The 288,358-nt window shown below is 45.5% G+C and overlaps 1 protein-coding gene across 2 annotated transcripts; it reads left to right on the top strand.

Annotated features, from left to right (window-relative positions):
* Positions 1–173,057: 173,057 nt before the first annotated feature.
* Positions 173,058–287,947, top strand: TAB2 (TGF-beta activated kinase 1 (MAP3K7) binding protein 2). Of its 2 annotated transcripts, none has more exons than XM_040350592.1 (8): positions 173,058–173,450; positions 233,249–233,295; positions 253,935–254,118; positions 263,977–265,420; positions 271,279–271,439; positions 273,842–273,935; positions 277,990–278,085; positions 285,731–287,947. In XM_040350592.1, exons 3-8 carry the CDS (start codon positions 254,017–254,019, stop codon positions 285,874–285,876), a joined length of 2,043 nt encoding a protein of 680 aa, XP_040206526.1. In that variant the 5' UTR covers positions 173,058–173,450; positions 233,249–233,295; positions 253,935–254,016; the 3' UTR covers positions 285,877–287,947. The 2 variants fall into 2 exon arrangements, with proteins under 2 accessions (XP_040206526.1, XP_040206525.1); XM_040350591.1 differs by having other exon boundaries at positions 253,932–254,118.
* Positions 287,948–288,358: the final 411 nt, after the last annotated feature.

The raw sequence follows: 288,358 nt of genomic DNA, 5'->3' as shown, positions 1-288,358 counted from the left end.
GAGATGGTGAGGTGGGTGTAGGGGAATGTTGCAGAGCTTTAAGCCTTCACTGTGCCCTCTTCTGTGTGGTCCCATGCGCTATTTTAGTTGAATGATTTTATGTTATGTTTAGCTTGGATGAATGGAACAATGTGCATTCCCCGAAACACATTGGCTATAGCACCTGCAAATTTTGGCCTTGCCTCCAAATTGTAATGCAGTACTCCAATTTTTACACTAAAACACCATTTCTATAGTCTAAGGGCACTGGACTGGTTTCTCAGTTAGCGGGAGCAGCCCATCCATTGCCTGCATGCTGCATTGGGATGCTGCAGTAAATTTTTGTCAAATACATCAGTCAGGACCCAAGTGTATCCACAAAGGGCATATGTAAAGCAGCCCCATTCTACAGGGGGCCCATGCGGCCCCCCTGTATATCTGGATAGGAGGGCAGTGGAGGCATCAGCATGTAAAGGAACCAATTCCTCCATGTAGCTGCTGAATGCGGCTGCAGGAGGGAATGGAGGGCATCGGTTCCTCTACATGTTGCTCCCTTCGCCTCTCTATTTCTTTTCTTTGCTGCTTCACTGGCCTGGGATCTGTCAGGATGGAGAGCAGGGAAGGGGTCAGTAAATGTGTAATTTACCGGTCTCTTCCTTGTCTTAGTGAATAGTCAGTGATCGGTAACATATTTATTTATTCATAGCTAAGGCATAGTAAACTTTGTTTACTATGCTTCCGTTTATGAATGAATGGGAAGCTCAGTATTAGAGCTATTTCTGTTTATTCATTCTGAGGCTGCACATAAAGGGACTGATAAATCTTTTCTCAGTACCTTTCTCTGTCTCAAAAGTAAAATTGTAAAAAAAAAATGTAAAATAGTAATAAAAAATAAAACAAAAATAAAAAAAACTACTGACACCAGTGGCAGAACTACCAGGATTGCAAAGGTCGCACTTGTGACTAGGCCCTGGCATTTTGTCACCATGGGGGGACCACAAGATAGCATGCTGTGGGACCGTAATAAAGGGACCCACGATGGAGGAAAGGGGCCCCATGATCAGTGGGAAGGGCCTCTTCATGGTTTCTTTCATTAGGACCCAGAAGGCTCTAGTTATGCCTCTGGTATCCACCTGAAGTTCCAGCTCCATCCATCTACTACTTCAAACATACATCTGTAGCTAGAAGTGTTCTTTTTGGTGTTTTTATTTTTGGGGTAACTTGAAGAGACGAGCCGAACACCCCCCCGTTCGGTTCGCACCAGAACCTTCGAATGGACCGAACGTTCGCGTGAACATTTAGAACCCCATTGACGTCTATGGGACTCAAACGTTCGAATTCAAAAGTGCTCATTTTAATATGCAAGTTATTGTCGTAAAATGGGTTTGAGAACCCGGGTCTTGCCCCAGGGAACATGTATCAATGGAAAAAAAAGTTTATTCTGGAGCAGTGATTTTAATGATTCTTAAAGTGAAAAAAAAAAAATTCCTTTAAATATCGTACCTGCTGGGTGTCTATAGTATGCCTGTGAAGTGGCACGTGTTTAGAACTGTCCCTGCACAAAATGAGATTACTATAAGAAAAAGGTAATTTAAAACTGCTTGCGGCTTAAATGTAATGTCTGGTCCCTGCAGTATGGATGAAAATAATTGAGAAAAATAGCATGGGTTTCCCCCAACTACCCCCAGGTCATTACCAGCCCCTTTGGCCCTATATACTTTGAACAGCAGTATATAGGCGGTGCAAACAAGACAGGGACTGTAGGTTTGTTTTTAAGTAGAATCTGTTTGTAATTTTCAACTGGTACTTCTTTAAAGTGTAGCTTCAGCCATAACATATTTTTACATGCCCCTGTTGAACAGGGGCATAACAATTGGGCCTTTGTTGGTGGTGGTGCTGGTGCCACCACTCTGTAAGCCCTCACAGTTACTCTTGGTGGGCACAGGAATGGGCCCTGCTGTGAAATATTAGATCAAGAATTGTAATTACATGCCCCTGTTGAACAGGGGCAGAAAAATTGGGCCTTTGTTGGTGGTGGTGGTGGTGGTGCTGGTGCCACAACACTGCAACCCCTCACAGATACTCTAGTTGGAGCGCAGGAATGAGCCCACTGCAAAGTATTGCATCAAAAATTGTAATTACACGCCCCTGTTAAACAGGGACAGAAAAGATGGGCCTTAGCCACTGGTGGTGGTGCCCAGAACCAAAAATGTTCTTACAAGCTATCAGCATGATCATTGAGGTGGCAAAGTCACAAAAATTTTTTTGCAGCAAGGCACAAATTCCTGCACTTACTGGAGGCACGCTTTTTGAGGACATTGTATTAATGCACGATTGCACTGGACTATTTAGTGTATTTATAGTTATGTATTTTCATTTTTTTATTATTGATTAATAGCGCAGACGCGCTTAAGAGTTTGCAGGGGTGTAGGGGTTCATATATTTTGTGTTTTATATAATTTTTACATTTTGTTTCTATATATGTGAATGTATCACAGATTTAGAGATAACGATTCACAAGAGCTGGTGTATGAATGTCACGGATATATACATATTCATTTATATTTTATGGTCAGCGCAGGAGTACAAACTGTACGAATACACTTTAATATAGTGCATTCTTGGCCAATCATCAGCCAGCAATGCACTGCGATGCCGCAGTGAATTATGGGCCGTGACACACCACTCGAATTTGGTGTGAACGGCCGGTAACGTTCGTATTTTGACGAACGGTCAAACATACGATGTTCACAAACACGAAGCTCATCCCTAGTAACTTGAATAAGGTTGAGAAAAGAGATACTGCAAAAATAACGTAATGTACAACATGATGACAGTAAACTTCCTTCCGTAAAACTGAAGCAAAAGTCCTTGCAAAAGCAAACTGTGAGCAATTACAGAACAAAGAATCACATAGATTAAGCTCTTTAGGACACCAGCCGATGTCCTATTTACACATGCAGATGGCAGCAGCCCACAGTCTCTAAGATTTTTCACAGCAGTCTGTACTCACAAAAAGTCCTCAAAAAGTCAGTTGTTTTTTTTCCAACATCTATGCGACACCTTTTTCTGTGATACTAGACTCATAGCTTCCAACTGTCCCTGATTTGGAGCAATGTCCCTCTGTCCCTCTTCCCCCTCATTTGTCCCTCATTTTGGTCTGATCTATATAGTATATAAAATGCACTTTATCTTTCAAAAGGTGTTTCACAATGCTAAAATGTTCATCAAAAAAGTCCTTGTGGATTTAATTAACCTTTTTTGGGGTTAATTCTCCTTTAAGGGGGTGTGGCAGGGGGCTGTCCTATGCCTATATATATTTGTTAGCAGGTGTCCCTCATTCCGATCTCAAAATGTTGGAAAGTATGCTAGACTAGCTCATCAGACAAAATCCCATTAGTCAGCTCTTAGTAACTTCTGCAAATCAGGCTCTAAGCTCGCCCACCTGAGGCCTTACAAACAGCAAGCACATGTGTTATGACCCTGAAAATGATAAGACTCTACTTAATGTTTAGACCGCAGGTGTAGAGGCTTATCAGAAATCAACCACCACTTCACTCTCACAGAACAATAAGAGTTTGGGGTATTATCATCATATCCTCTAATGAAGGTAACACATAAAGTAGTAGCTTAATTCCTCTTAAGCTTAATTGATAGACACAACCCAGATACTATAATCGTAAATCTAATTTAGGTATTTGCATAAAATAAAGGTAGTAGAAATTACTGGTATTGTAGTATCTCACCACACACATATGAATAGTATGAAGTACTCTGCTGTATCTGGTGCTAGTATATAGTAATAAGTATAGAGTCTAGGATATAGTTCAGGCATATACTAGCAATCACTATTAGCAACAAGCTGGTATTACATATACTTGCGGTTTAGGAGGTGGTCTGTACCAGGAAAGTCCGCACAGGTGTTGATGGTACCTTATACAGCAGTAATGTGGTTTAGATATACTTGCGGTTTAGGAGGTGGTTTGTACCAGGAAAGTCCGCACAGGTGGTGGTGGTATCTAGCCTGTAGTGAGCAATGGTGGTGAATCTCCAGCAGAAGCTAGTGATGTCTTGGGTCTCTGAACAGGTGCGCTGTGAAGACAGGTGCTACAGGGACTCTGTAGCTCGTTCTGGGTTCCCAGGTGGCGGCAGGGTCCAACAGGAATATCCGAACACCCTGCCGCCATTCCCGGGAGTTTAAATAGCCCGGGCAGTGGCACGTCCGCGTTCCAACGTGGAGCGCAGACGTCCGCGCACCGGAAGTGACGCGGACGTGTATCTGAATGGAGCGCAACTGTCATAAGTGACAAGTCTGCGCTCCATGTGGAAGGAGTAACGCTGACGGCGTTACAACATGGCAGGATTGCAGCTGGTAGGTCCTCTCCTTAAAGTGGATGTAAACCCGATTCATGAAATTTGAGCTGGGCACATATATCTATAGTGTTTTCTTATCTCTCTCCAAAGCGTGGCTTTCTCCTGCTCCATTCTTCTGTTATCAGCATGATAACTTCTGACAAGTTCTCCGACACATGTGATAGAACCAGGCTGAATTTTGTGTCAGGGTGGGGGCTATAAATAGATTAGCAGAGAGCTGCTCTACTTACAGGACAGCTCTGAAAGTATCTGCCCATGTGGAGGGCGGTGTGTGCCTTTCCTTCAATCATCTGTCTCCCAGTATAATTCTACACTACACTGCTACTGCTGAATAAGGGAAGTGAAAATTCTAACACAATGTGTACTTTCTAAACAGCATATAAAGCTGAAGACAGCGGTTATACATGTGAAACTTATGTAAGGAGGTTTGTTTCATCTATGTGTATCATCTGAGCCTGTTCACTTTACTGAGTATATGTGAGGGTTTACATCCACTTCAAGAAAAATACCTGACTGCTCAATGCCTCAGAGTATTTATACAGACTCCCAGCAGCCTTTGGTGCCACCCTCACTGGGATTGGTCAGGGCTGTAAAAATATTCATGCTTCACATTTGCCTTACTACACACCTATTTTCTAGAGCAGGGGTGGGCAATTATTTTTTCGATGGGGCCACATGAGAAACTAAAAATATTTTGGAGGGCCGGGCCAAAAGGCTAAACTCAATACTGCATAAAATCAATTGTATTTCTTTATAAAAAGCAGTAAATATCATTGTTGGACAACTGGTACGAGTACTTGTTATAGACATGGCACAGGAGGGGGACAGAGGCTGGGGACATGGCACAGGAGGGGGACAGAGGCTGGGGACATGGCACAGGAGGGGGACAGAGGCTGGGGACATGGCACAGGAGGGCGACAGAGGCTGGAGACATGACACAGGAGGGGGACAGACGCTGGGGACATGACACAGGAGGGGGACAGAGGCTGGGGACATGGCACAGGAGGGGGACAGAGGCTGGGGACATGGCACAGGAGGGCGACAGAGGCTGGAGACATGACACAGGAGGGGGACAGATGCTGGGGACATGACACAGGAGGGGGACAGAGGCTGGGGACATGACACAGGAGGGGGACAGAGGCTGGGGACATGACACAGGAGGGGGACAGAGGCTGGGGACATGACACAGGAGGGGGACAGAGGCTGGGGACATGACACAGGAGGGGGACAGAGGCTGGGGACATGGCACAAAAGGGGGACAGAGGCTGGGGACATGACACAGGAGGGGGACAGAGGCTGGGGACATGACACAGGAGGGGGACAGAGGCTGGGGACATGACACAGGAGGGGGACAGACGCTGGGGACATGACACAGGAGGGGGACAGAGGCTGGGGACATGACACAGGAGGGGGACAGAGGCTGGGGACATGACACAGGAGGGGGACAGAGGCTGGGGACATGGCACAAAAGGGGGACAGAGGCTGGGGACATGACACAGGAGGGGGACAGAGGCTGGGGACATGACACAGGAGGGGGACAGAGGCTGGGGACATGACACAGGAGGGGGACAGACGCTGGGGACATGACACAGGAGGGGGACAGAGGCTGGGGACATGACACAGGAGGGGGACAGACGCTGGGGACATGACACAGGAGGGGGACAGACGCTGGGGACATGACACAGGAGGGGGACAGAGGCTGGGGACATGACACAGGAGGGGGACAGGCGCTGGGGACATGACACAGGAGGGGGACAGACGCTGGGGACATGACACAGGAGGGGGACAGACGCTGGGGACATGACACAGGAGGGGGACAGACGCTGGGGACATGACACAGGAGGGGGACAGACGCTGGGGACATGACACAGGAGGGGGACAGACGCTGGGGACATGGCACAGGAGGGGGACAGAGGCTGGGGACAGGCAGCCACTGTTTAATCAATAACAATTGATTAAACAGTGGCTGCGTGTGATGGCACAGTGGCTGCGTGTGATGGCACAGTGGTTGCGTTTGATGGGCACAGTGGCGACAATTGATGGCACAGTGGCTGCGTGTGATGGGCACAGTGGCAACAATTGATGGCACAGTGACTGCGTGTGTTGGCACAGTGGCTGCATGTGATGGCACTGTGGCTGCGTTTGATGGGCACAGTGGCTGCGTGTGATTGGCACAGTGGCTGCGCTTGATGGGCAGAGTGGCTGCGTGTTATTGGCACAGTGGCTGCGTGTGATTGGCACAGTGGCTGCGTTTGATGGGCACAGTGGCTGCATTTGATGGGCACAGTGGCTGCGTGTGATTGGCACAGTGGCTGCGTGTGATTGGCACAGTGGCTGCGTGTGATTGGCACAGTGGCTGCGTTTGGGAACAGTGGCGACAATTGATTGCACAGTGGCTGCGTGTGATTGGCACAGTGGCTGCGTTTGATGGGCACAGTGGCTGCATTTGATGGGCACAGTGGATGCGTGTGATTGGCACAGTGGCTGCGTGTGATTGGCACAGTGGCTGCGTTTGGGAACAGTGGCAACAATTGATTGCACAGTGGCTGCGTGTGATTGGCACAGTGGCTGCGTTTGATGGGAACAGTGGCTGCGTTTGATGGGAACAGTGGCTGCGTTTGATGGGAACAGTGGCTGCGTGTGATTGGCACAGTGGCTGCGTTTGATGGGAACAGTGGCTGCGTTTGATGGGAACAGTGGCTGCGTGTGATTGGCACAGTGGCTGCGTGTGATTGGCACAGTGGCTGCGTGTGATTGGCACAGTGGCTGCGTTTGATGGGCACAGTGGCGACAATTTATGGTGGCACAGTGGCTGCGTGTGTTGGCACAAGTGGCTGCATGTGTTAGCACAGTGGCTGCGTGTGATGGGCACAGTGGCGACAATTTATGGCACAGTGGCTGCGATTAATGTTAATTCACGCCGCTGAAATGAACCGGCACGACCAACTGAATAGGGGGGGGGAGCGACGAGCACACAAAGTGACAGGAGGAAAGGGAGCCAGGAGCGCACTCGGCAGCCAGACAGTCGGCACGCAATGTGTAAAGTGCCGCTGCCCGTGGCCCCGCGCTGTGACAGTGAGTGACACACTGGCTGGTTGCGCCCCCCTCCTGCACTAAATGGTAGCGCCCGGCCCTGCCTACTGTTATCACCGCGGCGGGGAACATTACAGAAAGCGTTTGTTTGAACAGCTGTTTTCCCCGCCGCGCATAGACACTCCCCCTTGGAAGGATCTGTCCAATCGCAAGCAAGGGGGAGTGTCTATGTGACTCCCCCTTGCTCGCGATTGGACAGATCGGTCCAAGGGGGAGTGTCTATGCGCGGCGGGGAAAACAGCTGTTCAAACGAACGCTGTCTGTAATGTTCCCCTGCCGCGGTGATTAACGTGGCAGCGGCGGCGATTTCGGCGGCTGGGGGGGGGCCGGATTAAAAGGTCTGCGGGCCGTAGTTTGCCCAGGTCTGTTCTAGAGAGATCCACAGTTCTCCAGAAAGCAGAGAGAGCAATCAAATCTGCAGCATGTGAAACACTGAACAGACCAGAATAATCAACACAGCTCCACTGATTACAGTGAGCAATACTTAATTTGTCTAATAACAAAAAAGCAGATCTACTGGATACAGTGAGCCTAAACAAAATGTATCTAATCCTAGCACCTATCTAAGAGAGTGCTAAACCTTAATTTAATGTCAGCTATAGCAGTAGGAAGGATAAATATGTGTTGTTTTGGTGCACATCACTTTATGGCACATGTACTGTATGTGATGACACGTGTACAAACGGATTTGGGATGGGTGCTACAGCCACCTATGTATGACTGTTTTTTTTGTTTGTTTTTTTAAACAATACTTATCTTTAAACTTCAACCCCATTTTTTAACCTAGCAGAAAAAAGAAAATAAGACAACAAAAAACTGGAAGAAGGAACCTTCAACCCAGCAGCTAAACAGCTATTAAAGTTGTTGATACACATAAAAGGATAGTCCTATACTGTGAATATGGTTATATACAACATTATGTAGCTCACCATTCTGCAAAGATGTGTACATTTCTGTAATATAGCACTGTATAGCACAGTATAGCAGCCAACTCTCCCTACACAGACTGTCAGCTCTCGCTGAAAAAATCTAACACACGCTGAAAAATGGCTGCTGGAAACCAGCATTTTTTAGGAGGGGCTGGAACATGCCAAAGCAGATTCTCCTATTATTGGCCATTCTAACCGTGCTGACTACAGTAAAAAAGTTAGGCAGGGCATTATAGCTTCTTTAAAATTCAGTTTGACAAATTCATATAGAAAGAACCCTGAACCTCGAACCCCCAGATTTGTCATGAACCAACCATGTGGCAAACCCGAACCTCATCCATACTACTCGGATAAAAAATGAGGACCAATTATAAGGTCCAGTTTGGTATGCATCAGAGGTGAAGAAGATCGTAGCTAGTTTCTGCTCCAGCCAAAGGGACACAATTATAGGTTTTAAAGGGGTTGCAAAGGAAAAAAAGTTTTCCCTAAATAGTTTCCTTTACCTTAGTGCAGTCCTCCTTAACTTACCTCATCCTTCGATTTTGCTTTTAAATGTCCTTATTTCTTCTGAGAAATCCTCACTTCCTGTTCTACTGTCTGTAACTACACACCGTAATGCGAGGCTTTCTCCCTGGTGTGGAGAAAGCCTCTTGAGGGGGAGGGGCGAGCAGGCAAGTCAGGACACTCTCTACTTTGCAGATATAGAAAGGAGCTGTGTTAGTGGGCTTCCTGACACTCCTGCTTGCCCCCTCCCCCCTCAAGAGGCTTTCTCCACACCAGGAAGAAAGCCTTGCATTACGGTGTGTAGTTACAGACAGAAGAACAGGAAGTGAGGATTTCTCAGAAGAAATAAGGACATTTAAAAGCAAAATTGAAGGATGAGGTAAGTGAAGGAGGACTGCACTAAGGTAAAGGAAGCTATTTAGGGGAAAAAAATTCCTTTACAACCCCTTTAAGAAACTGTAGGTTCAGCTTTCAAAAAGAGAGGGATTGCTTCATCAAGGCTACAGCTTAGGATTTTTTTGGCTGCCTAGAGCCCAAAATTTGAAAATTTTAGCTGATGAACGGAGAGGCTTTCAAATATAAAGTACAGCAAAGTCGGTGTAGAAAAGAGAGAAGAGAATTGAAAAGACTTTAGCCTAACTGCAGTGGGACAAGATCACCAGGTGATGCTTCATAGTGGATGGCAAGTGAAAAGACAGAGCAGGGGTGTCCAACCTTTTGACCTTCCTGTGTCACATTGGAAGAAGAGGAATTGTCACCAACATACACCAACAATAAGGATAGCCGATCAGCAGAAAAAGTCAGGCAGATCACAAGAAACATATAAAGGAGAACGAACTTTAAAGGGTCACTAAAGGAATTTTTTTTTTTAGCTAAATAGCTTCCTTTTCCTTACTGCAGTCCTGGTTTCATGTCCTCATTGTTCGTTTTTGCTTTGATGTTGCTGTAATTCCTCTCTGTTCTGGACACTTCCTGGTTGTCTGTTTCCTGATCACCACAGTACTGGGAGATTTCTCACTGTGGTGACTAATCAAGGAGGTGTGTCTAAAACCCCTCAGCACCAATCCAGTTTCGTTTTGCAAAACCTTCACTGCCCTCTATTGGCTCTCTGGCTCTGTACATCAGAGAACCAGGAAACAACAACAAAAACGAAACTAAACTGTAGGTACATTATATGATTGATTTTATCTATTTTTAATCATTTTTAAAAGGAATCAGTTAACTATTATGTCTCTATACCCTGTAAACAGTCATTTCAGCAAAACATGTTTTTTCCTTTAGTGACCCTTTAAGTTCTGAAGATAACAAACTTGACCTTCTATGAAGAGTTTATCTCTTTCAGTCATTGATAACTTTACCTACCCGTATTTAACCATAAATCTGAAAAAATCACCTACTCATCACAAGTGAAGCTAAACTAACTTCATATCTCTACACAAAGTTAAACAAGGTGCAGTTAGTGTCTGTGTTGTGGCCAAGACTAAAGGAGAGAGCAGCGCTGTCTGTGAATTTCCAGCAATTGGATGTACAGTTTCTTTGTTTTTCTACTAGATTGACACTGGCATGTTTCCCAGAGCTGAAGCTTTGGAGAAAGGTGTCTGGGATATTGTCCTACTGTGATCCTATCGATGCTGAACTGATGCCTGGGGGATTTTGATAAATGATGCTGGCTTAAAAGGGTTGTAAAGATACATTTTTCATTTTCTAAATAGGTTCTCAGCGTCTCCCCACAGGGATGTAGTCCCAAGGGAGGGGTGAGCTTGCTGACTAACCCCCAGCCAGAACAGCTCAGATGATGGGGGCAAGCTTACTGAGGATAAACAGGAAGTGAGAAATTCAGACAAAGAAAAAAAACATTTAGAAGGGAAATTGAAGGAAAAGGTAAGTGAACCAACAATGCACTAGCTTAAAGGAACCTATTTAGAAAATAAAAAACAAATCTTTACAACCCCTTTATCCTCTTATAATGTGGAGGTTAGCCCTTTGGTAAGCAGCCCCCCATTTTATGGTGGGGATCTCTTACTCCTAGGTGGTGTCTTGGCATCACAGCATCAGTGGTGGAGCAGTGAATGTACTTTAATACATGAACAGCATGGACATTTTTCTTGATTTTTGATTTTTATAGAATATGAAAACTGGACTCTATTTAGTGGAGTGCTTGATGCATATGACAATTTGGTGGATTATTGTGATTTTGTTTCATGGCACAACAGCACTTTACAATTATAAAGAGATGGCACATTATTATTCATTATTTATTATTTATGATGTATTAAGATTATTGCACAGTGACATTTTTGTTGTATTTACAGAGACAGTGCAGTATTCAGATATAGTGGTTGTGGCAGTCCAGATCTGTGTCAGGCCCCGTACACACGTCCGAGGAACGTGTGTACGGGGCCTGATGGGCAAAACTCATCGGCGGCCGAAAGTGTACACACGACCGGGTTTCTCGGCAGAATTCAGCTCCGATCGAGTTTCTGGCTGAATTCTGCCGAGAAACTCGGTCGTGTGTACGGGGCCTGAGAAACCAAACACAGGTTGTTTTTTTGTTTTTATTTTAATAATTCATGTCACCATTAGAATCACAGCCACAGAAGCAGTTCTTGGATGATGAGGGTTGGAAAGGGGCTATTCTGGTAGGGACTAGGTACCATCTGGTCTTAACCTTATTTGCTGATTATTTAGTAATGTTTATTCAAACTTGTGTAATTTTCAGCAACTAAATTACTATTACCGTAGGAGCTTGGCTCACAGCAATCTTGTATTTCACATCCTTCATATGCACAAAAATAATATAAAAATGACAAACAACGTGCAACTCTCCCCCTAGCTACCCAACTTTCATTTCTAATTGTGGTAAAAAGAAAAAACAATAAATTATACGCATAGTGTTAGACATCCAATAAATAGTAAGAGCAATACATACAGTGGCTTGAAAAAGTATTCATACCCCTTAAAACTTCCCACATTTTGTCATGTTACAGCCAAAAACGTAAATGTATTTTATTGGGATTTTATGTGATAGACAAAACACAAAGTGGCACATAATTGTGAAGTGGAAGGAAAATTATAAATGGTTTTCAATACTTTGTAGAACCATCTTTGCTGCAATTACAGCTGCAAGTCTTTTTTGGTTGTGTCTCTACCAGCATTGCACATCTAGAGAGTGAAATGTTTGCCATATCTTCCTTGCAAAACTGCTCATGCATCTGTGAACAGCAATTTTCAAGTCTTAAAAAAGAGGGTGAAATACCCTACCAGAAATGTTGGCAATTGAAGTAGTGTAAATCAAAGTGAATATAGCTGCTCAACTTCTGAAGTGTCATTAGCACCAATAGATATATAAATAGTAAAGCGAAGCAGCGCTATAAAACTATAACCAATGAAAATGCAAAAAGTATAAAGTGCTAAATACAAATATAAAGTACAAATGCAATAAACAAATCCTTAGTCAAAGTGCAAAAGTGCAATTCCTGTAAAAAAAACATTTCAGTACTTACAGTTTTGGTGTCTTGCGCGGCGTCCATCGGCGGCCTCGTCGGGTCCGGCGTCCGTTTGCGGCTTCGGTGTTGTCCTCCCGACTTCTCCCGCGCTGTCTCCCCGTCGAATCGCAGCTTCCCGCGTTTAGTTTGAATGCCTCCGACAAGGTATACCGAGTGCAGTACACTCAGCTGCATTCGGCCAGGCTCGGCTTCGCTCGTGCTCACGCTCTGTGACGTTTATGCGTGAGCACGAGCAAAGCCGAGCCTGGCCGAATGTAGCCGAGTGTACTGCACTCGGTATACATCGGCACAGGCATTCAAACTGAGCGCGGGAAGCGGGTATCGGCGAATATCGCGCACCCACGATTTTCCCCTTATTTTAAGGGGAAAAAAGTGTGCGGTATACGCCGATAAATACGGTAATGAAAAATAGTCAGATGATAGTAGAAAAAATGTGCATCAAATATTACAATGATTAAAAGGGTCTTCAATTGTGCAAATAAGTGCAAAAAAGGGGGGGGGGGAAGTGTACAAGTGCAAATCAGCAAGGTAGGATGTGATGATAGCCTGTAGATGACCTTCAAACATCCACACCCAGTGTGTTCTAGCCTCTTACCTTAGCGATAGACCCCAATGGGTCTAGTCATGCATTAAAGCGGATCTCCACTCTAAAGTGGAGTCCCGCTGATCGGCACCCTCCCCCCCTCCGGTGTCACATTTGACACCTTTCAGGGGGGAGGGGGGTGCAGATACCTGTCTACAGACAGGTATCTGCACCCACTTCCGGCCCTACGATACGGGCAAAGGACGGGTTTTTTCCTTACCTTCCGTCCGTCCCCCGTTGTATGCTGGGAACACTCGGCTCCCAGCACACAGCGGGAGCCAATCGGCGGGCGCAGCGCGACTCGCGCATGCGCCGTAGGGAACCGGGCAGTGAAGCCGGAGCGCTTCACTTCCTGGTTCCCTCACCGTGGATGGAGGGGGGAGCAGCAGGGTGACGAGCGATCGGCTCGTCATCTGCTGCGATCACCGCTGGACTCCAGGACAGGTAAGTGTCCTTATATTAAAAGTCAGCAGCTGCAGTATTTGTAGCTGCTGGCTTTTAATATATTTGTTTAGTGGCACATCCGCTTTAAGATATTGGATCGTGGCAATCTGTGCTGTCTTCCTTTTTATTGAAGATATCCCAGCGGGATAATGAATAACTGCAGCCTTAGGGGATAGATGGATCTTTTCCCATGCGGTCCACGTTCCACAATAACCTCTTCCGATATAGGATATAAGAGCTTCCGTAGTGTAGTAGTTTAAAAATCACTGTCTTTTATTCAAAATAGGCAAAGTAACATATAAAAATTAATAAGTCAGCAGCATACATGAAAAAACTTGTCAAACACAAACACTTCTGGGCTCGGCCGTGACTGGACATGACATCATCCGACTCCTCCCGTGACTTTTTCAAGGGTATCCTTTAAAAATGTACCATGAGTCTCTTGGCTGCTTCTCCCTGACTGGCCTGTCAGTTTTGGTGGATGGCCATATCTTGGTAGGTTTGCAGTTGGGCTATACTCTTTCCATGTTTCCATGGTGGATTGAACAGTGCTCCATGAGATGTTCAAAGCTTGGGATTTTTTTTATTACCTAACCCTGCTTTAAACTTCTACATAACTTTATCCCGACCTGTCTGGTGTGTTCCTTTGCCTTCATGATGCTGTTTGTTCAATCAGGTTCTCTAACAAACCTCTGAGGGTTTCACAAAACAGCTGTATTTATACTGAGATTAATTTACACACAGGCAGACTCACCAGTACTAATTAGGTGACTTCAAGGAACACACCAGACAGGTCAGGGATAAAGTTGTGTAGACGTTTGAAGCAGGGTTAGGTTTTAAAAAAATATCCCAAACTTTGAACATCTCACGAAGAAGCACTCTTCAATCCATCATTCGAACATGGAAAAAGTATGGCACAAATGCAAACCTACCAAGACATGGCTGTTCACCTAAACTGAGAGGCCAAGCAAGTAAAGCATTAGTCGGAGAACCGTCCAAGAGGCCCATGGGAACTCTGGAGGAGCTACAGAGATCCACAGTTCAGGTGGGAGAATCTGTCCACAGGATAACTGTTGGTCATGCACTCCACAATTTTGGCCGGTATGGAAGAAAGGCAAGAAGAAATCCATTGTTGAAAAAAAAGCCATAAGAAGTCCCGTTTTCAGTTTGTGAGAAGCCATGTGGGGGACACAGCAAACATGGGGAAGAAGGTGCTCTGGTCAGATGAGACCAAAGTTGAACCTTTTGGCCTAAAAGTAAAACGCTACGTGTGGTGGAACACTTAGGCCCCTTTCACACGGGGCGGATCAGTAATGATCCGCCCCGTGCACCTCAGCTTGCTCAGCTGGGATCGCTCCGTTGATCCCCGCTGAGCCGGCAGATGACAGGGCGGTCCCCGCACACTGTGCAGGGACCACCCTGTCTTTTCACCGCTCTCCCCTATGGGGGGATCGGATGAACACGGACCGTCTGTCCGTGTTCACCCGATCCGATCCGCCAGACGGATGGAAAAGTAGGTTTTTCCTCTGTCACACTTTGGCGGATCGGATGTCAGCGGGCATGTCACCGCTGATATCCGCGGCTCCATAGAGGAGCACGGAGCGCCCATTCAGGTCCGCAAAAAAACTGACAGGCGGACCTGAATGAGCGCTCCGTGTGAAAGAGCTCTAAGACTGTACATCACCCTGAACACACCATTCCCACAGTGAAACATGGCGGTGGCAGCATCATGTTGTGGGGATTATTTTCTTTAGCAGGGACATGGAAGCTGGTCAGAGTTGATGGGAAGATGGATGGAGCCAAATACAGGGCAATCTTAGAAGAAAACCTGTTATGCCCCGTACACACGATCGGAAATTCCGACAGCAAAAGTTCACTGTGAGCTTTTGAATGGAAATTCCGATCGTATGTATGCTCCATTAGACTTTTGCTGTCGCAATTTCTGCCAACAAAAGATTGAGAGCTGGTTCTCAAATTTTCAGATGGAAAAAATTTCCGATCGTCTGTAGTAATTCTGATGTGCAAAATTCCAACGCATGCTCAGAAACAATTTGACACATGCTCAGAAGCATTGAACTTAATTTTCTCTGCTCAACGACTCTAAATATACAGCCAGAACTACAATGGTATGGTTTAGATCAAGGGTGTTTCATCATGGGCGGCATCAGCATTATGATTGCCCTCAAAAGGGCCGGTTGTATCTGTAAGATTAGATGACCAGTGCATCCCCTCCCCTTGCATTAGATGTCAAGAGCCACCCCACCATCAGAAGTTGAGTCCCCCACTCTCCCTTACATCACAGTGCACCCCCCTTACCTTATGCTGCTGCTGGATGCATTGCTTGAAAACAGAAAGAAAGGGTCTGGAAGAGGACCAGAGGAGGGCTGGAGCTCTCTTGCAGCTGCAGGAGAGGTGCGAGGGCCACATGAGATGGCCTGGAGGGCCGGATTCGGCCCGTGGGCTTTGTGTTTGACACCTGTGGTTTAGATCAGCGCATGTTCATGTGTTAGAATGGCCCAGTCAATGTCAGGCTGAAATTCAATTGAGAATCTGTGGCAAAACTTGAAAATTGCTGTTCACAGATGCTCTCCATCCAATCTGACAGAGCTTGAACTATTTTGCATAGAAGAATGGGCAAACATTTTACTCTGTAGATGTGCAAAGCTGGTAGAGACATCCCCAAAAAGCCTTGCAGCTGTAATTACAAGGAAAGGTGGTTCTACAAAGTATAGACTCATTTATCAGTTATAAAACCATTTATCATGTTCCTTTCACTTCACAATTATGTGCCACTTTGTGTTGGTCTATCACATAATATCCCAATAAAATAATGTATGTTTTTGGTTGTAACATGACAATTTGTGGAAAATTTCAAGGGTTGTAAATACTTTTTCAAGACACTGTATCAGTGAATCTTCTATATACAGTGCCTTTAAAAAGTATTCATGCTCCTTAAAATTTTCCAAATTTTGTCATGTTACAACCAAAAACGTAAATGTATTTTATTGGTATTTTTTGTGATCGACCAACACAAAGTGGCACATAGTTGTGAAGTGGAAGGAAAATGATAAATGGTTTTCCAAATTTTTTACAAATAAATATGTGAAAAGTGTGGCGTGCATCTGTATTCAGCCCCCTTTACTCTGATACCCCTAACTAAAATCTAGTGGAGCCAATTGCCTTCAGAAGTCACCTAATTAATATTGGTCCGCCTGTGTGTAATTTAATCTCAGTATAAATACAGCTGTTCTGTGAAGCCCTCAAGAGGTTTGTTAGAGAACCTTAGTGAACAAACAGCATAATGAAGGCCATGGATAAAGTTGTGGAGAAGTTTAAAGCAGGGTTAGGTTTTAAGAAAAAATATCCCAAGCTTTGAACATCTCACCGGGGCTCTGTTTAATCCATCATCTGAACATGGAAAGAGTATGGCACAGCTACAAACCTACCAAGATGTGGCTGTCCACCTAAACTGACAGGCCGGGCAAGGAAAGCATTAATCAGAGAAGCAGCCAAGAGGCCCATGGTAACTCTGGAGGAGCTGCAGAGATCTACAGTTCAGGTGGGAGAATCTGTCCACAGGACAACTATTCGTCATGCACTCCACAAATCTGGCCTTTATTGAAAAGTGGTAAGAAGAAAGCCATACGAAGTCCCATTTACAGTTTGCGAAAAGCCATGAGGGGGACACAGCAAATATGTGGAAGAAGGTGCTCTGGTCAGATGAGACCAAAGTTTAACTTTTCGGCCTAAAAGTAAAATACTATGGGCCTGATTTACTATGCTCTGTGCGCTGCGCTGGTTCATGCGTTAATTAGTACTCCGGGTGGAGGCTTAATTGGGCGCATGAACCAGCGTAGCAGCCGGCGCATTGAAACTAATATGTAAAGCCGCGCCGAACTCCCTATAGAAGTCTATGGGAGAAATCAAAAGTGTTCATTTTAAAGGCTAATCTGCAAGTTTTGTCCTAAAAAGTGTTTGGGGACCTCAGTCCTGCCCCAGGGAACATGTATCAATGCTTTTTTTATTTTTTAAAACGGCCGTTTTTTCGGGAGCAGTGAAATTAATAATTCTTAAAGTGAAACAATAAAAGTGAAATATTCCTTTAAATTTCGTACCTAGGGGGGGTGTAATGTCAGCATGTGAAATAGCGCATTTTTCCCGCACTTAGAACTCCCCCTGCACAAAGTGACATTCAGAAGGAAAAAAGTCATTTAAAAATTCACACGCGGCTATAATGAATTGTCGGCTCTGACAATTCTAAAGGGATTCATTCATAAAACAAACAAAAAAATGTGTAGGGGTTCCCCCAAATTAAATTACCAGGCCCTTCAGGTCTGGAATGGATATTAAGGGGAACCCCGCCGTAAAAACCAAAAAAAAAAGACGTGCGGTTCCCGGCAAATATCCATTCCAGGCCCTTCAGGTCTGGTGTGGATTTTAAGGGGAACTCCACCCCAAATTGAAAAAAAAAATGGCGTGGAGTCCCCCTAAAAATCCACACCAGACCCTTATCCGAGCACGTTGACCTGGCCGGCCGCAGAAAAGAGGGGGGGACAGAGTGCGGCCCCCCCCCTCTCCTGAACCGCACCAGGCCACATGCCCTCAACATGGGGAGGATGTCCCCATGTTGATGGGGACAAGGGTCTCATCCCCACAACCCTTGCCCGGTGGTTGTGGGGGTATGCGGGCGGGAGGTTTATCAGAATCTGGAAGACCCCTTTAACAAAGGGGACCCCCAGATCCTGACCCCCCCCCTGTGTGAAATGGTAATGGGGTACATTGTACCTCTACCATTTCACCCCAAAAAAAATTTCAAAGTGTTAAAAATGACAGTAGCCGGTTTTTGACAAATCTTTTAATAAAATCTTCTTTTCTTCTTTCCTTCGGGTTTCTTCCGCTGCTTCTTTCTTCTCGTCCACATCTTGCCCGACGTCTTCTTCTATCTTCTCCGTCCGTCCTTCAGCCTTCTGGTCCCGCATCTTGCCCGTTGTCTTGTCCTGTCTTCTTCTCCGTCCGTCCGCCTCCTCGTCCGCATCTTGGGTCTTCTGCGGTCTTCTTCTCGGTCCGCCAGCCTTCTCGTCCCCGGACCCAGCGTTTGAATTTGATTTGGCCGCCGTTTTCCCGCTCCTGGGACCCACCCCCCTCTGACGCCACAAGTAAACTCCTTAGAAGGTCATGTGCGTCAGAGGGGGGCGGGGTCGCAGAGCGTCACACAGCGGGGGAATTCAATTTCAATCGCGCCGCCCGGAGAAGACGTCGGGCAAGATGTGGACGAGAAGACCCGAGAAAGAAGCAGCGGAAGAAACCCGAAGGAAAGAAGAAAAGAAGATTTTATTAAAAGATTTGTCAAAAACCGGCTACTGTCATTTTTAACACTTTGACATTTTTTTGGGGGTGAAATGGTAGAGGTACAATGTACCCCATTACCATTTCACATAGGGGGGGGGGCCAGGATCTGGGGGTCCCCTTTGTTAAAGGGGTCTTCCAGATTCTAATAAGCCCCCCGCCCGCATACCCCCACAACCACCGGGCAAGGGTTGTGGGGATGAGACCCTTGTCCCCATCAACATGGGGACATCCTCCCCATGTTGAGGGCATGTGGCCTGGTGCAGTTCAGGAGAGGGGGGGGCCGCACTCTGTCCCCCCCTCTTTTCTGCGGCCGGCCAGGTCAACGTGCTCGGATAAGGGTCTGGTGTGGATTTTTAGGGGGACTCCACGCCATTTTTTTTTCAATTTGGGGTGGAGTTCCCCTTAAGATCCACACCAGACCTGAAGGGTCTGGTATGGATATTTGGGGGGACCCCACGCCATTTTTTGGGGGTTTTTTTACGGCGGGGTTCCCCTTAATATCCATTCCAGACCTGAAGGGCCTGGTAATTTAATTTGGAGGGACCCCCTTTTTTTTTTTTTTTTTAATGAGCAATGACTCTATTCTTTATAGCCATGAGTACTTTAACCACTTGCCCACCGGGTTAATTCTGGCACTTCTCTCCTTCATGTGAAAATCACAATTTTTTTGCTAGAAAATTAATCAGAACCCCCAAACATTATATATTTTTTTTTAGCAGACATCCTAGGGAATAAAATGGCAGTCATTGCAATACTTTTTGTCACACCGTATTTGCGCAGCGGTCTTACAAGCGCACTTTTTTTGGATAAAAATCACTTTTTTGAATTAAAAAATAAGACAACAATACATTTTGCCCAATTTTTTTATATATTGTGAAAGATAATGTTACGCCGAGTAAAATGATACCCAACATGTCACGCTTAAAAATTGCGCCCGCTCGTGGCATGGCGTCAAACTTTTACCCTTTAAAAATCTCGATAGGCGACGTTTAAAAAATTCTACAGGTTGCATTTTTTGAGTTGCAGAGTAGGTCTAGGGCTAGAATTATTGCTCTCACTCTAACGATCGCGGCGATACCTCACTTGTGTGGTTTGAATACCGTTTTCATATGCGGGCGCTACTCGCGTATGCGTTTGCTTCTGTGCGCGAGCTCGTCGGGACGGGGCGCTTTAAATTTTTTTTTTGGGGTTTTCTTATTTATTTTTATTTAGTTTTATAATTTTTTACACTGAAATAAAAAAATAAAAAAAAAATGATCAGTTTTCTTCCTATTACAAGGAATGTAAACATCCCTTGTAATAGGACTAGTGTGTGACAGGTCCTCTTTATGGAGAGAGGCGGGGTCAATAAGGCTGGAAAGCATGGTATTGAAAAAAAAAATAAAAGATCTCATGCTTTCAGCTGCAATCATGTTCGTTCACCACAGTGGTGTAGTGTATAGCACTTTGACCTAGCAGCAAAAGAGTCGTTGGTTCGAATCCCGCCCGTGACAGCATCTGCATGGAGTTTGCATGTTCTCCCTGTGCCTGCGTGGGTTTCCTCCCACAATATAAAAACACGCTGTAAATCGGTTCCGGTCTAAATAAGCCCTAATATGCAGTAGTATATTTAGGTTTGGTTCTGCCCTAGGCCTGACTACATATCTGCACCTCCTAATAGAAAAATTACCCACCCCTTCCTGTCAAGGTCACACCCTGTTTTTGTATAACCCCGCCCAGTAATTTTCAGGGGACCCACACACTAGTTCTGGGGGGGCACTGGATTCCCTTAACCACTTCCATACCAGGCACTTACGCACCTTCCCGCCCAAGCCAATTTTCAGCTTTCAACACTGTCGCACTTTGAATGGCAATTGCGCGGTCATACAACACTGTACCCAAACAAAATTGGCGTCCTTTTTTCCCCACAAATAGAGCTTTCTTTTGTTGTTATTTGATCACCTCTGCGTTTTTTTTTTTGCGCAACAACTAAAAAAAGACTGCAAATTTTGAAACAAAAAAACGTTTTTATTTTTTTAGGTTAATTTTTTTGTAAATAAGTTTTTCTCTTTCAATTACGGGCACTGATATGGCGGCACTGATGAGCACCGATGAGATGGCACTGATGGACATCGATGAGGTAGTACTGACGGCACAGATGAGGTGGCATTGATTGGCGGCGCTGCTATGCGGCACTGATGGGCACTCATAGGCGGCACTGATGGGCACTCATGGGCGGCACAGATGGGCGGCACTTATGGGTGGCACTGATGGATACTTATGGGCGGCACTTATGGGTGGCACTGATGGATACTTATGGGTGGCACAGGTGGGCACTGATAGGTGGGCACTGTGCATGGATGGGCACTGTGGGGTGGCACTGATTTTCCCAGTCAGTGCCCATTTGTGGGCACTGATTGGCATCTTTTTTCTTATTTTTTAATGCTTTTTGTTTTTTTGTTCTATATTTTTTTTGTTTTTGCACACCCTGGTGGTCCAGGGTGGGCATCCCTGGTGGTCCAGTGTGGTGATCCGAGGGGGGGCTGCGCTGATAAACAATCAGCGCGAACGCCCCCTGTCAGGAGAGCCGCCGATCGGCTCTCCTATACTCGCGTCTGTCAGACGCGAGTGAGGAAGAGCCATCGATGGCTCTTCCTGTTTACATCGTGATCAGCCGTGATTGGACGCGGCTGATCACGTGGTAAAGAGTCTCCGTGAGAGACTCTTTACCGAGATCGGAGATGCAGGGTGTCAGACTGACACCCCGCATCACCGATCGCCGCGCTGCGTGCCCCCACAGGCGCGTGCGGCATGAAATCCTGCAGGACGTCCTGTCAGGATTGTGTAACCACTTCCCGGACGTAAATCGGCCATAGGCTGGGCGGGAAGTGGTTAATTTGCATAGTTTTTCTCTCACTTTCTGTTTGGCTATGGGGCAGGAAGTGAAGGCAAATCTCCCCAATTGGACACAGATAATACAAAATAAACTGACAGGGCCTATAACCCTCCCTCACTCTATCCAAAATTAAAGAAAATAAAACTTGTTGATTATAGTTCTTGTCAGGGGCGGACTGACCATTGAGTCACTCGGGCACTGCCCGAGGGCCCCATGCCACTAGGGGGCCCCATCCGGGTTGCCAGGCTCAGTAAAACCAGGGACAGTATGTAAAAATCTGTGTTTTTTTTAGATCTGTCCCTGATATGTCCGAAAATGACATGCTTTTAATGTGAATATCCCAAGATTTTAGCTGCCCGCCTCTGCACTACCTCCTGGCGTGGTGGCCATCTGTAAGCCAGAGGGGCCCCATAATCTTCTATTGCCCAGGGGCCCCATGAGTTGTCAGTCCACCCCTGGTTCTAGTTTAAGCACAAATTTCATAGAGTTTTATTGAGAGCCCTAAGAAAATATAACCATGCCAATAGGCCAGGATACAGCGTTGCTAATATGTAGGAATGTGTGTGTTAGAGCACCCCACCCAATGTTAACTAAAAAATTATTAATTTGCAAATAAGTATTATCTGCTCATTTTTTTGGGGATGTCTGCACCCCTGATAGTGACAACATTTGTGAGGTGTCTTCACCCTTTCTAATTCATTCACTTCCTGTCACATAGCCAAACAGGAAGTGAGGGTAAAACCTTACTAATATATTTTCTTGGGGACACAGAGATCAATCTAAATAGTTTCCCATTATGTAAATTGCACTCTAGCATTTTGCTGTGTACACCCCAAATTATTAGGGATCTTGGACTTTGGGGTCCATTTACTAAAGGCAAATCCACTCCTACAAGTGCAAAGCAAGGAAGAAAACAAAACAACTTTGCTTCTACAGGATTGGATGTTAAAACCATCAGTGCTTCCTCTCTGATTTTCAGCAACTATGCTTGTACTGCAGAGTGGCTTTGCCTTTACTAAACCCCAAACTAAATAATCATTTGGGGCAGGGATCCTCAAACTACGGCCCTCCAGCTGTTGTAGAACTACACATCCCATGAGGCCTTGTAATGCACTGACATTCACAGACATGACTAGGCATGATGGTAATTGTAGTTCCTGAACAACTGGAGGGCCGTAGTTTGAAGACCCATGATTTGGGGTGTACACAACAGTGCTGGAGTGCAATTTGCTTAATGGGGACACTAGTTAGATTGACCTGTGTCCCCAAGAAATGACACTGGTAGGGTTTTAACCTCACTTCCTGTTCAGCTGTGTGACAGGAAGTGAAGCCAATTTTAAGAAAAGGGACACAAAGCTCAACACAAAAATAAAAAAAACACAAAGCAGGGGTTCTAACACTCACTTGGCTTCCCTCAAACACCCACAATTTGAATAGGATTGCCTTGCGCTAGATTTAAGCACAGTGCTGTAAATCAGCACGTCAAGCCTGTCCACCAATAGCAAACCCCCCCCCCCCCCCACAGGCCATGTTTGCAGGTTTTCCTTCATCTTGCACATGTGCTTTAAAATACAGTCTGGACAGCAATTCTTGATAAGAGAAATCCACAAAACATGTCCTGTCGGGGGTACTTGAGGGCTGAGGACCACTGCAGAAAAAATAAAATACTTACCAGTTTTTGTCTTTAAAGTCATGGAGAATAAACATGGCAAACATTTCATGATTACACACCAGGAAAGAAGCTTAGACAAAAATCACACATAATTTGTTAGGCCCTAACCTAGTTCAGCTGCAGCTGTCAACATATGTAGCATGAAAAAGTAACAAAAGACAAACTTAACAATTTTAAAGTAATTTTTATTGGTCAACAAAACAAGGAAAGCAAAAAAAGACAAACAAACAAAAATACATTTCAAAATTCTAACTAACCATAGCTTCACACATTTTTCATAAAATAAGGCCACATAGACAAATACATCAAAGTGAACATCATTTAAAAATAAACCAAAACCATTGGCAAAATAAAACAAAACCCATGCAACAAACCACATTTGTGTTTAGCAACAGCATTTCCTGACAGACTCCATGGCAGCCTACGTGTGGGTTAATCCCGCCTCTCATACCTCATAGGACCCTACTCCCATAAAGCTTTGCTTCTCCCAATAGACTGTGTTCCTTTTTTGTCCTCCTCCTAGGACCAAAGTAGTTTGTTACTTCAGAAAAAGATATCCCCTGATCCATAGTCCTGGTTTTATTACACATGGAGTGTTTTTTGTATGGCTCTAATGTCCAACAAGTCTCAACTATTAGTGGGACGGACGTTTTTTGTGAAAGCTTACTAACCTGCCACTGGCAGGTAAGCAATTATCTGACTATATATCCTGGCTATTAGCAGGTGGTCATATCTACTGGCCCAGATCTTGCAGAGCGTGCAGCGGTGGCTATTGTATCCAGGATGGATTATGGGGTCTCCACTGGTGGTAATGTATGAATTCGTTTACTTACTGTAATGGCAGCCGGTTTATGTTTGTTGTCTGTCTGCTCATGGCCGCTGGAACGCATGGCGTTTCAGCCTCGCCGCTTTCTGAGGGTCTGCGCATGCGCGGGCCTCGTTTGCGAACGAGGCTTGGTTGCGTGTGCGCCTTCCTGTTTCAGTCAGCCGCGATCGCGCATGCGCGCGAGGTCTAAAGGGTGACGCCGGTTCACCGCACAGGCGCACAGCTATGCGCGGTGACGTCATCGACAGGGGCGGCAAGTTTAAATAGCTGTCAGGTACAGCTAATCAGTGGCACATCCTGACGGTCTGATTTGAAGCGTGTGTGTCTCTGGTCTAGGTAAGAGGCTGTACTAGTGACTGCCTTATGTCTCCTTAAGTGTTATTTATTGTTTGCCTGATGCACTGTTGTTATTGGTTTTTCCTTAGTACTGTTTGTATCCTCACTGCCATGGATGTGTCACCGCCCCCCTGTGGCCAAACCTTACGCTGCAGGTAGGATGGAATTATTTTCCCTCTGCCTGTTTTCTATGGGGTTTTGGTTTAAAAAAAAAAAAAAAAATGTATTTTGTCTTTTTTGTTTCCAGTCCCTCTAGGTCTACTTCTCAAATTGTAGCACGTGAAGATAATATTGAAGTTCAGTCACAAAAACATCATTCAAGTTCTAGAAGCTCTAGATCTTCATCTAAGCATTATAGAGAAGGTTCTAGATCCTCGTCTGGTCACCACTCTCACCGTCACTCCAGTCATTCTGAAAGGAATTCCTGTTGGGGATGTAGAGCTCAGGTCCCAGAAGGAAAATCCCTCTGTGAGCCATGTTATTCCCGTGCTGTAAGGGAAAGAGGGGGTGAGGACCAGCAGGTTGAAGCCCTGGTCAGAAGAGTGGTCCAAGAATCCTTGAACATCTCTACTTCCGCCCAAGCGGTTGTTCCTCCTGTTGAACCATCCCCAGTCCTGGTACAGGATGATCCTGAAGTTGCGGGGCCCTCTAGAGTCAACCGCTCTCCAAGTGTTTCCTCAGAAAGTGAAATGGAAAATGTCCATTATGCTGCTGGTTTTGATTTTTCCCTGGTCCCAACATTGGTGAAAGCAGTCAAGGACGCTTTAAAATGGGAGGATCCAGTAGAAGCACCTTCCAAGCAAAGGAAGTTCTTTAGCCAGCTTAAGAAAGACCGCCCAAACTTTCCCCTCCTTGGTGAACTAGGAGATGTAATTATGGAAGAATGGTCTGGTTCAGACAGAAAAAATTCTTTACTATCCAAGATAGCGAAGTTATACCCATTCAAAAGTGAAGAGGTGAGACATTTAGAGTCAGCTCCTCTAGTCGATGCGGCCTTGATGAGACTGGTGAAACACGTCACTCTCCCTTTGGAAGACACCGTTTCCTTTAAAGATGGTCTGGAGAGGAAAATAGACACTGACTTAAAACGAATTTATATTACAGCGGGCATGGCCTGTAAACCAGCCCTAGCGCTGGCAGCCCTGTCAAAAGCAATGGAGGCCTGGACAGGTGAAATGGACACTGTGTTATCTTGTGTCTCTGAAGACATATCTGGAAGCATCCCAGTCCAAGAACTAAAGATGGCTTCAGTCTTCCTAGGGGAAGCTTCCCTTGACCTTATACGTCTAGTGTCTCGGGTCATGCTTTCCTCTGTCACAGCCAAGCGTGCCCTATGGCTACGCCCTTGGATGGCTGACCCTGCCTCTAAACAGGCATGGTGCAAGATACCCTTTTTGGGTTCTTCCCTGTTTGGGAACAAACTAGATGATGCCATCACCCGAGCCACGGGGGGTAAGTCAGGGTTCCTTCCCCAGGATCGTTGTCCGTATGGACAGAAAAAATTCTTTCCCAGGCAAGATCAAGATCGGGCAAGGGAGGCCCGTCGGTACAGACCTGGACGTGATTTTAGGAGGAATTGGAGAAGAAACCAACCCTCTGGTCAGAAGCCGGCAAAAAGCCCTTCTTCTGGTGGACGTGAGGCTCCGAAGTCCTTTTGATATAGAGCCGGCCCAGACGGAAAGAGTCGGGGCTCGTCTCTTCCAGTTCAAGCATGTCTGGGCAGCGTCAATAAAAGATTTCTGGACAGTAAAAACAATATCTACAGGCCATTCTTGGATTTTTACAGAACCCCCTATTCTTCAAGTCATTCACACAACAATTCCATGCTCAGAAGAAAAAAGACAAGTCCTCCTGTCCTACACGAGCTCTCTTGTGGCTCAAGGTGCCGCTATACATGTCCCAACGGCCGAGAGGTTCCAGGGGATGTATTCACCCCTTTTTCTGGTCCAAAAAAAGTCAGGTTCCTGGAGACCAGTGATAGACCTGACACATCTGAACACCTTTATCAAAAAAGAGAAGTTCAAAATGGAATCGCTGCTCACGATCCGGCAAGCAGTTCAACCAGGCGACTGGCTTGTGGCCATAGATCTGAAAGATGCTTACTTTCATGTGCCCATAGCAATGGAATTTCAGAAGTATCTGCGGTTCGCAGTAGGCAATATTCACCTCCAATTCGTTTGTCTCCCGTTTGGACTCACAACATCCCCACGGGTATTCTCAAAACTCTTACTAGCTGTTGTAGCCCTGATCAGAACCAGAGGCGTTCGTCTACACCACTACCTAGACGACCTACTACTGTTATCGCAAAACAAGGAGCAAATATTGACGCACCGGGATCTGGTCATATCGATTCTGACCGAGTTTGGCTGGCTACTGAACAAGGAGAAGAGTCACCTAGTACCAACACAATCACTGATATTTCTCGGGGCCCAATTCAATACATCTCTAAGTACCATCTCTTTGCCCCTGGAGAAAATCCCAGTTGTTCGCGACAGGATCCGTTGCGCTCTAGAGTCTCCTTTCCTGAAAGCCTCACAATGCCTCAACATTATAGGCACCATGGTCTCCACAACTCCGATGGTGAGATGGGCACAGTGGAGGATGCGGCCCTTCCAGAAGGGGTTTCTTCAACAGTGGGACCCGAGATCACAAAACCAATTGATCCGGATAACGTCACACATGCGGGAAAGTCTTTCCTGGTGGCTACTAAGGAAAAATCTCCTCAATTGCCATTCCCTAGCTCCTGTATCTTGGATCACGATCACGTCAGATGCCAGCAACACAGGTTGGGGGGCTCTCTGCCTGAAGGAAGTAGCCCAAGGGAAGTGGGACTTTCCGTCCCAGAAAATCGTGTCCAATGTGCTGGAACTTCGCGCAGCCTTCTGTTCCCTACAAGCTTTTCTTCACCTGATAAAGGGGTCTTCAGTCCTCCTAAGGATGGACAATACGTCAGCAGTCTCGTACATCAAGAGACAGGGTGGTACTCGCAGTCTGTCTCTACTGAAGGAGGTGAATCCAATTATGTCTTGGGCGCAGACACACTTGAAGGATTTGACAGCGGTATATCTCCCCGGATCTCAGAATCTACAGGCGGATTTTTTGTCGAGGACATCCCTCGACAACAACGAGTGGTCTCTCCACAACGAGATTTTCAGTTGGATCCTGTCACTGGATTTTTCACCAGAAGTGGATCTGTTTGCATCCCCATGCAATTTCAAGCTGGAGAAGTACTACACCAGATGTCGCTGTCCCCAGGCCTTCGGGGTGGATGCTCTAACGGATCAGTGGAGGTTTCGCAGAGCCTATGCCTTCCCTCCAATTCCAGTCATCCTCAAGTTTCTATCGAGACTCAGGTGGGAGGAAGTCGAGATAGTGACAATAGTCCCATACTGGCCCAACAGGCCCTGGTTCCCATTATTGTTTCAGCTGAGCTTCCGGGATCCAGTTCCTCTTCCATCCAGATCAGATCTCCTGCTACAAGGATCAACTCCTCATCCATGTCCAACCCATCTACATCTGATGGCCTGGTTCTTGAAAGGGGAAGGTTGGAAGCGTTAGGTTGTCCAAGCGGAGCCATCTCCACCCTATTGAACGCTAGGAGACCAAGTACTAACAGAATCTACCAAAGGATATGGTCAAAATTCTCTGACTATACCACTTCTATGGACGGTTCTCCTGATAATCCCAGAATTCAGGACATTCTGGGTTTTCTTCAGACGGGTCTTGAGCTACCTCTATCTGTAAGCTCACTAAGAGTCCAAGTCTCGGCTATCTCCGCATTCACCGGGATATCCTGGGCCACTCACACTCTCGTCAGACAGTTTTTCAGAGGAGCTATCCGACTGAGACCTCTAAGAAAACCAAGATTCTCCAAATGGGACCTTCCGCTAGTTCTGGATTTTTTCTCAAACATACAGAATTCAGACCAACAACCAATCAAAGATCTTTCTCTCAAGACGGTCTTTCTAGTGGCCATGACTTCAGCGAAAAGGGTTTCGGAAATTGGCTCATTGGGATGTAAGGAACCTTTTCTTACGTTCTTCCCGGACCGGGTAGTCCTGATTCCTATGCTAGGTCACAAACCTAAAGTTACATCAGTCTTCCATGAGAACCAAGAGATCGTCCTTCCCATCTTTCGTTCTTCTGAGGACTCTGAAATTCATCCTTTGGATGTTGGGAATGTATTAAAACAATATCTAGAAGCTACAGCATCTTTTCGGCAATCCGATCATCTATTTATTTCATTTCACGGAAAGAATATGGGAATGCGTGCTTCCCCTAGATCTATTGCAGCATGGATTGTACAGGCAATCCAAGGGGCTTATAAAGCGAAGGGTTTGGCTCCACCGGAAGCGGTAACCGCCCATTCTACTCGGGGCATGGCTACGTCGTGGGCGGCTGCCCGACACGTCTCTCCGGAAGTTATCTGCAGAGCGGCCTCTTGGTCATCACTGAATACATTTATGACGCACTACTGCGTGGAACCGGCTTCCTTATCGTCGGTTAATTTTGGTTTACATGTTTTATCTGTTGACAATGTCAATTAAAACTTTTTCTTTAACCAGCAATTTGCCCACCCGGGTGTGTATGGCTAGTTATTTCCCACACGTAGGCTGCCATGGAGTCTGTCAGGAAAAAGGAAAATTTATATGAAATACTTACCGTAATTTTCCTTTCCTGATGGACTCCATGGCAGCCGGAGTTCCCTCCCCTTTGCTGGAGTAGGCTATATTACGGAACACAGTCTATTGGGAGAAGCAAAGCTTTATGGGAGTAGGGTCCTATGAGGTATGAGAGGCGGGATTAACCCACACGTAGGCTGCCATGGAGTCCATCAGGAAAGGAAAATTACGGTAAGTATTTCATATAAATTTTCCTTTTTCTGGCAGCCTGCCCCTTCTGAGGGCAGCTGAGGACTGATCGATCCAAGCTTTTTATAACAGTGCTAGTAATGAAGCAATTGAAATCACATGAACAAATTGCAGTCTCTAGTTTGGGTGAGCTTGTAATTGGGCACACCTGCAATTAACCCAAACCACGCTCTATGAGCATCCAATGAGTGTTTTTCACCTTTTAAAAAGAAAGGATATTTTTTTTCTAAGTGTTTGAGCATGCTCAGTTCATCACACATGTAGGAACCAAGCTGCAATGGAATGAGAGCTTTTTTTTTTGTTTCCCCTGATCTGATGCTTTCCAGCCTGAAGGGGAGGTGTTAAAGACAGAAGTAAACACGCACATTTAATAATCTATTTGTGGGAAAAAAAAGGTTGCCAATTTTGTTTGGGAGCCACGTCGCACGACTGCGCAATTGTCAGTTAAAGCGACGCCGCGCCGAATCACAAAAACTTGCCCGGTCATTGACCAGAAATATGGTCCGGGCTCAAGTGGTTAAAAATTAACAAAACACAAAAGTGAGCCCAATTTTTGGGGATAATGTGAAAGATGATGTTACACCGAGTAAATAGATACCTTACATGTCACGCTTTACTATTGGAAACACTCCTGCAATGGGGCCAAAATGAATTCCGTGAATATCCCCATAGGCGACCTTTTTCTTTTTTTTCCAGGTTACCAGTTTATAGTTACAAAGAAGGTCTAGTGGTAAAAGTATTGCTCTCGCTCTAACGCACGCGTCAATACCTCACATGTGTGGTTTGAACGATGTTTATATATGTGGGCGGGACTTGCGTAAGTCCCGCCCACATATGTAAAAATTATTTTTACTTTTTGCTATAATAAATATCCCCAAAAATATATATTCTAAAAACTAAAAAACCTCTCAGTTTAGGCCGATACGTATTCTACATCTTTTTGGTTCCAAAAAATCGCAAATAGCGTTTAGTGTTTGGTTTTTGCAAAAGTTATAGCGTCTACAAATTTTATTTTTTTGTTTTTTAACTAGTTATTGGGGCGATCAGCGATTTTTATCGGTACTGCGACATTATGGCGGACACATCGAACACTTTTTTGGAACCATTGGCATTTTTCTAGCGATCAGTGCTGTAAAAAATGCATTGCTTACTCAAAAAATGCCACTGGCAGGGAAGGGGTTAACACTAGGTGCGAGGGAGGGGTTAAATATGTTCCCTGGGTGTGTTCTAACTGTAGGGGGGGGGGTGGGACTGACATGTGTAAATGACAGATCGCTGTTCATGAAGGGGAACTCCAGACCCCCCCCAAAAAAATAAGGTGGGTTCCCTCCAGGTGCATACCAGGCTCTTAGGCTTGGTCTGGAACATAAGGGGTTAAACCCGCGCAAAAAAAAATAGCGTGGGGCCCCCCCCAAGATCCAAACCAAGCCCTTATCCCAGGCACGCAGTCTGGTCAGACAGGAATGGGGGTGGGGACGAGCGAGCGCCCCCCTCCCTCCTGAGCCATACCAGACCACATGCCCTCAACATGGGGGAGTGTGTGCTGTGGGGGAGGGGGGCACTGCCCCCCCACCCCACAGCACTCTTGCCCCCATGTCGATAGGGACAAGAGCCTCTTCCCGACAACCCTGGCCGTTGGTTGTCGGGGTATGCGGGCGGAGAGCTTATCAGAATCTGAGAGACCCCTTTAATAAAGGGGTCCCCAGATTCCGGCCCCCCACCCTATGTGAATGAGTATGGGGTACATCGTACCTCTACCCATTCACATGGGGGAAATGTAAAGTAAAAAAAACACACCACACAGAATAAAATATTTTATTAATCTGCTCCGGAGCCCCCCCTTTCTTCTTTAGCTCTCTTAGAAGGGGGGGTTTCTTCTCTCCCGATCTTCCGCCGGGACCCTGGGCTTCGGTGATTTCTGCCGGGGGAGGGCGCCATCCCTCGGTCCTCTCCGGAGCCTTCCGCCGGATGCCCCCACCCCATTTAAGCTCTTTTTCATTAGGGAGGGGCATCCGGACTTCGGGGTCTTCTGCCGGGGGATGGCGCCTATCCCCCGGTCTTTCCGGTGCCTTCCGCCAGGGTTCCGGTCTTCCTGGTCTTCTGCCGGGGGTGCGCCAACTCCCCGGTCTTTTCTCTTCTGTCTTCTCTGCTCCCTCTTCTGCCTGGCTCCCCCGCGGAGCCAGGGCTTTCTTCCGTCTTCTTTCTTCTCTCTTCCTTCTTCTGCCTGTCTCCTCCGCGGAGCACAGGGCTTGTCTCCGCTGTCTTCTTCCTTCTCTTCCATTCGATGTTGACACGACGAGGTTCCGCGCTGACATGCCGTGTCAGCGGCGGGCATGGACTTATATAGGGTAATGCCACCATGTGACCTCAACCCATGTGACATCACATTCCCTGGGCATGATGGGAATGTGATGTCACATGGGTTGAGGTCACATGGTGGCATTGCCCTATATAAGTCCATGCCCACTGCTCAGACTGCATTCCAGCGCCGGACCTCGTCGTGTCAACATCGAATGGAAGAGAAGGAAGAAGACAGCGGAGACAAGCCCTGTGCTCCGCGGAGGAGACAGGCAGAAGAAGGAAGAGAGAAGACAGAAGAAAGCCCTGGCTCCGCGGGGGAGCCAGGCAGAAGAGGGAGCAGAGAAGACAGAAGAGAGAAGACCGGGGAGTTGGCGCACCCCCGGCAGAAGACCAGGAAGACCGGAACCCTGGCGGAAGGCACCGGAAAGACCGGGGGATAGGCGCCATCCCCCGGCAGAAGACCCCGAAGTCCGGATGCCCCTCCCTAATGAAAAAGAGCTTAAATGGGGTGGGGGCATCCGGCGGAAGGCTCCGGAGAGGACCGAGGGATGGCGCCCTCCCCCGGCAGAAATCACCGAAGCCCAGGGTCCCGGCGGAAGATCGGGAGAGAAGAAACCCCCCCTTCTAAGAGAGCTAAAGAAGAAAGGGGGGGCTCCGGAGCAGATTAATAAAATATTTTATTCTGTGTGGTGTGTTTTTTTTACTTTACATTTCCCCCATGTGAATGGGTAGAGGTACGATGTACCCCATACTCATTCACATAGGGTGGGGGGCCGGCATCTGGGGGCCCCCTTATTAAAGGGAGCTCGCAGATTCCGATTAGCCCCGCCCGCATACCCCGACAACCAATGGCAAGGGTTGTCGGGAAGAGGCTCTTGTCCCTATCGACATGGGGGCAAGAGTGCTGTGGGGTGGGGGGGCAGTGCCCCCCTCCCCCACAGCACACACTCCCCCATGTTGAGGGCATGCGGTCTGGTACGGCTCAGGAGGGGGGGGGCCGCTCGCTCGTCCCCTCCCCCATTCCTGTCCGGGCCAGACTGCATGCTTGGGATGAGGGCTTGGTTTGGATCTGGGGGGGACCCCCGCGCCGAATCGGCGCGGGTTTAACCCCTCACGTTCCGGACCAAGCCTAAGAGCCTAATGTAGCCCTGAAGGGGGACCCGCGCCGATTTCAAGTTTGAAATTTGGCGCCGAGTTCCCCTTCAGGGCTGAAAACAGCTCGGAGATTCCCGTGCGCCGCGTCACGCAGCGAAATCACGGGTACGCCGCTTGGTATTTACCAAGATTTTCACGGCGTACTGACAAGGCGCACGGGAATCCCTGACTTTTCTCTCTGCGCATGCCCAGTATGCAAATGAACCTCCCGAGGTTCAGGCGCACTGTGCAAGCGTACGGGGATCTGTTTTCAAAAAACACTTTCCCTTTCAATTCGGCCCGCCAAACACTTTAAAACACATGTCACTTCACTTCCCCTGCATCCCCCCACCTCCCCCCCTAATAAACTCCCGCCCAAACCCCCGCAATTTACAGTTTAATGTGCCGTGCGCCAGGTCTGTACTGGTGCACAATGCACCCTCTCCTGGGCGCACGGAGCACATTAGTAACTAGGGAAATACACTGCACTAGCAGCGTATTTCTTTAGTAAATGGCCAAACGGCTGCTACTCCTGCTTTTACTCCATGAGTCATGGAGTAAAGGCTTGGTAAATCAGCCCCTATGTGTGGCGGAACACTAATGCTGCGTACACACGGTCGGAATTTCCAACAACAAATGTTCGATGGGAGCTTGTTGTCGGAAATTTCAACCGTGTGTAGGCTCCATCAGACATTTGCTGTCGGAATTTACAACAACAAAAATCTGAGAGCTGGTTCTCAAATTTTCCTTCCATGAATGCTCAGAATCAAGTACAAGACGGAAGCGCTCGGTCTTGTAAAACTAGCGTTCGTAATGGAGATAGCACATTCGTCATGCTGTAACGGACTGAAAAGCACGAGGTGAAAAGCGTGAATCGTCTCTCACCAAACTTCTACTAACTGGTATTGTACTTCCCTTTAATAGTGCTGTCTGACCGTGTGTATGCAAGACAAGTTTGAGTCAACATCCATTGGAAAAAAATCCACGATTTTGTTGTTGGAATTTCCAATCGTCTGTACGCGGCATAACACTACATATCACCCTGAACACACCACCATTTTAGCAGGGACAGAGAAGCTGGTCAGAGTTATGCCCCGTACACACGATCGGAAATTCCGACAGCAAAAGTCCGATGTGAGCTTTTGAACGGAAATTTCGACTGTGTGTATGCTCCATCGGACTTTTGCTGTCGGAATTTCCGAAAAAAAAGATTGAGAGCTGGTTCTCAAATTTTCAGATGGAAAAAATTCCTATGGGAAAATCCGATCGTCTCTAGCAATTCCGACAGTCAAAATTCCAACATGCAAAATGTTGAAGCATGCTCGGAAACAATTTGACTCATGCTCGGAAGCATTGAACTTTATTTTCTCGGCTCATCGTAGTGTTGTACATCACCGCGTTCTTGACGGTCGAAAGTTCCAAGAACTTTTGTGTGACCATGTGTATGCAAGCCAAGCTTGAGCGGAATTCCGTCGGAAAAAACATCCAAGATTTTTCCGATGGAAAATCCGATCGTGTGCATTACAGTCTGCATTAGAGTCTGCAAAAGACTGGCAGGGACAGAGAAGCTGGTCAGAGTTGATGGAAAGATGGATGGAGCCAAATACAGGGCAATTTTAGAAGAAAACCTGTTAGAGTATGCAAAAAAATTGAGATTGGGGCACCTTCCAGCAGGAAAACAACCCTAAACATACAGCCAGAGCTACAATGGAATGGTTTAGATCAAAGCATATTCATGTGTTAGAATGGCCCAGTCAAAGTCCAGACCTAAATCCAATTGAGAATCTGTGGCGAGACTTAAAAATTGCTGTTAGCAGACACTCTCCATCCAATCTGACAGAGCTTGAGCTATGTTGCAAAGAAGAATGGGTAAAAATGTCACTCTCTAGTTTTGCAAAGCTGTTAGGCCTCGTACACACGACAGAGATTCTCGGCAGAATTCACAGAGAAACTCGGTCAAAACACGGATTCTGCCGAGAAACTCTGTCGTCTGTACACTTTTGGCTCGATGGAGCCGCCGAGGAGCTCGTCGAGAAAATAGAGAACATGTTCTCTATTTTCTCGTTGTTCTATGGGAGAAGGCGGCCCGCCGAGCTCCTCGGCGGCTTCATCCCAGAACTCGACGAGGAACTCGACGTGCTTGGCACGTCGAGTTCCTCGGCCGTGTGTACGGGGCCTTAGAGACACATCCAAAAAGACTTGCAGCTGTCATTGCAACAAAAGGTGGTTCTACAAAGTATTGACTCAGGGGGGATGAATACAAATGCTCACCACACTTTTCACATATTTATTTGTAAAAAATGTAGAAAACCATTTATCCTTTTTCTTCCACTTCACAATTATGTGCCACTTTGTATAAAATAAATATAATTACTGCGCTATCTGTAAATCTACTGAGAATGAATATAATGTGAAGATGTGAAAAGAAAAAACCTTTAGTTCAAGAAAAATCAAGCTGCAACTTCCTGTGAGATACGCACAAAATAAACAATTTCCAATACTAAGGCCCCATACACACGATAGAATTTATCCGCGAATACGGTCCAGCGGACCGTTTCCGCGGATAAATCCTCTCGAGGATTTCGGCGGATTTTCATGCGATGGAGTGTACACACCATCGCATTCAAATCCGCGCCGAAATCCTCTGGCGATGACGTGTCGCGCCGTCGCCGCGATTATGACGCGGCGACGTGCGCGACGCTGTCATATAAGGAATTCCACGCATGCGTCGAATCATTACGACGCATGCGGGGGATCCCTTCGGACGGATGGATCCGGTGAGTCTGTACAGACCAGCGGATCCATCCGTTGGGATGGACTCCAGCAGATGGATATGTTCTGCATGTCAGCAAATATTCGATCTGCTGGAATCCATCCCAGGGGAGAAATATATCCGCGGAAACAGATCCGCTGGCGTGTACACACCATAGGATCTATCCGCTGAAACCCATTTGCTGGGATTTATCTGCGGATGGATTCTATGGTGTGTACAGGGCCTAAGTTGCGCTAGACATTCATATAAAGTGACTCTGTGCAAAATTATTGAATGATATATACTACATATAAAGTAAATATGTGCTGACTTATAATTAACACAAAATCTGATGAATTAAATCACACTCTATTAAGTCCATACAAGATGATATAGAGTTTCAGATGTGTAGATGAAACATGCTAACACCCCAGGAAAAAGTTGTGATAAAAAGGATTTGACTTCCACCTCTACACACACTGCCGCTTACGACTCCCAATTATCTTCCGTTACAGGAGCTCAGACGTGATTCTGACTTAAAGCAGTTGTAAAGATTTTTTTTTTTAAATAACAAACATGTTATACTTACCTTCACTGTGCAGCTCGTTTTGCACAGAGTGGCCCCGATCCATGTCTTCTGGGGTCCTTCAGTGGCTGTCTCTGGTCCTCCCCGCAAAAACTCCACACAGCGAATAAATCGCTTCCCTAACACTGACCCACCTCTCAGCCAATCAGGTGCTCGGGTCTGTTTACCATGTCACCTGATTGGCTGAAGCGACAGGCGCTGTGATTGGACGCCTATCATATCAGAGATGGGAAGAGGATGGGAGAAGACATGGAGGATTCGGAGCGTGGAGGACAGCACCGAGACAGGTAAGTGCCAGGCTGGGGAGCACACTGGCAGCATTTGATGAGGCACTGGCAGCAATTGATGAGGTACACTGGTGGCAATTAATGGGGCACACTGGCGGCAATTGATGGGGCACACTGGCAGCAATTGATGGGCACAGTGGCGGCAATTGATGGGTACGGTAGCTGCGTTTGATGGCACAGTGGCGGCAATTTATGGGTACAGTGGCTGCACTTGATGGGCACATTGGCTGCGCTTGATGGGGGGTTTTTTTTCAGTTTGTTTGCGCCCCCCCAAAAAAAAAATGGAGCACCAGCCTCCACTGTTAGGGGGTATATTTATAAAGCAGTGATTATAACTTTTACCATACATTCACTGGTGATGAATCAATCACTATAATTAAATACACATGACCTAGGAAAATTCACCTGCAGTGAATGTTTGGTGAATGTCGGATTCTCTGTATTATAAATATGCCCCTAAGCCACAAGTGGTGAACCACTTGTCAGCACTAGGAAAAAGGAAAATTTATTATCATACTTACCGTAATTTTCCTTTCCTGATAGACTCCATGGCAGCCTACGTGTGGGTTAATCCCGCCTCCTCTCCAATGTGATAGGACCCCATACCCATAAAAGTTAACTCACCAATAGACTCAGTGTTCCGTAACTATCCCGACTCCATAATTTCAGGGTGGGAACTCCGTCTGCCATGGAGTCTATCAGGAAAGGAAAATTACGGTAAGTATGATAATAAATTTTCCTTTTTCCTGACTGACTCCATGGCAGCCTACGTGTGGGAAATAACTAGCCAACACACGGGTGGGTATGCTGAACAGAAATATATTTAATTTGTCCCGTCAGCCGACAAGACTGATAAACCAAAATTTACAGAAGACAGTGCTGCAGGTTCAACACAGTAATGGGACATAAAGGTGTTTATAGAAGACCAAGAGGCCGCTCTACAAATAACATCTGGCGCCACATGACGGGCTGCTGCCCAGGAAGCTGCCATCCCTCTCGTGGAGTGAGCTGTTACCGCCTGCAGAGGAGCCAAGCCCTTTGCACAATAAGCCTGTTGTATCGTTTGGACGATCCAGGATGCGATTGTTCTTGAAGATGCCTTCTTCCCTTTGTTCTTGCCTGAATGCAGGATGAACAGGTGATCAGAACGTCTGAATGTGGATGTAACTTGAAGATATTCAGTGAGTATCTTGCCCATATCCAGAGGGTGAGTCTCATCAGAATCCGGGTTTTTAAAGGTAGGGAGAACTACTTCCTGATTCTCATGGAAAACCGACGAGACCTTCGGTTTGGAGCCCAGCATAGGTATCAGAACCACTCTGTCTGGAAAAAAGGTGAGAAATGGCTCCTTGTGACCCAAAAAACCGATCTCGGACACTCTCTTGGCCGAGGTGATAGCTACCAAAAAGGCTACTTTGGCTGAAAAGTTCTTCAATGAGGACGGGGAAGGTCCCGACATACTAAGTCCATTCAAAAAGTCAAGTACTAACGGGAGATCCCATTTGGGGAATCTTGGCTTCCTCAGAGGTCTCAATCTTGAGGCTCCACGAAAAAATTGTTTGATTAGTGGATGAGTTGCCCAAGGGATTCCAGAAAAGGCTGAAAGTGCTGAGATTTGAACTCTTAGAGAGCTTACAGACAGGGGTAGGTCTAGCCCTGATTGAAGAAAGCTCAGGATGTTTTGGATTTCTGGGTTCTTGAAGGAACTGCCCGCGGTTAAAGAAAATTCCACAAACTTAGACCATATTCTACCGTACACTTTATTTGTGCTTCCTTTCCTTGAGCTCATAAGGGTAGAGATCACCCGAGAGGCGCAGCCAAGGGATTCTAGCCTTTCCCTTTCAAGAACCAGACCGCTAGTTTCATTTGAGCCGGACAGGGATGGAGGAGTGTCCCCTGGGAGAGAAGGTCTGGTCTGCATGGTATTGGAATTGGGTCCTGAAGACTCAGCTGGACCAACAGAGGGAACCAAGGCCTGTTCGGCCAGTATGGAGCCACCATTGTGATTTCCACTTCTTCCGCTAGAAGTCTCTTCAGGAATTTTAGAATTATTGGGATCGGGGGAAAGGCGTACGCCCTCTGAAACCACCATCGATCCGTTAGGGCATCTGTCCCGATTGCCTGGCTGTAGTAACCCCTCGTGTAGAAATTCTTCAATTTGGCGTTGTTCGGGGAGGCAAAGAGATCCACTTGGGGATTGACTCCCAGTGATAATATCCAACGGAAAGACTGGTCGTGGAGAGACCATTCGTTGACGTCCACCTGAGTTCGTGACAGGAAATCCGCTTGGGAGTTCTGAATGCCTGGAATGAAAACAGCCGTCAGGTTGACCAGGTTCACTTGGGCCCATTTCATAATGGGCTCTACTTCCTGGAGAAGGGATGAGCTCCGAGTCCCGCCTTGTCTTTTGACATATGATACTGCTGTGGTGTTGTCCATCCTTAGGATTACTGACTTTCCCTTCAGCAGTTGTGAAAAGGACTGTAGGGCACACCAGGCCGCTCGAAGCTCCAGGGTGTTCGAGCCTGGATTGTGGAGGCGAGCGTCCCACCTGCCTTGCGCCATGCTTGTGCCGCATAAGGCCCCCCAACCGGAGCCACTGGCATCTGTCGTCACTGTGACCCACGAAACTGGAGCGATGGAGTGACAATTCAGCAGATTCTTCGGTTGAAGCCACCAGAAGAGGCTGCCCCTCATTGACGTGGAAATGTGGATCCGTTGACTCATGCTCCCTGACTTCCACTGCCTGAGAAAGCCGGATTGGAAGGGACGTAGCCTCCATAGAGCCCATTTCACCATCGGTGTTGTGGATACCATTGTCCCAATGATCTTCAAGCATTGATGAGCTCTTAGGTGGCGAGTACTCAAGGCCCGGGAAATCCTCTCCTGAATTACCGGAATCTTCTCCGCTGGTAGAGAGATGGTCTTCCTTACTGTGTCGAATTGAGCTCCCAGATAGGTTAGACACTGAGTTGGCTCTAGATGGCTTTTTGCCAGGTTCAGGAGCCACCCGAATTCGGATAAGGTCGAGATGACCTGATCCCTCTGTGCCAAGAGAAGGGTCTTGTCTTGGGACAGGACCAGGAGGTCGTCCAGATAATGATACAGACGAATCTTCTTCAGCCTGATAAGAGCTACCAGTGCCAAAAGAACTTTGGTGAAGACCCGTGGGGATGTTGTTAGGCCAAAGGGTAGGCACACGAACTGGAGGTGTTCCTGGTTGACATAGAACCTGAGGTACTTGTGCAGCTCTGCTGCTATTGGGACGTGGAAATAGGCATCCTTTAGGTCCACGGAAATCATCCAGTCGCCTGGCTGTATTGCTTGTTGGATGGTTGATAGAGTTTCCATTTTGAACTTCTTGTGTGTTATAAATTTGTTCAAATATGTCAAGTCTATGACTGGGCGCCAGGTACCGTTCTTCTTTTGTACTAAGAAGAGAGGGGAGTACACCCCAAGAAACTGTTCGTCTTTTGGGACGTGTACCACTGCTCCTTGAATCTTCAGGAGGTGAATGTAGTCTAGAAGGACCTGTTTCTGCTCCAGTGACCCTGGAAGAAGGGTGGAGATGAACTTTGGACAGGGAGGACTGGAAAAGGACCATGTGTGTCCTGAGGTCACGGTCTTGATGACCCAAAAGTCCTTGATTGAGGCCGCCCAGACGTGCCGATAAAGGAGTAGACGAGCTCCCACACGATCCGCTTGGGCGGGCGTTGTCTCAAAAAGATTTCCCCTTGTCGCGTCCAGTTGACGCCTGAGTAGTTGGAGTAGGTCTCCGGTAGGAGCCTCTACCTCTGCTCCAATTCCTTCTGTAGTTTCCACCAGGCCTGTAAGCGCAAGCTTCCCTAGCGCGGTCCGGGCTGTATCGCCGGAATTGAGGCATTTTTCTTCCCGATTGGCGCTTGTCCTGAGGAAGGAAACCAGACTTGCCGCCCGTGACTTTGGAAATGGCATCATCTAGCTTGTTGCCAAACAGGGTTGATCCTTCAAAGGGAATCTTGCACCAGTTCTGCTTCGAAGATGGGTCAGCAACCCAGGGGCGTAGCCAGAGGGCCCGTTTCGCGGTCACAGAAGAAAGCATAATCCTGGCTAACAGGCGGATTAAGTCAACGGAGGCTTCGCCCAGGAATGCGACCGCCAGTTTTAACTCTGCCGTGGCTGAGTTCTTGGCTAGTTCTTCAGAGACGCCTTTGAGGAAAGAATCGACATTTTCCGTCCAGGCTTCCATGGCCTTTGATAATGCCGCTAAAGCTAGAGCCGGTTTGCACGCTGTGCCCGCAAGGCCATAAATTCTTCTGAGGTCCTGGTCCATTCTTCTGTCCAGGCCATCTTTGAAAGAGACGGAGTCAGCAATAGGTAAAGTGACATGTTTAGCCAGTCTCGTTACTGCCGCATCTACCAGAGGAACATTTTCCAAATGTTTGACCTCCTCCTGCTTGAAGGGATAGAGCCTTGAGGCTTTGTTAGCCATGGAAGATTTTTTGTCCACCTTGCTCCATTCCTCTTCAAAGATACCCTTCAGTTCGGATAGAAACGGGAACGTAGGGCGTTCTTTTCCCAAGCGCTTAAAGTATTTTTTCTGCTTGGCTGGAGAAGCAGGTTGTTCCTCCCATAAGAGAGCCTCCTTAATCGCTTTGACGAGTGGCGTCACCTGCGCGAAGTCAAATTCTAAGCCTTCTTCATCACTCTCTAGGTCACCCTCAGGAAAAGCCGGAGTGGAGGCTTGAGGCCGGGAAGGACCTGGATCCTCTAGGATCTCCAAGTTTGGAGAAGCAGACCCGTCAGTGTTGGTCTGAATCTGCGTGTGGGGCATGTTCTCTCTTAGAGTTCGTTGAACCACACGTTCCACCAGAGACTCGATGCGATGACCTTCAGTCTCTTTTTCCCTAACCGCATGGGCGTAGCATCGGTCGCATAATGATTTGCCCTCAGGGACACGAGTGTCACATCCCCAGCAGGCTCTGCGATCAGAGCGACTTTCATGGCGGTGGGAGCGGTGTCTTGAGGAGGAATGTGATCTTCTCCTCCGGTGGGAAGAAGTAGATGGAGATCTACGCTTGGACCTCGACTTTGAGGAAGAAGAAGTGCGTTGCGGACTGGCAAGGTCTTCCGGTTCTGGATTGGAAGGGCTAAATAAAAAACATTTAGGGAGGAAACTGTCAATACACATGAAAATGTGACTAGCAGCCCCAAACCCGAACCCTTTCCGCACATACCTTGTGCGTGAGGGCTGGCCGCCTGTGGACGGTGACTGGTCCATAATTAGTCTGGACCTGCGTACAGTGGATGGCAATTCAGGATCAACAAGAAACCTATGGTGCCGAATAAAAATACATTAAATAAAAGTGTGCTGTCCCCTTAAGAAGAAATTCTCTGCTGCTGTTTTTTTTTTTTTTTTTTTTTTTAAATAAATAAATAAATATATAAACAACTAAATAAAATTCATTAAGACAAATCAATTAAGTTTACATAGTGATTTAAATAATTAAATAATTAAATACATGCAGATAAACATAAGCAAAAAATAGGAGCATGGTAAAATCAATAAAGCCAGAAGCAACACTCACTGACCTGGCAACCAGAAGGGAAACACCCAGACACTCAGCTGCTCGCCTGAAGGGAGACCCAATGATCATAGGCGAGCAGCTGATTTTAAATCACCCGCCGGTGACGTCACGCGTCCTCCACGAACGCGCCTGCGCAGTGGAACGCAATCCCACGGCGCCTGCGCGGCCGCCGCGGGAATCGACGGACTGCGCATGCGCGACCAAGCCTCGCTCTGAGGATGGATACGGCGCATGCGCGGGGCACTAACGATGGGGAATCAGGAAGTCACAGGCGTGCTGGAACGCAGAGGCGCTCCAGCCGCCATACACACACAAAACAAACAACACAGAGGCACGAATAAGCGACTGCCATGGAGGAAATATATATAGAAAGGGACCTTGCCAGCCGATCCTAGAAGTCTTCAGCACATGCCACAGCCACAACCAAGTGTGCTGGGAAGCTCACCACCCGCCCATGGCTGGGATCCGAGCTGCACCGCTTAAAGTGTGCTCTTTTCCATTCCTTGAAGAAAACGATTTTGATCCATGGAGGAGGAAAAAAAAGGAACACTGAGTCTATTGGTGAGTTAACTTTTATGGGTATGGGGTCCTATCACATTGGAGAGGAGGCGGGATTAACCCACACGTAGGCTGCCATGGAGTCAGTCAGGAAAGATAGTTACTAATACAGGTGATGTGCATTACTGTATGCTTCAAAAAAGCTAAGAGCAGTAGATTTGAACTAACTAATGCACAATACGGTTTGCATGAGTGAGTTTAATGTATAGATTCTAGCGTCCTTTCATCAAAGTATGAAACATTTTAAAAACACTTATGGCATTGATGTTCAAACATACCTGTATGTAGTACATTTTTATAACCTGTAAAACAATGTTGTAATGTACTAAAAAACAATAAAATTATAGTGTGATAAAAAAAGGAACTCCACTGTGTCTTATATAGAGAGCTTGTATGATTTTAACATTATCCACAAATGTTCCCAGAATGGAGTAATAGGAATGTTACATACCAAATAATCTAAATCCCACTTTTACATGGAAGGCATAAAATATTTCCATCTTGCTTTTCATAGTATATTTTCCATTCCTTCTAAGTTTTCTGCTATTTCCACTAGGCAGGAAAATGCAAATTACATGTCTACTGACCACAGTCATGGAAATAATAAAGATATGTTATTGAAGAGGATGATAAACTATAGAAGAATATGAAGGGGGTGATAAAATATAAAAGAATGTGTATGATAATCTTAAACAAATTTTTCAAACTTGAAGTTTCAAAACGTTAGAATAATGGTGTTTGTGTGACAGTAGCTAATACATTTTGCCTATGCAAAAAAATGGTCACAGACAGTATTGCAAAGAAAACTGATAAAATGTAACTTTGCCACTTAGATGAGCGGGCATAAGGAAATAGAAAGGTTTTAAAGTACAGTCAACTCAGTTTTAATAGATGCTAGAGAGTTAAAGGGTTGATTCACCTTTTCAGAAAAAATAACACCATTACCCCCCCCCCCCCCCATCACCCAGTACTAACTGTACTTACCTCCGTCAGTGAAGAGCTGTCAGTACCCATGCAGCCGGTGTAGTGGATTTGAAATCCCTGCTCTTCTTTACAGGGCCGCATTTAGCTTGTCTGATGTGGAGGTGCAGTAAAAAAATGTCAGGGAGGCAGAGAATGGGAGGGCAGTGTACTGGGGGTAAGCAGGGCAGAGAATAGGGTCGGCATTTTGTAGGACAGTGTACAGAGGCCATTGGTTTGTAGGGCAAGGTGGGGGAAAGGGTCAGTAGTAGATGAGGCAACGTTCAGAGGTCGGTAGTAAGTGACACAGAGAACAGATTTTGACTAACAGTGGGAGGGACTTAAAGGGGGTGATTAAACAGAATCTGTGCCTATACATCATACGCTCAAAGACACTTATCACAGATACATAAAACCTTATACCAAAGAATCATTTTTAAATATTTAAACATTTCCATCCCAATTGCTTTTCTGCACAAAAAAGTGATTACTTTGTCTGTCTGAGCCTACCTTTATATCACTTCAGCCCTGGAAGATTTTACCCCCTTCCTGACCAGAGCACCCTTTAAAATTTGGAAATTTGTCGTTTTAACTGACAATTGTGCGGTCATGCAATGCTGTACCCAAATGAAATTTGAGTCCTTATTTTCCCACAAAGCTTTCCTTTGGTGGTAGTTGATCACCTCTGCGGTTTTTATTTTTTGCGCTATAAACAAAAACAGAGCGACAATTTAAAAAAAAATGTATATATTTTTTACTTTTTGCAATTTCAAAAAAAAAATCTTCATCAGTTTAGGCCAATATGTATTCTTCTACATATTTTTGGTAAAAATAATCACAATAAGCGTATTTTGATTGGTTTTGCGCAAAACTTATAGCATCTACAACTATGGGAAAGAATTTATGGCATTTTTATGTTTTTTTTTTTCACTAGTAGCGGCGATTTTTAGCGGTATTGTGACATTGCGGCAGACAGATCGGACACTCTTGACACATTTTTGGAACCATTGACATCTATAGAGCGATCAGTGCTATAAATCGTACACAAATCCCCGAGCTGGCGACCATAGCCGCCGACTGTATCACTCAGCCCCGGCGCGCCGCGTCATTGATTTGATTTCAGCAGCGGGAGCTTATGGCTGCGCTGCTATCAATCATCCAATGAAGAGCCGCCTCAAGCTGGGGAATCGTGCCCACGGAGATACGGGGCTCAGGTAAGTAAAACGGGGGGCTGGGGGGCCGGAGAGTGCAAGGTGTTTTTTCACCTTAATGCATAGGATGCATTAAGGTGAAAAAACACAAGCCTTTACAACACCTTTAAGGGTCCATTTGGATATGTCACCTTCTATGTGTGACGCAGCAGGGGTTATAATTCCTCGAAAAGAAGGATAAGACCTTTTTATGTGGATTGCATAAATAATTTTTTTATTTGTTTTCCTTGGATATGTGAAAGAGGACTAGCCAGAAAAATTAATTGAGAAGCAGACAACATGTGTTTAGTTGTCTTTCTTCAATTTTGACCACGACATTCATTCCAAACAAGTTAGTGGTTACCAAATGTGTTTCCTTTTGGAATTTCTTTATAAAGTCAGAGACTCACAAAGTGTGTTTTTTAAATCTGTCTATTTTTGAAGGTCTAATCCATCAAAGATTGCTACAACTTGCTGGAATCTAAATATTAAAAATGATGCAAAAAATAAAAACCCCTCCTTTTCTTGTATCTATAGTTGTCTGTGTTTTGCTTTATTAACCACTTGGGATCCGCCTGCTGTCAATTGACGGCTACAGCGCGGATCCCAAAAGCCAACAGGACGTCAATTGACGTCCGCCCCTTTGGGCGGTCCCCGCGCGCGCTCCAGAGCGCGCAGCGGGGAAAATCTGTGTTGGCCGTGTCCCTTGGACACAGCCAATTACAGATCGCCGCGAACGGCCAATCAGAGTGGCCGTTTGCGATGCGATCTGTGTGGCCAATGAGAGATGATCTCATATGTAAACATATGAGATCATCTGTCATTGCCGGCTCACACAGAGACAGCGGTGCTGTCTCTGGAGAGGAGACCGATCTGTGTCTCTTGTACATAGAGACACAGTTCGGTCACCCCCCTCCATCTACAGTTAGAACACTTTATAGGAAACATATTTAACCCCTTCCTCACCCCCTAGTGTTAACCCCTTCAATGCCAGTCACATTCATAGTGTAATTAGTGCATATTTATAGCACTGATCGCAGTATAAATGTGAATGGCGCCAAAAATGTGTCCGATGTGTCCACCATAACGTCGCAGTCCCAATAAAAATCGCAGATCGCCGCCATTTCTAGTAAAAAAATAAATAAAAAATAAATAATTCTGTCCCCTATTTTGTAAGCGCTATAACTTTTGCGCAAACCAGTCACTTATTGCGATTTTTTTTTTTTTTACCAAAAATATGTAGAAGAATACGTATCGGCCTAAACTGAGAAAAATATATATATATTTTTTTAATTGGGATATTTATTATAGCAAGAAGTAAAAAATATTGTATTTTTTTTAAAATTGTCGCACTTTTTTGTTTATAGCGCAAAAAATAAAAACCGCACAGGCGATCAAATACCACCAAAAGAAAGCTCTACTTGTGGGGAAAAAAGGACGTCAATTTTGTTTGGGAGCCACGTCGCACGACCGCGCAATTGTTAGTTAAAGCGACGCAGTGCCGAAAGCTGAAATTTCACCTGGGCAGGAGGGGGGTATATGTGCCCAGTAAGCAAGTGGTTAAAGCCAACTCCAGCAAAATGTTTTAGTTAAGTGTTGAATAGAATAAGAAGACTTAGAACTTATACCAAGTTAATGGTTGTTTGGAAGCATTTCCCCTTGCTTTATATCTCTTAACTCTAGGGTAAGGAAAATCCAACATAAGCAAAGACAGTAGTGGTGTTTACATTTATTTCAGACATAGAGCCTACTTGTAAAGCAGTTTGCAGTGAGAGATGCCAGTGTATCTACTGAGAACACAGTCAGAATGCAATCTCAGACATTTCTCACCATGATGAAATACACAGGAACTGACAGCAGATTGAGGTGATGGAATATGACAAGGGTATGTATATGCTACATTCTATTCCTTCTGTTAAGTGAACCACTTACTTTATTTTGTATAAGCAAGTGCAGGTTTACATTAAGGTAAATGTTATATGATATTACAACTTAACCACTAGCTGACGGCCGTACAACTTTGTACGGCCGCAGCGCGGCTCTACTTCTCTAACAGGCCGTCTTTTATGGCCGCCCCTTTGCTTGTTCCCCGCGCGCGCTCCCGAGCGCACAGCGGGGAACTGCTGTGCTGGCCGTGTCCCCTGGACACAGCCAAACACAGATCGCGGTAAATAGCCAATCACAGCGGCTATTTACAGTGCGATCTGTGCGGCCAATGAGAGATGATCTCATATGTAAACATATGAGATCATCTCTCATTGCCGACTCTCCCCTCCTCACACAGATACTGCGTGTGAGGAGGGGAGAGCTAACTGTAAGTAGCATTGATTTTGAAAAAAAAAAAAAATAAGTGACCAATCAGTGCCCCCAGTACCACAGTGCCCCCCAGTTCCAAAGTGCCCACCAGTACCACAGTGCCCCCAGTACCAAAGTGCCCACCAGTACCACAGTGCCCCCAGTACCAAAGTGCCCACCAGTACCACAGTGCCCCCCAGTACCAAAGGTGCCCCCCAGTACTAAAGATGCCCCCCCACCAGTACCACCGTGTGCCCACCAGTACCACCGTGTGCCCACCAGTACCACCTGTGCCCACCAGTACCACCGTGTGCCCACCAGTACCACCATGCCCACCAGTACCACTGTGCCCATCTGTGCCCACCAGTACCACTGTTCCCACCAGTACCACCGTGCCCACCAGTACCACCATGACCACCGTGCGCCCACCAGTACCACCGTGCCCACCAGTACCACCATGACCACCGTGCGCCCACCAGTACCACCGTGCCCACCTGCTCCCACCAGTACCACCGTGCCCACCTGTGCCCATCAGTACCACTGTGCCCATCAGTACCACCGTGCCCACCAGTACCACCTGTGCCCAGTGCCCATCTGCCACCTCAGTGCACATCTGCAATCAGTGCCCACCTGTGCCACCTCATCAGTGCCCACCTGTGCCACCTCATCAGTGCCCACCTGTGCCACCTCATCAGTGCCCACCTGTGCCGCAGTCAATCAGTGCACATCAGTACCCATCTCATCAGTACCCATCTCAGTGCCATCTGTGCCGCCTCATTAGTGCCATCTGTGCCGCCTCATTGGTGCCATCTGTGCCGCCTCATTGGTGCCATCTGTGCTGCCTCATCAGTGCCCACCTGGGTCCACCAGTACACAGGCCTCATCGGTGCACATCAGTACCCATCTCATCAGTACCCATCTCAGTGCCATCTGTGCCGCCTCAGTGCCATCTGTGCCACCTCAGTGCCATCTGTGCCACCTCAGTGCCATCTGTGCCTCCTCAGTGCCATCTGTGGGCATTTGTACTTTCCTGGCTTGTTAGGGTCCCAAGAAATGAGATAGGCCTTCAGTACATCAGGTGTGATCAGATGTGATAATTTTTTATGATTTGCGCTATAGCTTGTAGACTCTAAAACTTTCACACAGACCAAATAATTTCCAAAAACTTTGGGTTATTTTTATCAGACATGTAGCAGTATAAATTGTGGCAAAAATTTATGAAGAAAAATTAATAATTTGCTAAATTTTATCACAGAAACTAAGAAAAAATAATTTTTTCCCCAAATTTTCGGTCTTTTTTCATTAATAGCGCAAAAAATAAAAAACGCAGAGGTGATCAAATACCACCAAAAGAAAGCTCTATTTGTGGGAAAAAAAGGACAAAAAAATAATTTGGGTACAGTGTTGCATGACTGAGTAATTGTCATTCAAAGTGTGAGAGCCCTGAAAGCTGAAAATTGGTCTGGTCAGGAGGGTGTTTAAGTGCCCAGTATGGAAGTGGTTAAAGTGGATCATCACCCAAAAGGGGAAGTTCTGCTTAAAGCCCTCCTTTCCCCCTATTCCGGCACATTTGGCATGTCATTTTATTTGGGGGGGGGAGCGGGTAGCTAGTTCTGACAGGTACCCACTTCCACTTCATCTCAGATTACCCAGGCAATCTGAGTGGAAGTTCTCCTCTCCACCCCCTTCCTCACAGTCTTGTGGGACATGTCACAGGTCCCAGAAAACTGCAGGATCATTCACAAAGCGGTGCGCGGCTCATGCATGCCCAGTGGGCAGCTGGCTGTAAAGATACAAGCAGCACAGTCGGCTGCCCACAGTTAAGATGCCTGTCCTGGGAACCCGAAGGTTCTAGTGAAGGACTAGCCCAGTTGAGGCCACCACCACTGCTGCTCCTCCTTTCACCAACTTGAGAATATGGGTTTAAAGGGAATCCTGCCACTATTTATGGAAAGGTGGCCAAAAGCAGCACCTTTTTAACGGGGTGCAATCTTTGCTCCCTCTGGGATGGCACAATGATGTCTGCCATTTTCCCCTTTGTTTTGAGGATCCAAAAAAGGTGGAAAACCAGTAATGGCTCCTTTTTTTCATGACCCAAATCCTTATACAGGCACTACAGCATGAATGAGCCCTTCATCGCACATTTTGGCATCAGATGAACCCAGGTCCACAGTGTTACTGAGGACCACAGTCTCCTAAATAATCTCACCCCGCCCAATACAGCTCTGAGGGCTTGGTAGGTGTGAAACATACCATTTGAAGCCTACCCCTTGTCTTCCTCCTTCTCCCTGCTGGAACCACGACTCTCCAAATGTTCCTCCTCTGCCTCCTGCTGACTCCCAGGAATGAAGTCATTTGTGAAAAGACCCTGCAGGCCCTGAGACAGCAGAAAGTGCTCTCCTTTCTCCTTCTGCTGTGCCACCAGTGCCTGGTCTATTATACCATGCCATGCATGATCCAGCAGAAGCACCAAAAATATCATGTTGATGATCCCGCTCCCCATTCTGGTCACCTCTATGAATGGTGACAAAAATGGTACACACATCCTTAATCAGGAGCCACTGATGTGGTGAAAAGAGCCCCAGATCTCCAAAGTCTGTTTTCTTTTTATACTTACACAAATACTCACTGATTGCCTGCTGCTGCATGTGCTGCACTAAAGCATGGCAAACATTGTGTTTCGGTGCATGGGTGTATAACATATCAGGTGGTTGACAGGATGTCTGTGTTGCCAATGATTTTTGTTAAGACAATCACTCACTGGGTATGACTGAAGTGGTTGAACACTCTTCTGACCTACCATGGGACATTATTTAAGTCAGGGTACCTAGCTAGGCACTGCTGCAAAAAAACAAGTTCAAAACCCCTGCATGCAAGGATTGCTCTATAGGACATTGCAAGAAAAAGGAGCCACCCTGAAACAGAAAACCTGGCTCAGTGGTCATGGCACAAGCTTAAACTGGACCTAAGACAATGATTAAAGTGGAAGTTTAGCCAAAAACTAACTCCAATCCTCCTATGCTACATTCTAAGACTAATCTATCTAGCCCTGTTAATCTAAAATTGCTGTACTTACCTGTGTTGCAGCCGATCCGATCTCCAGCAGTAGATGCTGTGTTCAGGAGAGAACCGACAATGGCTGGGAAATGCCTGGTAAGTAATGTCACCCATAGAGTTACTATGGGGCTTCCGTTGTTGGCTCCCTCTCCTGCACATGCCTACACTGTGAACTCTCTTGCATGCAGCATCTGCTGCTGGAGACCGGACCACAGCGGCTGCAGACCAGGTAAGTACAGCGATTTTTGCTTTACAGTGCTAGATAGATTAATCTTAGAATGTGACATAGAGTAGTATTAGAGTAAGTTAGTTTTTGCCCAACTTTCCACTTTAATAAGGAAAAAAGCTGCGTTTTCAGTAAGTAATTAAATCAGCAGATTCAAAAACTGAGGGTTTAAGATCACTCCAGGCTGGAGGGAAAGTTTCCTATTTGAACTACTCTTTTTCTCTGTAAATAGGATAATTTTTTTCTTACTTTCGCTTTGATTTTTGATTTTTTTTTCTCTGAAGATAAAAGCTGTTCATAGAATTCATGATTAAAATGGAATTCCACAGCAAATGCACACATTTCTTGTTTAAGTGAACTGAGCTTATTGGTCAACAAAATCACAACAGTGCAAGAAGTATCATTTAACAATTAATGTTTTTTACTGATTGAAGGGAGGATGTGGAACGTAGGCAGTCAGACTGTTGGATATGCTTGTTTATCTATTGTCAAAATTTTAATTATTAAAGGTTATCCTAGCTCAAGAACAAAAATGTTGTATATTACAGCCTACCAGTCCTTAGATGATAGCTCCAACGCCCAGGGCTCAAGTCCTGCGGGAACACGTGGGAACGGAGTTCCTGCACTTTTTTCACAGCAGGAACTCAGTTCCCTTTGCAGGACTAGAGCAGCCGAGAGCAGCCAAGCCGCCCAAACCAATCCTCCACTAAGCGGCGATGCCCAGCTCAAGTCACTGTCAGGGGCAGGCGAACCTTAGTAATCCTTTATGTTACTGGCCGCTTCCTGTATATGGATTCATCAGGTAGTGTGCGGCTACGAGTAAGCATCACATGATGCGAAACATGTCAGCTCTTTTTTCCTAGTCCACTTCTTGTTTGACTGCATGAATTTTGGCTGTTTTTTCTATTTGCATTTTTGTTGTTTTTTTATGTTTTGAATAAAGACATCGTTTTTTGAGGAGTGCGGCGATCCAGGATTTTTCTTTCATCCCATGCTAATTGAGCACAGCCAGCACCCTCTTGGTTTGTTGGGACGGAAGCAACGGGGATTAATTGTTTTATAGAGCGGTATACTTTTCTTCACTTCCTGTATATGGATCCATCACTTCCGTCACTTCCTCGATGCGGCAATGTCTCCTGGGAGCTTTTGTCATTGTTCCCAGGAGACATTGCGGAGGTCTGCCGCGAGTTATCGTGGGATTTAGAAAGAACTTGCTTCTTTCTAAATCCCGCGATAACAGGAAGCGGCCAGTAACATAAAGGATTACTAAGGTACAGTGGATCGAAAAAAAAAAAACATGCGGGTTAGTGATCATGCATATGAGCGTATCATTTATTTTTATTTTTTTGGGGGAGTGGATCTTGGGTGGGAGTTCCCACACTTTTTTCCCCAGGACTTGACCCCTGCCAACGCCCATAGAATAGAAATAGAGGAAGACATGTTTGAAGCCTAACAGCACGCCGCTCGTTCCTCCCTATGCGTTTCGTGATAAGTCACGTCGTCTTGGGGCGGAACCTATCTTGAAACGCGTAGGGCGGAACGAGCGGAGTGCTGAAGTCATCACCCTCATCTGCTCGATCTCCACATGGACGGGTTTGCCTGTTTCCATCCAGCCGGCGCAACAGGCTTAAGGCTGGTCTTTGCTTGCTCAAATGTGAGTTGTTTACTGTTTTTAACCGTATCAAATAAATCACCTTTGGTTTTACGCTATATGAGGCATTTTCTTCCTTGCATGATTGAACTGTCAATAAGCGATATAAGTTTGGAAGTCCATCTGATGTTATACTACACCACGGACACAGCTGATATTAGTGACCTGCTGGGTATCATTACATGCTGGATTAGGTCCATTGGACCCTAGGCTCTGGTAAGCAGACTACTTGTCAACTGGTGGTGGATTTACACTGGGTTTTATACGGCATCAAGAGAGTGCAGTTATTCAGATTGTGCATGGGTGTTCTTTATACCACACAACTTTATGGACTTCTTCATCTATTTTTGTTGGACTTTATTATATATGGTCACTGTGTCACTGATCTCTATTTAATCTTATTCACATCTGTTTTTTCATTTATGTTCACTTGTGCTCAAGTTGTCCATTCAGTATTGGGCATCTATCAAGTTTTTTTATATAGTATGTGCACATGAAATACTCCTTTAGTGGTAGTACATATATTTTGTCACAGATGGTTTTTGTTCTAGCGCGACTATTTATTTATTTTTTAATTTGTACACTGTTAGTTCGCAGATTAGTTGCAGCTTTTCACAATAGCTTTAGGCTACCTTTTATTTATTTAACCAGCATTTACATCATAGCGCAGTTGTTTCCCAGTTTTTTACATATAGTTGCGAGTCCAATAAAATTTGTATACATCCTTCAATATTTTAAATAATTACTGTATATAAAAACAATAATTATTCATCCAAGGATTCAGGTACACTTGGGTACATTTACCGTAGCTGCAGGAAATTGCAAAATGCTGCAGAATTGAGGAGCAATTGAGTGTTTTAGGTTTTCCCGTGGCCGGTGGTCAAAAATGAACTATCCTGAAAGCAATTCTTCCACGTTCAGGAGAGAGGTTGAAGCTCACCTAAATGCTGCAGCTCCTAAACTCTGCTAAAAGTCTATGTGTACATTGACAAATAAAACCAAAAGCTTCTAAACTCAAGTTTAGGAGCTGCCAGTGGAGGCTAGTGTACATGGAGCCTAAGGCCCCGTACACACCATAGAATCCATCCGCAGATAAATCCCAGCAAATGGGTTTCAGCGGATAGATCCTATGGTGTGTACACGCCAGCGGATCTGTTTCCGCGGATATATTTCTCCCCTGGGATGGATTCCAGCAGATCGAATATTTGCTGACATGCAGAATATATCCATCTGCTGGAGTCCATCCCAACGGATGGATCCGCTGGTCTGTACAGACTCACCGGATCCATCCGTCCAAAGGGATTCCCCGCTTGCGTCGTAATGATTCGACGCATGCGTGGAATTCCTTATATGACAGCGTCGCGCACGTCGCCGCGTCATAATCGTGGCGACGGCGCGACACGTCATCGCCAGAGGATTTCGGCGCGGATTTCAATGCGATGGTGTGTACACTCCATCGCATGAAAATCCGCCGAAATCCTCGAGAGGATTTATCCGCGGAAACGGTCCGCTGGACCGTATTCGCGGATAAATTCTATCGTGTGTATGGGGCCTAAGAGTGAAAAAAGATAGCCAGCTTATTTCAGGGGCTAGACTGATCACCGTTTATCAGGATTTACATTAAGCAGGTGAGGGTTGAAAGAAAACTGGACAGAGAACAAGTATCCGGGAGTTGAGTTCTCTAGCATGGACTAAGAGACTGCTCTGGTTGCTGGTCTTCACATGATTACATCATGAAAATAAAGGAGCTAAAAAGAAACTAATGCAACCACTTCATCTAAAGACTTGCTACACGATAGTGATTTGATCAAAGATTGTATGGCTCAGAACAGTGGGAAACAAAGTCTTACTTTGGAAGTTTGCAGTCAGGGTGTCCAAGCTGAGGCGTCCTCCCACACACCAATAGACAAACGGTCATTGAGTTAAAGAAGCAGCCGACAACTCCATAACATCAAGCATATTTATTTTGAAGCCTTCACAGTAAGTACAGTCAGCAGCAGACTAGTTTCGACGATAAGCCTTGTTCAGTATTTATTTCGAAGCCTTCACAGTGAGTACAGTCAGCAGAAGACTAGTTTCGGCGATAAGCCTTGTTCACAGAAAGTGCTGTGAACAAGGCTTATCGCCAAAACTAGTCTGCTGCTGACTGTACTCACTGTGAAGGCTTCAAAATAAATACGCTTGATGTTATGGAGTTGCCGGCTGCTTCTTTTACTCGATGACCGTTTCCTACACTATAGAACATGAGGGATCTGCATAGATATTTATGACCAGTGTTAGCAGCTGCACCAATGGAAACCGCCAGCTTGGAGGCATTAAGATAATATAGATACCCTTTCTCAGTTTAAATTAACTGCCTTGGCAAATCAGCTCCATAGAAATGACCAAAGGATTAGTCTATAGAGAGCATGTTAGTGTGTTTCCTAAACTTTGGTAAATTATCAAACAATGTTCCAAATTTTGCAGTTCCATACACTTACTAGATTATTCCTGCCGCAGTGTCATGGACATGACTCTCTTCTGGCTGCCTTTTTATCATCTCTCCTTGCTGTATGGCCCCACCCCAGGCCATCCCAGGAAGTCTATATTAACTGTTGCACTGCAGATCTGCTTTGCGGTTCAACTTTGTTTGTTTGCTTATGTTCCAGTCTGTCGTGTGCTACGTTTACCTTTCTGTGTACCGAATTTGGCTCGTCTTTGACTATTCCTGTTAGCCTGTGACCCTGACCTCTGGCCTGTCCCTTGGTTACCCACGTCTGCCTGTTGCCCCGACCTCGGCTTGCCCATCACTATCCTTTGTGTCCTCAGTGGCTGCTTCCCCTCTCTCCCTGTGGAGCATGACCTGGGGGACGCCAGGGGCAGCGACCTGGGTTCAGTTGCAGCGAAGGCCATCCTCACCACTAGAGGCTCTGGTGAACACCTGCTGGACCTTAGACTCCACGCCCTGGGGAATCTTGGGCTCACGTTTCCTGTCTATCTGCAGCAGTCGGCTATTGGGTTCACTACCTTGCGGTGCACCCCTGTCTCCAACGGGGTGCATTTGTCACCTGGCCACAGGTGACCTGACACACAGTTCATAATTCTGAAGGATGTAGGTGGGCTACATACATATACCAATTATTTAACATATACTCTTAAAGCTACATGTGTTACCTGTTGATGCTGTTACATTCTGCTGTATGCACCTGCTGCATAACCTGCGTAGGATTCTTATCACTATACTTAGTTTTCTTATACATTTAGCATAATGCTGTAACAAAAGACCATTGTCTATTTAGATACTAGGTATTAAAATTAAAATGTTACAGTTGCAGTATATCCAACATCTTTTTAAGTTTTGGATAGAGTTGAAAATCTTTTGAATCTTTTGTAGAGATTTCCTTTCACTTACTGTTGTGTCCTGTATGTGTAGTAAAAGAACAAATAAAATACATGAAATGGGTTAAAACAAAACAAAAAACTTTGGCTATGAACTTTAAGGTGTCCATGAGATCCTATATAGACCATCCAAGTACCACCTAAATGAGCGCTTATATAAATCCTTATTGATATCGTTTCCATATTTTGGGAGTCATTGTTTTATAGTGTTAAATGAAATAAATGAATTCACTAGAGTTACTAATTTTAAATAAAATGTACATTTGTGTTCATATTTATATTAATTTACATACTGAGAAGGTTAATTGTTTTCGTTTTAAGCTAGGAATGCTCTTAAATACACAAGGCCTAAAAATCATTCAAGTCTTATTTAAAAGGTGCTGATGGAGTTAAATCAGCTAATGAATTTATTTTTAAAAAACAGGCAAATAAACTGTTTAAAAGAACCTACAATCTGCATGACACTAAAGGAAAGCAGCGTTGAAAGACCTATAATTAAAATCTAAAAAATGTATAGCATTATATTATCTATCAAATCCTTCATAATACCATAAGAATTTAATTTTAAGCTCAACTTAGGGAGTGGTTTTGAAATAAATTAGTTTTCTCCTTCAAATAGTAGAAAAACGTCCATGAAAATAAATAGTTTTGCTGATTCTTTGAAAAAAATGAAATACTGGCAAAATTCTAGGTTTGCTTTCTGTTACTAATTATGAATCCTGGCTTCTTGTATTATTCGTGGAAGCCTGCTTTCTATATCCAGTGTCAAATTACTTCCCAAAGACACTGACACAAATACTTCACATCTTTAATATTAATCATTATGAATGCTGTTATGGCGCGTACACACGGTCGTTTTTTGTGATGAAAAAAAACGACATTTTTAAAAACGTCATTTAAAATGACCGTGTGTGGGGAAAACGTCGTTTTATGTCTTCTGAAAAACTACCAAAAAAAAATTCGAACATGCTTACATTTTTTATGTCGTTTTTCAAAACGACGTTTTTTGTGTCATAAAAAATGACCGTGTGTGGGCTAAAATGACGTTTAAAACAACGTTTTTTTTTTTTTTTCAATCAAGTTTAGTTTTATTTTGAAAATGTATGCGGTACATAAAAAATAATAATGTCATCACATTGTATTACAGGAAGATACATGTTGGTGTTATATATTCTTTTCAATACTTTGGTCTCAATCAAAGAAGCTCGCCTTATTCAGAAATAATTAGAATAAAAAGAGGAAAAAAAAAAAAAAAAGAGACCATACTTCCACTATTTGATCTAACAGAAATTTAGCAAGTCCCCGTATTTTCCCATATACAATGTTCCCTTAAGTATAACACAAATTCATCGAAATCATAAGCACTTGACAAACTATAACATATGGTATTCCATTCCAGAAATAGATTTTATTCCTAAGCATTCATCCCGCAACCCCTTTAATTGAATAGGATCACATTGTTTCAAGGGAAGCATAATTTCACCTCCTTCTATTCCACCCTCCCCCTTCCCCTTTTTTCTCTTCTCTCTCCCCTATACCTTCCTTTCCTCTTCTCCTCCCTCTCTTGTGGTAAACTAGAAGGAGTAAAATGAGCAAATAGAGAATGAGAAGACCAATCAGATTTCTGTTAAACCTCCAGTTTCGGATCATTGTAATAATATCGAGATCCCGTAAAATATCATATAACAATAAAATTAATAAAACTGTTGAGGAATTGAAACCATTCCTAAGATTTAAAAACAACGTTTTTAAACCCGTGCATGCTCAGAAGCAAGTTATGACGCGAGCTTGAATGGAACAGAGTGCCGCCGTACGTTCTGAACGTAACCGCGCTTTGCTAGAGCATTTTGAAAAAAACTATGGTGTGTAGGCAACGTCGTTTTTTAAAATGAAGTTTGAAAAACGTTGTTTTTCTTCATTAGAAAAAACAACGTTTTTTTACAAGCCAAAAAACGACCGTGTGTACGCGGCATTACTCTTTTACAGTTTGTTCAAATGTTTTTTTGGTTAAAAGGAATATTCCTCAAACAAAATGCTGATTCATGGTGTCTGTGACTTAAATAAAGCTCCACTGGCATCTTGTGTTTAAAGGAGATAAGCTGTGTCATTTGATCTGATGTAACCCACAGTTTAAAATAGATACAGTCCACTCGGGTACATTAATCAGGTCAGCAGCCCTTCCCCATTACATCCATGTACAGTCTGCAGTGGATAAATATAGCATATTTGCAATTGTAGAAGCTATAGTTATGTGCTTAATGATTCTGTACAGGGTTCCACTTTGCTTTTCAGGACATGAGATACATTACAAACATCACCCGAAATAACTTTATAAAAAAAAAACATGGATCTTTCCTTATTAAAAACACATGGTAATTGTAATTCTTCTTATTTCTCACGTTTGTGAGGGGTGATTACTGCCTAACAGGTGACCAGGGTTAGGGCTCCGAATACCTACCACTACTCAAGGGCAGCACATCTTTAGCAAAACAAGTAAGCCATTAACAACATTCACAAATGTGGATATAAGCCTTACCCATGCCTGCATATGGTGTGAGATAGTTATGAGTTAAACATATCATACACAATTTGCTTGAAGGACAATGTTCTATGTTGGCAAGCATTTTCTCAATTTTTTCTCATCATAATATTTAATTTAGAGGTTATTCTTTCAGCCACAGGGTGCGAGAGACTTATCTCCCAGACATTGATGTATCATGGTTTAGGGATGTTGTTATGTGGCTGAGTGTATGGAGGATGTCCTTGTTTCCACACAGACTTTCCCTGTGAATGTGTGTTGTCTTTGTGCGTGTTAGGCTATATGCGATTGCGGCTCTCAAAATATGACTCTTGGCGGGGCGGGCTGTTTTGTCCCTCGCAATCCTTTCCCGCCCACTACGAGTGCAGGGGAGATGTGTTTGCGCGCTGATCGCGTGCATCTCTGTTGCCAGGCACCTGTCCCCTGGCTACGCAGTGGAAAGCCCATTTGGACCCTCTCTGCCATTTTAGAACATGCACAGCTCTGTTTCTTCACCGCAAAATGTACCCACCTGCAACTTCCGCCACCGCAATCCATACGTGGCGGGCTCAGGGTGGGGCCTTTTTTTCAACAGCCATGTTTGGCTCATATGAGGGGATGATGAGACCATCCAAACAGACATCTTATTTGCCCTGTGGCAGGGGTGACCCTGATAGCGAGGACCGGCACCCGGGAGCACAAAGGCTCTACAAGAGAGGTTAGTTAACGTAACACTCGTTCTGGTTGGGGGTTTTTTGATCTGGGAAGTAATACCCCAATTTTCTTCCCCCTCTGAATATTTCCATTAGGAATACTTAAATAGGATACAACATACTGTACATCCTGTTTAGTCCACGGGAATAAATAGTTTTTTTTTATCCATCATTAAATCCATTATCCAATTCCTATCCCAGGGCAGAATTCAAAAGTGAGTCTCATTTGTATGCTTATAATTTTAAACCTATGTGTTTTTTATGAGTTTATATATTCCTGTGCACTTTTATATATATGGAGACACTGTTTGGAACACAATACATTTCAGTATATTATATCCAACCATTTAACATAATTATTATTTACATCCATATCCATATCCATCATAAACACATATTGATCATCCTTATTCTTTCCCCCTCATTGCCATAAGCATTCTAATATTACACTATATTATCTATATAATAATTTTTTTATGGCTTTTGACACATATATTTATGTTTACATCTTTGCTATTCTTATTGTTATCTCTTTTTCCACACATTATGTAGCCACGTGTGGAACAGTAGTAATGAAAAGACATATATAGAAAGATCAGGAACAAATATCTAATTAATAAAAAAAGATATGTCAGACCCACTTAAATCAACTTTTAATTACTTACTTCTTGGCAGGCTCATCATTATGCTGTTTATTACCTCCTTCCATTTCCATTGGAGCCGGTTCGGGCAAGATCTTTTATTTTCACTCCCCCTTCCCCCCACCCCTTTTCCATCTCTACCTCATGGTGATTTGGATGTTTCATACCTCCCAGGTGTTTCCATCACGATATGCATTTCAAAAATATCCACTCTTGATTATAATGACTTTTAAAATTAAATTTACTACAATGTTTGATCTGTATTTTTATCATGTAATAAGTTAATATAAATGCATGTGATGTACAAATATCTGCAAGTCTGTGTATTCATTTAAATGTACCTCCCAGTACCAATAGGATCTCCTGAGGAAGCTAACAGCGAAACACGTAGTGATCCATTGATACTGATATTGTGATCCCGTCGGCTGGCCTTTAGATATCTGTCCTATATGGGAGAATGTACATACTATGGCATACCCATGTATTCACCTTTGCTGCATGTTTTTACAATGATATTTAATACATTTTTATATTTTATTTTACCTTTTCCTTCCCTACTGGGATTATAGTGGCAGCCTTAAAAGTCCGCTTTTCAATTTCTTCTTTATTCTGTTCAAAATTTGCTTGTGTATCCATATGGCCCACGTCTGGGATAATGTGCACCTCGTTTGGGTCCGATTACATCCTCATGGAAGCCTCATCTTTCAACTTGTAATGCTCGGCCATAAAGCAAGGAGAAAGCCAAAAGAGCCAGATAGTGTAAAACCGCAATCAAAGGTTTATTAAAAATGTACTAATTCCTGCTAGACCCAGGCTTGTACAGGTCTATCACCCTTCTATAAAGAGATATAAAAATTCTTGCTAGGGTATTGGCTATGGAATTAAATAATTCACTCGGACCAGTCCGAGTTTATTCCACCAAAATCCACTACAATTAACTTGCACAAGCTATTCCTCAATCTGCAGTCCCAGGCAATACATGCCAGTATCTATGGGCAGGGCCGCCATCAGGGGGTACAGGCATTACACCTGTAAGGGGCCCGATGGTCCTCAGGGGCCCGGCTGGCCCCCCTCCCATTTTACATTTTTTAGGAGAGAAGAGATTACACTTGTTTTTTTTGTCAGCACCCCCCCCTAACTGGTTCTCTGCTCCAGGGGGCCCCTGCCCCTAAAACACATTTTGTGATGGCTGCCCTGTCTATGGGTGACAATGGAAACATTTGCCTTTGAAGAAACATTTCTTTCATGGGTCTAGCTACTGTATAGTTCACCTCAAGCGGCCATCAGAGAAGCAGGCTGAATCTCACCCACTTTCTCATTATGTAGAGGTACTCTTCTTGGGTTCCCGCTGTCCCCTTTACTGTTGGCAATAGCCATTAAGCCACTAGCTGCTCTGATCCACTCTAACTCGAATAAACGTATGCTTTATGCAGATGATACTATGCTCCTTTTGGGTGACACTAATATGTCTCAACGAGAAGCCATGACAGTTATTACCAATTTTTGGGGTATATTCAAGCCTTACCATTATTTGGTCCAAATCCTCAATTATGCTCCAGGACAATACTCCTAGTAGCCCGGTGCCTGCCCTACATAATATCACTGTCTCTCCTTCCTTTAAATACTTAGGTATATATGTCACACCAAGGCCACTTGAGTATGAACCAATTTCCACACGAACACAGACAAACACACAGGGATTTCTTCAGAATAAAAAAAAAAGGTTCCCTTTAACACTCAATATCGGTCATCCAACAAATCCCAATTTCTTACCTTGGTTGGGGGCAGAAGCTTTGTCCGCCCAGCTGTAATGGTGGAAGGACTATTCATACCACATGATTCCCTAGGATGGGATGAGTTTTTTTGAGCCCTCTCCAGTTGGTTTTTAGTACCCATGCCAGGGTTCTCACTTACCTGAACCAGATCGTGTTTGGAGGATCTTTCTGATTGCCAACCGCTACTAGGATCTTCAGTATTGGAGTAGTCGGTAGCCGATGAACATCTGGTCTTCCTGCCCCTTCCTGGGTTGAAAACATCTGACTGCCTAGGAAGCAGACTCCATTTTCTTCTGGACTTCGGGTGACATCTTTGTGGGACATCCCAAGCTCGATCGATCCACTGTCGTACGACATTTGGGTCCAACGGTTGCGGTAAGCGCATATGTATTCCACCTCATATTTGAAGATTTCTGTTGGAAAGTTCCTTACCATCTCATGACATCTTCATTGTTTCTATATTTGTTATGGACACTATATTATATTTTTGTTTATATTGTTCACTTTATTGATTCGTATTTCACATTTTGTTGTTGTGCAATTTTTTTGCATTACATCTTTTGTGTCACATTATATGGTTACACCTCACTAGGTGTATACAGTCATTGCCATTGGGCTCACACGTAGCGCTACATTACCATCCATATTTGTCAGAATTTTGTCATATTCCTGTGTAGCTGGTTCACTCCCGTTCAGGGTTCATTCTTTGATATATTTATTTTTGTTTTCAGGTAGCGCTACATTTTTTTTTTTTTTTACGCTTAAGTATGACCACCTCAATCCGTCGCCCCTACTTCCACGTATCCGAGATAGGGTAAAGGTATGGACTAGACTTAAACTTTCTGTGGTGATGAAAATCAACCTTATAAAAATGATTTTATGCCACAGTGTCTCTATATACTACACAACTCCCCCTAAAAAATTTTTTGCATTATTAACTAAACTTTTTGATCATTTAATAGGCACACTAAGCCCCTCAGAGTTCAATTGGAACAACTCTAAAGACTTAAAGATGAGGGCAGCCTGGATCTACCCAACCCATGGCTCTATTACCTTGCAGCCCAGCTAGAGCATATTGCTGATAATGTAGACCCCATTACTAATATATTGCATTTTGTAGCAGGAGTGAGCAATGTTTCTATTGGGCTGGAGGCGTTAGCCTTTAGTTATGTCTAATAAGCTGTTACCCAATACCCACGTATGTTCTCATGCAAAAAGTATAGAATAAGATGAGGCAGATGCAGGATGTTGGCTTCACTAGATTTAGCCCACTTTGTGGAAACGGACACTATTACCTGCAACTGCAACATGCTATTAGGGTACAGTCTGTCGTTGACCTTTAGGTGCAGTGGCCTACTCCTATATTCAATTACATGCCAGAGGTGGATTTTTATAAAGATAATGGCCCGGATTCACAAAGCACTTGCGCCGACGTATCTCCAGATACGCCGCGTAAGTGCAAATATGCGCCGTTGTATCTATGCGCCTGACTCACAAACTAAGATACGCCTAAAAACAGGCTTCATCCCACCGACGTAACTTGTCTACGCCGGCGTAGCGTGGGTGCATATTTACGCTGGACCCATGTGGCGCTCCCATTGATTTCGTATTCAAATATGCAAATGAGGGAGATACGGCGATTCACGAACGTACATGCGCCCGGCGCAGGCTACGCGCGGTGCGAGTAAGTTGTACGTCCGGCCTAAAGTTATTCCCCATAAAGGAGGTGTAACTCAGCAACAGACGTGCACAGGTCAGCTGGAGAGCAGCTGCAGCAGCACCGTTACAGACGAGCTGAGCAACCACACTTGCCACACACATCCACCACACATCTGTATGCCAACATGCCAGGGGCAGCCATGGTCATAGCACTACTGCGTCCACAGGCACGGAGGAGGGCACAGGAGAGGATATACCGAACGCGCATGAACGTCTTTGGCATGGGGGAATCGGAGGTGTATCGCATCTTCAGATTCAGCCCTGATGCCATCCTGGAATTAGCCACAGCCCTGCATGATGAAATCACCAGCCAGACAGAACGCTCACATGCAGTGCAGCCACTGGTCAAGGTACTGGCAACACTGCATTTCCTTGCAAGTGGATCATTTCAGCGTACAAGTGGAGTAGTGGCTGGGATGTCACAATCCACCATGAGCAGATGCGTGCACCAGGTTGTCCCGCAATCCTCAGACGCATGTCCCACCACTTCATCAAACCCACCCATGAGCACCTGCGGCAGAATGCAATCTGGGATTTCTACAAAATTGCAGGATTCCCAAGCACCGTGGGGGGCCATTGATTGCACACATGTGGCACTACGCCCCCCGTGCCACAGAGCACATTTACCGCAATCGTAAGCAGTGGCATTCCATCAACATACAGGTGATAGCCGATGCCCAATGCCTCATATGGCACGTCTGTGCCAAACACCCAGGGGCCAGCCACGACAGCTACATTTACCGTCAAAGCAACATCCCAACGGAATTCGAACAGAACGTGTACAGGGACAGCTGGCTGGTTGGTGAGTGACATGGGTGTCAGGCATGACTGTCTGACCCCATGATGCAGACATCACGAGGGGCACATGCATGGCTAACATCCTCCTGTTTTTTCCCTTCCAGGTGACTCTGCATATGCACTTGGGCCCCATCTCCTGACTCCATACTGGAATCCCCAAACCAGAGGCGAGAGAAGATACGATGCTGCACACATACGCACCCGTGCAGTGGTGGAGCGCACATGAAAAAAGAACCAAAAATTGGGATCATGCCATTGTCCGCCATGGCATGCCCTTACAGGAGGACGGCACATGCATCTGTGCACGTCACATAAATAAAAAAAAAAGCTCAGACTCTGAGCTGCACTCGTCCTCAGGACAGTCATTTGCCCTCTCGTGGGCCAGGACTCGTGCTCAGGGTTCTGCTCCTCAGTTGTCGTGGCGACGACTCGGTGGGGGGGGTTTAAAATGGGGAGGTTCATCCCCAGGGCTGTCGCTCCTGGAGCTGGTTGCAGATGTTGCCTGCATCCCCTCCAAGGCAAATGCAATGCGTGTCAGCACGCCATTGGTCTCGGCCTGCAATAGCCTCTGCCTGGAATTGTGCTGGCGCTGTAGGCGCCTGTTCTGGCGACCCTTGGACTGGATGGCGGCAGTGTTGACCTGGACTATCACACCCAGGCTCCTCACCTCCGCCACAATCCCTGCTGCTGTGGCCTGCAGCTCCCCAATAGCCCTGGTGTGCCGTTCCTGGGTAGCCTGCACGTCCGATCCCTGGTCCCCAGATGTTGAGGGACCCCCTGCTACCATATGGTGATGCATGGCATCCAGGGTCTGTGACTGGTCACAGAGGCATGTGGCCATGGCTGCGCAATTGGCATTCACCTCCTGCAGAGAGATGGCCAGGGTATGGTCAGCCTGTTGGTTGAGGCACTGCTGCATTGCGGCTGCGGTGCCCTGCACAGCCACTGTGCACTCAGCCTGTGTCTTTGCCGAGGGCCCGACAAAGGAGGACAGGCTGTCAGCCACACGGTGGAGGTCGCAAGCTATTTCTGCCATGTGGCATGTCTGGCGTGCCTGTTCCCTCTCCAGCCCTTCTTGGAGGGATCCGGCTACACCCCTGGTCTTGCACAAAGCCTTCCTAGGAGATGTAGACGGTTGTGTCTGTCTGGACGGGGTGGTCCTTGGGGGAGTTCCCCTGATGGGGGTTCCCCTTATTGGGATCCCCTGATGGGGGTTCCCCTGATGGGCGTCGAGGTCGTCAGGAGATCCACCGTTTTGGAGGGTCCGGCGAAGATGGTATCCTCATCAAGGTACAGGCATTCCTCCTGTCGGATGTCCACCTGCTCCTTCACAACGACCTCAGGATCACATGTGTGAGCACTGCCCTCCACCATTGTTTCGTGGCTTCCCATGGGGTCAGACTGAGTGGGTCGTCCAGCAGCAGAAGATGGCCCAGCTTCCTCCAGCACATCTGTGGATGACACACAGCATTCACATGTTGGTGGACCCACACACTTGTCACATGTTCCCTTGCACCCCCTCACATGCTCCACACTGGATGGGGGATGAAACACACTTACCTCTCCTCAAGTCCTGGTCGCTGGAGTCAAAGCCCTCCAGGCCCTCCACCTGCTCCTGCTCAAGGCAGCTGGCGATGACCTCCTCTTCAGCTGTCAGCTTCACAGTCATAGCTGACCCGCCTCCCTTGCCCCTGAGGTGCCTTTTCATTTTGGCCAGCTTCTCCCTGACACGCCGACGCATGTCGTTGATTTTTTTTTGGACCTCCTTCCAGGTCCTGGTTTCATGGCCAAGGCTGTTTATCTCCAGGGTCACCTTCTGAAGGATCTCCGTCTTCCTAGCCTTGCTGGTCCTCCTGCTCTGTGCGCCATGGAGATAGGTATCGTATTTTGATATGGCAGAGGTCAGGATCGCCATCTCATCCGCAGAGAAATTCTTCTTCCTCTTCTCCCTGTCAAACTCACTATCTGACATGTTGGCACAGGTCAAAAAAGTACGTCTGCACCAGGGAACACAAGTGGGCGTACTTTTGCGCTGGACGTGCGTCTGGCTGGGCGTACTTATGGTCTCGGCGTACGCGGTGGGCCGGCGTATCTTAGGCGGTTGCGCCAGCGTAGTTGTGAGCAGGTTTCGAGGGGTGCTGTGCATGCGTCCACGTCACGGCGCATGCGCAGTTCGTGATACGCCGGGCGTAAAACACTGCACCACGCGCGGACCATCATTTGCATGGGGTCACGCCCACTTCCACCTACGCCGGCGTACGCCTACGAAACCCACGCCACGCTGGCGCAGCATTGGGAGCACTGGCTTGCTGAATTCAATGCTTGCCTCTCCGCGCTACGCCGGCGTGGCGTACAGCGTTTGCGCTCCGGCGGCGTAATGTGCGCCCACACTCTGTGAATCTGGGCCATACTGTTTAAATATATAATATATACATTTTGTTTATTTGTGACACTGGAGATTTGAAGCAATTTTGGGAAGTGCTACACCTGTTTTGTATACATGTGTTTTTGTATAACAGTGTAGTGATTGCACGATTGGGTGGGAGCTGCTTTCAATTGTGACATATTTATACTTTATGGTATATTTTTTGCATGGGGTTTCTTCTATATATATTTCTTTGAAAAAAAAATGTTTTAGTTTCTGTTATAAAAATTTGGCAAATAAATAATCCTTCTTCATAAATGTAGACCAAAATGTATTTTGCAACATTTTTTTCATAAAAATAACACAAAATCCATGTATAGAATTTAGTCTGTGTGAAAGTTACTGTATAGAGTCTAAAAACTGAAGCATACACTGTTTATTGTCGTTAACCTCTGACCAAGAGAGATGTGGATCACATAAACACGCGACAAGACTTACAACATAAATAGACCTGAAGTGTGCCTTGGTGGTCTGGTCAGTATGCCAAGAAAAGGGGGCATACCCAAGGTAAGTAATGGGTAGTTAATTGAAGAAGGATATGCTGAGAAGTGCCCTGAAAAAGGGAAGGGCGGGAGGGTGTCGAATGCGCAGACTCACGGACATGAGGTGAGCTGGGAAGAGTCGGCCCAGTGACGTGTAGTACCGCACACTGAACCGACAAAGAGCATGTGTGAGTGGGCTGCTTAAATACCCTCCGGGCTCCTCCCATAAACTCAGACCACCATACTGCCCTTCTTATTTATGGTCGTTACCCTCTGACCAAGAGAGATGTGGATCACATAAACACGCGACAAGACTTACAACATAAATAGACCTGAAGTGTGCCTTGGTGGTCTGGTCAGTATGTCAAGAAAAGGGGGCAAAAGACTCAGATAGGGAAATAGTTTATATTGATTTCTTGTATTTATTGGGTCAGCTTGGTAAAGGCTTGTGCCATTCCTTCATGAGGATTTGGGATGTATGTGGCAAAACAAGGAGACTTCCATCAGCCTGGTATCGTGATTACGTAGTCTGGTACTCCCTGTTGGGAGGCAACTGAGGCTGCTCCAATTCGGAAAGAATGTCCAGAGAACTGACTGGGGTTTGAAGCCCAAGTTACTTAGGAGGATTCTGACATGCTTGACACACTGGCTGACACTCAGGGAGCTGGTTTAGAAAGGGTAGCAACGAGCTACCATCAGATTGGCTGGGTAGATGGAGCAGTAGTGGGTCGAGCACCGTCACTGGGCATCAGGCGTTGTCAGTCTGAAACAGGTTGATGTCAACCCCAGGGGCTGGTTTGTTGCGTTTGCAGACTGTGAGCAGTCTGTGACTGCCGGAGCCGCTGACTAAGTTCACTAGGTTGTAGGGAACCGTAGAAGGCCTGGTAGATGGCTGTTTGGGTGACTAGTCTGGGCAAAGCCCTAAACAGGGAACGAGTAAGGATTTTAGACATGTCCCTAAAGAGGGGACTCTTGAAAGGTAGGCGCTTGCCACTGACTACAGGTTGGTGCTTCTGTATGCCCTGTAGGAGGGACTTGACTGCATGGGCTCGGGAATACTGACGGTTTACTGGGGTCCTGCAGGGACAGGAAATGCTGGATGCCATCTAGATATGGCGTGATAGTATTGAGAAATGGTCAGCTGCATGTGGCAATACGATATGAAGGCTAGGATGTGTCCAACGTTGCCTATTGCTGCTCCGGGGCAAGGGGCCAAACATTTGCGATTAGTGTTCCAAGCAGTGCGATAGGCCATCAGTGTGTTGCGTGCCAAGGAGTGGTTAATAAGTTGGATTGCGTTGGTGAGATGTGACTTCAGTGATGTCGGCTGTGGCCTGATTGTCTGTGGTGAAGAACAGTGTCTGTCCTGTTCAAGTGTGGTCCCAGACCTGGGCAGCTGCCACGATGGGGTGCAGCACGAGGTGTGATGAAGACTGGGTGAAGCAAAAATTTAAGAGAATTTCTGGGGGCCAAGTTGGGGGCCAAGTTTTGGAGAACCAGTGGCGGCCTAAAAATGGCTGCAAAAGCCTTTGGTGGCTCGGCTGACACTGCCGGGATGAAGATTGAAATGCTGTTCTATCAGGTGGGGAAGTTGTCCCACATAGCTAAGTCTGCTACTGATGCTTGGTCTAGTTTGAGAACTTGGACTGGATCTTGCATTGGTGTGAGAAAATCAAGACAATACACAGGTGCTCAACAAGACGATATACATGCACTCGCAGGCCAACGTGCACTCGCAGGCCAACGTGCATTCGCAGGCCAACGTGCACTCGCTGGTGCTGGATGAAAACCTGAACTAACCGCAGGGAGAAAACACAGAGAAAAGATGAGTGGCCCGCGTGCCACTGAAGATGAATGGCCAACTGGGTGCCACTGTGTGTTTGTGTGGCTGATTGTTTGTCACTGAGGTGTGTTTGCAAGTTTAGTTTGTATTCGGGTTTGCACGTAGGTGCCTGCCGCGAAGTGTTTTATACTACTGCAGACAATATTGTGCGGTTGCAAGGGTGTCAGTGGGTGTCAGGTTGCTGGGACGATATTGTGTGGTTGCAGGGGCCTTGAGTATGAAGGTTTGTTTTGAGACGGCATTGCGTGTTTGCAAGGGTCTCAGTCTGGTTTGCTGAGACGATATTGCGTGGTTGCAAAGGTCTTGATGATTATGAGGTTTGTTTTGAGATGGCATTGTGTGGTTGCCACGACTTGTATGGCTGCAAAGGTCTGAACGGGTGTCAGGTTGCTGAGATGAGATTGTGTGGTTGCAAAGGTCTAGACGGGTGTGAGGTAGCTGAGATGATATTACATTTAGCAAGGGTCTCAAATGAGTGTCAAGTTGCTGAGACAATATTCCCCTTTATTTTATTTTTTTATGAAAACGACTGTGAATGAAACGTTTTTTTTTTTTTTGTACCAACAGCAGTGTACATGAGGCGAAAGATGATTTGTCTGGCTGCAAGGGTCTCAATGAATGCCAGGTTGCTCAAGACAGTATTGCGTGGTTGCAAGGGTCTCGATGAGTGTGGCGCTGCTGAGACGGTATTGTGTTTGCAAGGGACTCAACAATGGTGTGAGGCTGCTGAGACGGTATTGCGTGGTTGCAAGAGTCTTGATGAGTGTGGGGCTGCTGAGACGGTATTGCGTTTGCAAGGGTCTGAACTATGGTATAAGGCTGCTGAGACGGTATTGCATGGTTGCAAGGGTCTCGATGAGTGTGGGGCTGCTGAGACGGTATTGCGTTTGCAAGGGTCTCAACAATGGTGTGAGGCTGCTGAGACGGTATTCCGTGGTTGCAAGGGTCTCGATGAGTGTGGGGCTGCTGAGACGGTATTGCGTTTGCAAGGGTCTCAACAATGGTGTGAGGCTGCTGAGACGGTATTGCGTGGTTGCAAGGGTCTTGATGAGTGTAGGGCTGCTGAGATGGTATTGCGTTTGCAAGGGTCTGAACTATGGTGTAAGGCTGCTGAGACGGTATTGCGTGGTTGCAAGGGTCTCGATGAGTGTGGGGCTGCTGAGACGGTATTGCGTTTGCAAGGGTCTCAACAATGGTGTGAGGCTGCTGAGACGGTATTGCGTGGTTGCAAGGGTCTTGATGAGTGTAGGGCTGCTGAGATGGTATTGCGTTTGCATGGGTCTCAACAATCGTGTGAGGCTACTGAGATGGTATTGCGTGGTTGCAAGAGTCTTGATGAGTGTAGGGCTGCTGAGACGGTATTGCGTTTGCAAGGGTCTCAACAATGGTGTGAGGCTGCTGAGACGATTTTGCATGGTTGCAATGGTCTCAACAGGTGTCAGGTTGCTGGGTCGAGATTGTGTGGTGACAATTTTTTTTTTTTTTTGCACTTTTATATTTCTTTTTGCATTTTTTATATTTAATTCTTTTTGCATTTTTTTTTTGCGTTTTGTAAGGGTCATGTGTTGCAAGGGTCTTAACAAGGGTGTCAGGCTGCTGAGACAATTTTGTGTGCTTGCAAGAGTCTCCATGAGTGTGGGGCTGCTGAGACGATATTGCGTTTGCAAGGGTCTCAACAAGGGTGTCAGGCTGCAGAGACAATTGTGTGCTTGCAAGAGTCTCCATGAGTGTGGGGCTGCTGAGACGGTATTGCGTTTGCAAGGGTCTTAACAAGGGTGTCAGGCTGCTGAGACAATTTTGTGTGCTTGCAAGAGTCTCCATGAGTGTGGGGCTGCTAAAACGGTATTGCGTTTGCAAGGGTCTCAACAAGGGTGTCAGGCTGCGGAGACAAATTTTGCGTCGTTGCAACGGTCTCAACAGGTGTCAGGTTGCAGGGCTGAGATTGTGTGGTGGCAATTTTTTTTTCTGCACTTTTATATTTCTTTTTGCGCTTTTTTTTTGCGTTTTTTTTTTTTTTTTTTGTAAGGGTCATGTGTTGCAAGGGTCTTAACAAGGGTGTCAGGCTGCTGAGACGATTTTGTGTGGTTGCAAGAGTCTCGATGAGTGTGGGGCTGCTGAGACGGTATTGCGTTTGCAAGGGTCTCAACAAGGGTGTCAGGCTGTGGAGACGAATTTTGCGTCGTTGCAACGGTCTCAACAGGTGTCAGGTTGCTGGGCTGAGATTACGTGGCGGCAATTGTTTTTCTTTCTTTTTTTTGCGTTTTATATATTTTTTTCCTTTTTCCATTTTTTTTTTTGCATTTTGTAAGGGTCATGTGTTGCAAGGGTCTCAGCAAGGGTATCAGACTGCTGAGATGATTTGCATGGTTGCAAGGTCTCAATCAATAAGAATTGGGTTACTGAGAAAGGATAGAAACACCTGGTTTGTTTGTACCTTAAGAAAGCAGTATAAGGTAGAAGGACAACGCCTGTTTGAATCGTAGGTTCCGCAGGGGCCACTAATGAACGATATGGGAGACAACGAATGGTAGCAAATTGATAAGACATAAAGAATGTAATAACAAATCCTACTTGCGACAGTGGGCCATGCCGTGCATGGGGCAAAACAACAAGGTTTGGTGTAGAAAATAGAACACGAGAAGTGCGTATCAATGCTTTGTAAGCTCCACTGCGGGAACCAAACATATGGTACAGGTGACACCATGAGTGGCCACGAATTTGACATGACAAACAAGCTAACGAATCCTACCTGGGACAGTGAACGTGCGACTGGGTTTGCTTTGGACTGGAGTGGATGTGCAACACATCCGAAGAGTGTGGTGTGGCGCCATACATGACACACAGGCAATAACTTTGGTAAATAAATGAGAGAGAAGAGCCGTGTACAAGCAATTCGTAAGTTCCGTTGCGGGAACTAAAACATACGACATGGGGGAAACAATGAATGGCAACGGTAGAAAGTATGCAATGTATCTGATACAAAATGGTTGTAAAATGCATGAAATGAATCCGATACGAATTGATAGTAAGGAGTATTGAACGAATCTGATACGAATTGGTTGTAGAGTGTATGCTACCCCTTGCTTTGAAACCGAACACCTACCAACCACCCATCCCCCCAGGCTAATCAAGTGCAGACAAGGCACCATGTGAGTCCAATTACCACCTCAATCTGCCAAAGAACCCATACAAACACATGTCAATCTCCAAATGGATTTACAAATGAATCGTATGTTTGGCAGAAGGAAGTTACAAATGTACTACGCCTGAGCCGAATGATGTTGAAACATGAGCAAAAGTAACTCAAAGGCAGATTTTTTCCCAAAAGGGATGCAGGATAGGAAGCATAACGAATTGCAAGATTGCACAAGATACGAAAAGGTTTGAATCCTACCTGCGACAATAAGTGGGAACCGCAGGCGAAGACCATGAACGGAGAGGCCGCAAAGCGCTTGCGATGTCGAATGCGATTGAATGCGCAGACTCACGGACATGAGGTGAGCTGGGAAGAGTCGGCCCAGTGAAGTGTAGTACCGCACACTGAACCGACAAAGAGCATGTGTGAGTGGGCTGCTTAAATACCCTCCGGGCTCCTCCCATAAACTCAGGCCACCATACTGGCCTTCTTATATATTTGAAAATTGATCAATCCTCATTTCTTGAAGCCCTAAAATGCCAGGACACTACAAGTAAATTACGTATCTAATTTCCTGATTACCTAACCCAGTTTTGGAGGCTCTGGAGCATCAGGACAGTGAAAACACCCAAAAAATTACCCCATTTTGGAAAGCAATCACTCCAAAGTATGTTCTAATGTGGCGTACACACGGTCGTTTTTCGGCATGAAAAAAAAATTAATTTTTCAGCATGTCCAAAAAACGAAGTTTTTCCAACTTCATCATTAAAAACGATGTTGCCCACACACCATCGTTTTTAAAAAATGATGAACAAAGCGCGGTGACGTACAACACGTACTACGGCACTCTGAAGGGGAAGTGCTATTCTCCTTTGGTCTGCTTTTAGCTGATTCCTTGTTAGTAAAAGACGATTTGCGCTTTTTTGTCTGTTACAGCGTGATGAATGTGCTTACTCTATTATGAATGGTAGTTTTACCTGAACAAGCGCTCCCATCTCATAACTCACTTCTGGGCATGCGCGGGTTTAAAACATCGTTTTAGCCCACACACGATCATTTTTTACAACCCGAAAAACGACATTTTAAAAAACGATGTGTTTTCAGAAGCCGAAAAACAATGTGTTTTCAGAAGCCGAAAAACGATGTGAAGCCCACACACGATGATTTTAAATGACGTTTTTAAAAACAACATTTTTTTTTTTAATGCCGAAAAATGACCGTGTGTACGCGGCATAAGAGGCATAATGAGTCTTTTAAAAATGTCATTTTTTTAAACAAATCTTGGGGAAAAATGCAGGAAAGAAAATTAAAATGTATTTGATTAACATGTTGTGTATACCTTTTACATAACACACTGACACCAGGTATTTGGATTAGCTCTCTTTGGTTTTACTTACTCAATTGGAGAGTCCTGGATAAACAGCCAAGATTCAGTTGAGAAAATCCCCAAAGCAATTACCGTAAATGACAATTGGCAATGGCAGACAAAATACAATATTAAGGGCCCTTTCACATGTACGGATCCCGTGAGGATCCGTACCTTTACCATCCGCTTGCCCTGCTGAGACGGCAGATGACAGATAACAGGGCGGTCCCTGCACACATATTATTTGGACCAGTGCACAAAGCAAGGTCCATAAAGACACGGATGAGCGAGTTTGGGGTAGAGGAACTTGACTGACCTGCACAGGTCCTGACCTCAACCTGATAGAACACCTTTGGGATGAATTTGAGTGGAGACTGCAAGCCAGGCCTTCTCGTCCAACATCAGTGCCTGACCTCACAAATGCGCTTCTGGAAGGATGGTCCAACATTCCCATAGACACACTCCTAAACCTCGTGGACAGCCTTCCCAGAAACGTTGAAGCTGTTATAGCTGCAAAGGGTGGGCCAACTCAATATTGAACCCTATGGACTAAGACTTGGGATCAGGGCCGGCCTTAGGTGTTCAGTCGCCCTGTGCGAGCTAATCCTGTGGCGCCCCCTCCCCATCTTAACCCCTCGCCCCCTGGTCATCTAAACATGCACAAAGAGGAAAAAAATATTGTAACAAATAATTTGATTTAATAACAGTTAATATAAAAGCATGTGCAAACACTGCAATCTTATTTAAACATATAGGCCCGGATTCAGGTAACACTTACGCTGACGTATCTTTAGTTTCTTAATGCAAGATACGCCTGAAATGTGGCTTCATCCGACCAACGTAAGATTCCTACGCCGTCGGAGCCTGGGCGCATATTTACGCTGGCCGCAAGGGGCGCTTCCATTGATTTACGCGTCGAATATGCAAATGACCGAGATACGCCGATTCACGAACGTACTTGCGCCCGTCGCAGCAGTATACGCCGTTTACGTAAGGCGCACATCCGGCGTAAAGTTATTCCACCTATAGGAGGCGCATCCCATGCAAAAGTATGGACGACGGAACAGCCATCGTATTTTACGTTGTTTACGTAGTAGTACGTGAATGGGGCTGGGCGTAGGTTACGTTAACGTCGTAGGCATTGAGCCGTCGTATCTTAGGGAGTAAATTCGACGTGATTCTGAGCATGCGCGGCATGCGCCGTTCGTTCGGATCTACTTCGTCCCCCACTGCCTCCACCCACCAACTCACTCACTGCCCAGGAGATCGCCAATCACTTCAAACAGAAGATTGATACAATTCGCAAGGAGATCTCTACTGTTCAAATACCCTCCACACTTCCCACCTCATGCCCACAGGTACAATCTTTACTTCCCTCTTTCAACCCTACCACTATAGACGAGGTCGCTAAATTACTTGCCAACGTCCATCTTACCACCTGCGCTCTGGACCCTGTTCCCTCACAAATGCTACATTCACCCTCTGACTCTATTCTACACTCTCTAACCCACTTCTTCAATCTCTCCCTCTCTTCTGGCATCTTCCCTAACTCTTTGAAACATGCACTAGCCTTCTCTTCTGAAGGGGAGTGACCTAATCATGGTGGAGTAGAGACACACTAGTTCCAGAGCTCCTCTTACCTCCATCCCCCTCCGGACTAACACTGGAAGTCGTACCCGGATAGTCTTCCATGGCCATAGACCAAAAATAGCCCTGCAGCACGAGCGGTCCCCACGGACATAGTAGGACTCGAGCAGCACGCCGGGGATGAGGAAGGAGGAGGGGTTTTCCAAAACCTGTGTCCAGGCTGAGATTCAGCAATACTTCCCGCAGACCAGAGCAGCTGCTACACGGAATCGATCCGCGGCACATCGCGCTGGCCCAGACGCGGATACACGTGCAGTGAGTGACAGAGATCCGGCAGCGCATCGCAAACCATTCCCCGTCGCGGCGGAGAGCGGAGAAGGTGAAGGGGCCATGCGAAGGGTGACGCGGCCAGAGCAGGAGGAGACTGCCCAGCGGCAGCATGAGGCAGACCGTAGAGAGGTGACCCAGGAGCCAGAGCTTAGAGACCTGAAGGAGATGCTACTTACTCTCCCAACACGCGCTGATATACTCGCTCTGCCTACAAGAGCAGAAATGGAGGCCCTTGTGTTGAGAATGGAGGAGTCGCATCGAAAAGAGCTGGAAACTGTACAGGAGGACGTACAGCAACTAACAGATAAGTTGACACAAGTGGAAACTGTGGGGGGGTTGTTGGAAAAACGTGTTGCGAGCCTAGAACAGGCGCAGAGGTTACAAACTTTGCAAGTTGATTCTTTACAGCTGAAATTAGAGGAAATTGAGGACCGCAGCAGGCGCAGAAACCTGAGGTTTAGGGGGGTACCCGAGTCAATCGGGAAAGAGGCTTTACAGCAGGCAATTGAGACAATATGTTGCCAGTTGATGGACCCCCCTAGCCCTCAACCCCTTGAATTTGAGCGGTTACACAGAGCCTTGGGACCACCATCAGAAAATATAAACAGGCCGCGAGATATAATTTGCTGCTTCCACTACTTTGCACATAAAGAGCTTATCAGTCGGAGGGCCTGGGCAGTAGGTGAGATTATATTCGAGGGGTCCAGGATACAGATACTGCCAGACCTTTCTCGCGCCACGCTACAGCGTAGGGCTAGGTTACGCCCAATGCTGGATAAAGTCAAGCAGGCAGGAGGGACATATCGTTGGGGTACCCTATTGCGGTCATAATAAAAAGGAACACACAGTCATTCCATCTACAACAACCCCTGGAATTGCCAGAGCTGTTCAAATTTATGGAGATGGAGGAGATAGAGGTGCAAAATTGGCTGCAACACTTACCAGGATTTTCTAGAGGCACCGCCAAATCCACAGGTCTAAAGAGGACCGAGAAGAGAAAGGAGAGTCTGTTGGAACCCCCTTAAAGGAGTTCTCTGACCTAAAACTTTTAACCCCCGCTGTGCCTGGGCTGTAAAAATATACAAAATAAACTGTCACTTACCTGCCTACGATCCCCCGTTGTTCCGATATCGCCGTCCCGTTCTCCGGTCCCGGTCTCTTCCGCTTCCTGTGTGTCGGTGACTCATAGTGCGCTCAGCCTATCAGCGGCCGCGACGGGACATTGCTGCGGCCGCTGATAGGCTGAGCGCACTATGAGTCACCGACACACAGGAAGCGGAAGGGGCCCGGGACCGGAGAACGGGACGGCGATATCGGAACAACGGGGGATCGTAGGCAGGTAAGTGACAGTTTATTTTGTATATTTTTACAGCCCGGGCACAGCGGGGGTTAAAAGTTTTAGGTCAGAGAACTCCTTTAAGGAGAAAAGGGGGCCCGCTAATACGGGGACTCCCCCTTTTCTTTAAGCTTCATTCATAGAGATGATAGATAAGTTGCACATGTCCTCTGGATGGGAATACGAGACATTGTGTTCTGGATGTTAAAACCCCCCATTATTCTTTGTTTTTATTTAATTGACCTTCCCTCCCCCAAGTTATGTTTAAATTTTGAGATGAATGAGGACAGTGTTTCCTACCGTCCTAGTCCCAACGTGCCCCCTGCTTCGACGGGGGTTATGCCCAGCCTGGGCCCAGTCCCCCTGAAGGAGCCCCATGAAATGATTACTTTTTTTTTTTTTTTTGGTGGATTTTCTTTTTTTAGGGGGGGGGGCTGGGTGGTTCGAGTGTTATTGTCACTTATGTTTATTAGTCTCCACTTTGTTTTGCTTTTATAGAGGAGAAATAGTAGAGATTATTTGTAGATATATGTTCACTATAATGAAAGGTAATGGTGCAGACTAGGTACCCCAGAGTATGTTATGAGGTGGTATTTATTTATTTATTTATTTTTTATTTTTTTATATATTTATTTTTTATTTTTTTGCGCTTCCTTTTTTTGGATTTTTCAATATAAGGGACCACAGTGTGATTAACTGCGGCTCCATAGGAAGTAATATGAAGCGCAATGCACTAATGTAACACAATGTATACAATGTATTATATATAATATGCACAGGATTTTGGGCGGGGGGGTGGGGGGGAATGGGTTCCTCTCCTCCCCAGTCACCCCCTTCTTAAGCCCCTGATTAATTAAGGTACACAATATCACTCAGGGTGTGGGGGTTGGGGGATGGGGGGGGGTCTGGGGGAGAGGGAAGGGAGAAATGAGGTGGGGGGTGGGGGGGAACCAAACAATGGGGTAGGGGAGGCCGAGCCTGAGGGCTTCCAGGGGGGGAGGGGGAAGATAGAGGTAAAATTTAGAGGCGGTGCAACAAATAGAGGCTAAGGTTGGAAGGGAAAGGGGAAGAGTCCATCTGTAAGGCCAATAATAAGAAAGTGGGCTGGGAAGTAGAAGTAGAAATAGTCGGAGGGTGGATGGAGGCGGGGGGGGGGGAGACTGGAATGTCTTGCTTGTTTTCTTTTTTTTCTTTTTTTTCGATTGTGTATACTGCACCACCTGATTGGATCGGCCCCCGGATTAGGCTATTGCCCACTGAACCATTGAGGGAAGGGGTTAAAAGTGGGTATTGTCCCTAAGAGGGCTTTAGTAACGGGTAGTAGGGGTGGGTTGGGGGGATAAGAGTCGTTAGAGTGGGGAAGGGGTTTTTTTTTTTTTTTGTTTTTTTTAACTTCTCTCTCTCCTAGTTTTTCTCTCCCCGCTCCTCTCCTCCTCAACGCCGGAGATGGAGGGAATAAAAATAACCTCCCTGAACGCTAAGGGACTCAATGTCCCTGAAAAACGCAGGATGTTGATGAATGACCTGCGGTATGCAGAGACAGACATAGCTTATATACAGGAGACTCATTTTAGGACGGGGGCTGCCTCTGCTGCAAAATAGGTTCTTTCCATCAGCATATCATGCAGGAAACCAGGAAGCTAAATCCAAAGGGGTTTCTATTTTGATATCCAACAGAATTCCCTGGACACTGGAAGATAGGCATCAGGACCCAAAAGGGAGATACCTTTTCTTGAAAGGGATGATAGGAGGAATTAAAGTAACTTTAGCTACGGTGTATTTTCCGAATGTACATCAAGATACCTTTATGAGGAAAACCCTCAAGGAATTGATGAAATTTTCGGAAGGTAAACTAATTCTGGGAGGAGATTTCAACATCCCCCTGAGCCCAAAAATGGACACTTCGAGGGGAACCTCATCTATCACAGAGGGGGTCAGACGGGGGGTCTTGCGCAGCCTACATGAGGCCCAGTTGGCGGATGTGTGGAGGGCGATGAATGGGGATGAAAGGGATTATACATTCTACTCGAATCCACATCAGGTCTATTCTCGGATAGACCTGTTCATGATCCCCCATTATCTGATCTCCTCTGTGGTAGAGGTGTCCATTGGGAATATAACATGGTCAGACCATGCTCCTGTGAGCTTGCGTATTTCATTGCTTAGTACAGGGCCCACTCAGGATAGAAGGTGGCGCCTAAACGAAAGCCTCCTGCAGAACAGGGAAGTGAGGGATGATGTTGCTCGGGAAATTACAAAGTATTTCCAAAAGAATGATATTCCCGGGAGTAACCCAGGGATGGTCTGGGAAGCCCATAAGGCGGTGATTAGGGGGGCCCTGATCAGACATGGAGCGAACCTAAAAAGGAAGCGAGAACAGCAGGTCAAAAATATACTAGCAGAAATTCAGGAACTGGAACTCCGACATAAAAAGTTACATACCCCACAGATAGGTAGAGAACTGAGTCACCTGAGAAGGCAGATTACAGAGATATTAAGATACAAAGCCAAAGCAAGCATACAAAGAGGAAGGAAAATAAATTACGAATTTGGCGACAAGTGCAGTAAATTATTAGCTGGAAAACTGAAAGAGAAGAGCCAACAAACATTTGTTTCACAAATTAAGGGGAAGGAGGGACAATTAAAACAGAAACCGAAGGATATAGTGGAGGAGTTTGGTAGATACTACTCCTCTCTATACAATTTGACTCAGATACCAATAGCGCCTTCAAAAATAGAAGAATATCTCTCAACAATGGACTTAGCCAAGTTGTCACCAATTGCCAGGGCCAGTTTAGAAACCGCGATCTCGACAGAAGAACTAGAGGCAGCATTAAAAACTATGGCGGACGGAAAAGCCCCGGGTCCAGACGGCTACACAATAAGGTACTATAAGGAATTTGGAACAATATTGGGAGGGCAGCTAATAAAAGTTCTCAATGCAGTGGGCTGGACAGCTGAGTTTCCACCAGATTCCTTATTGGCACATATTGTAGTTATCCCCAAAGAGGGAAAGGACCCGGCGGAGTGTAGCAGTTATAGGCCGATTTCGTTGCTTAATTCGGATTTAAAACTTTTTACGAAGATTTTGGCGATTTTGGCTACCCGACCTAGTGGATAGGGACCAAGTTGGTTTTGTCCCTACACGGGAGGCAAGAGATGGTACAATAAGGGTCCTCAATTTGGTGCAGGAGGCTGGTGACGGGACATCCCTTACGTGTTCCTAAATACCGATGCCGAAAAGGCTTTTGATAGAGTGAACTGGAACTTCATGTTTTCGGTGTTGAGACATGTGGGGATGGGAGAGAATATGTTAAGATGAATTGGGAGTGTATATACTGGTCCACGAGCGGCAGTGAGAGTGAACTGGATATTCTCCAAAACCTTTCAGATCACAAACGGAACGCGCCAGGGATGTCCCCTGTCACCGCTGTTATTCGTATTATCTCTGGAGCCCTTATTAAATAAAATACGCAAAAACCCGGATATACAGGGTATTCAGATAGGGGAGGGAACACATAAAGTAACTGCTTTTGCAGATGATCTGCTGTTCGCTGTATCAAACCCACATGTTTCCCTTCCCAACCTTGTCAAAGAAATAGCCATATTTGGAGAACTTTCCAACTTAAAAATAAATCAGGCAAAGTCTGAAGCAATGAGTGTGTCGATGACATCCCATAAACAGTCGATTGTACAACAAAACTTTGGTTTCAAATGGAAGACTGCACTAAAGTTCTTGGGCACCCTGATTCCAGCAAACATAAAAGAAGTCTTTAAAATAAACTTTCCACCACTTCTTAATTCAATAAAAACACTACTTGAGAAATGGCAACATGGATTTCATTCATGGTTTGGCAGAAACAATATAATCAAGATGAGTATTTTGCCAAAAATCACATATTTATTTCAAACCCTGCCAATAACCATACCACAGGTCTTTCTCCGACAAATGGACTAATTTCTGATGAAGTTCATATGGGCGGGGAAAAAAGCAAGGATAAAAAAAGAGGTGATGAAGGTGCCCAAGAGCTGGCAGTCCCAGACATTGCTAAATACTATACTAATACTATCAAGCGGCACACTTGACAAGATTGGTAGACTGGTGCAGGAATGGGCACTATAAAAGGTGGGTTGAGGTGGAACAGCAGATCTGTCCAATAGCATTAAGTAGGGCTCCTTGGTGCTACAATGTACTACCAAGCAAGATGAAAAAACATCCTATAATAGGACCTACGCTGTCAATTGCAGCTAAAATATGCAAAATTCCCAAATTTTCAACAAAACGTTCTCCCCTGTTCCCTATACTAGGGAACCCAGGATTTATACCGGCACAGGAGGAGCGGTTTTTAATAAATTAAAAGAAAAGGGCAAGGTGCAGGTATCACATTTTCTGCAAACAAATATGTGGCCATCAACTGAGGACTTGACGAGGAGAGGGGGGAATTATGAGTTAAGCCTGTGGCAAGCACTTCAATTAAGTTATTTTCTGAGATCCCTAGGCCAACCATCTAATTTCAGGCGACAATTAACTAAATTTGAACAATATTGCGACGATGAGGAACCAATACAAAGAGTAAGCTCAAAGATGTATAGAATACTGATCGCGCCTCAAGAAGACTTTGAGTTGCCAGGACTGGGGAAATGGGAAAGGGATCTGGGGAGAAATTTCTCACAGACTCAACGTAAACACATAATTCATCTAGCATTATACTCTTCAACATCTACGCGTATACAGGAATCCAATTATAAACTACTGTCCCAATGGCATTATACACCAGTAAAGTTGCATAAATTTAGCGAGGAAAACTCAGAGAACTGTTGGAGATGTGGCTTGGAGCAGGGAACTTTGATGCACATATTCTGGTCATGTGTAAAAGTAAGAGATTACTGGAAGGAAGTCCAGAGAATTGTTTAAAAATTTACGGAACGTCAGATTCCGAATGATCCGGCCTTTTTTCTGCTCCATAGCTCACAAATCCCAGTGCAAGAGTATAAAAAGTCGGTGGTATGCCATTTGATAAACACGGCCAAGATCGGAATAACGTTACAGTGGAGAGATAGTAGACCACCCTCTATCGCAAGATGGCTCAATAGAGTGAGAGAGATTGGAGCTATAGAGGATTTAATCCTCTCAGCGAGGAATAAAAGGGAACAATATGTAGCAACATGGTCCAGGTGGAATCAGTTTATGAAATCGGATGAAGGGAAGAGATTACTGGAGGATTAGAAGAGAGAGGGTAGAATCTATTATGTTGGGTCTAGGTTGCGAGAGGTAGAAGAGGAGAACCAAATGGGGATCTTCTGTCTCCGGCGGAGAGGAGGTGAGGAGTGAAGGGGGGGGGAGGGGGGGAACTGTTTAAAAATATTACAGGGTTTTTTTTTGGGGGGGGAGGGTTTGCTTTGGTTTTAAGTTTTGGGCGGAACTAGGTAGGCCATAGGGAAGGTAAGGGGAACATAATGGGACAGACGTATGGAATAACTCATGGGCCCTGGGGAAAGGGGAAAGTGGGATATGATCAAAAAGAGGGTTTAAGTAAGAACAGAGTAGGGGAACCAGGATGATATTAGATAGGGTATTTAACTGTTCAACTTGATTGATACCCCTTGTTCCCCTGTTGATTCCCCATAAGAATGAACAGTGGACTTTTTATATGTTTATGTACCCATGATATATGTTATGTTTATTCTCTGTGACCCTTACTAAAGGGAAAAATAAAGAAAATGATAAATATGAAAAAAAGAAACATGCACTAGTCAGCCCCATACTTAACCACTTCCCGACCTCCTCATGTACATTTACGTCGGCAGAATGGCACGGACAGGCACAATCACGTACCTGTACGTCCTCTGCTAGACGTGGGTAGGGGGTCCGATCGGGACCCCCCCCGGTACATGCGGAGGTCGGGTCCGCTCGGGGAGCGATCCGGGACGACGGCGCGGCTATTTGTTTATAGCCGCTCCGTCGCGATCGCTCCCCGGAGCTGAAGAACGGGGAGAGCCGTGTGTAAACACGGCTTCCCCGTGCTTCACTGTGGCGGCGCATCGATCGGGTGATTCCCTTTATAGGGAAGACCCGATCGATGATGTCATACCTACAGCCACACCCCCCTACACTAGTAAACACACACTAGGTGATCCCTAAATGTTACAGCGCCCCCTGTGTTTAACTCCCAAACTGCAACTGTAATTTTCACAATAAAGAATGCAATTTAAATGCATTTTTTGCTGTGAAAATGACAATGGTCCCAAAAATGTGTCCGCCATATTGTCGCAGTCATGAAAAAAATCGCTGATCGCCGCCATTAGTAGTAAAAAAAATAAAAATGCAAAAAAACTATCCCCTATTTTGTAATCGCTATAAATTTTGCGCAAACCAACCGATAAACGATTATTGCGATTTTTTTTACCAAAAATAGGTAGAAGAATACGTATCGGCCTAAACTGAGGAAAATTTTTTTTTTTCGTTTTTGCATGTTATCCTGCCTCTGTGCTAGACAGAGTCATAGAGCAGTGATGGTTTGGAAAATTAAACTAGAAATCTCCCAGTACTGTGGTCATCAGGAAACAGACAACCAGGAAGTGTCCAGAACAGAGAAGGATTACAGCAACATCAGAGCAAAAACGAACAATGAGGACATGAAACCAGGACTGCAGTAAGGTAAAGGAAGCTATTTAGCTAAAAAAATATTCCTCTAGTGACCCTTTAATGCTAGGGGCAGCGCCCCTCTAAATTTTGCGCCCGGGGTGGTGGCCCCCCTGGCACCCCCCATGCTACGCCACTACGCCTGGGGTCCAATACTGAAATCTCACATAGAGACGTGCATTGAAATCCTTGTTAGCCGCAGTTGTGGTTCACTACCGTTCACCAGAGCTGTTACATTGGCTCAGGAAGATGATGCAAGCCCAGCCCAGAACACAGAGACGGTCCAAGAAAGGAGAGGGTAAGTCTGCAGTGCCAGATAACTGTAGTCGGCTACAGAATTAAAAACCAAAACACATTTGATAAGAGATATGGTAAGTATTTTGCAGATCACAATTTTTGCAACAAGGTTTTGAAAGATTTAAAAACAAAAATAAATGTTTTTTTGTTTTCTTTCTTCATTTTCCAGAAACGTGTGGCATCAAATTACGTCTGAAAAATACTTGCTATGCCTTTTAGCAAATACATTGGAGTTTCTCCTTTCCAAAAAGGGGTCATTTGGGGGGTGTTTGTACTATCCTGGCATTTTAGAGCCTCCAAAACTGTAATAGGTAGTCAGGAAATGAAATGCTATGCCCTTTGAAAGCCTGAAGGTGGCCATTGGATTCTGGGCCCTGTATGCGGCTAGGCTCCCAAAAAGTGTCACATATGTGGTATCCCCATACTCAGGTGAATGTTTAGGGGTGTAATGCCATGTATACCCATTATGTGTGTAAGAAAAATATCTAATTAAAGTAAGCACTTTGTGTAATCAAAAATATAATTTTTTTGTCATTTTCCAAAAACTTGTTGCCAAAAAATAAAATCTTCCAAAGACTCAACATGATTCCCAGAAAATACCTTGGGGTGTGTACATATTCAGTAGTAGTGTAGGTAGTCAGGAAAATCCAAAGCGTAATTAACACCCCTTAAAAGCCTGAAGGTGAATGATGTTTTTTTGGCGTTTTCAAAAAACTTGTGGCAAAAAGTAAAATCTTCCATGGACTCAAGATGCCTTTCAGCAAATTTCTTGTGGTGTCTACTTTCCAAAAAAGGGGTCATGGGGGGTGTTTTAAACTGTCCTGGCATTTTTGGGCTTCTAAAAAGGTGTCTGTTGGCCAAACTAGGGAGTTCCAGATGGCACATCATCGGGGCAAAAATATCCTTGTGGGGGTGGTGTCTCAATCCTAACAATCCCTACAAAGAGGTTATCGGTTACTGGACATAGGGGACACCAGAGCTGGACATAGGGGAAATACCAGGGTGGGCCTGACTGGCCTATCGGGATACCGGGAAATTCCAAGGTAGGCCACCTGCTGCTTTGAGCTGTGGCTGCAGCGCTCCCCTCCCTCCCTTTCCCCTCCTCTTATGTGTCACACACAGCAGACATCTCCACTGAATCAGTTTTCCGCCTATCACACAAGGCGGTCTAGGGGGGCAGGACCTTGTTACAGCACTGCTGAACACAGACCCAGCTCCATGACACACAGCGGGAGATGGCCGCTGTGTGTGTGTGATACAGGCAATGGTGAGCCTGTATTGATGGGCACTAGGGATAACCTGAAACCCTCTCCCCCCTCGTTCAGTTCGCAGCAGAACATGCAAACAGGCAAAACATTTGTGTGAACACCGTTAAAGTTTATGGGACGCAAACGTGAAAAATCAAAAGTTCTAATTTTAAAGGCTTATACAGTCTTAATCAAAGGTGTAAGACCGCTTGAAACATGGCAAAAAATCATATTTTACATTGTTGGATCTTAACAAGGTTCCAAGTAGAGCTTCAACATGCAACAAGAAGAAATGAGAGTGAGACAAAAAAAAATTTGAGCATTCAATTAATTGAAAATAACGATTAAACTGAAACAGGTTGTTTTTCAGCTGAAACGTTTAGGACCACATGCCTTTAAAAGGCCAAATCTGTGCAAAGATGTGGATTCATTGTGCTTTTCTGTCAGGTAGTCACACGTTGTGATGGCAAAGGCAAAAAAACTCTCCCTTTTTGAACGTGGTCGGGTTGCTAAACTGCATAAGCAGGGTCTCTCATCAAGACACTGGACGATCCTCGACCCAAATTAAGGCCCTTACTGGTGCTGACTGCAGCCCCATAACCATCAGACGGCATTTAAGACTGAAGGACTTCAAAAACAAAAACCGTCTCCTTGAACGCCTCGTTTGGACTTTGCAAGAGAGCACCAAACATGGGACATTCAAAGGTGGAAAAAAGTTTTATTCTCTGATGAGAAAAAATGTAACCTTGATGGTCCTGATGTTTTCTACGCGCCACAGTGGAGGGGGCGCCATAATGGTCTGGGGTTCTTTTTCCTTCAGTGGAACAATGGAGCTGCAGGAAGTGCAGGGGCATCAAACGGCCGCAGCCTGTGGGGATCCATGAGGCCTTCAGCCCCTATGCACCGGACCCCCCCTAAAGCACAGAGACTGTCGCAGACACAGTCCTCCTGCTCTCCTGAAGTGCGGCCTGTACCGATCACTTATGCCCAGAAAGCAGGCTCTCCTGCAACCTATGCCTCTGACCAGGGCCCAGGCTCGTCCACCCAGGCCTTGGCGTGGATCGATCCAAGGCACTCTCCCACGGAGCTGGCGTACCTGGCCCATGGCTACGCCACCCCACACTCTCAGCCACAGCCACCACCACCCCACCCCTCCTCTTCTGGGCACCCACCAATACCGACCTACGCTCATCCTGTCCCCCCTCAATGGCACTCCTATCTGCAGGCCATCCCTACTAAAGAGGACTTTAAACACTTGATTGAGGAAGTTAAGACGGCATGCCGCTCAGAAATTCAGGTGCTCCAATCAGGCATGAAGCACTTGACGGATCGAGTGGAAATGGCAGAAGAAGAACTCCAGGAAACCAAGCTAGCAGTCCACAGAGTTCAACTTCAGGGTGCAGACCACCGCACCTTGTTGCAGGATATGCAGCGCCACGTGGAGGACCTGGACAACAGGGGGCGTCCAGGTCCAGAAACAACATCAGGCTGCGAGGGGTCCCGGAAACTGAGGGTCCGGAGGATCTTCAGGACACGTTACAGTCGGTGTTTAATAATCTTCTGGGGGAGCCACCTAATGCCCGCATTGAAATGGATAGGGCACATAGGGCCCTGCACCCGAAAAATACTGCTTCTAAACCAAGAGAAATAATCTGCAGGATTAGTTCCTACCCTTTGAAAGAAGAGATCATGCGCCAGGCTCGCTTGGCGAGGAAAGTGATGTTTCAAGATGTACCCGTGCAACTGTACCCGGATCTCTCATGGATCACTCTACAAAAGCGTAGACTTTTACAACCCTTGCTGCGTGCCCTGCAAGACGAACATATAATCTATCGGTGGGGTTTCCCCTTTAGCCTCACAGCCAAACACCAGGGCAAGTCAGCCATCTTGAGGTACCCGGAGGATCTCGACGCCTTCTGCGATGTGCTGAGAATTCCTGTCCCCCAACTTCCTGAGTGGGACCTTGTAGCCACGCCACCTGCTCGGCCAGTGGTCTGGCAGAAAGTGCCCTTGTTTAACCGCCCCCGGAGTAAGGAGCCCCCCCCCCTGCAAGTCACCCCATCATAGGGGCACCTGAGAGCTGAAATTTGGAAAGCCCTACTTTCGTGAACCTCATTTTCTATCTTTTTCGTCTGAACAGTCCAATTTTTTCCGTCATACTGTGACCATGGATCCTGCCCTGGACATTTTATTTTTGTACTTAGTCCCCCCTAATGTGCCCTTAGCTCCAGTTCTAGTTTGCACATTGGGCGTGTCTCTCCCGAGACTTGAGAGTTTAGGAGTTTTTTGCTCGTCCCACCCCCCCCCCCCCCCTTGGTTTAGTGAATGTATTTATCCATGTTTTGTATTCCTAGTTTTTTTTTGATGACCACCCTAGGGCTCCCGGGCACCTGTTCGGCGCATTCTTCTGGGATGTGGCCAGACGGGTCTTTGGGAAACCGTACTGACCTAGGCCTTTTGGCCTCTCAAGGTCTGGTGCAAGTGTTAGTTCTGATTGCTCGTTGCCTTGTTGTGTGTTCTAACGTCTTTTTTCTCTTTCAGTCTTCCTCCCCCCTTCCCCCCGATCGTCGGAATGGCTCACCATGGAGTTTGCGGAAGATACGAAGAGAGTAAAAGGATAGCCGCACTCCAATAACCAAAAAGGTTGTCTTTTTATTCAAACGAACAGCAAATACATCACTTCACAAGGTTACAGCAAAGGAACAGGGGAACAGCCGACGCGTTTCGCACTGAACTAGTGCTTAATCATGGCTAGCTTGCTGTTCGTTTGAATAAAAAGACAACCTTTTTGGTTATTGGAGTGCGGCTATCCATGTCCTCTCTTCGTATCTTATGCATGGTCAGTGCATTGCCAGCACCCACGGTATCCTGAGTCAGTTACTCTACATAGCGACCCACCTGGAGCGGTGATCCTCTTTTTTTCTCATGGAGTTTGCAGAATTCGCCTGGAATACCTCCCGGGGCGCCCCCACCCTTGACCTCAGATCTTCGTCAGCTCCACATCGCATCAGGTAGGACACTCCCCCCTTCCCTTTACCCAATCCCATGGCTAAGATATTGTCCCTGAACGTACATGGTCTAAATTCTGATAGGAAAAGGCATCTGGCACTAAGGGAATTTAGACAGTCGGGCGCAGACATCATTTTTGTCCAGGAAACGCACTTTGATGGCGGGGGGTCCTTTGCGTTCGCCTCCAAACAATTCCCACAAATTTACTCCTCCTCGGGCCCTCAAAAACGAGCTAGGGTCGCAATACTTCTCAAACGCGGATCTCCGTTCACTTGCTCTAGCTACTATAGCGAACCCCCTGGGACATTTTGTTATACTTAGGGGCCTGTGGCAGACACTGGAGGTTACTTTTTGTGCACTTTACGCCCCGAATGTCCAGCAACATAGATTCCTGACTAGGTTGTTCACCCGTCTCTTTAAATCAGACCATGGGCTCCTAGTGGTGGGGGGGGACTTTAATCTGACCCAATCTGCAACTGCTGATCGCCACGTGGTGGGCCCCCGGGCGCTGTCGGCTCGAGCCCTTAGAGACTTGAAGCTTTTCTGCCAAATCACTAGACGATATGCTCTGTTCGACGCCTGGAGGGCCCTCCACCCGGGGGATCAGCAGTATACTTTTTACTCGGCCCCCCATAGAGCTCATTCCCGCATCGACAATTTTTTCACTAACAGCACTATACTCCGGGTGACGCGTGAAGCACAGATTCTCCCAATATCGTGGTCAGACCACGCCCCTGTCCTACTAACACTGGACCTGGGTTCCCCCATTCATAGGCCCTACAACTGGAAACTAAATACCTTCCTCCTCCAGTACTTGCCATCTAAGACGGAACTTACTTCCACTCTCCAACTTTATTTTGCGGAGAACAACACCACTGACGTTTCCACTTCTACGCTCTGGGAGGCCCATAAGGCAGTCCTTCGAGGTAGATGTATGGCACTGTCCGCAGCGATGAGGAGGGACGCACAGGCCACTAAACAGAGAACCAAAAGGGAGCTGGAGGTTCTGGAGCGTCGCCTGCAGCTATCCCCCTCCATTGCCCTCCTTAAGAAAATCACAAATCTCCGAGTGATCCTGAGGGACCTAGCACTTGGCTGTGTAGAAAAGGCCCTGGTCAAATTGCGACAGGTCTACTATGACGAAGGCAACAAGGCCCACTCCCTGCTAGCGAAGAAGCTATGTGACACACACCTTGCGACGACGCCTCATCAAATTAAAGACAGCTCGGGCTGCCTACAGTCCCACCCCAGAGACGTAGCACATACGTTTTCGGAATTTTACACAAAACGTTATAACAACCCTGACATCCCCGGTAACCCTCTTCCCCCGGACATCTCCCTTAGCATGAGAAAATACTTGGAACAAAGTGGTGTCGCCCGACTCCAGCCCTCTGACCAGTCATCCCTCAATATGCTGATCTCCGAGGAAGAGATAGAGCAGACTATTAATTCCCTGCCCTCTCGCAAGTCCCCAGGCCCGGATGGCCTGCCCTATGAATATTACAAAGCCTTCCTGCCCCTCTTACTCCCTCACATGTGCAAACTTTTTAATGCCTTCCTCCGGGATACCCCTGTCCTGGCAGACATGCAACGCTCCTTTATTACTCTGATCCCCATCCTCTGCGCCAACTACAGACCCATCGTCCTACTGAATTCGGACCTGAAAATCTTTACAAAATGACTCTCCATTTGTTTGAATGGGGTTCTCCCCTCCCTCATCCACAAGGACCAAGTGGGCTTTGTACCACTTAGGCAGGCGGGCGATAACACTCGAAAGGTTATTGATCTGGTGGATGTGGCGAACAGGGAAAGTGCCGCGTCCCTGCTTCTTAGCCTGGACGCCGAGAAGGCTTTAGACCGGCTTGGGTGGCCCTTCATGTTCGCTACGCTACACCACGTGGGGATTCGGGGCCCATTTATGAATGCGATTCGCCATCTCTATTCCGACCCCTCGTCCCGAGTTAAGACACCCGTTGCCCTCTCACCCTCCTTTCCCATTATCAATGGCACCCGACAGGAGTGTCCATTCTCGCCCCTTCTATTCGCACTTTGTGTTGAACCCTTAGCAGCCACCATTCGAGGCAACCCGTCCATTTGGGGGGTGTCAGTCCGGGGCAGGGAATTCAAAATCTCTCTGTTCGTGGACAACATCATCCTTTCCCTGAGGCAACCTAGGATCTCCCTCCCAAATCTCCACGCAGAGTTAACCCGGTATGGAGCTCTGTCGGGCTACAAAATTAACACCTCTAAGTCAGAGGCCCTCCCAATTAATATCCCCAGCGTGGAGGTTGATCACCTACGGGCCAACTTCCCCTACCAATGGAAAACAGCTTCCCTGACATACCTGGGGATACATATCACCCCAAGCTTCACTACCCTGTACCAGGAAAACTTTCCCCCCCTGTTCCGTTCAATCCGATCCCTGCTGTTGCAGTGGAAAAAACACCATATTTCCCTGCTTGGCCGGATCGCTTCAATTAAGATGACGATTCTCCCGAAGCTCCTTTACCTTTTTCAAACGTTGCCCATCCCTGTCCCCTACAAACACCTGAGAACACTTCAGACTGACCTACCTAAATTTACATGGAATTACAAAAGACATAGGGTACCCCAGAAGGTACTAATGGCAGCACGTTCGGACGGGGGCATTGCGTTCCCTAACCTGGTCAAGTACTACCAGGCTACGCAACTTCGCGCAGTGGCCTCTTGGTTCACCCAAAGGTCCTAATAACCTACTTTGGAGGGCGGACGCGGAGGTTCCCCCTGACCGCTTGCTGGGCTCTGTGTCTCAGCTTCGACGACTATGTTCACTCCTGACCTCATTCATGTACAATCCCAAGGTGCCAGATAGCCTCACCCACCAAGTGTCTCATCCGTGGACGTCACGGAACCTATTTAATTTTGGGAATCTAGTGGATCCCCTGTCACGCAAACTCCTGCCCTTCTCTAACCTCCAGGCTAAATTTGATCTCCCTAAGACAGTATTCTACAGTTACTTGCAAATTTGCCACTACGCCCTGTCCATATCACCTAATCTGCAATTCTCCCCTCCAACCCCTTTTGAAAGACTGGTCCTGGCCAGATCGACCCAGAAAGGTATAATCTCTGATATATATAAAATACTAAATGCCTATCCCCTGGAATCCCTAGGCAAACACTCCTACATGCTACGGTGGGAAAAAACCCTTAACGAGGAAATACCCCTGGAGCAATGGCGGATTATTTGGTCCCAAGCAGCTAAAAGCTCACTCTGCACTTTATACAAAGAAAACACATATAAAATCCTTCTCTTTTGGTATATGACTCCTGATGTGCTCCATGCCATATATCCCGCTAGTTCTGATCGCTGTTGGCAATGCCAAGGAGACAGGGGCTCCCTCTTTCATATTTACTGGAGCTGCCCATTGATTACCCCCTACTGGACCGCGGTGCAGCAACTGCTGAGCCACCTCCTAGACACTCAGGTCCCCCAAATTCTTCCTTTTGGGCTTATCCCCCTTGAGGATCTCCACACCCTGTAAAAAGTTGTTACGCCACGTCCTCACAGCTGCCCGCTGTCTGGTCGCCCTGAACTGGAAAAAACACTCTCCCCCCCCCCCCTACCCCTGAGGCCTTACATGCCAGGATCAAGGATGTGGAGCTGATGGAGAGAATGACTGCCAGGATACAGGACAGACTGGAGGCCCACGATACTGTCTGGGAACCATGGCGCCTTCGGGAGGACCCACCATGACTAGGTAACTGAGCTAATCTGACGATCTTCTCCCCCTCCCCCTCTCCCTACCCCCCCTTCCCTTTTTTCTCTTCTTTTTCTCCGTTTTCTCTCTCTCTTTTTCCGACCTTTCTTTTTCTCTCCCTCCTAATGGGAGTACCTTCCTGACCCTTCTGTGTTTAAAGATTTGCAACATGATGACATATGTCACTATGCTATGGCACCCTCAACCTCAGTTATGAGCCTGTTGTTGTATAGGACCGTGCAGACGGTCCATATTCGTTACTATCTGCACTGATGCAGCAGGAAGCAAAAAAGAAAGCAGACCTGTGCCTTGTCTCTTTATATCTCCTCATGCTGTATCATGTGGTTTTGTATACTGTAAGAAATGTACTCCTTCTTTTTTTTATCTTCAATAAAAAGTTATTTGATAAAAAAAAAATAATATTGCTTTAAATATTGTGCCTGGGGGGTCTCCTTAGTCTGCCTGGAAGTAGTGCATCTTCCTCGTGTTTAAAACAGTATCACAGCAAAATTAAATTTCTAAAGGAAAAAATAATTATTTAAAACTGCTCGCTACTGTAATGTATTGTCGGATCCCAGCAATATACATACAAATCATCCCTCCCCCCCAGTCCATTACCAGGCCCTTTGGGTCTGGTATGAATATTAAGGGGACTGCCAAAAAATACCAAAAAAAATGGCGTGGAGGTCCCCAGGCACTATATACTCTGAACAGCAAGTATATATACACTATGGGCCAGATTCACAGTGGACTTACGACGGCGTATCTCCATGTACGCCGTCATAAGTCTGAATGTGAGCCGTCGTATCTATGCGCCTGATTCTTAGAATCAGTTACGCATAGATTTGGCCAAGATACGAGCGGCGTAAGTCTCCTATGCAGTCGTACATTGGGTGCATATTTACGCTGGACGCAAGGGGCGCTTCCGTAGATTTATACGTTGAATATGTAAATTAGGCAGATACGCCGATTCACGAACGTACTTGCGCCTGCTACGCCGTTTATGGTAGGCTTATGTCCAGCGTAAAGTTACCCCTGCTATATGAGGCGCAGCCAATGCAAAGTATGGACGTCGGCAAGCGTATCTTTTTACGTCGTTTACGTAAGTCGTACGTGAATGGGGCTTTGCGTAGGTTACGTTCACGTCACAGACATTGGGCCTGGCGTATCTTATGGAGTAAATTCGACGTAATACTGAGCATGCGCGCGCATGCGTCATTTACGTGGGGTCACGATTCATTTACATACCCTACCAGCCTATTTTGAATTAGGCGGGCTTACGCCGGCCAATTTACGCTACGCCGCCACAACTTAAGGAGCAAGTGCTTTGTGAATACAGCACTTGCCTGTCTAAGTTGCGGAGACGTAGCGTAAATAGGATACGCTACGCCCGCACAAAAATACGCCCATATACGTGAACCTGGCCCTATACAGCCTGCCCTATATACTCTGCAGAAAAATTGGGCCTTAGGTGTTGGTGGTGCCAGAACACTGTAACCCCTCACAGTTACTCTTGTTGGGTGCAGGAATGGACCCTGTTGTGAAATATTATATGAAAAATTGTAATTACATGACCCTGTTAAACAGGGGCAGAAAAATTGGACCTTTGGTTTTGGTGGCAGCGTTGCAACACTGTAACCCCTCACGGTTACTCTTTTTGGGCGCAGGAACGGGCCCTGCTGTGAAATAGTATATCAAAAATTGTAATTACAGGTGATATTCAAAAAATGTGAATATCCTGCAAAAGTTCATTTATTTCACTAATGCAACTTAAAAGGTGAAACTAATATATGAGATAGACTACATGCAAAGCAAGATAGTTCAAGCCGTGATTTGTCATAATTGTGATGATTATGACTTACATCTGATGAAAACCCCAAATCCACAATCTCAGAAAATTAGAATATTACATGCAATCAATAAAACAAGGATTGTACATAGAACAATATTGGACCTTGGTTTGGGCCCATTTGCAGCATATATATATATATGGCCTCAATGCAGCGTGGCATGGAAGCTATCAGCCTGTGGCACTGCTGAGGTGTTATGGATTACCAGGATGCTTCAATAGCAGCCTTCAGCTCTTCTGCATTGTTCGGTCTCATGTCTCTCATCTTTCTCTTGGCATTTCCCCATAGATTCTCTATGGCAGTGGTTCTCAACAATCTAGTGCCGTGGCCCCTTGATAAAATTTCCCAAGTTGTGGGGACCCCTAACAGTAAAATTTATTTTCATAGCTTGGGTTGTCAGCACCCAAGGCAAGACAAGTAATTTGTGCCCCTAACCCATGGACATTTAGCACTCCCTAAGTCCCCTCCATCGTACAGTATTAAAATTCCTTATGGTACATTTTAGAATGCACCACTTTCTTTTTGTTCTCCTTTCTTTCCCTTTTATTTCTCTATCCTAATTTCTTGTCCCCCATCCCTCTCTCTAGCCATCTTTCTTGTTCTTTCGCTACCTTTTTCTTTGTTCCTCCCCTCTTTTCCTCTCTCTTCCAGGTATTCTCTATTATTATTCCTTCTCTTACTCCTTGGTGGGGGGATTGGAACATCCCAGGATTTGGTGATCCCTGGCAAATCATCATTCGACCCCCAGGTTGAGAACCCCTGCTCTACGGGGTTCATGTCAGGCAAGTTTGCTGGCCAATCAAGCACAGTACAGTAATCCCACATTCATTTAACCAGGTTTTGGTGCTTTTGGCAGTGTGAGCAGGTGCCAAGTCCTGCTGGAAAATGAAGTCAGCATCCCCATAGAGCTTGTCTGTGGAAGGAAGCATGAAGTGTTCCAAAATCTCCTGGTAGATGGCTGCGTTGACTCTGGGTCCTTGGTTTCCAAATGAGATGGAAAATTTGCTCTCATCAGAAAAGAGGACTTTGGACCACTGAGCAGTAGACCAGGTCTGTTTTTCTTTAGCCCAGGTAAGACGCTTCTGACTTTGTTTGTTGTTCAGGAGTGGCTTGACAAGAGGAATAAGACATTTGAAGCCCATGTCCAGGATCCGTCTGTGTGTGGTGGCTCTTGATGCACTGACTCCAGCCTCAGTCCACTCATTGTGAATGTCCCCAACACTTTTGAGTGGCCTTTTCCTGACAATCCTCCTCAGGCTCCTCAGGCCTCTTCCACACTTTTCCCTTCCACATAACTTTCTATTAATGTACAGCACTTTGGGAACATCCAACTTATTTTGCAATTACCTTTTAAGGCTTTCCCTCCATTTGGAGGGTGTCAATGATGGTTTTCTGCACAACTGCACAGCAGTCTTTCCCATGGTTGTGATTCCTACTGAACCAGTCTGAGAGACCATTTAAAGGCTCAGGAACCCTTTGCAGGTGTTATGGTTTAATTAGCTGATTAGAGTGGGACACTTTGGGCCAGATTCACAAAGCACTTACGCCGACGTATCTAGAGATGCGCGGCGTAATTCAAAAATGCGCCACGCGTATCCTTGCGCCGTATCCTCAAAACGAAATACGCCTGAAAACCCGATTTTTCCTTCCGACGTAAAGCGAGTACACCGGCGCATCTTGAAGCGCAAAATACGCTAGACACACCATTGATTTGCTAGTTAAATATGCAAATGAAGGAGATACGGTGATCCACAAAAGTATGCTTGTGCGGCGTAGGCTACGCCCTGTGCGCATCTGCCAGTTTCACGGCTAAAGTTACACCTTATAAAAGCTGCCCTAACTGTACACCAGCCGTGTAAATGTCAGCTAAAGCAACACCGTTAGGGAAGAGCTGAGCACATACACTTGCAAGACAACAATCTGTATGCCAACATGCCAGGGGCATCCATGCTCATAGCTATACTAGTGACTTTAGTAACCAAGGGTACCCCCTCTTCTGAGGGAACAGCAGCCAGGAGATGCCTCGCAGAATGCATCTTTGCACAGTAAACATACACATTAATCATGGCACAATGAGAATGCATGCATGCACACCCACTGTGGTCCCTAGCACACACACCCCACATCCTCATCGAATTGGATTAGACCAAAGTACCCCCCATGGTACTAGGGAGCAGCAACGCCCCGCCAAGGCTCCAATTATGTCACTGTGCATTCATACACCGTTCACATGGACCTGGGATCACTTCTCCCTGGTCCTGGGGATCCCTACTCCACCAAAACTAAGGGTGACACCCTTTTTTAATCAGGAATGTCACCCCCACACTCATACATCATTCACACACATAAAACAAATCATAATCACAGTAGAATAAAAAAAATCAAAAGTACATCCAATATTAACGGCGGCGGCGTGAGCTACGCCTGGGCCGGCCACGGCCAAGGCCAACCAGGGGAGACTCATGGGGGGGGGAAGCAGGGGAAGGAGGAGCCTCCCTGGTGACTGTCCTCCTGCTGGCCTGCCCTCCAAGGCCACGGCTATCCTGTTCAGGCCCACAGTGAGGGCAGCCGTATTGGCCTGGACAGCCTGGGTATTTGCGTGGACAGCCTGGGTCAGGGCACTCAGCTCCAGGGCCACGCCTGCTGTGGCGGTCACAAATGCAAGTTATGACCGCCAACGAGTTTGTGCTCAATTCACTGACCGAGTCCTTAATTGAGCCCAGGCTGTCCTCCATCTGGAGGGTGACCTGACCCAGATGTTGGGTCTGCCGGGCCTGGTCCCTCCGCAGATTGGCCGGCAGAAACTCGGCCACCCCCTGGTCTTCTGGGTGGCCTTCCTGCCTGCAGCTGAGGCTTGTGGCCTGGGAGGAGGGGAGAGAGAGACCCTTGGGGGGGAGCCCTGTTGGGGGAGGAGTGGGAGGGGCTACCCCTGATGGAGGCCTGACTGCTGCCAGCCTCAGGGGCAGCCACAGGGGGAGCCACAGGGGGAGCATCATCCAAAGACAAAAGGATTTCCCTGGCAAGGTCCATCCAATCATCCACAACCTCCTCTCCCTCAACCTCCTCATGATGTGAGGTGTGGCCACTCTCCTCCCCTGAGGACTCCTGCCCTTCTTGGGGTTCTTCTGAAGCCTGTTGTCCGGGGGATGGTGCAGACTGGCCTGATGGCCCAGCAACCTCCTGGCCATCTGTGGATGACACAAAACATACACAGGTTGGAGGATCCACACACTTGGCACATATTCCCTTCCCCCCCCCCATGCTACTCACCAGATAGAAAAAAAAAATATACCTGTCCTCACAGCCTCCTCGGAGTAAAAGCCAGGCAGGCCCACCACTTGTTGGCTGTGAAAGCACCGGGCCACTGCCCACTCCTCCTCAGTCAGCCTGATGGTGCATGGTGGTCCTCCGCCAGTGCCCGTGGCATGCGCTGTAATCTTGGCCACCTTATCACGGACCAGGCTTCTGAGATCATTGATCTTCTTAGAGATCCCACTGGGGGTCCTCGTCTCCCCCCCCCGCATTGATCTCATCAGTAATATGCTGAAGGATCGCCTTCTTCCTGGCTGGGGGGGTATCCCGGCTCTCAGGGCCATGTAAAAAACGCCCAGATCAGGTGATGGCCCTAGCGAGGATTTGCTTCTCACGCACCGAGAAGTTCAGCTTTCTCCTCTTGGGTGCCATAACACCACACAACAATCAGCACCAAACAGACACAAAAATCAGACAGAACAAACAAACACAAAAATACACAGAACAAACAGAGACAAAAAGACACAGAACAAACAAACACAAAAATACACAGAACAAACAAACACAAAAATCACACAGCAAAAAAAAAAAAAAAAACTAACTGACAGCTAATACAGACTCCAAAAAACAGACACAAAAAACACTCAGAACAAATAAACACCTAATACAAACTCCTCTAACACTATCCAATAACTCTTATGCCGCATACACACCATCACTTTATGTGATGAAAAAAAACGACATTTTCTGTGAAGCAAAAAATGACGTTTTTGAAACTTTAATTTTCAAAGACGAAGTTGCCTACACACCATCGTTTTTCTCACAATGTTCTAGCAAAGCGAGGTTACGTTCACCGCGTTTTTCCATTGAAGCTCGCTTCACAACTAGCTTCTGGGCATGCGCGGGTGTAAAAACGTTGTTTTAAACAACGTTTTTTGCTACACACGGTCAATTTCTGTAAAGTAAAAAACGACGTTTTGAAAAACGACACATAAAATTGAAGCATGCTTCAATTTTTTTTGTCGTTTTTCAGAAGACATAAAACGACGTTTCCCCCCACACACGGTCATTTAAAGTGACGTTTTTAAAAACGTTGTTTTTTTTCATCACATAAAGTGATGGTGTGTACGTGGCATTACCTACTACACTCCTACACAAACCAACACACAGCCACAGACAACAGAGCAAAAGCACCTCGCTTCAGGAAAGGGAACACAGGGATGTACTTTTGCAAAGGAAGGGCGTTTGTCTGGGGCTATTTATACACAGGGCGTATCTCACTAAGTCTGCTTGGCCTATTTCCTATCTCACTGATTGCGCCGGGCCGAGTTCTGAGCATGCCCAGTGAGGTGCAGATTTGTGCGCGCATGCGCAGTACGGCCGGCCCTTCATTTGCATGGGGTCACGGCTCATTTCAATGGAGCACGCCCACTTCCTTCCCACTTTCAATTACCCCGCCTTACGCCTCCGAATTTACGTTACGCTGGCGCAAATTTGGGCGCAAATACTCTGTGGATACGGCACTTACGCCACAAAATTTAGCCGCCGTAACTTAAATGACATGCGTTACGCCAATCTAAATATGCGCCGCTCTACGTGAATCTGTCCCTTTGAGCCTAGGAAATTGCACCTTTTCACAATATTAAAATTTTCTGAGATTGTGGATTTGCGGTTTTCATGAGCTGTAATCCATAATTATCACAATTATGACAAATAACGGCTTGAACTATCTTGCTTTGCATGTAATTAGTCTATCTCATATATTAGTTTCACCTTTTAAGTTGCATTAGTGAAATAACTAAACTTTTGCACGATATTCAAATTTTTCGAGTATCACCTGTACATGCCCCTGTTAAACAGGGGCAGAAAAATTGGGCCTTGGGTGGTGGTGCTGGTGCCCTAAACCAAAAATATTGTTGGAAGCTAGCATCATCAAGATTGAGGAGGAATAGGAAACTCAGCATAGGTAGTCTTCACAGGATCCCAGATCCATAGAAAATTCAGTTAGGCCACGTACACACGGTCGGACAAAACCGATGAGAATGAACCGAGGTTCAGTTTCATCGGTCCAAACCGACCGTGTGTATAGCCCATCGGTCTGTTGTCCTTCGGTCCAAAATGTTAAAACATGATTTAAAATCGAACCGATAGCCTGCTGCCCGATCGGTCCAAACCGATGGTTAGTACAGAAAGCATCGGTTCAAAACCCGCGCATGCTCAGAATCAAGTCGACGCATGCTTGGAAGCATTGAACTTCGTTTTATTCAGCACGTCGTGTGTTTGACGTCACCGCGTTCTGACCCGATCGGTTTTTGGAACGATCAGACCATCAGGCCACTTCAACAGTGAACCGATGGAAATGGCCCGTCGGACCATTCTCATCGGTTTGGAACGACCGTGTGTACGCGGCCTTACAGTACATCAGCATCAGGTGCTTGATAGCTGCTGATCCAAGACTGATGCCGCGTACACACGGTCATTTTTTGTGATGAAATAAAACAAAGTTTTAAAATGATCGTGTGCGGGCTTCACATCGTTTTTTGTCTTCTAAAAAACGACCAAAAAAAATTCGAACATGCTTCAATTTTTTATGTCGTTTTTCAAAATGTCATTTTTTGTGTCATAAAAAATGATCATGTGTGGGCTAAAACGACGTTTTAAACAACGTTTTAAACCCACGCATGCTCAGAAGCAATTTAGGAGACGGGAGCTTGAATGGAACAGAGTGCCTTCGTACGTGGATCTGGGGGTCCCCTTTGTTAAAGGGGTCTTCCAGATTCCGATAAGCCCCCTGCCCGCAGACCCCCACAACCACCGGGCAAGGGTTGTGGGGATGAGGCCCTTGTCCCCATCAACATGGAGACATGGTGCATTGAGGGGTCACAGACCCCCAAAGCATCCTCCCCATTTTGAGGGCATGTGGCCAGATACGGTTTACCAGACCAGATCACGCATTTTTTTTTTTTTTTTATATCAATGACTTTCAATGCCTTTTCTCTGTATTGCCGGGAGCCGACAATTCATTATAGCCGCGAGTGGTTTTAAATGACTTTTTTTCCTTCAGAAATGACACTTTGTGCAAGGACAGTTCTAAGCATGGGAAACAAGCACTGCTTTACAGGCATACTTTACACACCCCCCAGGTACAAAATTTAAAGGAATATTTCACTTTTATTGTTTCACTTTAAGCATTATTAAAATCACTGCTCCCGAAAAAAATTCAGTTTTTAAAACCCAGGTCCCCAAAAACTTTTTATGACAATAACTTGCATATAAGTCCTTAAAATTAGCACTTTAGATTTCTCCCACAGACTTTTACAGGGTGTTCTGCGGCTTTTTGATCTTGCCGCGAACACCCCAAATTGTTCGCTGTTCGGCAAATGGCCGAACAGGCAATGTTCGAGTCGAACATGAGTTTGACTCGAACTCGAAGCTCATCCCTAGCTGCAAGTACTTGGGACACCTATTGCTATACCTTTATTCCTCTCAGTGCAGGTTTTTTAGAGGACTGGAGGTATAGTAAGGTTGGAGATCCCAGATGAGGAGCAAGGAGAAGTCCGCCCTTTTCTATGATGTGGGTCTTTCAAGTGCTGTTGCCAATGGACTACATGGCAGGTCGTCATATGTCTGGTCAAGCATGTGGTGACCAAGCGGCTGCTGTTCTGGCCACACTTGATCCGCTTCAGACATAGGTTGCAAACAGCAACAGTATGAAATAAGGGGGGAACTAATGCGCAAACCAACCTAGCCAAGATAAACTAAATAAATAAAATATACATTAAAATGCAGCAGCCACCACCAATAGTGCTCACACACTGACAGTAAATGATAAAAATGGGGGATGAGGTGGCGCTTGCAACAAACAATCACTAAAATAGTATTGTAATAAACTCTGCCTCCTGATGTTAATTAGCGGTGTATCACTCTTAGACCGAACTACCATCCAACAAAAATAACCATAAAGTGGAGGATATTGAGAGTGAAAAATTATAATGGAAAATATATGTGACCAATGTGCTAGTGACAGCACAGTAGTCTAAAGGAAATAACAAACTTCAAACTGTGCATATAACATATCCTTCAAGTAATAATAATCCAAACAGTGCTTCATCCATAAATAGTGCAATGTGCAACTAAGCAAATAAATAAATAAATATATATCCAATCTATAACTGTCCACAAAAATGATGCAAATATTGGAAATAAATAAGGGTGAGTAAATCCGTGAATAAAAAAACAAGCCAAAAAATGCAAAAAGTGAAAAAATATTATATATATATACAAATATAAAAATATAAAATCCACTCGAGAATCCCTGTGTAAAAAAGTTCCAATAAGACTACAGGATAAAGATCAATATCCAGTGCACAAATCGTGCAAAAGTGAAAAAATCCAGTGGCTAATAAATAAAGTTCATAAAGTGCATCAGTGCTCTGGTTTACTGTGACATGCAGAGTAGTTGTGTTTGCAGTCAGCAAGATCCTCCACGGTGACCAGAAAATAAGCGTGCTAACCCCTTACCTCAAGAAGGCTAATAAATAGCCTATAGAAGTGGTTTCCCAATAGTATCTCCCACCATCAGCAGATCGATCCACTCCAGTATATTTACAGGCTCAGCGCGATGACTCTCAAAATAAAGCAAAGGAATGCCTCCATAGTGTACGATTACAAACAGTATTTTAATGAAAAAAAGTATTCACTTACAAACAGTGCTGTAAGATCAGCATATACAGCGGCGTGTGTGTAGTCCTGTGTCTCCCGCTCTGCGGCCGCAAGCGGGTGACGTCACCAACAGCCCTCCAACGTCCTCACGCGTATCGCAACTGTCAACGTTGCTTAAGCAACGTTGACAGTTGCGATACGCGTGAGGACGTTGGAGGGCTGTTGGTGACGTCACCCGCTTGCGGCCGCAGAGCGGGAGACACAGGACTACACACACGCCGCTGTATATGCTGATCTTACAGCACTGTTTGTAAGTGAATACTTTTTTTCATTAAAATACTGTTTGTAATCGTACACTATGGAGGCATTCCTTTGCTTTATTTTGAGAGTCATCGCGCTGAGCCTGTAAATATACTGGAGTGGATCGATCTGCTGATGGTGGGAGATACTATTGGGAAACCACTTCTATAGGCTATTTATTAGCCTTCTTGAGGTAAGGGGTTAGCACGCTTATTTTCTGGTCACCGTGGAGGATCTTGCTGACTGCAAACACAACTACTCTGCATGTCACAGTAAACCAGAGCACTGATGCACTTTATGAACTTTATTTATTAGCCACTGGATTTTTTCACTTTTGCACGATTTGTGCACTGGATATTGATCTTTATCCTGTAGTCTTATTGGAACTTTTTTACACAGGGATTCTCGAGTGGATTTTATATTTTTATATTTGTATATATATATAATATTTTTTCACTTTTTGCATTTTTTGGCTTGTTTTTTTATTCACGGATTTACTCACCCTTATTTATTTCCAATATTTGCATCATTTTTGTGGACAGTTATAGATTGGATATATATTTATTTATTTATTTGCTTAGTTGCACATTGCACTATTTATGGATGAAGCACTGTTTGGATTATTATTACTTGAAGGATATGTTATATGCACAGTTTGAAGTTTGTTATTTCCTTTAGACTACTGTGCTGTCACTAGCACATTGGTCACATATATTTTCCATTATAATTTTTCACTCTCAATATCCTCCACTTTATGGTTATTTTTGTTGGATGGTAGTTCGGTCTAAGAGTGATACACCGCTAATTAACATCAGGAGGCAGAGTTTATTACAATACTATTTTAGTGATTGTTTGTTGCAAGCGCCACCTCATCCCCCATTTTTATCATAAACAGCAATAGTACTTTTAAAAGTCAGCGGGGAGTTTTCAGCACCCTGCACCTGTGGAGCTCTGTGGTGTGATGCAATAGGATGGCTGCCCTTAAGCTACCCTCTAGAGGACATCCTGCCTTGTTAGAGTTCTGCCTCCTCCTCCTCCTAATCCTCCTCCACTCTTCTTTTAGGCACCCAAGTACAGTCAGTGACCTGTAAGGATGTTATTCCACTGCATAGCTTAGTGTCATCTGCAAAGACAGAAATTTTTCTTTTAATCCCAGACCCTAAATCCTTTATAAAGATATTAAAAAGTAAGGGTCCCAACACTGAATTATAGGGTACACCACTGATAACCTATAGAGAAATTTTTCCTAGTTGGGTTTTTTTGGCAGCTCAGGTAGACACCACTGATAACCTTAGACCATTCAGAGTAAGAGTCATTAACCACCACTCTGAATTCAGTCTTTTAGCCAGTTTTTCTATACATTTACAAATTGATCTTTCCAAGCCTGTAGACTTTACCTTACACATGAGCCTGGTGTGGGGAACTGTGCCAAAAGCTTTTGCAACGTCCAGGTATACCATATCCACCCCTCTGTCCAAGGTTTTGCTTACCTCCTCATAAAAAGAAATCGGGTTTGTTTGACAACTTCTGTCTTTCATGAATCTATGCTGTCTGTTGCTTAACCAGTTTCTGCCCGCCCACCATCAAATGACGGAGGGGTGGTGCGGCTCTCGTTCAGGGACGATGCCATAGGACATTGTCCCATACAAACAGGGATTGCGTGTGATCGGGTGCACGCATTCCTGCACTGTCGGTGACAGAGTGTCACAGAGACACACCTCGTCACTGACAGGGGTGAACAGGGGATCAAATCACAGCCGATCATGGATGATACTGCCTCATTGCACACCGGTGTGCTGCGCGTGCATGTCAGTGGCAGCGTGTTCCCAGGAACACTGCTCATCACCGATAGTGGTAAATAGCCATTGGCCGGCGGCTTTTACCACATGATCGGCTGTGATCCATTCACAGCTGATCACTAAATATAAACACAGACTGGTAACTAACTGTTACCGGCTCTTCCCTCCTCACACACCATTTACAGTGTGAGGAGAGAAGAGTCGGGTGCAGTGAGTTACAGATCTGTGTTCTGTAGTGTCTGCACCAAGCAAAACACTTAGAAATTTCAGATGTTTCTTACAGGTTTGATGACTCCTGTTATAATCATCTGTTTTAAACTCTGGTTTTTAACCAGTGCCACCTGGTGGAGACAACAGCATGCTTCCTGGAAGATGTCCGGGGGAATAATATACTTCCTGGTAAATAGTAAGAACGGCCTCTTATAGCTTCTCATTGGACAAAGGACAAACGATGTTGTGTCTAAGTGTGCTTTAACCAGTTGCCGACCGCTGCTAGATGATATACATCGACACAATGGCACAGGCGGGCATATCTGCGTACCTGCCTCCCAGCGGGTGGGGGGCCCACTGGTGCCTCGTTCCAGGAGCGACCCGTGATGAGGGGACGGCCACCAATTCATGGCCACCCCCTCACGAACGCTCCTGGCGAATGAGCTTCTTCCTCTGCCTGATCTCACAGTGAGTTGCACCAACACTACACTGACACAGTACACATAGGCACACTTTCTACCACCAATCACCCTCTGACAGGGCTGGACCAAGACATTGTGCTGCCTGGGCCCAAGACTTAAACCCCCCCTCCCCAAAAAAATAATTACACCCACCAAAAGGCCCCCACATACATTATTTTATATCATGACAATTAAAACGAAAATTTCATGTATTAGGGAGTTAGAGTTATATGCAACAGTGGTGGTGGTTGGGGGGTTCCATCCAATGCAGCTGTGGTTATGGTGGGGGGTTCAGTCAGAGGCAGCGGTGGTGGTGGGGGGTTCAGTCAGAGTCAGTGGTGATAGTGGTGGGGGGGTTCAGACAGAGGCAGGGAGGGTCAGGAGGGCACACACCAGGGAGGGGTCAGAAGGGTAAAAACCAGGGAGGGGTCAGAAGGGTATACACCAGGGAGGGATCAGAAGGGTATACACCAGGGAGGGATCAGAAGGGTATACACCAGGGAGGGGTCAGAAGGGTATACAGCAGGGAGGGGTCAGGAGGGTATACACCAGGGAGGGTCAGGGGGGTATACACCAGGGAGGGTCAGGAGGGTATACACCAGGGAGGGTCAGGAGGGTATACACCAGGAAAGGGTCAGGAGGATACTAGGAATCAAGCACTTGCCCGTAAAACTTGCGGCGGCGTAACGTAAATGTCATACGTTGCACCGCCGCAGATTTGCCCGATTCTACATGAATCTGGGCCAGGGACTGTAGGTTTGTTAAGTAGAATCTGTTTGTAATTTTGGACTGGTACATTTTTAAAGTGTAGCTCCAGCCAAAAAATCTATTTTTAAGCTTTTTGGAAAACATAGAGAAGGGTTATCGCCCCTGTAACATTTGTTTTGCTGTTTGTGCATCTGTTCAGAAGATTTCACCTCACTTTCTGTCCCAATGACAAATGTTTTTTTGAAAAAACTTTTGTGAAACAAGGATTTGTGATAAAGCATCAGTGGAGACACCTCTTACAGAAAAGAATTTCCCTTCCTATGGGTAGATTTCCTCTGACTTCCTGTTGTCTCCTTCCGTTTGCAAGTAGGAGTCATTTGTAAGTTGGATGTTTGAAAGTAGGGGCCTCTGCAGAAATTTGGGCCCTAGGTGTTGGCAAGCAGGAGCACTGTCTGGATAAAAGGGGGCCTTGAGAGGTAAGGAAGTCTTCCTCTTCCTCCCTCTGTTCTGCCTCAAGTGCCCTGTCCAATATTCCAGGCAGTGTGTGCTCCAACAGGTAGATAAGAGGGACAGTGTCACTGATGCATGCACTGTCACTGCTAACCATCCTCGTGGCCTCCTCCAAATGGTGACAGGACAGTGCATGAATCCCTGATCATGGCCCACTGGCGTGGGGGGAAAAACAAGCTCCCCTGACCCTATCCTGGAGTCATATTGGCACAGATACTCATTGATGGCCCTCTGCTGCGTGTGCAGCCTCTGCAGCATAGCCAACATAGGGTTCCACCTGGTGGGCATGTCACAGATTAGGCAGTTCTTGGGCAGGTTGTATTCCTTTTGGAGGTCAGCCAGCTGAACACTGGCATTATATGACCATCGGAAATGCACACAGAGTTTCCTGGCCTGCTTCAGGACATCCTATAAGCCCGGGTACCTGCTGAAGAACCGCTGCACCACCAAGTTAAGGACATGAGCAAAACAGGGCACTTGGGTCAGTTGTCCATATCGGAGGGCAGAGTCGGAGAGGAGGTTGGTCCCATTGTCACAAACCACCATTCCTGGCTTAAGCTGGTGTGGCGTCAACCACCTCTGAGTCTGCCCCTGCACAGCTGACAGAACCTCTGGCCCAGTGTGGCTCCTGTCCCCCAAGCACACAAGCTCAAGCACTGCATGGCATCTTTTTGCCTGCGTACCTGCATAGCCCTTTGAACGCTTACGGAGCAATGCTGGTTCCGAGAAAAAATCAGCACAGGAAAAGGCCACAGAGGAAGAAGAGGAGGGGGTGGAGAGAGGTGTGTCACAATCACCAGTAGTAGCATTTTGGAGGCGTGGTGGCGGAACAACCTCCAACACTACTGTACCTTGTCCTGCATCCTTTCCCAGCTTCCAGCAGAGTTACCCAATGCGGCGTGAAAGATAGGCAACGTCCCTGTCCATGCCTGCTGGACCATGAGTCAGCGGTAATATGCACCTTACCACTGACCACCCTGTCCAGCAAGGCATGGACATTGCCTTCCACATGCCGGTAGAGAGCCTTAATCGCCTTTCGTGAGAAAAAGTGGCGTTTGGGAACCTGCCACTGAGGTACCACATGTTCCACAAACTCACGGAAGGGGGCAGAGTCTACCAAAAAAGGCAGCAGTTGAAGTGCTAGCAATTTAGCTAAGCTAGCATTCAACCGCTGGGCATGTGGATGGCTGGGGCGAACTTCTTTCGGTGCTGCAGCAGCTGGGGCAGAGAAATTCTACACCTTCAGTCCTATCAGTGCAGGCTTCAGAGAGGACTGAAGGTATAGTGGGGTTGGAGATCCCAGCTGATGAGGAGCAAGGAGAGGTCCACTTTGTTCTTTGGTGTGGGTCTTTGAGGTAAGCTTGCCCATGAACTGCATGGCAGGTCGACATATGTTTGGTCGAGCATGTGGTGCCCAAGTGTGTAATGTTTTGGCCACGCGAGATACGCTTGCGACATATGTTGCAAACAGCAGCGGTGCGATCTGATGCACTCGTCTTAAAAAAGGCCCACACCAAAGAACTTTTGGAATAACGTGGAGAGACAGCAGTGTCCTGCACATGCAGAGCTCTGCGGTGTGATGCAGTCGGTGTGCTGCCCTTAAGCTGGCCCCCTATGTGATTTAAGATCCGCCGCCACAAGTTTTTGAGGCAAGTGGCTAATTCACAAAACACTTACCTCAAAACTTGCGGCGGCAGATCGTAAATCCCCCGGCGGAATTCAAATTCCGTGGCTAGGGGGAGTGTAGTATTTAAATCAGGCGCGTCCCCACGCCGATTTGAAAGCGCATGTGCCGTCCGCGAATTTTCCCGGCGTGCATTGCTCCCAATGACGTCGCTAGGACGTCATTGGTTTCGGCGTGAGCGTAACTTGCGTCCAGCGCTTTTGTGAATCGACGTACGCAAACGACGTAAAAAAAAATACGACGCGGGAACGACGGCCATACTTAACATTGGCTGCACCTCATAGAAGCAGGGGTAACTATACGCCGGAAAAAGCCGAACGCAAACGACGTAAAAAAAAAGCGCCAGGCGGTCGTTCGTTTTTCGGAATCGGCGTAACTGCTCATTAGCATAATCGTTGCGTAAAAGATAGGGAAGCGCCACCTAGCGGCCGGCCTGGAATTGCAGCCTAAGATCCGACGATGTAACACAGTTACACCTGTCGGATCTTAGGGATATCTATGCGTAACTGATTCTATGAATCAGTCGCATAGATACGACCGGCACAACTCAGAGATACGACGGTGTATCAGGAGATACACCGTCGTATCTCTATGTGAATCTGGCCCTGTAACTGTAACTGACTCGCCTGCCTGCTCTATCTAACTCAAAATAAATTACACTGGGCCAGATTCAGATAGGAGATACGACGGCGTATCAGGAGATTTTTCCGGCGTAAAGTTACCCCTGCTATATGAGGGGTAAGTGCGGCGTATCCTATGTTAAGTATGGCCGTCGTTCCCGCGTCGAGTTTTGAAATTTTTACGTCGTTTGCGTGAGTCGTTCGCGAATACGGCCGGACGTAATTTACGTTAACGTCGAAACCAATGACGTCCTTGCGACGTCATTTGGAGCAATGCACGCTGGGAAATTTTGCGGACTGCGCATGCGCAGTTCGTTCGGCGCGGGGACGCACCTGATTTAAATATTACACGCCCCCTACCCGCCGAATTTTAATTCTGCTGGGGCTTTTACGCTACGCCGCCGCAACTTTACAGGCAAGTGCTTTCTGAATAAAGCACTTGCCTCAAAAACTTGCGGCGGCGTAACGTAAATCAGATAGGTTACGCGGATCTAAAGATCCGCTAACCTATCTGAATCCGGCCCACTGTCTCTTTCTCTCTGTCAGTCTTTAACCACCGCAACACACTACACAAGGCCGCCACGGAGGTGGCTTTATATAGTGTGGGGCGTGTACTAAACCCCCTGAGACATAATTGGCCAAAGCCACCCTGGCTTTGGCCAATTATGGCTCTCCGTTTTTTGCGCACTGTGATTGGCCAAAGCATGCGGGTCATAGTGCATGCTTGGCCAATCATCAGCCAGCAATGCACTGCGATGCTGCAGTGAATGGTGGGCTGTGACGCACCACTCAAATTTGGCGCGAACGGCCCATAACATTCGTAATTCGACGAATGAGCGAACATACGATCTTCGAGTCGAACATAAGTTTGACTCGAACACGAAGCTCATCCCTGGTCATAAACTAAAAGCTGTGTAAGTTCCAGAAAATGTACCCTAGTTTGTAGACCCTATAACAAGGGTTGTCCCGATACCACTTTTTTAGGACCGAGTACAAGTACCGATACTTTTTTTCATGTACTCGCCGATACCGATTACCGATACTTTTTTTTAAATGCAGCCATGTCTCCCCCCAAATGCAGCATTGTGTCTCCCAAATGCAGCTTTGTGTCTCCCAAATGCAGCTTTGTCTGTGTCTCCCCCCCCCAAATGCAGCTTTGTGTAGGTCTCATCCCCCCGCCGTCTAGTTGTTCGGCGCTCAGGGAACATAACAGCTTTCATTTGAATAGCTGTGTGTTCCACGCCCTGCGTCGCCATATATAGCCCCTCCCCCTTGTCCAGGCACTTTGATAGACAGATCACCCGTCCAATCCAATCCAAAGTGCCCGGACAAGGGGGAGGGGCTATGATGACGAGCGGCGGGAACACACAGCTATTCAAATGAAAGCTGTTATGTTCCCTAAGCGCCGAACAACTAGGCAGCGGCAGCAGCTCTCCTCCAGTGGTATGTTATACATATCCGAGGACTGCTCTGCTCTATGCCTCCTCTCTGCCTTCCGATCCCGCCTCCTCTCCGCCTTCCGATCCCGCCTCATCTCCGCCTTCCGATCCCGCCTCCTCAGTCTCCTCTCGGTCTCCTCTCCGACCGCTTCCCGCCCCCTCTCCGCCCCCACTCAGGAGGAAAAAAAAGTACTCGTGCAAATGCTCAGTATCGGTCCCGATACCAATACTAGTATCGGTATCGGGACAACCCTAGCTATAACCTTTGCACAAACCAATAAATATACGCTTATCATTTTTTTACCAAAAATATGTCTGAATAAATTTTGGCCTAAATGTATGACTAAAATTGAGTTTATTAGATTATTCTTATAACAAAAAGTAGAAAATATCATTTCCCCAGTCGTCTTCCAGGACAGCCCTTGAGAGTCCCTCCCATTGACACAAGAAACACATTGCCAATCAGTTCAAAAGGCAGTCCCTCAGGTCCCTGGTCAGTCATTGTGTTTCCTCTATTGGAGGAACATGTTGCCAGAGGAACATAGAAAGGACTTCATCTCTCAGGGGCTGCCTGCAGGGAAGGGAGGCCATATAGGAGGACTAGGTCCTATTCGTTCGGCTCCTAGGAAGTCTCACCTTTTGGTGCTGGGGCTCAGGTACCGTCCAGCAATACCGGAGCAGACCCGTTTTCCTCCTCTTCCCGATGCCGATGTGAGCCAGTGGCAGAATGGCGCGGATCCCCCAGGAGCAGGGTAAGTTGGATTCTTCCATACCAGCTTCTTGCTCTGGTCACGGTGGGGGTCGGAGACGCTGATGCGTCATTTCCGCCGGAATCGTGTCATCACTGTGCGCCGAGACTTCCGGTTCCGGGTCTCCAGGGAGCGTGAAGGAGTTAAAAAGCCCGCGCTGGGCCTACTCATCCCTGACCTGCGTCCAGCGGTACCGGACTAGTGGTGGGATACGGAGAGACAAGGGGGAACCATGGAGGCTAATCCCCAGGACACTCCAGAGGTTGTAGGCACCAGCTTAAACCAGGTAGGCTGCTGGGCATGCCCTGTACTGGTGTTTGTAGGCTAGGTGTAGTGGCTGGGTATAGTTACTCCATGGGAGTCACTGTCCTGGAAAAAAAACTGTGGTGGTGGCAGCACGGGTGTCTCTTAAAGGGAAAGGGGTTGATTTTAAGTCCATATATTTCTTTCCATTACAGGCAAAGGAGGCTTCAAGGGAGGACAAATCAGGCCGCAGGAAGTGCCCTAATTGTGGAAGCAAATTATCCACGCACATTTTTGTAGTAAAAAAGCCCTCTGGGAAGTTCAGACTGCTTATGAACCTCCGACCCCTGAACCTCTCCATCCGTTACAAAATATTTCAGATGGAGTCAATTTATTCGATAAAAAATCTTCTTCAAAAATAAGTATTTATGGCAACCCTGGATTTAAGGGACGCCTACCGGCATATCCAAATAAGGAAGGAATGTCAGAAATTTCTTCATATGGCGATTCAGATAGAATCAAAAATGTATAATTTTCAGTGCAGAGCCCTGCCCTTCGGTCCTGAGTCGTCTCCAATAATTTTTTCCAAAGTTCTTGGGGAAGCATTGGTCCCCTTGAGACTCCAGTCAGTCTCAATCATACCATATCTAGACGGCTTACTCCTCACAGCCCACTCAGAGAAGCAACTCTGCCAGGATTTAGAGTTAACACAACACACCATGAGACGCCTGGGGTGGATTGTCAGTCTAGAGAAATCCAAAACAACTCCAACACAGAATATTCTGTACTTGGGTTACAAAATGTTATCTGTGGAACAAAAGATAGTCCTGCCGGAAGAAAAGATATCCAATCTGAAACAGAGGATGTCTTTTCTTCAAACCAGTCACAATTGCACAGTAAGGGAGGTCATGTCAGCGCTTGGTCTGATGACAGCAGTCATCCCGGCTGTGCAATGGGCCAGATTCCACCAGAGAGATCTACAGAGATTTCTGTTGGAACAGATAAAGAACAAAGGTCTAGAGGAATCCGTATCGATCCCCACCAAGGTGAAATGGTCACTCTGGTGGTGGAAGGACAAAGAGAACCTTAACAAAGGGGTTCTCTGGGTCCTTCCTATCACATCCACTCTGACCACGGATGCAAGCAGTTGGGGTTGGGGAGCCCATCTCAACACATTCTGGGCACAGGGCAAGTGGACACCAGAAGAGAAAAAGTTTTCTTCCAATTGGAAGAAGTTAATGGCAATCCTAAGAGCTCTACTAGCATTTCAGGACAAGCTACAAGGTCACCGTCTTCAAGTCCGATCAGACAATACGACGGCGGTGGCTTATGTAAACAAGCAGGGAGGTACCAAAAGTCCTTGTTTAATGTTGGTAGCAAAACAGATTTTTCAATGGGCAGAAGTTCATCTAAAATCCATCTCCGCAATTCACTTGAGGGGCGAACAGAACAACACTGCAGACTTCTTAAATCGAACAACTAGTTTCGAATCAAGAATGGTCTCTACATATGGAAGTTTTCAACCTCATAACAACTCACTGGGGGATCTCAGAGATAGATTTGTTCGCAAGCAAAGAGAATACAAAAGTTCCCAATTTCTGCTCGCTATGCCCAGGAGATCAACCCTGGGAGGTAGATGCCTTACAGATACCCTGGACCTTCAGTCTGGCCTATGCGTTTCCACCGCTTTACCTCATTCCTCATTCCGAGGGTCTTGGCCAAGTTTCTGGCAGAAGAAACATGTTTAATATTGGTGGCACCTTTTTGGCTCACCTTGGTTCACAACATTACTGAAGTTGACAAATAAACCACCTTTGAGGCTCCCATACAGACAAGACCTCCTGTCACAGGGTCCCCTCTTGCATCCTCAAGTACCCATGCTGTAACTTTCAGCATGGTCACTGAGGAAGAGATTTTGAGGGACAAGGGGTTATCAGAAAAAGTGATTCAAACCCTGCTTCAGAGTCGAAAACCAGTCACTCAAGCTATCTATAGTAAAATTTGGAAAAAATGTAATTCCTGGTTGGCGGATCAGGGAAAACCTAACAAAGATATAACAAATATCTTGCAGTTTCTACAGGATGGGGTAGACAAGGGGTTAACCCCTAGTACTATTAAGGTATAGTTAGCGACCCTAAGTGTATACTTAGAAAGACGCTTGCAGGAAGATCCTCCTATTTCCAGGTTCTGTAAAGCAATCACTAGACAGAAACCAACTAAGATCAAAATAAATGCAACTTGGGACCTGTCGGTCGTCCTCAAAGCCTTCTTGAGAACTCCATTTGAACCTATCTCGGAGGCCTCTTTAAGACTACTTACTTTCAAAACAGTACTCCTTGTGCTAATCATTTCAGCCCGCAGGGTCAGTGAAATACAAGCTCTCTCCATTAGGGAGCCCTTCCTTCAAATACTTGAAGACAGAGTCATCTTAAAAACAGATCCTGGGTTCTTGCCGAAGGTAGCATCCAAATTCCATAGGTCTCAAGACATTGTTCTCCCTTCTTTTTGCCAGAACGCCTCAAACGAAAAAGAAAGGCAGTTTCATCTATTAGATGTAAGAAGGTGTATCCTAGAGTACTTAGATGCAACCAAATCTTTTAGACTGACAGATTCTTTGTTTATACTTTTTTCTGGACAGGGACAAAAAGCTTCTAAGGTCACCTATAGCTAGGTGGATCAGGCTAGCTATAGCAGAAAGTTATATGTAGCGCTACCCCCGCAGGAGCCGCTGGTTAGATTTGGGACGGCGTGTTACCTTCTGTGATGCGTCTAGGGGTATGATGATGATGAGAGCAGTAATGGAATGTCCAAACAGCAAGGTGTCTTTTTCTGTGCTTTTATTCTTGCCCAACACGGCAAACAGTGAACTTGAGATAGATAGAGAAAGATGGGTGAAGAGGAGAAGTTGCAGATTCAGGCTTGGATAGAACAGAAGCAATCCTGCTTCAAATAACACTCTCACTTTCGTCGCCCCTCAGCCGAGGGGGTATAGTGTACCTGGACAGGCCTCTCATACCGACCTGGCAGCCAGGGTATCACTCGGAAACTTGAGAAGGAACAAGTCTCTGCCACAGACTTGGCTGAAATGAGGATAGAAGTGGAACCTCTGCCACAGGTCCTTTTCTCTGGAACGTAAATAATACAGCGAATCCTTCTCAGTACTGTAATTTGCCTGAATCTCCCTCAGGTAGTCTCTCAAATGGTCACCGACTGACAGTTTGCAATGCAGACAAACTGTCAATGTCCGGTCACCTTGATCCCCGATGGATTGTCTAGGCCCTATTGGATTGCCTGCCTCCGGGCTCTCCTCAGACTGACTCCCCACTGAACAGCACAACTCGCTTAGGATCTTCTTCAGAAATTTGGGGGACCCAGTAGATGACTAGGGCCCCACCACAGCTTCAGTTGCTCCAGGCCATCATGGTCCCGGAACCAAGGACACCACGTAGCACGTGCGTCCCGGCCTGGTAGGCCATAACGCCGGGGCCTGTGATGTGCGCACACCCTAAAGGTGGGTGCCGCACCCAGAACCAGCAGAAGATGACCCCACAAAATGGGGTCTCCCCTAGAAGTACCCTCCCCCAGCATGCCCCGCAAGGGGAGAAACTCCTCTGATTGGCTGCTGGCAAGAGGCGCTTCAGACTGAACTCCACTGCTGCCACCTGTCGCCCAGATGGAAAGGTATCTCCGGAACACAGAATGAACTGGCAGTACAGCCCAGCTAGAGTAGAGGCCTAATTTACATGAATTAGTTGGATGAGAGTAAACTAACTCTCTCATCCCCCTCTAAATTTAAGATAGCACCTGGACTGAAAGTACACAGGCGCTACACACTCCCCCCACTTGAAATGACACTGTCCCCAGTGTCCTAACTAAGGCATTCAAGCCTGAATGCCTGGCCTGATTCTGCATAACAGCAACAGAGAGAAAGTAGGAAAATCATAAATACAAACTTTGAGATATAAAACATTAGTTTCCTTGAATACTACAGTAAGAACTATGGAATTACACAACCCTGACTATCTAAACTGCCCCAGTCTCCGACAGCATTGATAGAAGGTCAAGAACCTGCAAGACAAAATAAAAGAAAACACACCAAAAATATACACACTCTCATATATTAACTATTTTTATATATACAATCCCTGAGATTGGAGTTGAGACCGCACCCTCTCTTCAGAGGATGAGATTTCCCCTCCTCCCAAAGAGATACCAGTAAGTGCGTAAGTGCGTAAGTGCTAGGCATTTTCCCGAATTGCAAGAAAAAAAAAAAAAAAAAATATATATATATATATATATATATATATATATATATATATATATATATATATATTACAATAAGTCTCTGCAGTAGAAAAAGAGAAATTTGCTTAACACTGCCCCTGGTGGTCAGTGCACTGGTACTACATGGCAGTCCAACGTTCATTTTAGAACGCATAGCAGAAGAAGGGAGATGTAGAAGATGGCATCCCCTTCACTGAACTTTTTCCTGGTGCTGTGAAGAAACCGGCAAGACCCCATTCTAAATGACTGAAATAAACCCAACCCTAAGTTCTGCACATGCACCAAAATGTGGATCCAGTGAAAAAAAAAAAACATAACTTGAATAGGGGTAAAAGTTCTTGTCCTAGTCTTCTTCGAAAGCAGCAGCAGGCATGGAAATATAGGCATGGGGCCTATCTGTAGAACAGCGGGTCAGGCAAAGCAATAATGTTCCTTCTGGAACTTGTGGAGGTCACTGAAAACACCTGATCCGCTTTACCCGGACACTTGAGAAGCACACGGTCGCTGTAAATATAATGACCAGGGCTCCACTCTCTCAGGCAACTCTCAAATCTGTGGTTCAAATAGGTAAAACTGAAGTCTGCACTTCTGGCACACCTGGGTGCACCCAGATGCTCCCATATCGCGTTGTGGTACCAGCCCTCTCTCTGATGGTCAATTTCCGGAGGAGGGCTGGAGGTATAAATGTGTACTCCCAGCCATATTCAGTGGCCACTTTGTGCATAACAATGCGCTGAAGACGGGCCAGTCTGGGCAACATGCGAGAGTCTCCAAGTCCCGGCAGCACAGTAGAGTCAGGTGCCCTTTTCAGCACAGGCACTATGGAAGGTGTGGGGTTGTTGGCATTAGAGACAGTAGACTCACCAATTCCCCAGGTCAGGTGTGGAACATTCGGATTCAATGCGCTAGATGCGCTCGGTGCACTCCGGGCGTAGCGTTTCTTCTTTCTTCTCGATCGGTGGGCCCGAAATCCCCCATAGCCTTGGGACTCAGGAAATTCTGGTTCAAAGCAGTGGTCGTCTCCAACATCCGTCGACGAATCCAGGTCTGAAGAGTTATGCTCCTCCGCGGGTAAGAAATTGCATGTCCTTGATGGGACAGTAGGCCAGTCCAGTTGTTGGGTAGGCAGGCCCCGACTGCAGCCGCGGGAAGCCTGTACGGGACCCTTCTTTGTAACGGCGTGGTGGTGGTCTCTGACACAGCTTCGGTTTGCGTGCTTATCACTAGGGATGAGCTTTGTGTTCGATGCAAACGTATGTTCGACTCGAACATTGTCTGTTCGTACGTTCGACGAATTTCTAACAAAATGGGTCGTTCGCGCCAAATTCGAGTGACGCGCAACGGCCCATAATTCACTGCGGCATTGCGCGCTGATGATTGGTCAAGCATGCACCATGACCCCGCATGCTTGGCCAATCTAAGCTCGCAAAAAACGAAGAACCATAATTGGCCAAAGCCAGGGTGGCTTTGGCCAATTATGGCTCAGGGGGTTTAGTACACGCCCCACACTATATAAGGCCGCCTGCAGTGTGTTGCGGCGTTGTTAAAGAGAAGAAGTCAGTCAGTCAGTTAGAGATAGAGAGACAGAGAGAGACAGAGAGAGACACAGTGGCCCAGATTCTCGTAGATTGGCGTAAAACTCGGCGGGCGTAACGTATCTGATTTACGTTACGCCGCCGCAAGTTTTACAGGCAAGTGCTTTATTCACAAAGAACTTGCCTGTAAAGTTTCGGCGGCGTAGTGTAAATCACCCGGCACAAGCCCGCCTAATTCAAATTAGCCGGGTAGGGGGCGTGGAGCATTTAAATTAAGCGCGTTCCCGCACCGAACGTACTGCGCATGCACCGTCCGGAAAATATCCCAGGGTGCATTGCTCCAAATGAGGTCGCAAGGACGTCATTGGTTTCAACGTGAACGTACCCAAATTTGCGTATCTAGCTAATTTGCATACTCGACGGGGAAAACGACGGAGGCGACACCTAGCGGCAAAAAATAAATAAAAAATTAAGATCCGACAGCGTAAGAGCCATACGCCTGTCGGATCTAATGGATATCTATGCAGAACTGATTCTAAGAATCAGTCGCATAGATACGACGGCCCAGATTAGGACATACGACGGCGTACATGGCGTTGCGCCGTCGTAAGCCCTTTGAGAATCTGGGCCAGAGTCTTTTCTACCAGATAGATAGATAGATAGATAGATAGATAGATAGAGCAGGCAGGCTAGTCAGTTTAGTTAAATTTACAGTGTGTAGAGTATATATATACATCCTAGCGTTGTACATATATTTATACACTGTATAGCTTAGCTAGATCAGCTATTCCTATTTGTTAGGCAGTAGATTGTGCTAGCTGCAGTGCTCTAACGTGTTGTATTGCCTGCATGCTGTTTAGTTTACACCTAAACATAGTACTCAGTGTTAGTGGACGTGTGCTATTTAATTGCACATAAACGCAGTTGCTGTTACTGCACGTGTGCTATTTAATTGCACATAAACGCATTAGCTGTTACTGCACGTGTGCTATTTAATTGCACATAAAGGCAGTTGCTGTTAGTGCATGTGTGCTATTTAATTGCACATACACGCAGTTGCTGTTACTGCACGTGTGCTATTTAATTGGACATAAACGCATTAGCTGTTACTGCACGTGTGCTATTTAATTGCACATAAACGCGGTCGCTCTTACTGCACGTGTGCTTTTTTTTGCCCATAAACGCAGTCGCTCTTACTGCACGTGTGCTGTTTTTTTGCCCATAAACACAGTCGCTCTTACTGCACGTGTGCTGTTTTTTTGCCCATAAACGCAGTCGCTCTTACTGCACGTGTGCTGTTTAATTGCACATACACGCAGTTTCTGTTACTGCACGTGGGCTATTTAATTCCACATAAACGCAGTTGCTGTTACTGAACGTGGGCTATTTAATTGCACATAAACGCGTCGCTCTTACTGCACGTGTGCTGTTTTTTTGCCCATAAATGCAGTCGCTCTTACTGCACGTGTGCTGTTTTTTTGCCCATAAACGCAGTCGCTATTACTGCACGTGTGCTGTTTTTCTGCCCATAAACGCAGTCGCTCTTACTGCACGTGTGCTGTTTTTTTGCCCATAAACGCAGTCGCTCTTACTGCACGTTTGCTGTTTTTTTGCCCATAAACGCAGTCGCTCTTACTGCACGTTTGCTGTTTTTTTGCCCATAAACGTGGTCGCTCTTACTGTACGTGTGCTGTTTTTTTGCCCATAAACGCATTAGCTGTTACTGCACGTGGGCTATTTAATTGCACATAAACGCAGTTGCTGTTACTGCACGTGGGCTATTTAATTGCACATAAACGCAGTTGCTGTTACTGCATGTGGGCTATTTAATTGCACATAAACGCAGTTGCTGTTACTGCACGTGGGCTATTTTATTGCACATAAACGCAGTCGCTCTTAATGCACATGTGCTGTTTTTTTGCCCATAAACGCAGTTGCTGTTACTGCACGTGTGCTTTTTTTGCCCATAAACGCAGTCGCTCTTACTGCACGTGTGCTGTTTTTTTCCCCATAAACGCAGTCGCTCTTACTGCACGTGGGCTATTTAATTGCACATAGACGCAGTTGCTGTTACTGCACGTGGGCTATTTAATTGCACATAAACGCAGTCGCTCTTACTGCATGTGGGCTGTTTTTTTGCCCATAAACGCAGTCGCTCTTATTGCACGTTTGCTGTTTTTTTGCCCACAAACGCAGTCGATCTTACTGCACGTGTGCTGTTTTTTTTGCCCATAAACGCATTAGCTGTTACTGCACGTGGGCTATTTAATTGCACATAAACGCAGTTGCTGGTACTGCACATGGGCTATTTAATTGCACATAAACGCAGTCACTCTTACTGCACGTGGTCTATTTAATTGCACATAAACGCATTAGCTGTTACTGCACGTGTGCTATTTATTTGCACATAAACGCAGTTGCTGTTAGTGCACGTGTGTTATTTAATTGCACATAAACGCAGTCGCTCTTACTGCACGTGTGCTGTTTATTTCTGATTTTGTCCTGTGCAGGCCATTAAAATGTCTGGAAGGACAACAAAGAGAGGCAGAGAGGCACGAGGGCAAGCAGGCTCTGCATCTAGAGGCAACGCTGGTGGTGTTGAGCCTCAACATGCAGAGAAATTAGTAGAGTGGATGACCAAGCCATCCTCATCCTCCTCATCCTCTCTCACCCAGGCTGAGCTTAGTTGGTCTGGCAAAGCAGCTGCCAAGGCATCCTCTTCCCTCTGCACAATAGCATCACACAATCCTTCCCTAGTCCCAACATGTCCTCCTGAGGAGTCCCCCGAACTGTTTCAACACAGTGTTGGGTACATGCTGCATGAAGATGCGCAGCGTTTTGAAGGCTCTGATGACAGAACACAGATAGAGGAAGGCATTGATGTGAGCCCAGAGAGAGCGGGTGCCCGAGAGGGACAGCAATCTGGCAGTCACGTTCCCCCAGCTGCAGCATACTGCCAGGTTTTCGACAGTGATGAGGAGGGAGGGGATGATGAGGTCACTGACTCTACGTGGGTGCCTAATAGGAGAGAGGAGGAGGAGGAGGAGGAGGAGAAGGAGGAGGAAGAGGCACAGGCACATCTCCAAAGAGGCAGGATGCCCTCCAGGGGCCAGCTTAAGGGCAGCTACGCCTGTGCATGGTGCTGCTGTGTCTCAACGGTACTGCAAAAGTTCTTTGGTGTGGGCCTTTTTTGAGACATGTGCATCAGATTGCACCGTTGCTTTTTGCAACATATGTCTCGAAAGGATCTCGCATGGCCAAAACATCACCCGCTTGGGCACCACATGCTTGACCAGACATATGTCGACCTGCCATGCAGTTCGTTGGCAAGCATACCTGAAAGACCCACACCAAAGAACAAAGCGGACCTCCCCTTGCCCCTCATCAGCTGGGAGCTCCAACCCCACTAGACCCTCAGTCCTCTCTGAAGCCTGCACTGATAGGACTGAAGGTGTAGAAATAGGTGTGTCACAACCTAGTAGTACATGCGGGAAATCTACTGATGGTAGCAGACAAATTTCCCTGCCCCAGCTGCTGCAGCGCTGAAAGAAGTACTCTCCACTTCAACTGCTACCTTTTCAGTTGGTAGATTCTGCCCCCTTCTGTGAGTTTGTGGAATGTGCGGTACCTCAGTGGCAAGTACCCAAACGCCACTTTTTCTCACGGAAGGCGATTCCCGCTGTCTACTAGCATGTGGAAGGCAATGTCCATGCCTCGCTGGACAGGGCGGTCAGTGGTAAGGTGCGTCTTACCGCCGACTCATGGTCCAGCAGGCATGGACAGGGACGTTATCTCTCTTTCACGGCACATTGGGTGACTCTGCTGGCAGCTGGGAAGGATGCAGGGCAATGTACAGTAGTGTTGGAGGTTGTTCCGCCACCACGCCTCCAAGACACTACTACTGGTTGTGACACACCTCTCTCCTCCACCCCCTCCTCTTCTTCTTCCTCTGTGGCCTCTTCCTGTGCTGATGTTTCCTCTGAACCAGCCGTGCATCGTAGGAGTACGAGGGGCTACGCAGGAATGCAGGCAAAGAGATGCCATGCGGTTCTAGAGCTGGTGTGCTTGGGAGCCACACTGGGGCAGAGGTTCTGTCAGCTCTACAGGGGCAGGCTCAGAGGTGGTTGACGCCACGCCAGCTTAAGCCAGGAATGGTGGTTAGCGACAATGGCACCAACCTCCTCTCTGCCCTGCGACAGGGAAAACTGACCCATGTGCCCTGTTTTGCTCATGTTCTGAATTTGGTGGTGCAGCAGTTCTTGGGCAGGTACCCAGGCTTACAGGATGTCCTGAAGCAGGCCAGGAAAGTCTGTGTGCATTTCCGAAGGTCACACAATGCCACTGCTCGGCTGACAGACCTCCAAAGGGAATACAACCTGCCCAAGAACCGCCTAATCTGTGACATGCTCACCAGATGGAACTCTACATTGGCCATGCTGCAGCGGCTGCACACGCAGCAGAGGGCCATCAATGAGTACCTGTGCCATTATGGCAGCAGAACTGGGTCAGGGGAGCTTGGTTTTTTTCCCCCACGTCAGTGGGCCTTGATCAGGGATGCATGCACTGTCCTGTCACCATTTGAGGAGGCCACGAAGATGGTGAGCAGTGACAGTGCATGCATCAGTGAGACTGTCCCTCTTATTCACCTGTTGGAGCACACGCTACGTGGAATAATGGACAGGGCCCTTGAGGCAGAACAGAGGGAGGAAGAGGAGGACTTCCTTACCTCTCAAGGCCCCCTTTATCCAGACAGTGGTCCTGCATGCCTGCCTAGCACACAGGAAGAGGACGAGGAGGACGAGGTGGAGGAGGAGGAGGAGGAGGATGATTGTATCAGCAGCATGGAGGTGGAGCCTAGCACTCAGCATCAGCAGCAGCAGTCTTCAAGGCATCACTTACAGTCCCAAGGAACCCGTGGACTTTTATGTGGCTGGGATGAGGTGGCTGCGGATCCTGTCGTCCTCAGTGACCCAGAGGACTGTGCCCCGAATGCCTCAGCAAACCTACGCTGCATGGCCTCCCTGATCCTGCAAAGCCTGCGTAAGGATCCTCGTGTTCGTGGTATCAAGGAGAGGGATCATTACTGGCTTTCAAATCTCCTTGATCCATGTTACAAGAGTAAGGTTGCGGAGCTTATCTTGCCATCGCAGAGGGAGCAGAAGATGAAACATCTTCGGGAGGCCTTGCAGAAGGGTCTGTGCATTGCGTTCCCAGAACCTGGGGGATTACCAAATCCTGTTCCTGGACAACGTGTTGCTGAGGCTTCGGTGAGTCACAGAAGGAGCGGTGGAGAGTCCGCAGCCCCAAGGTATGACCGGTTCCAGCAACCATCGCCAGCGTTTGGTTTACATGGTGCGTGAATACCTATGGGCAAGATCAGACTTGGACACCTTCCCCACCAAAAATCCTCTGGCTTACTGGGTCTTGAGGATGGATCACTGGCCAGAGCTTACAAAGTACGCAATTGAGCTACTGGCTTGCCCTGCATCCAGCGTTCTTTCAGAACGCACATTCAGTGCTGCTGGAAGCTTTGTTACCGATCACATGGTGCGCCTCTCCACCGACCTTGTTGATCGACTGACCTTCATAAAAATGAATCAGGCTTGGATCAACACCAGCTACCAAGCACCTGATGCTGATGTAATTGAATATTTTTTTTGAAATGACAGATCCCTTGGAGACTGCCTATGCTGATGCTGAGTGACTGTCCTGTTATGCTGCTGACTGAATATCCTTTTCCTCCTCACTGATCTTGCTGATAGCTAGTAAGAACATTTTTGTTTCTGGGCTCCGCCCAATTTTTCTGCCCCTATTTAACAGGGACGTCTAATAAAAAATTTTGATGCAATACTTTGCATGTGGCTCTTTGCTGCGCTCCAATTACAGTATCTGTGAGGGGTTGCAGTGTTGTGTTGTGCCTAAGGCCCAATTTTTCTGCCCCTGTTTAACAGGGGCGTATAATAACAATTTTGGATGCAATTATTTGCATGTGGCTCTTTGCTGAGCTCCAATTACATTATCAAAGTATATAGGGCCAAAGGGTCTTGTCAGGGCCGATCCTCCCTATAGGCTCACTATGCAAGCCGCTTAGGGCCCCGCAAAGCTGCGAAGGGCCCCCCAAATGACTAGAGGCCCCGCCTGGTGAGAAGTCATTTTCGCCCCCTCACCCCGCTTCTAAACTCGCTGGCTGAGTCATTTCCGACAGCAGAACACCCCCTCCCCCCGCTTCTCAACTTTCTTTAATGCGACATGTCACTGTCGTCAGCGCCCCCCGCTTCTCATTTTTAAATGGCCCCAGGGAGGTCAGGATCGGCACTGGGTCTTGTAATGACCTGGGGGGAGTGATGGTGGGGAAACTCATGCTATTTTTTTCAATGATTTTTATCCATATTGCAGGGACCAAACATTACATTAAAGCCGCAAGCAGTATTAAATTACTTTTTTCTGAGAGTAATCTCATGTTGTGCAGGGACATTTCTAAACACGTGCCACTACTATAGACACCCAGCAGGTACGATATTTAAAGGAATTTTTGATTATTTTTTTTCACATTAAACATCATTAAAATCGCTGCTCCAGAAAAAACGACAGTTTTTAAAACTTTTTTTTCCATTGATACATTGATACATGTTCCCTGGGGCAAGACCCGGGTTCTCAAAGACGTTTTCCAACAATAACTTGAATATTGGTCTTTAACCACTTAAGCCCCGGACCAATATGCTGCCTAAAGACCCAAGGTGTTTTTACAATTTGGCACTGCGCTGCTTTAACCACTAGCCGACCGCGTACCGCCGTTCTACGTTGGCAGGTCGGCTCGGCTGGGCGAGAGCACGTAGTATAACGTCCTCTCTCTCAGCCGCCACTAGGGCCGCGCGAAACTCCCGTGCGTGTGCCCGGCGGACGCGATCGCCGCCGGGCACACGCGATCGCTCGGTACAGAGCAGGGACCGGGAGCTGTGTGTGTAAACACACAGCTCTCGGTCCTGTCAGCAGGGGAAATGCTGATCTTCTGTTCATACAATGTATGAACAGAAGATCAGTGTTTCCCCTAGTGAGGCCACCCCCCCCACAGTAAGAACACACCCAGGCATACTTAACCCCTTCCCCGCCCCCTAGTGTTAACCCCTTCACTGACAGTGGCATTTTTATAGTAATCCAATGCATTTTTATAGCACTGATCGCTATAAAAATGCCAATGGTCCCAAAAATGTGTCAAAAGTGTCCGAAGTGTCCGCCATAATGTCGCAATACCGAAAAAAAAATCGCTGATCGCCGTCATTACTAGTAAAAAATATATATTAATAAAAATTACATAAAAATACCCCCTATTTTGTAAACACTATAACTTTTGCGCAAACCAATCAATAAACGCTTATTGCGATTTTTTTTTACGAAAAATATGTAGAAGAATACGTATCGGCCTAAACTGAGAAAAAAAAATGTTTTTTTATATATTTTTGGGGGATATTTATTACAGCAAAAAGTAAAAAATATTCATTTTTTTCAAAATTGTCACTCTATTTTTGTTTATAGCGCAAAAAATAAAAAACGCAGAGGTGATCAAATACCACCAAAAGAAAGCTCTATTTGTGGGAAAAAAAAGGACGCCAATTTTGTTTGGGAGCTACGTCGCACGACCGCGCAATTGTCTGTTAAAGCGACGCAGTCCCGAATCGCAAAAAGTACTCTGGTCTTTGGGCAGCAATATGGTCCGGGGGGTAAGTGGTTAACTGGTAATTGCGCGGTCATGCAATGTTGTACCGAAACGAAATTTGCGTCCTTTTCTTCCCACAAATAGAGCTTTCTTTTGATGGTATTTGATTGCCTCTGCGATTTTTTTTTTTTTGCGATATAAACGGAAAAAGATCGAAAATTTTATAACAAAAAGTAAAAAATATCGAATAAACTAAATTTTAGTCAAACATTTAGGCCAAAATTTATTCAGCCACATCTTTAGTAAAAAAAAATCGCAATAAGCATATATTTATTGGTTTTCGCAAAAATTATAGCGTCTACAAACTAGGGTACATTTTCTGGAATTTACACAGCTTTTATTTTATGACTGCCTATCTCATTTCTTGAGGTGCTAAAATGGCAGGGCAGTACAAAACCCCCCCAAATTACCCCATTTTGAAAAGTAGACACCCCAAGGAAACTGCATATTTAATTTTTTTGCCCCAAGTGATTGAATATTGACCAAAAAAATTAATAAAAAATAAATTACAAAACGTTGTCACTAAATGATATATTTCTCACACATGCCATGGTTATATGTGGTATTGCACCCCAAAATACATTCTGCTGCTTCTCCTGAGTACGGGGATACCACATGTGTGGGACTTTTTGGGAGCTTAGCCGCGTACGGGACCCCGAAAACCAATCACCACCTTCAAGATTTCTAAGGACATAAATTTTTGATTTCACTCACACAAATCTTACAGGCGGTGATTGGTTTTTGGGGTCCCGTACGCGGGTAGGCTCCCAAAAGTCCCACACATTTTTTTTGGTCAATATTCAATCACTTGGGGCAAAAAAAAAAAATATTCCACATTTTTTTTAATTTGGGGTGGAGTTCCCCTTAAAAAAACACACCAGACCTGAAGGGTCTGGAATGGATATTTGGAGGGAACCCCACGTAATTTATTTTTAAATTGATGGCGGGGTTCCCCTTAATATCCATTCCAGACCTGAAGGGCCTGGTAATGGAATTTGGGGGTACCCCCACGCTATTTTTATTTATTTTTTTATGAATGGATTCGCTCTGAATTGCCAGAGCCGACAATTCATTATAGCCACAAAGCCGGTTTTAAAAGACTTTTTTTCCTTTCAGAAATTACACTTTGTGCAGGGACAGTTCTAAGTACTGGAAACATGCGCTATTTCACATGCTAACTTTACACCCCCCCTAGGTACGAAATTTTAAGTAATATTTTGCTTTTATTGTTTCACTTTTAGCATTATTAAATTCACTGCTCCCGAAAAAACGGCCGTTTTTAAAACTTTTTTTTGCATTGATACATGTCCCCTGAGACAGGACCCAGGTCGATAGAATCTTAAAAAAAAAAAAAAAAAATCGACTCTTCATGTCTCTCTATGTCGAATCTTTTCTCTCTATGTCGAATCTTTTCTCTCTATGTAGAACACTATTGGACTAATAGTTAAGGTTAGGCACATTCGACCACAAAACGAAAACGAAAATAAAGCATTTTTTATGTCGGATCTTTCGGTTTTCGTTTTCTGTGCTTTCGTTATTGTTTGTTAAAACGATAACGAAAATACCTGAAATTCGGACGAAAATTCATTCGGACGAAAACGAATGCACATGTCTAGAAATTACTACATTGGGCACCTATGACTAATTTATGCTGTATACCTTACAGCAGTAAGGTGAGTGGCCTGCGGATACACTGGTGTGACCAGGCACGGATTTACTCCCTTTCTCCCTTTACCACCCCAAGGTGGGGTCCTTCAATGCCGCCCCCCCCCACACACACACACACACATCATCACATAGGGGGCTTCTGAGCTCCCCCCCCCCCATGTGATAGAAATGAGGTAAAAAAAAAATTACATTAAAAATCCCCCCGCCAAAGACATCTTTGGCTATTTTCAGAGGCTCCGTTGAGGTTCATACTGTGCAAGTGCCGCACAGGGGGCGGCCTATCTGCCGGGGGAACTTTTTTGGTAGGACATCGGGACGACAAGATTTTTGCAGGGCAATTGCAGCACGGCCCCATTCACTTGAAATGCGAGATGGAATATAATTGCAAAGCATTGCAGCCAGTGCCTCTGCAGAAAGAAAGGGGGGGGGGGGCAGTAATAAAGCTGCTCAACCAGGGGATTTTACCTCCCATCACAAGTGTAAGTGAGCCCCAAAAGAGGTGTGAAGGAGCCCTGGTACAACGTAGACACACACACAGTAATTACAGCAGTCCCCTATACACTGCTCCCCAGGATGACATCTCTGATGTCTCATATAGGCTGTGCCCATCCTGATCACAGGGAACATGGAGCCCAGCAGAATACACACACTATTTCTACACTCAGCCGGCATTAAATACTAATGAGGGGCCACTGACTCCAACATCACCGCACTGACAGCCCCTATAGGTGAGACAGGTGAGACAGATAGAAGGAAAGGCTCACCTAGATCGCTCCGATCATCTCACATCGCTCCCAAACTCTTTGTATCCATCGCTTCTCTGTTCTCCTAGCAACAGAGCTCTGACATCACCAGCATGCAACGTACAGGGAGTCACCTTCCGCGCCTGGGAGGGGGAGAGGGCGGTGACTGCTCCGATCATCTCACATTGCTCCCAAACTCTTTGCATCCATCGCTTCTCTGTTCTCCTAGCAACAGAGCTCTGACATCACCAGCATGCGACGTACAGGGAGTCCCCCTCCGCGCCTGGGAGGGGGGAGAGAGAGAGTACTATGCTGTTGCCACGGCGCTGCCCCTGCACCCACTGCCGCCCCGAGGCCCGGCCTCTGTGGCCTTGTGGGAAATCCGGCCCTGGGTGTGACCACTGAAGATTTATGCTCTCTAAACATCTACCTTATCAATATTTTCTGGTGATGGGATTCATTTTATATACTTGAGCACAGACTTTTGTTGGATTTCTGTCACATATTTCCATTTTGACACAGATTTTTCTACTAGATCATTTCAATTAAATTTTTTCACTCATAGATTCTTGTTGGATAATTGTCACATATTTTGACATATACTTTTCTAATAGATCAATTTAATAAAATTTTCTTCACTCACGGATTTTTGTTGGATAATTTTCACATATTGAAATGTGAAAATAATGCGCTTACCAAATTCGATAAAAAATATAAATAAAGAAAGAGCAGCAAACTCAAAAATGTTATACAAACATAAATATCATAAGCAAAAAAGTGGAGTTGCGCTTGAAGAGTGAATATGCCTTATCAAGGTCATGTAGAAATATGTGAAAGGACCATAAACATGAAAGAAAAATAGTCCAATTAGTGACACAATAAAAAGTCCAACAATGTATCAAATCTGTGTAGTAAGAATACTGCTGCAAAGGTGAAAAAGTCTGGAACCACCACTCAATAGAAATGCTAACCCTTACCAGAATGTAAGATCCTGACGGATCAGAAAGTGCAGAATTAGCCAAATCACATGAATTGCAATGAAGCCTGCCTCTTGATACGATCTTCCAAGAAGTCACCAATCCACCAACGGAGCAGCCAGAAAAAATAAAACTAACAAAGTGTAAATCTGCGTGGTGATCAATACACACAGGACATCCCCCAGTGAGTGATAACAGACAGTGTGAGATAAAGAGGAGAACCACCACCAATGTACACACTGACCCTTACCAGAGCCTTTGATCCCTAGGGATCAGGTAAAGCAGAGGGGATGTAAGCAGCATGGGAAAAAAACGGAGCGTCCCAATGGTAATGTCCTCAGATTCGCCAAGGAATAGCAGGATGTTCATAGGGAAGAAAACTCACAATAGTGTGATACCGCATAGAAAATGTAATAAAAAATAAGCAACACACTTACAATTAAAACGTTTAAAATCAGCATATGTAAAAGCCGGCATGTCAGAACGGATTCGTCCTCAGCGTGCGGTGACGTCAGCACGTCGCCTCCCGACGTTTCGTCTAAGATAGACTTGATTCCCTAGATCTTAGACGAAACGTCGGGAGGTGATGTGTTTCCTATCGATTGCCCCTCCGCAGTTGGGAAAGTCCCACCACATGGCAAATTGGGAAGCCACAGTCTACCATTCCTGTGGCATTGAAGTAAACTGCGGAGTCAAACCAGGAAAAAAAAAAAAGTACTTTTGCACATAACATTGCAAGCAGATTAGACACGAACATTCTTGGCCAACATCAGTATAACATTTTTTTAAAGGAGTATTTAAAGACAAACATATAAAGTCCACTTATCAGATTCCTCACCCCCTTTGATGGCTCACTGTAAACATTTTAGGGGAGTTCTAAATGAGTTTGGGACCCCAAAAAAAGCCTCTGGCACTCTGTCTGAACGACATTTGTACACATTTTAGGGGGTGTTAAGGGTAAAGCACTACAATGGATCTGACAAAATACATTTTTAAGTGACTAGGCTAGGTGTGTAGGGGCCCAGGATAGCATGCTGGAGAGGTTAGTGAAGGCAAATATGCATGTAGGCCAAAAAGGAGCATTAAAAGCTTACAGCATGCATGGGGACAAAGGGGACATTCACAGCATACAATACATTAGCAAACATTAAATACATAGAATGTGATGTTAACCACTTAAGGACCCCCTACCGACTATATACGTTGGCAGAATGGCGCGGCTGGGCACAGGCACTAACAGGTATGTTCCCTTTCAGAGGGCAGCCGTGGGTCACGCGTGGGCGCGTGCACATGACCGGGTCCGAAGCTCCGTGACTGCGCCCATGGGACCCGCGGAACCGATCGCCGCCCACGATCGGTCACAGGAGCTGAAGAACGGGGAGATGTGTGTGTAAACACACCTTCCCCATTCTTCACTGTGGCGGTGACACTGATCGTCTGTTCCCTGATATAGGGAATGACGATCAGTGACGTCACGCCTACAGCCACACCCCCCTACAGTAAGAATCACTCCCTTAGGGCACACATAACCCCTTAGCGCCACCTAGTGGTTAACCACTTTACTGCCATTGTAATTTTCACAGAAATCAGTGCATTTTTATAGCACTTTTCACTGTGAAAATTACAATGGTCCTAAAAATGTGTCAAAAGTGTCCGATGTGTTCGCTATAATGTCGCAGTCACGAAAAAAATCGCTGATCGCCGCCATTACTAGTAAAAAAAAAAATATTAATAAAAAATGCCATAAAACTATCCCTTATTTTGTAAACGCTATAACTTTTGCACAAACGAATCAATAAACGCTTATTGCAATGTTTTTTTTTTTAATAAAAATATGTAGAAGAATACGTATCGGCCTAAACTGAGGAAATAGGGAAAATAAGTTGATGGGACTTTAATTGAAACAGAACACTAGGGCAGAGTGAATTAATCAATATGATAACAAATATTTATTAATGGCATTCTAGGGCACAATGTAATGTAGGTAAACAGGATAGATCAATACATGAGTTACAATATATAACAGAAGCATGATTGGTAAATCATATAGCATTCTAATAGTAACATAAACAAACATAATAACACATGATGAACAATGAAACCAGCAATGTGACCCAGAATGACATATAACCATGATAAATAGTAAAATACAATTGATGATTCAGACAATATCAAGCCCATAGTAGAAAGCATCTTCACTGTGACATGACAGCTATATTCTATGTTCGTAAGCTCGACGCGTTTCGTGGAATATCTCCACTCATCAGGAGCAGCTAGGAACTGGGGTAACCTACAGTAAATGATAGTTGATAATGAGAAACAAATTAATGGTAATTAATTACAAAGGGAAGAGAGGGAACACTACACAACAACAATCTTTGGGTATTTGGTAAAACAGTATAAGCAGTAGCAAAACTGATAGAAGGAATTTGGGGGCTGATAGATCATATCCCCGGGAGCTGAAGTGGCTGCAAAGCGGCGGCAGGGAGCATCCAAATTGACAAGGTAATAATGTAGTGGTAGGTATAACAATAGAAGCCATGAAAGTTTCTGTAACAAATAATAAATTGTGCATAAGAATAATAAACTGGACTAGTGAAAGGAAAAAACTATAATGATAAAAGTGAAAATATTTAAATCAGGTCAGGGCGTATAAAACACCTTAATGTGTGAAGGTAGCAACAAAGTGGTAAGCATCACTTTGTTGCTACCTTCACACATTAGATGCTTTCTACTATGGGCTTGATATTGTCTGAATCATCAATTGTATTTTACTATTTTTCATGGTTATATGTCATTCTGGGTCACATTGCTGGTTTTATTGTTCATCATGTGTTATTATGTTTGTTTATGTTACTATTAGAATGCCATATGATTTACCAATCATGCTTCTGTTATACATTGTAACTCATTTATTGATCTACCCTGTTTACCTACATTGCATTGTGCCCTAGAATGCCATTAATAAATATTTTTTATCATATTGATTGATTCACTCTGCCCTAGTGTTCTGTTTCAATTAAAGTCCCAACAACTTATTTTCCCTATTTCATGTTGCCGGGGATGGAGGCTTACTTGTCGAATGGCCATAGCCTCATTTAAAGTCCCACCCTATTAGGTTTTAAAATTAACAATTTAAACTCCATATCTAAACTGAGGAAAAACATTTTTTTTTAATATATATATATTTTGGGGGATATTTATTATAGTAAAAAATATTAAAATTTTTTCAAAATTGTTGCTATATTTTTGTTTATAGCGCAAAAAATAAAAACCGTAGAGGTGATCAAATACCACCAAAAGAAAGCTCTATTTGTGGAAAAAAAGGACGCCAATGTTTGGGAGCCACATTGCACGACCGTGCAATTGTCAGTTAAAGCGACGCAGTGCCGAATCCCCAAAACTGGCCAGGTTCTTTACCTGCATAATGGTCCGGGTCTTAAGTGGTTAAAGGAGAAAACTTACCTTAATATAGTCCTTCTGAAAGACTTGTATGATGGCAGAACAGGTCTCTTGAATAGTGATCCCCAGAGCCTGGGGGGAGATGCCTGTCGTGAACTTGATGTCCTTCAGACTTCTCCCTGCCACCAAGTACCACAACGTGGTGACTAGCCTTTGCTTATGTGGCTTACCGCATGCAGGTGACCTGCTTTGTAATATAAGGGGACAGCAAAGCCAACAGACTGTCATCCGGAGATAGTTCCTAAAATCATCAGGATTATTCTCCTGAATCTCCCGCAACAAAGGCATATGCAAGAATTGGTCACGCTGGAGCAACCAATTCTTCGTCCATGAACTCCTCCCCACCCTGTTCATGGACTGGGCTTGGGTCAAAGCAAGAACCCCAATACCAAGCCCCCGCACAGCACGAATTCTACAACGAGTACGTAGTCGCAACATGGCTAGAAAATGGACGGCTGGTCAAAATGAACTAACAGAACGCACCAAAGAACAGAAAGGCCTATGAAGAATGAGCTGAAAATCAGAAACGAGCGGACAAGCACGCACTGAAAACCAGATACGAACCCACAAGCACAAACTGAACAGCAATAACCTGGCTGAAAAACACATATGCAACACAAGTTTGAGCCGGAATTCTGTCGCATTTTAGTTTTAGTCCTATTTTAGTCTTCTGCAGTTAGTTTAGTTTTATTAATATTTAGTCCACTAAATCTCCATGTACATTTTAGTCAACTAAACTCATTTTAGTTGTCTAAAATCGAATGGGTGTAATTAAATTATAATGCATTAGTTAACATTTCCAAACTCATTATATACTGCTGGAGTGGAAAATCTCATATGTTATTATTTATGGTATTGAGGTATGAACATGCACTACAGACCAGTGTTAATTTTGAAGTCAAACTTCAATTCACCGTAGTTTTAGTCTTTTGACTAAAATGGCATTTTAGTTTAAGTCCCATTTTAGTCTTTTGACTAAAATGCCATTTTAGTTTTAGTCATATTTTAGTCATCTCAGTTGTTTTAGTTTTAGTCGGCTTTTAGTCGACTAAAATAATAATTTAATTGACAAAAATTAACACTGCATACCAGCTGTCCATCTGTTCATCTGAGAAAAATAATCTCAGTGGTTTTACTATTGCCAGGGCCGATCCTAGGCAGGGTGCACAGGGTGCTCCGCACCCAGGCGCCTCAGAGGTGGGGGCGCTGAAGCTCCAAAGTGCTCCCCTCCCTCCTCCTTGTCTGTGTCCAGAGGCGGAGCGCATGTAGCGGATGCTGCAGTTCCCCATACCGCTTGCTCTCTCCGCTGGCAACTGACAAGAGCGCATACCTCCCGCTGTCCCTGGAATCCAGGCTGGGTATCACAGCGGAGCCTAGAACTGGAACACGTTCTGGTACTAGGCTCCACTAATTCATTCTGTCCGGTGTGCATGGAGCAGTCTCCTGTCTGCCCCGTCCCCTCTGCGTGTGTCGGCTCTTTTCCCATGGGTTGGCCGGTGCTGCTGCCAATCATCCCAGAAATGCTCTCCGAGTGCCACCCTCCAAGTAACCAAAGATGCCACGTATGCCCCACCCCCTGTAATGTGCTTCTGCTCCCAGCGCGCCCGAGCTACATGGATCTATTGGACAAGTACTGATCTATGGGGACACCTGATGTGGGGGGCTCTGATGGGGACACCTGCTGTGGGGGGCTCTGATGGGGGACACCTGCTGTGTGGGGCTCTGATGGGGGACACTTGCTGGGGGGCTCTGATGGGGGACACCTGCTGTGGGGGGCTCTGATGACCTGCTGGGGGGGGGGACTCTGATGATGACTTCCTCAGGGAACATCTCTGTGTTTGAGTTGTATCCATAGAAACATTTGTAACGGGGAGGAGTTAGTAAGATGACCATGCCCATGTGGGGGCGCCAGAAATATTTCTGCACCCAGGCATCTGTGACCCTAGGATCGGCCCTGACTATTGCTGTAAATTAAATGTACATTTTATAATATTACTGCTTTTTTATGTATCTACCTATACACATTACATGAAATATTGCTGTTATCTATGTATATTACTTTTCAGACACTGTGAAATAATAATTGGCTACAGATATCGTAAACAACCAGCAATTCGTTCACCCTTCAGCTTTTCTTTAACTATTATAATCATAAAGCCTGAAACTTTCTTGAAAATACACCAACTCTGAACTGCCAATGCCACAAAACAGGAAATGCTTAAAACTGAGGACAGCAAGTACTGTTTTTTGGACCACAAATTCCTTAAAAATTGGGTACCATGCTGCTTTTCTGATGCATCTTATTCTACTGTTTCCATGGAATGTTAAAATGTGCTTGCTATAAATTATGTTCTACACAAGAACTAACTGATATAAATGTATTATGAAAATGCAAATCTGTCATGTGTGCATACTAACATTAAGGGGCAGATCCACGTACATCGGCGCATTGTTGCGGCCGGCGTAGCGTATCTCTGATACACTACGCCGCCGTAACTTACAGCATATTTTCCTTATCCTCAAAGAAGTTGTGACGGCGTAGTGTAATTTTGGCGGCGTAAGGGCGCGCAATTCAAATCGATGTGATGGGGGAGTGTTTTATGTAAATATGTTGTGACCCGACGTAAATAAAGTTTTTTTTGAACGGCGCATACGCCGGCTTAATTCTTCTGTGGATCTGGCCCAGAATTTGTAATAAACCAAAAAACAAAAATTTCATATATTTCAGTTTACCAATCCCTAAATGTTATGGCTACATTAGTATTCTTTATTCAGCTTGTTTCCTTTATTTTCACCTGTTGATTCAGCCAGTAGCACATTTCCTGTTTAAAGGTGTCTTGGAGATACAACGCCACCTTTGAAGAGCAGCATTGTTAACCTGTGGAGAGGGTAGTCTTTGATAGACTAGCAGATTTGAATAGATTTGACTTTTAAATTAAAGCCAAACTCTAGCTAACACTTTTAAGCAGATATAAAGCTATTTTTTTCCCTTTGGATAAAGTTTTTACATTAATAAAAAAACAGTTTGCCGGCGCCCCCCCCCCCCCCCAAAAAAAATACCACCGGCTGCCATTGATCGATCCCTGGGAATGGTATTTCTTACTAAGCGCTTACAATTTTATTAAAGATTTATAGTTTTACACTATGTGAGTTTCCCTGCTTTGCTTTCATGCAACGGTAAATCATTTTGGGACAACTGGATAGCATAATAATCTGATCTACTCCAGAGATTGGGGGGATGTTACTGGGTACCCTGGAGATGGTTCTCCAATCAGATCCCCTACCGATGAAATCTTAATCCACATGCCTATTTGACTATATATATATATATATATGTATATATATATATATATATATATATATATATATATATATATATATATATATATATATATATATTAGGGCTGTGCAAATTAACTTTTAATTAATCGATTAATCTTTAATTTTTTTGATCGATCAAAATATATATATATATATATATATATATATATATAGGGTCCAAATTTTCCATTAAGAGACCTTTTAATCTGAGGTGACAATGTACTTGGGTGTTAGAAGCATTGGATCACAAATAATTTTCATTATCACAGGGTCGAACCTGGGCGGATGCTTGGGGTGCACCCAGGCACCACAGAGGTGGGGGCACTGAAGTGCTAGAGTGCTCCCCTTCCTCCTCCTTCTCTCCTTGTGTTAGGGTAGGGGTGCTAGTGTAGGCACACCCACCCAGGGGCGGTCTGACCGCTGCCTGCTGGAACTTGTGAGTTGTCAACAAGCCCCGCCCTCAGCCTCTCACTCACAGGGCTAGAACTGGTGTTAGCTAGTAATCGGTGCGCGCTCCTAGGAGTAGGACGTGTGGCTCCTAGCACCAGACAGGCAGGGTTCTCCCAGCTCCCCTGCTCCAGCACCCAGGACCTACCCTCCTCCTTCCCCTTTGGCCTCCTTCCTCCTCCCGCAGAACCATCAGGGATCATCTCCCCCAAGCCTCACAAGGTAAGGCCCTGCTGCTCAGGACTACCCGCCACCCAAGGGACAGTGTGCGGCCGTCCTTTTCAGGATAAGCCACGGCTGCGGCCCACCATAACGTTTATTATCTCCCCACAACCCCAGCCTCGATCGGTGCGATCAGAGCATCTTCACGCCATCTCCCCACCACAGTTCCCGTCATGCGCAACTCCACCTCGGCCCGCACGATTTTGCGGCAACTTGTGCGGCCGCCGCGTTTAGGAAAGTCTGCGGCTTCAGCCGCGGCCTAGCGGCGCGCTGCACTCTTCACCCGATTCATCCCCCTTAAAACTTCACAAAACCCCCCTCGCCCCAGGAGGATCGCCATCATCTCCCCCCGGTGCCCAAGAGACTCCCCACCATACGACCGGTCTCACCCAGCTGCACAGGTCCCGGGTTGGGCCTAGTCCCGGTCGGCGGCCATCTTGCTACACCCAGCAACAGGGATATTCCCTGTGCACTTAGCCCCACTCCCCTTCTACAGCCAAAAAAATATACATTGGCGCCTACCTGGGAACTCAGGGGTGAATATACCCCTCCCCCACCCCCCCTTCATTAGCTCTAACAGGTATAAATCCAGGGACCACCTCCATTTAACAGTTGATCCAGGGTTCGCCCAATCGCCCCTGAGGGATCAGGAAGGAATTTTTTCCCCTGTCGTTGCAGATTGGCATTGCACGGCTAGGTTTTTTTTTCGCCTTCCTCTGGATCAAACGGAGAGGGATGGGTTAGCAAGTAGGGTTCCCACCTGAAATCTTCCTTCCCATCGTTCATTGAATACCCCCCCGATCAACATTTACCACTATCACCATCCCCGGCGTTTCTACGATTATTGCTAATCTGAGATACTCGGCAGAAACCATTTGGGGTCTAAAGTCATCCGCCTCAATACTACCAGCCGTCACCAAAAAAGCTCTAAGGAGTGAGCAACTGTTAAGAATCAATCGACGATCGACAGGCAAAAATTACACATATTCACCCCAGCCAAAGCACATATCATGCGCTTTGGTCAACACAAGATCGGCAGTAAAACACTGACAAGAAATCCATGATTTCATCCTACAACACGATTTAGACTGCCTCTTTATCACAGAAAGCTGGCTAACAGCCGACTGTAACACCATTCTAGGAGAACTGGTGCCAGAGAATTATCGCATTCTAACAGAAAACAGAGTGGGGCAAAGAGGAGGAGGCCTGGCGATGATCCACAAGACTCACCTCTCGATCACTAAACCAGACCGTCAGAACTCACTTCCATTCATGGAAACCCTTACTCTGCAACAGTAAACAAATCCCCAAGACACCATTCACATACTACTCTGCTATAGACCACCTGGTCCAAAAATGCACCTTCTCACGTCATTGACAGAGTTCATTTCCACCTATACCCTAAACATCAAACACCTCCTGCTGCTCTGGGATTTCAACCTCTGGGCCAACTCCTCACAGGACCCCGTCGCCGACGCCTGCATTGACCATTTGGAAGGATTAGGTCTGCAGCAACTAGTATGTGGGCCCACACATGCTTCAGGTCACACGCTCGATCTCATTTCAGACAAGATCTGGAAATTAACATTCTGGAAAACGAGCCGCAACCATGGACAGATCACCATGCAATTAAATTCATAATTACTAAAAATGCCCCCTCAAATAAAACGATAAAACCAGTGACAACACACTGGACTAGATCTCAGAAGAAGCTCCACTCGGAACTCTTCAAAAATACATTAGGGAACAAAATAAAAACAATCCAACAACAACAAACAGCCACAGAAACACTTTACGCCATCAACAAGGCTCGACAGTCAGCAGACTTAGTAGCGCCAAAACGCAAAACGTACATCCGGAAAAACAACTCCAGCTGGTTTAACGACCAGCTGTCATTGTTGAAGCAAGAGCAAAGAAGAGCGAAAACAGCTTGGAAAAGAAGCTCTTCAGAGGAAAACTACACCATCTATAAAGGTAATAACTAAGAAATACCATAAAGAAGTCTTTGAAGCCAAAAAAAAAAATTTTTTTCCAATATCATCGCAAATGCCTTAAACCGCCCCCGCAAACTCTTCAACCTAGTCACCCAGACCATGAACCCAGTCTGCCTAGAGGCCCCGATTTCATTAATAAAAAATCCGTGAAAGTATTCAGCAAAATAAAATCTTCATCAACCCCCCCCCCCCCCCCAAATCACAAACCTAATATCCACATAAATCCGCCGCAATCAACAAATTTCACTCTAAAACCCATTTCCATCGATGCCACTAAAAATATCATCGGTACTCTGCGAAACAGCACAGCACCTAATGATATCATCCCCACCAAACTGCTGAAAGAATGTGCCGATATTTTGGCACCAGCTAATACGCAGCTCATAAACCAGTCATTCAAAGAGGGCATGGTGCCAACCTTGCTGAAACAAGGCATAATCAAACCAATTTAAAAAAAAAACACCCTCGACTCCAAAGACCCATACCACCGTCGACCCATAACAGGCCAAAATGTCTTCTCCAAGGTAATGGAGAAATAAGTTGTACAACAGCTACAACATCATTTAGAAACCCACAAATTACTCGATCTGTTTCAATCGGGTTTCCGTCCTGGTCACGGGACAGAAACAGCACTCCTCAAAATATGGGATGACGCTCTCGAGGCAGCAGACAAAGGAGAATCTTGTCTTCTGGTACTGTTGGACCTAAGCGCAGCCTTTGATACTGTAGACCACAAATTATTACTGACTCGGCTAACTGAAGTAGCCAGTCACGGAATGTGATTTATCTTGGTTCTATTCCTTCTTGGAAAACCGATCACAAACAGTGAAACTTGGTCATTTCACTTCTGAAAAATGCACGGTGTCATGCGGAGTCCCTCAGGGATCCCCTTTGTCGCCTGTGCTGTTCAATATCTATCTCCGCCCTCTTTTTGAAATCATCAGTAACCAGAAGGTACTTTACCACTCTTATGCAGATGACACACAACTGTATTTTCGCAATCTGCAATAAACAGGATCATTATCTCGGACTAGAGAAATGCCTTACCTTAATAGAAAATTGGATGACGAAGAGTTATCTTAAACTTAACGTTTCAAAAACAGAACTTCTCCTGTTTCACACCAATCGAAAGAATCATCCCGCAACAACATGGACACCCCCGCCCATTCTGGGTAAAACCATCACCCCTAGCACCAAAGTCAAAAGTCTCTAAATCATTTTCGACACCTACATGACATGGAATGCACAAATAGGGTCAGTAGTCAGCGGATCGCACCATCTGCTGCGCCTACTACGCAGACTTACTCCCTTTATCCCAAAAGAATACATAGCAGTCGTGGTGGGAACAATTATCAACTCCAGACTTGACTATGCAAATGCCCTCTATCTCGGACTCCCTAAATACCAAATCACTCGTCATGGACAACCCAACATGCCATACAGAATACAAGCATTCTAGTTTTGCCAATGCTTCATTGTTTAACCCACCAGGGTCATTGGCTCCTAGTATTAGGGTTTTCCGTGATGTTGTCCTTCAGGATTTGGAACATATTAAAGTGAAAAAGACTACCATGAACCATGATCTGGAGAAGGGGTTGGAGTCTTTATGTTCCAACAAGTCTTTGGTTATAAGACCTGCCGACAAGGGGGGTGGCATCGTCATCTTGGACAGATGCGACTATCTCAAAGAGATGCATCGCATCATTGATGACGATGCCACCTATACACCGCTCAACAGGGATCCTGTCGTAAGATATAAGAGGGAGCTTAAGGCCATTGTTGATCGTGGTGTCGACTGCAGAATCTTAAATAGTAAAGAAAGCTTTTTCCTGATACCGAGTGCTCCTCGCACCCCGGTAATTTACTATTTACCAAAGATTCATAAGAATCAGACTTGCCCCCCGGGACGTCCCATAGTTAGTGGCAGGGCCGTCTTTACCACAGGGCAAACGGGGCAGCTGCCCAGGGCCCTGTCACTGTTGGGGGCCCAAAGCAACCCCCAGGGCCCCAGATAGAAACCCCCCCCTTTTTTTATTTATTTTTAAATTAAAAAAATATATTTTTTTAATATATTTTTATTTTATTTTTCATTAAAGGGACAATTGTTTTTTTAGGGGTCCCCGAAGGACCCCAGGGCCCCAGATGGCAACCCCCCTTTTTTATTTATTTTTAAATAAAAAAAATATATTTTTTTAATATATTTTAATTTTATTTTTTATTAAAGGGCCAATTTTTTTTTTAGAGGTCTGGGGGTCCCTAGGGGCCCGTAGTTCCCCAGGGCCCCCGGATGAGAACCCCCCTTTTTTTATAAAAAATATATTATTTTAAATATTTAATTTTTTTTTTTTTTTATATATATATATATATATATATATATATATATATATATATATATATATATATATATATATATATATATATAATTATAAATGTTATTATTATTATTAAAGGACCCAGAGGTCCCCAGGGCCCCCGGATGGCAACCCCCCTTTTTTTTTATAAAAAATGTTTTTTATATTATTTTATTTCTTTTTATGTCTTTTATTTATATATATATATATATATATATATATATATATATATATATATATATTTTTTTTTTTATTAAAGGGCTCAGAGGTCCCCAGGGCCCCATGTGGCAAACACCCTTTTTTATTTTCTTTATAAATGTTTATTTTTTTATTTTTGTTTATATATATATATATATATATATATATATATATATATATATATTTTTTTTTTTATTATTAAAGGGCCCAGAGGTCCCCAGGGCCCCAGATGGCAACCCCCTTTTTTAACCACATCCATACCAGCCCATTGTAAAATGACATCCACAAAGGACCTCTAACGATCCGGGTGGATGTCATATGACGTCCTGGGCTTTGTGGGGGGATATCTGAATGATGCCTGCAGCTAGAGGCATCATTCAGATATCCTTCTCTTCTGCCGGCGATTCTGCACAACGTAAGAACGATCATTCCGCCGCTAGATCGTTCTTACAGGCGGCGGGAGGGGACATCCCCCCTCCCGCCGCCATCCGGTGCTTCTCCGGGCTCTCACGTGCCATCGGGGGCCCGGAGAACGAATCGTCCGGCACTGGCAGGAAGCATATAGATGACTGGTGACCAAATGGTCACCAGTCATCTCTATGACCGTCGGAGGACGCGGGCGCGATGTGATGACGTCACGCCCGGGTCCCCGTAAGTAAACAAAGCCGCAATTGCGACTGCTAAGCAACACTGATCATGAGATCGGTGAATTTTTTTCACCGATTTCATGCTTTCCAGCCTGGAGGAGAGATGTGGGGTCTTAATGACCCCGCATCTCTCCATAAAGAGTACCTGTCACACACATTCCTATTACAAGGGATGTTTACATTCCTTGTAATAGGAATAAAAGTGATAATAAAAAATTAAAAATAAAAAAAAAAAGTGTAAAAAAATAAATAAATATGCAAAAAAATAGAAAATATTTTTTTTAACACCCCTGTCCCCAGTAGCTCGCGCGCAGAAGCGAACGCACACGCAAGTCCCGCCGACATATGTAAACGCCGTTTAAACCACATATGTGAGGTATCGCCGCGTGCGTTAGAGTGCCAGCAACAATTCTAGCACTAGATCCCCTCTGTAAATCTAAACTGGTAACCTGTAAAAAAATTCAAAGCGTTGCCTATGGAGATTTTTAAGTACCGAAGTTTGGCGCCATTCCATGAGTGTGCACAATTTTAAAGCATGACATGTTAGGTATCTATTTACTCGGTGTAACATCATCTTTCATATTTTACAAAAACATTGGGTTAACTTTACTGTTTTGTTATTTTTTTAATTCATGATTCAGGGGGCCCATGCCTGAAGCTGTGTAAGTGGCCCCATAATTCCTGATGGCGGCCCTGCCGCCTGTTAAGCCCCTGTGCTGCCCACAAATCAGGCTGAAAATCATCAGCGGCACGCAGCCAGTGACAGTACTGCTTCCCTTCCCAGTGTTTTAAAATGTACAGCACCCCTGGCTTGCCTTTAGACGTGCACTTCTCCCTTCCTGCCACTGGGTGCTGCTTGTATATAAAAGTGAATTAGAATGTGATTTTATAACATCCCCAGTTTGCTCTTCCCGAGGCTGACTTCTTCATGTCCTGCTCCTCAAGGTATGTCACTGTTTGCTAATCTATATTGTAAATAGAAGTTTTCTGTAGAGTGTGCCCAAAGTCTTTATAATATTTGATGATTCACTGCAGGTCTGGTCAGTGTTTTAAAAAGTTCCTCTATTTTACACAAGGCATGGGGTCACAGCACCGTCTGTCCATTCTGCTTTAGCACCATGGGACCCCATGCCATGCCATGTGTAAAATAGAGGAACTCTTTAAATCACAGGCCAGACCTGCAGTCCAGGCTGAGTAAGGCCTCAGAGCACATGGCATTACTGTCTGTATTTAACTGCTTGATGGGCTTATTTTGGCCCTGGCTGGTTCACATGTATGTGTTTTGGGCGGCCCACATTTGCGCAGGCACAGCAGCCCATTCATTTGAATGGGCCGCCATGCCTGCGTTTCCTGCTAAGAAAAGCGCATGCCTCATGTAATAGGCTGCGCACACAGCACGCCTATGCCCATCAAGCACTGAAATACAGCACTGTCTGTCCATTCTGCTGTCTGCTGTGACTTATCTGCAGTTCCCGCACTGTCAAACTTGCTGCATTTTTAGACGTTTAGGTCATGCTTTTAAAAACACAGTGCGTTTGTGTGTGCAAGAACTGCAGGTAAGTAGCATGGTGCAAAAGCAGAATGGATTTCAAGGCAACTGTATTTTTAAAATGCTGAATGCACCTTTTTTCTGCAGGAAACGAAGGCATGGCAGCCCATTCAAATCAATGCCTGCACAAATGAGGGCCGCCAAAACATACATGTGAACCAGCCAGGCCCAAAATAAGCTGGAGGGGGGGCCCAAAAAAAATGTTTGCCCAGGGCCCAAACCATATTAAAGACGGCCCTGGTTAGTGGGATTGACTCTATCACGTCCTGGGTGGGCAAGTACATCGATTTCTTTCTGCAGCCGCTTGTTCAAATGATTCCCTCCTATATAAAAGATACCAAAAATGTGATTAACATGTTGGCTAATATCACCTCCAAGCAAGGTTTATGGATGGTCACGGCCGACGTGACCTCCCTCTACACCATTATTCCGCACCATCTTGGTTTAGAGGCGGTCTCACTCTATCTGGTGAGGAATTCAGGGTTGGCTCAAATACAGATTGACTACATTATGGAGCTGCTGCAATATGCAGGGAGTCACAATTACTTCTTCTTTGACAACCAGTTCTATAGGCAGGATAGGGGGGTCGCAATGGGGGCCAAATACGCCCCTAGCCTGGCAATTTTTTTTATGGCCAAATGGGAGGAGGATGTGGTCGATGCTTGCCGGAGACCCGAGATAGTTCTTTGGGCTAGATACATCGACGACGTCCTCCTCCTATGGGACGGTAGTGAACCCGATCTCAGGGAGTTCATGTCAGGGCTAAATATCAACACCAGAGGATAAAGGATAGATGAAGGATGATGGCCGCACTCCAAAAACCGTACTGGTTGTCTTTTATTAAATGAACAGCAAATACATCACCAGATCACAACGACAGAAACAGGGGAACAGCCGACGTTTCGCACAAAATCAGTGCTTATTCATGGATTATCATCACCAGAGGGATTGCGTTCAGCTTTGAGGCAAGCAGAGAAGAAATTAATTTTTTGGATCTGAAAATTCTGATTAAGGATGAAAAATTTGTAACTACCACATTTTTTAAATCCACTGACAGAAATTCATACATTTCACTAGACAGCTGTCATCTGCCGGCCTGGTTGAAAGCAGTCCCTCAAGGACAGTTCATGCGCCTAAGACGCAATTGCACGAATTTGGAATCTTTTGAGAACCAGGCTTCGTTGCTCTCCAATCGATTCACTGAGAAGGGATATGATAGTACTTCCCTGTCACAGTTGATTGATAAGACCAGAACTATAGAGAGGGAGCAGCTCTTAAGAGACCGGACCAAAGTGGACCGGGGAGATTTTCTATACCATTTGTGACAACTTTTTCTGTCCAACACCAAAAAAAAATAATTGATCCAAAAACATTGGCATATTCTTACCACTGGTCGGGTTTTGGCCCCTATTTTACCAGCGAGACCAAGCATTGTATTTAAGGGAGCTTCCACGCTGGCTAGTCAAATAGCTCCGAGCGTCCAAGACCCTCCTAAGAAAACTAGATCGTTCCTTCAAAATCTTACTGGATATTTCAAATGTAAGAGATGTCAAGTTTGCTCCATGAACGTCTGTAAGGACAGGAAAATATGCTCTTTCCAATCCACCAAGACGGGCCTATGAAGTCGAGCCCTTCATCACCTGCTCGACTAAAGGAGTAGTGTACCTCATACAGTGCCCTTGCGGCCTCCAATACATTGGGAGGACCAAAAGAGCCATGAGGGTAAGGGTCAATGAGCATATCGCCAATATTAGAAAGGGATATGACAAACATTCAGTGTCAAAACACTATGATCTAGTACACAATAGGGACCCCTCCAACACCCTTTTTGTGGAGATCGATAAATATAGTCCCCACTGGAGGGGGAGTTCGGTTGTCTACGAGATCTTGAAGCAAGAGATGGCGTGGATATATCGTCTCAAAACATACACGCCACATGGTTTGAATATAGACACAGATATAAATGCCTTCATCAACAATTCATAAAGTGTGTCATATAACATCCAAATGCCCTGACCCTAAGATATCAGTAGACTAGGGTGCAGATATTTTATTTTAAATTTTGCAATCTTTCTCCATTTATGACACATCTGGTTTAATGTAACTCACCAGCCATTAACATGTACTTTTTATGTAATTTCACTAATGTGATTTTTAATCTCATAGGTTTATATTGATTTTAATCTGATTTTTAACTATTTGTATAGTATGTTTTTTGCATCCCCTGCTGCGGTTTGGGTGGGCGTGTTGGACGCCCGCACCAATGCAGCGTGTATGCACACCCTTTGCAATTATGCCCACTTGGTTGTAATGCAGGCTAGCAAATGGTGATTTTTGTATTATGTTGGGGACAGGGAGTAAATACCCGAATGTCGATTCCGGGACTGTTCCCTAGCTCCACGCAACTTATTTGTTTTTTTATGTATATTTATAATTTTTATGGTTAGCATGACTTGTTCTTGTCAAAAGACGGGTCTGCGTTATTTTCTGTTTTTATATAATTAATTGCGTCACTCGGTCCGGCACTCCCGCCCTGTTGTGGTAGAAAGGGGAATGGTTGTCCGGACCGAGGCTTGGTTCCTCTGGTGTTGCTTTGAGCACACGCGTGCGCCTCAGCGACGTTTCAGAAACAAGGTTTGGTTTCACGCAGCATGCGTGCCTCGGCAGCGTGTCAACCTCAAAGCGAGGCTTGGTCCTCGCGATGACGTCGCGTGAGGTGATACGCCTCTGTATTGAGGCTTGGTTTCACGCAGCGGTAGCGAGCATGCGCATGTGCGACGGAGTGGATTCCAGGTGAGACGCTTTACTATAAGTTAGGGGGGTGATGCAGTGGCCGCCCGTGCCCCTTGATGAAGTGAGTCTTTCACGAAACTAGTCCGGCGGAACGAGCGGCACAGTGGCATCACCCCCTGGATTGCTCAACAATTTCCCAACTGACTTTTTGTCTGTATCCGGCCCTTGCAGCGGACTTAAGGCTTATTTTTTACTGCAAAAGTGTGAGTTTTTTATACATATGAATACTAAAATTTTAAAAAGGTTTTACACTATCGAGGCATTCCTTTGTCTCTTTCCAATTATATGTGATCGTCATCATTGGAGATTTGGATGGTGGAGATGACCCCTTTCAGGCTGCCCATATCCCGCTGAGTCCAGCTGTTTGTAATACCTACATGCGATCTGGGGTCCCCTGTAATAAGGGACCAACGAGATCTGGTAAGCAGATCGGTGTGCTCTTTCGGTGGAGGTCATTTTCTGTTAGATGGTCACTCAACATCAATAACATATATGTACATCACTCAAGATTACACCATTTAAGATTTTTTCTCACATGGGTGGAGGAGAATTGTTTTTTCTTCCTCTTTTTCTACAGACAATTTTGTTTCATTTTACTTTTTTGTGTTTTGCTTTTTTGTTTGATTCATGTGCCTTCTTTTGTTGTAAAGTGTTTGGCTTCGCATTTTTGAGGACTTGTGCAACATCATACAACATTATATCACGTGACATAAGGACTTTTATATGATTTTGGGAATTTATCACTGTTTATTTCAGAATTTATATATGAATGTTTATTTGTCAATTATCACATTATTCATGCACAGTGTTTTATGACTTTTAGCGCGATTCTTTCTTTTTCTCTATTTTGTTCACTGTTTTGTATTACGCAGCGAATCGCAGCTTTAACATTTTTGCATCACAGCAAACGTTCACATATTTGTTTTTACGGTTTTATTAGCACAGTTTACACCATAATTTTTTCCAAATCACTCGTCTGCAAGTCGTTAAAAATGCGGCCGCTCGACTTGTGACTGGGAAAAAAACATGGGAATCAATCTCACCTTCACTGAGATCCCTTGATTGGTTGCCAGTAAAAGACAGAATCACTTTCAAGGCACTCTGTCTAAAGCCCTGTACACACGATCAGTCCATCCGATGAGAACGGTCCGAAGGTTAACCGATGAAGCTGACTGATGGTCTGATGTGCCTACACACCATCAGTTAAAAAAACGATCGAGTCCAACACGGTGATGTAAAACACACAACGATGTGCTGAGAAAAATGTAGTTCAATGCTTCCAAGCATGCGTTGACTTGATTCTGAGCATGCGCGGGCTTTTAACCAATGCTTTTGCATACTAATCGTCGGTTTTGACCGAACGGTTAGGCGTCCATCGGTTGAATTTTAAAGCAAGTTCTAAATTTTTCGACCGAAGGATAACGGACCGATGGGGCCCACACACCATCGGTTTGGACCGATGAAACGGACCTTCAGTCCGTTTCCATCGGTTTTGACCGACCGTGTGTACAAGGCCTAACGCATAAGTGTGTTCAAGGAAATGCCCCCCAATATCTATGCGAAAAACTAAAAGCTCACAACCCCAATCGCGTTCTGCGATCCACCAACCAAAATCTACTCCAGATACCCAAAGCCAGATACAAGTCCAAAGGAGAACGTAGATTTGCAGTCCAAGTACCTAGTCTATGGAAAGCTCTACCAGCTAGCATCCGATTGGAAGTGAACCACTTGGCCTTCAGAAGAAAAATCAAAACCCATCTCTTCTGAGGGCAAAAAAAAAAAAAAAAGAAAAGTTTGCTCAGGGAATGGATACTAAGCGCCCATAGGCGATTCAGTTCGCATGTGTTGCGCTATATAAGTTTCTCACTCACTCCCTACTGAAGCCTGCCCAATCTACCATCCCAGCATCTGTGTCAGACCGTGGCTCCTCCCTCATGGTTGTCTAGCAGGGGGACGCTGTAGACAGCAGAGTGGTGGGTGAAGGTACCATGGCGCTAAAGAAGGAGGGAAAAAGAGCGTGGGCTGGAAGAAAGAAACGGTGACAGAGGAGAGGACCAGAGGGTGATTTTTGTATTATGTTGGGGACAGGGAGTAAATACCCGAATGTCGATTCCAGGACGCAACTTATTTGTTTTTTTATGTATATTTATAATTTTTATGGTTAGCATGACTTGTTCTTGTCAAAAGACAGGTCTGCGTTATTTTCTGTTTCAAAGCCAGATACAAGTCCAAAGGAGAACGTAGATTTGCAGTCCAAGTACCTAGTCTATGGAAAGCTCTACCAGCTAGCATCCGATTGGAAGTGAACCACTTGGCCTTCAGAAGAAAAATCAAAACCCATCTCTTCTGAGGGCAAAAAAAAAAAAAGTTTACTCAGGGAATGGATACTAAGCGCCCATAGGCGATTCAGTTCGCATGTGTTGCGCTAAATAAGTTTCTCACTCACTCCCTACTGAAGCCTGCCCAATCTACCATCCCAGCATCTGTGTCCGACCGTGGCTCCTCCCTCATGGTTGTCTAGCAGGGGGACGCTGTAGACAGCAGAGTGGTGGGTGAAGGTACCATGGCGCTAAAGAAGGAGGGAAAAAGAGCGTGGGCTGGAAGAAAGAGACGGTGACAGAGGAGAGGACCAGAGGGCAGCCCGTCACCGAGGAGAACAAGTAGTTCTACAAATTCCAGATCTGGGACCTGGAGGGCTGCCTTGAGAGGTGATGGGGGAGGGGGCTACAGGTCTCAGCATGCCCTGACTAGAATCAGAGGAACAAGTCCGAGGTGTGGTAGCACTACAATTCCTAGAATGCCATGGCAGAGTAAAAGGAGCGGGGTAATGGTGATAACCAGCATTTTCAGAGGGAGAGGTCAGTGACCTGGACATATTTCCCTGAGGACTCATTTACATCGCAGTCTTTGCACTCCTTGTGCATTTACCTGCGTGTTCAGTGCATTTGCTATGCGTTTTATGAAAACAATTACATGTGTTTTCAGGCACGCTACCATTAAACTCTATTGGAATAATTGTTTTCATTAAAGACCATCAAACTCCTGCATACCACCTCTTTGATGTGCTTTCATAAAACACGCATTCTGAATTAATGGCAGCATGCCTAAAAACGTGCATAGAAAATGTGACAGGGAAAAGAACGCACCACACTCATGTGATTCTGGCCAAAGTCATGTTTGTGCATTTTCATGTGCATTTGTGGCGCATAAAAATGCAGCACTCTGCATTTTTTTTAAACGCACATGAAAGCACTGCAGTGGTATAACCAAAGCTCATTGGGATCCTTCTTTTCTTGCCTATGTGTTCATGTGCCCAGGGGCGTACTGACCGGTCAGGCACTTTGGCAGTGGCCTGACGGCCTGGAGCTGAAGAAAGCTCACCGGCGCTCACCTTTTCAATTGCTTGGTAACACAAATTGCTAATCAGCCAATCAAATGGTAGCAACTCAATGCATTTAGACATCTGGATGTGATGACTGGAAGTGAAAAAGTAATAAAGGTATTTTTAAATTCTATAGTGATTCTGGAATTGCAAGGGATCCCCCACTTTTCATACATTTCCATTAATCATCAATTTATTGTTCCCATGCAGACACCTATTTAAACAGAGCAGACATTGAAACAATTGATCAAAGATGCCTTACAAAGGTCCCTTCTCAAGATGACACATGCAATCAGGATGGTAATCCACTGCAGAGCTCCGCTGTGCCTAACCCACCCAGAGTGGTAAATGGTGACTGTATGAGACGTCAAACAGAGCAGATCGGCCGGAAGTGACGCCACACGACCCGGCCGCCAGCCACTGTGCATGCGCCAGACATCAAGGATACCACACCGTAAACACAGAGGGCCAGATTCACAAAGAGTTATCTTAGGGTGCAATATTTCCGCTGGCCGCTAGGTGGTGCTTCCATTGAGTTTGGCGTAGAATATGCAAATTAGTAGATACGCCGATTCACGAACGTACGCTTGCCCGTCGCAGTAAAGATACGCCGTTTCCATAAGAGGTATGCCGGCGTAAAGATAAAGCTGCCCCCTAGGTGGTGTATCCTATGTTAAGTATGGCCGTCGTACCCGCGTTGAAATTTTACGTTGTTTGCGTAACTCGTCCGTGAATGGGGCTGGACGTCAATTACGTTCACGTCGAAACCAATGACGTCCTTGCAACGTCATTTGGAGCAATGCACACTGGGATATTTTACTGACGGCGCATGCGCAGTTCGTTCGGCGCGGGGACGCGCATCATTTAAATGATACACGCCCCCTACCCGCTGAATTTGAATTCCGCTGGGTGATTTACGCTACGCCGCCGCAACTTTACAGGCAAGTGCTTTGTGAATAAAGCACTTGCCTGAAAAACTTGCGGCGGCGTAACGTAAATGAGATACGTTACACCAGCAGAAAGATCCGCTGATCTTTCTGAATCTGGCCCATAGTGACACAGGGCAGTATGCATCCCAGCGGATGACACAGAATCCAAAAGGGGTTGAATAATGCCCACAACCAGATCCTAAAAGCACCGCAGACTGCCACTCAAAGAGAAGCTGATGTGTGCAAGCTTCAAGGCAACATTGTGAATAGTTAATTGTGCTTATAAAGTCCATCATCCAATTTTTTCCTCATATTCCAATATATCGGGACGTGGCATATATTTATCTATTTTTCGTATCCACAGCACCATACTGTGATGAAGCAAATTTAATTTGTCTATACTGATCTACTGGCATTTTCACGCACAAGCATCTCTAGGGATTACAGAGAATGGTCCGAAAAAGAGAAAATATCCAGTGAGCGGCAGTTGTGTGGACGAAAATGCCTTGTTGATGTCAGAGGAGAATGGGCAGTTCGAGATGATAGAAAGGCAACAGTAACTCAAATAAACACTTTTTACAACCAAAGTATGCAGAATACCATCTCTGAATGCAAAATACATCGAACCTTAAAGCAGATGGGCTACAGCAGCAAAAGACCACACAGCGGGTGCCACTCCTGTCAGCTAAGAACAGGAAACTGATGCAACAATAAGCCCAGGCTCAGCAAAATGGACAATAGAATATTGGAAAAACTTTGCCTGGTCTGATGAGTCTCGATTTCAACTGCGACATTCAGTTTGTAGGGTCAGAATTTGGTGTAAACAACATGAAAGCATGGATCCATCCTGCCTTTATAGCAACGGTTCAGGCTGGTGGTGTAAAGTTGTAGGGGATATTTTCTTGGCACACTCTGGGCCCCTTAGTACCAATTGAGCATTCTTATTATGTCACGGCCTACCTGAGTATTGTTGCTGACCATGTCCATCCATTTATGACTACAGTGTATCTATCTTCTGATGGCTACTTCCAGCAAGATTTTGAACCATGCCACAAAGCTCAAATCATCTCAAACTGGTTTCTTGAAGATAACAATAAGTTCTCTGTACTCCAATGGCCTCCACAGTCACCAGATCTCAATCCAATAGAGCACCTTTGGGATGTGGTGGAACGGGAAATTTGCATCAAGGATGTGCAGCCGACAAATCTGGAGCAACTTCCTGATGCTATCAGGTTAATATGGACCAGTGGCGGCTCGTCCATAGAGGGCGCTGGAGCGCCGCCCCCTCTGGCTCTCACTGCCACTGAGTCTAATAACATAGATTCATGCATTGCACGAATCTATGTTATTGTCCCGCTGCCGCCCACTATTCAGCTGGCCGGATGTTGAGCGCCAGCCAGCTGAATAACGGCCAGCGGCTCTGATAGGCTTTCCGAGTACAGCCCTCGGGTCCCCGAAAGCTTATCCTCGGAACGCACGGTATGTGCGCTCCTTGGATAAGACTGACAGGCGTCTCAGCCAATCAGGTTGGCCGGTTCTGGCTACCGGTAACCTGATTGGCTGAAGCGTCATCGAGGGCCAGAGGAGACATTGAGGCGACAATTGGCACAGCGGCATGAATGGGCACAGTGGTGACAATTAAAGGGCACAGTGACATTAATGGGCACAGTGGCGACAATTAAAGGGCACAGTGGTGACAATTGGCACAGTGGCAACAATTGATGGCACAGTGGCTGTGTTTGTTGGCATGGCACAGTGGCTGCGTTTGATGGCATGGCACAGTGGTTGCGTTTAATGGCATGGCACAGTGGTGACAATTGATGGCACAGTGGCTGCGTTTGATGTCATGGCATAGTGACTGCATTTTATGGCATGGAACAGTGGTGCGAATTGATGGCACAGTGGCTGCGTTTGATGGCATGGGACAGTGGTGACAATTCATGGCACAGTGGCTGCGTTTGATGGCATGGCATAGTGACTGCATTTGATGGCATGGAACAGTGGTGACAATTCATGGCACAGTGACTGCGTTTGATGGCATGGCATAGTGACTGCATTTGATGGCATGGCACAGTGGTGCGAATTGATGGCACAGTAGCTGCGTTTGATGGCATGGCAGAGTGGTGACAATTGATGGCACAGTGGCTGCATTTGATGGGCACAGTTTGCGCCCGGCCAAAAATTTTGAGCACAAGCCGCCACTGATATGGACCAAAATCACTGAGGAATGTTTCCAACACCTTGTTGAATCTATGACACAAAGAATTAAGGCAGTTCTGAAGGCAAAAGGGGGTCCAACCTGGTACTAGCAAGGTGTACCTAATAGAGTGGCCGGTGAGTGTGTGTATATATATATATATAAATGTTTTTCAAAATTTTCTATAAATAGTGTGGTGTGCATTTATATTCAGCTCCCCTGAGTCAATACTTTGTAGAACCACCTTTCGCTGCAATTACGGCTGCATGTCTTTTTGGGGATGTGTCTACTAGCTTTGCACATCTATGAGTGACATTTTTGCCCATTCTTCTTTGCAAAATAGCTCAAGCTTTGTTAGATTGGATGGAGAGCCACTGTAATCAGCAATTTTCAAGTCTTGCCACATATTCTCAATTGGTTTTAAGTCTGGACTTTGACTGGGCCATTCTAACACTGCTTTTATCTAAACCATTCCATTGTAGCTCTGGCTGTATGTTTAAGGTTGTTGTCCTGCTGGTGAACCTCTGCCCCTGGCTCTCGGCTCACTCAGGAGAATGCTGCAGAAGGAGCACTGTACCAAGTTCCTGGGCCCCAGGTAGGAGAAGTCGGCCGGACTGGGTGCAGAAGCAGACTGGGTTGCCACCTGTCTTTTCCACTCTGCTCACTTCATGGCTCCCTGCAGAACTGATAGCTTCCTTCTGTCCTCTCCCATCAGCTACTGTGGGGGAAAGGGGGGGGGGTTGTGAATGAATGGTAAACTGCTCAGCACAGAGCACTTCCCATTCATTCACTGTCCAGTGCAGCTGAGGCTGCAGAAGAAGGGACTGGGGACCAGTCCCTTTCTTTGTCTCAAAAGTGAGATATTAAGGGTCTGTTTAGAACCCTGATACAGTATCTCACAAAAGTGGGTACACCCCTCACATTTTTGTAAATATTTTATTACATCTTTTCATGTGACAACACTGAAGAAATTACACTTTGCTACAATGTAACGTAGAGAGTATACAGTTTTTATACAGGGTACATTCTCTGTCCCCTCAAAATAACTCAACACACAGCCATTAATGTCTAAACCACTGGCAACAAAAGTGAGTACACCCCTAAGTGAAAATGTCCAAATTGGGCTCAATTAGCCATTTTCCTCCCAGTGTCATGTGACTCATTAGCGTTACAAGGTCTCAGGTGTGAATGGGGAGCAGGTGTGTTAAATTTGGTGTTATCGCTCTCTCTCTCTCATACTGGTCACTGGAAGTTCAACATTGCACCTCATGGCAAAGAACTCCCTGAGGATCTGAAAAAAATAATTGCTGCTCTACATAAAGATGGCATAGGCTATAAGAAGATTGCCAAGACCCTGAAACTGAACTGCATCCCGGAGGCTAAGACCATACAGCGGTTTCACAGGCCAGGTTCCACTCAGAACAGGCCTCGCCATGGTCGACCAAAGAAGTTGAGTGCACGTGCTCAGCATCATATGCAGAGGTTGTCTTTGGAAAACAGACGTATGAGTGCTGCCAACATTGCTGCAGAGGTTAAAGGGGTGGGGGGGTCAGCCTGTCATTGCCTGACCATACGCTGCACACTGCATCAAATTGGTCTGCATGACTGTCGTCCCAGAAGAAAGCCTCTTCTAAAGATGATGCACAAGAAAGCCTGCAAACCGTTTGCTGAAGACAAGCAGACTAAGGACATGGATTACTGGAACCATGTCCTGTGGTCTGATGAGACCAAGATAAACGTATTTGGTTCAGATGGTGTCAAGTGTGTGTGTGGCGACAACCAGGTGAGGAGTACAAAGACAAGTGTATTTTGCCTATAGTCAAGCATGGTGGTGGGAGTGTCATGGTCTGGGGCTGCATGAGTGCTGCTGGCACTGGGGAGCTACAGTTCAAAAAGGGAACTATGAATGCCAACATGTACTGTGACATACTGATGCAGAGCATGATCCCCTCTCTTTGGAGACTGGGCCACAGGGCAGTATTCCAACATGATAATGACCACAAACACACCTCCAAGATGACCACTGCCTTGCTAAAGAAGCTAAGGTTAAGGTGATGGACTGGCCAAGTATGCCTCCAGACCTAAACCCTATTGAGCATCTGTGGGGCATCCTCAAATGGAAGGTGGAGGAGCACAAGGTCTCTAACATCCACCAGCTCTGTGACGTCGCAAGGAGTGGAAGAGGACACCTATGGCAACCTGTGAAACTCTGTTGTGGGACCAATCTGGACATTTTCACTTAGGCCTCGTACACACCAGCGGATCTGTCCGATGAAAACGGTTCACGGACCGTTTTCATCGGACATGTCCGCTGCCGGATTTTGGTCTGATGACTGTACACACCATCAGACCAAAATCCCCGTGGGAAAACAAACGCGGTGACGTGTCGCGACGTTGACGCGGCGACGTGCGCGACCCTGGAAGGTCAATGCTTCCACGCATGCGTCAAATCACTTCGACGCATGCGAGGGATGGCGGCCCAGCGGACATGTCCGGTAAGTCGGACAGGCTTCCAGCTTCCAGTGGACATGTTTCTTAGCATGCTAAGAAACATTTGTCCGCTGGAAACATGTCCGATCCGCCGGACATTTGTCCGGTCGGCCGTACACACGATTGAACATGTCTGCTAAAACTGGTCAGCGGACCAGTTTCAGCAGACATGTTCGGTCGTGTGTACGAGGCCTTAGGGGTGTACTCTTGTTGCCAGCAGTTTAGACATTAATGGCTATATGTGAGAGATGATACCGCTCAAAAAACTGCTGATCCCTTGGCTTTGCTTCCGTCCCACTAAACCAAAAAGGTGCTGGCTATGCACAGGTGCATTGGATAGAAGAAGATCCTGGACTGCCGCACTCCTTAAAACGATGTCTTTATTGTGAAAATGAAATCCAAAAAACAACCAAAGCGATGCAGTCAAAATGAAGTGAACAGGAAAAAGGTGGCTGACATGTTTGACATCATGTGATGCTTACTCGTAGCTATGAGTAACCATCACATTAATGGCTATATGTTGAGTTATTTTGAGGGGACAGAAAATACACACTCTTATACAAGCTGTACACTCACTACTCAGCAGTGCAGGGGAGGCAGCCTGTAACACTCCACTGAAAGCATCTGGTCCTTGAGCCCACGCTGGCCAGAAATTGTTGGCCCTATGATGGCACTGAGAGTAATGTATACACAGGGAAGCAGGCTGGCAGCGCCACGCCATGCTGTGTAGAACGATACCTATTATTCACAGCGAGAAGGGAGAAGTGAGGCCAAAGCGTCAGTGACGCTCTGACCCCGCCGCATGCAGCTTGAAGGCTCTGGAGTTGGAGCTGGCGTGGGAGCTGCAGCTAAGTCGGCAGCACTGAGAGCCTGCCTGCGGAAGTGGCATTGTGAATGGGGTCATGGTGAGCCTAGCTGTCCAGCACTGTTTGCAACAAAGGGCTTGGAATTCCCAGAGGGATGCTCCCTCCTCCACCCCTCCTTCAGCCTGCATGACTTGATTGGTAAAGGTGAGTCCAATGCCGAGGGGGGATCTGTGGTGTATAGGGGGTAGCAATGCTCGGGTTATCTTGGGTGGCTATAGTGCTAGAGGTATCAGGGATGTAGAGAGGCCACAGAAGTAGCGAGTATTAGGGATGTAGTAGGGTCACAATACAAGGGGTATCTTATTGTATATAAAAACAGTGCTGGGGAGAATATCTAGGGTTCCGAGAGGGATCAGAGTGCTGGAGGGACATCTGGGGTCTAGTGGGGTTACTGTTATGGTAATATGTGGGGTGTAGAGGGGTCAGATTGCTGGGGGATATCTGGGGTGTAGAGGGGTCAGAGTGTTGGCGTGGATATCTGGGTTGTAGAGAGGTCAGAGTGCTGGGGGGATATCTGGGGTGTAGAGGGGTTTGAGTGCTTGGGAAATATCTGGGGTGTAGAGGGGTCAGAGTGCTTGGGCGATATCTGGGGTGTAGAGGGGTCAGAGCAGGCCCGGACTGGGACAAAAAATAGGCCCGGGCATTTTTGATTGAGCAGCCCATGACATGCTAACCGGCACCTCCGGCTGAGAACATGCGGGGAGGTGGAGAGCACTGGGGGGTGGTTGGGAGCATGGAGAGAGTTGGAGAGCACTGGGGGGGGGGGTGGCAGAGAGCATGGGGGGTGAACACTGGAGGGGGTGGCAAAGAGCACTAGGGGGGTGGCAGAGAGCATGGGGGTGGCAGAGAGCACTGGGGGGTGGCAGAGAGCCCTGGGGGGAGGTTGAAAGCACTGGGAATGTGGCAGAGAGCACTGGGGGGTGGCGTGGCAGAGAGCACTGGGGGAGGCGGAGATCACGGGGGGGAGGGTTGAGGGCACTGGGGGGGGTGGCAGAGAGCACTGGGGGGTGGCAGAAAGCACTGGGGGGTGGCAGAGAGCACTGGGGGGGGGGGGGCAGAGAGCATGGAGGGAGGTGTAGAGCACTGGGGGGGGGTGGCAGAGAGCACTGGGGGGGGGGGTGGCAGAGAGCACTGGGGGGGGGTGGCAGAGAGCCCTGGGGGAGGGTGGCAGAGAGCCCTGGGGGAGGGTGGCAGAGAGCCCTGGGGGAGTGTCAGAGAGCAATGGAGGGGGGTGTCAGAGAGCACTGGGGGGGGGTGGCAGAGAGCACTGCGGGGTGGCGTGGCAGAGAGCACTGGGGGGTGGCGTGGCAGAGAGCACTGGGGGGTGGCGTGGCAGAGAGCACTGGGGGGTGGCGTGGCAGAGAGCACTGGGGGAGGCGGAGATCACTGGGGGGAAGGTTGAGAGCACTGGAGGGGAGTGGCAGAGAGCACTGGGGGGGGGGGTGTCAGAGAGCATTGGGGGGGGGTGGCAGAGAGCACTGGGGGGGTGGAAAAGAGAGCCTTAGGGGTGGCGGAGAGCCCTGGGGGAGGCAGAGAGCACTGGAGGGGGGAGGCAGAGAGCACTGGAGGGGGGGGGGTGTGGCAGAGAGCACTGGGGGGTGGCGTGGCAGAGAGCACTGGGGGGTGGCGTGGCAGAGAGCACTGGGGGAGGTGGAGATCACTGGGAGGGAAGGTTGAGAGCACTGGAGGGGAGTGGCAGAGAGCACTGGGGGGGGTGGCAGAGAGCACTGGTGGTTGGCAGAGAGCACTGGGGGTTGGCAGAGAGCACTGGGGGTTGGCAGAGAGCCCTAGGGGTGGCGGAGAGCCCTGGGGGGAGGTTGAGAGCACTGGGGGTGGCGGAGAGCACTGGGGGTTGGCGGAGAACACTGGGGGTGGAGGAGAGCACTGGGGGGTGGCGGAGAGCACTGGGGGGGGGGCAGAGAGCACTACTGGAGGGTGGCAGAGAGCACTGGAGGGGGGAGGCAGAGAGCACTGGAGGGGGGAGGCAGAGAGCACTGGAGGGGGGAGGCAGAGAGCACTGGGAGGCAGAGAGCACTGGAAGGGGGAGGCAGAGAGCACTGGGGGGGGGGGGAGTGTGGCAGAGAGCACTGGGGGGTGGCGTGGCAGAGAGCACTGGGGGAGGTGGAGATCACTGGGGGGGGAAGGTTGAGAGCACTGGAGGGGAGTGGCAGAGAGCACTGGGGGGGTGGCAGAGAGCACTGGGGGTTGGCAGAGAGCCCCAAGGGTGGCGGAGAGCCCTGGGGGGAAGGTTGAGAGCCCTGGGGTGCGGCAGAGAGCACTGGGGGGTGGCAGAGAGCACTGCGGGGGGGGGCAGAGAGCACTGCGGGGGGGGGCAGAGAGCACTGCGGGGGGTGGCAGAGAGCACTGCAGGGGGTGGCGGAGAGCACTGGGGTGGTAGCAGAGAGCATGGAGGGAGGTGTAGAGCACTGGGGGTGGCAGAGAGCATAGGGGTGGTGGATAACACTGGAGGGGTGGCAGAGAGCATGGGGGAGGTGGAGAGCACTAGGGGGTGGCAGAGAGCCAAGGGGGGTGGCAGAGAGCCCAGGGGGGTGGCAGAGAGCACTGGGGGAGGTTGAAAGCACTGGGGGTGTGGCAGAGAGCACTGGGGGGTGGCAGAGAGCACTGGGGGGGTGGCGTGACAGAGAGCACTGGGGGAGGCGGAGATCACTGGGGGGAAGGTTGAGGGCACTGGAGGGGAGGTTGAGAGCACTGGAGGGGGGGTGGCAGAGAGCACTGGGGGGTGGCAGAGAGCACTGGGGGGTGGCAGAGAGCACTGCGGGGGGTGGCGGAGAGCACTGGGGGGAGGTGTAGAGCACTGGGGGGTGGCAGAGCACTGGGGAGTGGCAGAGAGCACTGGGGGTGGCAGAGAGCACTGGGGGTGGCAGAGAGCACTGGGGGGGTGGCAGAGAGCCCTGGGGGGGGTGGCAGAGAGCCCTGGGGGGTGGCAGAGAGCCCTGGGGGGAGGGTGAGAGCCCTGAGGGAAGGTGGAGAGCACTGGGGGTGACGTAGAGCCCTGGGGGGGTGGCAGAAAGCACTGGTGGGTGGCAGAGAGCCCTGGAGGGGGGTTGCAGAGAGCCCTGGAGGGGGGTGGCAGAGAGCACTGGGGGGAGATGGAGATCACGAGGAGGCAAAGAGTATGAGAGGTGGAGGAGGAGCAGTGGGGGCGGCTGCAGTATTGGAAATAATGCCTGCTTTTACTCTACCTCTCGCAGCCTCAGGCATTCCAATACAGCAGAAGGGCCCCCACTGCTCCTCCTATCCAGGTTACAGGAGCAGGGGGGGGGGTGCACTCACGTTTTCTGGAATCCGGTCCGGTGTTGTAGCAGGAGGAGCCAGAGCCGACAACCCCTCACAGTCACGCCCCCTGGCCGTGGAGAGGCCGAAGGCTTCTAATCTAGCTCCTCCCCCTCTGTTTACATCCACCCGGGCGGCCGCGGAGAGGCTAGATGAGCGACGCGGCTTGCAGCCTGGCGGTTTCTCGGTGGCCGCGGCCCACTGGGCGAATGCCCGGTTTGCCCGATAACCAGTCCGGGCCTGGGTCAGAGTGTTGGGTAGATATCTGGGGTGTAGAGAGGTCAGAGTGCTGGCGTGGATATCTGGGGTGTAGAGAGATCAGAGTGCTGGGGGGGATATCTGGGATGTAGAGAGGTCAGAGTGCTGGGGGGATATCTGAGGTGTAGAGAGGTCAGAGTGCTAGGGGGAAATCTGGGGTGTAGAGAGGTCAGAGTGCTGGGGGGATATCTGGGGTGTAGAGAGGTCAGAGTGTTGGGGGGGATATCTGGGGTGTAGAGGGGTCAATTTGGGGTGTAGAGGGGCCATATTGTTGGTATATAAAGGGGTTTGAGTGCTTGGGAGATATCTGGGGTGTAGAGGGGTCAGAGTGCTGGGGGGGTATCTGGGGTGTATAGGGGTCAGAGTGCTGGGGGGATATCTGGGATGTAGAGAGGTCAGAGTGCTGGGGGGATATCTGGGGTGTAGAGGGGTCAATTTGGGGTGTAGAGGGGCCATATTGTTGGTGTATAAAGGGGTTTGAGTGCTTGGGGGATATCTGGGGTGTAGAGGGGTCAGAGTGCTGGGGGGTATCTGGGGTGTAGAGGGGTTTGAGTGCTTGGGAAATATCTGGCTTGTTTTTCCCACTTTTAGTGTTACAAGGTCTCAGGTGTGAACAGGGAGCAGGTGTGTTAAATTTGGTGTTATCGCTCCTACTATCCCATACTGGTCACTGGAAGCTCAACATTGCACCTCATGGCAAAGAACTCTGTGAGGATCTGAAATAAACAACTGTTGCTCTTCTATATAAAGATGGCCTAGGCTTTAAGAAGATCATCAAGACCATGAAACTGAGCTGCAGCACAGTGGCCAAGACCATACAGCAGTTTAACAAGGCAGGTCACACTCAGAACAGGCCTCGCTATGGTCGACCAAAGTACTTGAGACACATGCTCAGGGTCATATCCAGAGGTTGGGAAATAGACGTATGAGTGCTGCCAGCATTGCTGCAGAGGTTGAAGAGGTGGGGGTCAGCCTGTCAGTGCTCAGACCATACGCCACACACTACATCAAATTGACCTGCATGGCTGTCGTCCCAGAAGGAAGCCTCTTCTAAAGATGATGCACAAGAAAGCCTGCATACTAGCTCATTATGAATTACTTACCCGAGATCGAAGCCCCCGAAGCGACTCTGGTTCCTCACCTCCGCCGCCATTGATACCCGAGTTACTTCTAGGTATCGCAGCTCCGGCGCTGTGATTCCGGAGCCGCAATGACCTCACTCCCGCGCATGAGCACGGAAGCCGTCAGTGACGGCACAATCGCCCTCACTAACGGCACACTCAGTGCGCCCGTGCCGTTGTCTATTGTGCGCATGCGCCATAGACATCGGTGCAGTCTTTTCAGCAAATATCTCCTAAACTGTGTAGGTTTAGGAGATATTTGTTGCACCTACCGATAAGCCTTAATCTAGGCTTACCTGTAGGTTAAAGTGGTCTGTATGGGTTTACAACCACTTTAAAGTGGTTGTACACCCTGTACAACCACTTTTACCTACATGTAAGCCTAGATTAAGGCTTACCTGTAGGTGCTAGAAATATCTCCTAAACCTACACGGTTTAGGAGATATTTACAATAGAGACTTGCGCCAATGTCTACGGCGGATGTGCTGTAGACAACGGCGCAGGCGCACTTCAGAAACGGCGATCGTGCCATTTTAAAAGGAGGTCATGCCGTGAACGCCGGCTCCTGCTCTAATGTTCCCGGAAGGAACCCCCTGGGACAAAATGTTGCCGGCCGGTGCTGTGTTGGGCACCGCAGTGGGGGCTTCGATCCCAGGTGAGTATTACATAATGAGCTATGCATACTAGCTCATTATGTCTTTGTCTTGCAGGTGTTATTTTTATTTATTTTTTAAGTGGGTTTACAACCACTTTAACCACTTAAGCCCCGGACCATTTTGCTGGCCAAAGACCAGAGCACTTTTTGCGATTCAGCACTGCGTCGCCTTAACTGACAATTGCGTTCGACGTGGCTCCCAAACAAAATTGACGTCCTTTTTTCCCCACAAATAGAGCTTTCTTTTGGTGGTATTTGATCACCTCTGTGGTTTTTATTTTTTACGCTATAAACAAAAATAGAGCGACAATGTTGAAAAAAAAGCTATAGTTTTTTACTTTTTGCTATAATAAATATCCCCAATATATATATATATATATATATATATATATATATATATATATATATATATATATATATATATATATATATATATATATATATAAAAAATCCTCAGTTTAGGCCGATACATATTCTTCTACGTATTTTTGGTAAAAAAAATCACAATAAGCATTTATTGATTGGTTTGCGCAAAATTTATAGCGTCTACAAAATAGGGGATAGTTTTATGGCATTTTTATTTATTTTATTACTAGTAATGGCGGACACATCGGACACTTTTGACACCATTGTCATTGATACAGCGATCAGTTCTATAAAAATGCACTAATTACTGTAAAAATTACACTGACAGTGAAGGGGTTAACCACTAGGGGATTCGGAAGGGGTTAAGTGTGTCCTAGGGAGTGATTCTGTTAGGGGGCGTGGCTATGAGTGACACGTCACTGATTGCTGTTCCCGATGAGAGGTAACAGACGATCAATGACATGTCACTAGGAAGAACGGGAAGTTGTTGTGTTTACACTGACATCTCCCCGTTCTTCAGCTCCATGACCCGATCGCGGGACACCGGCAGACATTGAGTCCGCAGGTCCCGCAGGCACGGTCATGGAGCTCACGGCAGGGTCGCACGTGCGTGTGACCACAAGGCGGCAAATTCCAGTCCAGGACTACAGCCTCACATCTGGATATCCTGCTGGGAATCTACCATTGGGTCTGCATCCAGCTTAGCCGATTCGAGTGGAGTCCTTCCATGCGCATATGATCTGTTGTCGCTGACAAGCAGATCCACGTCATTCGGTAAGAGTATTCCATCTACTCCTGTTTTTCCGTGCAGAATGTCTCTTCTAGGATGATGATGTGGTCATATATTTTCTACTGACGGACTTTCGTTTGTTTTGGTGCTTCCATTATCAACCAATGGACACTCTTTCATGTGCTACTGTGGTTTAATCATATTAATTTATTTATCCACGGTTTTTCACTTATTTTTCTTAGAAGTGTCTTTACCAGCGCCATAGACCTCTGGCGCTCTCATTACCAACTAATGGACAGTCATTCACGTGTTACTGTGGTCTAATTATATTTATTTATTTATCCATGGTTCTTCACTTATTGCTTGCTTATAAGTATTCTTATTAGCGCTACATATTTTTTCACCCCGGCAAATTTAACGTAGCTGTACGCCCATTTGCCTGTCTGTTTCATTCGGTCGACGTATATGTGTGCGCGCTGGTCCTTAAGTGGTTAAGGGGAGATTTTTCCAACTAACCATCACATCGCACTAGTGCAGAGCAAACTGTAATGCCGCGTACACATGACCGTTTTTCATGACGAGAAAAATTACATTTTTTAAATTGGTCATTAAAAACGATCGTGTGTAGGCTCCAGAGCATTTTTCTTAACCTGAAAAACGGGCATTAAAAACTTAGAACATGCTCTATCTTTTCACGTCGTGAAAAACGGTTGTGTGTACGCTTTAATGGGGAAAAACGCGCATGCTCAGAAGCAAGTTATGAGATGGGAGCGCTCGTTCTTGTAAAACTAGCGTTCGTAATGGAGATAGCACATTCGTCATGCTGTAAATTATTGTATCGTTTAGGCCCCTTTCACACTTATGCCGCGTACAGAAGGTCGTTTTCTGCAATGTAAAAAAACTTCGTTTTTAAAAACGTCAATTTAATTGACCGTGTGTGGGAGAAAATGTAGTTTTATATCTTCTGAAAAACGACCAAAAAAAATTGAAGCATGCTTCAATTTTATGTGTCGTTTTTCAAAACGTTGTTTTTTACTTCACAGAAATTGACCGTGTGTAGCAAAAAACGACGTTTTTACACCCGCGCATGCCCAGAAGCGAGCTTCAATGGAAAAACGTGAACGTAACCTCGCTTTGCTAGAGCACTGTGAAAAAACGATGGTGTGTAGGCAACATCGTTTTTGAAAATTGAAGTTTAAAAAACTTTGTTTTTTACTTCACAGAAAACGTCGTTTTTTTACATCGCATAAAACGACCGTCTGTACGCGGCATTAGTCTCCTTTCACACTTATACGACTTGTGCCACGATATTGGACTGCAAAAACCGCATGACCAGTCATTCTTCATGATTTTCAATGACTTCCATTCATATTGGCATGACTTTAAGGGCCCATTCACACTTATACGACTTGTCTCACGATTTTGTACTGCAAAATCGTATGACAAGTCATTCTCCATGATTTTCGATGAACACCATTCATACTGGCACGACTTTAAGTAGTGCCGACTTCAAAGTAGTCCCCAGAGGCGTTGCTAGGGGGGTGCGGTCCGCACCCGGGTGACACCTGCTAGAGGGGTGACACCATCCCGTTTTTTTTTTAGCTGACATGTCCAGCCAGAGGGGTGACACCGGGGCCGCTGCAACGCTAAACACCGTACTGTATTGATTGGAGCGGTGCGAGTAGGGCATCGAGCCGTGCGGGAAGGCTGCCTGTAACATTCCTCAGTCAGGCTATCCCCGTGTGAGCCGGAGTTGGTGGGCGGAGCTGTGGGTGTGGCTGCCTCCTCTCCTCCCACAGACTCCATCATCGATGATGCTGCAGCTCAAGGTGAGGACACAGCAGCCCCGCCCACAAGCTCGGGTCTTCATCTGCATTCATGCTATGCAAGTAAGTTACTCTGCAGTGTCACTACATAGAGTTCCAAGATGCACTGTGCCACCACAGCCTACCTTGTACCACCCAGCCTGCCCTGTATCACCCCAGCCTGCCCTGTGCAATGCCAGCCTACCCTGTAACACCCAGCCTGCCCTATGCAATCCAAGCCTGCCCTGTACCACCCAGGCTGCCTTGTGCAAAGCCAGCCTACCCTGTACCACCCAGCCTGCCTTGTGCAATGCTAGCCTACTCTGTACCACCCAGCCTGCCCTATGCAATCCCAGCCTGCCCTGTACCACCCCAGCCTGCCCTGTGCCACCCCAAACTGCCCTATGCCACCCTAACTTGCACTATACCACCCCAACCTGCCGTGTGCCACCCCAACCTGCCCTATGCAACCCTAACTTGCCCTATACCACCCCAACATGCCCTATACCACCTTAACCTGTTCTATACCACCCCACTACACCAACCTGCCACTATACCACTCTATACTACTCTAACCTGCCACTATACTGCCCTATACTATAATTTGCGAGTTGATGTCCATGGGCCTCAATGTTAAACCCTCAAGTAGCATGCAAATCGTACCTGAATAATATAGACACGATTTCAGTACAACTTTGTAAGCACAAGCAGCTTTTTAACCCTTGTTCCACCCAATCCTTTCACCATAGTAGCCCCTCTCAAGCACATTTTTCCATCACACATTCACTTCCTGGTTATTCCCTCAGGAACAATGTGCTCCAAACAGGTAAAAATAAGAGACGTCCTCGATAATGAGCAAATCATTCGATTTATCCGTGGGTGCCCAGCTATTTATGATTTGTGTGACCCAAACTACAAAGACAAGATAAACTACAAAGACAATATCCCACTGACCACCAATCAAGGGGGCATTCTTCCCACTGATCACCAATGTAAGGAGCATTCTTCCCACTGACCAACAATGAAGGGAACATTCTTCCCACTGATCACCAATGTAAGGAGCATTCTTCCCACTGATCACCAATGTAAGGAGCATTCTTCCCACTGACCACCAATGTAAGGAGCATTCTTCCCACTGACCACCAATGTAAGGAGCATTCTTCCCACTGACCACCAATGTAAGGAGCATTCTTCCCACTGACCACCAATGTAAGGAGCATTCTTCCCACTGACCACCAATGTAAGGAGCATTCTTCCCACTGACCACCAATGTAAGGAGCATTCTTCTCATTCTTTATTATAGAAAATTGACCCCTATCTTCACGATTGGCAAAGATGGGATGTACCCAATATCGACGTCTTCTCTGCCTCTCCTCCTCTTCTTCCTCATGCACTGCTACTGCTGCAGCAGCAATGACAACTGCAGTGCCAGGAAAATGAATTGCCTCACACCATGTATGTTTTCATTGGTTAATGGCAAAGTTGAAGTTGTACTGATCCCAAATCACGGCGGCAAAATCGCACGACTTTGAAATCGTATAAGTGTGAAAGGAGCCTAAAAAGGAAAATAATTATTTTGCACCGGGGAAAAAAATCAATAGGAGGTAACTGGATGCAGAAAATGCACAACTACGAGATAATATGCAAGATGGAAAAATATGCACTATACAGGAATTAAAAATGAAAAAAAGATTTGATGGATATAAATGAATGGAGGTATTCCCAGCTTAGACACTTCATAGCCTTAACATCAATGGAACGTCTATGTAACATGGAAATAACCCACAGGAATATATCCTAAATATATATAATTTTGGTGGAAGTGGAGAGGCTGGAGGTACCAAAATTCATAAAAAATTGGGAGAGGGAAATGAGGAAGGAACCAGGAAGTAAGTAAAATTCTGAAACTTGTACATGGCTCATCAATAAATAATAAGATGATGGAAATGAATGCATAACTAGATGGTATAGAACCCCCATATCTTAGGGAAGTACCAAGTAGCTCAAACAACGGAGTGTTGGCGGGGGTGTGGGCAAGTGGGAACAATGGCCCACATATGGTGGCAATGCCCTAAGATAGGGATCTACTGGAAGGAAGTGCTAAGCTATATTAACCACTTAAGGACCGGACCAATATGCTGCTTAATGACCCAAGGGGTTTTTACAATTCGGCACTGCGTCGCTTTAACAGACAATTGCGCGGTCGTGCGACATGGCTCCCAAACAAAATTTGCGTCCTTTTCTTCCCACAAATAGAGCTTTCTTTTGGTGGTATTTGATCGCCTCTGCGATTTTTATTTTTTGCGCTATATACAAAAATAGAGCGACATTTTTGAAAAAAAAAAAAATCAAGATTTTTTACTTTTTGTTATAAGAAAAATCAAATAAACTAAATTTTAGTCAAACATTTAGGCCAAAAAAATTTTCAGCCACATGTCTTTAGTAAAAAAATAAATAAAAAAAAAAAAAAAATAGCTACCTAGCGGAAACAGCGACACTAATACAGCAATCAGAAAAATGATCGCTTAGTGACACTGGCAATAGGGAGTGAAAGGGTTAACTAGGGCGGTGATCAAGGGGTTAAAACTTTATTAGGGGGGGGGGGTACGGGGGCTACCCTGGACCTAACACTAACTGCCTGTCACACTGACACTAAATGCAGTGATCAGTACATATATGATCACTGCATTCCGTGACACTGTGACAGGGGGGTGGTGTGCAGACTCACTGTGTGATGTGATCCCTCCTCAGCGGCGGTTGAAAATACCGCCGAGAGGAGAGATCACATCACTTCCCTCTTCCTGTGTTTACACAGGAGGAGGAAGTGACACGCAGGGGGAGCGCGCGGATTGGCTGAGAGCGATCCGGAGGGGGCGGACAAAAACGAACAGTCGCCCCCTCATCCCGGATCGCTCGGACAGCCACGGGAACCGCTGCATGTACCGGGGGGGGGGTCCCGATCGGACCCACGTCTAGGCAGGCACGTACGTTGATGTGCCTGTCCGTGCCATTCTGCCAACGTAAATGTACATGCGGCGGTCCGGAAGTGGTTAAAGAGATCACTAAAATAGAGCTACCTGTGGAACCTTGGATATGTTTATTCCATGGAGTAAATATGTAAGGAAAATTCAATGACAATACATATAATGAACGCCGCAAAAAGTCTAATACCGAAAAATTGGAAAAAATTAGAAAGCCCAAAGATAGGTCAATGGTTAGACAGGATAGAAGAGATATGGAATACTTAAAGGAGTTGTAAAGAAAACATTTTTTTGCCTAAAATTAATGTCTGCAAGGTAGACAGACAGAATAGTGTAGTAATTCTGTTAAAAAAACTAGTAAATACCTATTAAATTCCTTCATCTATATCACCTCCGGCGTTCTAGTTCCTGTTCTCTCATTCACTTCCTGGTTTGCATCGTTCGTGCATGCAAGAACTACATTTCCCAGTATGAATTTGCGGCACGCCCAGTAATTCACACCTCCTTGAGGTCTAACGCGTAGAGAGCGTTCTGCTGCACAGATGTAGTTCCCAGGAGGGGGTGAGCACGTCACTGACCACCGCAGTAAAGCCTCCCGTCATGGTGGTGAGTAACAATCAGACAAGCAGGAAGTGAACAGAACAGAGAAGAAATAGAGCAACTTCTGAGCAAAAACGAACAATGAGGAAGTGAAGAGGAATGTCTGCAGGTAAAGGATGCTATTTATGAAAAAAGAAAATGTCCAGAAGCGACGCGGCCAATCTGGGGCAATCAGGACCGATAGAATGCCTACAGCTTCCACTCTGCGCAGCAGGCGAGGAAGAAGCTTCCGAGGGAAGGTGTAAAGTAGGCGACAGTGACCCCAAGGAGCCACCAACGCGCCTGACGCGTCCGCCCACGGGTCCTTAAACCTGGCCACGAACCGTGGCACCTACCGATAGAGACGGGACGCTAGAAGGTCCACATCCGGAGTGCCCCACCTTCGGCACAGACCCCAAAACACCTGCGGGTGGAGAGACTACTCTCCTTGGCCCAGTGCAGTGCGACTTAGGTAGTCGGCTAGCCAATTCCGTATTCCCGGAATGTACCCGGCCGATAGATCTGGAACGGACCCTTCGGCCCACCAAAAGGATGTGCGCGACCCCCGTCGCTGCAACAGAACTCTGTGTGCCTCCCTGATGATCAACCTACGCCACGGACGTGGTGTTATCGGACAGGATCCTGACCGGTCGGCCCTGTAGATCCAGGGACCACCTGGCAAGGCAAAGCTTGATTGCTCGGAGCTCCAGAACGTTGATCAGTAGGCAGGACTCCACCTGAGTCCAGTGCCCCTGGGCTGACTGGGTGCCCCAAGCGCCCCTCCCCAACCGGAGAGACTGGCATCCGTCGTGACCACTGTCCAGTGGCCTGCAGAAAAATGACTTTCCGGCCCGAAGCACCGGAAACGCCAGCCACCACACCAGGGGAGACATGATCAGATGACTCAATTGAATCTGGTAATCCAGAGATGACGGAAGCTAGTCCCATCGTGACAGCAGTTCCCACTCCCGCCCCGGCGGAATCCAGGACTAGTCCCAGGTATTCCAGTCCCTGAGACAGAATCAACCCTGATTTCAGGACAATCCAGAAACCAGCCGAACACTCGGAGAGCCTGACACGTGATAGACACGGCTCCACCAATGCAGAGCTCGAAGAAGCTCGTAGGAGAATGTCGTCCAGACATCCCATGATAACAAACCCCCGCTGTCACAACCGGGCCAGTATCGGGACGAGCACCTTGGCGAAAACCCGCCGAATGGGAAGGACACCAATTGAAAATGGTCCCCCCCGACCGCAAAGCACAGAATCTCCGGTGGTTTGAGGATATGCAGGTACACGTTCATGACATCCAAGGATGCCAGAAAATCCCCCTGATGGAGTGCCGCTATTACCAAGCGAATCGACACCACCTAAAAGTTTGCACCTTGACAAAACAAACGAGAGACTTGAGGCCCAGGATTGACCGGGCCCCATCCTCCGTGGGGACACAAACAGAATGGAGTAAAAACCCAGAGACCGTTCCAACGAGAGAAGTGGCACAATCACTCCCCTGACCAGAAGATCCTGGACAGCCCCTGACAGAGTCAACCGGCGAACCAGAGGAGGCCAGAGGCCGGAGGGAAAAAACCTGTTTGGCAGACAAGAGAGAAACTCAATCCCCAAGGAAAACACTTCGCAATGTGAAGCCAGTCTCCCACCCGAGACACGGGCGGGAGCAGACCTTCAGGCGGAAGCAGGTATGTCCGCAGACTTGTTAGGCATGCGGTATCAGGTGCGCTGCTACCCCGCAGCGTGGATTCAAGCACCATGTAGACCTACCCCCACCGCACAGGGCGAGCGAAAAAACGCTCGGAGGTAGGCAAGGAGGGTCCTTGCACAGGGCGAGGTCCCTAGCCCTTCCCAGACTGTGGGAACAGCATGCACTTACCACCCGTGGCATCCTCAATGATGTCATTCATGGAAGTCCCAAAAGGACCGTTCACCCTTAACCGCCATCACCAAGGCCACCTTAGAGGATTAGTCCGCTGACCGTCTCTTCAGCCACACAAGGCGGCGCAGAACCACTGCATAGGCGGAAGCCCCGGATCGTATCCATGGCCGCCTCGCAGAGAAAATTCTATCCCTAAACCAATTGTTCAGCCAGGTCCCTAGAGGATTCGGAAGCCCCTTCTTCCAGCTCCTGCAGCAGGAGCCTCGCCCTTTTAGTCGGGGCCTGACCAGGGCCCCGGCCAGAGCCGGCCTCACCGCCGAACCCACCACCGTGAATAGGGAGCGGGCCACGGCCTCCACTCTCCTATCAGCGGGATCCTGAAATGCAGGAGCCCCTTCCACAGGCAACGTGGTGGCCTTACGCAGTCTGGACACAGGGGGGTCCACTGGCTTTTTTTTTTAAAAGCCCCCCTCAAGGGGGTAACGGGTTACAAAGTTTTTTGACAAACTTTTTGCGGTGCATCCCATTCCCATTCCTTGTATAACATATTGTAGAACACAGCAGCACTGGCTGTGCTTTGTCTGTCACCTCATGGAAGAAACACAGCGATACCAAGGAGATTTCCAAGATGGCCGCCGTCTGAGGTAAAAATTACCTCATAGAACACAGCAGCACTGGCTGTGCTTTGTCTGTCACCTCATGGAAGAAACACAGCGATACCAAGGAGATTTCCAAGATGGCCGCCGTCTGAGGTAAAAATTACCTCATAGAACACAGCAGCACCCCCCAGAGTAACAACACAGTCCCCCAACAACACACGGGCCCTGGTGGTAATAAAGAAAACCCAGGAGGCCCCCCCTTCACAACCACTACCCAGTCAGGGGAAGGAGGGAGAGGAAAGCAGGGCGGACCCTCAGTCGACCTCCCCAGGGAAAACACCAGCCAGACCACTTACCTGAGTAAGGGGCCACTACTTACCCGTCCTGCGACTACCCGGCTGGAGGTATCCCAGACAGAACCAACGTTCGTAAACGGCATGGCTGTCGGCCAGACACACTGTGACAAAGCCATAGAGACCGGTCATATGTGTGCCCTAGAACCGAAGTTCCCCGGCCGCCCCTGGAGCAACGGGGCCTGTCGTGGACGTCCCAAAGCTGAGCTAAGGGCTGGCACACGCTCGATGGCCGAACATGGGGGGACTACAAGAGTCAAGACCCAGCCTGTCACCCAGTCGGCTGTTGATAGAAGAATCACAGGATTCAAAAATGCAGGAACAAAATAATAAAAGCGAGAAAAATCGCAAGAAAAAAACTCCAGAGTACAGGGACTCCAGAAGCGCCTGACTCTTCTCCTGTCGTTAGGCAGAAAAAGACTGAGGCTCCTAGAGCAGGGTGTGGGTTATGCCTGGGGGAGCCACGCCCCCTGGGAGGAGCGGCACGAAGGAAAGGTTTTAACACTTTAAGTGCTGTTAAATTCTGCCTAAACTCTCCTGGTAGGAAGAACCATAACCCTAATGTCAATGAAGGCTGTGTCCGTCTATGAACGGAAGAGAAAGTTCAAATTAACAAAGAGATATAGTGAAATTAAAAATAAGTAGCGGAGGATAGAAACGGGGTCAAGGGATTGGGTGAGAGGATCGGTTGGGGGAAGGGGTGGGGGGGAGGGGGGACACGAAAGGGAATGGGCAAACACAGTAAAGTATATTTCCACTGGGGAAGGAAATGTATGTTTTTTTCTATTTTGTATATGCAAATTCAAAATTAATAAAAAAAAAATAGGGCCTTAGGGATTCCTGTGAGCAGCAGACTGTCCCCCTTGTGCTATGGGCAGCTCATGACATGTAGTACAGGCACTGAGTGTTTACAGTCAGGCAGTATAAGGTGAGTGTGTTCTCAGGTGCCAGGCAGTATAAAGTGCGTGTGTTCCCAGAAGCCAGGCAGTGTAAGGTGTGTCAGCAGCCAGGTGAGTTTTCCCAGACAATGTAAGGCAAGTGCCAGCAGCCAGTCAGTGCAAGTGAGTGTTCCCAGCAGGCAGACGGTGTGAGGCGAGTGTGTTCCCTCCAGGCGGTATGAGGCGAGTGTGTGTTCCAAGGTTGGTGTGAGGTGAGTGTTCCCATCAGGCAGTGTGAGGCGAGTGTGTTCCCAGGTTGGTGTGAGGTTAGTGTTCCCATTAGGCGGTGTGAGGGGAGTGTGTTCCCAGGTTGGTGTGAGGTTAGTGTTCCCATTAGGCGGTGTGAGGGGAGTGTGTTCCCAGGTTGGTGTGAGGCGAGTGCTCCCATTAGGAGTGTGTCCCCAGGTTGGTGCAACGTGAGTGTGTTCCCATCAGGCGGTGTGAGGTGAATGTTCCCAGGTTGGTGCGAAGTGAGTGTTCCCATCAGGCTGTGTGAGGCGAGTGTTCCCATCAGGCTGTGTGAGGCGAGTGTTCCCATCAGGCTGTGTGAGGCGAGTGTTCCCATCAGGCTGTGTGAGGCGAGTGTTCCCATCAGGCTGTGTGAGGCGAGTGTTCCCATCAGGCTGTGTGAGGCGAGTGTTCCCATCAGGCTGTGTGAGGCGAGTGTTCCCATCAGGCTGTGTGAGGCGAGTGTTCCCATCAGGCTGTGTGAGGCGAGTGTTCCCATCAGGCTGTGTGAGGCGAGTGTTCCCATCAGGCTGTGTGAGGCGAGTGTTCCCATCAGGCTGTGTGAGGCGAGTGTTCCCATCAGGCTGTGTGAGGCGAGTGTTCCCATCAGGCTGTGTGAGGCGAGTGTTCCCATCAGGCTGTGTGAGGCGAGTGTTCCCATCAGGCTGTGTGAGGCGAGTGTTCCCATCAGGCTGTGTGAGGCGAGTGTTCCCATCAGGCTGTGTGAGGCGAGTGTTCCCATCAGGCTGTGTGAGGCGAGTGTTCCCATCAGGCTGTGTGAGGCGAGTGTTCCCATCAGGCTGTGTGAGGCGAGTGTTCCCATCAGGCTGTGTGAGGCGAGTGTTCCCATCAGGCTGTGTGAGGCGAGTGTTCCCATCAGGCTGTGTGAGGCGAGTGTTCCCATCAGGCTGTGTGAGGCGAGTGTTCCCATCAGGCTGTGTGAGGCGAGTGTTCCCATCAGGCTGTGTGAGGCGAGTGTTCCCATCAGGCTGTGTGAGGCGAGTGTTCCCATCAGGCGGTGTGAGGCGAGTGTTCCCATCAGGCGGTGTGAGGCGAGTGTTCCCATCAGGCGGTGTGAGGCGAGTGTTCCCATCAGGCGGTGTGAGGCGAGTGTTCCCATCAGGCGATGTGAGGCGAGTGTTCCCATCAGGCGATGTGAGGCGAGTGTTCTCATCAGGCGATAAGAGGTGATTGTTCCCATCAGGCTGTGAGGTAAGTGTGTTCCCAGGTTGGTGTGAGGTGAGTGTGTTCCAGGTTGGTGTGAGACGAGTGCTCCCATCAGGAGTGTGTCCCCAGGTTGGTGCCAGGTGAGTGTGTTCCCATCAGGCGGTGTGAGGTGAGTGTTCCCATGTTGGTGCGAGGTGAGTGTTCCCAGGTTGGTGTGAGGCGAGTGCTCCCATTAGGAGTGTGTCCCCAGGTTGGTGCAACGTGAGTGTGTTCCCATCAGGCGGTGTGAGGTGAATGTTCCCAGGTTGGTGCGAAGTGAGTGTTCCCATCAGGCTGTGTGAGGCGAGTGTTCCCATCAGGCGATGTGAGGCGAGTGTTCTCATCAGGCGATAAGAGGTGATTGTTCCCATCAGGCTGTGAGGTAAGTGTGTTCCCAGGTTGGTGCGAGGTGAGTGTTCCTATCAGGCGATGTGAGGTGATTGTTCCCAGGTTGGTGCGAGGTGAGTGTTCCTATCAGGCGATGTGAGGTGATTGTTCCCAGGTTGGTGCGAGGTGAATGCTCCCATCAGGCGGTGTGAGGTGACTGTTCCCATCAGGCGGCGTGAGAAAAAAACTCCAGAGTACAGGGACTCCAGAAGCGCCTGACTCTTCTCCTGTCGTTAGGCAGAAAAAGACTGAGGCTCCTAGAGCAGGGTGTGGGTTATGCCTGGGGGAGCCACGCCCACTGGGAGGAGCGGCACGAAGGAAAGGTTTTAACACTTTAAGTGCTGTTAAATTCTGCCTAAACTCTCCTGGTAGGAAGAACCATAACCCTAATGTCAATGAAGGCTGTGTCCGTCTATGAACGGAAGAGAAAGTTCAAATTAACAAAGAGATATAGTGAAATTAAAAATAAGTAGCGGAGGATAGAAACGGGGTCAAGAGATTGGGTGAGAGGATCGGTTGGGGGAAGGGGTGGGGGGGAGGGGGGACACGAAAGGGAATGGGCAAACACAGTAAAGTATATTTCCACTGGGGAAGGAAATGTATGTTTTTTTCTATTTTGTATATGCAAATTCAAAATTAATAAAAAAAAAATAGGGCCTTAGGGATTCCTGTGAGCAGCAGACTGTCCCCCTTGTGCTATGGGCAGCTCATGACATGTAGTACAGGCACTGAGTGTTTACAGTCAGGCAGTATAAGGTGAGTGTGTTCTCAGGTGCCAGGCAGTATAAAGTGCGTGTGTTCCCAGAAGCCAGGCAGTGTAAGGTGTGTCAGCAGCCAGGTGAGTTTTCCCAGACAATGTAAGGCAAGTGCCAGCAGCCAGTCAGTGCAAGTGAGTGTTCCCAGCAGGCAGACGGTGTGAGGCGAGTGTGTTCCCTCCAGGCGGTATGAGGCGAGTGTGTGTTCCAAGGTTGGTGTGAGGTGAGTGTTCCCATCAGGCAGTGTGAGGCGAGTGTGTTCCCAGGTTGGTGTGAGGTTAGTGTTCCCATTAGGCGGTGTGAGGGGAGTGTGTTCCCAGGTTGGTGTGAGGTTAGTGTTCCCAGTAGGCGGTGTGAGGGGAGTGTGTTCTCAGGTTGGTGTGAGGCGAGTGCTCCCATTAGGAGTGTGTCCCCAGGTTGGTGCAACGTGAGTGTGTTCCCATCAGGCGGTGTGAGGTGAATGTTCCCAGGTTGGTGCGAAGTGAGTGTTCCCATCAGGCTGTGTGAGGCGAGTGTTCCCATCAGGCTGTGTGAGGCGAGTGTTCCCATCAGGCTGTGTGAGGCGAGTGTTCCCATCAGGCTGTGTGAGGCGAGTGTTCCCATCAGGCTGTGTGAGGCGAGTGTTCCCATCAGGCTGTGTGAGGCGAGTGTTCCCATCAGGCTGTGTGAGGCGAGTGTTCCCATCAGGCTGTGTGAGGCGAGTGTTCCCATCAGGCTGTGTGAGGCGAGTGTTCCCATCAGGCTGTGTGAGGCGAGTGTTCCCATCAGGCTGTGTGAGGCGAGTGTTCCCATCAGGCTGTGTGAGGCGAGTGTTCCCATCAGGCGATGTGAGGCGAGTGTTCTCATCAGGCGATAAGAGGTGATTGTTCCCATCAGGCTGTGAGGTAAGTGTGTTCCCAGGTTGGTGTGAGGTGAGTGTGTTCCAGGTTGGTGTGAGACGAGTGCTCCCATCAGGAGTGTGTCTCCAGGTTGGTGCCAGGTGAGTGTGTTCCCATCAGGCGGTGTGAGGTGAGTGTTCCCATGTTGGTGCGAGGTGAGTGTTCCCAGGTTGGTGTGAGGCCAGTGCTCCCATCAGGAGTGTGTCCCCAGGCTGGTGCGAGGTGAGTGTTCCCAGGTTGGTGCGAGGTGAGTGTTCCCAGGTTGGTGCGAGGTGAGTGTTCCTATCGGGCGATGTGAGGTGAGTGTTCCCAGGTTGGTGCGAGGTGAGTGTTCCTATCAGGCGATGTGAGGTGATTGTTCCCAGGTTGGTGCGAGGTGAGTGTTCCTATCGGGCGATGTGAGGTGACTGTTCCCATCAGGCGGCGTGAGGTGACTGTTCCCATCAGGCGGCGTGAGGTGAGTGTGTCCCCAGGCTGGTGCGAGGTGAGTGTTCCCAGGTTGGTGCGAGGTGAGTGTTCCCAGGTTGGTGCGAGGTGAGTGTTCCCAGGTTGGTGCGAGGTGAGTGTTCCCAGGTTGGTGCGAGGTGAGTGTTCCTATCAGGCGATGTGAGGTGATTGTTCCCAGGTTGGTGCGAGGTGAATGCTCCCATCAGGCGGTGTGAGGTGACTGTTCCCATCAGGCGGCGTGAGGTGACTGTTCCCATCAGGCGGCGTGAGGTGAGTGTGTTCCCAGGCGTTGTTTCCTCCAGCCATGCCCTCACTCCGTCCCTCCCTCGGCGGTCTCCCAGTAACTGTCTCTAAGGGGAGGGAAGCAGCGCGTCACACACACTGGAACCCCCCGGCCACCGCAAGCACCGCGCACCATCATCCTCTCGCGGGATCTCGCTTGGCTCTCGTCCGCCATATTTCGCCCTGCCAGTATTTTGGTTTCGTCTCCTGCCTAGAAGTAAAGAGGAGTCATCATCCTCGTCCCATAGAAAGCTCTGCTGCTGCCTTGGAGAGGAGGGACCGTTACGTTTCGGGTCTCGTGACGTCAGAGAAGCTTGGTTCCGCCGGCGGGACGCTGGGGGCGACTGGGCCGTACGGAGACCGTGAGGCCGGAACCGCTGAAGTGTGGCGGAAAGGGGGGGAGGTGGCGGTGTGATTGCCGGGGCAGCAGGAGCAGCGCTTGTCCCCCCTCCCCCCCTGCTGGACCCAGTCGGCTACTCAGGGCAGGCTGACTGACGGGTGTCGCAGCCACCACGCCGGCCCCTAGTCCAGGCTGGCGGCGGAGGAAAAAAAAAAGGTAAGAGGAAGAGGGGGAAGTGCGGGGCCTGGGAGGAAAAAGGGAGCAACTTGAGGCCGGGCCTACTTGGGGAAGGGTGGGCGTAGAGAGGAGTGTAGGCCCCATGGCCAGGCCTGTCACTAACCCTGGGGGGGACTGGTCACCTGGACTGGAGGTGTGACTGGCCTCTCCACCCACCCCCTCCAGGAATTCACACCCTCCCCAAATTTGTGCTACTTCTAATACACACTGCATTCAGGTATTGAGATACTCCACCTGCACTTGGAATCCTTACCTGGATGACCTGTCATTTGGTAAAGCACCCTGGATTGTAGATCCCTGACTATTTCCCCCATTAAATGTACTCGGGTTTGTTTTTGAGCTCACTCCAGTGCAGCTGATCTCCTTCAGCCACTTCTGTACCATACACTTGCCAAGCCTCATTGATCTGTACCGGCTCCCATCCCCAGAGACCACATGGCACTGTGCCATGTGTGTCGGCACAGCCGCCTGTAACATCGGGAGCAATTGTGGCAGGGTGACAACACGGGAGATCAATTGGAGGCAGTTGTCAGCTCATAGGAAGTGCCTGAACAGGGCATTCCTGGTGGGATCACTGCATATTTGATGAGGCGCCATGCACACGGGCGTGTGAGTTTATGCTCAAAATACGCTGGAATTTTTCTGCCAGCTGACAAAATGCCTCTGAGGTCAGCCATACACGTTTCAAATCTGGATTCGAACCATTAACGGGCAGGCTAAATGTACCAAGTCGATGAACTTGGGTACAACCAGTCTGCTGGATTTGCTTTTCGGCTGGTAGCGATAATCACTGTCCTCCCATTGAGAAGACAATGTCCCTGCAGGAGGGATTCCCCTGTCAGCGCTGCCTGTGCTGATGAATCGTACAAATTTCTTTCCTACAACCCGTGGATGCAGGAAAGAAACTTGCACCGTCTATGTCCAGCCTAAGTGCCCTTGTTTTACCTGGTATGGCATTGAGAATAAATGTATTCTGTCCATTTGCATACTTTTACACATGTAAATTATAGTCATAAGCGCCTCTCAGTACGCAGCTTTGGTGCATTCCCACTAAGGCTTGCCATGCATTATACAATTTTCTTGTGCAGTTTTCCTTTCGATTTACGCAAAACATATAATATGAGGGAAAACCTAAACACTTTCAATTTGTATGGAATCGGGCAGGCCCTTGCACTACATAGTTGAAGGTAAATTTAAAGAAAATTGTATAATGTATGGCCAGCTTAATTGATTATTTTTAATCCTTATGCTGCTAGAGTAAATGGATAGGAAAGCATATCATATTTACTTTTGTTAAAACTTTTATTTTTACATTTATTTAGTTACTTCCTGGCATGGGTAAATATTGTCATACATACGAGGTGTCTTCAGAAGAGGAGAGATTTCCTCGGCTAAGCACACCCTCCTGCTTGTGTACCTGAGCTAAGGGCAAATGTATCCAGGAAGTAAGTGCTACTTGAATCGTGTGCCCTTACTCAAGATGACCACAGCCAGAAATGCTAGGGGGAGTTTTTCAAAGTGATTGATCAACAAAATAAAGCAGAGACATGGATGGGTAGGGGAGTTTGCTTTGAATATTTAAAATGAATTCTAAAAGTTTTTTTGGTTTGGGGTGCTCAGATGCAGTGTAGTTCTGCTTTAAGGACTGGTTTACATCTATACAGGTTGCAATTGATGCATTTTCCCAGTGTATTTTCCTTTTTTTTTTTGCACACATGTTTTAAATGCGTTTTCATGCGTGTTGGGAGCCTTTTTGCATCTTATCTTCTGGGAAAAAACAGAAAAAACTCATCAGAAGCGCATCAAAAAAACATTTTTTTTAATGTTTCCAAGGAAGTTTTTAAAACCAAAAAATGCAACATACTGCAGTGAAAAAAAGTCCCTGACCCTTTCCAAATGACATGGGTAGAGAAAGGGTGCACCATAGTGTAATTCCGTAAAACTTGTTTTTATTTTGAGAGATTAAAAGGTACTTACAAAAGCAGGTAAAACCATGCAGCATAAAAAACAGATGCCGGCCGGCAACAAGCGGAAACCCTTCCTCCTTAGCGTGGTGACGTCACTGCGCGGCCTCCCAGACGCGTTTCATCATTACCCAGACGTTTTCATTGATAACGTCTGCGTGATGACGAAACGCATGTGGGAGGACGTGCAGTGATGTCACCACGCTAAGGAGGAAGGGCTCCGCTTGTTTTTTATGCTGCATGGTTTTACCTGCTTTTGTAAGTACCTTTTAATCTCTCAAAATAAAAACAGGTTTTACGGAATTACACTATGGTGCGCCCTTTCTCTACCCATGTCATCTGGATGAGCCTTTATCGCGCCGGAAGTTCTTCCCTGGAACCTGTATCCCTGTGAGTCCACTAAAAGTAAAGGCCGCAGCTGGGCTATAGCCGACTGCAAATCAAGCTTGCCCTCTGGAAAGCGGCTTTTAAACTCGGTGGTGGGTTTTCAGTTCAGCGTGGAAACTGTTAAAAGATCACGGTGGTGTTGTCTTCAGAATCGTCTATTTGCATACACACCAAGTGTTTATTGGGACTCTATATACATATATATGTGAGCCTGAGTGGACTTGGTTTATCATCACTATCTGTGTTTTGTTTTTTATTTTTTTGTTGGCGCAGCTTTATTTCTTTCTATGTTAAATGGACTGTAGTGCGTTTCTGCAAAACAGAGAAACTCATAGGTGTGAACAAGAGCCTAAGGGTCTTTTCACACCAGTCAGTTTTTCTTCAGTTTTTGCCTTACAAAAGCAGATGAAAGATGCATGACCATCAAATCCTTATGGAACGCTTCACACCAGTCAGTTGGGTTTTTAAAAAAAACTTGGATGCTGCATGTTTGGTGCACCAAAAGCACACCTCCATTGAAATGAATGGAAATGCATCAAAAACGCAAACAGCGGATGGGGGGGGGTGACACCCGCGATGGTGTCACCCCCCCCATCCGTGACCGCACACAGATCGGCGCGCCATCATCGGCTGCATCATTTACAGGGGCTGGTGGTGGCCCGAAACCTGCAGGCTAGACAGAAGAGAGCCGGTGGGCGGGGAGGATAACGCCATGTTATACCGCACCAGGGCGACGCCAAACGTAGTGGCGCCACTGCATGCACCCATTGAATGGAGATTAACTTTAGTACCCTATATTTTCCATAGGCAACACTTTAAAGCAGGGGTGCCCAACCAGTGGCCCGGGGGCCACACGTGGCCCGCGGAGCCCTCTGATGTGGCCCACAACCTCCTGCTCTGGGATGGAATAAAATAAAATACTGTTATTAAAGGAAGTTTATTACTAAAATCGCAGTGTGTGTATATATGGGCATATCTGTTCTGCAGTGGATACTGGGCGGCTTTCAAACTGATCCACAGGTGCAGAGAAGTGCATCTGTGGGTTACCTGCACTGAGCCATATACTGTTATTACCTGCGAGTTTGGTGTGCTGAGAGTAGAGTGGGCTCTATAGAGCCGAGTGCGCTGCCATCCAACCGCTCGGCTCATTGTGGCCTGCGACCGGTTACCAAGTCTCTTAAGTGGCCCTTGCTCTTCAAAAGTTTGGGCACCCCTGCTTTAAAGCGCTGGCTAACTCTGCTTTCTAACCTGTACCTACAGGTAAGCCTATAATATTACAGTGAATCTCTCTTAAAAGTTCACAGATTTAGGAGATATTTAAATGTGTACCAGCCGGTGACATCACTGTTGCATGCGCACTGTGCTCTCAATGGACGGCAGTGCCATTCTCGGGTATGCCGTCTATTAAGAGATCGATGCATTCTGCAGGGAGGCCAGTTTTTTTTATTTATTTTTTTTATTTTTTTCCCCCCATCACATGAATGAATGAATGAATGAAAAACTTATATAGCGCGGCACATGCGAACTGAATCCCCTCATAGGGGACAAAAAGTTTTTATATGACAGGTTCTCTTTAAAAATATCCCAATGTCTCCAGTGAATCCCGTCCTCTAATGAATCAAATGCAGTGCAGATCGCAAAATGACATAAGGACCTGGAAGTGACATTTTACACATGGCTTCTGGGTGCATGCTTGAGGGGGAGCACCCCTAGCCCAACCACCCACCGGATTTCTTTCATCTAACAGCTGTCAGCTTGCTTTTCAGATATACGCATGTTGTTTAGTGTGTGGCGTATGTGTAAAACCCACCAGCTGTATGTGCGACATACATACCAACCTGGCAGTAAAAGGGTTAAACTGCTTTTGTGAACTCAGAGAAAACTAAAAGTCCTCTTGTAGTGGGATGGCATCTACATTGCAAAGTAAACTGCTGGTTTATGCTTTCATTTACATAAACCTCCACGTCTGCAGGTTCCTCAGCGCTGCTGGACCAGTCACTGCAACCTCTTCTCCCCTGCGCTCTGGCAGTTGCCGATCCTCTGACTACATCAGGCCCGCTGCAGGGAGCATAGCCCTTGATTGGATGTGAGGATGCCAAGGTACTGTCCACTGCTGGAGAGGAGCGATGTTTGCAGAGGGGAGGATCATGTAAGTAAGGGCTCTTGCACAGTTGCGATGCCTAAAGCGCAATCGGATTCAGATACATTTTCAGAGGGCATTTGACAGCCCAATATAATCCTGTAATGTCACAGTACCACAATGTAATCTTGTGCAATGAGTTTGACAGGCAGTGCCGTTTGTCAAACTCCCCAGCCCAACTTCAATTGCTGCAAAGCATCATGGGCGTTGCATGTGTACTACCCTGTCCACCTGTATTGTTGGGATTTGGGTGGGCAGCCAGGTGTCCGTAAAACACTGACTCTGCCATCTGTTTGACTTGCCCATCGGCTGCCCATGTGAAAGAACCCAGCCCCACTGTCCCCTGAAAGGGATGACTTTTCATTTTCCCAGAGTTCAGTTTTAACATATTAAAGCTTGGGTGATTGGGGTTGGAGCAGTGTTATTTTGGCATGTGAATATTATTAAAGCTGAATTCTAAGGATTATCTATTTTCACATATGTGTATTGGGCCAGCTTGTCACATAAGTGTGCATATGTGATCGACCTTTGTGGAAGCTGTAGATCACTGTAGTAGCCTGAGCTATAATAGTCATATGTGTGATCTTCTGGGTGCTGTACTTGGCAGAATGAATACAACACGTTATCTGATTGGACAAAATGAAGATCACAATGTCATCACTCCTCCCCTTGGGAGCAATCTTCTGGGTTCTGTGCCATGACTGTAGTAGGTCAGGCTACTACAGTGATTTATAGCTTCAGAGGCTGATCAGGTATCGCATGACCGTCATTGTATTCTCTAGGGTCTTTGCTAAAAAAAACATATATAATGTGTGGGGGTTCTATGTAGTTTTCTAGGGGGGGGGGGGGGAGATTTTTACATGTAAGAGAGAAATGTCAGAATTTTGGGCGCTGCGCTGATTCCCAAAAGTAGTTTCTGCACTACGTTTGGCGACTTCAGGGGCGATTTCAATAGGCATCTGTGCATGACGTCTGTCAAATTGCCCCTGAAGTCGTACTAAAATGCCAGTTTAAAATTGTGAGTTCAGCTGAACGCACAATTTCAAACCCCCCTCTCAGTGCGAATATAGGCTAAATCTCTAAAGCAGAACTTCACTCTCTCTAAATCAACATTGACTATTTGTAATCCTTAGGCAGGCCATAGACGTTGCAAATTTTCTTTCCTGCAGGCACAGGTTGATTTCCCCCATCAGGCTGAGTTCACATCTAAGACGGATCCGTCGCACAGCAGGTTTCCGGTGCGTCCTGGTTCCCCATTTTAGGTCTGATTTTTAGCCTGAATGTTTGGCTGAATTCGGACCTGAAACAGACCAAAAAGCGCACGTTTTTCCTGCAAAATGCACCGGACCTGCTGTGGAGATATGTGAACCAGCTCCATAAAGAGCCAGTCACATTCTCCTGCTATGCAAATTGAATGCAGAAAAACCCACATCCAATTTGCGTAGTGTGAACCCAGCCTCAACACAGACCGCGCTGACAGTGGAATTCTAACCTGCCGAGACATTGTATTCTCGCGTGGGGGGGGGGGGGGGTGGAGGAAGCTGTCCCCGCCGGGAGAAAACAGTGGTTATTGCTAGTGGCTATAGCAGCCACTAACATAATCTCATGTAAATTCCGGCAGCCTGGTTGTACCCAAGTTGGTTGATCGATCAACTTGGTACCTTCAGCCTGCCCCCACACACAGTTTGAATCCCAGCCGGTTCCTGCTGAACCGGCTGAGATTCATACCGTCTTTGGCTGGCCTTGTGCTGCTAGCATTTGTAAATAGATAGGAAAGTTTAGTGACCACCTCCTGTAGATGTATGCGGGAATATATATACAGTAATACCTCGGTTTGCAAGTAACACAGTTTACAAGTGTTTCGCAATACGAGCTGTTATTTTTATTTTTTTTAATCCTGACTCGCTTTGCGAGCGTTGTTTCCCAAAACGTACATGATTCAAGCCTCTGTGCTGTGCAGTATCGCATTCTGGCCAGAGGTGTGGAGGTACGGTGACACTCGGAGCCGCTTGGAAACACTCCGTTTCTCAAAAACAGAAGAAAAAGCCTAAAAGAAAGAAATGAATGCAGCAACCACATCTAATGATTTTATTAATTTATATCCTAATATATAATCACATACATTCTGTTTTATAGGACCATAATACGCTTGAAATAAACGGCTCTTCCCAGATTAACAGTGCTGCTGTTCAAAGGTGTCTCTGTGCTCTTCCTTCATCCAGAGTGGGGACACGCTAATACAGGAGGTGTGTTTCTCTCCAGATCAGGTGAAAAAACAGGAAAAAGCCTAAAGTGTCATCACTGTATATTCACTCACATGGGCTGCTCAGAAGTGATAGGGAGGAAATGCTCAGCATTGAAACTCGCTGAAAACTGAGTAAGTGCAGAGTTGCCACCACAGCTGCAAAATCCCTAGCTGAATAAGGGACATGAACAGAAAGATTTATTGTGACAACGGATTATTGTTGTATATGGCAGCTCTCAGCTCAGTTGGCTGCATTCGTTTTTTATTTTTTCCTTTTATTTTTACTTGGTGATCCTGCAAATAACACATTTCCTGATCACTTCGTGTGTGTATAATCATTTATTTATTTTTCTCCACGATCTATGCAGGAAGGCATGGTTGTCACACAGGGTGGACTTCAAATATGCCCCTCCATTGCATAGTGGATTGATGGGACTGGTAGTTTGCACAGTAATTAATGTTCTTTGTGCTTACTTTTAGGCTGGGTTCACACATATGCGAATTGGATTGCATAGCAGGAGATTGTGACCGACTCTCTGTGGAGCCGGTTCACACATTTCCGCAATGACTCCAGCGCGAATTGCACAGGAGCCCAAATTGAATAAAATTTGCCAGAAGGATCGCAGGTTGGGGCACTCCCACCAGATGTGGAGGAAGGTGCCCCTGTGGCCACAGTCTCTCCAGCACGCATCAGAGTGAGAAGGGTAGATCTTATTAAGTTTGGAGGGAACCCTGTACCATCTGGTCAGTACTTTATAGCTATTCTCTTGCATCCTCGTATCCACCGCGCTCGAGTGTGTAAGTCTATACATGTGGTCCAGCTGGGGCTCAGTGAAGACGTGCCGGAGGTCCCACTCCTGTATGAACCCCGGCTTCCCCTCAGTACGCAGGGATTGTATCAGGGTATACAGCAGAGAAATGGGGGATAGCAGCAGAGGACATACATAGCCTCTCAAAGGGGGATGCCAAGGTGGGCAACCTAACCCCTGGGGTAGGGTGGTGAGGAAGTATCAGAGTTGCCTGTAGCGCCACTCATCCATAGGTAAAGAGCCGTACTGTTCCCTCAGCGTGGCCAAAGGCAGCAGGCCCTGGTCCTGAACAAACCTGCCACATCTGGACTCCCCATCCGCCGCCCATGTCCGAAGAAAGGACGGGTGTTCCCCCGGAGTGGACTAGGGGAAGCCGCCAAGGGGTGCCAGTGGGGAGGTCGGCAAAGCGAGCTCCCCCTCTTTGTTCAGGGCATCCCAGATCGTCGGAGCATGAGCGGCCAACGGGGAAACCAGTGCCGACAGACCCCTATTCTCCCTAGGCACCCACGGGGCATGGGACAGGTTGCACCCCGCCAGGAACTTGTCTAGGGGCACCCACAGTTTGTGCTGAACATTATGGTACCATCTAAAATGCGCTGTAGGGCCACAGCTTCGTAGTATCTGCGAACCACCGGGACCCCCATCCCTCCCGCCGACTTAGGGCGCTGCGGAGTGCTAGCCGGGGGCATTTCCCATTCCAAATATACTGCATGAATAAGCTGTTGAGGCTTGAGAAGAAGGCCCTGGGTAAGGCAATCGGCACCATCTGTAGAAAAAACTAAATTCTAGGGAGTGCATTCATTTTTAGCACACTGACTCGGCCCATCCAGGAAAATGGAACCTTGTCCCATTTCTTCAGGTCCATTCTAATAGCCGAGAGTACCGGCACAAAATTACAGTCATAGAGCTGAGAGCAACTCGCGGGCAAATGGACCCCTAAATATTTCAGCGGAATGGCACCAAGTAAAGGAGAAGGCGGACCAACTGAGTGCGCAGCTTAATTTATCTTAAAGTTGGACAAGAGATTGAATTAGTTCAACTCCGCCATAATGTTAGGCAGCGAGACCAGGGGATCGGACACATAGAATAACACGTCGTCTGTGTAGGCAGACAGTTTGTTCTCTCGGGCCCACCGTAAAGCCTTTAATGCTATTATTGAGGCGAATCCGATTGAGCAATGGTTCGAGCTTTAGAGCGAATACGAGGTGCGACAAAGGCCACCCCTGACGTGTCCCATTGCTAATCGGGAAGGCGTCCGACAGAAGCCCATTCACCTTCACTCTGGCGCATGGGGAGCTATACAGGGAGGATATCCAGGCTAACATGTTGGGGCCCAGGCCTAGCCTGGTCAAAACTGTTTTCATGTACGTCCAATCCACCCTGTCGAATGCCTTCTCGGCATCAGTGGAGAGCAAGAGACATTGGTGCGTTGTCGCCTGTGATTCTACCCAATGTATCAGTTGGAGTGCCCTGTTGGCGTTATCCCTAGCCTCCCTGCCCATGATGAATCCCAGTCTGGTCAGGGTGTATAACAGACGGGAGGACCGGTTAAAGTCCATTGGCCAATATCTTAATATCCGTGTTCAAGAGCGATATGGGTCTGTAACTTCCTGGCAGGGAATGATCTTTACCCTCCTTTGGCAGGACCGAGATGTGCGCCATAAGCGCCTCCGAGGGCATTGCCGTACCAGGGACAATTTGCACTTAATTTATAAATGGTTGGGCAAATATTGTGTACATAAAAGATTTGCAACAGCCATTATTTTATTCTCCAGGACCTCTTTCAGAAATGTGTAGTGTTTGGGGGTTCCAAGTATTATTTTTTTTTTTTTTTGCTGATTTTAACATGTATGAAAAAATGCTCCTGGACAGCAAGTGGATAAATTGACATTGTCACCACAGGGTCACTTGTACATAATACCAAGCCTGAAAGAATAGAAGCATTTTGCTTCTGTATCTGGCAGCCCATTCATTTAATTTCTGCTGATTTGCTGTTCCTTGGCTGCTGCATTTATCCATACTTGGTGTGGATGGAATACTTGCTTCCCCGCCATGTTGTTGTTCAGCCCCCCCCCCCCCCCCCCTTCCAGCTTGTAAGTCATCATAGGACATATAACCTGAGGAGAGGAACAGTGCAGCGGCTAACAGGTACCCAACATACCTGAAGGGACAAACGGCTTTGATAACTGGGGAGCAAACTCTGCAGCTGGTAACCTATCCATAGCTGTGTATTCTAACCTCCTGTGCTGGAATCATCACTGCTAAAGTCCTGTCTCTGGAGCGGTTTCACTACTTTGAAGGCATGGGCCATGAATATGCAAGCTTCAAATGAAAGTGGAGGAAAAATATAGAGTTCTTCAGTTCAGAAAATATTTGAACCCAAAGCAACATAGTGATGGTGAGGAAACTAGTAGCAGCCAACAGATTTTTATTATGACTGGTTTCCTTTTAACCTTAGATCCCTAATCTGTTTCTTAATCTGGTACCAAATACTAAAATGAATTGGCATGGCATGTAAATTCAGCTATTTTTGCAGATCTACAGATTGTTTAGACATGCTGTTTCTACTGAAGGTGAAGGTAACTTCTACCAATGTATGCTTTAATTAACTACTCTGTTTTGATTGTTTGTGACAAGTTTACATTAACCCTGTGGTTATGATTATTGCTCAGATTGAGGGAACATTACACTGAGTTGCTGTTAGTGGATCAATGGAATCTAATGTATCAGCATTGCATTCAGGAAGTTAGTATTTTCAGGAGAGGTCTGTAAGTGACCTCCTCCATACTACTTGGAGCCTGTGTGTGTGTGTGTGTGTTTGTTTTTTTTACTTTTCCTTTTATGGCAGCTAGCTCATTTGGAAATAGACAAAAAAAAGTACGTACAACATTTTTATTTATTTTTTCCAATGCAGCCAGGGTGGATTTTATTTGAAGTAAGTAGATTTTTAAATCGCTTGTAAAATGGCTTGATTTAAATCATAATTTTTAAAGAGCAACTGTCATCTCTGTCCCGCAGCACCTCCTGCCCAGCTGTTTACTCACCGACCATCTCATTCACTTTAATGGCGCGGCTGGTGATGTGTTAGTGACACAACAAGGTGAGGGACGTATGTGTAGCAGGTGAGTGGATGTCCGCTAACAGGCGCTTCCATGATGGATCTGAAATGACAGGTGCTCTTTAAATGTAAGGACTTATTCTTGCTGGTAGTTAGAATCTTTAATATTTGCAGACAAAATGAAGGTTTTCCATTTAGAATAATAAGCTGGCACGTTGGTAAAATAGCGATATCAGAATTTTTTTTGCAGTTCATTAAACGCTTCTAAATTACAGCATGCTCTATTTCTTGCGGTATTTTAGTAGTGAAAACTTGCAGTGTTTTAATGCTGGGACATGCCAGCATCCTTTATTACAAGTGATTGGCTGGTTGTTGGGGAGCAGGCATACACTGGGTCGCATATAGATTTTAGGGGGATCCCTCGCGTCCAAAAAAATTATTAAAAATTGGCATTAAGCTAAATATTCACACAGTCCTTACATTTTTAGTACCTGGACCACTACTTATTTAACGCGTGTGTTTATTTGAGTGGATTGACGTTAACGCTGTCTTATGCAGCATTTATCAAGTGTATTTTGTTTTTGAGGTAAATACTGCATAAAGGGGATAGTACATTGAAACTTTCAGTATTGCATGCAATATTTGTGGCAAAATATGTCACGTGACCCAAATACCACATGCAATATGCTTTAGCGGATTAAGCCCACTGTGTTTTGTGGTGCATTGTAACACATGCGTCAGAGCTGTGTTGCTTTGAATGAATGGCATACATGCACTGTGATAATGTGCCCCTCACCGCAAGGCAAAAGTGTTGAGAGAGATATATATATATATATATATATATATATATATATAACGCGTGTGTGTGTGTGTGTGTGTGTGTGTGTGTGTATATGTTCCAGCATCACGTCCAAACGGCTAAAGATATTAACATGAAACTTGGCACACATGTTACTTATATGTCAGCAACAAACATAGGATAGGTGGTTTAACCCTTACCCACCCCCATTTGCCATGGTCGGGGTTTTTGTTTAAAGTCCCATGCAAATCAATGGGAAATGTGTGTTCCCACATAACTTCTGTACGCCTGGAGATATTTCAATAATACCTGGTACACATTACTTATATGCCAAATAAAAATATATGACAGTTAAATTAACCCTTACCTACACCCTTATATAAAAGATGGGTATATTTATATTACTATGATTTTCCTCCCCAAAAGGTTAAGATAGGAAGACCGGGCAACGCCGGGTATTCAGCTAGTGTGTGTGTGTGTGTGTGTGTGTGTGTGTGTATATATGTGTGTATAATAAATATATATATATATATATATATAAATTTTTTATTTTATTTAAAATGGTCTATTTAAAAGAGAAATATGTCCAAAGCCTTTTTGTTTTTTGGCATGGTTCTCTTGTTGGTCACAGGAGTCCCACTTACGTGAGCTCTCCTGTGACTCGGAATCAACCGACGGCAGTCCAGAGTCCCGCTGTTGGCTGATGTGACAGAGCTGCTCCAGGCTCTGGAAGGATCCTGACCACATTAGCAGAATCCATGCAGATACCTAAAAGACAGCTGGCTCTGCCTCTGTGTATGGCTGAGAGAAAGAGCCAGCCCCTCCCCCCAACCCACTGCTCCGGTGATTGCTGGAGGAGCAAAGATGAGAGTGGTGCCTCTGCTCAGAGCTGACAAGAACTGAGCAAATCTGGTGATCACTCAGTTCTTGGGCTTAGAGCCAGCGGGGGACAGCTGACTGCAGATCAGATCGATGCTGCAGCTTGGAGGTTAGTATGTATGTTCATAATAATTGAAGAAGGGAATGGAGGGGTGTGGGATTATTGCGGTGCCAGCAAATAGAAACCAAAATACAATAGATATATAAAAATTAAAAAAGATTTACTGGTTACAGGAAGATAAAAATTGGTTCAAACATGTAAACCGTACAATAGAAACGTGGGACAAAACATAGATACAGGCCATTGGTCAGGTCTACCCAACTAGTTTCGCCAATCGTTGGCTTTCTCAGGGGATTTGTGACATGACCGTCTGTGAGTGGCTCTGAGGGGATAGAACAAGAATTATTTAACAATTTAGTCAAATCCATTAAATACAAGTGCATACTTAGTTCATCATTTTTACAATTATAGTTTGGCTGGGACATATGGCGAAGCAACAGGGGCCAAGGTACCACAACCTAAGGTCCAAAAAAAACCCCCAAGCAACCATAATGAAAACCCCCACATATAGTGCCAACTAGCACTAGAGTCCCTGTAGGGTGGAGAGGTGATGGATACCTACCCAATGCAGTGTATATATCTATTGTGTTTTGGTTTCTATTTGCTGGCACCGCAATAATCCCACACCCCTCTATTTCATCCTTCAATTCTAATTAAGGGATGAGGTGCCGTATCTTTATTAGGACCATCGACCACTAACCACCCACTTTTTATGTTTATAATAAATCCCAAACTTTTCTTTTTGACATGAAAACATGGCCTTTTTAAAGGAGAAGTCCAGCCTGAGCTTGTTTGGCTGGGCTTCTCCTCTGGGTCACAAAAGTGCAATTAGTTTTGCACTCCTGTGACCCGTTTTCAGCAGAGAGAGATCTGAAGTCCCCTGTCTGCTGACGTCGTAGAAATCAGTCCAGGCACGGCATCATCATGACAAAGTCTGGATCCGCCAGGTGCCTGGACTGATACTCGTCTTGGTGATCCACTGAGAGCCTGAGATGGCTGCTCCCGTCCCTCCACAGCTCATCACTCCAGGGGGCATTGGGCAGAGCGGAGAGCTGCTAATTGACAGTCAGCAGCTCTCTGGTCGGGGAGCTGAGAGAGCGGAGCCGGCGGCGATGTTTGATTGCTCGGTTCTCAGTGCAGGGGGCAGATGCAGCATTGGTCCAATGCTGCATCCACCTAGGTAAGCATGATTATGGGGGGGAATCCTATTTTGACCTAAACTTGGTACTGACTGGAAATATAAACCTTCCTTACTCTATTAAAAAAAAAATTGCCTTTTTAGTTCTACGTTAATATATTAATGGTAGTGAAGGTGATTTTCTATGTTGGTGATACAGTACATGCTGTGCTAATACTTTGGTCAGAGCCACAGTCTGTATACAGGAAACACCAGCCTGGAGTTCAAAGGGCTTCCTGTGTAGAAATAGTAGCTCTGACATGATGATTGCATAACAGGTTGTAGTGCTGTTTGTCTATTACCAGAGCCAAAAGCTATAGGGAAGACCATAACTGTTGCCTAGGTGTCCATACTACACCCCATGTGAAAGCTCTTGATTGAGATAGATATTACATTATATAAAAATATTTTAAACAGGCCAGAGAATTCCATTGAATACTTGCTAACTAGAAATTGACAGAGTGAATATCTCAATACCAACAGCACAAACATTCACAGAAAAAATGGTATCCTTCGTGCCATATGCTCCCTTAGAGGCACTTTTTCCAATAAAAAAAAAACAATTTTATTAAAGAGTATATGCATATGAATCGATAAACCATTGTGGCCAAAAGAAAGGTAATACATACATGAACACCTTGGATTATCTGAGTGACATAAAAGTATAGACCCAACGGGGGTTGAGCAAGCACACAAAAAGGTACAAAAAAGGTACAAAGAGGGAAAAGGAAGGGGGGGGAGTGAGGGATAAACGCATCACGCACAGGTTTTACTATCCGCCAACCATCTGCCCCAGACCTTCTCATACTTAAAGCGGGAGTTCACCCGGAATTTTTTTTTTTAACAGTAGATTGATGCTCATTTTGTCAAGGGGAATCGGGTAGTTTTTTTTAAATCGAAGCAGTACTTACCGTTTTAGAGCGATCTTCTCCGCCGCTTCCGGGTATGGTCTTCGGGACTGGGCGTTCCTACTTGATTGACAGGCTTCCGACGGTCGCATACATCTGCGTCACGAGTAGCCGAAAGAAGCCGAACGTCGGTGCGGCTCTATACGGCACCGACGTTCGGCTACTTTCGGAAAATCGTGACGCGATGTATGCGACCGTTGGAAGCCTGTCAATCAAGTAGGAACGCCCATACCCGGAAGCGGCGGAGAAGATGCATCTCTAAAACGGTAAGTACTTCTTCGATTGTAAAAAAAAACACCCAATTCCCCTTGACAAAACGAGCCTAAATCTAATGTTAAAAAAAAGGTTTTTGGGTGAACCTCCACTTTAAGCGGACACCCTCTATGGACATAAATCGGTTTCTTATATGGAAGGGCGTCATTGACCTCTTTTTTTTCCAGCACTGAATTGGTGGGGGGTAGGGCCTGCATCCAAACACGGGCCACCACCTTTCTCGCCAAGAAGAGCGTCTCATGTAGAAAGGTACGCAGGTGTTTTATCAGCGTCTAATTCCGGCAGCATACCGAGCAGGCACATCTTTGGGTCTAGAGTAGCAGGAGAGCCCATCTCGTCGTGCAGGAAACGTATCACTTGCATCCAGTATGCTTGGATAACTGGGCAGGACCATATAAGATGGTAGAAGGAGGCTGGGGTGTGGTCGCAGAGGCGGAACCCTGGATTGTACATGGGTTTGAAATGCGCTATCCTCTGAGGAGTCAGGTATGTCTTGTGTATAATGTACAACTGTGTGAGGCGGTCTCACAGTTTGGGGGAGACTTTTTTTTTTCCGCGCCCTCCAAAATTTCATCCCAATCCCCATCCTCATCCTCAACCAGTCCAACATCCACCTCCCACCTAGTTTTCGCAGCATAAGCCAAAGCTGTTGTACTAGGGAGACGGATGGCGGAGTATAGGGTGGAGATCAGTTTGGTTGGTGCAGTATCTGTGACTATGTCTACTATGGAGGGAACCGCCAGAGACGGCTTGGAGCCAGTGAACTGGGTTTGTATAGCGTGGCGGAGTTGTAAGTACCTAAAAAGTAGGCAATCGAGGATGGAAAATTCAGCGTTTGGAATGTTTTAAGCCCCGTAGCGGTCATGATCTGGTGTATGTACAGGAACCCATGGCGTATCCACACCGCAGGGTCCGGAACGGTTAATAATTCAGGTAGGCGTGTGTTGAACCAGAGAGGGGTATGAGAGTGGACCTGTGGGGTCCCGAGTTTCTGTAGTGCTGTCTGCCATACCCTCCGGTGGTGTGTCGGCATGCCTGCTTTGTGTTTCAAGGGGACGTGCTGTCAAAGGGGCTCTGAGGACCGACTAAAGTGGAGAGTGGGCAGGATCGTCAGGGTGCTCACAGAGCAATAGCTGGTATCTCGATCACTCTGTTTTATCAAAATTCTAAACATGGGACAGCTGGGAGACAAGGTAATAATCCTGGAAAGCGACTCCTCCCAATGTCACAGGGTTCTTCAAAATTCTCCAAGATAATTTGTGTCTGTTGTGACCCCATATAAACAAATTAAGAATAGATTCGATTATCCTGAAGAATTTTTGAGGTATATACAGGGGAGCATGCCATACCAAATAGAGTATCTTTGGGAGGAGTATCATTTTGACTAGGCTGCCGCGTCCCATTACACCCAGGGGTAGTCTGGCCCATGTCTGTGTCTTGGTCTTGATCAGGGTGTATAGGGGTTCAATATTTAATAGTGTGTAGTCCTGTGAGGGATCTAGTGACCTGCACCCCAATGAGAGAGCCACTCGGGTCTGAGTATTAATTGGTCTAAATCTCAGATCCTTCTGATCGACCATTTCCCCCCCTCGTTCACGTCCCCCCCCCCCTCTGTGGGCCAGATCGGAAGGATCTGAGATTTAGACCAATTAATACTCAGACCCGAGTGGCTACCCATACGTTCTATGGCTTGGAGGGCTGCAACAAGAGAGGGACCCAAGTCCGCCAAGTACAAGAGCGTGTCGTTGGCGTACATCCCAATCTTTTTTTTCCCCATGTTCCCTATCCTGAGGCCTCGAATACCAGTGTCTGCGCAAATCAGGATGGCCAGTGGCTCCACAGCGTACAACAGAGGGGAAAGGGGACGGCCTTGTCGGGTCCCCCTCTCCAGCGGGAATTGGTTGGAGAGCCAACTGTTCACAAACACCTTGGCCTGATCTAGGAGCTGGACCCAGCGAATAAAGTTGGGGCCAAATCCCGAGAGGCGCTCCCACAGGTAATTCCACTCCACGGAAGGCCTTGGCAGCATCCAGAGCCACTACAACGCTCAAGCCGATTTCATCATGGGACCCCTGAATGTTCATGAATAGGCGGCGAATATTCATGGCAGTGTTCGGGGATTACCACAATTTGGGCCTCTCTCATAGATGGGGTTAGAACTCCTGAGTCAAATATACAGTTCATGCAGTTTAGGGGTTAGAATTTCAGAGTAGGTGGCATAGAACTCAAGTGGTAAGCCGTCCGATCCCGTGGCCTTAGATGTGGCTAAACAGGGGATGGCCTCGGAAATGTCCTCCTTAGTGATGGGGGCCTCCAAGAGGTCAAGTTGGTCATTAGTCAATCGAGGGAATTTAACACTCGCCAAATAGTCCCTGGTGTCTTGGGGAGTGTGGGTGACTCGGGAAGTGTAGAGTGCGTGGTAGAATCTCCCAAACTCCTCTGCCACTCGTTGTGGGTCAGTAACATTTTTCCCCTGCTGGTCGGTCAACAACACCACCACTGGGGGACGCAGATCTAGATGGGCAAGATACGCAAGCAATTTGCCCGATCGTTCCCCATATTCAACCACCCTCTGCCTACAGAAAAATATGCGTTGTTTGGCCTTCTCAATATGCATTTGGGAAACCTGTTGCATCTGAACTTTAAGAGTATTAGCGGTGCTGGGCGAGGGGTCCCGATGGAACGCCTCCTCCAGCTCCCGTAGGTGATCAGTAGCCTGTTGGACAATGAGTTTAGACGATCGTTTAAGTTTATTGATACGTGTGGAAAGCAGAGAACGGGCGTGAAGCTTGAACATCTCCCACACCATGCCGTATGTGGCATAATCCCTGTTGTCTGCAAAATAGTACTGCAATTCCGCCGGGATGTCATCCTGGTCCTGCAGAGCAGTCAGCCAAAGTGGGTTCAGCCGCCAAGAGGGAGCAGGGTAGGCCCTCAAGAGCTGGAGCATGATCCAGTAGGGGGCGTGATCCGAGAGTACTCTCGGAGCAAAACCTACCTCTCCCAGTTTAAGCATCAAGGACTTTGAAAAAATGATGAAGTCAATGCGCGACATAGTGTTGTGACTGGCTGAAAGCACAAGAAAACTTTGGTGTGCGGGTGTTTGTGGCGTCAAGTATCAACAAGGGCGAAGTCAGTATGCGGTGTAGTCTGGTATGGGTCGGCGGGTCGAGGGGGGGCGTCTAGTGTGCCCATTCGGTCCAGAGCGGTGATGAGGGTCATGTTAAAATCCCCCATCCACACTGCTGGTATAGAGGGATATTGTGCCATAAAGGTAAGGCCCTCCTTAATTACAGCTGAGTTGTATGGGGGGCGGGGGGGGGGGGGAATCTAACAAGCTAGTAACAGGATAGGAGATCCGTTAATAGTGGTGTGCATAAATACATATCTGCCCCGCTGGGAAAGGACTGATACTCCTCTGGAATATGAGGTATGGGTAGCGTGATAGGCCCACCCTATCCAGGGCTTTTTAAGAGAGGATTGCAAGTGGCCTGTGACATGGGTCTCGACTAGTGTAATGATGCCAGCACGCTGAGACTTGAGAAACGTCAAAACGGCTGTGCGCTTGATCTTATTGCGCAGACCCCTAACATTCCATGTAAGAAGCTTCATGGAACTCATGGTTTATAGGGTACATATGACAGACCGCGACTGGACCAGGACCAGCAGAGCAGAGAGACACATCAGATGGCATAAAACATACTAGCAGCCAATATGGATGGTGCATGCATGACAATAACATAGTACCTTCAACAGAAATAAACAGTTGTAAACATGGTGGTGAAAAAACTACCACAACATTACCCCTCCCACCCAGTCCAGTGCCACCCCAACACGGCAGGGACATGGCATCCCAGAACCAGGTATCAACGCGGGACATCCAATGTGGAACACCCATTGGAGGCAAGGGACTTAATTTTGAAGAGGCATAGATACCTGTGGTAAAAAGGGGGAAGAAAAAATTGTCAAACGGGGGGTGAAAAAGTCCATAGAGATCCTAGGGGGGCCGAGTTCTTCTCTGAGAAGTGCGTGGGGTGTAGAAGCTACAAATGTGCAGCGTGATCACGACAGTGCAGGGGGAGCCCCGCCTGCCATCAGGGTGGTAGATAAAGCAATGCAGGAAGTCTCGGCAATATTCAATATACTGTTCTCCACAAGCAGCCCGCACAAGAGGGGATAACGGGGGAGCACAAGTCAGTAAGGTCGTCCGGAGGCGGCAGGCGTGCTGCAAGGTCCAGTGGAGCCCAAAAGTATCTCCAGGTCCGCCCCCCACCCCGGGCAGAGGGTACACACAATCAATGCACCCGCTGGAGAGACAAACAGAATAAGATCAGGCAGCAGTGCGGGCACGGGGGAGAAAAAATAAGTACTCACAGCTTGCAAGCAGCGTAGTATGCTCAGTCTCGTCGGTCCCTCTGGTCAATCCAGGTAGATGCCAACTCTGGGTCCTAAAGAAGTGGGTTTGGCCGTCGCCGCTTAACATCCTGAAAACTGGACCGCTGCACCTCATTAGAGAAGTCCGGGAAGACTGCCACGTGTGTTGACGTGGGGAATATTTCCCTTCTCTCTGGTCAGGCGGAGGATCTTGTTGCGGTCTTTGAAGTTAAGAAATTTCGCTATTGGGATACGCGGTGGGGCTCCTTGGGGTGGAGGGCGGGCAGGGATCCGGTGGGCTCGCTCCACTGCAAACATCACCGAGAATGCATCCCGGCCATAGGTGAATGTCAGGAGATTTTCAAGGAAGCTCGCCGGGTCGGTGCCCTCAGCAGTCTCAGGGAGGCCGGTAAAACGGAGATTACATCTCCGGAGGCGGTTTTCCATGTCGTCCTGTTTCGCGATAATCTGTTGTAGCTGGCGTTGCACCTCGTCAGTGGTGTGTTGCAGGGGGTGCAAGATGTCTTCTGCTCTGCTAATATGGGTCTCCGCCACACGGTCCCGCAGGGTAGAGAGGTCCTGCCGGAATAAGGGACACATCAATTTTGATCTCCTCAATTTTGGCGGTAAGTGTGCTCTGGCACAGGGCGATCGCGTCAAGGACTCTATTTGTGGCCACCACGGATTGTTCCGCGTCCGAGGAGGTGCCGACGCCATCCCCGGTCTGCTGCTCCTCCTCAAGCCGACCATACTGGGCCAGCTTGTCGACGGCCTCAGAAGCCTTTTTCCCTAGGGACATGTTACAGGAGCGGTCGGGAGGATCCCCGGGTACACCAAGATGGCCGGTGCGGACTAGGCCGGATCCTCTATATCCCCCCACCACCGTTTGTTCAGGAACGTCACCACGGGAGCAGCGGGCAATGGCCGACTAGGTACGTGGACCGGTGGCTATAAAAGGAAGGGGCAAAGCTCGGGTTGACCAGTGGGACCCACAGACCCCGTATAGGCTGTCGCTGGGAGAAGTAAAATGGCTGACACTCCAGGGGAACCCGGGCCAAAGCTGCGGGCTGTCCCGGGAGCAGCTGCAGGGTGAGGAGGTGATGGAGGAAGGACTGTAGGCGATCCGGAGGCTGCTCCAGGAGGAAATTGGGCTCAGGGCAGGCAGGGAGTTGGGTAAATCTTGCTGGTGTCTCCGGGTATAGCAAGATGGCTGCCGTTGGGAAAGCTGGGCCGGAGCCGCGGACTGACCTGGGGATAGCTGCAGGACAAATTAGGCACAGCGGTGGCAGTCCGGAGGTGGTAGTCAGAGGGACCAGGTGCTGTGTAGTCAGACTAGGTCGAAGCCGGCGTCTTTCCTAGTACAGCTGCCCGGACGAGGAGAACGACGGCGGCCGCGGATGGCGTTTCACAGGCTGAGAGGCTCCAGGGACCTGGGGGGGAAGCAGGGTGAGCCCCCAGGAGAAGAGGATGGCACACAGGGAGCAGGATTGAGGCAGGCATATACAGGAGGATGGGCAGATGGAAAGTTAACACTACAAGCGTCCTACACCATTGCTTTTCCAGGCTAGCCCCCTTAGAGGCACTTTTTAAACATTTTGCCTGCTGACTATACTTCTGGAGATATGCAACTTCCCATTTTCTCATTTCCCCTGAAGTCTCCAGCAGCGCTCTTAAGCCAGGTGCACACAATCGGATTGTCATCGGACAAAGCGTAGGACTTTTGTCCAAAGGGCGTTGGCAAGGAACTTTTATTGCATACAAACGGCCACGCATTGTCTGCCAAACAAACGCTAAACAACGTGGTTTTTAAGCTTTTTAGCGCCACCCTTTGGGCAACTTCTGCTAATGTTGTGTTTATGGTTGGCATTGCTTTTGAGCATGCATGTTTGTACTTTGGTGTTTTGTTGGAAGGACTTGTTTACACACGATCGGATTATCCGACAAAACACATTTGTTGGCGGTAAATTTTAAAGCATGCTAGCCATGGAAAATCTGCCTCATCAAAATTCCACCTGGAAAATCTGATCGTGTGTACGAAGCTTAAGAGCAAAAAAGAAACAGGTGATTTACTCTCCAGCATCAACAGAAACATTTGTTTTTTGATTGCTGAACTCTCCTAACCTACCATGTTTTTTTGGATAAGTGGAAATGCACATAAGGAGAAGATACAAACTTCATTCAGATACAGTTCTTGCAGGCTGTTGAACCCAGAACACCAGCACTGTAAAATACTGTTTCTTTACTTGGTCTTATTTACATCCAAGTCCATTTTTACCTACTGTGTCTTTTTGCCTAATTTTAGGGATGGCTGAATTTATCCTCCATCACCAGATGAAGCTATTCAGCACTGCGCTACTTTAACTGGCAAATGCTTGGACATGCAATACTGTACACAAATTACATTTTTTATATACATTTTAGTATCTTTCTTTTGGTTGTGTTTAATTACCACTGGGTTATGTTGTTTTTATTATATCAGTGGTGTTGAATTTTTTTTTTTTTTTTAATCGGGGGTCCCATTCTACTTGTCCCAGTAGGAAAAAAATAAATAAATATATAATTTAACCAAAACCATATTTTAAATGGGGTGAATGGTTTGATGACTTTTATTGGGTAGACGTGCTTGTAGGAATGTCTGGCGCTTTTAAAAACAAGAGGCTTTATGGCGATTTAAACTTTTAGGCCTCATGCAAACTGGACGTTTTTACAGCAGCTGTTTTTGGCAGTAGATGTGGTGTGTGTGTGTTTGTGTTTTTTTTTTTTTTCCCTACAGTCAAACTCTCCATGTTATCCTATGTGTCCATGCACACATAGACTGTTATCAGTAGTTTTGGGCAGTGGCATTTTTGAGTAGTAAAAAAAAATCAGCTGTAAAAACGCTCAAAAACGCCACTCGCCAGCGTGTTTTGATCCTTTGAAAAAAAGAATTTTTCTTCAACAAAAAAGCTAAAAAAAAAACGCTAAAAAGCGCTAATGAAAAAAACTTTGAAAAAGTTGAAAAACTCCCTGCAAAGCTACTGGCGTTTTTATAACGTTATTTTAACGTCCAGTGTGCATGAGGCCTGAATGTTTTTAACATGGATCTGTTTCTCTCGCCTCCCTGTCTGTCTCCAGCACCACACCCGGGGACTAACAGGAAGGGGAGAGACCTGGCAGTGTGAGGAGCACCGATTGGGTGCTCTTCAGGACTGTGCCCAGAACTGCATGTCCTGGGTGTCGAGCGATATGATTTGTGCATCCCTGTTTTATAAATGAAAAAAATCCCAATAAGGTGTTTGCTTACTTCCTTCCCGGCATATTGTCAAATGACGTCCGCAGGTGGGATCTCCCATTCTGGTTTGGTGTCATATGACGTCCTCTGCTTCCCAATAGTATAAGAGACGCGCGCCTGATGCACGTGCACGGTGGTCACGATGTCCTTCGGGCACCCGTGATCGCTCCTGACAGTGCAGGAACGTGGATCTCTCTCTCTCTGTGTGTGTGTGTGTGTGTGTGTGTGTACTCACAAATACACATTCTGTCAGGGGAAAGGAGATGGATCGTGTGTTCCTAGTATATAGGAACACCGATCGCTCTCCTCCCACAGTTTAGAACACAGAGTGAGGCAACACACATTTAACCCCTTGATCGCTCATTAGTGTTGACTCCTTCCCTGCCAGTGACATTTATACAGTAATCGGTGGCTATTTAAAAAAAAAAGTGTCAAGTGTCCGATCTGTCTGCTGCAATGTACAGCCCCGATTCAAAAATCATAGATCACCGACATTACTAGTAAAAAAAAAAAAAAATGCCATAAATCAATAACCTATTTTTGCAGGTGCTATACGTTTTTTTTTTGTGCAAACCAATCAATATACGCTTATTGCGTTTTATTTTTGGTAAAAAAAAAATTTGAATATAGATCAGCCTTTACCCGAGGGGGGGGGGGGGGGATTTGTTATAAAAAAAATAAATAAATATGGGGATATTATAGCGGATAGTAAAAAATGTTGACAAAAAAAAAAAAACAGGTGATCAAATACCACCGAAAGAAATCTTCTATTTGTGTGGGGAAAAAATACGTAAATTTTGTTTGGGTACGGCACAATTGTCAGTTAAAGCGACGCAGTGCCGTATGGCAAGAAAAGCTTGTACAGGAAGGGGTAAATTGTGGTTAATGGTGCTGCTTTTACTAGGAGTTCTGGCGTGTGTTTGTGTGTGTTTGTTTTTTTCTTTTATCTCTGCTCTGTACAGTATCCCGTGTGTTTGTAAACGCAGGATTCTGTGCTGTGATTGGACACAGCAGACATTAGCCATAAATCATTGGCTGACAACTGCTGACAAACTGCGCGCCCCAATCCAACAAAGTTTATTTACCTTGCTTAGCTTGCAGCTAAAAAAAAACAGCTGAATTTAGATTCATTTAATGGCAGGGTTATCCCCTCATCCCACACTTTAATGAACGGGTTAAAGGTTCAGTAAACCTGGAGATCAGCCTAAGGCCCCTTTCTCACACGCATGCCCTTTTTCACAGACTCCGCTTGCTTAGCAGGGAACTCTCCGTTTTATACCCCCGCTGAGCTCACTGTGCAGGGACGGAACTGTCGGAGATCCTCTCTCCTCTATGGGGGATTGGATGAGAATGGATCCGCCTGTCCGTTGTTCATCCAACCTGCCAGACAGATGGGGAGGAAAATAGGGTTTCCATTCATCTGGATTCAGCTGAGCGGAGTGGACCAGGTACCTGGTCGCGTGTACTATGTCCTACATCACTTCTGGATCGCCTGGATAGTGTCAGCAGCTGGTGGAACACACGCCGCCACAGAGGTGGGAGAGACAGTGTTTTATTATTGATTTGATTAATTTATCACGTACAACAGGACACATTTTTTAATAATATACTTGTTGTTGCATATTATAGGATTAGTTGTGTAACTACATATTGCTCTATAGCGCCCCCAGTACACTTTTTAGCACGCAGAAGTCACATACACTTCTTTCTAGGGGAGCAGCTTAGCACACATTGTGTGTTTGGGACCTTTACATGGGCACCCAAATTATTGTTTTATAAAATTTTATATATATATATATATATATATATATATATATATATATATATATATACACATACACACACTTTATTTTTTTTGGCGCGGAATTGTATTTTTTGTTTGTGAAAACTACATGTCAATGTGTAGGTTATATTCAACTCAAACCCAAACATTTTAATATATACATTTTTTTTTTTTTTTTTTTTCCTCATGTATTTTCACCTGGCCAGTAACTCGCCTGCAGTATTAAACTGCCCTCGCTCCAGATGGAGCACAGAAGGCACATTTGGACGGCACCTTTTGTGTTGGATGTACTAACAGATTTAGATACATTAACAAATTGAAGCCAACGTCCAGCTCACTTTAAAGCAGTTACAGCAAAGTGTTTCTTTTTGGGATAAAGGTTTAACCACTTCCCGCCCAAGGACATCATATGATGTCCTGGACTTTCAGTGGGGATATCTGAATGATGCCTGCAGCTACAGGCATCATTCAGATATCACTATTTTCTGTGCACCACCAGTTCCACCGCCTGATTGTTCTTGTAGGGAGGGGATGTCATTAAAATGTAAAAAATAAATAAACGGAAAACGCCCCCGTCCCCGGTGGCTCACACTCAGAAGCGAACACACACACGCAAGTCCTGTTCACATATGTAAACGACATTCAAACCACACATGTGAGGTATCGCCACATGCATTAGAAAATTCTAGCACTAGACCTCCTTTGTAACTCTAAACTGGTAACCTATAAAAAATTAAGCGTCACCTATGGAGATTTTTAGGTACTGAAGTTTGGCCCCATTCCATGAGTGTGCGCAATTTTAAAGCGTGACATGTTGGGTATCTATTTTAGTTGGCGTAACGCAATATTTCACATTATACTAAAAAATTGGGCTAACTTTTACTGTTTTTGTTTTTTATTTCAAGAAACCGTTTTTCTCCCCAAAAAAAGGCGTTTCAAAAATGATTGCGCAAATATCGTAAAAAGTTGCACTGACCGCCATTTTATTCCCTAGGGTGTCTACTAAAAAAACATATAATGTGTTTGGGGGTTCTTAGTAATTTTCAAGCAAAAAAATATGATTTTTGCGTGTAGAAGTTCCAGAATAGGCCCAGTATGGAAGTGGTTAAATAAACAAACTGATCATTGTAAGCACCCCTGTCAGTGGTAAATTTGGCTCAACCTTGTAACTGCTAAATCTGCAGTTGTGTCTGATGAAGAAAAGACATTTGCTGGCCAGATCAACAGGTGGAAATAAAGGAAAGAGAAAGCCTAAAGAAAATGCAGCCATCACAAAGTTTGGGTTTAAAGGGGTTGTAAAGGTTCGCTTTTTTTTTCTTTTCTAAATCGGCTCCTTTTAAAGTGGATGTAAACCCACTCTCATCAATTATAAACTACTGCCATAGTGCTGAACTATAAGGCTATACATGCCTCCTGCATGTATCCTTACTTGTCAAATGTGTCCCGTTTATCAGTTGGAAGCCCCCAAAAACAGCAGATTCAGTGGGTGGGTCTGTTGTCAGCTGACTCCCTGCCCACCTCTACACTCCCCTTTGCCAGAGCATTCACAGAGACGCAAAGCGCGTTCTTGGTAAAAACGGAGCGCCCCATGTCCTTTTATGTACACACATCCATCTCCAGTGACAGTCTGGGATGATCGGTGCGACGGAGGGTAAGCTGTGAGCACCGATCCTCCCTACATGGCTTTTCATCATCTGCTTCTCTCCCTCCCGCGGCTTTCACCTGGAAAAAAGCCATGCAGGGGGGATCGGTGCTCACAGCTGACCCCCCCCCCCCCCCCCCGCACCGATCATCCCCCGACTGTCCTCAGTGTCTTCCTTCAGCGCCGTGTCCTCCTCCACCCCCCCCTTTGTCCCTCCCACGTGTGTCCCCGCTGTGTCTTCTTCCTCCTCCGCACCCCGTCCTGATCTATATGCCTACATCTCCCACCTGTGTGTTCACATTCCCCCGTGTCTTCCTCCTCCGCCCTCCTCATCCGCCGTCTTCCCTCCCCTCTCTCTCCTCTCCCGAGGGCTGCGGGGGCGAGTAGATCTGTCAGGATGGAGAGCGGAGAAAGAAGTTGGTATGTCAATTACCAGCCCCTTTCTTTTCTGAACGGGTCACAGCATTCGTTACCGTTCGCTGTGCGTCCTGTGATAACTGAGCAGAGTAACCTGTGTGTTACTATGCTCAGTTTATGAATGGAGGGGAGACGCTGTCTTCCCTCCATTCATCTTCTGTGCAGAGAAAAGGACTGGGGAATCAATGTCCTCTGTCCCTTTCTCTGTCTCAAATGGGAGATGCCAGGGGTCTCTGTTTAGACCCCTGACATGTCACCAACGCCCCCAACAGGGCTGATAGTAAAGGGGGGGAAAAAAAAAAACTGACACAACAACCGCCCCCCCCCCCCATAATACTGACACGGTCCAGAGCCCCAAGACCACTGACACCGACCACTGCCCCACTGACACCGACCACTGCCCCACTGACACCGACCCCATCCCATCCCCCCACCCCCTTTTCCCAAAGCACTGTGAAAAAATATATTTAAAAAATAAAACCCCACCCTCTCATCAATAGTACAAAAATAAATTGTAAAATAAAAAAATTATCTGACACTGTCCACTATCCTGACACCATCCTGCACGTACTACCCACCACTGTACACTCCGCATTCCTGTGATTCGCACCGCATTGCTGTTCAGATCACATGCGATGTCTGTGCGATGCGATTTCAGCCATACAAACTGTATGGCTGAAATCGCATCACATTTGGACCAAACACGCACAGGACCCTTTTTTTGGTCCACACCAGAATCGCATAGGTGTTCGCACCCATGCGATCCGATTCATGTCCTAACTGTCAGTTCGCAGTGCGATATGCGAGCTAAAATGGGGGTGTCATTACCATTGTATGACACTCCCCAGCAGTTCGCATATGGCAGTGTGAACTGCCGTGCGAGTCGGGTGCGATGTTAGAACCCGCCGTGGATTCGCAGGGTTCCCGAATCGCACCAGTGTGAACCAAGCCTCAAAGCATACAGCCTACAAATGTCACCTGACTGCTTCCACCAAGGCTTGGTTCACACTGGTGTAGGGGTGCGACGGATGAAAAAACTCACGGATCGGATCGATCCTCGGATCAGGAGTCACGGATCGGATCATTTTCGGGTCAGCAAAAAAAAAAAAAGACAAATCTTGTTGCACCCACAAGAGTTTTATAATTCATAGTTATTTTCAACACAAAATGGAGTTTATATGCTTAAATACAGTATTTGGAAATCCGACGGACTGTTTACATGTTACATTTTAAAAGCCGCAGCAAACCTGCTGACCTTGCATGCTTGCTAATGTGACAGAACACCTCCGATTTTCACATTTAACTAAATGTGAAAATCAGAGGTGTTCTGTCACATTATCAAGCATGTAAGGTTTTTGCTGTTGCTTTTAAAACTTAGACCGTTGGATTTAAAACAGTCCGTTGGATTTCTAAATACTGTATTTAAGCACATAAGCTCAGTTTTGTGTTGAAAACAACTATGAAATATATGATCGGACACACACAGCAGGGCTCCTTCACCTGTCAGTGATTATTGTGGGGTATGATGGTGGCCCCATAGTGTGTGAGTGAGTGTGTGATGACAGGGGACACGGTGTGGAGGGGAGGGATGTGTCAGGCTCATACTCGCAATGTATTCACTACCGTATGTATTCTGCTCTCTGATGGTCTCCTCGTCCAGTGCTGGTGATGCCAAAGAGCATCCTCCCCCGTCCAGGAACACAATAACAAACACTCGGCCTCCCCCCTGGGCTCCGCAGCACTCCTTCTCCCCGTCACACATGGCTCCGGCCAAAACACTGACACACACGCTGCCTGCTTGTAACGCGCCCGCTGATTGGTTTGGAGGCAGGGCAACTCTGGGTCGTCGCTTCTGTTCTGCATCCTGTTTGGCCGAGTGCTAGTGTTTCGTTTCCCGCCTCCTCCTTTCCTGTCAGTCAGTGTACTGCAGTGAGAGGAGGCTGAGGGAGCTCACAATCTACGGATCACATGTGTGCGGATCACGTATCAATGACGATCCGTTGCACCCCTACACTGGTGCGATTCGGGAACCCTACGAATCAACTGCGGTTCCCACATCGCACCCGACTCGCATGGCAGTTCACACTGCCATATTCGAACTGATGGGGATTGTCATACAATGATAATGACACCCCCATTACAGCTCACATATCGCACTGCGAACTGACAGGACATGAATCGGATCGCATGGGTGTGAACACCTATGCGATTCTGGTGTGGAATGTTGCATATGTGATCAGGTGAACACACACACACACACATACACACACACACTTCAATTTAACAATAATAAGATCACTCAAGCTCGGACTAAATACATCTCCCATATCACTTGTCTATGTATAATTCTGATGGCTGTTCACTGGAGCATTTCCTTATGACACTGAACTGTGAATCGCCCCATATTTTAAAAAAATGTAATCAAAACACAGGAAAGATAGCCAATCCTGGGAGAGCTGCAGAGGAGAGGGGAGGGGGATGTGAATTGTGCACTTTTTACAGAAGCTGTGCATATCTGCAAGCTAGTGCATAAGATATGTAAATGACCTGTCACTCAAGCAAGGACTTTGGTCTTTATCTGGAAGTCTGTTTTATTTCACTGAACAATAAAAAGCGGATTGCTCAGCGCTGGATTAACTCTGTGTGGCAAGTCTGGGCACAGATGATAGGAAATTTTATTCTCTACATTGTGACATAAAAAAAAATTGTTTGGGTTTACATCCACTTTAAGCTAGTTCATTGTTGGTTCACTTACCTTTTCCTTCGGTTTCCCTTCTAAATGTTTTTTTTTTCTTTGTTTTCTTTGTCTGAATTTCTCACTTCCTGTTCCTCCTCTGTAAGCTGTTCTGGCTGACTAACCCCAGCCAGATGGTGGAAAGCTTACTGAGGAGAAAGTGAGAAATTTAGACAAAGAAGAAAACCTTTTTTTAGAAGGGAAATCTAAGGAAAAGGTAAGTGACCAACAATGCCCTAGCTTAAAGGATCACTAAAGGAATTTTTTTTTTTTTTTTAGCTAAATAGCTTCCTTTACCTTACTGCAGTACTGGTTTCATGTCCTTATTGCTCGTTTTTGCTTTGATGTTGCTGTAAAACTGCTGATCTCCACACTTCCTGGTTGCCTGTTTCCTTATAACCATCATACTGGGAGCTTTTCACAATGGTCTAAGCTGTCATTACTGTGTGTCTAAAACTTAAGATTCATTTTAAAAATAAAACGCTGCCCTGGATTTGTTTGTTTTTGTTCTGTGGGTCTCTTTACTTCACATAAACATGAAACCAGTTTAAAAACGAAAGTGAAACTGTAGGCACATTATATGATTGAATTTTATCTATTTTTAATCATTTTTAACCTCTTCCATACCGGGCAGTTATACACCCATCCATACCGGGCCTATTCTGGCACTTCTCTCCTACATGTACAAATCATAATTTTTTTGCTAGAAAATTACGCAGAACCCCCAAACATTATATATGTTTTTTTTAGCAGACACCCTAGGGAATAAAACGACGGTCATTGAAACCTTTTATCTTGCACGGTATTTGCGCAATAATTTTTCAAACGCCTTTTTTTGGGAAAAAAATTGTTTCATGAATTAAAAAAATTTAAAAACAGTAAAGTTAGCCCAATTTTTTTGTAAAATATGAAATATGATGTTACACCGAGTAAATAGATACCTAACATGTCACGCTTTAAAATTGCGCACACTCATGGAATGGCGCCAAACTTCGGTACTTAAAAATCTCCATAGGCAACGATTTGAAATTTTTTACAGGTTACCAGTTTAGATTTACAGAGGAGATCTAGTGCTAGAATTGTTGCTGGCACTCTAACGCACGCGGCGATACCTCACATATGTGGTTTAAACGGCGTTTACATATGTCGGCGGGACTTGCGTGTGCGTTCGCTTCTGCGCGCAAGCTACCGGGGACAGGGGCGTTAAAAAAATAAATTTTTATTTCTTTTTTTTTTATATATATTTATTTCTTTTTTACACTTTTTTTTTAATTTTTTTTTTTTTTTTATCACTTTTATTCCTATTACAAGGAATGTAAACATCCCTTGTAATAGGAATGTGTGTGACAGGTACTCTTTATGGAGAGATGCGGGGTCAATAAGACCCCACATCTCTCCTCCAGGCTGGAAAGCATGAAATCGGTGAAAAAAAATTCACCGATCTCATGCTTGTGGTTGCTTAGCAGCCGCAATCGCGGCTTTGTTTACTTACGGGACCCGGGCGTGACGTCATCACATCGCGCCCGGGTCCTCCGACGGTCATAGAGATGACTGGTGACCATCTGGTCACCAGTCATCTCTATGCTTCCTGCGAGCGCCGGACGATTCGTTCTCCGGGCCCCCGATGGCACGGGAGAGCCCGGAGAAGCACCGGATGGCGGCGGGAGGGGGGGGATGTCCCCTCCCGCCGCCTGTAAGAACGATCTAGCGGCGGAACCGCCGCTATAATCGTTCTTACGTTGTGCAGAATCGCCGGCAGTTTAGAAGGATATCTGAATGATGCCTCTTAGCTGCAGGCATCATTCAGATATCCACCCGGAAAGCCCAGGACGTCATATGACGTCCACTCTGAACGGCAGAAGTTCTTTGTGGACGTCATTTTACTATGGGCCGGTAGGGAAGTGGTTAAAAGGAATCAGTTAACTTTTATGTCTCTATACCCTGTAAACAGTCATTTTCAGCAAAAAAATGTTTCCTTTTAGTGACCCTTTAAAGGAACCTATTTAAAAAATTAAAAAACAAACCTTTACAACCCCTTTAATACCACTTTCATAGATATGCAAATAAACACATTTTGTGGCCTTTTTTTTTATTGTATGCTTCGTTTTGATTTGACCGGATTTCTGACTGCTTTATTTTTATGCTAACTCTCTGAATAAGGGCATGGAAAGTGATCCTGGGGCTTGTTGAATAGGCTAAAGATATAGGATTTAGACCCCAGTTTTTTCAGGTGGTACATCGCTAGAAATTGCGCTGCTATACCGCCTGAAAAACTCCTTCACTGCCTGGCGGGAGAGAAAAAAATCTCCAGTCAGCAGCATCTTTGGAGCGGTGAGAGGAGCGGCATGTATACCGCTCCTTCCTATTAAAAACAATGGGAAACGGCGGCAATACCGCCCGCAATGCGCCTCTGCAGAGGCTCATTGTGGGCGGTTTTAACCCTTTATCGGCCGCTAGCGGTCGATTCCCGGCGGTATAGCGCCGCTGTTTTTAGCGGCGCTACACCGCCACCGCGGCTCCCGCTCCAATGTGAAAGGGGCCTTAGACTATTTCCAGGAAGGATATTTTTTACTAACCTAATTGCATTTTCATGTTCTGTGTACTGTGGGAGACCAGTTATAGTAATTGCACGGTCCTGGATGTAGTAACACTTTAAAATGGTTGTAAACCCTTACACACCACTTGTACCTACAGGTAAGCCTTGAATAAGGGTTACCTGTAGGTACTGGAAATATCTTTTAAACCTGCACAGATATTTACGTGCACGATTGTGCTGTTTCTAAGGGGCTTGTGCTGTGACTGGTGGCTCCTGCGTGCATGGGCAGGAGCGACGTTGTGTGACTGGCCAGTCACAGAGCTGGAGTCCACGGCCCTGGAAGGAAGAGGGGTGGAGATGGATGCGGCCACCAGCGGATTGTGCGCTTTGTTTGCAGGCTAGTGGCACATAATGGATCACATACCAGCCCATTATGCTTTTACTTTGCAGGGGGAAAAAAAGGTTTTACTTCCTCTATCAGGGTTTACTTCCTTTCACACTGAGGCGCTATGGCGCTAAAAATAGCACCTGCATAGTGCCTGTAAAGAGCCTCTCCTCTCAAGCCCATGTGCTTTCACATTGGTGCGCTGGCAGGACGCCAAAAAAGTCCTGCAAGCCGCATCTTTGAGGTTCTGTAGGAGAGGTGTATACACCGCTCCTACAGCAAATCAATGGGAAGTGCCGGCAAATCGCTGCTGCGGCAGCGCTTTTAACCCTTTTTTGGGCTTTGGCTAGGGTTAAAAGTGCCCCGCTAGCAGCCAAAAAGGGCCGCAAAAATAGTGGCACTTTACCGCCGATGCCTCCAACTCCACAGTTGAAGGTAGCCATAAGGTAAAAGTGTTTAAGCTTTAAAACCCCTTGCCGACCGGCCCATAGTAAAAATATGTGATTATGTTAAATACCAATGTTATTGCAGCAGCTAGCATTGGCTAGGTTTTTTTTTTTCTTTTACTATGAGTAATTCACAGTAAGATAAAAGTAGTCCAATGCTTCCTGGTTGTTGTTGGGCTTGAATGACGCATTGCGGCCATTATCTGGGTATGGAGACATTCATTTTAGAAGGGCATTTCCTAAAATTTGTTTTAGGACAGGGATATGCAATTAGCGGACCTCCAGCTGTTGCCACACTACAAGTCCCATGAGGCATAGCGAGACTCTGACAGCATCAAGCATGACACCCGGAGGCAGAGGCATGATGGGACTTGTAGTTTGGCAACAGCTGGAGGTCCGCTAATTGCTTATCCCTGTTTTAGGAGATACTGACCGGAAGTGCCATGATGCCATTTTAATCCCACTCACTTTTCATCACTCCTCCCTCCTAAACCATTGAACCTTATATATTACATGTATATGAACATGCAATCTCTATATCAGGCTAGAGCTAAGGGAGGGGGATTAAAATGCTGATTTGCTTCCTGTATTCTTAGGCTAGGTTCACATCACGATTTTTACATCCGATAATCGGACCGTTAAATCGGATGTAATCGTATATGACAAAATCGTATGTAATCGTATGTCAAAATGTATTTTTTAAATCGGATTCATAAATCGCACAGCTAAATTTTCCATCCGATTTTCACTAAAAAATCGGATCCTGATTATAAATAATGTCTGGCAATGGCCATAAAGTTTTGGCTATTTGAATGTTTTTTTTTTGTTTTGTTTTGTAAGATTCTTGAAGTTTCTAGCTCGTTCCAGTGTCTAGTGCGCATGCGTAATAAAAAATCGGGTACGATTTATCGGATAAAAATGCACAGTCATCCGATTTTATTACGATTTAGATTGACCACAATATAAAAAAAATCGGACACGATTTTAATACGATTTCAAATCGGGACCAAAAATCGTGGTCAAATACGATTTTTGATGCGATTTTTAAATCGTATCAAATCTGATGCGGATCAAATCGGATGCACTTGGGGACCTACATTAATGAATGGAAGTGAATGGATACGTTTTGCCATACAGATTTGTACGATTTCAAACCTAAGAATCGTGAGAACAAGTAGGATGATAAAATCGTGGTGTGAATGCACCCTTATTCTATAAATATAGTTTTATAATCACAACAATATTAGAAAACTAGAATATGAAAGAAATAATTCAATATGTGCAGCTAAAAATAACACACGTGAAATTGAAGAAACCATTTAATTGGCTTATTCATATACATCTATTTTATAACTTCCCTTTCTAGACATAAAAGGAACATGAGTAAAAACACAGAAAACAGGAAGTAGCTTTTTGAAACTGGGCCAAGTGACCTCTATTCACAGTAAGAAGCTGGCATGGTGTCTGACTAGAAAACCTCATTGTAAAAAGCAGTGTTATAATGTGCCATTATGAGATGCAACCCCTATATACAGTTGACTACTCTGTCCTAAAGACATACAAACCCAAGTATGAAAATGCATTACTATAAAATGAGTCACTTAACAGCAGTGGTTCTCAACTCCTGTCCTCAGGACCCACTAACAGGCCAGATTTTAAGTATTACCTTGGGGAAATGCAGACTAGAATATTACAATCACGTAGCAGCAAATGATATCACCTGTGATGTGTTTCAGTTATCTTGCCAACCTGGCCTGTTGGTGGGTCGTGAGTTGGGAACCACTGCTTCACAGGGTTGTACTATTTTTAAAATGAGCATGCAAAACAGAAATGCATAATTGTCTGTCTTTTTAAAATGTGTCATGGTCCCCTAGATTCTCAGGGTAGTGGGTATGTGACATAAAACAAGCTTGCAGGATGCAAGTTAAACTTTAGTGTGTGTGTGTGTGTGTGTGTGTGTGTGTTTTTTTTTTTTCACTGGCTACTTGCTTGTTCTGGGTAAGTGACTTTCTAGGTGGTGAAGCCATGTTGACTACTATTGCTGCAGAGCTTGGAACCAGTAGAAGGACAAGTGTTATAGCAGCTCTCAGATTCTTATCCTTACAGGTTTGGTTTTCTACCAGTGTATATTTAAAAAATGTGCTGATATACAGCACTGGATAAATGGCGTCGAGCAGCTGTTCCTGCTAACTCATAATTGCCGGTTGATGTGGAACTTTTTAGGTATATTTCTTAATCAAATACAATTTACAGCGCTATGAAAGATGCTACTGACACGCACATGTTGAACCTGGTTCTTTTATTTAAATTTAATTTGTGTGTATCTAAAATATGTTAAATTACAGCAACAGCTAAGCAGCTATATCTGGTCACAGATGTCGCAAGCTTACATTATTTTGTGCTGTTCCACTTTTTCAAACAAGTTAAAAAAAAAAAAAAAAGGTACACTGAACCACCAGGGGACATGGTATATGTGGCCCTTTCCAGGCTACTAGCTAAAACATATGTTTAGGGCCGAAACAACTAATCGATTATGAAAATTGTAATCGGTTAATTTCATAATCGAGTAATCGGCCAGGAACATAATGGGGTTACAACTAAAATTAGCCCTTTATAGTACAAAAAAGCAAATCGCTACTGTAAATATTACTTTCACTGTCCCACAGTAAAAAAATTAACCCCTTACAGTAGCGATTACAGTGATACCTCGGTTCACGAACTTAATTCGTGAACTGACTCTGGTCGCGAACCGAATTGGTCGCGAACCGAGGCACATTTTCCCATAGGGTTCAATGTAAATCCGGTTAATCCGTGCTGACCTTTTTTTGGGGGTTTTTGAAGCACAAAAATATGAAAAAAATTACAATACACATTAGTACAGTATAGTAATGTATAAAGAGAGGACACTAACCTTGCTTGAGATGACTTCTGGCATGGAGGAAGGCAGGTGGGAGGCAGTTATTGTTTGGAGGGAGAGTCCCCCTCCATAAGGACATCAGGGGGATCTCCTTCAGGGGTTTCCTCTCTCCTTTGTCTCCTAGCTGCAGGCTCAGTTTTGCTGAAAAATCTGTCCAATGTCACTTGTCTGCGCTGCATAACCCTCCGGAAATGAGAGACCACATTATCATTCATAAGATTTAACACTCTGTTCACGACAGTTATGTTGGGGTGGTGCTTTTCAAAAAAATCATGGCACTCATTCCATTTTTGCATAATGGATTTTATGGCATCACTGCTAACCTCCTCTCTTTCTTCCTCTTCCTCAGTGGAATGCTCCTCAAGAAGTGCCTTCTGCTGCTCACTGTGGAGTTCAGAAAGTTCTTCCGTGGTCAGCTCCTCCCTATGTTCCTCAACAAGCTCTTCCACATCAGCACCATCAACGTCCAGACCCATACTCTTGCCCATGGACACAATTTCCTCCACTACCTCAGCATCAGGCCCTTCAAAGTCATGTTCACGTTCAGCGACACATTCTGGCCACAGTTTCCTCCAGGCTGAATTTAGGGTTCGGGGAGTGACCTCTTCCCAGGCTTTGTCAATGAGGTTAATGCAGTGGGCAACATTGAAATGTTTCTTCCAGAAGTCTTTCAAAGTCAAGGACGTCTCTTCAGTGACATTAAAACACCTAGTGAAGAGCGCCTTTGTGTACAGCTTCTTGAAGTTGCAGATGACTTGCTGGTCCATGGGCTGCAGAAGTGGTGTTGTGTTGGGGGGGAGGAACTTTACCTTGATGAAGTCATACTCCGCATCCATATCATCCACCAAGGCTGGAGGGTGTGCCGGGGCATTGTCCATCAGAAGAAGGCACCTTTCAGGCAGCTGGTTATCAAAAAGATATTTTCTGACGGTGGGTGCAAACACCTCGTGCAGCCATTCCATAAACAATTGCCTTGTGACCCAAGCTTTGGCATTGGCTCTCCACATGACGGGCAGTCTGGCCTTGTCTGAGAATGGTACACCAGTAGTGGTTTAATTTTCAGATCGGCGCTTGCGTTGGCACACAGAAAAAGGGTCAATCTGTCCTTCATGGGCTTGTGCCCTGGTAGTGCCTTTTCCTCCTGCGTGATATAGGTTCTGTTCGGCATTTTTTTCCAGAAGAGCCCTGTTTCATCACAGTTGAACACTTGTTGAGGGACGTATCCTTCTGTCTTCATGAATTCCGCAAAGTCTAACTTGTAGGCTTCTGCTGCGGCCTTGTCAGAACTGGAAGCCTCACCATGTCTAATCACACTGTGGATGCCACTTCTCCTGCGGAATTGTTCAAACCACCCCCTACTGGCTTTAAATTCGTCACTTGCTGCAGTTGTAGAGGGGCTTCTTTGCAGTAAATCACTGTGCAATTTCCTGGCTTTCTCACAGATCATAGCTTCACTAACGCTATCACCTGCCAGCTGTTTCTCATTCAACCACACAAGCAAAAGTTTTTCCACCTCTTCCAGCACTTGCGTCCTCTGCTTGGTTAACATTGTTACTCCTTTTGCAACATCAGCTCCTTTGATGGCGGCTTTGTTTTTCAGAATAGTCGAGATTGTTGACTTTGCCATCTTGTACTCCGAGGCCAGATCAGTCACACAAATACCACGGTCATGCTTTTCTATAATTTCCTTCTTCAGCTCAATGGTTATTTTCTTCACAACCTTGCTGTCACCTTTACTACTGCTCTGCACTTTCTTTTTGCCACCATGCTTGCGCTGCACATTCTTGTCACTTGCATTTCCCCTTTGCACATTGTCACTTGCATTTCCCCTTTGCACATTGTCACTTGCATTTCCCCTTTGCAAATTGTCACTTGCATTTCCCCTTTGCACATTGTCACCTGCATTGCTGTTCTTGTCACCTTCATTGCTGCTCTGCACTTTCTTCTTTCCACTATGCTTCTTGGGAGCCATATTGGGTGTCCAGTGAACTGTACAATACAGCAAGAACAGTACTGTAGTACAGTACAGTACTGTATGTGCTAAAAAGCACACCAAAAATCAAAAAATACCTTGAAATGTATGCAGAGTACTCGCAGTACACTTCTTTCTGTGTGTCTTCTTCTCTCCACGATCTTCCTACAGGAAGTCACGACCATGTGACAACCTGGAAATAGCATTAAAATGGCCGCGGCTCCTGTTCGTGAACCGAGGCGGAGTTCGTGAACCGGAGCATATTTTTATGAACTTTTCTGTTCGTGAACCGAGTTGTTCGTGAACAGAAGCGTTCGTGAACCGAGGTATCACTGTATTTGCTCTTTTTGTACTTACTTTTTTTTTTTTTTTAACCCCATTATGTTATTAAACATCTCAGGCCTGGGTTCTCTGTGTGTTTTTTGGTGCTTTTTGCAGTTCATTTACATGTTTTCCTATGGGACACATTCACATCCATGATTTTTTTTCAGCTGCTGCGTATTTGGAAAGGGCAAGGACTTTTTAACGCAAAACGGTGCTATTTTTTATTTTTTTGGGTTCAATATACTTCAATGGAGAAGCTGCAGAAAAGCATGTAATGTGTTTTTGCGGCAGTTTGTGTTTTGTAATCTGCCCAACAACAAATTGGCCCAAATTATTTTTTAAATGCTAATTTATTTTTTAAGGCTATTATATGATCGAAAATCGGCCAACTAATCGATTATGAAAATCATTAGTTGCAGCCCTACATGTGTTCAAGAGGAAGTAAACCTCCCTGTATGAACCCAGGTTCACACTGGGTACAATTTGGTACGATTTGAGATGCGTTTCCACATGTCAAATCGCATCTCAAATCAGCGGCAATTGTCGGCAATGGCACCGTCCTAATCGGTGCGATGCCGCTGCAGCGATTTCAAAAAGTAGTTCCTGTACTACTTTTTGCGATTTCGGGCCGCGATTTACATTGAACCCTGCACAGATGTCTCTTAAATCGTGGCCGAAATCACGGTAAAATCAAGATTTTACCGCGATTTTGAATTTGCAGCAGTGTGAACCTAGCCTTATTGTTGCCTATGGATAAGCCGCCTTATAGGCTTATCTATAGGTTCTGTAAATATCTCCTAAATGTGCACCATTTAGGAGAAATTTACTGTATATGCAGCCGATTACGCCATTGGCGCATGCGCTCTGAAGGAACAGCGACACAGAACTAGGGCTGCAACTAACGATTATTTTCATAATCGATTAGTTGGCCGATTATTGTTTCGATTAATCGAATAATAGCCTTAAAAAAAAATAAATTGTTGGGCAGATTAAAAAACACAAATTGCCGCAAAAACACATTACATGCTTTTCTGCAGCTTCTCCATTGAAGTATATTGAACCAAAAAAAAATGGCACCGTTTTGCGTTTAAAAAGTCCTTTGCCCTTTCCAAATATGCAGCAGCTGAAAAAAAATCATGGATGTGAACGTGTCCCATAGGAAAACATGTAAATGAACTGTAGTGTGTTTCTGCAAAAAGCACCAAAAAACAGAGGTGTGACCCAGGCCTGAGATGTTTAGTAACATAATGGGGTTAAAAAAACAAAAATAAGTACAAAAATAGCAAATTGCTACTGTAAGGGGTTCATTTTTTACTGTGGGACAGTGAAAGTAATATTTACAGTAGTGATTTTCTTTTTTGTACTATAAAAGGGCTAATTTTCGTTTTTTTAACCCCATTATGTTAATCGATTATGAAAATTGTAATCGATTAATTTCATAATCGATTAGTTGTCGATTAATTGATTAGTTGTTTCGGCCCTACACAGAACCCTGTGCCATGATCGGCGGCTCCGTCCAATCACCATAGAAGAAAGACAGGCGAAGATGGATGTGGCCTCCATCAGGACAACAAGGGCTTCATTTGCTATGCATACTAGCACATTATGCACTTTTGCAGGTTAGAAGAAAACCCCCAAAAATCGTCATTTTACTTCCTCTTTAAGTTTAAGCAGCTAATTATCTGTGTAGACAACCTAATCGTTTGCCTGGTGTTCATACTTCTGCACAAGAAAAAACCTGGAGGCACGGTGATGTATGCAAATTGCTTACAAAGTAATGACCGGTTGAGAGCCGTAGCTGTTCACATAGAGTATATCCGCGGTTAGGGACGGATCTCTGTGACTGGATGCTGTCAGATGCGTCCAGGCTCGGACATCTGTCCCTAACTGCAGGTAACACCTAGTTCTGTAGATGCACACAAACCACAACTGCTGCTGATAGCCTGATGCAGGGGTGGCTCCAGAGTCTAGTCTTGAGAGGGGCACTGCTAGAAAATAAGGTTTTTCTCTGGCAATTTGTCGGGGCAATGGTTGGTGTTTGTGGTTCAATCATCACGGCACCATGGTTTATGTGGTGTCAGAAATAATGCAAATCAATCATCCTATTACATTGTAATATAAAATGAAATCCTTCAACTGCCCATAATGCAGAATCGGTGGAAGGCCTGAGTGTCACATGCCACCAGATGCTGCGTGTCACTTGCCACCATTGCCTGTCACCAGACGCGTGTCGCTTGCCAGTGGCTGATTCCCAGAGTGAGGGTGGGCAGTGAGAGATGATGTAATCCCTCTGCTGCCTGCGGCTGTACAGTGAGGGCGGAACTGCGGTGATGCAGGGCGGGCGATGAGAGATGTCGCCTCTCTGCCTGCCTGCTCACTGTCCGGCCTTTCTGCTCACCCACCGGCCTGCTCACTATTCTCTATTGAGAAGCAACTGCCCTGTTGCCCCCCCCCCCCCCCCCCCCGCCCGATGTTACTTTGTACTTGTATAGTAGAACCTGCCGTCTTGAGTTGAGAAGTTTTAGATAACTGCTCCTCTTTTGGAAGAAGATGACTCGCTTGGTTGTCACTACCAGTCTTGGAAAGGAGGGATTTTGCTGTGATTTGAGAAAACCACAATCGGGTGACGGTTTGTGGAATTACTGAGCTTCTGGGAACTTTTTTGAAATTATTCCTGAACCTTACTACTGAACCCCTGCACTCTGTGTTCCTTTTAAGCGACAGCCAGTATTTAGTGCAATGAAAATCACACCCAACCACTTTTTGACAGCTGTGTGGGCCCAACTTATGATCCTGCACACAGGCCCACTGCTTTCAGAAAATGCCTGACCTGAGCTCATCATTGCGCATCCATTCCATATGCTTATATGTGACATCATACATCCTTTACAAGCATATGAGCTTGATGCAAGATGTGGATCAGCAGGACAGGTAGATGTGTCATCTCTGCTTCCTTTCACCACTCTGCATATCATGCCGATCATATATGAGACAAGGACACAGCAGTGGGACAGAAGAGCAGGGGGATTCGGTGTTGGGCCAGATAAGCAGGGGGGTTGAGTGTTGGGCCAGGTGGAGCAGGGTGGTTGAGTGTTGGGGCAGAAAGGGGGGGGGGAGTAGGGAGGCAGATTTGAAAGGTGTATTGGTGGGGAAGATGAGCAGGGGGTTACAGTGGTGGGACAGGAGAGCAGGGGGAAAAGTGGTGGGGCGGGGCTACATAGGTGAGACAGATGTGCAGGAGGCGGGGCAGATGAGAAAGCGGGTTACAGTGGTGGGGCAGATGGGTTCAGTGTTAAGACAGATGAGGAGGTGATTCAGTAGTGAGAAAGAAAAGGATATGGAGGTGGAGCAGATGTGCAGGAAGGTACAGTGGTGGGAGGAATGAAAAGGGGGTTCAGCGGTGGGGGATACAGTGGTGGGACAGATGAGTGGGGGGGGGGGGTTCAGACAGATGAGAAGGGGGTTACAATGGTGGGAAAGATGAGCAGTGGGGTTTCAGTGTTGGGGCAGAGGAGAAAGGAGTTGCATTGGTGGGACAGATGAGCAGGGGGGGGGGGGGTACAGAGGTGGGTCAGATTTGCGCAAGAGAAAGGAGCTACATCAGATGGGCAGTGGGTTACAGTGGGGGGGCTACATGGGTGAGACAGATGTGCAGGAGGCGGGGCAGATGAGAAAGTGGGTTACAGTGGTGGGGCAGATGGGTTCAGTGTTAAGACAGATGAGGAGGTGATTCAGTAGTGAGAAAGAAAAGGATATGGAGGTGGAGCAGATGTGCAGGAGGTACAGTGGTGGGAGGAATGAAAAGGGGGTTCAGTGGTGGGACAGATGAGTGGAGGGGGTTCAGACAGATGAGAAGGGGGTTACAATGGTGGGAAAAGATGAGCAGAGGGGTTTCAGTGTTGGGGCAGAGGAGAAAGGAGTTGCATTGGTGGGACAGATGAGCAGGGGGGGGGGGGGTACAGAGGTGGGTCAGATTTGCGCAAGAGAAAGGAGCTACATCAGATGGGCAGTGGGTTACAGTGGTGGAGCCAAATGGGCAGGGGGTTACAGTGGTGGGGCAGATGTGCAAGGGGGACAGGAATTTGGGCTCATCTGAAGCGTGAGGGTGGAGGATGTTAATCTCTCTCACTACTAAAATAGTTTACAGCATTAACTTTATAAAAACCCTTTTCGTGATTGAGTGTGAAGTTGAAATTTTTTTTGTTATAAAATCGTCAAGCTTAATTTCTTTAAAAACTTTTTTCGGCACACTGTGCTCAAATGGTTGCCTACCCCTGGTATGTGCTCTCATTGTATCATTCATGTGTGCAAGGTTACAACAGATTTTAGAACAGTTTGTTGCCATAGGTACAACTAATAGTTTTTGCATATACACACACCTCTCTGCGGCTTCTTTTTACCTCGGTTCTGTCGAAGGTATGATATTCATATGCTTTGGGTGAAATAAAAGTAATTTGTAAAGGTTCGTAATTAAAAAAATAAATAACAAACATGTCATACTTGCCCCTGCTGTGCAGCTCGTTTTGCACATAGTGGCCCCAATCCTCGTCTTCTGGGGTCCCTTGGCGTCTGTCTTGGCTCCTCCCCGCATTAGATAACCCCCTTTGGGAAGTGCTTTCCCGAGGAGCTTACCTTGTGGGCGCGCTCCCTAGTCCAGCATTTGCGTCCATAGACACGAATGCCGGACTCGGCCCCGCCGGATATTGCCGTTTTCGGCCAGTGATTCCCTACTCCATAAGAATGATCATAGCGGCTGTTCCGCCGCTTGATTGTTCTTACGGATGGCGAGAGGGGACCCGCCGCCCTCCAGTGCTTCTACCGACTCACCTGAGGGATCAGTGACCCCCGGTTCTTGACCATAGAGATTTCCGGCGGACCAGATGGTCGCCGCAGTCTGATTGTCGGAGGCCGGGCGCAATGTTATGCTGTCACACCCGACCTCTGCATTCAAAAAAACAGCAACGCTTCGGCTAGGAAGCAGTGATATTATTTTTTTTATTTTTTTTTAGGCTTCCCAGCCTAGAGGTAAGATGTGGGGTCTTATTGACCCCATATCTCTCTGTAAAGAGGTCCGATCATGTCATATTCCTATTACAAGGGATGTTTACATTCCTTGTAATAGGAAAAAAATGTGTCAAAATATAAAAAGGAAGTAAAATAACAATTATTATTATTTATTTTTTTACGTGCCCCTGTCCCCGTCTGCTCACGCGCAGAAGCGAACGCATACGTAAGACCCGCCCACATATGAAAACAGTGTTCAAACCACACATGTGAAGTGTCGCCGCGAAGGTTGGAGCGAGAGCAATAATTCTAGCCCTAGACCACCTCCTGTAACTCAAAATATGTAACCAGTAAAAACATTTAAACAGTCGCCTATGGGGATTTTTAAGTACCAAAGTTTGGCGTCATTCCACGAGCGTGTGCAATTTTGAAGCGTGACAATTTTGAAGCGTGACATGTTGGGTATCTATTTACTTGGCATAACTTCATCTTTCACATTATGCAAAAACATTGGGCTAATTATGTTTTTTTTATTTTTATTTTTTAAAGCATGAAACTTTTTTTTCTTTGAAAAATTGCTGCGCAAATACTGTGCGAGATAAAGTTGCAATGATCGCCATTGTATTCTCTAGGGTCTGCTAAAAAACATCTATAAGGTTTGGGGGTTCTGTGTAATTTTCTAGCAAACAAATGATCATTTTTACACGTAGGAGCGAAGTGTCAGAATTGGCCTGGTTGGCAAGGGGTTAAACTCCAGATTCTTCTTGGGCTAAAATAAAAACAAATGATCTCCTGCACTGCCCTCTTCTGACTTGCTGACAGTTGCTAATTGTGGAAAGTAGGGAGAACACCTACAGGGATCCCTGATGCTTTCATCCTTAACCTTTCAATTAAGAGTTCTTGTTCTTTTTAATGATCTATGCAGACAGCCAAAATGTTAGACATTTATACTGGCCTGGGTCTGCCATGAAAACTGAGAAAGAAACAAGGGCAAGAGGTCATATCTGAAAAGTCACCAGGTCCTTGATGCAATGTTATGCTTTTATAACTAAAAATCCTCCGTTTTTTTTTTTTTTTCTTCACCCCCCCCCCCCCCCCCTTGCATTACATAATCCTATTTAAATTATTACTAAACGCAGGACCCTGCATTCACTATATCTGGTTTCCCACAGTACACATAACATGGAAATACAATAATTTTAGTAAGTATAAATGGCTAAATACCTTTTTCTCATCAGCAGTATATATCAGTGTTGTGACTTCTATCATAGTTTGGTTAAAGCTTGTAAAAGGAGTTTTTATTCTCCCCTGCCTGTCCTATGAGGCTGCATGTCCCCTGACCCTCTGTCCGTGATTGTGCCAATTGCATGCACCCTCCAAAAAAAACAAACAAGAAAAACACTATAGCAAACTGAACATGTGCAGAATGAAGTCTGTTTTGTCAGGAAATTGATTGGGGGTTGTGGAAAAAGGGGAGGATCAGAAGACTGGATCAAACTTTTTACACCATGCAGAGGATTAACCCCCCTAAGTTCCACAATGAGTACAGCAAGCATAACTGCATATAAAAACTGATTTTACTGTTGTGTGTTTAGTTGCACTTTAAAAGCGTTTTTGATAATGGTCAAAATATGTTGATAGTAAATGCTAGAATTCTGTGTAAAGTCTGTATAAATGCTTTAGTCGCTTTGTGGTTGTGAATGGCTTCCTATTTCCTCTTTATTTGTTGCAGGAAGCAGTCCTTAGGCTTCAGTCCAGTGTTATTCAATCAACATCAGCAGAGTTCAAAGTCATAACATAGCAATCTATTTTGAATGTTCCCAATGTAGACTGAATGACATTGTAGAGAAGGGTGCACTGCTTGCCCGGTGGTAATGACTTTTCCGTTGTAGTAAGGCAAAACCGTTTTTCTAACTTCAGGGCCAGGCCACACAGCTATTTTGTTGCAGCTAAAAAATTTGATTTCTTGCAGCAAATTCTAGATGGACCTATTACATATTCATGCTTCGTCTACACTGGGCCACATGAGTGGGTACTGAAATTTGAGAGATCGTACATGTCTCAGAAAGGATACTGATAATAAGTCTACACACCCCTGTTAAAATAAATGGCAGGTTTCTGTGCTGTAAAAAAAATGAGACAAAGCTAAATAATTTCAGCACTTTTTCCACCTTTAACAACTTAAAGGGTCACTAAAGGATTTTTTTTTTTTTTTTTTTTTTAAGCTAAATAGCTTCCTTTACCTTACTGCAGTCCTGGTTTCATGTCCTCATTGTTCATTTTTTGCTTTGATGTTGCTGTAATTCCTCTCTGTTCTGGACACTTCCTGGTTGTCCGTTTCCTGATCACCACAGTACTGGGAGATTTCTCACTGTGGTGACTAATCAAGGAGGTGTGATTAATGTTTGTAAAACGAAACTGGATTGGTGCTGAGGGGTTTTAGACAAAGCATCACTGCCTTCTATTGGCTCTCTGGTTCTGTACATCAGAGAACCAGGAAACAACAGCAAAAACGAAACTAAACTGCAGGTACATTTATATGATTGGTTTTTATCTATTTTTAATCATTTTTTAAAAGGAATCACCATTATGTGTCTATACCCTGTAAACGGTCATTTCAGAAAAAACATTTTTTTCCTTTAGTGACCCTTTAAGGACAGAGCCTCTTTCTGAGATTTGGTTTTTACACGTTAAAATAACTTTTTTTTTTTTGCTAGAAAATAACTTGGAACCCTCAAACATATTTGCCCTTAAAAATCTCCAAAGTCAATGTTTAAACAATTTTACAGGTTGCATGTTTTGAGTTCGAGGAGGTCTAGGGATAGAATGATTGTTCTAGCTCTAATGATGGTAGTGATACCTCACATTTGTGGTTTAAAAAAAAAAAAAAAAAATGTAAACCTCCCTCCCTTATAATAGGAAAAAGCCATGACGGGACCTCTTAAATATGAGATCTGGGGTCAAAAAGACCTCAGATCTCACGTTTACACTAAAATGCATCTCCACACCCCCCCCCCCCCTTCATATAGATTTGCGTCAGACTCCTAGTTATAATGCCCATATATCCTACTTCTGGATGTGTGTGTGTGTGTGTGTGTGTGTGTGTGTGTGTGTGTAATATACAATATACATTTCACAGTCTTGAGTCTGATATTTACCAGAGGCAACCTCCTCAAAGTACCGTATAAGCCGACCCGAAATATAAGTCGAGGCACCTAATTTTACCACAAAAAAATGGGAAACCTATTGACTCGAGTATAAGCCTAGGGTGTCCATGTTCATGCCTCACTGTGTCCATGACTAGACTGACGTTTTAATATGCGAGTCTTATGGAAAGGGTGCCCGGCTTTGAAAATTTGGTGCTCCCCAGCCGTAGGTCCCCCAGACAACAAACTTTGCACACTTGTAGAGGAAGAGTGGGGCTACATGTAGGGCCCAGGGGACCTACGGTTGGCCGGTACCGGGTCCCCAAAGTCCAGGAGATCAGGTGCAAAAAGGTGACTCGAGTATAAGCCATGGGGGGCATTTTCAGCACAAAAAAATTTGCTGAAATACTCGGCTTATACTCGAGTATCATGGCTGCTAAGCCCTGACACCCTGGTCTGTTTACGTGCCTCCGTCATCTGCAGCACTGCTCTGTCTCCTTTGTGCTCTCTCTCTCTCTGCCTGTCGGTTCCGTGTCCGTGCCGCTCTGCTCCCCACCTCCCTCTCCTGAAATTATTGTTAAAATTACATAAGCCCCTCTGTGTTAATGTAATGTGCCATGTTTCTATGCCTTATAAAAATAATGCTGCACTGACCGGCGGTCACGCGATGGGCCCCGGCCATTGCAGCTTTCAGGCCAAGAGATGAGAGAGACGGTGGATCACGTGACTGCCCATCAGAGCTCTAAAATGGATATATTGCAGCATTATTTTTATAAGACATAGACACAGGGCACATTACATTAATGCATGGAGAGGATTAGGTAATTTTAACCAAGTGGGTTAACAAACCCTTTAATGCGTTCTCTGCTGGATCCTTCACCCCCCTAAACATACCTGAGCTGATCGCGATCCAGCACTCACGTTCTCTACTCTTTCCTCACAGGGCTGATGAATGGCAGTGGGAGCCATTGGCTCCTACTGCTGTAAATCAAATTCTATGATGAGGGAGTGGGGGTGGGTCTATAGACACAGGCTGCAGGGTTCAGGGATCAAGCCTGCACAAGGAGCCATTGGCGCACCCTAGAAGAGGAAATTGGGGCTGCTCTGTGCAAAACCATGGCACAGAGCAGGCAAGTGTAACATGTTTGTTATTGAATATAATGTCCTGTCTTGTAACTGTACTGTTTGGCCTTGTGTTGTAAAGCACTGCATAAAGTGTTGCAGCTATATAAATCCTGTAAAATCATAATAATCGTTTCATACTGTTGGCAAACTGATGCTCTCCTGTGAGGACTGCAGTTTGTCAGTCATCTTTGACTGTACTTTTATAAAGCAAAGATGTAGGATGTTCTTTGTTGAGCCTTGAGCATACTACAGCATACACCCGTACTCTGGTCATGTTTGCCTGCACAGGTGTTCATGAAGTTCATTTGTGTCGGACATAGCTGTTGCTCCCATTTTGACAGCCGCAGAGGTGCATGGCCTCAAACGCACACAAATTATGAAAATGTTTAATATATCTCTTACTTCAATTGGGCTTTAATCTCAATAAAAGTCGAAACCACTGGAAATAAATATGGCGTTCTTTTCAGACGTGGATTAATTTGAAGATCAATTGTCTGCCCTAGTATTGATACACTTTTGAACCTGTAATAAACTCTTTTACAGCTAGAAATACATTTATTTTCTAAATGTTTTAATTTTAAACTGTAGCACATGTGGCCTGCTTTTGACAAGTATATGGAAAACACATAAGTTCTCCTTCTTTCAGATTCAGGCAGATCAAGTTTAACTTGAATGCTGAGCAGTTTGACTTTCAACAAAAGCTGGTAGAAACATGTTTAACTTGCAGCCTCTTCAGTGGTGTGTTTTATTTATTTATTTTTTTCCCCTCCAGAAAACCATATTGTCATACTGTTAGCTTTCCTGGGGCTTAAAGTAGAATTCCAGGCTCTACCTAACTAATCTTAAAAATGTTCCCTCCCCTTTTCCAGCACCTACAGTGGATATAAAAAGTCTACACACCCCTGTTTAAAATGTCAGCTTTCTGTGATGTAAAAAAGATCATTTCAGAACTTTTTCCACCTTCAATGTGACCTATAAACTGTAAAACTCAGTTGAACAACAAACTGAATTTTTTTGGGTGGAGGGAAGTAAAAAAAAAAAAAAAAAAAACTAACTAAAATATTAGTGTGCACAACACAACCTTAGACTAAGGCTGCATTCACACCTGAGCGTTTTGTCGCATGAAGCTCCAAAACGCTAGAGGGGGAAAAAAATACATTATTCTCAATGGAGATGGTTCACATCTCCACTCCTAAACGCCTGACGCCGAACGCCTGAAGCTCAAACAACTTCTGGACCCTTTTTTGTCGCTCGAATTGAGCGTATTTGGGCGTTTTTCTGTTTTTAACATTGGTGACCCTAGACCTGTCCAAAATCGCGATAAAAGAACGCCGCAAATATCGTGACAAAACGTGGCAAAACGCTACGCTCAGATGTGAATGCAGCCTAATACTTTGCTGAAGCACCTTTTGATTTTATTACAGCACTGTCTTTTAGGGTACGAGTATCAGCATGGCACATCTTGACTTGCCAATATTTGCCCACTCTTTGCAAAAACATTCCAAATCTGTCAGATTGTGAGGGCATCTCCTGTACACAGCCGTCTTTTAGATACCCCCACCCTCCCCACACATATTTTCAATGGGATTCAGGTCTTGGCTCTGGCTGGGCCATTCCAAAACTTAAATTTTTCTGGTGACGCCATTTCTTTGAGTTGGATGTATGCTTTGGGTCGTTGTCCTGCTGAAACATGAAGTTTCTCTTCAGAATGCCTGAAGGTTTTGTGCCAATTTTGACTGGTATTTGGAACTGTTCATAATTCCCTCTACCTTGACTAAGGCCCCTGTTCCAGCTGAAGGAAAACGCCCCCCCCCAAAGCCTGAGGCTGCTACCACCATGCTTCATGGTTGGTGTGGTGTTCTTTTGGTGTTGTGCAGTGTTTTTGCCCCAAACGTATCTTTTGGAATTTTGGCCAAGAAGTTCAACTTTGGTTTCATCAGACCATAATGCATTTTCCCACATGCTTTTAGGAGACTTCAGATGTGTTTTTGCAAAATTTAACCAGTAAGAAAAGGCTTGCCACTCTACCCACGTAGCCCAGACATATGAAAAATATGGGAGATTATTGTCACATGTACCACACAGCCAATACTTGCCAAATATTCCTGCAGGTCCTTTAATGTTGCTGTAGGCCTTTTGGTTGCTTCCCTGACCAGTTTTCTTCTTGTCTTTTCATAAATTTTGGAGGGACGTCCAGTTCTTGGTAATGTCACTGTTCTTCCATATTTTCTCTACTTGATGACTGTTCTAATGGCTTGCAAATTCATTTGTACCCTTCTCCTGCCTGATACCTTTTAACAATGAGATCCCTCTGATGCTTTGGAAGCTCTCTGCGGACCATTGCTTTTGTTGTAGGATGCGACTAAGTGCCAGGAAAGACCTACTAGAACTGAACTTTATTTGGGGTTAATCAGAGGCACTTTAACCACTTAAGACCCGGACCTTTAGGCAGCTGAAGGACCTGGCCAGTTTTTGCGATTCTGCACTGCGACGTGGCTCCCAAACAAAATTGGCGTCCTTTTTTTCCCCATAAATAGAGCTTTCTTTTGGTGGTATTTGATCACCTCTGTGGTTTTTATTTTTTGCGCTATAAACAAAAATAGAGCGACAATTTTTAAAAAAATTCAATATTTTTTGCTATAATAAATATCCCCCAAAAATATATATAAAAAAAATTATTTTTTTCCTCAGTTTAGGCCGATATGTATTCTTCTTCCTATTTTTGGTAAAAAAAAATTGCAATAAGCGTTTATCGATTGGTTTGCGCCAAATTTATAGCATTTACAAAATAGGGGATAGTTTTATAGCATTTTTATTATTATATTTTTTACTACTAATGGCGGCGATCAGCGGTTTTTTTTTTCCCGTGACTGTGACATTATGGCGGACACTTCGGACAATTTTGACACATTTTTGGGACATTGTCATTTTCACAGCAAAACATGCATTAAAAATGCATTGTTTACTGTGAAAATTGCAGTTTGGAAGTTAACCACAACGGGGCGCTGAAGGGGTTAAGTGTGACCTCATTTGTGTTTCTAACTGTAGGGGGTGTGACGTCATTGATTGTGTTTCCCTATAAAAGGGAACACACGATCAATGACGGCGCCATAGTGAAGAACGGGGAAGCTGTGTTTACATACAGCTCTCCCTGTTCTTCAGCTCCGGGCACCAATCGCAAGACTCCAGCGGCGATTGGGTCCCGCAGTCACGGAGCTTCAGACCGGGTTGCGGACACGCGCCTGCGACTCACGGCTGGGCACTTAAAGTGGACGTACCTGTACGTGCTTGTGCCCAGCCGTGCCATTCTGCAGACGTATATGTGCAGGAGGCGGTCCTTAAGTGGTTAAATGATGGCAGGTGTGTACTGACTCCTATTTAAACATGAGTTTGAATGTGATTGCTTAATTCTGAACACAGCTACATACCCAGTTATAAGAGGGCGTGCACACTTATGCAACCACATTATTTTATTTTTACTCGAGTTGTACAGTTTGTCACATTGAGCCTGGGTTCAGACTAGTGCGATCTGACATCACATGTGATTCGCACCCGCACCGCAGGTACCGATCACATGCGATGTCTGAGAAATGCAAGTTCAGCCATACAGTTGCATGGCTGAATTTGCATTGGATTCACACAGAAAAAGGTGCAGGGGCTTGTTTTTTCCCGCACTAGAATCAGATCTCATGGGTGTTCTTACCTATGCAATACGTTTCCTGTGCAAGTTCACAGATCGCACTGTGGTTCGCAGAAGTACTGCGGGAGAGAAGCGATGCAGGAACAAGCACTGTAATCGCGCTGGTTGCCGCATCAAATTAGTCTGAACCTAGGCTAAAGGTGGGAAATGTTCTGAAATGATTTATCTTTGTCTCATTTTTTTTGTTTTACATCAAAGAAAACTGACATTTTAACAGGGGTCTGTAGACTTTTTATAACCACTGTATCCCGACTAACCTGTGTAAAGCTTGGCCATATATAGTTCAGTTGTTGTTGTTGTTGTTGTTGTGTTTTTTTTTTCCTGCCAGCATAAAATAATTTAAAATATTAAAGCTGTTGCGCTGAGTAAATAGACACCCAACCTTACACGCTTTTAAGATTGCACATGCCTGTGGAATGGCGACAAACTATATTTAAACATCTCCTATAGGTGACGCTATACATGGTTACCAGTTTGGTGTCACAAAGGATGTCTAGCGCTAGAATTCTTGCTCTTGCTATAACGTTTACAGCGATACCTCGCATGTGGTGTGAACGCAGTTAATGTATGGGTGTTCGACCTACGAATGCGTTGGTCTCTGCACGCGAGCATGGGGGGGACGTTGGCACATTTAAACATTTTTTTTTTTATCATTATTTACTGTATTAAAAACTTTTCTTTTTACACTGTCTAAAACTTATACTTGAATTTTGCTTCTGCTGCACCACATTTAGAATGCACATGAGGCATTTGTTCTCTCTGTATGCCAAAATAGGTCTTAATTAGCTCCACTTTTTTACATTTGGTCTATTTTTACAACATAATGTAAAAGTGGCACATTTTAGAACTATCTGAATTTGGTGCACGAATCGCTCTCAGAATCAAGTGTCGCAAATGCTTCATGAATTTTGGCACAATACATTACCATAAGGATTAACACCAGAAAAGATTTGCAGCAGCTTTATTGAATTTCAACGAGTGTGCCTAAGCTGATAACATGCAACAATTCTTTATTGAACATGCCCATTAAACATTTACAATGCTGGAGGAAAAAGTAAGTAAACCCTTGTGTTATTAGCTGGTCAAACCGCTTTTGGTAGCTCTGGATCAGACTTGCACAATGTTCAGGAGGAATTTTTGACCATTTCTTCTTGCAAGGCTGCTTCAGCTCAGACTTGTTTGTAGGATGTCTGGTGTGACCGTCTCTTGAGGTCATTCTACTGAATCTCTATGGGGTTAAACTCTTGGCTCTGTCTGGGTAACTCCAAAAGGCACATTTTCATTTTCTGAAGCCAGTCTGCGGTTGATTTACTTCAATGCTTGGGGTCATTGTCCTGCTGCATCACCCAACTTCTACTAAGCTTCAGCTGACGGACAGCTTCCCTGATATTGTTCTGTAGGATATTTTGGTAAACTTGGGAATTTGTGTTCCACCTCTAAGACAGTAAGTGGTCCAGGCCCTGAGGCATTGACGCAAGCCCAAATCATGATCATCTGTCCACCATACTTCACTGTTGGGATGATGTTTTGATGTTGCTAAGATGTGCCCTTTTTGAGCCATACGTAGTGCCGAATTTTCATCTCCAACAATTCAACTTTTTTGTTTTGTTTCATCGGTCCACAAAACATTTTCCCAATAGCGCTGTGACTTGCCAATGTGCTCGTTGACAGTTTTGAGGCAGGCAGCAATGTTTTTTCCTCGAGCAGTGGCTCCATTTATGGTATTCTTCTATGGAAACCCTGCTTGTTCAAAGATGTACATGGTAAACGCATGAAAAGGGATATTTTCCAGTTCAGTGATGTTTTCAAGCCTTTAAGCATTTACTTTTGGGTTCTTCTTTACCTCACAAGGATTCTTTGTTGTGCCATCCTTGCTGGGCCCCCATTTGTACAAAGATTTGTACATGGAGATAGAGTAGTACTCGCAGTACTAGCTTCATTTATATTTGGACACTAGGAAAATGTTCATACTTTTGGCTCTGTATGTCACCAGAATAAAATTAAAATGAAACGATCCAACTGCATTTGAAGTTCAGACTTTTAGCTTTAATTCAAGGAGTTAAACCTAAACATAAAGTACAAATTATAGGAACTACAACCATTTTTTATATTTTTATCCCTCCACCCCCATTTTCAGGGGCTCAAATGTAATTGGACAAATTAATATAATCATAAGTAAAATCCTAATTTATTTTTATTTATTTTTTTGAGAATCCTTTACTGGCAATGATGGCCTGAATTCTGGAACCCATGGACATTATTACCAATGACTGTGTTTCCTCCTTTCGGATGCTTTGCCAGGCTTTAACTGCAGCTGTCTTCAGTTCTTAGTTTGTGGGTACATCTGCCTTTAGTTTTGCCTTCAGCAAGTGAAATGCATGCTCAATTGGGTTGAGTTCAGGTGACTGACTCGGCCATTGCAGAATATTCCACTTTTCCTTCAAAAGCTCCTGGGTTGTGTTTGCAGTGTGTTTGAGTTCATTGTTCATCTGTACTATGAAGTGCCGTCTAAACTTTAGGGCTCAACGAACGATTATTTTCATAATCAATTAGTTGCCCGATTTATTGTTTCGATTTAATCGGTTTATAACCTTAAAAAAAATGTTGCTGCAATTTCCTTTTTTTTTTTTGGCCAATTTTTGGTTGGGCAGATTAAAAAAACACAAATTGCCAGTTTTTTTTTTTTTTTTTTTCTTGCAGCTTCTTCGTTGAAGTATATTGAACCAAAAAAACAAAATTGCACCGTTCTGCCCTTTCCAAATACACAGCAGCCGAAAAAATCATGGATGTGAAACCATGTAAATGAACGTGACCCAGACCTGAGATGTTTAGTAACATAATGGGGTTAAATAAAAATGTGTACAAAAAGAGCAAATCGCTACTGTAAGGGGCTAATTTTTGACTGTGGGACAGTGAAAGTAATATTTTACCGTAGAGATTTGCTCTTTTTGTACTATAAAGGGCTAATTATTTTTTTAACCCCATTATGTTACTGGCCAATAAATCGATTATGAAAATGGTAATCGATTAATTTCACAATCGATTAGTTGTTTTGGCCCTAATAAACTTTGCTGCATTTGGCTGAATCTGGGCTGACAGTATATCTCTAAACACTGCAAAATTCTTCCAGCTGCTTCTGTCACATCATCAATAAACACCAATGACCACTGAAAGCCATGCATGCACATGCCATCACACTGCCTCCACCATGTTTTACAGATGACATTGTGTGCTTTGGATCATGAGCTGTTCAATCAAAGGCTTCTCCACACTTTTTCTTAGTTTCATTTATTCAAAGAATGCTTTTCCAGAACTGGTCTGGCTTTTTTTTTTTAGATGGTTTTGGGCAAACTCTAATCTGGCTTTTCTATTCTTCAGGCGTATGAATGGTTTGCACCTTGTAGTGAACTCTGTATTTGCTCTTGTGAAGTCTTCTCTTGATTGTAGACTTTTACAATGATACGCCCACCTCCTGGAGAGTGTCCTTCACGTGTCTGGATGTTGTGCATGGGTTTTTCTTTACCATAGAGAGGATCCTGCGATCAACCACCACTTTTGTCGTCTGTGGATGCCCAGGCCTTTTTATGTTGCTGAGGTCACCAGTGCGTTCTTTCCTCAGAATGTACCAAACTGTTGATTTATTTCTAATGTGGCTGCGATCTCTCTGATGGATTTGTTTAGTTTTTGAAGCCTTACAATGGCCTGTTTCACTTGCATGGACAGCTCCTTTGAATGCATGATGTAGGTTCACAGCAATAGATTCCAAATGCAAATACCACAATTGGACCTTTAACCTGCTTGCTTGATGAAGAAATATGGTATAAATCCCACAAGTCCATATGATATTGTTGACCAAATAATTGTGAGGTCCTGAAGTCTGAGATTAAAGCAGTTATGTACAAACAATATTACTAGGTGAGCCCTCTATAGGCTCTTCTTTCCCCCTTTTCTCTTTCCTATCCCTGTTTACAGTTATGTTCCTTCCCCCTACCCATTGAGTTTATGTTATAAAACTGTAACGCTCTTGGTGAATTGCTGTCTTCAACACTGGACGTTGTATACTGCAACTAATAGTCAGATGGCACAATGTTGTATTATCTCAACAGCAAAGGCCAGCACTAAATGTTATGGGGGGGGGGGGCGGGGTACCCTCTCCTCAGGACGCAGTTTGTTCCCAGATGGGGCGTCTTGGGGGTTGGGCATCTCCCGCTACCCCACATTTATATATTTTTGGGGGATATTTATTATAGCAAAATTAAAAATATTGATTTTTTTTTCAAAATTGTCGCTCTATTTTTGTTTTTATAGCGCAAAAAATAAAAACGCAGAGGTATTAAAATACCACCAAAAGAAAGCTCAATTTGTGGGAAAAAAAGGACGCAAATTTTGTTTGCCACGTCGCACGACCGCGCAATTGTCAGTTTAAAGCGACGCAGTGCCGAATCGCAAAAAGGGCCTGGTTCTTAACCTGCATAATGGTCCGGGTCTTAAGTGGTTAAAGGGGTTGTGATAAGATGCATTAAGGCGAAAAAACTTCTGTCACTCGGTAAATATATTATACTAAAAGTACATAAAAAAGAAACCGTTCTCTAAATGCATAAACATATATATAATCTAGTGTGTGTGTGTGTGTGTGTGTGTGTGTGTGTGTGTATGCATTATGCATGCATGCATACATACATACATACATACATACATACATACCCTCCAAAAAATAAAATAAGCTTTTTCCGCACTGACAGGATATGTGGATTTGTGTAAAGACCTAAACTGTGTAGGGACAAGTATATATGTTACTAATGATCATATATAAAAAAAAATGAAACAAGAAAAATGAACCATAGTGATATGTTACATGTGTTAAATGTGCCTGAGTGAAAAGAAAATTGTGAAATAAGTATAGAGTCCTTGTAGTGATAATTAAAAAATTAAATATAAGCATATATACATAATATGTAGTGTCTAACTATAATATATAAAAAAGGACTAAATGTAAAAGCAAAATGCATTGTTCATAAAAAGTGGTGCATACATCCATATGTGTCAGTGGATTCAAAAGAAGGTATAATGGGGCATGGACAATGGGTGTATATGAGGTATAGTTAAATGGCCAGGAAACAATATGTGCAAAATGGAAGCAATAAAAGTTAGTATATAATCTTTTTAGTTTTATGTGTGACTAAAGAAAAGAGAAGGATGGGGGGGAGGAAAGTATACATAATATATTCTAATGTATGAGACGAAAAAGATTATAATCATGTGCATATGAAAGCACATAAACGTAACATATTAGAATAGATAGTGTGTGCCATGCGACACGCAATCTCTATGAAACATGTATATGGATATGTATGGAAAAGCATTCTAACGGGAGCTGGAACACTCCAATATTTGAATAAATGAATAATAGATACATTTTATATATACAAAAAAGTTGCACAAAAAATGGGCAGCTTTCTTAACGGTGTTCAATGATCGAACGGAGCAGTTTCCAAATAGTCGATCAAGCCAATATCTTTTTGATGTAGATCTATTGGAATAGATGTAAACAAGCCATGAACCATGTATACATATATATTCTACCATATAGATTATGTAAGACAATCAACGTGCTTAACAAGTATATAACTCATGTTTTAGTTTGTTTTTAAAACATTCTAGATCCAAGTCTATGTGTACACAGATATGTACGTGCCAACATTAGTTGACCCTTTATGACCCAATACCGAAAGAGAAACATTCAATATGAAGTTCTCTACGTTTCAAGAAGAGATGCATATGATGGGGCATAATATAGTACGTGAGGTATACTTAAAGCGGTGGTTCACCCTTATTAACATCTTTTTAGCCTAAAATGAGGCATAGTAGCGCGAGCTACAGTATGCCTGTCTTTATTTTTTTAGTCCCGTACTCGCAGTGTAATCGTAGACATGATTCCGACTCCCTGCGGGGAATGGGCGTTCCTATGGAGAGGGAAGGTGATTGACGCCCGGCTCTGGCACGTCACGCTCCCCGAAGACAGCCGAAACAGGTCTCGGCGCTATACGGCGCCTGCGCACAGACTATGCGCAGGCGCCGTGAAGCGCCAAGTCCTATTTCGGGTATTTCCGGAGAAGCGTGACGTGCCATAGCCGGCCGTCAATCATGCTCCCTCTCCATAGGAACGCCCATTCCCCGAGGGGGGTCGGAATCTTGTCTCTACGATTACACTGTGAGTACGGGACTAAAAAAAATAAAGACAGGCATACTGTAGCTCGCGCTACTATGCCTCATTTTATGCTAGAAGAAAAAAAAAAAATTTTTTTTATTAGTAGGGTGAACCCCCGCTTTAAAATCCCATGTGATCCCTAAGGATATAATGGGTAGGTATGCCTCATATCTAAAACTGAAAATAAAAATAAAATGGAGATTTAAAAACATAGTTATGGAGTCTATTACAGTATGTATGTAAAGAAGATGATGGTGACAATGTCCCCTAGCAGAAAGCTGACAAAAGAGGTGACTCCATGTGTGTGCATCAATGTACGCACAGAGACTGCTAGTTATGTGGGCGACTGCACGGTGATAAATGTAATGAAACGGTAGCAAAAGAACTGACGTGTGTCTATACACCGTGGAGTTATTCACATGGGAACATGGATTAGATGGATATAGACTCCAAATGGCAGAACCCCTATTAAATATCATGTATTCAAATAATTTTATATTTGTTGCAATAGCAACTTTAGTCTAATGTTTTGATTAAAATCTGTGCAACGGAGAACCCAAAATGGGCGATACGAAATAATAGTATTCGAAGATCATGAACGGTAGGATTGGACTATATGTGGTGTGTATTCCAAAAGACGCGGAGAGAGTATGTGTAGCCATAATTTCTAGGTGAAGGGAAAGATTAGTCTTGTATAATACTAACAAAAGACACATTACACAAAACTATCCACGTCTCAGAAGACACCACCATATAGACATGACTTAAAGCCTCTCCCCAAGGATACGAGGGGGGAGGGAAGGTGAAGGACAAGGGAGGTAAATGCATGTTCAGTCATAATAGTGGGAAACATCCCATTCAAAGTTGAGTCCTCTGGGTATTCTGGAATTTAAATGGAATATCCAGAAGACTTCACGTTTACATGTTGTGTTTTGGCATCATATATATTTTGAAGGATTTTAATCATACATCAGCCACGATTAAGCACTAATGTAGTGCGAAACATGTCGGCTGTCCCTTTTTGTGGCTGTGTCTTGCTGTGTATGCCTACTTTTATTGAATAAAAACAACTTTCCGAAGTTTATCTGGAGTGCGGCTGTCCATTTTCTCCTGAATCTCCTGCAATTGGCGGCTATGGACACCGACTGTTGTACTCGGGTGCGCACCAGCAAGGTAACCCCCTAACTTCCTTGGGAGATTGCTTCTCCTAGGGGGTTATCTAAAGCATTGAGGAGCCGCAGAGGGACCCCAGAAGAAGGCAATCGGGGGGGGGGGGCCCCCCACATGGTGCAAAACAAACTGCACAGTGGAGGCAAGAATCACATGTTTGTTATTTAAAATAAAATAAAAATGTAACCTTTGTCACTTTAACATAACCATGCCTAGGAGTACCTGAGAACTGTAAATAAAGATCACTGGCATTGAGCATGCTTTCATGATGAAGCAGACCACGGGCAGTTATCCTAGCTTCTAATCAAGCTTCTGTTACTGAGCCAGTGCAACTGTGCAGACCGTATTTGCTTTCCAATTGCCTTCTGTGAATAGTGTAGCTCTTGCCAACACAAATTAAATTCTGAATTCTGCAAGCTGTATTCAGAAAGTGTAGTTCTCGACCTGGAGTCAAGCGCTTACAGTCAGCCAGGAAAGTACACAAATGTTAAACAATTGTGGTGTTTTTGTTTTTTATTTTTTGATTTAAATGTGTTTTTTTTTTTTGTCCATCTCAGATTTCTTCAGCTACTTTTAAAGGAAATGTGACATGTAGCAAAATGCTCATCTCTAAAGTTTCTTATGGCAGCTGGAATTCTCTGTTGAGCAAGTGGCCTTAAAATGCTGGCGTTGGCTTTAAAGTAAAACTAAACCCAATAACAAAATTGGTGACCTGCAGAGCTTACCAGTTATTGGATGCAGAGTCTGCAGTAGATTTCTTATGCATTTTTTTTTCTTCTTACTTCCATTTGTTTATCCTGCCAGTTACACATTTTAAGGGTCACTAAAGGAATTTTTTTTGGCTAAATGGCTTCCTTTACCTTACTGCAGTACTGGATTCATGTCCCCATTGTTCGTTTTTGCTTTGAAGTAGCTGTAATTCTGCTGTGATCTCCACACTTCCTGCTCGTCTGTTTCCTTATAACCATGGTACTGGGAGATTTTCACGGTGGTCTAAGCTGTCATTACTGTGTGTCTAAAACTCCTCCAGAACCAATCAGATTCATTTTAAAAACAAAACACTGCCCTGGATTTGTTTGTTTTTGTTCTGTGAGTCTTCCCGACTCACCTCTCACCCGGAAATTCATGTATGTACCTTTTAAAACCGAAAGTGAAACTAGAGGCACATTATATGATAGATTCAATTAAATTTTTAATCATTTTTAAAAGGAATCGGTTAACTTGTATGTCTCTATACCCTGTAAAGAGTCATTTCAGCAAAAAAAAAAAATTTCCTTTAGTGACCCTTTAACAGTATGGCAAGTGAAAGTTGTCACCCTGGGATAATATCTGTGGAGTAGCAGTGCTGTTCCCTTAGGACAGGAAGTGTTGGGACTACAGAATACCTTCTTCTCCTCGCCTTCATAGTTTGTGCGGTTTTCTGTAGTGTATCGGTTACCCCCCATTCGAATTTAGATTAAAGTGATTATAAAACCTAAACATTATTTACATTAATGCTGCTGTAAATCAAAGCCAGTCACGAAGGGGCGGGGCAGAATCCCACTGTTTGTCATTAGACCCAGACAGCGAGGATTGGGAGCATGTGAGCACAATGTTTGTTTGATTGTTTTACCTTTCTGGTGTATAAGTTTGGCAGTGTTGGCCCTTTCTCATAGGTGAAGATGCAGATGAGGCTTCTCTGTGGCTTCCCAACTTGTGGAAAGTCTTTGAAATGATATATTTTATCACTTTATTCGCTTTTTGATTCAATAGGGATTTAATTTAGATTGAACGTTTGGAGAATGTGTGTGCTTTTTTTTATTATTATTAATGCTGTTTTTTGTTTAAATGCACAACAGCATTTCACCTTTGTAGCTAGTTTTGTAGAATTGTTCTGTCTCTATTCATTTGGTAATAATACAATTTCTCTTTTGTCTTCCACAGAGAATGCGGTGAGGGTACAGTTCTGAAAGTCTGTAAGGGCACTTGAGGTAACTTCTGTAACCTAAATATTGTTGGTGTGAAATGCTCATTTGTTATGTGTTTGGCTTCATTCCCAAACTACTTGTACTTCTCATAAAACTACCCGTACGATGCAGAGGTTGTTTAAGGGATGTCTGCTCTTCTGGCATGTAAGCGCAATCATATATTTCCGTTCCAGTGCTTTTCTGATTTTAGTTTTGTGTTTTTATCCTTGTCAGCTGTGATTATAAATATCTAATAAAACATCACTCATTTTTATTACTTAAAAGGTGTATGGTACAGTATATTTTTATATATTTGCAGGCTACAATAAAGTTTGAAAGTGAAGTGCTTTGTTGGTATCCATGCCAAAACTGAATAGTCATTGGGGGAAAAAAAAAATCGAATTGCTGCTTATCTATATATATATATATATAAAACTCAACGTGTGTGTGTGTGTGTGTGTATGTTCCAGCATCACGTCCAAACGGCTAAAGATATTAACATGAAACTTGGCACACATGTTACTTATATGTCAGCAACAAACATAGGATAGGTGGTTTAACCCTTACCCACCCCCATTTGCCATGGTCGGGGTTTTTCTTTAAAGTCCCATTCAACTCTATGGGAAATACATGTTACTTCATAACTTCCAAACGGCTGTACATATTTCGATAACACTTGGTCACATGTTACTTATATGTCCACTTAAACTATAGGATAGTTAATTTATCCCTTAACTACCCCCATTTGTGAGGGTCGGGGTTTTTGTTTAAAGTCCCATGCAAATCAATGGGAAATGTATGTTCCCACATAACTTCTGTACGCCTGGAGATATTTCAATAATATTTATATTACTATGATTTTCCTCCCCAAAAGGTTAAGATAGGAAGACCGGGCAACGCCGGGTATTCAGCTAGTTTACTATAAAACATTGAAACTATAATATTTGACCCCCCCTTTACATCCTTTTTACAGGTTTTATTTAATTAAAAAAAAAAAAAATTGTATAAAATGTTTCTTAAATTTTATATTATAGAGCATCTCCATTTGTTTGTGTTGAACATATTAAAAGAGAAGTATGGTGTGTGTGCTTTTTTTTTTTTTTTTTTTTTTAAAGATTCATCCTACATCTGTCCCCTGCCGCCTCTCCACTGAGAACCGAGCCACGAACACTGCCGACTGCTCGGTTCTCTCACCACCTTGAGCTGGGGCCGCTGACTGTCAGTCAGCATCTCTCCTGCTCTGCTCCATACTCATTGGAGAGCTGAGCTGTGGAGGGGCAGCTGGCGGATCCAGACTGCCTAAGACCCCATACACACTATTAGATTTTGTGCAGATTTTTGTCCTTGGATTTACTAAGCCCATGTAGTGTAAGGGCCTGTATAGGTTTTTGTAAATCTGAAGACAAAAATCTGCAGAAAATCTAATAGTGTGTATGGGGCCTAAGTCGGGATGGCACGCTGCCTCGACTGATTGCAATGACGTCAGCAGAGGGAGAATTTCAGACCGCTCTATGCTGAAAATGGGTCACAGGAGTACAAAACGAATTGCACTCCTGCGACCCATAGTCTAGCCTAAAAAAGATTGAGATGGACTTTTACTTTAACCACTTAAGGACCCCTCACTGTATATATACGTAATTTTTTTAAAGATGGATATCTCGGTAACGACAGCAGCTGCTATCACAACCGAGATATCATCCATCTTTTCAGTGAGCGGTCCTTTAAACGATAGTGGTGGTGGTGTCCGCGGCGGATTCGCCGCAAGATCACCGTTGGCGGCAGGAGAGGGGCCCGCCGCTCTCCCGCGCCCTCTGCCGCTTACCAGAGCCGTCGGCAGAGGCGATCGGGTGCTTCCTCCTGCTCAGCTGGGATACGAGTGAAGGCAAAATGGCCCCCACCCGTCCCCATAGCAGGGTGGAAGCGATGGCAAAACGTCACTTCCGCTCATGCTTCTTAAAGCAATATTTTCTTTTTGTCATTTTTTCAAATGACAATTTTTTTTTTTTTTTTTTTTTTTTTTACATTTTAGTCTAAATATGAGATCTGAGGTCTTTTTGACCCCAGATCTCATATTTTAAGAGGACCTGTCATGCTTTTTTCTATTCCAAGGGATGTTTTACATTCCTTGTAATAGGAATAAAAGTGATCAATTTTTTTTTTTTTTTTTTTAGTGTATTAAATAAAAATAAGAAACCCCCCCCCCAAAAAAAAAATTTTTTAAAGCACCACGTCCCGACGAGCTCGCACGCAGAAGCAAACTCATACGTGAGTAGCGCCCGTATATGAAAACGGTGTTCAAACCACACAAGTGAGGTATCACCGCGATCGTTGGCTAGAGAGCAATAATTCTAGCCCTAGACCTCCTCTGTAAATCAAAAGATGCAACCTATAGAATTTTTTAAACATCACCTATGGAGATTTTTAAGGGTAAAAGTTTGACGCCATTCCACGAGCGGGCGCAATTTTGAAGCGTGACATGTTGGGTATCAATTTACTCGGCGTAACATTATCTTTCACAATATAAAAAATAATTGGGCCAACTTTACTGTTTGTCTTATTTTTTTAATTAAAAAAGGTGATTTTTTTTCCAAAAAAAAGTGCGCTTGTAAGACCGCTGCGCAAATACGGTGTGACAAAAAGTATTGCAAGTATTGCAATGACCACCATTTCATTCTCTAGGGTGTTAGAAAAAAATATATATAATGTTTGGGGGTTTTAAGTAATTTTCTAGCAAAAAAAAACTTAAGTCAGGCATGTCCAAAGTCCGGCCCGCGGGCCAATCGCAGCCTGTGTTCCAGTTTTAAACGGCCCGCCGGGTTATGTAGACATAGATATATATATATATATCTATATATCTATATATCTATATATATATATATATATATATATATATATATATATATATATATATATATATATATATATATATATATATATATATATATATATATATATATTCTCTTTTGTGGCCCCTGACGATCTCCCAGCCCCAGGGGCCACAAAAGATGTATATGCCTTGAATGGGACAGGGAGGAGGCAGGACGAGTACCGCCGCTGTACACACAGGAGTATTTCCTGTTTACGGGTGGCCTCTGTAAAAGGAAGTCTTGCGCTTCCATTGGATGACTGTTCTGTCCATCAAAAGAGGTGGGACTTTCTATTAAAGAGGCCACTGTGTAAACAGGAGATTCTCCTGTAATTTTTGGTGCTTGTGAGTGCATTCCTGGCAAATCGTGATGGGTGCATTCCTGGCAATGGTGAGGCTACATTCATGGCAATGGTGGGTCTACAGATTGGCACTTGTGAGGCTGCAGATGGGCACTGACCCTTATTTTGCTTCACAGTTCTTTAATAAATGTATTTATTTTTCCTGAAACTTCCCTCTTAAAGTGAATAAATACGGTATATCCAAATAATACGCCCAAGCTCATCTCTTCACGCCACAAAGGCAAGAGAATTATTGTTGGGCATTGTATTAGTGCTCGGAGGAACACACTTGGACCGAATTTTAATGGTTCAAAGAATGTCAGGCAAAATGGTCGGCCCTCGCGCATGTTCACTTCATCAAATCTGGCCCTCTTTAAAAAAAAAAGCTTGGACACCTCTGCCTTAAGTGGTTAAACTTTCTAATAAGAAACCCAGGCTCTACCGGCTTGCTTGTGTCTGTTTAATATTGCATACAGGAGGGGGGGGGGGGTGTGTATGTCATTCGGCTGTTTGTTGTGAATTCATAGGCTACCTGTGGACTGGAAGTTGAAAGCATCACACTTTTTTTTTTTTTTTTATCTGAGATATTTTTTAAAACGTAAGTTTTTAGGTATTTTTTTTCAAATCCGCACAAGGGACTGTACTTGTATACCATTTTATATGTCCCTTGTGCTGTTGCCGACTGTCCAAGTGGAAATCTAAAGTCCCCTGACACCCCCCCCCCCCTCAACTTGACCATTCCCTTGATCTTTTCATGCTGCGGAAGTTAATAGACCTGTTTATCAAGTTATCAAGAATGCTGACTATTCCTGTCCTTTTCTGCTCCCTTACTCCATTCATAGAAGCTGTACTAAAGATTTCATGAATGAAAAGCAATCCTATAAATGGAGGGAGAATGGATGCAAGAAACATCTGCTTCCTCTTGGGGCAAAATCGTCGAACATATTCGGCACTCCTTAGAGGTCCAGTGCTCATATTAACCCCCACAGCATCAGATTATGACTGCAGTGGTATGCGGGAAGGTGGAGGATTTGGATTTCAGGACAGCTGGTTCCAACACATGGGAGACTTTTCTCATTTACTGTTAAGTGTTGGTCCGCTGACGTGCTGTCTAAACAGGCCCTGGCAGATTTGCCTTTCAAGGTGGATATCTCTTCAGTGTTACCTTGCATGACATCATCAAGAACTTTACTGGCAGAAGGGGTACTTTCCTCCCACAGGCCTAGAAGGGAAACCAACTGGGACATTTGTGCTGTCCGTCCTTCTCTGCACACAAGACTTTTTCGTTCTGGCTCCTCGGACAAGGACTCCAAGCCCTTCAAGGTCCCCATGGGGTGGTGCCAAGCCCTCCTAGACTCACAGGACCCCGAAGCCATAGAATAAGTCCTCCTCTGCATGAAGGCTTGCCCCACCCGATTACAGGGTTGGGGTTGGCTTTCTCAATTTGCAGGCCATTTTCCTCCCTCATCTTCAACAACTGCGTCCACAAGTTGATTGTGTCCGGCTACAAAATAAAATTCCTCCCGCCCAGTGTTCGCTTGCCGTCTCTGTATGAGGCATTGTAGAATTTTCGAACTCCGGGGCGTGTTTGCCCTGGCACCAGAGCTAGAGAGGTTTCTGGGGTTTTATTCCAGACCTGTTTACTGTTCCGATGAGGCACAGTTTGCCTGATCCTAAGACATCAAAGCCCTAAACTGTTTAGTGTGGCTGCAGAAGTGAATTAACCACTTTAAGTACCAAGCCTCTTTCTAAGATTTGGTGTTTACAAGTAAAAATAAAAAAAAATTTTGGTAGAAAATTACTTGGAACCCCCAGACACTATATATATTTTTTTTCCAACACCCTAGAGAATAAAATGGCGGTCGTTGCAATATTTTCTGTCACACAGCGGTCTTACAAGCGCACTTTTTTTGGGGAAAAAATGCACTTTTGTTTAATTGTGAAAGATAATGTTATGCCGAGTATATTGATACCCAACATGTCATGCTTCAAAATTGTCCCCGCTCGTGGAATGGCGACAAACTTTTATTCTTAAACATCTCCATCGGCAACATTTAAAAAATTCTACAGGTTGCATGTTTTGAGTTGCAGAGGAGGTCTAGGGCTAGAATTATTGCTCTCGCTCTACCGATCGTGGCTATGACTCGCGTGTGGATTTCATATGTGGGCACTGCTCACGTCTACGTTCGCTTCTGTCCGCGAGCTCTGTGGAACAGGGCGCGTTTAAAACTTTTTTATTATTGTTTATTTTACTTTTAATTTTTTTACACCGTTCTAAAAAAAAAAAAGTAACTTTTATTCCTATATGTAAACATCCCCTTTTAATAGAAAAAAAAGCATGACAGGACTTCTTAAATATGAGATCTGGGGCCAAAAAGATCTCGTATGTCATATTTACACTAAAATGCAATAAAATAAAAAAAGTCGCTTTTTAACCACTTGCCGACCGGCCACCGCCGTTATACGTCGACAAGTTGGCTCGGCTGGGCGAGAGCACGTAGTATGACGTCCTCTCTCCCAGCCGCCACTAGGGGGCGCGCGCTCGCCCCCGACTCCCTTGCGTGTGCCCGGCGGGCGCGATCGCCGCCGGGCACACGCGATGGCTCGGTACAGAGTGGGGACCGGGAGCTGTGTGTGTAAACACACAGCTCCCGGTCCTGTCAGCAGGGGAAATGCTGATCTTCGGTTCATACAATGTATGAACCGAGGATCAGTGTTTCCCCTAGTGAGGCCACCCCCCCCCCACAGTAAGAACACACCCAGGCATACTTAACCCCTTCCCCGCCCCCTAGTGTTAACCCCTTCACTGCCAGTGGCATTTTTATAGTAATCCAATGCATTTTTATAGCACTGATTGCTATAAAAATGCCAATGGTCCCAAAAATGTGTCAAAAGTGTCCGAAGTGTCCGCCATAATGTCGCAGTACCGAAAAAAAAAATCGCTGATCACCGCCATTACTAGTAAAAAAAATATAATAAAAATTACATAAAAATACCCCCTATTTTGTAAACGCTATAACTTTTGCGCAAACCAATCAATAAACGCTTATTGCGATTTTTTTTTTTTTTTTTTACGAAAAATATGTAGAAGAAAACGTATCGGCCTAAACTGAGGAAAAAAAAAAGTTTTTTTATATATTTTTGGGGGATATTTATTATAGCAAAATGTAAAAAATATTCATTTTTTTCAGAATTGTCGCTCTATTTTTGTTTATAGCGCAAAAACTAAAAACCGCAGAGGTGATCAAATACCACCAAAAGAAAGCTCTATTTGTGGGAAAAAAAGGACGCCAATTTTGTTTGGGAGCCACGTCGCACGACCGCACAATTGTCTGTTAAAGCGACGCAGTCCCGAATCGCAAAAAGTACTCTGGTCTTTGGGCAGCAGTATGGTCCGGGGGGTAAGTGGTTAAGAGCATTAACGTTTTGATGTCACTTCCGCCCTGCAGTGATATGGAGATGGGTGGGCTTTTTCCCCTCACTCCTCTCCATGCCACTGACGTGAAAGGATCAGTTTTTGCTCCGGTAAGCGTCTGATAAAAGTGATCTTGCGGTAAATCTGCGCACTCTTGAAGAGGATACCATGGTTATGGCAGCTAGCCATAGCAACGTAAATTGACTGACGGTCTGGAAGTGGTTACATTTTATTTTTTTATTTTTTTTATTATTGGTCTTATGTAATCACAATTTTTGAGATACTGAATATTAAGTTTTCACTAGCTGCAATCCATAATTCTCAAAATTTTAAAGAAATGCTTGAAATATATCGCTGTGTGTGTAACGCATCTATATAAATTGAGTTTCACTTTTTGAATTGAATTACTGAAATTAACTTTTTGATGATCTAATCTTATGAGATGCACGTGTGTGTGTGTGCATGTGCGTGCGCGCGCACTCTTGAAAAAGTATTCATACCCCTTGAAATGTTCCACATTTTGTCATGTTACGACCAAAAACGTAAATGTGTGTTTTTTTTATTGGGATTTTATGTTATGGACCAACACAAAGTGGCATATAATTGTGAAGTGGAAGGCAAATGATAAATGGTTTTCCATTTTTTTATTTTTTTTTACATATATGTGAAAAGTGTGGCATGCATTTTTGTATTTATCCCCCTTTAGCCCAGCTGGCAGTCCCGAATTCGGCCGCGATTACAGAGACATCTGTGCAGGTTTCTGCACAGATGTCAATGCAAATTGCAACCTGAATTCGCAAAAAGTAGTACAGGAACTACTTTTTGAAATCGGTGCAGGGCCGCAATTGTCGGCAGCGGTTCCATTGACATCTCAAATCGTACCAGTGTGAACCAGGCCTTACTCTAATACCCTTAACTAAAATCTAGTGGAACCAATTGCCTTCAGAAGTCGCCTAATAAGTAAATAGAGTGCACCTGTGTGTAATCTATTCTCTGTATAAATACAGCTGTTCTATGAAGCCCTCAGAGGTTTGTTACCTTGGTGAACAAACGGCATGATGAAGGCCAAGGAACACACTAGACAGGCCAGGGATAAAGTTGTGGAGAGGTTAAAAGCCTCGTACACACGGTACGATTGTTGGACGACGAGCTTCTGATTTTTGTCAAAAAAGGATCTTGTCGAGCATACGAACAGTGCGCAAATTGTCGTTTGACAAACACGAACGTAGTGACGTACTATGAGTGTATGAAGAGGAAGTTAATTTCCCTTATCGTCTTTCAGGACAGCACCTTGAGAGAGTGGCTCCACCCACTTGACAGGAAACTCACCTCCACCAAACTTCTTAAAAGGGAGGCTCCTTCCACTTATCAGTCTTTGTGTTTCCTCCGGCGGGAACATGTGGGAGTTGGGAGCTCTCTAGGTACTACCTGAGAGGTCTTATCTCCCTACTCCACCTGTTTTTTTCTTTCTTCAGAGAGTCCGTTCCTCCCATTCACTGGATAGAGAGTGCCTTGTGCATGGGCTCCTTCTCCCTCATCGGTGCTCAGTGAGCCAGGGACTGCTCCGGGATACTGCTCCTTGGCAAGGTAGAAGGCGCAGACATCTTTTTTCCTGTCCGGGCAGCCGAACGCCGCCGACATCTTGGGAAGTTCAGTCAGGCTGCTTCCCCCGGAAGTGAGGTAACCAGAAAGGGCGGCATCCTATGAGCGGGCGCAGGGCATGGATGTAATTTCCGCCAGGAAGCGCTGAGGGAGGAACAGGTCTGATGCCTTGTTAGCTGGTTCTGGTCCGGTGCAGTGGCGCTAGTGCAGTCCAGTTTGGCCACCAGCATCATGCTGCTGCCTCAACATGGGCGCAGGATCCGCAGCGAGTGGAACAGGCACTGGCACCAGCAAGGTCCAGGTAAGGGGGTAGACTGAGGTTCTACCCTCATTTACTATGGGGTCTCTCTCTAGCTCTCTTCTCCCTTGGGGGGGGGTATAATCGCCCCCCCCCCCCCTGGTGGCGGGGGCCTGTTTGGGCACATGAGTGTAGTGGATCCCTCACTTTGCACCTGTGGTGAGCATCTTGATTGGTTTTCAGGCTGACTCAAATGGATGGTTTCTTTTTTTTTTTTTTTTTTTTCCCCTAAACTATCTGAAGGCTGGAAAAAAGCTTTGTCAGACATGTATTGACTCATTAGTGAAGGAGGAAGCGTCTGCCGCTTGCAGCGACATAATCGCATCTGTTAAAGAATTGAATGCTACTATTCAGTCCTTTTAAGTCCTCACTCACGAAACCATCCGTGAGACAGACCTCTACCTCACAATCCTCACTGTTAGTGCCTGTAGTGGAGGCAGAAGAGAGTCCTCTGAACCAGGAAGGTCCTTCCCCCTCACATTCTCAAGAATCAGATGAGGATGAGCTGGAGAATATGTCTTCAAAATATAAATTGTCTTTGGAACAAGTTGATGCCTCCTAAAAGCTATTCATGCAACTTTGGCATTAGAGGAGGAACGTAAAGAATTATTTTTACACGACAGGATGTATGCAGAACTCGGTGAGCCCAAGATACGTACCTTCCCAGGCCATACAATAATTTCTGAAGCGATCAAGAAAGAATGGACTGATCCTGAAAAGAAACCTTTCTTTGCTAAGGCACACAAGAAAAGGTTTCCTTTTGACGTGAAGACCCAGCAGCTCCCTGGAATAAAGTTCCAAAACTCGGTGCAGCCTTTTTCTCAAGATCTTCAGATCTAGCATTTGAGGACATGGGGATTCTGAAAGACCCCATGGATAAGAGGATAGATCAGCAATTAAAGAGGGCTTGGCAATCCATCATAGGCAACCTTAAAACGGTGATCGGAACCCTCCCCCCCCCCCCCTCCGGTGTCACATTTGACACCTTTCAGGGGGAGGGGGGTGCAGATACCTGACAGGTATTTGCATCCACTTCCGGCCACACAGATTCTGCGGTTTTCTGCGGGCAGAACGTCACCTCCCGCCGCCACCCTTTGTGCTCTGGGAACACTCTGCTTCCAGAGCACAGCAGGAGCCAATCAGCGGCGCAGCGCAACTCGCGCATGCGCTGTAGAGAACCAGGTAGTGAAGCCGGAGCGCTTCACTTCCTGGTCCCTCACTGAGGATGGCGGGGGGAGCAGCAGAGTGACGAGCGATCGCTTGTCCTCTGCTGCGGACGGCGCTGGACTCCAGGACAGGTAAGTGTCCTAATATTAAAAGTCAGCAGCTGCAGTATTTGTAGCTGCTGGCTTTTAATAATGTTTTTTTAGTGGCACATCCGCTTTAAGCCAGCAATGGCGACTACTTGCGTCTCCAGAAATATGGAGTATTGGTTGAACCAGCTTAAGGATCATATAATAGCTGATTCTCCAAAGCAAGAAATCCTAGACTTCTTTTCAACCCTGTCCGCAGCTGTAGCCTATCAGAATGACGGCAAGATCCACGGCCCTTACTAATTCAGTTAGGAGGGCACTGTGGTTTAAAACAACAGAACTGCAGACAAGAAGAAATCTTTCCCTGTCAAGAAGAAAAAGCAGACAGGCAATTTTTTTTCCATCCTCAAAGGGCTCAAGAACAAAGCAAGCCTCAAGAGGGGAAGAAAGGTTGGTCAGGGCAGAAGGGAAAGGAATGTCTTTTTCCATCCTCTTGCGGCAAAACACAATGACAACCGGTTGCAGGTGGGGGGAAGACTTCAATGTTTTCTCCCTTTCTGGGCAAGCATAACAGAAAATCAGTATATTCTCTCTATGCTGTCCCAAGGTTACAGAATAGAGTTCTCGGACCCTCCCCCAGAGAGGTACCTGTTGACAAAATCTACCAAGAGATATAGTCGAGTCCCTAGCAATGAAGAGCCTATTGAAGGATCTAATGAACCAGGGGGTTGTAACTCAAGTACCACAGGGGGAGCTTTATCAGGGTTTTTTCCCCCACGTATTCATGATAAAAAAGCCGTCCGGAAGTTTCAGACTTATTCTCAACCTGAAGCCGCTGAACAGATCGGTCCTATACAAAAAATTCTGTATGGACTCAATCTTCACGGTCAAAAATCTTTTGACACAGGAGTGCTTTATCGCATCAATCCTACGAGATGCCTATCTGCATATCCCCCCATAACCCCCCAAAAATTTCTAAGATTGGCAGTAAACATGGGAAAAGAGGTCGTGCACCTACAATTCAAAGCCCTCCCCTTCGGCCTTTCCTCGGCTCCAAGAATATTTACAAGGGTCATGGCAGAGGCCCTCGCTCCTTTTCGCGTACATGGGGTAATAGTAATTCCATACCTGGACGACCTGCTCTTCTTTGCCCCCTCCAGGGAGAAATTGTTGGAGGATCTCGAAAGGGCTCGCAGTCATCTAGAGGCATTGGGCTGGATCATAAATATGGAAAAATCTAATTTCAACAAAACCTAAGAGGCACAATTTCTGGGGTATCAGATAAGCTCAGTGGAGCAAAGAATTTTTCTCCCAAAAGACAAAAAACTAAAGATACTAAGGGTCGTAGCCTCCTTGCAGACAAATCAAGAGCTATCAGTCAGACAAGTAATGTCAGCTCTGGGAACCCTTGCCTCATGTATGCAGGCGGTGCAGTGGGCAAGGCTTCACTTCAGACCGCTTCAGAGTTTCCTTCTGAAAATATGGGATCACAGGACAGAATCTCTGGAGGCAAAGGTAAAAATCCCCACCAAAGTAAAACGATTGCTTTGGTGGTGTTATGGTCATTTCCAATAGAAAGAGTGGTAACGACAGATGCCAGCCTATGGGGATGGGGGGCACACCTGGGTCAGAACTATGCTCAGGGTGTTTGGTCCCGGTCAGAAGCAGAAACGTCCTCCAATTGGAGAGAACTAAGGGCAGTGGCCTTAGCTTTGGATGCCTTCTCCGCAGACCTTCAAGGTGCCCATGTTCAAGTCTTCTCCGACAATGCCACTACTATAGCCTACTTAAACAGGCAAGGAGGCACAAGAAGCAAGACACTTCAGCTTCTCGCCTCAGACATCCTAAACTGGGCAGAAAATCATTCACTGTCCTTATCAGCAGTCCACCTCAAAGGCACTTTAAATATAGTGGCGGATTTTCTAAGCAGAAGACGGATTCAGGAAGCAGAATGGACCCTAAATCCGCAAGTCTTCACATTGATCACACAAGCATGGGACCAACCACAAATAGACCTATTTTGCGTCAGAAGAAAATACGCAACTTCCGATCTTTTTCTCCATTCACAGAAACGACAGTTCCCAGGGAACAGATGCGTTAATACAGCCTTGGAACTTCTAGCTGGCTTACGCCTTCCCTCCATTTCAACGAATTCCGTTGGTACTGAGGAAGATTCAGAAGGAGAAGGTGGAAGTAATTCTAATTACTCCATTCTGGCCAAAAAGGGCTTGGTTTACCACCATTCTTCGAATGGCAGTCAGGCCGCCTTGGCAGGACTTCTACAGGGTCCGATATGCCATCCGGAGGTGGCCTGTCTAAGCCTCACGGCGTGGTATCTGAGAGGCAGTTATTGAGACGAAAAGGTCTGTCTCGACCACTTGTGACTACCTTACTTTCCAGTAGAAAGGTGGTTACCAGGAAGATCTATGCTAAATACTGGAAGGTCTAAAACTCCTGGTGTCACTCGTCTAATAGAGTGGTGAAAAATCTAGTGTCCATTCTGGAATTTCTTCAGAATGGAGCAGAAAAGGGCTTGTTAGTCAGTACACTTAAAGTGCAGATAGCCGCATTGGGAGTTTTTCTGGAAAGGCCTATATCTTCAGATCCATTAGTGTCAAGATTTTTCAAGGCGCTTTCTAGGTCCAGACCAGCTCCCGTGCGACACTTCTCCAGTTGGGATTTGTCAGTGGTTTTTCAGTCACTATCTAAGGAACCCTTTGAACCGCTACAAGACATTTCTCTGAAGTACCTTACTCTCAAAACGGTGTTCCTAGTGGCAATTACGACAGCCAGAAGAATCGGTGAGCTGCACGCCCTGTCAATAAAGAAACCCTTCCTATCCGTCTATACGGACAGGGTTGTACTAAAGACCGATCCAGCCTTTCTACCAAAAGTGGCGCCAGCCCTCAATCCGTCACAGGAAGTTGTCATACCAACCTTCTGCCCTAGCCCATCAGGGGAGAAGAAACACCAATTTCACATTGGATGTGAGAAGAACCTTACTACATTACCTTGAAGTGACCAAGGATTTTCGATCTTCAGACTCCTTGTTCATACTTTTTTCAGGGAAAAAGGGCCACCAAGCGTCTAAAGGGTTAAAAGCTAGATGGCTGAAAACCACTATTATGGAAGCCTACTCCCAAGCAGGGCTATCTCCCCCATTGGGAATTAGAGCACACTCTACTAGAGCTCAGGCCACTACATGGGCAGAAATAGCTGGTGCCACCCCAGATCAAATCTGCAAGGCGGCTACGTGGTCAAGTTACCTTGCGTTCGTCAGTCATTACAGACTGGATCTTCTGTCAGCAAGCGATCAGGCTTTTGGCAGAAAGGTCTTGCAGGCTGTGGTCCCTCCCTAAGTGGGTAAGTCTCTGTCATCCTCTCAAGCTGCTGTCCTGAAAGACGATCAGGGAAAAGTCAAGTTAGACTTACCGGTAACTTGTTTTCCATGAGTCTTTCAGGACAGCAGCAACCTGCCCTTTATTGTTTTAAATATTATGCTGTGACTAATGAATACTCTGATTATGTGTTCCAGCTTGGGCCGGAGGTTTCTCTACTACTACTAAGTGGAAGGAGCCTCCCTTTTAAGAAGTTTGGTGGAGGTGTGTTTTCTGTCAAGTGGGTGGAGCCACGCTCTCAAGGTGCTGTCCTGAAAGACTCATGGAAAACAAGGTACCGGTAAGTCTAACTTGACTTTTCCCAAGCACCACCCTTTTGGCGCCTTCTAATTTTGGACGTTGATTCACGATTTTCAGATCGTACAAAACAAATGCCTTTTAACCACTTCAATACAGGGCTTTAATACACACCTCCATACCGGACCTATTCTGGCACTTCTCTCCTACATGTACAAATCATTATTTTGCTAGAAAATTACTTGGAACCCCCAAACATTATATATGTTTATTTTTAGCAGACACCCTAGGGAATAGAATGGCGGTCATTGCAACTTTTTATCTTGCACGGTATTTGCGCAATAATTTTTCAAATGCCTTTTTTTTTTTTTTTACAAAAAAAAAAAAAAAAAAAGTTTCATGAATTAAAAAATAACAAAACAGTAAAGTTAGCCCAATTTTTTTGTAAAATATGAAAGATGTTACGCCGAGTAAATGGATACCTAACATGTCATGCTTTAAAATTGCGCACACTCATAGAATGGCGACAAACTTTGTTACTTCAAAATCTCCATAGGCGACGCTTTAAATGTTTTACAGGTTACCAGTTTAGAGTTAGAGGAGGTCTAGTGCTAGAATTGTTGCACACGCTCTAACGCACGCGGCAACACCTCACGTGTGATTTGAACGACGTTTACATACGTGGGCGGGACTTGCATGTGCGTTCGCTTCTGAGCGCGAGCTATCGGGGACAGGGGCGTTTTTAATTTTTTTTGTTTACCTTTTGATTTTTTACACTTTTTTTTGTTTGTTTGTTTTTACATTTTGTTTTTTCGATCGCTTTTATTCCTATTACAAGGAATGTAAACATCCCTTGTAATAGGAATAGTGTGTGACAGGTCCTCTTTAAGGAGAGATGCGGGGTCAATAAGACCCCACATCTCTCCTCCAGGCTGGAAAGAATGAGATTGTGAAAAAAAATTCACCGGTCTCATTCTTACTAGCCGCAATTGCGGTTTGTGTACTTACAGGTACCCGGGCGTGACGTCATCACATCGCGCCCAAGACCTCCGACGGTGATAGAGATGACTGGTGAACATCTGGTCACCAGTCATCTCTATGCCTCCCATCCGGCGGACATCGATCATCTCTTCGGGCCCCCGATGGCACTGGAGAGCCCGGAGAAGCATCGGATGGTGCCGGGAGAGGGGGGATGTCCCCTCCTGCCGCCTATAAGAACGATCAAGCGGCAGAACCGCCGTTATGATCGTTCTTATGGTGCGCAGGATCGCCACCGGAACAAAATGATATCTGAATGATGCCTCTAGGTGCAGGCATCATTCAGATACCACCGCACAAAGTACAGGACATCATATGACGTCCACCCGGTATAAGAGATCGAAGGTGGGGTGTGTTTCCGCGCCAAATGTGAGAAGTAGATTATTAAAATCACGTGCAATAAATTACTTGTGAGCAGCTCCTCTAGAACAAATAACGTGAAAATTTGAACAATAGAATAAAGGTGTGAGAGAGGGCGCTAAAGTGATATATCTTGCAAATTGGGACACCCTCGATCCGAGAATCCCAATACAGCAATACTAGTTAATATATGTATATATATAAAAATTATAAAGATAAATAAGAATTGAAAGCTCAATAAGTGACAACATTCACTACATCTCTAATAGATGTATTGGAGTGTACATATATAAACCAGTGAGAGAAATGTGAGCAAATAATCAAATGAGCTCCACAACAAAGTCCAAAACGTTGAAAAAGTGAATTAAATTCAAAAGTGAAAAATAAATAAATCAATTAAATAAATGTCTCTTGATTTGGCGCAATTTAGAACACAGTCTCTAGAAATCACTTCCACAGGGTACTTCAATTGATGTTCATGCAAAACAGTCCTGATGATACTTCAGCCACCACCATCTGATAAACGAACACCCGATGTGCTCTAGCAAAAGCATGCGCTTACCAGAAATTGTAGACCACTTTAATTAAAAAGTAGGTCAACAAGGCTGGACAGGTTGAGTGCCTGCTTACTGAGGGTCACACTTGGAGACTGCCACAATACTTGGTTCAAATGATAGCCCAGCAATTCAATCCAAAAAAACAGGAGATATATATGTATGTATGTATGTATGTATGTATGTATGTATGTATGTATGTATGTATGTATGTGTATGTGTGTGTGTGTAATGCCGCTTTATTAAAACATCTAAAATCAGGCTGATTGGCCTCTTACTTTTTGGAGGTGCCTGCCCGACACTAGGACTGCAGGCGTGGTAGAGGTGCCCGGTGGGGTCTCGTAAACCGCCGTGGTGTTCGGATGAAAGCTCGTCTGTGCAGGGACCTAGGAGCGGGATCAGCTGAGGGGTAATGCTGTCAGACTCGCCGCCTGTATAAGAGATCCCCTTTTGGACGTCATATGACGGTGTGCGGTTTTGAAGTGGTTAAAATACGTTTGGCATAACTACATGCAAAGCAGCTTCATTATTATCCCATTAAAGAAGATGACATTTCATCAATTGCCACCTCATGAATGTTAATTCTAGATTACAATCGGTAGTATACAAGACTGAATTCTTCCCAGTCGTTCCTTGATTCCGCGCATGTGTGTTTGTACTTTTGACTTTTGTGTGACAGATTTCTGCACTGACCATCCGAAAATCAGACTTGGAGCTGTCAGTCACCAAACATTGCTTGTCATCCATTTGTTGGCTGAAAATTGGAAACCGATTGTCTAAAGGAGCGTACTAATGGTAATTTTCCTACCGTGTGTATGAGGCTTAAAGCAGGGTTAGGTTATCAAAAAAAATTACAAATCTTAAGCTTTGAACATCTCGTGGAGCACTGTTAAATCCATTATCCAAAAAATGGAAAGCGTATGGCACAACTGCAAACCTACCAAGACATGGCTGTCCACCTAAACTGACAGGCAGGGCAAGGAGAGCATTAATCAGAGAAGCAGCCAAGAGGCCCTTGGTAGTTACCATGGAGAGGCCCTGGAGGAGCTGCAGAGATGCACAGCTCACTTGGCAGAATCTGTCCACAGGACAACTATAATTCCTAGTACACACGATCGGTTTTCCTGGTGGTTTCACAGTCCGCCAGGAAAACTGAGAACCTGCTCGGTTCCTTTTCCCGTGTACACACGGACGATTTTCCCGACAGGAAAACTGTCGTGACAGCTTTGGTCGGGAGAACCGGCCATGTGTATGCTCCACTGCAGTGTTTCCAATAGGAAAACTGCCAAGCAAAAAAACGCAGAGATTTGCGATGGGGGGGGGGGGGAAAGAACAAGTTTTCTGTCTGGAAAACTGCTATGGAGCATACACACGGTCGGTTTTCCGAACCAAAAGCAAACATGGCAGTTTTCCCGTCAGGGAAACCGGTCATGTGTACGAGGCATTAGTCGTGCACTGCAAAAATCTGGCCTTCATGGAAGTGGCCAGAAGAAAGCCGTTGTTGAAAGAAAGCCATAAGAAGTCCTCTTTGTGGACAAACATGTGGAAAAAGTGCTCTGGTCAGATGAGACCAAAATTTAACTTTTTGGCCTAAAAGCAAAACGTTATGTGTGGTGGAAAACGAACACTTCACATCACCCTGAACACACCATCCCCACCGTGAAATATGGTGGTGGCAGCATCATGTTGTGGGGATGCTTTTCTTCAGTGGGGACAGGGAAGCTGGTCAGAGTTGATGGGAGGATGAAACCAAATACAGGGCAATTTTAGAAGAAAACCTGTAATGCTGCGTACACACGATTGGAAATTCCGACAAGAAAACCGTGGATTTTTTTCCTGACAAAATTTTGCCTCAAACTTGTGTTGCATACACACGGTCACACAAATGTCTGAAATTCCGACGTCAAGAATGCGGTGACGTACAACACTACAATGAGCCGAGAAAAATGAAGTTCATTGATTCAGAGCATGCGTGTTTTTTTTGTGAGTCTGAATTTCCGACGAGAACTTTTCTCGTCTGAAAATTTGAGAACCAGCTCTCAAATTTTTGCTGTCGGAAATTCCGACAGAAAAAGTCCGCTGGGGCCTACACACAGTCAGAATTTCTGAACCAAAAGCTCACATTGAACTTTTCTCGTCGGAAATTTCGACCGTGTGTACGCGGCATAAGAGTCTGCAAAAGACTTGAGACTGGGGCAGAGTTTCACCTTCCAGCAGGACAACAACACTAAATCGTCTGTCCGTGTTCATTCGATCCGCAGATGGATGGGAAAAATAGGATTTTCCTCCGTCTACAGAAACGGACCATAGCGGGGACTGATGAGATCGGGTGTCAGCGGATGTTCATCTGCTGACACCTGCTATCCCATAGGGATACATATATGTCCGTATTTCATCCGAAAACGGATGGATGAAAGGCGTAAAGGGCCCTTTTTATATAAGTTTGTACACTCACTACTTTGTAGCAAAGTATAATTTTTTCAGTGTTGTCACTTGAAAACTTTAGATACTGTACATCGGGGCTCGACAAATCCCGGTCGCCATGGTGACTAGAAATAGCCTCCTGGCGACTTGGCTTGGAAGGTGGGCAAAAAAAAATTTTTTTTTTGTTTTTTGTGAAGTCCCCAGCTCTTTCTTGTGTGAGCTGGCGCCATCTGGTGGTGGCCGTTGGTATTACAAGTTAAGCATTACAAGTTAAACAGCAATTCTAATGTCATTTTTCACTGCCATCTTCTTCCCTCTAATTAGAACCCCCAAACATTATATATATATATATTTTTTTATCCTAACACCCTAGATAATAAAATGGCGATCGTTGCAATACTTTCTGTCACGCCGTATTTGCGCAGCGGTCTTGCAAGCGCACTTTTTTGGGAAAAAATTACACTTTTTTTAATTAAAAAATAAGACAACCGTAAAGTTATCCCCATTTTTTTTAATATTATGACAGATAATGTTACGCCGAGTAAATTCATACCCAATATGTCACGCTTCAAAATTGCGTCCGCTCGTGGAATGCCGACAAACTTTTACCCTTTAAAATCTTCATAGGCGACATTTAAAAAAATCTACAGGTTGCATGTTTTAAGTTACAGAGGAGGTCTAGAGCTAGAATTATTGCTCTCGCTCTACCAATCGCGGCGATACCTCACATGTGTGGTTTGAACACCGTTTACATATGCGGGCGCTGCTCACGTATGTGTTCGCTTCTGCGCGCAAGCTCGTCGGGACGGGGTGCGTTTTCTGGCTCCTAACTTTTTCGGCTGGCACCTAGATTCCAAGCAAATTTGTCAAACCCTGCTGTATATATGCCAAAAAAAAACAAATTCTCCATTTTCAATATAATGGATCAACCTACCCGGTAAATTGGATAACGGGGATATTGCATCTGTATGACCATGTCCACAAGGGTTCCTACACAAATGAGAATCAATTCCTTACTTAGGACTGAAACCAGGTCTGAAAATTCGTCTGGAAAAAAAAAAATATATATATTTGTATTTGACTTTTTAATTTAATATCAAGTTAAATTCATATGAATTTGTTTGCCTTTATTGGCACCTTTTGGTGCAAGAAAAGCTCAAATAAATGCATTTTGCAGTCTCTGATCACCATCTCTTGTATCATGTCTGCAATCTCTTATACCCCTTTCACGCTAAGGGGCTTTATCGACGCTACAGTGCTAAAAATAGTGCCTGTAAAGCGCCTCTCCTTTCACTCCAGTGAGAAAGGCTGCATGCTTTCACATTGGAGCGGTGCGCTGGCAGCACACTCAAAGTCCTGCAAGCAGCTTCTTTGAGGAGCGGTGTATACACCGCTCCTAAAGCACCCCTGCCCATTGGGGGAGTTTTGCGTGTGCTTTTAACCCTTTCAGCAGCTAGTGGGGATTAAAGGCACCCCGCTATCGGCCGAAAAGCACAGCTAAAACGACGGTAAAGCTCCGCTACAAATAGCGACGCTTTACTCCCGACGCCCGGGGCGGCTTTGTGTGAAAGTGCCCTTAAACTTTTTAAAAGGTGTTTATAAGTTTTGCAGTTAAACACAGTAATCACATTATAGTAAAGTGGATACAAGAAAAAAAAGGCACCAATTACGTATTGCCTAAGCAAGTACATTTGGGAGTCTTGGTGACCCATTGAAATTAATGACATGACTTGGTAGGCACATTTACCATCCCAGAGCCCTGGGAAAATATCTCCCTTTTCAAGGAGTTAGGATGCAGTTGTAAGGTACCCATAACAACAATACAACAGCAGTCACACGCACTCATGCAGTCATACACGCTTTATGCACCTTTTAAACCTACTTCCTATTTCCTATTTGGGTCTCAGCTGCCATTACTAAAAAACACACTGCTAATAGTATTATCAAAATTTCCATTCAGTACACCTCTGGTAGACTTGATACAGGAGATGGTCAGAGACTGCCGACATAATACAAGAGATCAAATCCGCAGCCTCACCGGTGTCGATCAAATTGCAGCCTCACCAGTGTCGATCAAATTGCAGCCTCACCACTGTGTCACGAAGCTGTATTTGAATTTCCCGGCTGCAGAAATTTTGTCCCGCCTCCTGTGATCGCGTCACAATGATTCAACTTCTCGCCATTGGATCAGTGTGCTGTCTATTACAGGAGGCGGGGCATTGTTTCTACTGTGGACTGGACAATTTAGCTCTGTGACACAGGGAAATCGCTACTGTTTTTTTTTTTTTTTTTTTTTTTTTTTTTTTTTTTTTTACTGCAAACATGCAGCAGAATACATATTGAACCAAATGTATAAAGATAATTTTATTGGAAATGTTTTATAGCAGAAAGCAAAAAAAAATAGTGAGTTTTTTGTTTTTTTTTTTCTTTCAACATTGTCTGTCTTTTTGTCAGTTATAGCGCAACTAATAAAAAAACAGTGGTTTTCAAATCGCACCAAAGGAGCTCTATTTGTGGGGGAAAAAAACTGCATACATTTTATTTACGTACAGCATTGCAATTGTCCGCTAAAATAAAGCAGTGCCGTGTCACAAAAAGTGCCTTTGTCATAAAGGGGGGTAAATATTCCAGAGAACAAGTGGTTAATTTTTCTAGAGTTGTAGCTCAAAAGATATTCTAAGGACTTTCTTACATTTTACAAAATTTACCAGTTTTCACAACTAAGGGGCCTATAGCTTTAATTTTCAGTGCATTTTAATGGTTAAATGACAACATTTTGAATTTATTCCTTGTATGTATTTTGTTCTACTTCGGTGTCTTTTTGTTTTTTACATTTTCATCTGCTTAATGTACAGTTTTTTTCCTTCTTTTCAGCAGAGCATGCTTTCAACAATGAGATGAGGTTGGGCTCAACCTAGAACTGTCCGATTAAGAACAGTTCTGCACAGGCAATATACGAATGGCCCAAGGAAGCTCGCAAGTTGACTTTCAGGTTTTAAATGACCTGCGACAGAAATTCCCAGAGGTGCCTGAAGTAGTTGTTTCACGGTGCATGCTACAGGTTAGTATTTCAAGCTTGCTAGTTTATGTAGTCTTTGGCTTTGCACAACTTAATCCATATGATGGGACATTATGGCTTTTAATGGTCTGCTACACAGTAGCGTGTTGGTCAGTTATTTTACAGTTGTGCTCAAAAGTTTGCATACCCTGGCAGAAATCGTGACATTTTTGGCATTGCTATTAAAAAAAAAAATATGACTGATCATACCAAAGAAATGTCTTTTATTTAACCACTTCAGCCCTGGAAGAATTTACCCCCTTCCTGACCAGAGCACTTTTATCGATTCGGCACTGCGTCGCTTTAACTGACAATTGTGCGGTCGTGCGACGTTGTACCCAAACAAAATTAACGTCCTTTCTTTCCCATAAATTTTAACTTTTTGCTATATTTTTTCTATATTTTTTTGCTATAATATCCCCAAAAATATAGAAAACAAATATTTTTCCCCAGTTAAAGCAGGCCATACATGGTCGAATTTCGAACTAATTTTCTTTTCAAAATCCGAAAGGGTTTTTATTTTATTTTTTTATTTAAATTTTTTTGGGATCCGATGATGCCACCATTGATTTTCGAAATTCGGCCCGACCAAACCTTCATGTTGCAGGCAATATTTTTTTTCTCTCCGTCAATATTCTTTTCTTGCACATGTGCATTTTTTTTTTTTCTATTGTATTTCTCGCACAATTCTCCCATCATTGATCAGAAAATCATTAGTTTTTCAAAAAATTTCTAACATGTTGGATTCCTCAAATTTGATTGCCGCTCGAAAATCGGCCCACTAACTGTGCGAAATTCATCCGAAAATTCTTTTATACAATTTTCGAAATTTGAACCTTTAGGCCGATATGTAACCTTTGACATATTTTTGGTAAAAAAAATAGCAATAAGCGTTTAGTTTGCGCAAAAGTTATAGCGTCTACAAAATAGGGGATCGTTTTATGGCATTTTTATTATGATTTTTTTTTCTAGTAATGGCGGCGATCTGTGATTTTAATTGTGACTGCGACATTATGGCGGACACATCAGACACTTCTTCTTTTTTTCTCGCTATTTTCGAACCATTGTCATTTATACAGCGATTAGTGCTATACAATTGCACTGATTACTGTGTAAATGACACTGGCAGGGAAGGGGTTAAACACTAGAGGGCAAGGAAGGGGTTAAAGTGGAGGTTCACCCAAAAAACAAGTATATAACATTACATTCAAGAGGGTGTTCACCCTATAAAACATTTTTTTTTTTCTAGCATTAAATTAAGCATAGTAGCGCGAGTTACAGTATGCCTGTATTTATTTTTTTTGCCCCGTACTCACTGTTTAATCCTATAGTGAAGATTCAGACTCCCCGCGGGGAATGGGTGTTCCTATCCAGAGGGAAGATGATTGACGGCCGGCTCTGGCACGTCACGCTTCTCCGGAAATAGCCGAAATAGGACTTGGCTCTTCACGGCGCCTGTGCCTAGTCTGTGCGCAGGCGCGGTGAAGAGCCGAGACCTACTCCGGCTGTCTTCGGGAAACGTGACGTGCCATAGCCGGCCGTCAATCATCTTCCCTCTGGATAGGAACGCCCATTCCCCGCGGTGAGTCTGAATCTTCACTATAGGATTAAACAGTGAGTATGGGGCAAAATAAATAAAGGCATACTGTAGCTCGCGCTACTATGCTTAATTTAATGCTAGAATGTTGTTATTGAGGGTGAACCACGGCTTTCAGTACAACTTAAACATGTACAGTATACCGTTTTTTGTGGGGGGTGTGTACATACAGTATTTTCCTCCCGGGTACTCACTCCCGCGGGACTGGGCGTTCCTGTGCGGTGCCGCAATGTCATCTGGGACTTCGCCCATATGATTGACGTGCCTGAGAAAAAAACTCCCACCGGTGGATAAGGCGTGTCATGACTTTCCGAAAATGGCCAAACTGCGAGTTGGCTCTATACGGCGCCTGCGCACCGACTAGGAGCCGTGTAGAGCTGACTGCGCATGCGCCGTATAGAGCCGACTCGCAGCTTGGCTATTTTCGGAAAGTCATGACGCGCCTTAACCGCCGGTGGGAGTTTTTCTCAGGCACGTCAGTCATATGGGCGGATGACATTGCGGCACTGCACAGGAACGCCCAGTCCCGCGGGAGTGAGTACCCGGAAGCCGGGAGGAAAATACCGATAATACCGTATGTACACCCCCCCAAAAAAAACTGCATACTGTACATGTTTGAGGTATACTGAATGTAATGTTATATACTTGTTTTTTGGTTGAACCTCCACTTTAAGTGTGTCCTAGGGAATGATTCGAACTGTGAGGGGGCTGGGCTACGAGTGACACAACAGTGATTACTGCTCCCAATGACAGGGAGCAGTAGATCACTGTCCTGTCACTAGGCAGAACAGGGAAATGCCTTGTTTACACATGCATCTCTCCGTGACACAATCATGGGCCGCCGGCAAACATGGAGTCACGAAGAGTGCGGGGCCCGGTCACGAAGAGTGCGATGCGCGCCAGCCTTCTTGAAGGGAACGTACAGCTACATCCATTTGCCCATCGCTGCCATTCTGCCAACATATATTGGCGTGCAGCAGTCGGCAAGTGTTTAAGGAGAGCGATTTTAATATAAAAACATTTTTAACACATAGTTGTTTGGCTCATTTTTACCTAAAACGCACAAATGGTCCTGATCAAAATTGTAAATACCCTGGAATGTTTGGCGTAGGTACAGACACACACAGGTTAAAATGGCAATTAAAGGTTAATTTCCCACTTTTTTGTGGCTTTTTAAATTGAAATTTGTTTCTGTGTATAAATAGTCAATGAGTTTTTTGGCTCTCACGTGGATGCACTGACTGAGCAGGCTAGATACTGAGCTATGGGGAGCAGACAAGAACTGTCAAGAGATGCGTAACAAGGTAATGGAACTTTATAAAGGTGGAAAAGTATATAATGCTACTTTCTGGCAACTCGGCCATGTGCAGACTTTTGATCAGGGCAATTTTAGGTGATTTCTGTTTTAGGCTGGGTTCACACTTGTCCGACAAACGCTCCGATATTGGGAGCTCATGTCGCATGACGTGTGAAAATCAATGTTTCCCTATGAGAGCTGTCCGACACATGTCGGTCCGACTATGAAAATGCTCCCTGTACTACTTTGGTCCGACTTTGATCCTACTTCAGCCCATTGAGTATCAATAAAGTCGGATCAAAGTAGGACCCTTGTCCTAACCATCCGACTTTTGACATCGGACATTGTGATTACAGCAGCAGTAAAAGGAATTTATCTTGCGCTGGGATTGTTTTGATTGGTCAAAGAACAAGTCAGACTATCACAAAGTCGGATCAAAGTAGTATCCTGTTCATGAAAGTCGGATGGATGTAGGACCAATGTAGGAGAGCAAAGTAGGATGAAAGTCGTACTATTGTTGTGTAGTATAGTGTGAACCCAGCCTTAAAAAGGAGCCAAGCAACTGTCATAATAGCTTCATATGATCATTGAATAAAAATATAAAAAAAACATTTTTCTCTTTCGTTCATAGACGGACACAGCCTTCATTGACATTAGGGTTATATCCGCTTCCACTAGGAGAGTTTAGGCAGAAATAAAGCACTTAAAGTGTTAACAAACACAAACCTCAGTGCAGCTCCTCCCAGGGGGCGTGCCCCCCCCCCCCCCTGGGTATAACCCACACCCTGCTCTAGCAGCCTCAGTTTTTTTTCTGCCTAACCGACAGGAGAGTCAGGCTCTCTCTGGAGTCCTGGACTCTGGAGTTTTTCTTGCGATTTTTCTCGCTTTTTATTATTTTGTTCCTGCATTTTTGAATCCTGCGATTCTTCGATCAACAGCCGACTGGGTGACAGGCTGGGTCCTCGGCCCTTGTAGTCCCCCCAGGTTCGGCCTTCGAGCGTGTGCCGGCCCTTAGCTCAGCTTTGGGACGTCCACGACAGGCCCCATTGCTCCAGGGGCGGCCGGGGAACTTCGGTTCTAGGGCACACATATGACCGGTCTTTTATGGCCTTGTCACAGTGTGTCTGGCCGACAGCCATGCCGTTTAGTGGACGTTGGTTCTGTCTGGGATACCTCCAGCGGGTGGTCGCAGGACGGGTAAGTAGTGACCCCTTGCTCAGATAAGTAGTCTGGCTGGAATTTTCCCAGGGGAGGTCGACTGAGGGTTCGCCCTGCTTTCCTCTCTCCCTTATTCCTCTCCTTCCTTCCCTTTTGTGTAGCGGCTGTGAGGGTTTTTTTTTCTGGGGTCTCTTTATTATCACCGGTGCCTGTGTGTTAGCTGGGGCTGTGTGTGTTCACTGCAGGGGGCTGTAGTGTTCTCTGCGGGACTTGTGTGCTGTTTTACTGTGCTGCTGGCTGTGTCTGTTCTTTTACAATTTTTTTTTTTAAAGTGCGCCACGGCCGCCATTTTGCCGTAGTCGCGCCTTGTGTATCTCGGCGGCCATTTTCTTGTGGTCCTTTGCGTTTTTTTGCATTACGGCGGCCATCTTTAATTTTCGTTTGGCCTCGTGTGGCCGTTTTAGCGCTCGGAGAGACCGCAAATCTCTCCCTGGGGACTGTCAGCAGCGCGGCCGGCTTCTCAGCACTTCCTCAGGCTCCTCTAAGCGCGATGCACCTGGCGGGGTGGTGAGTTCCCTGGGGGCCCTCATGCTCAGAACTCGAGCTAGAACAGCCGGGAGGTGACCGTGGGTGGTTCTCTGCTTAGCAGTTTGGCTAACTCGGTGGTGGGATGCCCTGGAGCCTGTACTAGGTACTATCCTCCCCACTAAGGCCTGAGTTAACCCTTGATGCCCCTCCCCCTGCCACTTCTGTTGAGGGAGTGTTATTTCTGAAGCAGCTAGTGCCTGGTTGGGGGGTAAAAAAGCGCCCCTCCCTGAGCCTGCTTCGGGGGATGCCGCTGACATTGGATCATGCCCGGCTATTGCGTCTGGCTCTGGTTCTGTGGTGTCAGTGGATGCGGGCTAAAAACCCACGCGAACAAGGAATTTATTGGAGCTCTTATTTTCTGCGGTTAGAGCTTATAGCTCAGTAACTAGACGGTTTGTGGTTTTGGTGGAGGTACCAGATGTACCGGTCCCTTTTGGGTTCCGCAAACCGCATCGCACTGCAACTGTGTTCCTTATTTGGACTTTTTATGTTACACCGCAAAATATATTTTTTGTAGTCCCTGAATGTTTTGCGACCCCTTTGTAAGAAGGTGGGTCTCTCCTCCTGTGGACCCTCCAGTGTCCGGATGGAGCAAAGCCGCCACGTTGCCCGTGGAAGGGGCTCCTGCCTGTGGGGACCCCGCTGAGACCGGTCTTGACTCGGGTCTCTGGTGTCACAGACTCTGACTGGTGGGGGCGTAGCTCCTGCTGCAGGAGCTGGGGGCACAAGATGCTGCGGAGCCCTGTAAGGACCTAGCTGACCGTTTGGTTCGGGGTCTGTAGTTCGTCTGTGAGTCGGTCCTGGATGCGCTTCCCTTGCTTTCCAGGGCCTCCGCCTGTGTGGGGGTGTTTGTGCCGCCTCGTGTGGCGAACATGCTGGTCTTCGGACCGATCTTCAAAGGGTCCTTGGTGGACTCACCCCTTTAAGGGTGGGCGGCTTTTTGGGCCTCCCGGGTTGACACCCCTAGGGATGCCACGGGTGGTAAGAGCACGCTGCTTCCTCTGCTAGGAAGGGCAAGGAGCCTCGCCGTCGGCGAGAGCCCTCCTCTCCCGAGCGGTTCGTGCGCCCAGCACGGTGGGAATGTCTGCAGGGTGCCAAGGCCCCCGCTGCGGGGCTGTGACGCGCTTGGCACCACGTGCCTTACGGGCCTGCGGACAGTACTGCTTCCGCATGTAGGTCTGGGGGGCTGGCTTTGTGACTTTGCGGCTCGGTTGAGGCCTCTTCTTTCCGACCGTTGGCTTTGCAAAGTTGTTTTCTCGCGGTGCAAGATAGATTTTCTCTCTTGGCTACCTAACAGATTTTTTCCCTCCATCCTCTGGCTTCCTCCGGTTCGCCGGTTGGCTCTGTCCAGGATCTTCCGATCGGGGTAGTTATGGTGCCAGTTCCCTCGATGGAACGGTCTCAGGGGTAATACTCCGATCTGTTTGTAGTCCCCATGGTGGACGGGGTCCGTCCAATCCTGGGCCTCAGGGCCCTCGTTTGTTTTTTGTAAAGTACAAAATTTCAGGATGGGGATTTTTTCTGGCGTCCTTGGATGTCATGAACGCGTACCTGCATGTCCCCATATGCTCTAAGCACCAGAGATTCTGGACTTCGCGGTCAGGGAGGACCATTTTTCTTTGTGGCCCTCCCGCTCGGCTTGGTGTCGACACCACAGGTTTTCACCGGGGTGCTCGTCCCGATACTGACCCGGCTGTGTAAGCGGGGGTTTATCGTGGGATGTCTGGACGACATTCTCCTACGAGCTTCTGTGAGCTCTGTATTGGTGGAGCCATGTCTATCACGTGTCAGACTCTCCAGGAGTTTGGCTGGCTTCTGTTTTTGTACAGAAGTCAGTGTTGGTCCCGTCTCTGGGACTGGAATTCCTGGGACTAGTCCTGGATTCCGCCGGGGCGGGAGTTTCTTTCTCCTAACGGAAAAAAATTCAGACTCTGCAATCTGCTGGGCAGCAGTTGTCGACCTAGTAGTGGTCATCTCTGCGATTCTGCATGAGGGTTCTGGGTCTGACGGTGGCCTCTTTCGAGGCGGTTCCGTATGCCCAATTCCACGCCAGGGTGCTACAGAGGGACCTGTTGTCACGTGGGGACAAGCTTCCGTCATCTCTGGATTACCAGGTTCAGATGAGTCAACTAGTCCCTGGTGTGGTGGCTGATGTTTCCGGTGCTTCGGGCTGGGAAGTCGTTTCGGCCAAGTCAGTGGTCGCGACGGATGCCAGCCTCTCCGGTTGGGGAGGGGTTTTTGGGGCACCCAGTCAGCCTTGGGGCGCTGGACTCGGGTGGCGTCCCACCTACCAATCGATGTTCTGCATCAAGCTTTGCCTTGCCTGGTGGTCCCTGGTTCTACAGGGCCGACCATTCAGGACCCTGTCCAACAACGCTATGGCGTACGTCGACCATCAGGGAGGCACACAGAGTTCTGTTGCAGCGACGAGCACATCCTTCGGTGGGCCGAAAGGTCCGTTCCGGCTCTATCGGCTGCGTACAGTCCGGGAGTACGGAATTGGCGAGCCGACTCCTAAGTCGGACTGCGCTAGACCACGGAGAGTGGTCTCTCCCCCCGTAGGGGTTTTCAGTGTCTGTGCCAAAAGTGGGGCACTCCAGGCGTGGACCTTCTAGCGTCTTGCCTCAACCGGAAGGTGCCATGTTTTTGGCCAGGTCAAGGGACCCGTGGGCTGATGCGTCAGGCGGCTCCTTGGGGGCCACTATCGCCTAATTCAAACCTACCCTCCTCGGTAGCTTCTTCCTTGCCTGCTGTGCAGAGTGGAAGCCGAGGGAATTTTTATCAATCCTGATTGCCCCAGATTGGCCGCGTCGCTCCTGGTACGTGGACCTGGTGCGTCTGGTGGCAGACGCCCCCTAGCGTCTTCCCCTGGGGGTTGATCGTCTGTTACAGGGTCCGATCTTTCACCCTGTTTTTTACAGCCACTGGCTTTGCGGCGTGGCTGTTGAGAGCCTGGGGCTGAGGGCCCGAGGCCTATTGGGCTCGGTGGTCTACCGTGCTGCCGGCACGGAAGTCTACCTCACGTAGGATTTACATCATACGTGGAGGGCCTGCATCTCTGGTGAGGCGATGAAATGGCACCCTCGTACATACGTGGTGTCCAGGATTCTGCTGTTTTTTACAGCAGGAAGTGGATTAGGCTCTCGCCTTAAGTACAGTTAGGAGTCAGTTTTCTGCTCTGGCTGTTACTTTCAATGAGCCTTGGCGTCGCACTCCTTGGTGCGTACATCTGTTCTGGGGGTCTGGCATGTGGCCCCTCCACTACCCCCATGGGACTTGAATTTAGTCCTTTTGGTTCTTCTGGATGCTCCCTTTGTGAACATTCGGGAGGTTTTTTTGTTGACTGTCACAAAAAGGGAGCAGGTTTAGCGCAGCGCTAGAGTACCTGCCCTTCATGCATTTGACTCTGGGTTCAAGCCCAGGAAGGTCTGCGTTGTCACGTGGCCATGGCTCAGCGTGGGCATTTCCACTGTTTTTTTTTTTTTTTCTGGTAGCAATTACCTCCATCAGACGAGTGTTTGCCTGAACTGACGGCCTTGTCTTGCAAGGCTCCCTACTTGGTCATCCATAAGGATGAGGTGGTGCTGCGGCCGCAGCCGTCTTTTCTCCCCAAGGTCGTTTCGGCTTTCACATTGAGGTGGACATTGTTCTTCCATCCTTATGTCCTCGGCCGAAATGCAGGGAGGAGGCCATTTTACATCCTGTGGATGTGATTCGGGCCCTACGAGTGTATTTGTCTGCTACGATTCCGTTCCGGAAGTCGGTCTCACTGTTCATGTCGCTGGCTGGTCCTACAAGAGGGCCTGGTAATCTCGTCGGGGTGGATCCGACGGATTGTGCTTCAGGCCTATGCCCTGAAGGGGCGGGCGCCTCCCTTTTGGGTTACGGCGCATTCGACCAGGACGATCGGGGCCTTTTGGGCTTTCTAGCGTCATGCCTCTGTGTTACAGGGGTGTATGGCAGCGACCTAGTCGTCGATCCACACTTTTTCAAAGTCTTACAAGGTGGATGTGTGTGCATCTTCTGATGCCTCCTTCGGCCGCAGATGTTTCAGGCGGCGGTTTATGGTTGGAGTTCCTCCGTTAAACAACTCCGGTTTTGTTTGGGGTGTAACCTGGTTTGCTGTGTTATTTTCCCACCCCTCGAATTTTTTGACACTGCTTTGGGACGTCCCTAATGTCAATCAAGGCTGTGTCCGTCTATGAACGAAAGAGAAAATAGGTTTTTTGTACTCACCGTAAAATCAATTTCTCTGAGTTCATAGACGGACACAGCACCCACCCCTCCTGTGTTTGTACTGCTTGTTACGAACTGAGGCTGCTAGAGCAGGGTGTGGGTTATACCCGGGGGGCCACGCCCCCTGGGAGGAGCTGCACTGAGGTTTGTGTTTGTTAACACTTTAAGTGCTTTGTTTCTGCCTAAACTCTCCTAGTGGAAGCGGATATAAGCCTAATGTCAATGAAGGCTGTGTCCGTCTATGAACTCAGAGAAATGGATTTTACGGTGAGTACAAAAATCCTATTTTTGCCATGGTCAGTCATATTTTTTTATTATCGATGCCAAAATTTCTACCAGGGTGTGCAAACCTTTGATCATAACTGTACTTGCAAAAACTGCAATGGAGTTTGTTAAAAAAAAAAAAAAAAGCTACTTCTCTGCTTTACCATGTTAATGACCAGCTGCACTGTAGAAAATACATTGACTAGTTGATAGTGTGCACATGAGAGACCATTTGCAATTTGTTTCTCATTATTGATCAGCAGCTTACATCGATTCGGGTCAAAGCAGGAAACATGCCTCAGAATTTGACCTGCTTCTGACGACAAATTATTATTCCAACAGTTTATAAATAATCTGACATTTATTAATACTTGTTAATTATTTTTTTACTCACCCAAATTCTAACTAATTCCAAGGTTTGGGTAAACCTGAAATACGGGTTTAGTTACAGATACACATTTTCAAATTATTTCTCTACTTTGCAGGTATAATCTCCAAGAAAATTTCTGATTTTTTTTCATAAGCTTGTTTGGGTAATCCTCACACTAAAGAGTTGACTTGTTTTGTATAGATCCAGACAAAGTTATAAGACAGATCCATCCAAGACCTGAGCGGGTTTTAAAGCACAAAATGCAGCAATGAAAATTCTGAACATCTGTTTGTTCTTTTTCACACTTTTAAATTTCTGTTTTTTTGTGTTTTTTTATTTTTTATTTTGTAGAACAATAATAATTTGGATGCTTGCTGTGCAGTCCTTTCCCAAGAAAGCACAAAATACCTATATGGTGAAGGTGACTTGTCCCTCACAGATGAAACTGGCATTGGTGGTTTAAGAAATCACATGACATCCCTCAATTTGGATTTACAGTCTCAGTACCATGATGTCAGGGATGGAAGTAGAATGAATGGAAGCAGTAGAACTTTGACTCACAGCATAAGTGATGGCCATCTTCAAGAAGGGCAGTCCAACAATGAACTGTATCATCATGAGCCACAGACTGCCCCTGCCAATGTGCCTTCCAATTTTAATGTTTTTGGGGTTCCCAATAACCCTTCAAACCCTGGTCATCAGTTTGGACTCCATTTAGGCAGTAAAAGTTCATCTGGCTTACAAACTCCCAGATTTAACCCCATCATGGTTACCTTGGCTCCAAATATTCAATCTTCTCGAAATACTCCTACATCTTTGCATATACATGGCGGGCCACCACCTGTGCTTAACCCACATGGAAACTCTATCTATATTAGACCTTATTTCACGTCTCAAAGTGGCACAACACGACAAACACCCCAGCAACCTGGTTGGATGTCTCAGATTCCCACACAACAGCAGGTTTTTCATCCCTCACATCCAAATCCCTGGACAACACTTCCTTCTTCATATACTCAGTCACATACCTCAGCACAATCTAATCAACAGGGCCACCAGACTTCTCATGTGTATATGCCTATTAGTTCACCCACAACTCCACAAGCACCTGTACTTCATTCATCAGCAGGTGGCTCTCAACCTTCCACCCAGTATAACATTCAAAATATCTCAACTGGGCCCAGGAAAAATCAAATAGAAATTAAACTTGAACCTCCACAAAGAAGCAATCCAAATATGCTGCGTTCCCAAAGTTCTCGAAGTTCTACTAATCCCTCTACTTTGAACACCCCAACAAGGAACCAGCCTACTGTTTACATTGCAAGCCCTCCAAACACAGACGAGATGATTAGTCGGAACCAACCAAAGGTCTACATTTCAGCTCCTGGTGGTGATGACCAGGTTGTTAGGAATCAGCCTACCCTCTTCATTTCAACAAATCCAGGTGCTGCAAGTGCAGCAAGGAATGTCTCGGGACAAGTAAGCATGGGGCCCGCTTTCATTCACCACCATCCACCAAAGAGCCGAGCTCATGGAAATAACAGTTCGGCGTCTTCTCCGCGCGTTGTAGTGACTCAGCCCAATACAAAATATACTTTTAAGATCACCGTCTCCCCGAACAAACCACCGGCGGTTTCCCCTGGTGTTGTATCGCCAACGTTTGAGCACACAAATCTTCTTCCATTTGCAGAATCAGAAGGCATTCATCATTTAACAGACCCTGTTGTAGGACATGATCGAATAAGTGATGCAAGGAAACTAAGTGTGGGGTCAGATGATGCAGCATATACACAAGGTAAATAAAACTCACTTTTAATTTGATGCTTTATTATGCATTTTATTTGACCCGATCTCTGGAAGCCAAAAAAAGCAAGCAGAGGGCAAATGAGAATATGAATCTGTGTTACTATAAACTCAATGCACCTGTTATTCCACTTATAACCAAAACAGTATGGTGGACACTTTTTTTTTTTTTCATATAAATCTTGTATAAATGGTTGAAAAATGTGTGTGTGTGTGTGTGTGTGTGTGTGTGTGTGTGTGTGTGTGTATATATATATATATATATATATATATATATGTATATATAGTCCTGTGTTCACAAATTATCTAGTCCAGCTTCCATAAATGAGACACCCTGCATCTTTACCATCAGGTGAAAAAACCTGCTCACCTCCAATATTATCAAAACACGCTCATTAATATTATCCCACTACTGCCACACCTTGGGGATCAGCACCTAAATCCTCCTCGGCTTATACAGGACAATTTGATCATCCATTTCCAGATGTAGTCAAAGGGCTCTAGTCATAAGTCATATAGAACAGAAAGGCACAGACCTGGTGTACTCAGTTTTGCACATTCATTCAAACACCATGCAAAGCATTACAAGAAAAACAACTCTCAATGTGCTATACAGATGCAGTCAACTGCCTGCTTGCCACAGAACTTGATGAGACTTCGGCAAGACAGAAGTCCATCTAGTTCATCTAATAAAAAATTATAAATCGTACAATCTCATATACACAATCCTATACCCACAGTTGATCTAGAGGAAGGCGAAAAACCCCAGCAGAGCATGATCCAATTTGCTACAGCAGGGGGAAAAAATCATTCCTGATCCTGTGAGAGGTAATCATATTTTCCCTGGATCTACTTTACCTCTAAATGTCAGTACCCAGGAAAGAATCCTGGTCTTTTTTTAAAGCAATCTACTGAGCTGGCCAGAACCACCTCTGCAGGGAGTCTATTCACATTTTTAAAGCTCTTACTGTGAAGAAACCTCTCCGTATTTGGAGATAAAATCTCTTTTCCTCTAGACATATAGGGTGCCCCCTTGTCCTCTGTAACGACCTTAAAGCGGGGGTTCCACCCACAATTTTTTTTTTAAAGTCTGCAGCTACAAACACTGTAGCTGCTGACTTTTAATAATGACACTTGCCTGTCCTGGGCGCCCACGAGCCTTTGCGGCTTCACTGCCCATTTCCTACGGCACATGCGCGAGTCGCAGAGCTTTTGTGAATGGGCGACTGCTTTCTGGGATACACACAGTTCCCAGAAGGCAGCGCGCCCCGTTCCCCAGAAGACAACGCGGGATCGGAAGAGGAAGAAGACCTGCTGCAGTATGGGAAGGGGCAGATTAGGAACTTCTGCATAGCAACAGCCCTTTCTGGTAAGTAAAAATGTTTTCTCTTCGAGGATTTTGGTGTGTTTTTTTTGGGGTACAACTCTACTTTAAAGTCACTAACTCGCACCAAGTTCACTATATGGACTCCTTATGTAATTATACGTGATTATCATATCCCCCCCCCTCAATCTCCTCTTTTCAAGAGAATAAATTCAGTTCTGCTAATCTTTCCTCGTAGCCAAGCTCCTCCATGCCTCTCATCAGATTGGTTTCCCTTCCCTGCACTTTCTCCAGTTCCCCGATTATCCTTTTTGAGAATTGGTGCACAAAACTTAACCTCATATTCCAGATGAGGTCTTACTAATGATCTCTCTCTCTCTCTCTCTCTCTCTCTCTCTCTCTCTCTCTCTCTCTCTCTCGTATATACTTGGCCGCCAAGTGCATAACTTTACATTTATCAACACTAAACCTCATCTGCCACATAGTTGTCCAATTTAACAGTGCATTGAGGTTGGCTTGTAAGTTGGAGACATCCTGTAAGGATGTTGCTCCACTGCATAGCTTGATGTCATCTAGAAAAACTTAAATGGTACTTTTAATCCCAGACCAAATATCATTTTATAAAGATATTAAAAAGTGAGTGTCTTAACACTGAACCTTGGGGTACACCATTTATAACCTTAGACCATTTAGAGTAAGAGTCCTTAACAACTACTCTCCAAATACGGCCTTTTAGCCAGTTTTCTATCCATTTACAAACTGATCTATCCAAGCCTGTAGACATTACCTTACACATTAGCCGTGTGGGGGGAACTGTGTCAAGCAATTTTGCAAAATCCAAGTATACCACATTCCCAGCCACCCCATCTGTCCAAGGTTTTACTTGCCTCATAAAAAGAAATCAGGTTAGTTTGACAACTTCTGTCTTTCATTAATTCATGCGGTTTGTTGCTTTTAAAATATTTTTTCCCAACAAAAACTTGTCTATGCGGTCTCTTGTATCTTCAGTGACGTCACAGGCTTTGCTCCTCCCTCCTGGATGCGTTGCACCACGTAATTGGGCTTTCTCAGTAGAACAACCTGAGCACTTAAGTAGCTTCCTCCATCTCATATACACACCCTGAAGTGTAATCACGCTCAATTACCTCCTATTTACCTCCTATTCCCGGGAAACTCCAAACTACACTGCCTTAGTGCAGGGGATACTTCTAAACGGACATAAAAAAAATTAAAATAAACGTTTCCAAATCTCTGCTCGATACGAAGAGCTCTCAACCAGGCTTATAAAAGAAATTTCTTGCCAAATAATATAAAGCCTCTGTAAAAAAAACACACACCCCTGGATGCCACACACCCATTCAAATAAAACCTTTTATTGATATGTGCTTTCATTTTTGGATTAAGATATCGCATATTTTACCTACTACAGTTAGAGATACATTATTTTATTTACTTTAAAATATTTATTTCTACTGATTTAAAATGTAAAGTAATTTTATTTAAAAATTGTGTGAATTAAAATAAATCGCATAACCAAGCAGTGGTATAGCTGGTCTAATTTAATTGTTCATAATAAAGCAGTTTAAATCAAACTTCCTATTTAAACGTCTGGGAGCGAACACTTTGGTCTCGTAAATCTAAAAAGACTCAATTGACCCCCCCCCCCCCCACCAATGATTATGAACCTTTTCTATTCGCCAAAATATAAGGCCTCTTGGGTCCCTATTATGAGCTTTCCTGAGGTGTTTGTACACTGTTATTTATGTGCTCTCCCTTACCTGCATGGATCTGGACGTACATCCCACATAGTAGATGGAGCATGGCACTCCAACATTTACACCACCCTATTGTGGAACAAGAGATTAAATCCTTCATTGCATAAGTCGTACCTGTTGTGATTTTTTTTTTCTTTCTTATTAACCCTTGAGGTTTTATAGGCTAAACACTTGCCATGATCATAAAATCTTGCCAAAAAGGGGAATCGCCCCATTCCTTTTTACTTCCGGTGGATCCACTATCCCTTGGGCCAATCTATTACTCCCAGGCCAGCCCCTTTTTAATCTGTATTGGCTGTCCCTTTCACAGTGGAGTTTTCTCTGCACATGAGGAGCCCAGTTGACCACCAAAGCACGCTCTATACAGCTGATTCATAGCTCATTGCTTGCCAAGGTACTGTTACAGTGTCATCCATGCTGGTTGGCATTCCATCTGTGTTAGGAGAGCTTTGCTTGTTGGTCCTTTTTATCAATTCACATCATTGTTTTATTAAACTTGCTTGTGATTTCAACCACATCGGCACTACCAGAGATTTTCCAGTGACTTGGCAACTAATTGCTTCCCTTCAACAGTTTATATTCAGCACTTCTGGTTGTGGCTATTTTTTTCTGACTGACCAGAGAGCAGTGACTGTCGGTCACCTGCTCTCTGCCCCTGCAGCGCTCACTGGACTGAGGGGAGGAAGCGGCTAGCTCAGGCTCCCAGCAGTGCAGTTGAGAGACTAAGCTAGCTGCCGATCCAGGCATCTGGGTGGATCCGGACTATAAAGTTAGGAACTTTCTCAAGCCTGGACCGACTGAGTGACGTCAGCCGACAGCAGGCTTTAGCGCGCCGTCGACTGAAAGCGAGTCACAAGAGTGCAGTACGAGCTACACTCCCATGATATATTATATAGATCTATAGCCAAAAAAGCTTTGACTATACTTCTTTAAGGCTACGGGATTGAGTGAGGCTGTCATCTGTGAGGTGGAGTGCTGTGTGCGTTTTCACGTTTTGCTTGCCAGCTATTCAGCCTAGAGGAAGCATCATACCGCTGCTACTAAGTGAATCTTCGGTTCTGTTTCTCTGCCGCTGTTCAGCTACTCTGTAAACTCTGGCCACCTGAAACTCTAATCACCGCTAGGTTTGTGATTACTTGAGGCGTTGCCTCACATATTGGGCCTAGTTGCTGACATAATCAACAATATCTCTATATCAGATTCACTATATAGATCTCTTGCATATTATTTATATATGGTAATCCTACCCCCCCCCCCCTTATTACCCCCTCTCAAGGTAGAATAAATTCAGTTCCGCTAATTCTCATTATAGCTGAACTCCTCCATGTCCCTTATCAGTTAGGGTGCTCTTCTCTGCACGCTTTGCAGTTTCCCAAAAACATTATTTTTGTGAACTGGTGTTCAAAACTGAACCTCATATTCCAGGTGAGGTCTTACTAATGATTTGTACAGGCTGTTTGTTCCCAGGTACAGAATCGATCTGTTCATAAGAGTTCTAAACGTGCGCCGCCACCATTCCTGAGTTTTTGACCCTACCGTGAATGTGAGCCAAATCGTGTCTGTGGCCTCTTGTCATTTCTGATTCCAAACAGTTGAAAGAGGCTGTTTTAGGGTCATTGTAGTCTCCTGCAGTAAAATTGTATATACAAGGGGTGGTTTTAAACGTTAATGGTACTGTGTGTGTGTGTATTAACCTGCATTTAGGGCTGCTGGTATAGGCCATGGGTCTTTTAGATCTTCAGCTGCAAAAATCTATTTGACTACATTGCGCGAGTCTTGCTCTATGCAGACTGGAGAGGCCCTGAAAGGTCCCGAGCCCCACCTGAGACTTTGCCAGAGCATTTCCCTTTTGAGGTGGAAAATTTGCAGGGAATTCTTTACATGTGTGTAATATTAAGGAGGTGTCAAAGGAACAACCAATTTATCTTCCCTTTTGACCACCTTTTGAACACTCATTCGCAGTGGTCTCAGAGAGCCACCATATGCTCCTACGAGGCACATAGGACATCATCAGAATGCAGCGCCCAGTCCTTCTGCCTTTTTTGCAGAAAGCAAGAAAGCACTGCCATGTCCCTGTGGAAGTATGTGCAGCTAACTCCCGCTCAGACCATAGGTCCAGAAGCTGAAGATCTTATAATGCATAAAGGTGCAGCATGTTTGGTTAAAACAAATTGGTCGCACACTGGAACTCCAACTTATCTTGATGTCCTCTTTATTGTCAAAAGGGTCAGACAAATACAGGCAATGGTAGACGCGTTTCACAAGCGATAGCTTGCTTGTTCACAACTAACTGATCTACCTTGCACCTGATTCTGCCTGGAGCGGTGTGCTTCTCCTTGTTCTTGGCTATGTTTGATTAGTTGTTGGCACCTGATAGAATAAAAAGTAAATCTAGTTTGCATACTTGTTTTGCAGCAAGAAGTAAAATCATGAATGCATTTCAGGGGAAGAGGCTGCAAGGAGCGTGTCTCTTCACAAGAGGGAGTGAAGCTCATAGAGACCAAGCCAGGTTTTGTGTAAATTTAACACTGATCCTGTGCATTATGCAGTATAGTTAATAGTATAATGTAATAGTTTTTAACATTTTGCAGGGGTGTTGAAACTAGTTTGTCTATATTTTAATGTAAAAGAGCACTTATCCTTTTAGGGTAAATTATAAGATGACTGTTTTATATGAATGCCAGTTGCAGTAATGAGAATACGGTTGATTTTAAAGATGGGTAACAATTGAGTCTCCTTTTCCTTTTGCAGCTCTACTGGTACATCAGAAGGCAAGAATGGAGCGACTTCATCGAGAACTTGAAGTGCAAAAGAAAAAGCTGGATAAACTTAAAACTGAGGTCAATGAAATGGAAAACAATCTCACTCGGAGACGCCTTAATAGGTCGAATTCTCTTTCCCAAATTCCATCCGTAAGTTTTTCCTGTCATTGCAATGACTTTGTGATCCACAGAGCCTTGTATGTGCACTTTGTGGCATAGTAGTCACTGAAGTGTTCCATGAAAAGGGACAGTTTAGTCATTTGTAATTCTAAAGCGGATTATATTGGGGAACAAAATATTATTGCCTTTTCCCACACATGCAGGTCCATTGTTTAGTATATGTAACATGATCTACCTTTTACGTTGTGTGAGGCTGTGTAGTGTATCCTCAGCCTTACCAATAGGCATTTGTTACCATCCTTTTTTGTTTTTCCTTTTGTGGTCCTCTCATTAGGACCTTTTATGTACCCTTGCTAGGATAATCTGTGGGTCAGATGTCACCAGAAGTTTCTGATCGGTTAACTCCCTAACCTCAGTCTCCCATCTCGATGTGCAGTTAGTGAGGTCAGGTAACAGGTAGCAAATGTCAGACTTAAAGTGGCTGTAATCCACTGTTGCACCACTTGTACTTACAGGTAAGCCTATAATAAGGCTTACCTGTAGGTACTGGAAATATCTCCTAATCCTGCACCGTTTAGGAGGTATTTAGCATATACGATTGCACCATCATCGGTGCATGCACACTGAGGAAAGGGCATTGTGGCGTTTCTAAGGGGCTCATGCCATGACCAGTGGCTCCCATGCAAATGTGTGAGAGTGACCTCATGTGACTCCGGCCAGTCACAGAGCCGGAGACAAAGGCCCCCCGGAATAAAGAGGGGGTGAAGATGGATACGACCACTAACGGGGACATCGCGGGCTTCATTTGCAGGTTAGTGCAACATAATGGGCTAGTTTACGATGCATACTAGCCCATTATGCTTTTACTATGCAGGGGGAAATCGGGAGGTAAAACCCATCACGATTTACGTCCTCTTTTAAGGCCTGCATACTTCATATAAAGTGTGTGAACCTTTAGGAGAGAATCTAAAATCTGTTGGGTTCTTTTTGGATGAAGTGAATTCATGACAGAATATATCCCTGGCAAGGCTGCTTCAAATAAATAAAGGCGCCACAAGGGGGTGCTTTGGGTCAAATACACGAGTACAATGGAGCGCTACACTAATTTGAGTCCAGAATAGAATATTTCCTTCTATCACATAACCGGTTGTATCTTGGAGGCCTCTAAATGCCCCCTTCATTCATAACCTAAAACATTTTTCCTTGTGGGAGTCGATTCAAAATTGTCCATAAAAGTGAATGTAAAATTACACAAGGTTGTTATTTAAAAGCCTAACTCCAGACACAAAAAAAATAATATTCAGACGCATTCTTCAATGGCCACAAATGATATAAATCTATTTTGTTTGCACCTTTTTTGCCTTTGCAAACCAAGATACTACCCTTTGTTAAAGTAATGATTTAATTACTATGCTATATATAGCCTGTAGGAGAGAGCTGTGGGAGAGAAGCCAACTCAGGCCCACAGGCTACAGGATGTCTGAAGACAACTACAGGAGGTGGGAGTATACAAGACCAGTCACCCTGTACAATTGAGAGTTCTTTCATGCTGGATTACTGCACACATAAAAAAAGACACACCAATATTCAAGTTTAAATGCATATGCCTCTTATATTAAGACAATATCGGCTTACTCCAAAATACAGCTTCAAGAAAGCCAAAGGGCAAAAACTGTGTCGTGTTTTCAGTGAACAGATCATTAAGTTATTTTATTTCAGAGAAGTTGCACTTCTAAATAGATTTAAAAAATGTTAAAGATGTTTAATCTTATTAGACATCTGTAATTAGGGCCGAAACAACTAATCCATTATGAAATTATTCTAATATTTTCATAATCGACTAATCGGCCAGTAACATAATGGGGTTAAAAAAATAAGTAAAAAATGAGCCTTTATAGTATAAAGAGCAAATCTCTACTGTAAATATTACTTTTACTGTCTTACGGTAGCGATTATTTGCTCTTTTTGTACTAGAAGTTTTTTTAACCCCATTATGTTACTAAACATAATCATCATCAAATAACACACCTCTGTGCTTTTTGCAGAAACGCACTACAGTTCATTTACATGGTTTCACATCAGCTGCTGCGTATTTGGAAAGGGCAAGGCCTTTTTTTTTTTAACGCAACACGTTTTTTTAGTTTAATATACTTCAATGGAGAAGCTGCAGAAAAACATGTTTGTGGCAATTTGTGTTTTCTAATCTGCCCAACAACAAATTGGCCAAAAAATGCAAATCGCAGCAATTTTTTTTAAGGTCATTAACCGATTATTCGATTAATCGGCCAACTAATCAATTATGAATATAATCGTTAGTTGCAGCCCTATCTGTAATAATGCTTTACTGTGGAATCTGTTTGCCAGCAATTTGTGTGGCCAATAACTTGCTATCATGGTTTTGATGTATAAAGTAACGTGCTTTATCTCTTTAGCTGGAAGAAATGCAGCAGTTAAGGAGTTGTAACAGACAGCTGCAGATTGATATAGACTGTCTCACCAAAGAAATAGACCTTTTTCAGGCAAGAGGTAAGTAGCTAGGGATATAGTGTAATGTTTATATCAGGTTATTTGCATTTGATAGTCTGTTCTCTTCAAATACCAATGTGCATAGAGTTTCTGCTTAGGGCACATGGCATAAATTGCACCTGTCATGAATGTAATATGCGGTAGTGTTGATTGTATGAGAGTTTCCTACAGAGTCATTGATGCCCAATCCACAGCATTATTTCATGATTCGCTTATCTTTCCAGCCTGCTGGGAATGAGTTGCTGACATTAGCAGATCTCCTTTTATTCTTAGTTTTGCATTGTTAATTATGTAGCAATAAACTGAAAGAGAGGGAGCTATCCTTGTTTCTGTAGTCACCCAGTACATTAGTTTTTTTTTACCATTTTTAACACTGTGTTACCATATTGGTTGAAGTAACGGTATATTTTGACCAATTCAGGATTATGGGCATAGGAGATATACTAGAGAAACATGGTTGAGGTTTTTTATTTTAGGCTGTATCTCTTGCACTCTGCTGGCAATAGTGGCTGGAGAGCTGCAGCAGCAGCTGTCAAGGCCCAAATACCGGATGTCAAAATGACTGTCATGACATTCTTGGTTTGATGGTGGCTGTAGCTACTTTTGTGTTTTTTTTATGACATGTATATGATCTCTGCAAGTGCTATTGAGTAGTACAATGTATTTTAATGGGGCAGAGTTTGAATTGATATGTAGATAGGTTAGGGCTTTAGCATAAAATATTTCATAGTTTACATTTTTAACAGCCAAAAACCTCACTCTGATGCCTAGAAATATATAAAAAGCCCCCCTTGGAGCACATCCACTAGCCTGCTGGTGATTGTGACTGCAGAAGGTTTTTTCATCTTTAATACTTCTGTGTGCAGCATTTAACCCCCAATACCTGAGCACATCCCTACCCAGCTATGGTGCACGAGAGACTCAGCTGCCCGGGACCCTCCTCATTGGCTAAGAGAGTAGCAGAGCACCATTGGCGCCCACCGCTGTTAATCAAAGTCAGTGAGCCAACAAGAGGAGAGAGGGGTGGGGCCTAGCCGGGGTCCCATGTCTGAACAGACACATGGAGCTATTGCTTGGCTCGAGTGCCCCCATAGCAAGCTGCTTGCTGTGGGGGCACTTAACTGGAGGGAGGGGGCAAGGAGAGTTGAAGAGGTGGCTCAGGGATGCTCTATAAAAAAACACTGCACATTTAAGTATAACATGTTTTTTTTTTTTTTGGCCTAAAAATAAGACTCTAGTATCACCTTAACTCTCAGTTGCTAGCATAAGCACAGGCACACCAATATGCAGCTTCCCACAAACCGTGGTGGTTACTATACTAAGGTGAAACTGTTTAGTGGCCACAGACCTTGTGTTGCACCTTTTTTACCGGTGCATCTCAAGAACATTAGAATAGAATATTATCAAAGTGTTTATTTCAGTAATTCAATTCAAAAAGTGAAACTCATATATTGTATATAACTGGGTAGAAACTGCACTAATAATCAAAATAAATGCAAACTGCCAAACGGGTGCAAACTCTACTGTGAGATATAAACCGTCTCAATTCACACATTCATATACAGAGTTGCACTAATATAATTAACCACTTCAGCCCCAGAAGGATTTACACACTTCCCGACCAGGGCCATTTTTTGCGATACAGCACTGCGTCGCTCTGCCAATTGTGCAAAAAATTGTGGGAAAAAACTAATGAATTAATTTTTTTTAAAAAACTGTAAAGTTACCAAAAGTGTCACGCTTTTAAAATTGTGCACGTTCATGGAATGGCGCCAAACTTCGGTACTTAATCTCCGACGCTATAATTTATTTTTAACAGGTTACCAGTTTTAGAGTTGCAGAGGAGGTCTAGTGCTAGAATTGTTGCTCGCGCTCTAACACACGTGGCGATACCTCACATATGTGGTTTAAACGGCATTTACATGTGTGGGCGGGACTTGTGTGTGTTCGCTTTTGATGCAAGCTACCGGGGACAGGGGCGTTTAAAAAATAAAATAATTGTTAAACTTTTTTATTTTACACTTTCTTTTACATTTTCTGATCACTTTTTTTTCCCATTACAAGGAATGTAAACATCCCTTGTAATGGGAATGGTTCGTGACAGGTCCTCTTTATGGAGAGATGCGCAGTTAATGAGATCGTAAAAAATATTCACCGATCTCATGCTTACCAGCCGCAATCTCGGCTTTGTTTACATCTGCCGCCCGGACGTGATGTCATAACGTTATGCGTGGGCCTCCGACTGTCATAGAGATGACTGGACCATCTGGTCACTGGAAATTTCTATGGTCGTCATCCGGCGGCAGACGATTCTTTCTCCAGGTCCCCAATGGCATGGGAGAGCATGGAGAAGCATTGGATGGGGCGGCGGGAGGGGGTGTTGTCCCCTCCCATCGCCTGTAAGAACGATTAAGTGGCAGAACTGCCGCTATGATCGTTCTTATGGTGCATAGAATTGCTGGCTAAAATGGATATCTGAATGATGCCTGTAGCTGCAGGCATCATTCAGATGTTCCCACTGAAAGTCAGGACGTCATATGCCGACCTTGGGCTGGAAGTGGTTAATGATCATTGTATCGCTATGATTCATTGGCCAGCAAACTCTCCTGACCTAAACCCCATAGAGAATCTGTGGGGTATTGTCAAGAGGAAGATGACACCAGACCCAACAATGCAAATGAGCTGAAGGCCGCTATCAAAGCAACCTGGACTTTCATAACGCCTCAGCAGTGCCTTAGGCTGATCGTCTCCATGCCACACCACATTGATGCAGTAATTCGTGCAAAAGGAGCTCCAATCAAGTATTGAGTGTATTAAACTATACTGTACATGGACATACTTTTTCAGTAAGCCAACATTTGTTTTCAAAATCCTTTTCTTTATTTTTATTGGTCTTATGTAATCTAATTTTCTGAGATACTGGATTTGGGGTTTTCACTAGCTGTAAGCCGTAATCAAACTAAAAAGAGATACTTGAAACATATCACTCTGTGTTTAATGAATCAATGTATATCTATATAATCCTATATAATGAGTTTCACTTTTTGAATTGAATTGCTTAAATTTATTGTCAATCAACTGTTTTTACTCTTTTTAAATCCTAATGGCAGCAGAAACTACCCAAATGACTCTGATCAAAAGTTTACATACCCTGGTGAGTCTGGCCTCATAACATGCACACAAGTTTAACACAGAGGTTTGAATGGTTATTAAGAGCCTATTCACACAGGGGCGGCACGACTTTGGGGGCGACTTGGCAAGGTGACCTGAAGACGACTTCAGAGGCGACTTGCAAAATGGCTTCTATATAGAAGTCAATGCAAGTCGCTTCAAAGTCGTACAAGAACCTTTTTCTAAGTCAGAGCGACTTGCGTCGCTCCTATTAGAACGGTTCTATTGAACAGAACGGGACATGACTTGTCAGGCGGCTGTCGCCCCTGTGTGAATGGGCTCTAAATGTAAACATTCTCACCTGTGATCTGTTTGCTTGTAATTAGTGTGTGTGTGTGTGTGTGTGTGTGTAAAAAGTTAATGCGTTTCTGGACTCCTTACAGAGAAGGGATATAAAAAGATATCCAAGGAATTGAGAATGCCAATCGGTGTTCAAACTCTAATCGGGAAGGGGTTAACACTAGGGGGGCGAGGAAGGGGTTAAGTATGTTCCCTGGGTGTGTTCTAACTGTAGGGGGGGTGGACTGACTTGGGGAAATGACTGATCGCTGTTCATACATTGTATGAACCGACAATCGGGCATTTCTCCCCCTGACAGGACCGGGAGCTGTGTGTTTAAGAGCGATCGCCCGGCGGTGATCGCGCCCACCGGGCGCGAGGGGTCGGGCGCGCGCGCCTCCGGCAGTGCGCACGCGTCCCTATTGGCTGATTCGCGAGATGACGTAACATAACGTGATCTCGCGCAGCTGAGCCGGCGGCTGGTCGGCAAGCAGTTATAGGTCACATTTTTGTTTCAATAATTTTTTTTCAACAAAAAAAATTTAACTTTTTAAATGAAAGGTTTGATCACAAAGAAATAACTTTCTTCCTTTTACTTCTTTAGGACCACATTTCGATCCAAGTGCCATTCATAACTTCTATGATAACATTGGATTTCTTGGCCCAGTGCCACCCAAACCTAAAGGTACAGCATCAGTTGGTAAGTTGAAGCAGTGAAAATGTTTATATAAAGATATTCAAGGGCTTGTAAAGCTTTATGTCTTTTCACCTTAATGCATCCTGTGTATTAAGGTGAAAAAACACCTTGCAGTCCCCAGCCCCCCCCCCCCCAATTTACTTACCTGAGCCCCGAATTTTCCGTGGGCGCTTCCTACTCCTCTGAGTTCTCGACTTTGATTGGATAGATCGATAGCGAAGCCATTGGCTTCCGCTGCTGTCAATCAAAGCCACTGATGTGGGGCCGAGTCATACACTCGGCATCTATGGAGAAAGCGCTTCTCCTAGACGGTTATCTAATGTGGGGAGGAGCCGCAGGGACCACTCTATACAAAATGCACAGTAGTATCACTTTAAGGCTCCAGGTATTTTTTGTAATATTACAAGATCTTGTATTAGAGATTTATTAAATCTTCAGTTGTTAGTGGTCATCAGTGATGCAGAGTGTGGCCCTGACAGATCAGCGCCACTTCAGGGGCCCCTTTAAAAAAAATACTCAGTTGTGCTCATAAGTTTACATACCCTGGCAGAATTTCTTGGCCATTTTTTAGAGAATATGAATGATAACACGACACAAGTTTGGCAGAAGATTTCAGCCTATGATTTCATCTGTTCCACTTAGTCTAGCTGTTCCGCCGCTTGCTGTTCCCCATTCTTACAGGTGGCGAAAGGGGAGTCGAGCCCCCCCCCCCCCGCTGCCCTCCGGTGCTTCTACCGACTCACTGCTGCGATCGGTGAGTCGGAGAATGGATCCGCCGGCCCCGGATGCTGATCATAGAGATTTCCGGCAGACCAGATGGTTGCTGGAGTCTCTCTGATCGTTGGAGGACGGGTTGCGATGTTATGATGTCACGCCCGGCCTCCGCAATAAAAAAGAAACCGGTGCCGTCTCGACTGGGAAGCGTGATCATCTTTTTCTTCTTTTTTCTTACTTTAGGCTCAGTCTAGTGGTGATATGCAGGGTCTTATTGACCCCATGTCTCACTGTAAAGAGGCCCTGTCATGTCGTATGCCTATTACAAGGGATGTTTACATTCCTTGTAATAGGAATAAAAGTGATCAAACATTTTAATACATTTTTTTTTTTTTTTTTTTGTTAAAGTGCACCTGTCCCCGTGTGTTCGCACGTAGAAGCGAACGCCTATGCAAGTCCCGCCCACATATGAAAACGGTGTTCAAACCACACATGTCAGGTGTCACCACGAACATTAGAGCGAGGGCAATAATTTTGTCCCTAGACCTCTGTAACTCAAAACATGTAGCCAGTAAAAAAAATGTAAGCGTCGCCTATGGGGATTTTTAAGTCCCGAAGTTTGGAGCCATTCCACAAGCGTATGCAATTTTGAAGCGCGACATGTTGGGTATTTATTTACTCGGCGTAACTTCATCTTTCACGTTATGCCAAAAAATTGGGCTAACTTTACAGTCCTGTGTGTGTGTTTTTTTTTTTTCTTTAAGAATGAAACGTTTTTTTTTTTTTTTTTCAAAAAAAGAACACGTTTGAAAAATTATTGCGCAAATACTGTGCGAGATAAAAAGTTGCAATGACTGCCATTGTGTTCTCTAGGGTCTCTGCTAAAAACATATATAATGTTTTGGGGTTCTATGTAATTTTCTAGCAAAAAAAAAATTTGGATTTTTACATAGAAGAGAAATGTCACAATTGGCCCGGATGGGAAGTGGTTAATATGTGACACCTGAACATAAACTTGCAATTATATAGAGAACATCCCAGACCATTGTGTTGTGCAACAAAACAAAAAAAACTCCAAGTTCCCTTATCGTGTATAAATAGTACAATCCATGCAATGATCTTCTTTATAATCTCTTTCCGTGTCAGAAACGCATGATTTTCGTGAAACACTTGCTGCCTCAGAACAGATGCCTTCCTGACTCCACCTCGTGCCAATCAAACTGCTCTGCTCACCTTAGGCATAGTTATTTCACATTTACAAAGGAAAAAAAAAAAACATGCAGTGTAATGTCTTAAAATAAAAACAAATGGTGCAGCTTTCACCAGAGTTGACCAATGCCCTCGTTATAGGTGTAGGCCATTTACGTACCTCATAAAGCCTGACCTTTAAAACTCCCAGGATGTTGCTAAGCGAGGCCTCACCATTGTTCACCTTCACCATCGCAGGAGTGAGCTGTCAAACTCTGAGCTGAGAAGATGAACAGTAATGGCTAGAGCTCACGTGGCAACATCCTGGGGGTTTTCTGTTCAGACTTTGAGGTACATAAATGGCCTACACCTATAGCATGGGCATTGTCCAATTTTGGTCAAAGCTGCACAGCTTGTTTTCATCTATAGATGTCCCTTATCTGCATAGGCAGAGTAGAAGTGAACTAACCCTTTAAGTTATAGGACGTCTTTTATCACTTCACATACTCACTGGCCACTTAATTAGGTACACCTTGCTAGTACCAGGTTGGACCCTCTTTTGCCTGAACTACCTTAATGCTTTGTGGCATAGATTCAACAAGGTGTTAGAAACATTCCTCAGAGATTTTGGTCCATATTGGCATGATGGCATCATGCAGTTACTGATTTGCATATCCATGATGCGAATCTCCCATTCCACCACATACCAAAGGTGATTGAGGGGATTGAGATCTGGTGACTGTGGAGGCCTTTGGAGTACAGTGATCTCATTGTCCTGTTCAAGAAACCAGTTTGCGATGATTTGAGCTTTGTGACATGGAGCAAAATCCTGCTGGAAGTAATCATCAGAAGATGGGGACACTGTAGTCATAAAGGGATGGACTTGGTCAGCAACAATAGTCGGCACCGCCAGCTTGTAGCCCATCTGCTTCAAGGTTTGATGTGTTGTGCATTCAGAGCTGGTTTTCTGCATACCTTGGTTGTAACGAGTGGTTATTTGCATTACTGTTGCTTTTCTATCATCTCACACCAGTCTGTCCATTCTCCTCTGACATCAAGACATTTTCGTCTACACAACTGCTGCTCACTGGATATTTTATTTTTCGGATACTTCTGTAAAACCTAGAGATGGTTGTGGTGTAAAAATCCCAGTAGATCAGCAGTTTTTGAAATACTCAGACCAGCCTGTCTGGCACCAACAACTGTGCCACGTTTAAAGTCACTTAAATCCCCTTTCTTCCCCATTCTTATTCTCGGTTTGAACTTCAGCAAGTCGTCACCACGTCTAGATGCCTAAATGCATTGAGTTGCTGCCATGTGATTGGCTCATTAGCAATTTCTGTTACCAGGCAAATGAACAGGTGTACATAAAAAAAAAGTGGCCGCTGAGTGTTTAAAGGGTTAACAAATTCCAGAGTCAGGTTCAGATGTGGTAACAAACATGGAAGAAAAGGGGTTGATCTCACAACCACATCTGAACCTGGCTGTGGAAGTTTCACCCCTTTTATACATCAAGTGATATTGGACCTCCTATAACTTCAGGGGTCTATGCTTAAAGTGAGCAGTTGGATTGGTATGAGGTGGTGTTGGGAGAGCACCTGTTCTGAGCACAGCAAAAGTGTTTTATGCATATCGCACATTACTGACCCAGAAACAGTTTAAGAAGATCGTTGTGTGGATTGCAAGCTTATTTATGCATAATCTGTGAATTTGTTATTTGTAGTGTGTTTTTTTTTGTTTTTTTACTGCTTTTTGTGTTTTGATGCTTGGTATAATAGTATTCAGCCCCGGACCATTTTGCTGGTCAATGACCGGGCCACTTTTTGCGATTCGGCACTGCGTCGCTTTAACTGACAATTGCACGGTCGTGTGACGTGGCTCCCTATTAAAAATGGTGTCCCCCCCCCCCCCCCCCACAAATAGAGCTTTCTTTTGGTGGTATTTGATCACCTCTGCGGTTTTTATTTTTTTCGCTATAAACAAAAAAATAGAGCGACAATTTTGAAAAAAATAAATGAATACTTTTTGCTGTAATAAATATCCCCCAAAAATGCATAAAAAATATTTTTTTCCCCTCAGTTTAGGCCGATATGTATTCCTCTACATATTTTTCGTTAAAAAAATCGCAATAAGCGTTTGGTTTGGGCAAAAGTTATAGCGTCTACCAAATGGGGGATAGTTTTTATGGCATTTTTATAAATATTTTTTTTTTTTTTACTAGTAATGGCGGCGATCTGCGATTTTTATCGGTACTGCCACCTTATGGCAGACATTTTTGGGACCATTGGCATTTTTATAGCGATCAGTGCTATAAAAATGCATTGATTACTGTAAAAATGTCACTGGCAGGAAAGGGGTTAACACTAGGGGGCGATCAAGGGATTAATTATGTTCCCTATAGTGTGTTCTAACTGTAGGGCGGGTGGGACTGACTAGGGAAAATGACTGATCGCTGTTCATACATTGTATCAGTAATTTCTCGCTCTGTAACGAGCGATCGTGGGTGCCCGGCGGTGATCGCGCCCGCTGGGCACTCTCATCGGCACCCTAGTGGCCGCAATGCGAAATCACGTTTATGTTACGTGATTTTTGCGCAGCGGACCTGCCGCCATAAAACTACAGTGGGCGGTCGGCAAGCGGTTAATTAATGTTATTTGCTATTTTATTCTTTTTTACTGAAAGATTTTTGGGATATCGCTGCTCTTGTTTGTTTTTTATTTTTTTGTGTGGCTCGTCTGTCAGCTGGCTGTCCATATAAACTCCTACTTTGGTTTTGCATACCGTAACCTTTTTTATTTTTAATCAGTGAGATGCAGCGCCAAGTTTTTATTTTCTGTCATTGGTTCGTGCTTTCTTTCCTAGTTTTATTTTGTGTAGATCCATCAATCAGTTTAATTATCTTAAAGGCTTATTTCACCAAACCCACACTCTACTAACCAATGCGAAATTGCTTTTTTTTTGGGCACTGAGGCACTTTTGTTGGACACGAGGGAGTGGCTAATTTTTGGAAATTCAAGCTCTTGGTAATAAAATTAAAAAAGGATCTGATGTGCAAGGTCCTATACAGAAAATATATAGGTTGGTTATTTAGCGCAAGTTGGGAGAAATGTTGTAAATGGGAGGAGGTGCCTCATAGCAGTCTTTTTGTTGGGTAAAAAAGATTTCTGTGGAACTATAGGGTTCCTCCAGAGATTGCGCTTCTTTCCTGACGGTGGCGGCATAGTTCCAGAAAAAAAATTACTTCTGTAGAAGGTGAGAATCATTTAATCTGCTGTGTGGTTTAGACCAGCTAGAGCCACCACATCCCTCCTTTCCTGCCTTCTTCCTTTTTTTTTTATTATTTAGAACTACAACTCGCTAAACCTGCAATTGTACCATCATTTTCAGATAATTTGCGGTAAAGGTGAGCGAAAGTATGACAGTATGTGAAAAAGTCTCTAGTTTTGATTCTGGAGTTGCAGGCCAGAAAGCAGGATCTTGGAGACTATTGATGAAATTAAGATGTTTCTCTTCTCTATATACCAAAATATATATTTTACACAAGCTTGATATTTGGGGTATGGCTCTGTTCAGGCTTTGTCCTTGCTCTTTTGGCATTGCTCTCTGGCAGTTTTTCTTCTCTCCTGCTTGTGGTTTTTACTGCAGTGGAAATGTTCAGGCACAACTTCACTTTCAATAAAAAACAGTCCAACACTTTTTGCTATTAAATGGCGTTCAATTTGTAAATTAATAATTTATTGTGGAGGATTAGCAAACTATTTAAATAATGTATATTGTGTTGGCATGATTCTTATGATCACACATTTAGACTGTATATTTAAAACGCACAACAGAAACCTCTTTTTAGTATAGCTGTTAACCTTTTTTGCTAAAGAGTTTGAAAGGTGAAAGCAAAGCAGATGGCTAAAATACACAAATGAAATGTATACCAGAGTTTTTACCCACCAAAGGATTTGTATTTGTCAATTATGCATGAATCTTTCTTCTTTTTTTGCAGATTTTTTTATTAAATTGTTTTGCAATTTAAAATGCATTTATTTATTTTTTTATCAAAAAAATGACTAGTTCAATATTTGCACTAAGTATCCTGGGGGAAAAAATATTTTAATTGTTCTGATGCTCATTGTGGCCCTAAGCCACATTCTGAAGGCACACCTACTGCCTGAGGCAGACTGGGGCCTTGTTCACACCATGTTTGCATAAAAACTAATGGGAAAAAACATGCAGATTTGACTTGCATAGAATATTTTGGGCTTGTTCACACCATGTGCAGAGATGTGTGCATTTCACATTGTAGGTCTGTGTGCCCATGTCGCACCAAAAGGGCTTTTTCACACGGGCGGACCGTATGTCTGCTTTTTCATCCATCCGTGTACGGATGAAAAAGGGACATATGTTGATCCCAATGAGATTGCGGGTATTAGCAGATGAACATCCGCTGACACCCGATCTCATCCGGGTCCGCAATCCTCCGATTCTGCAGACGGAGGAAAACCCTATTTTTCCATCTGTCTGCGGATCGGGTGAACACGGACAGCCGGTCCATGTTCATCCGATCCCCCCCCATAGGGGAGAGCGGAGATCTGACAGGGCAGTCCCTGCATAGTGTGCGGGGACCGCTCTGTCATCCGCTGGCTCAGTGGGGATCAACTGAGCGATCCCCGCTGAGCAAGCAGAGGTTCACGGGGCGGACCATCACAGATCCATCCTGTGTGAAAAAGGCCTAACCCTGCTGTTTTTTCTGTCCAGATTTACAAATATGCAACATAAATTCTCTACAAGGGCCCAAAGAAAACAATTGTTTTCTATGTGGCCTGTGCACACCAAAATGTTGAAGTCGCATGTTTTTGTTCCCTATGCTGTAAAATGCATACGTGTTGCAGATTTCTGCACAGAAAAAGTATGATAACAGTGTTGTAGTGTGAATAGGGCACATAGTGAAGAATTATTTTATTTTTTTCGTGCCCTTGCAGAACCTGGTGCAAAAAAACTGTCTGCAAATAGTGTGAAGAAGGCCTGACAAATTTTGTATGCAAGGTATTAAAAGACATTTATTTTCAAGATTTTCTGAATCCAAATCTATTATAGAACATACTGAAGACCATTGGTAGACCGATTTAAATGGATCCTTAGGGGAGTTTCTGTAGTTGCAAATATAGCATTGAAGATTGCGTTTTTACTTTTTAAAGGAGAATTTTAGGTTTTTTTTTCTCTAAGGAGCCTGCAGAGCATTGCACCCACAATGCAATGTACAGTTCCTGCAGACTCGGCACAGCTCTTTGCTCATGCAGGCTGACTTTATCCTGAGAACAGGAGGATCAATATACTAAGATTACGCTCACCAGCATCCTTGCAGCCCATTGAGAACTACAAGCCATCAGCCGCAAATGCCTGATGGTACTTTTAAGTATTCATTCAGCTGTGAAATGAATGATGTGGCCATGCAAGACTCCGCCCACACAGCCGCTGTTTTCAAATGGTGACAGCGGGTGTGGGGAAAAGGGATCCCTGGCTTACTGTCACAGGAAGGGTGTAGGGGGTCTAAAAGTGAACTTGACATTTTAGATCTCTCTCGTTTTTTCTCGTGCTCTCTCTCGTTTATCTCTCTCTCTCTCGTTTTTATTTCTTTTTTTCTCCTTTTCCATCCTCTTTCTGTTCTAGTAATCATCTTTGCACAGTTGAGATAAAATAACCCTAAATTGCCCTTAAGTTTTCTTAAATGACACAATATTTTATTCCCTTGTAGATCAAAGGTCCACTGTCAAGACACCAAAGAATGTTCCAGACACGGAGGAAGACGAGGGAGCTCAGTGGAATTGCACTGCATGTACTTTTCTTAACCATCCTGCCTTAAACCGTTGTGAACAGTGCGACATGCCAAGGCATTACTGAGCCAGTAGGTCTAATTTCATTGAAAATTCAAGAAGAAAAGCATCATTTTAAACTATGGTGCATATATATGCACCATCTGGTTGTTTACCACTGGTAAACGTCAGCCACGGAATAATACCTCAGTGTTGTTTTGTGCGCAGCTGGATTTTTTTCCTCCCTAAATCCTTATCGGTGTAAGACTAATGACCCTGGTTACCAGCTGCCACCTGTACCATGTACAGTATTACTATTGACCCTCTCAGAAGAATTCTCACTGTGCTCAGTGTTCTGGGTCCTTACTACTTAATGTTACTGGAGTGGTTTGGAGATGCAAAAGTGGCTCAGCTTTTCTATGTCTCCATGAAGCAAGGCAACATCGGGTGGCAAATGAAAACACTAAAATTGGAGGAAATGCAGTTTTATGTGGTCTCTTCCTACCACCTGAACAGAGGAAGGACTTCAGAGTTCAGTGGATTAGGTTCCTTGGGATCCTCCCTTCACTTGTGAAACCAGCATCAGTACAATCAATTTCTAACCAGAAAAGACTGCATGCATTATCTGTACGATACAGTGAAATTACCCACAGCTCCTGCTCCCCCTTGTACATAGCTCAGAAGCCTGCTTTAAGTGATATTTTTTTCCCTTCTTTTGCCCACCTTTATTAATTTCCTGTACTTCTGTATGTATAGTGTAATAGGGTTTTTGTTAGCATTTTCTTTATCCTTTTAAATCTTTTGGCACAGTTAATGTCCTTTTTAAAGCTTTTCTAAGAAAAAAAAGTGCCTTAAATGAGTAGTAGGAGGGAGAAAAGCATTTTGCATAATTTCCTATACACTCTTTCCCCCATAAAGATTTCTGTATATGCTGATGTCCTGTGAAGACGTGTGAAGAAAAAAAAAGGGGGTTTAAGAAGACATTATCTCTTTGTAAAGGGTATACCAGTCATTTTCTGTACACATTGAATTTTACAGTGGTTGACTGTCAGCAGCCAAAATGTTTGTTTTCACGTTTTCATACCACACATCTAAATATTTCATGCTTAGGATCTTCAGACTATTTTGTGCAATAATGGCATCCCTTAATTTGATTAAAAATCATAGACAAACACAAAATCATGGACTAATTTAAAATGTTCATGGCAGGCAGTTTCTATAAAACTGCAATTGATGTAGTTAACTTTTTATTTTTTTTAATACAACTGTACATTCAGTATTAACTATTTTGCTGAAAAGATCGATTGAGACTCTGCCTGCTTTGTTCAAAAGTTGCGTTGGACGCACAAAGATCATTGTCTGTCTTTTTTTTTTTTTGTACTAGTTGCCTGGAATCTGTGGCATTCCTCTTTCTATAAGATTGCTGCCACTTAGAAAACAGACATTCACAATTCCATTTCAGCCGTCCCCATCAAAATGGTCAATTATGATTTTGAAGACATTTCGAGAATAATTGTGGGCTTTGAAGCTGTAATTTATTGAACAGCTTTATTTAATACAGATTTAAAGCCCTAAAGCTTGAGGAATACCACACATCTCAGTTTTTTTCACTCCTTATTTGAAAAAGAAAACTCACTGCTTGGCATCTCAAAACCTGTACATATTTGCTGCTTTTTATTTAAATGTTAATAGAAAACAATTAAATGAGCAATTTTCAGTGGCTTAGTCTTTTAATAGAAAATGTCATCCAAAGTCACCCACTGTAAATGACTGAACATCTTAAATTGTTATGAGATTTTGTACCATTGAGCGATAATGTGATATGCCTTACTCTTTAAGGCTCTTCATTGTGTTGCAGAATTCATTTCTAGGTAACGGGAGTGTTGAAATGGCTTGTGATAAGTTTAAGCCTTCCAGCACTGTAATGGGGCTAAACAGCAGAACCAAAGCACTTAGAAGCAATACTTTTTGTTAAAAAGACCATTTTTCAGCTTCATCTGCAGTTTTCTGTGAAGATTGACAAATCCGTTTTTACTTGTTTTATTAATAAAACCTAATTTGGATATCTTGAGTTTATGGTTTTGTGATTTAGCTGGGTAAACAGTCTTTGTAACAGATAAGTTATTTATAAAAATTAAAAAAATATATATTCTAACTGGTTTTGGTTTGTGGATTCGTTTTTCATCAAACAATGGAGAGCAGAAGTAAACTGTAGCAATATTTACTGAAGTGTGTGTGTGTGTGTGTGTGTGTGTGTGTGTAAGTGTATATTGTGAAGAGTTTAAGAGTCTTTATATGTGGCTGCCTTATATTGTCAAATATTTTGGGACACCTGCCTTTACACGCACATGAATTTTAATGGCATCCTAGTCTTAGTCCGTGGGGTTCAATATTAAGTTGGCCAAACCTTTGCAGCTCCACAAGGTTTAGGAGTGTGACCATGGGAATGTTTGACCATTCTTCCAGAAGCGCATTTATGAGAAGGTCTAGCTCGCAGTCTCCATATGCACCTGTCTCTCAGGGTAAAATATGGACCAAGAGTGGGATGCCATTATTGAGGAAGTAACCTA

Source organism: Rana temporaria, chromosome 4 (assembly GCF_905171775.1).
Source record: "Rana temporaria chromosome 4, aRanTem1.1, whole genome shotgun sequence".
In the NCBI taxonomy this organism is placed as follows: domain Eukaryota; kingdom Metazoa; phylum Chordata; class Amphibia; order Anura; family Ranidae; genus Rana; species Rana temporaria.
The sequence above is the reverse complement of the archived record's forward strand: the minus strand, read 5'-3'. Positions and strand labels throughout refer to the sequence as shown.

Coding starts and splice junctions, on each gene's coding strand:
- TAB2 (XM_040350592.1), top strand. CDS start 254,017: ATGGCCCAAGGAAGCTCGCAAGTTGACTTTCAGGTTTTAAATGACCTG. Junction 273,936..277,989: donor AGACCTTTTTCAGGCAAGAG/GTAAGTAGCTAG, acceptor TTACTTCTTTAG/GACCACATTTCGATCCAAGT. Junction 278,086..285,730: donor TAAAGGTACAGCATCAGTTG/GTAAGTTGAAGC, acceptor ATTCCCTTGTAG/ATCAAAGGTCCACTGTCAAG.